This window comes from Schistocerca nitens, chromosome 10 (genome assembly GCF_023898315.1).
Source record: "Schistocerca nitens isolate TAMUIC-IGC-003100 chromosome 10, iqSchNite1.1, whole genome shotgun sequence".
Classification (NCBI taxonomy): Eukaryota; Metazoa; Arthropoda; class Insecta; order Orthoptera; family Acrididae; genus Schistocerca; species Schistocerca nitens.
Window position 1 is genome coordinate 60,918,738 of NC_064623.1, and position 288,358 is coordinate 61,207,095.

Genomic DNA, 288,358 nt, shown 5'->3' on the forward strand with positions numbered 1-288,358 from the left:
AAATTCAGAAGAGTGTTCCCAGAGACACTGTGTAGTAATTCTGGACGTGTGGGGTGTCGCATAGTCCTGCTGGAATTGCCCAACTCCGTGGCAATGCACACTCGACATAAATGGATGCATGTGATCAGAGTGGATGCTTACGTTCGTGTCACCTATCAGAGCCGTATCTAGACGTATCAGGAGTCCCACATTACTCCAACTACACACGCCCCACACCGTTACAGAGCCTCCACCAGCTTCAACAGTCCCCTGCTGACATGCAGGGTCCATGGATTCATGAGGTTGTCTCCATACCGTACTCGTCCATCCGCTAGATACAAATTGAAACGAACTCCTCTCACCAGGAAACACGTTTCCAGTTATCAACAGTCCAGTGTTGAGGGGCCCAGGCAAGGCCTAAAGCTCTGTGTCGTGCAGTCATCAAGGGTCACGAGTGGGCCTTCGGCACCGAAAGGCGATATCGATGATGTATCTTTGAACGGCTCGCACATTGACACTTGTTGTTGCCCGATCATTGAAATATGCAGCAACATGCGAAAGGATTGCAGTTGAGTCACGTTGACCGATTCTCTACACTTGTCATTGGTCTCTTTCTTGCAGGATCTTTTTCCGGCCCTTGCGATGTTGGAGATTTGATGTTTTTCCGGATCCCTGATATTCACGGTACACTGGTGAAATGGTCGTACGGGACAATCCCCACTTCATTACTACCTTGGAGACGGTTTCTCTCATCACTCCTGCCCCGACTACAACACCACGTTCAAACTCACTTAAATCTTGATCATCTGTGTGCTTTAATATACTACTGGCTATTAAAATTGCTACACCAAGAAGAAATGCAGGTGATAAATGAGTATTCATTGGACAAATATATTATACTAGAACTGACACGTGATTACATTTTCACGGAATTTTGCTGCATAGATCCTGAGAAATCAGTACCCAAAACAATCACCTCTGGCCGTAATAACGGCCTTGATACGCCTGGGCATTTAGTCAAACAGAGCTTGGATGGCGTGTACAGGTACAGCTGCCCATGCAGCTTCAACACGATGCCACAGTTCATCAAGAGCTGTGACTGGCGTATTGTGACGAGCAAGTTGCTAGGCCACCACTGACGATACGTTTTGAATTGCTGAGAGATCTGGAGAACGTGCTGGCCAGGACAGCAGTCGAACATTTTCTGTATCCACAAAGGCCCGTACAGGACCTGCCACATGCGGTCGTGCATTATCCTGCTGAAATGTAGGGTTTCGCAGAAATCGAATGAAGGGTAGAGCCACGGGTCGTAACACATCTGAAATGTAACGTCCACTGTTCAAAGTGCCGTCAATGCGAACAAGAGGTGACCGAGACGTGTAACCAATGGCACCCCATCCCATCACGCCGGGTGATACGACAGTATGGCGATGACGAATACACGCTTCCAATGTGCATTCACCACGATGTCGCCAAACACGGATGCGGCCATCATGATGCTGTAACCAGAACCTGGATTCATCCTAAAAAATGACGTTTTGCCATTCGTGCACCCAGGTTTGTCGTCGAGTACAGCATCGCAGGCACTCCTGTCTGTGATGCAGCGTCAAGGGTAACCGCAGCCACGATCTCCGAGCTGATAGTCCATGCTGCTGCAAACGTCGTCGAACTGTTAGTGCAGATGGTTGTTGTCTTGCAAACGTCCCCATCTGTTGACTCAGGGATCGAGACGTGGCTGCACGATGCTTTACAGCCGTGCGGATAAGATGCCTGTCATCTCGACTGCTAGTGATACGAGGCCGTTGGGATCCAGCACGGCGTTCCGTATTACCCTACTGAAGCCACCGATTCCATGTTCTGCTAACAGTCATTGGATCTCGACCAACACGAGCAGAAATATCGCGATACGATAAACCGCAATCGCGATAGGCTACAATCCGACCTTTATCAAAGTGGAGAACGTGGTGGTACGCATTTCTCCTCCTTACACGAGGCATCACAACAACGTTTCACAAGGCAACACCGGTCAACTGCTGTTTGTGTATGAGAAATCGTTTGGAAACTTTCCTCATGTCAGCACGTTGTAAGTGTCGCCACCGGCGCCAACCTTGTGCGTATGATCTGAAAAGCTAATCATTTGCATATCACAGCATCTTCTTCCTGTCGGTCAAATTTCGCGTCTGTGCAGCACGTCATCTTCGTGGTGTAGCAATTTTAATGGCCAGTAGTGTAGAAATGGCAGAAAACTTTCCGCTGGCATACTTGCTTGACACGCTTCTGATGGGTCCGTGACAGGCCGTGAAGACTTCTGGCCTGCTAATTACTGGACGCGTACGATAAACGAAGCTGACGCTCGATATCACACGCTGAACGCGTGCGTGGGCGTACAGGGCACAGCAGCATTAGCAGCTGCCGCCGCCGGGTCAGCGGGGTCATTAAGCTGACCGACTGACGGACGGCCCAATTGACGCGGTCACAGCGCAGCGCCGCGCTCCACTTCCAGCAGGGGTGGGAAAAGCCGATGCCGGTTAAAACCGATGCCGGTATTTCTGTTCTGAATATCCAGTATTTCTCGGTATTTGTTTGATCGCGGTTACAACAGGTGTATTCCTTTTTTTACCTAACAGCCGAATAAAAAACCGAAACAAGAATTAGCCATAGGTGCACTGCTAAAATTTTTCATTTCTAAGTAAATCTTTCTTTTTTTTTAAAAAAAAAAAAAAAGTTCAAATGGCTCTGAGCACTACGGGGCTTAACATCTGACGTCATTAGTCCCCTAGAACTTAGAACTACTTAAACCTAACTAACCTACGGACATCACACACATCCATGCCCGAGGCAGGATTCGAACCTGCGACCATAGCAGCAGCGCGGTTCCGGTTTTTATTCGTAAAATTTGCATTGGCTTGATATATTGCGCTATTACCGAAAATGGGAGAAGCAGCCAGTGCTGCCTTAATAACGACACCTACAGAAACGAGCAACGAACACGTGGCATAACAACTGGTACAGCATTGCTGAGACAGTAATGCCCCTCTTGCCGTGTGTCGCAGTCGGTGCGTGCACAGGCAGCGCGCACGACTTGGCCGTCCCCCCTTATCTATGCCGTGGTTTCTTGCTGTCTCAAGGGACATCCATTGGAGTGAGAATGGCAACAACCTAGTGTGGAAACATTTCTACGCAGTGACATATCAGTGAAGTGAAATGGTTCTTTTGCTTTAAGAGATTAAACATTTTTCTGCCGTTTCTGCGAAATAAAAAAAAAAAACAGGAAGGGAAAGTGTACAGTAAGAGCAGGAAGTAGCTGATCTGCTGCCTGTGTCTACAGAATACGCCTTTATCTACCCGTAGCTCTTTACAACGGACAAATTAATACGAAGAATAGATGACATTAGAAGTTTTATCAGTACCGCTTTTTTTTTTTTTTTTTTTTTTATGCGGCCCGCCACGAATTCCTTTCCTGTGCTAACCTCTTCATCTCAGAGTAGCACCTGCAACCTACGTCCTCAGTTATTTGCTTGACGTATTCCAATCTCTGTCTTCCTCTACAGTTTTTGCCCTCTACAGCTCCCTCTAGTACCATGGAAGTCATTCCCTCATGTCTTAGAAGATGTCCTATCATCCTGTCCCTTCTCCTTATCAGTGTTTTCCACATATTCTTTTCCTCTCCGATTCTGCGTAGAACCTCCTCATTCCTCATCTTATCAGTCCACCTAATTTTCAACATTCGTCTATAGCACCACATCTCAAATGCTTCGATTCTCTTCTGTTCCGGTTTTCCCACAGTCCATGTTTCAATACCATACAATGCTGTACTCCAGACGTACATCCTCAGAAATTTCTTCCTCAAATTAAGGCCGGTATTTGATATTAGTAGACTTCTCTTGGCCAGAAATGCCTTTTTTGCCATAGCGAGTCTGCTTTTGATGTCCTCCTTGCTCGGTTATTTTACTGCCTAGGTAGCAGAATTCCGTAACTTCATTGACTTCGTGACCATCAATCCTGATGTTAAGTTTCTCGCTGTTCTCATTTCTACTACTTATCATTACCTTCGTCTTTCTCCGATTTACTCTCAAACCATACTGTGTACTCATTAGACTGTTCATTCCGTTCAGCAGATCATTTAATTCTTCTTCACTTTCACTCAGGATAGCAATGTAATCAGCGAATCGTATCATTGATATCCTTTCACCTTGTATTTTAATTCCACTCCTGAACCTTTCTTTTATTTCCATCAGTACCGTACCGCGTCATAATGCAAAAAGCTATGGTTGAGAAAGCAACGTTTCGGCTACGATTACAGTGGCCTTCTTCAGGGATCTAATGCGTCTGGGTCATCAGTAGACGCAGAAGAAAAAAATGTTCAAATGCGTGTGAAATCTTATGGGACTTAACTGCTAAGGTCATCAGTCCCTAAGCTTACGCACTACTTAACCTAAATTATCCTAAGGACGAACAGACACACCCATGCCCGAGGGAGGACTCGAACCTCCGATGCAGGAGAATCTCAGTGTAACTGTGGCCGAAACCTTGGTTTCTCCAGTATAGTTTTTTTTTTTTTTTTTTTTTTTTTTTTTTTTTTTTTTTTTTTACGCCGTGGAATACTGAGAAAACTATTCTGTCAAGTGACGGTATCGGCGGAAGCCTACGCACTTATTTTACAAAAAAACCGAATCAGCCTCAGTTCTCACTCTTTAGCTGTGACTCTTGATAGTCCCCAAATTGTGGTATGGTTCCCGATTACAACATTGTTTTTGAGCGTAGTTTGAAAAAATTAGAATCAGTAGGAGAATACTGGTGACTCTATTTGTACTAATCTGTCACTTATCACTTTTCGAGAAAAGCAGCGAACGGTGGACGGACTTAGTTTTCTTTAATTTGCATGTTGCGAGGTGCCGGAGTGGATAGGAGTTTGTACCTCTTTAATTCAGACGAATTTTGCATGAGAACTAGACATGCACTGGACCCCCTCCTGCCTCCGAAAACGAGCGACCAAGTCGCAAGACCGTCCGACTCCGAGGAAGATCAGATCCCGAATCCCACTGCCTGCGCAACGCATGAGCGAAGCCAACATTACTCTACTCCCTACTCCCCTCGAAAACCGCGAATCAGCATTCAGTTCTGATTCCGATATTCCCCCACACTGTCTCAGAACATCATTCGCACCAGTAACGACTGTTCCCTCCAATTTCGAGCAGGTCTTTATGATGTCAACTATCCTCAATTTAAGTTGACCAATCATGCCTCTGCTACTCAGCTGAGGGCACTGAACTTCCCGTTTGGCCAGCTACGAAAACAACCTGCCTAGACCACCGGCCATCCGGTGCCAGACAGTCGCACCCAGCAGGGCACGGTCCACAAGTATACTCAGAATCATGAGGACAGTGCAGTCAGTCGGTGCCAGGAATCTTCGTTCCGGACGCACCGGAACGGTAAACACATAAAGTGCGGTGACACTCAGACGTCTCGCAGGTCGTTTCGCCCTGCATACAATAGGCGAAACTCGACTGACGTCAGTCGTTCTGCCAGGCGCTGAAGCCTATTGTACGAAGCCCTCAGAATTCAGGGAAGTGCAGCCCTCAACCGGAAACGCAGTGTGCCGCGTCCTCCGATGCTCGCCTCACACAGGCCACCCAGGGAAGTAAAACAACATGTTCAGGAATCAAGTGAAAAGTATTTTTTGAGCTCTCGGTACAAATACTCTCATTACAATAACCTTATTCGGTCTGTTACTACCGTGCAATGACATAGAACATTAATAAAATTGATGAAAATGAGAGGAGACATGCAAAAGAGGGCATGGAAACTCTCAATGTTCCATTTAATACTTTGGTTCTACATATCTTGAAACCGAGAGGGTCAAAATTTTTCAATTTTTTTTCGATTTCGTCGTTTATTACAGGAAGTACCAGAAACTAAAAAAAAAAAAAAAAAAAATCGGTTACTTAAGAAACTGGTTATTTAGAGCCGTTTTAAGAGTCAGGTTAAGCTGGTGTATAAAAAGCCGATATAACCTACAACCGGTTGTTTCGGCAAAAACCGCCATCCCTAAGTTGCAGCCGCTACAGGGATCCCCGGCGAACGCGCAGGCGGCTGAATGCAGCCTTTGATAGAGCTGCGAGCCGGGTCGGGTGTCGAACCCGTGCCCTCCACGGGCGACGCACTCCCCTTTGACGCTCAAGCGTTTGTTTGCTGTTTTCTCCATAGTGGATACCTCAGCATGAAATTTATTAAAAGAACGTGGCGTTTTACCACTTCAGCTGTATTTATTTTATATAAGTCTGCAGCCTTTTATGGCCGTCGTCACTCAAGTTAAAATCTTCTGGGTTGATAGGCCGCGTAAGGCCGTCAAAGGCAAAGATCCCTAGTTCGAGTCTCGATCCGGCACACAGTTTTCTTCTGCCAGGAAGTTTCATATCAGCGCACAGACCGCTGCAGTGTGAAAATTTCATTCTGGAAACATACCCCAAGCTACGGCTAAGCCATGTCTCTGCAGTATCCTTTCTTCAGGAGTTCTAGTCTTGCAAGTTTCGCAGGAGAGTTGCCGTAAAGTTTGGAAGGTAGGAGACGGGGTACTGGTGGAAGTAAAGCTCTGAGGACGGGTCCTGAGTCGTGCTTGGGTAGTTCAGTAGGTAGAGCACTGGCCCGCGAAAAGCAAAGGTCTCACTCCGACACACAGTTTTAATCTCACAGGAAGTTTCATATCAGCGCACAGTCCGCTGCAGAGTAAAAATTTCAAACTGGAAGCCTAATAACGTAGTAGGAATTGAAGTTCACGGAGGAGAAATAAAAATTTGAGGTACTTCTGTCAGAGATAGCAAAAGACTTCGAAGAGCAATGTCTTGAAAGGTGAGTATAAGGTGAGCATCAGCAAAACCGAGACCAGGATAATCGAATGTAGTCGAATTAAATCAGGTGATGCTGAGGGACTTAGATTAGGAAACTAGACACTTGAATCGCGTGGCACTAATCTGGAGGGAGGGAGTGATCCTCAGCGACTACTCAAGCCGTCCAGCCTGCGCAGAAGTACTGGGGAGACCCAGTGAGTGCATTCCGGCACGCGGCGTGGAGCTCCGCTCAAACTGGTGGATGTCTACGCGAGTGACGCCGTTTCAGAGGGGGTGCCAGCACTGTGTGGGAAGAGCTGACCGTGGAGCCACCGTCTAGCACTTGGCGAGGTCTACGATACATAATAGATTCCATTTGACCCACTTTAATTCCCTAAGGAACTGCTGTTGTGCACAGCCGTCGTAAACTACACTGAAACGCCAAGGAACCTGGTATACGCATGCGTATTCAAATACAGAGATACATAAACAGACAGAATACGGCGCTGCTTTCGGGAACGTCTATATACGACAATAAGTGTCTGGCGCAGTTGCCGGCCGGGGTGGACAAGCGGTTCTAGGTGCTACAGTCTGAAACCGCGCGACCGCTACGGTCGCAGGTTCGAATCCTCCCTCGGACATGGATGTGTGTGATGTCCTTAGGTTAGTTAGGTTTAAGTAGTTCTAAGTCTAGGGGACTGATGACCTCAGAAGTTAAGTCCCATAGTGCTCAGAGCCATTCGAACCATCTGGCGCAGTTGTTAGATCGGTTACTGCTGCTACTGTGGCAGATTATCAAGATTTAAGAGAGTTTGAACGTGCTGTTATAGTCGGCGCACGAGTGATAGGACGCAGCGTCTCCGAGGTAACGATGAGGTGGGGATTTGCCCGAACGACCATTTCAAGAGTGTACCGTGAATATCAGGAATCCGGTAAAGCATCAAATCTCCGACATTGCTGCAGCCGAAGAAAGTTTTTACAAGGACGGGACCAACGACGACTGAAGAGAATCGTTCAACGTGACAGAAGTGCAACCCTGCCGAAAATTGCTGCAGTTTCCAATGCTGGGCCATCAACAAGTGTCGGCGTCCGAATCATTCAACGAAACGTCATCGATATGGGCTTTCGGAGCCGAAGGCCCACTCGTGTATCGTTCCACTCGTGTATCGTTGATGACTGCACCACACAAAGCTTTACGCCGCGCCTGGGCCTGTCAACACCATCATTGGACTGTTGAGTTACTTGACTTAATTCCTTTGGCCCCTATGGGGGCATAGGGCATCCAGGAGAACTCGCCATCCGTCTCTGTCTTTGGCCATTTGCCTCAATTCTGCCCAGGTCTTGCCAACTCTTTTTGCTTCCCCTTCCACTGTCCTCTTCCATGTGCCCCTTGGTCTTCCTGTCTTCCTTGTTCCCTGGGGATTCCATTCCAATGCTTTTTTCTCGATGGCGCTATCTGGTTTTCTCAAGGTGTGCCCCAACCAGCCCCACTTTCTCTCTCGTATCTGGTCTTCTATAGGTATCTGGTTTGTTATTCGCCAGAGCTCCTCATTACATATTTTTTCTGGCCACCAGATATTCATGATGCGTCGAAGACATCTATTTATGAAGCTTTGTAACTGGGTTGTTATCTTTTTATCCATTTCCAGCTTTCACTGGCGTACAGAAGGACAGCCTTCACATTTGTATTAAAAATACGGATTTTTGTTTTGTATGTGATATTTCTATTTTTCCATATTGGAAAATACGGATTTTTGTTTTGTATGTGATATTTCTATTTTTCCATATTGGATACAATTGTATGAAGGCAGCATTTGCCTTTTTAATGCGGTTTTTCACGTCATCTCCAGCTCCACCATCTTCCGCCGCTATACTACCCAGATACAGGAATGAGTTGACAGTCTCCACTCGCTGCTCACCTATTAACAGGGGGGGGGGGGGGGGGGGGGGGACTGTTGGTGACTGCAAACATGTCACCTGGTCGGACGAGTCTCGGTTCAAATCACATCGAGTTCAAAAAAAAAAGTGTGAAATCTTATGGGACTTAACTGCTAAGGTCATTACTTAACGTAAATTATCCTAAGGACAAACACAACACCCATGCCCGAGGAAGGACTCGAACCTCCGCCAGGACCATCCGCACAGTCCATGACTGCAGCGCCTGAGACCGCTCGGCTAATCCCGCGCGGCTCATATCGAGTGGATGGACGTGTACGGTTATGGAGACAACCTGATAAATCCATGGACCCTGCATGTCAGCAGGGGAATGTTCGAGCTGGTGGAGGCTCTGTAATGGTGTGGGACGTGTGCAGTTGGAGTTATATGGGACCCCTGATACCTCTTCATACGACCCTGACAAGTGACACGTACGTAAGCACCATGTCTGATCGCCTGCATCCATTGATGTCCATTGTACATTCCGACGGACTTGGTCAATTCCAGCAGGACAATGCGACACCCCACACATCCAGAATTCCTACAGAGTGACTCCAGGAACACTCTTCTGAGTTTAAGCACTTCCGCTAGCCACCAGACTCTCCAGACATGAACATTATTGAGCATATCTGGGACGCCTTGCAACGTTCTGTACAGAAGGAATCTCCACCCCCTATTACTCTTAAGCTGTAATGGACAGCCCTGCGTGATTCATGGTTCCGGTTCCCACCAGCACTACTTCAGACATTAGTTGAGTCCATGCCACGTCGTGGTGCGGCCTTTCTGATATTAGGCAGCTGTAGCAGTTTCTGTGAGTCCTCAGTGTACAAAGGAGGAGAGGCACACAACAACTAGTCGCAATCTGTTTTTATTACTCTTGCGTATCTGTATTTCACCAGTAAATCGCCGTTTTCAGTGCCGAAATTCAAGGAAATTGCAAAATCGGATTACTTTAGTTTACACCCTGTCATCCGGTAGCAGCAGTCCATTCCTGTCAACATACCATTTGAATTACGATCCATGAAACTCGCCGCGGTACATGTCACCATACGATCATACGGGTGCATAGACAGAAACTGAGACGGTTGGTTACATCAAGTACAGCAGCCCTAGTTTACGTCATGCAGCGCACGTAACGCCCTGTATAGTGCAAATTAAATAAGAGAGTTTCATTTCAATACAGTAGCTTAAAACCCTTTTTTTAATATCTGAAACCAGCAAGCAGATTATCATACACTTTGAAATATTTGACAAATGCCATCTTACAACGTTCTTGTTTATATCTTAGTGGTGAAGCCATCCACAAAAACCTATGCAAAGGATCATACCACTATCCTACACAAAATTTCTACATCACTTTAGAAATAGAACTTAAAAAACTATAAAGATTTTGTTGAGGATCGTCTTGATAAAACACAGTTGTATACCAATTTGAAATTTGTCAAAAGCGTAATCAGTAATATCATAGTGGTTAAGTGAGCCACTAAATATTTAGTACAAAAGAAATATAAAAGTCTTTACAAACACGTTTTATGAAGATCTGTTAATATATTTGCTTGGGAGCTCATCGACGTCATGCCTTTTGCGATTCCAGAGCTTTTCAGACACAAGGCCGTTGTAACCTCCCCACAAAATAAAATATATATGAATAATATTCTCATTTAGTGTATCCTTCCAAAAAATAAATTCAGTAACCTTCCAACAGTAATAAACAATATAATTATTTATTTCATTCACATTCAGCGTAACCTCCCTCAGAGAAATTCCGTAATCTTGCAATAATACAATGTGACTAATCTCTCAATAATAAATGATGTGACTCAGTTACAACCTTTGAATAATTGACTGTGAATTTAACCTGGTAGATTTTGGACGTCAGCACTGCTGCGTCATGGCCCTGAAAGATCATTCTGAATAAAAAAAAAAAAAATTCTTACCTCAATGAAGTCGCCGGATAACGCATATGTATCTGCTCTTACAATAAATTTTTGTGGCACAGCCCTGTGCAATGCTGGCCGATAGATTTGACATTTATGAAAGGAAACAACTGATTTTTCTTTTCAATAATTGGGATGACCAAGGATTGGAGAAATTAGTAAATTCTTTAAATTGAAATGAATGGTTGTTAAAAGTTACTTTTTATGAGAAAGATTATTATTAGGACATTTTTAAAACATTTACATGGGACTTGAGATAACAATACTACATATGCGCGAGGCTGCTTTTACCTTACACGAGGGCCGTTCACAAAGTAACCTCCGGTTGATTTAAAAAAATACACCAAGTTAAATAAAAATATTTTAATATATACATCTTACAACTACATCTTTGCACTATTTTTCTACATAGTCTCCATAGCGATTGAGGCACTTATCGTATCTCTTCACAAGCTTTGAAATTCCTTCTGCATAAAAATCACCCGCTTGTGCCTGGAGCCAGCCTGTGACCGCATCTTTGAGCTCTTCGTCGTCATCAAACCGCTGTGACCCGAGCCATTTCTTCAAATGCATGAAGAGGTGATAATCACTTGGCGCCAGGTCTGGGCTGTAAGGTGGATGGTTGATAACGTCCCACTTGAAGGACTCAAGAAGGGCCGTTGTTCTGCGAGCAGAGTGAGGACGGGCGTTATCGTGCAAAAAAACGATACCGGAAGTCAGCATACCACGGCGTTTGTTCTGTATAGCCCGTCGTAACTTTTTTATTGTTTCACAGTACACGTCTTGATTAATGGTCGTACCACGTTCCATGAATTCAACCAACAACACCCCTTTGGCATCCCAAAACACCGTTGCCATCAGTTTTCTGGCAGAAAAATCTTGCGAGGCTTTTCTTGGTTTGGTAGGCGAATTTGAATGTGCCCACATCTTTGATTGTTCTTTTGTCTCAGGGTTCACGTACTTAATCCAGGTTTCGTCACCGGTCACGATTCTGTTTAACAATGGTTCTCCTTCGTCCTCATAACATGACAGAAAGTCTAATGCAGAGGCCATTCTTTGAGTTTTGTGGTGGTCGGTAAGAATTTTGGGCACCCATCGTGCACAGAACTTACGGTAACCCAATCTTGCTGTCACTATCTCGTACAAGGGAGTCTTAGAAATCTGTGGAAAACCAGTAGACAACTCCGACATTGAGAAACGTCGATTTTCACGAACTTTTGCATCAACTGTCTGAACGAGTTCGTCAGTCACCAATGATGGTCTACCACTCCTCTCTTCATCATGAACGTTTTCTCGTCCACTTTTAAATAAACGTACCCATTCACGGACAACTCCTTCACTCATAACTCTTGGTCCGTACACGGCACAAAGCTCACGATGAATAGCTGCTGCAGAATATCCTTTGGCTGTAAAAAACCTTATGACAGCACGCACTTCACATTTGGCGGGGTTTTCTATTGCAGCACACATTTCAAACTGCCACAAAAACTAAACTAGCGCAGGTACGACGTTCACTCGACCACGGCTTGATGCCGACTGACCTGTTGAGTGCGTGAACGCACAGATGGCGTCGCTACTCCCCCCACAACCCGCACTGTGACCAATCGGAGGTTACTTTCTGAACCGCCCTCGTACAATAATGCTCAGGGTCCGGCATCGCTGCACAACGACCGGCCCAGCCAACACGACACACCAGACCAGACTGCTCGCTAGCAACAACTTACTGCTACAGCTACACAGTTCCTACTGCAGTCAACGCTGCTCTCTGGTCTGAGATTCTCTTATAGCTTACATATCGCAGGCAGCGCGTGAGCAATACATCGAAATTACATCTGCTCGGACCTCTTACACCGTTTGACGAGATGTTAAACGGTGATGATAACGCTGCCTGGCAAAGCGTGACTTGGCTCTGAAATACAGTTCTTTCGTGTCCACTTCGACTTCTTCCGTGAAAATGTTCTGACGGACATGGCGAGCGATTTTAACAGGATATTGCAGTCGTGGAGAAGATGGATGGAGAAAAGTGAACTCGTGCTATTTCAGCAGACTTCTGCTGCATTGTTGCCAGGAATGCTCCGGATGTAACTCGTTAAGTGACAAACCAATCAGGATGACGCAGTTAATTTATAGTCCGACCTGAATTCTTCAAAGCGTCAGGTCAGAACTTTAAGGGGCTCCGGAACGCCCTATACTTGCAATGTTAAAATAACGCTTATAAATTACATCTTTCCTCACAAAGTATTTGAGGTAGGAAGTTGAACTTTTTACAGATTATTTATTGGAATATGGGCTACAACTTAACACAGGGATTTTACAAAATTTTAGTTCAGTTATTAAAGATGATTTTTTTTCAATTGTAATGAAAATTCACAACATTTTTTTGCAATTTTTTATTTATATATTCAAAAATATACAGTTTTTTGGAAAAAGGCTGTGTTAAATTATGCAGAAGGTACTGTGTAACATTTACTGAAAGTTTGAAACAAATATGTTTGGAAGATCCTTAGAAAACATGTAATTAGTATGAGAAAATAAAAGTTTTGGGAATCGAGCGACAAAGATTGGATAAACTTTTTAGTGCATTCCAGGTCCATAGGATGGATTATCTTCATCCTCTGAAAAACTCCTCCTCCAGCTTCCTCTTGTTCCTCCTCCTGTTTACTCTTGCTTGTATTTCTAGACTCTTTACAGCCCTGTCCGCAGCCCGAAGGCGTTCCTTGTCTAAAGCAAGCATCGCTCGTACCATGTTAGAACCCATATTTCTAAATACCTTTGGCTTTCCAACATTTCTCCTTTTCTTAAAAGCCTTCAGAGGATTTCTAATAACTTTACTTTTACTCATTATTATACTTCAACAAAACAGAGACTCAAGAAACAGAATTAATTACGAATATTTTCGAGATAACGACAGAGTAAATAAACATGAAACAATCGACAATCACATCAGCGATATATATTGAACCATCAAAGGTTAGCCACAACACATACTTTATCTCACATCACTAAAATGTACCTGATGAACACGGGCGTTAATAATAACACCATTTGACAGCAGTTTAACAGCGCCACAGTGGGTCACGCCCATGTAGAACACATTTTAAAAAAATTTAAAAATAGTTGTAGTCTTCGGAATTGAATAAATTATATATCTATTAAAAGGTAAGAGTCTGCAGATTCAGAAAACGCAAAAAAGTAAAAATTGAACTTTTCATGATTTTGAGCCTTTCCCGAGCCCCTTAAACTGTTTGTACTCAGTATTATGTACTCTGGCGGTATCTACTGTTATCTTCTTCTTTCATTATAAATTAATATTTTTTCGAAGCATTCTTCAACTCAGGGATTCAATTAACAGGTTTCCTGTACAAAATATTTCTAAGGTATGTTGCTACATAAATAAACATGTGTACTGGTGGTATAAAACACGGTACGTATTGCTGAAGCTGGAGCTAAGCATTTCTTTTAATGTGCGTTCTATTATATTGTATCTAACTACATGTAGATGACCAAAATATAAGCAATTTGCAAATTTTCAGTGACAACGTTTTGCGAGTGGTAGCAGCTGAAACGGCCAACTTCGTGATTTTTGCGGTCAAGACAATTCCAGTCTGCAGTGTTCCCTCTTTAGAGCTTAAAGTTCCTTTCATCACATTTTAGTGGAGTCATATGACGTTGACCTCTCTTTACGACGTGACAACCCCACGAAAACTGCTAAAATTTTCATTTTTCTCTCTCTTACAAATGTAATTTGACAATTTAAATGTTTTACTGTTTATTTTGTTGCAGATTCTTGAACCCCAGTGAGGTGCAAAATTTGATTTCTTCTAACTCGTATTAGTTGAAAGCTAAGGCACGGAGTAATTCACCATAGAGTATGTCAATTAAGGGTGGGTCCGCCTTTTTGCAAGTACAGAAGTTATTGTTTCGTTTTATCACCCAAATGCGTTTCACTACAGTTGTAGTATCCTCAGTGGTTTTTTTTATTATTATTTTCCTTATATTATACATTGTGTGCGTTCTGTGGCTGTGAACCAAAATCAGCCACAGGTCTACTTTAGTACACCACCTCCTCATAGTAGTATTTTGCTGGTCCTTAGCTGTGACAAGTTTGTTTTTATGCGTCAAACGTGTTATTCTGTAGTTGAACTTAAAGTTTTCTCCTGCTCGTTTGTAAATACTGCGTTGCATTATGTTGCTGTGGTTTGTGTTGGACACACGTTTCGCAGAGACGTAAAACTGGTGAGTGAAACTTTTGCTCAAGCCACAGCAACGTAGCACAACGCAATATTTACAACGAACAGGAGAGAACCTTCAGCCCAACTACAAAAAAAAGACACGTTTCATACATAAAAACAAACTTGTAACAGCTAAGGACTAGCAAAATGCTACTATGATGAGATGGTGTACTGAACTAGACCTAGCCACAGCACGCAAACAATGTAAAATATAAGGAAAATGACAAACAAATAAAAAACACTCAGGATGCCACAGCTGTAGTGATACGTATTTGGGTGATAACACGAAACAATAATTGGTGTATTTACAAAAATGAGGAACCATCCTTAACGCATCATTATTTTTCTGCAAGCATGGGAAATGAGCTCAGAACTCCAATATGACACTATTTCAATGATAATGCTTCCTTATGTTCCTTCCTAATGTCGCAGCATATTATTCTTTGCATATTTTTTAAGGTATTTCACTATTCCATTATTGAAAAATATTTATCTTGATTTATATCGAAATGATTTCTCGATAAAATAAGTATTCCACTCAAATTAAATTTCAGTAATTCTTTGCCTCGGGCATGGATGTGTGTGATGTCCTTAGGTTAGTTAGGTTTAAGTAGTTCTAAGTTCTAGGGCACTGATGACCACAGATGTTAAGTCCCATAGTGCTCAGAGCCATTTGAACCATCAGTAATTCTTGGTCCGCAAGATCGACTTTATTGAAGTGTATTACACTCAGAACAATGAACAGCAATCGACAGACTCATGAAGAACACGCTACTGAGTAATTCACAGTCCTTATACGTGTTTCTTTACATATTTTCTATACATTTATTGTATAGCCATGCGTATTCAAATAGGCCAACCAACAGTTTTGAATCTATATCCTCTACCTGTGAACGATAACCTACACACTGAAGCGACAAAGAAACTGCTGTAGGCATGCTTATTCAAATACACAGATATGCAAACAGGCAGAATACGACGCTGTGGTCGACAACGACTATATAAGACAACAAGTGTCTGGCGCACTTGTTAGATCGGTTACTGCTGCTACAATGGTAGATTACCGAGATTTAAATGAGTTTCACCGTCGTGTTATAGTCGGAGCACGAGCGATGGACACGGCATCTCCGAGGTAGCGATGAAGTGGGGATTTTCCCGTACGACCGTTTCACGAGTGTACCTCGAATATCAGGAATCCAGTAAAACATCGAATCTCCGACATCGGTACGGCCGGAATAAGATTCTGCAGAAAACGGCATCAACGACGACTGAAGAGAATTGTTCAACGTGACGGAAGTGCAATCCTTCCTCAGATTGCTGCAGTTATCAATGCTGGGCCACCAACAATTGTCAGCGAGCGAACCATGCAACGAAACATCATCGATATGGGCTTGATGGGCTGGCTGCTGTGGCCGAGTGGTTCTAGGCGCTTCAGTCCGGATCCACGCGGCTGCTACGGTCACAGGTTCGAATCCAGCCTCGGGCATGGATGTGTGTGATGTCCTTAGGTTAGTCAGGTTTAAGTAGTTCCGATTGTAAGGGACTGATGACCTCAGAAGTTAAGTCCCATATTGCTTATAGCCATTTTTTTGGGCTTCATGAGTGCACGATACAAAGCTTTACACCTCGCCTGGGCCCGTGAACATCGACATTGGAGTGTTGACTGGAAACATGTTGCGTGGTCGGACGAGTCTCGTTTCAAATTGTATAGAGGGGATGGACGCGTATGGGTACGGAGACAATCTCATGAATCTATCGACCCCGCATATCAGCAGTGGACTTTTCCAGCTGATGGAGACTCTGTAATGGTGTGGCGTGTCCAGGTATGTGTAGATACGACTCTCACAGGTGATACGTACGTAAGCATCCTCTTTGATCACCTGCATCCATTGATGTCCATTGTGCATTCCGACGGACTTGGGCAATTCCAGCAGGATAATGCGATACCCCGCACTACCAGAATTGCTCCAGAGTGGCTCCAGGAACACTCTTCTGAGTTTAAACACTTCCGCTGGCCACCGAACCCCCCAGACATGAACATTATTGAGCATATCTGGGATGCCTTGCAGCGTGCTGTTGAGATATCCGCCGCATATTGCTCTAATGGACAGACCTGCAGGATTCATGGTACCAGTTCCCACCTGCACTACTTCAGACATTAGTAATGCCACGTCGTGTTGCGACGCTTGCGAGCTCGGGGGGGGGGGGGGGGGGCGACACGATATTAGGCAGGTGAACCTGTTTCTTTGGCTCTTCAGTGCAATAGTGCGCAATATGGACGGCGTCTTCTCTCTGGCGCCGGCCGTCGCTAAGGATGTAGCAGTGGACTGTACTGCAGAAAAACACCGGGCCACCTCGTCACGAACTCGTGCGCTCGGCAAAGAGCAGATGAACACTCAGATTCTTTTAATATTTACCATGTACACTACTGGCCATTAAAATTGCTACACCAAGAAGAAATGAAGATGATAACCGGGTATTCATTGGACAAATATATTATACACTACTGACCATTAAAATTGCTGCACCACGAAGATGACGTACTACAGACGCGAAATTTAACCGACAGGAAGAACATGCTGTGATATGCAAATGATTAGCTTTTCAGAGCATTCACACAAGGCTGGCGCCGGTGGCGACACCTAAAACGTGCTGACATGAGGAAAGTTTCCCACCGATTTCTCATACACAAACAGTTGACCGGCGTTGTCTGGTGAAACGTTGTTGTGATGCCTCGTGTAAGGAGGAGAAATGCGTACCATTACGTGTCCGACTTTGATAAAGGTCGGATTGTAACCTACCGCGATTGCGGTCTATCGTATCGCGAAATTGCTGCTCGCGTTGGTCGAGATCCAATGAGTGTTAGCAGAATATGGAATCGGTGGGTTCAGGAGGGTAATACGGAACGCCGTGCTGGATCACAAAGGCCTCGTATCACTAGCAGTCGAGATGACAGGCATCTTATCCGCATGGCTGTAACGGATCGCGCAGCCACGTCTCGATCACTGAGTCAACAGATGGGGACGTTTGCAAGACGACAACCATCTGCACGAACAGTTCGACGACGTTTGCAGCAGCATGGACTATCAGCTCGGAGACCATGGCTGCGGTTACCCTTCACGCTGCATCACAGACAGGAGCGCCTGCGTTGGTGTAGTCAACGACGAACCTGGGTGCACGAATGGCAAAACGTCATTTTTTCGGATGAATCCAGGTTCTGTTTACAGCATCATGATGGTCGCATCCGTGTTTGGCGACATCGCGGTGAACGCACGTTGGAAGCGTGTATTCGTCATCACCATACTGGCGTATCACCCGCCGTGATGTTATGGGGTGCCATTGGTTACACGTCTCGGTCACCTCTTGTTCGCATTGACGGCACTTTGAACAGTGGACGTTACATTTCAGATGTGTTACGACCAGTGGCTCTACCCTTCATTCGATTTCTGCGAAACCCTACATTTCAGCAGGATAATGCACGACTGCGTGGTGCAGGTCCTGTACGGGCCTTTCTGGATGCAGAAAATGTTCGACTGCTGCCCTGGCCAGCACATTCTCCAGATCTCTCACCAATTGAAAACGTCTGGTCAGAGGTGGCCGAGCAACTGGCTCGTCACAATACGCCAGTCAGTACTCTTGATGAACTGTGGTATCGTGTCGAAGCTGCATCGGCAGCTGTACCTGTACACGCCATCCAAGCTCTGTTTGAATGCCCAGGCGTATCAAGGCCGTTATCACGGCCAGAAGTGGTTGTTCTGGGTACTGATTTCTCAGGAGCTATGCACCCAAATTGCATGAAAATGTAATCACATGTCACTTGTGGTATAATATATTTGTCCAACGAATACCCGTTTATCATCTGCGTTTCTTCTTGGTGTAGCAATTTTAATGGCCAATAGTGTATTTCAGAATGAGAAGTTGCCGGACCTCGTCAAGGGCGAAATGTGTTTGAATTACAAAGGACGCATTTCTATAGAGCGGCTCTCAGGTTTTTGGCGACGGATCACTCCCTCGAACACCTCAAATGTCGCTGAGCCTTTTCCACATCGCCGCTGTCTAACATAATTCCCAAGACATCCAATGTGCTTTATGATGCATGCGGGTGAAGGTCATGAAGGTAAACAATGGAAAGTGTCGGTTATGGTTCAAATGGCTCTGAGCACTATGGGACTTAACATCTGGGGTCATCAGTCCCCTAGACGTGTAACTAGTTAAACCTAACTAACCTAAGGACATCACACACATCCATGCCCAAGTCAGGATTCGAACCTGCGACCACAGCAACAACGCGGTTTCGGGCTGAAGCGCCTAGAACCTCTCCGCCGGCAGTGTTGGTTATTGTACTGTTATTTTTGTTTAAAATATTGCTGAAAATTGCATGGAAGAAAATTCAGACACATATCCAAGTGTTTAATGATGTTACTGCTTAAAAACAAGTTAAACCCCCTCCACCATTACTACTCTGTGGTCGTATAATTACAATATGTCCGCCCCGATAGCTGAGTGGTCGGTGTGACGGATTGCCGTCCTACGGGCCCGGGTTCGATTCCCAGCTGGGTCGGGGATTTTCTCCGCTCAGGGACTGGGTGTTGTGTTGTCTTCATCATCATTTCATCCCCATCGCGCGCGCAGGTCGCCCAATGTGGCGTCGAATGTAGTAAGACCTGCACCAAGGCGGCCGGATATGCCCCGTAAGTTGCCTCCGGCCAATAACGCCTAACGCTCATTTCCATTCTTCCATTAGAATATATGTCGTAAAATTTGTTAAGGGACATCGTACCTTGGAATGGTACAGAATTAGTGTGAAACCCTGCAGATGGACGAGGAGACGAAAAAGTGTTGAAGCATGGAAAGGTGCTGGTAACAGCCTGTATTTCCATATATCGATGAGGAACAATGAAAACCTTTTAACTCCATTTTGTTAAATTTTGCAGATGAAGCAATAACGGTTTCTTAAAAAATAGTTTAAAATAATACAGAAAGTTGCCACATGTGTAGCTGTGTATTACAAGCTTAGTTATTGAACAGATTAGACAAACACATGCATGTTCAAATCTTTTATTACGGACTTACTAGTAACTGCGATTACGAGTTTTCACAGGCAAATAGATTTACGAGGTTTTCATTGCCTACCATCGATACTCTCGTTACACAATTCGGTATGCGTAGTCAACATTTTCAACAACAAAATTTTGTACGTGGCTGCACGTTCAGAGATCGTGAATAGTTACAACTGAAAGAGAACAGCCCCAAGTGTTGTTGAAAATACAGTCGAAAGACAACAGCCCTCGGCTACTATTTCTAACGAATTAACCGGTTTTCAACACTGCTAGGACATAGACCATTCTTTGATTTAAATTCTGAGGCAGACGCTCCTAACAGTGTTGAAACCCGGTTAATTCGTTAAAAATAGTGAATGAGGGCTGTTTTCTTTCAATTGTATTTTCAACAACACTTGGCAGATTTTGATGCATAGTAAATAAAAGCAATTCGCAGTACCACAAAGTTAGTATATAAATCTAATCGAGAGATCTGCCACTACGCTTACGATCACAAATTTTCTTCATTTAAGTTCTAAATCAGCCTTATAAGCTTTCTATTTATTTATTTATTTTTGCTACAAAATAACGGGTCGCTCCGAGAAAAACTGGTTTCCAAAATGCAGCCAATTTATCATAAGTTTCAGTGTTTATGTTCTTATTTGTATAGCGTTTGGATCGCAGTTTCCACAAGAAGTCTTGCTCTTAGTACGTATTTATAAATTCCATCAAAACGTCCTTGGTCAAGCAACGGGAATATGCCATGATCGTGTCGTGTACTAAGTTATCCCGGCGGAGGTTGGAGTGCTCCCTCGGGCATGGGTGTGTGTGTTTGTCCTTAGGATAATTTAGGTCAAGTAGTGTGTAAGCTTAAGGAGCTCCGGAAAGGCTCAAAATCATGAAAAGTTCAATTTTTACTTTTTTGCGTTTTCTGAATCTGCAGACTCTTACCTTTTAATAGATATATAATTTATTCAGTTCCGAAGACCACAACTATTTTTAAATTTTTTTTGAAATGTCTTCTACATGGACGTGACCCACTGTGGCGCTGTTAAACTGCTGTCAAATGGTGTTATTATTAACGTCCGTGTTCATCAGGTACATTTTAGTGATGTGAGATAAAGTATGTGTTGTGGCTAACCTGTGATGGTTCAATATATATCGCTGGTGTGATTGTCGATTGTTTCCAGTTTATTTACTCTGTCGTTATCTCGAAAATATTCGTAATTAATTCTGTTTCTTGAGTCTCTGTTTTGTTGAAGTATAATAATGAGTAAAAGTAAAGTTATTAGAAATCCTCTGAAGGCTTTTAAGAAAAGGAGAAATGTTGGAAAGCCAAAGGTATTTAGAAATATGGGAATGAAGATAGGTTCTAACATGGTACGAGCGATGCTTGCTTTAGACAAGGAACGCCTTCGGGGTGCAGACAGGGCTGTAAAGAGTCTAGAAATACAAGCAAGAGTAAACAGGAGGAGGAACAAGAGGAAGCTGGAGGAGGAGTTTGCAGAGGATGAAGATAATCCATCCTATGGACCTGGAATGCACTAAAAAGTTAATCCAATCTTTGTCGCTCGATTCCCAAAACTTTTATTTTCTCATACTAATTACATGTTTTCTAAGGATCTTCCAAACATATTTGTTTCAAACTTTCAGTAAATGTTACACAGTACCTTCTGCATAATTTAACACAGCCTTTTTCCAAAAAACTGTATATTTTTGAATATATAAATAAAAAATTGCAAAAAAAGTTGTTAATTTTCATTACAATTGAAAAAAAATCATATTTAATAACTGAACTAAAATTTTGTAAAATCCCTGTGTTAAGTTGTAGCCCATATTCCAATAAATAATCTGTAAAAAGTTCAACTTCCTACCTCAAATACTTTGTGAGGAAATATGTAATTTATAAGCGTTATTTTAACATTGCAAGTATAGGGCGTTCCGGAGCCCCTTAAGGACTGATGAGCTTAGCAGTTACGTCCCATAAGCTTTCACACACATTTGAACATTTTTTTTTTGTACTAAGTTACTGATAATAATCTACAAACGAGTACACAACTATCCCGTCGCGTATTGTAGGTAAGTGACAGAAAAAGTCTGGGACAGAGCGCACAACAGTACGGGTGGCAATGCCACACGCCTGCCATGTACGTCTTAAATGCGCTGGCGAGCAGGTACGCGGTGCATTTCACCGGGCACTCTTGCTGGCGGATCTGCGTGGCTCGTCTTTAAATCGCGCAGTTAGGAGTGGCCGTGTGACGGCCGCTATTCTGCAACACTAGAAATAAAAACACTTGTGAATATCAGATCGCGTGCTTCCGTAGACAGAGTCTGGTTTCTCGGAGTGTTGTTATAAAATGCTGCACACGCACGTTTAGCAGTGCAGCGGTCGTTCGAACTCGCCGGCGACAGCGACGCGGTTCCGCAGCCGGACAAACCAGTCCACGCCCTCAGTAATGACGTTGTACATGACGTCAGATAGACGTAATTGCGGTGCGCCTGCGTCTCTCTTGTCTCCGTCGCTCCACGTGCCGCGCGCCGCCCAAGCGTTTGTGTGTGTGTGTGTGTGTGTGTGTGTGTGTGTGTGTGCCCACGGCGCATGCGCAGAGACGCAATCGTCGCCGACTCTTGCTGCGAGTTTTACGGCGGCCGCGTCGGGCCCCTTTTGTATGTGTGTGTGTGTGTGTGTGTGTGTGTGTGTGTGTGGACCCACGGCGCATGCGCAGAAAGCCGGCCCGGCCCGGAGGCACTTGTTGCTTCTCGCTCGGCGCTGAGATAGCGGCCGACTGGACGTACGCGGTTTTGTGTAACACGCGTGGCGTCGGTGAGTGAGTGAGTGTGTGTGTGAGTGCGTGTTTACACGCGTGTGATTTGAATTGGTGCCGGCCGTCAGCGAGAAAGCGGGCTGCGGGCATCCGGCAATTGGGTCGTGCGCGGTCGCCAACCTGTGCGAGCTTCTATGTGCGTCTGTGGTGTGCGTGGAATTATGCGAGTGTGCATCGCAAGGTTGTCGCTATAGGTGTCTGCGGGCTGTAACAAGTGATTCTCTTTTCTGGGAAGATACCGTCCGATGACGTCACCTCCGCTTCTCTCTGGCTTGTGTTTACCGGGAAGAGCCCGCCACATTCCTAAGATCGTCGTTACGACATATCTGGCCTGAATCTACCATCTACCTTCCTGTCAAAGGTGACTTAATATAATTATCCTTACCTAATTAAAATATCGACTGTTCCAAGCTAATGTTTCGCAGTGGTTCTGCCTTTAACGTAATTGCCGAATTTCCATTTTTCTTTGCTATAAACAACAGTTACTCCTCACGTAATAATATTGTTCCCATACATATTTGTTCCATTAAGTTAGACTTGTCAGAGCGTCTCATCTCTGCAGGCGTGTACTGTTTTACAAGCTACACCACTAACTCAGCTTCGAAGCAAAATTTTCGTATATTAAGAACGAATCAAACAACACTGCATCATAGAAGTATTGCTATGACGAACCTTTTCAGTAGATCGCGACAAAAAAATAGAGGATGGACGTACAAAAGTTTCAGTAGATCGTTTTGATCACTAGATATTATTACAGATAAGACGGCTTTATCAAACGTTCAAATGCGTGTGAATTCGTAAGGGACCAAACTGCTGAGGTCATCGGTCCCTAGACTTACACACTACTTAAACTAACTTATGCTAAGAACATCACACACACACATGCCCGAGGGAGGACTCGAACCTCCGGCGGGAGTGGCCGCGCAATCCGTGACATGGCGCCTCAAACCGCGCAGCCATACCGCGCGGTACGGCTTTATCAATTGAAGACATAAAGTCTGCAAACAGATCTTTGATCCTGTTTGGAACTTTATTCATAATATCTGTCTGGCTCTCGTATGACTGACTACTGTATATAATTCTCGAGAACGATTTCGGCATACTGCCATTACGAGATCTGTCACAAAAATACAAAAACGCCAATGTGACAAAACAGTAAGTCAGATTGGCTGAAGGCCAGATATACAGAAGATCTAAGAATTCATAAAAAAGATAACGAGGCAGCCAGCCATCACATACCGTTGTGATACAAGAATCAACGTCAAATTTGCTGCTCACACAGATGCACAACAAGTACTTGTGATGCCCTGAAAGTGGCCTGTACTTATGTTTGAGCGTCAGGATACGTAATTAATCAGCTTCATAGACACAGTAACTTAGAACTGAATATCCCTAGTCGTTAATTAAAATGGTTTCACATGGCTGAAGTATATGTCCAAACATAAAATAAGTTACAATACGTGGAAATTAAATCCATACCTACAAAAGTAGTACACCATCTACTAACAGAAAACCTATTAGCATGACAAAACATGACATTGTGTGAAGAATGAACAACCGAAAAATGGTTTCCTATGGCTAAAGTGTGCGTCTAACAATAAAAAATAAAATAAAACGTAATATATACAGGTGTATAAGTAAACGCCATACTTAAGTGTAAAACGTGTAGTAGGTGCCATATTAATTACACCGTTGCTTTTGACCGTGATTTCTGTTTCCAACACTTTCTGAGACGAAGCATCAGTGAGACTTCAGAATATGTAAAACGCTGTTAGTGCCTGTCAAGACAGAAAATATTTTATACATGTAAATAATGACTTTGAAAAAGTAAATAAAAGGGTAACTGTACAGCAAGCTACGTTTTTTAACAAAAGCAGAAATGTGTCATTACCATCATTAGAAAGGGCGAACTATATCTTACGACCAAAAACAATTTATTCATGTTTTTTTTAAGAAAAATATTAAATTTCTGTACCTGTTGAGGCCTTGACTGATCTCCAAACTACTTGTATAAATTCAGTTTCCTACTCTACCTCAATTCTCCCTTCACACCATACTAGTTGTGGCCTGCCTTTTTATTCACTTTGCTTCCCATCTGCACTGTTCGCACTGTTTCCCGTAAATGTACGTGTGTGTTTTGACAGCACACTGTCGCCTTCTTCTGCTACACACTATTACGCCAGCGTAACGTAATCCTTACTAATGAGTTTGTAAGTGCACAGTTGAATGACCACCATTCATGCAGTCTTTATGTGTTAGCGATATTTGCTCTGTCTCTCTCCTCCATAGTGGAAATAATTGCGTTATCTATTATTACTTAACACAGGCAAGACATATAGTGTTTCATTGATTGGGAAGTCAGAATTACATTTGCAAAACAGTACGCCTATTCAAAAAGAGACCTGCTATCATAAGCCAGTAGCCGACTTTTCTGAAATCAATATTTTTCTGCATTTGCGAGTTGTTCGCTTAACAACGATTTATTTCCTCGCCCCCCCCCCCCCCCAAATCACACCCCAATCTCTATCCTCTCTATTCTTCATTCGCCCTGACGGATTATTCAACAGCAGGTGGCTGTGAAATATACTGTTGATGAAGTATCTACAGCAAAACAGGTGCAATTTCCGTTTCTAAATTCAGGTTGTTATTACCATTAAATTGTTCCGGATATCTTAGTATCCATCTGGGACTTGTGAGACTTACATAAATACTACACACAACACGTAAGAACCTGATTGTATTTTTCTCACGTTGTTATTGTTATCTTCAGTCAGAAGACTTGTTTGTTACGGTTTTCCACAGTAGTCTATCCTGTACGACTCTCTTCCTTTTGCATAACTGCAGCACCATACATACATTTGAACCCTCTTGCTCTGGTCTCCCTCTCTAAAATGTCCCCCTCCCCCCTCCACACACACACAAACACACACACTTCCCTCCATTAGCAAACTGACAGTCCTGATGCCTCAGAATGCATCATAACGACCGATCCCTTCATTTAGTTGTGCTCGGCCATAACTTCTTTTCGTCCCATTTCGTTTCAGTAACTCGTCAATACTCATTCTATCTAGCCATCTAATCTTCAGCATTTTCGTGCAGCACCGCATTTCAAGAGCTTCTGTGCTCTTCTTATCTGAACTGTTTGTCGTCCACGTCCAAGGCTGCACTCCAAACAAAAATATTCACTTTCTAAACTTACATTTCTAACTGATATTGACAATTTCCTCTTTTTCATAACTATTTTCTTCTATGGTCAGTCTGCATTTTATATCCTCTCTACTTCGACCATTATCGGTGATTTTGCTGCCCAAACAACAAAACTCATCTGCTATCTTCAGTGTCTCATTTTGTCAAGTAACTCCCTCAGTGTCCTAGGTATATCTTATACACATACAACCACCTTGATGTACTTTTCTCGCTTTACTCGAGAGTTATTCATTCTTTCTGTTAGAGTGACTATGCAACTCGTATGGCAATGCGTAATAAGTACAATTGGTACGCCCAGTATTTCTGTAAGTCACACGTTATAATCGTATATCATTCTCCAGTATTGTTTGTTAAGATGTTTACAGCGACTTGTAAGTTAAAAAAAAACTTCTCTTAAATCAAATCATTAAATAACTATTTTTACCTTTTACTGTTTAGTATGAATGCGAATTTCATTAATGTAAAATCATTCTGTAGCGTTATTCCGTTTAGTAATGAATACACCGCATTAAACATGAACGTGAGCTGTCTATAAACACCATGATGATCACTAACGTTAAAAAGGTCTATTATATATGCCGGTTTCAGTTCTACTAGCTTTTTACACCATTACACACAATATGAATGTGCCGAAGGCGGATGTAAGAGCATTCGGAATCGAACAAGGGTAACAAAGTTAATTTGAAAACCTACACAGTGATCGGTTTCTGAAAAATTGCCCTCAGTAGTTTTTTTCTCTGTGTCACAAAACAGTGAAAAGGATCGAAAGCATCAGTAGACTGTTAAAATTAAGTTACACCCGTGGGACCATTCAGCTTCTACGTCCCTGTCTATCGTAGCTCTTACTCTCATGTAAGATTCGCTCTACCCCACTGAAATTCCTACAAATTCATGTGCTAAGTTTCTCGTTGGTACGGACATGTATTTCCTAGGTTAGGCAAGGTACACAGTTCTCACACTCCAAATAAAAACCACTCCTCACGTGTACTAAATAGAGTAATTGAAAGACGTGTTTCATAATACGCGCATTTTTTCCTTTAATTTCACCATCATAGGAAACTGGTCGGACCACGGTAAGTAATCGAATAAACAAATGTTACCCTAAAGACAGAACCACAGCGTAACATTAGTCTTCTAACAGTTACGCAAAAAGCAACAGCGACTGCCTTACATATGTGCTCAAAACATTTCGACTGTGTACACATTATTTGTAACTTGTTCGCTTCATTTCACTCTGTCTGCGTTACACAGTACAACGACTTGTGCTCTGGTGGACGTTTCTACCGTAGATTTGTAGTGTTTGTTGGCTTTGACGGAGAAGTGAGTTTGCTGGGAGTGAAGTTTGATACTTGGGATACCTTATCTCCAAGCGTGTTTACTACGAGTCACGGTCTAATTGTAGAACAGACATATGCCATCACCCGACCCCCATTACGTCACATATTTTCTTTGTTTGTTACCAGCTGGGAGCGTACTTTTCGAACCCAGAGATATAAATTTCCGCTTTCGAAATGCGAAAGATGCAATATGTTTATATTTACAACCCAACTTCTAGGCGCGGGTACAGCTCGAAAATGTTTCCTGATCTTTTCTCCTTGCACATTTGTTAACAGCAGTGATCGGCAAGGGATTTTTCCGTAAAGGGATTTTTCCGTAATCATATCAGTGTGGGAAAGCTCTCTATCGCCATCGAATGAACATTAGATTTCTTCTATTATATCGTACAAGAGAATGACATTTGTTGGTTGCAAAGTTAGTATGAACTATCAGCGATGGATCATTCAGGATGTTAACTTCGTTCTTTCCAGGATTTTTGAAAATATCGAGACAGTATTTTCTACTAGATTAAGATACAAGAAAGGCCAGTAATTTAGTACATAGCAATGTTGCTTTTAATGTTTTTATGTACCGGCGTATTTATGCTAGAATGAGTTCTCAGATGCTAGTACATACACTCCTTGAAATGGAAAAAAGAACACATTGACACCGGTGTGTCAGACCCACCATACTTGCTCCGGACACTGCGAGAGGGCTGTACAAGCAATGATCACACGCACGGCACAGCGGACACACCAGGAACCGCGGTGTTGGCCGTCGAATGGCGCTAGCTGCGCAGCATTTGTGCACCGCCGCCGTCAGTGTCAGCCAGTTTGCCGTGGCATACGGAGCTCCATCGCAGTCTTTAACACTGGTAGCATGCCGCGACAGCGTGGACGTGAACCGTATGTGCAGTTGACGGACTTTGAGCGAGGGCGTATAGTGGGCATGCGGGAGGCCGGGTGGACGTACCGCCAAATTGCTCAACACGTGGGGCGTGAGGTCTCCACAGTACATCGATGTTGTCGCCAGTGGTCGGCGGAAGGTGCACGTGCCCGTCGACCTGGGACCGGACCGCAGCGACGCACGGATGCACGCCAAGACCGTAGGATCCTACGCAGTGCCGTAGGGGACCGCACCGCCACTTCCCAGCAAATTAGGGACACTGTTGCTCCTGGGGTATCGGCGAGGACCATTCGCAACCGTCTCCATGAAGCTGGTCTACGGTCCCGCACACCGTTAGGCCGTCTTCCGCTCACGCCCCAACATCGTGCAGCCCGCCTCCAGTGGGTTCGCGACAGGCGTGAATGGAGGGACGAATGGAGACGTGTCGTCTTCAGCGATGAGAGTCGCTTCTGCCTTGGTGCCAATGATGGTCGTATGCGTGTTTGGCGCCGTGCAGGTGAGCGCCACAATCAGGACTGCATACGACCGAGGCACACAGGGCCAACACCCGGCATCATGGTGTGGGGAGCGATCTCCTACACTGGCCGTACACCACTGGTGATCGTCGAGGGGACACTGAATAGTGCACGGTACATCCAAACCGTCATCGAACCCATCGTTCTACCATTCCTAGACCGGCAAGGGAACTTGCTGTTCCAACAGGACAATGCACGTCCGCATGTATCCCGTGCCACCCAACGTGCTCTAGAAGGTGTAAGTCAACTACCCTGGCCAGCAAGATCTCCGGATCTGTCCCCCATTGAGCATGTTTGGGACTGGATGAAGCGTCGTCCCACGCGGTCTGCACGTCCAGCACGAACGCTGGTCCAACTGAGGTGCCAGGTGGAAATGGCATGGCAAGCCGTTCCACAGGACTACATCCAGCATCTCTACGATCGTCTCCATGGGAGAATAGCAGCCTGCATTGCTGCGAAAGGTGGATATACGCTGTACTAGTGCCGACATTGTGCATGCTCTGTTGCCTATGTCTATGTGCCTGTGGTTCTGTCAGTGTGATCATGTGATGTATCTGACCCCAGGAATGTGTCAATAAAGTTTCCCCTTCCTGGGACAGTGAATTCACGGTGTTCTTATTTCAATTTCCAGGAGTGTACATTGAAGAGCCAAAGAAACTGGTACACCTGCCTAATATCGTGTAGGGCCCCCGCGAACACGCAGAAGTGCCGCAGCACGACGTGGCATGGACTCGAATAATGTCTGAACTAGTGCTGGAGGGAACTGACATCATTAATCCTGCAGGGATGTCCGTAAATCCGTAAGAGTAGATTTCTTCTCAACAGTACGTTACAAGATATCCCTGATATGCTGAATAATGTAGCATGTCTGGGGAGATTGGTGGCCAGCGGAACTGTTTAAACCCAGAAGGGTGTTCCTAGAGCCACTCTTTAGCAATTTTGGACATGTGGGGTGTCGCATTATCCTGCTGCAATTGCCCAAGTCCGTCGGAATGCACAATGGACATGAATGAATACAGGATGCCAGATTGGATGCTTACGTACTTGTCACCTGTCAGGGGTCCCATATCACTCCAGCTGCACACGCTCCACACCATTACAGAGCCTCCACCAGCTTTTCCCTGATGACGTGCAGGGTCCATATTTGGGTCAACATTTGCAAAACTCTAATTCCTCTCTCTCAAACCCCACCCTATGGGGAGAGAGGGAGAGTTTTAGTTTTAGCGAATCAAAATTTACGAAGTAAATAAGTATTTTTTATCTACCCGTTGCCATTTTCCACGCAAAGATGAGAACGTGGATTTTCTTGAATTACAGCGCCCACTAGCAAGAATCGAAACAAATGTTTAAGACAAAATGTACGTTGTTTTTTATGTAGAATCTGATTCTGCAATAAGAAATCTTTGTTCCCATTTGAAATTTTAAATTTGCCTCCCTCCCCACCCCCAGGGGGCTGGGGTGGCGGGCTGATTTTTAGCACTAGCAGATGTCCCCCTCGAAAATCATCAACTTTGGATTCTACACATTTTTTCATGTGAAGCTTATTTTTCGAGTTATTCTGGTTTGTCAACTTAAAATTTACACCCTGTATAGGCGTTGCCGACCGCAGCGCCATGTTCTACCTGTTTGCGTATCTATGTATTTGAATACCAGTTACTTTGGCGTTTCAGTGTATAATAATATAAAAAAGGCACACTTGTGCATTTGTCCTTCAGTATTTCACGTTCCATTATCCACATCTGAAGATTTTATTTTTTTTTCAATCCAATCTAGTTCCGTCGGAGGCAATAATTCAAATATCCTCATGAAAACATCCGAAATCTTGCTGTAATACGTAGACGAGAAAGAAGTAAGTGCCGAAGATAAAATTGATATTAAACAGAATCTGAGAAAGCCTAAAGTAACAAAGATTTTATAGAAATCTGATATGTAGAACTAAGTTCGTAACCATTGTTTGGTAGCAATCCTGTAACATCTGAACTGTCACACATTACTTTCACCACTCTTTTCGACAATTTTATGAGAAAATTTCACGCTGTTTAAGACGTTATGGTAATTTGGTCTTCATGCATATAGAAGAATGTTTTTGTCCAATTGATTTGAGTAATCTTTGAGCACGCCTGTATGTTTTTACGGTTTGTTATTGCTACCGTAACTTTGTAAGTTCGTTCTAACCCATATTTGTTTAGCAAAACACAAGGTCAAAATGCGTGGGTAAAAATCAGGAAACAAGTGTGTCAGATTACAGTTTTTAGAAAGAGCCCATACAAACCACTGTAGTTGAAGCAACCTTTGAACACCCTTCTAGCCTCACCACGTGGTCAGCGCCTCTTTCTTTAAGCGATTGCTGGTGCTCTCTCTTCACGGTATCACCACAAGTCTGAGTGACCAGAGAGAGCGAACGCTTTTAACTGGCGACACTGCGGTATCAGCAAGACCACGACCTGGAACAGCCCGATAACTGCCAGCTTCTATCAGCAACACATCTACTTCCGTCAATACCTGTACGAGGGGAAATACGTTCGACTTTCTGTGACCCTCAGACACCGCCATTGTATAATAGTCCTTCAAACAGTGCACTTGCGTTGCTTACGCCGCACTGCACGTCAGCGAGACACAAAAATGAGAAACATAAGGAAATGCAACCTTCTGTCGAAATGCGTCGAGCGTATATGTTGGCAGTCATTCATAACTGATAAAAAAGTAATTTATTCTGTTTAGCCAAGGGTAGCAGCCTCCTGTTTTTCATGCTATCTATAGAGATAACTCTTGACAGAGATGAGGTGCTCTGAAATGAATAGAAAACTCAAAAATAAATTTCGTCCACTGTCTTTATAGCATTTTTTTCTATTCTAGTGTACATTTAGAAGTCACAACTCCATCGTCGGAGATTTCTGTTGTTGTGTAAGGATCTTATTTGCGATGTCAACACGGTAGAAACACGTACCAGCGAAATGTACTGGTTTCTTGCTTATATGACACCACAATGAGGTTATTTGGACTTCCTGTTTACAGTGCTATAAACAAAATTTGGAAGTCGCTTCATACGTTTTTCTGGTATTTCGACATAGCAGTAAAGCTTCTTAAAAAACAACTCAAGCTTCATGATGGAGCTATGGCTTCGAAATATACACTGGAGAAGTAAAACTGCTATTCAAAACAAAGGACACAGATTTTATTCTTAAGTTTTCCACAGTATTGTCATTTTAATATTTAAGTATATTCGTAATTGATAAGTATAATCTATCAATTTAAATGTTTCGAAGGAATTACAAGTAATGTAAAACTTTTCCAATACTCCGTTTTCCGTCATATAACGTAGTTAATGACCTATGAAATATTTTCTGTATTGCGCCACCAGGAGACAAGTTATTGCAGATTATAAAGCTTAAAAATATTCGTGGAGCGCAAAATTAATTATAAAAATGTCTACGAATGGTTTCGCGCTATTTTTATACCCGTGTATCCACTTAACGTAGTAATGCATTATTTTTTTATTAAAGATCACATGTATCAGCAAACAAACAAAAAATTAATTGCCGTAAAAGTGGACAACTTTGTTACAGGTATTACTTTTTGACAACAACGACGACAAACTTTTTATTCTTAAATGCTGTAACTTGTGTCGACATTCAACATATAGCCCTCCTGCAATGTGATTTAAACTGCAAGGACGCGGTCACGAAGCCAATTTGTTGGCCGTTGTAAAAAAGCGTTTGCAGATTTCTCGGAAACTTTATGTTAGTGCCGATAGCTTTGAAGAGCTGACTAATGCAACGTAAATCGATACAAATAAGTTATATGCACAGGTCATACTGTAAAAGAGCCGAATTTTATAAAAATTTTCTTCAGCCGTTAGAAAGCGATACTTTTGTTTCCGTATGTTATAGGGATAACTTCGTAACACAACACACGGCTGCAGAAGGGAGTGTAGCAATTGGAACTGCAGATAACAAGCCTCTTTAATGGAATTAGACACATATGTGAATGGTTTATAAATAGACAAAATTTTATTCCGCATTATAACTTTATTACTAAATATAACAAACCATTACTCAGAATATTGTATTCAAGGCGTTATGACATCGTTGTTTTTATATACCATTGACCCAGGATGTTAGTGTATAACAGTTGGAACCTTGCTTAGAAAATACACTCCTGGAAATGGAAAAAAGAACACATTGACACAGGTGTGTCAGACCCACCATACTTGCTCCGGACACTGCGAGAGGGCTGTACAAGCAATGATCACACGCACGGCACAGCGGACACACCAGGACCCGCGGTGTTGGCCGTCGAATGACGCTAGCTGCGCAGCATTTGTGCACCGCCGCCGTCAGTGTCAGCCAGTTTGCCGTGGCATACGGAGCTCCATCGCAGTCTTTAACACTGGTAGCATGCCGCGACAGCGTGGACGTGAACCGTATGTGCAGTTGACGGACTTTGAGCGAGGGCGTATAGTGGGCATGCGGGAGGCCGGGTGGACGTACCGCCGAATTGCTCAACACGTGGGGCGTGAGGTCTCCACAGTACATCGATGTTGTCGCCAGTGGTCGGCGGAAGGTGCACGTGCCCGTCGACCTGGGACCGGACCGCAGCGACGCACGGATGCACGCCGAGACCGTAGGATCCTACGCAGTGCCGTAGGGGACCGCACCGCCACTTCCCAGCAAATTAGGGACACTGTTGCTCCTGGGGTATCGGCGAGGACCATTCGCAACCGTCTCCATGAAGCTGGGCTACGGTCCCGCACACCGTTAGGCCGTCTTCCGCTCACGCCCCAACATCGTGCAGCCCGCCTCCAGTGGTGTCGCGACAGGCGTGAATGGAGGGACGAATGGAGACGTGTCGTCTTCAGCGATGAGAGTCGCTTCTGCCTTGGTGCCAACGATGGTCGTATGCGTGTTTGGCGCCGTGCAGGTGAGCGCCACAATCAGGACTGCATACGACCGAGGCACACAGGGCCAACACCCGGCATCATGGTGTGGGGAGCGATCTCCTACACTGGCCGTACACCACTGGTGATCGTCGAGGGGACACTGAATAGTGCACGGTACATCCAAACCGTCATCGAACCCATCGTTCTACCATTCCTAGACCGGCAAGGGAACTTGCTGTTCCAACAGGACAATGCACGTCCGCATGTATCCCGTGCCACCCAACGTGCTCTAGAAGGTGTAAGTCAACTACCCTGGCCAGCAAGATCTCCGGATCTGTCCCCCATTGAGCATGTTTGGGACTGGATCAAGCGTCGTCTCACGCGGTCTGCACGTCCAGCACGAATGCTGGTCCAACTGAGGCGCCAGGTGGAAATGGCATGGCAAGCCGTTCCACAGGACTACATCCAGCATCTCTACGATCGTCTCCATGGGAGAATAGTAGCCTGCATTTCTGCGAAAGGTGGATATACACTGTACTAGTGCCGACATTGTGCATGCTCTGTTGCCTGTGTCTATGTGCCTGTGGTTCTGTCGGTGTGATCATGTGATGTATCTTACCCCAGGAATGTGTCAATAAAGTTTCCCCTTCCTGGGACAATGAATTCACGGTGTTCTTATTTCAATTTCCAGGAGTGTATTATCCTGTTTTTCCCTCATGTGGTTGCACTGGATAGACGCGCAAATAAGTGTCTGCGAGTTTTGTTTCATTACGTGCTTAATGCAGTTTGCTTCTTTATACATCATTATTTGATTTTAATGAGGACAGATCTATAGTTATTGGGATTTCAAGAAAGTTAGAAAGATAAATCTCATCGAATCAATTTTTGACGTGACTGTACTTTAGCAACGGTTACAGAACAGCAGGTGAATAAGACAGCCAACCCGTTGCAATAAAGGGTGGCATTCCATTAACCTTAACCATGATTTCAACGTATTTAACTCCGTCTTCTTCAGAAGGACAAGAAACCTGCATACATTAAATTACGGTCAAAACATCATGAACCAGTATTACGTGTCGCACTGTGTTGTTGGCAGTAGTTTCTGTATGACAAGTGATGCTGGTCCATGATGCTTTGATTGTGATTTATGTCACAATTATGCAGGTTTCTTGTCCTCCTGAAGAAGACGGGTTTGAATCCGTTGTAACCGTGGTTAACGTTAATTGAATACCACCATACCCTGCATCTTGTTGACTGTTGTTGGCTGCCTTATTCACTTGCTATCCTGTAACTGTTGCTGAAGTGAAGCCATGTTCAAAACATTTGCCAATTTGGTGAGATTTATCTTTCAGACTTTCTTAAAATCCCAATAACTATAGACCTGCCCTCATTAAAATAAAATAATAATAATGAAAAACGAAGCAAACTTCATTAAGCACGGTAATTAAACCAAAGTTGCACACACTGGTTCACGCGTCTGTTAAGTGAAACCACACGAGGAAAAAAAAAAAAAACGGTAAGGTTAATTGAATACCACCATTGATTCCAAATCGTTGGCTGTCTTATTCACCTGCCAATTGGCAAACTTTGTGACAAATGTTTGTCTGTGTATGGGTGTAGGAAAACTCACACAACTGGGCAAACTTGTAACAAAGTTATAACCATGTGTCATAGAGGGACACTAGGTAAACCCAGAGATGCGACAAAAGAATTTAATTCTATTTTGCCTGGCTCAGGCTTCATGTCACAATGATGTCTTGCGCTGGGAAGTATCTTTTTGACATTTAGGGGTGACAATTGTTGAACTATACGAAATAAAATCGTCATAACTTCTGAACGGTTTGCATTAGAGCGTCCAAACGGCACGGTTGACCAGGGGGCATGATGGGGATCAGCGTGCTCATGCGACGAAGTCCACTTTCATTTGGATGGGTTCGTCAGTAAGCAAAATTGGCGCATTTGGGGGACTGAGAATCCGCATTTCCCGGTCGAGAAGCCTCTTCGCCCTCAGCAGGTGACTGTGTGGTGTGCAATCTACAGTCAAGGAATAATCGGTGCGATATTCCTTGATGGCACGGTCACTACCGAACGGTACGTGAAGCTTTTGGAAGATGATTTCATCCACATTGTCCAGAGCGACCCTGATTTGAACAGGACGTGGTTCATGCAAGACGGAGCTCGACCCTATCGAAGCAGGAGAGTGTTTGATGTCTTGGAGGAGCATTCTGGGGACCGCATTCTGGCTTCGGAGTACCCAGAGGTCTCGGGCATGGGTCTCAAATGGGCGCCATCTTCTCCGGATCTGAACACATGCCACTCCTTTTTGTGGGGCTATATTAAAGACAAGATGTACGGCAATAACTCCAAGACCATTGCTGAGCTGAAAACAGCCATTCAGGATGTCATCCACTGGATCGATGCCCCGACACTTCATCGGGTCATGCAGAATGTCGCTATTCGTCTGCGCCACATCATCCCCAATGATGGCAGGCATATCGAACATCCTAAATCCGAATATCTGTAGTGACGTTTATATGTTGAATAAAATGCCGTAGTTTGTAACTAATTTACGTTTTTTTCATATAGTTCAATAATTTTCACTGCGTAATACGAGGTGTGGCTAGAAAAAAACCGGACTAGTACTGGTGAAACAATAAAACGAATGCAATAAGACTGAAAGTCGCGTGGCCTGTCACGTGACTCTCGCTCCGCCTACAGCTCGAGTTTCCTCTGCCTCCTGCACTCAGTCTGCCCGTGGCGTCTGTTTTAAGTAGTTGACGTTTTGTCTGTGCGTCGGAAAATGTTGAGTGTACAGAAAGAACAGCGTGTTAACATCAAATTTTGTTTCAAACTAGGAAAATGTGCAAGTGAAACGTTTGTAATGTTACAACAAGTGTACGGCGATGATTGTTTATCGCGAACACAAGTGTTCGAGTGGTTTAAACGACTTAAAGATGGCCGCGAAGACACCAGTGATGACACTCGCACTGGCAGACCATTGTCAGCAAAAACTGATGCAAACATTGAAAAAATCGGTAAACTTGTTCGACAAGATCGCCGTTTAACAATCAGAGCAGTGTCTGAGTTAACAGGAGTTGACAAGGAAAGTGTTAGGCAGATTGTTCATGAAAGTTTCAACATGAACAAAGTGTGTTCAAAAATGGTTCCAAAGTGTCTCACAATTGAACAGAAGGAACGCCGAAGAATGATTTGTTCTGACATCCTGGAAAACATTGAAAGTGATCCCACCTTCTTACAAAATGTTATTACTTGCGATGAATCGTGGTTCTTTACTTACGATCCCGAAACTAAACGCCAATCGATGCATTGGAAAACTCCTGGTTCTCCACGACAAAAAAAAGCACGAATGTCAAAATCGAAATTCAAGGCAATGATGATTTTTTTTTTTTTGACATCAAAGGGATTGTGCACATTGATTGCGTACCAGAGGGACAAACAGTGAATCAGCATTACTACATTAGCGTCCTGGCTACCCTACGTGAGCGAGTACGGAGAAAACGGAACGATTTGTGGAGAAAAAAGTCATGGATCCTTCACCAAGACAATGCCCCAGCTCACAGTGCGTTGTCAGTGAAGACGTTTTTGGCAAAACACAACATTCCCATCTTAGATCATCCACCGTACTCACCTGATTTGGCCCCCTGTGACTTTTTTCTTTTCCCTAAAGTCAAGTCAGCTTTGAAAGGAACTAGATTTGAGACTGTTGAAGCAGTAAAAGAAAAAGCGACGGAAGTAATGTATGGACTTACCGAAAATGATCTGCAGCATTGCTATGAACGGTGGAAAATTCGTATGGAGCGGTGTAGAGACCGAGGAGGAGAGTACATTGAAGGAGATAACATGAAATTGTAAATAATTGTAAATAAATGTTTTTTCCAGCATCAGTCCGGTTTTTTTCTAGCCGCACCTCGTATTCCGGATACCTCATTGCGCTTTAGTTCTAGCAATGTTAACGGATAAATGTTATAAAATTCCATAAATTTACAACATAAATTCTGCAGCACGTATTTTGATGTGGTTATGACACAAAAAAAGATAAGGCCCTCACAAAGTTGCCCACTTTTATGACACCTAACTATGTTTCTCGTGGTGGTAATTGTAACTTTATGAATACGGCTCGCATAAGTAGATTAAAATACGGTACATAATGCTGTGACAATTCGAGTACATCAGCTGGTGACGATGGTCGCTCTGGTTTACATTACTTGTAATTCCTTGTTGTATTGTCTTTTTTGTTGTGCTTCTTGCACCCATTTTATCTTAAACGCTTTTCTTAGGAAGTGACTTCATTCATTCCCTACCGCCCAAAATCTTTCTTAATATCATTGTGCATCATATTAAGCAATTCACTCCTCGGATGTGTCCGGCAGTGCAAATGCTCAGAAGCGGCGTTTCGCTATCGGACTTATCTTCACAGCTGTAGATAAGCCTTCTCTACCGCCGTCTGACGTTTGGTCGGAAATACCCGAGTCACAGGGACTGGCACCTAACTCGGCTGTTAGAATTCACTCGCGCTGAGTTTTACCTGTCAGCCGCTTTAATGGGAAATGTATTGTGTGTACTGACGTGCGTTTGAAGGAGAACATAATGTTAGCTGAAGCAAAATAACGCTAGGCTTTTTTTTCCCTCCCCTATCGAGTATTGCGTGTCGCTTCACGGCTATTAACGGACACAATAGTCTATTTCAGTTTCTTTCCGCCACGTGAACCGAGTACGTATTTTTAAGTGCCTGTGTAATCGAAGTAACGACGTGGGGCGGCACCTTGGTTCCACAGATTACATCCATTTATTTGCTTTTGTTACCTTACGCCTGTCGCCGCAACTCGAACGAGTAATTAGCTGAAGATGTAAATGTAAACACCGACTTAAGCCGAGTAGCAAAGTGCTCTTTTTTCTTCATCATTTTGTTTCCAGCCTACTGTATATGTTTAAAACCATTGTATAACAGAACAATGCAACTATGTAGTTTTACTTGTACTTATGTGTATTAAATGGACTCCGTTGTTTGGGAGAACACGCTCCAGCGATGTAAACGGAGAATATGACCGCTGATTTTTCTTGTAATTTAAAGAAAAACGTTATTATCAGAATTCTCCCTAGGGTTGGGGAAACACTTATAATCAAAATACTGCTTATTAAAAACACGTTTTTACTGACGTGATGTGGTACTCGTAGTTACCACTTTGCTGCTTGTTAGTTACGTGAGATAGTAACTACCTTTTGCTCCATTTATGAAACGTTCTTAAGCATTCGTTGCAACTACGTCGTCATGTCTTTATCGTCTTCATTTTTTTTCTTTGCACTTATGAGAGACCATTATGTTTATTTTCCGTGCCGTCTGAATGTCTTAATCTCTAAGACTGCCGTTTCCGTTTCAGTTATCTAATTTAGATATACGAGGGCAGTTCAAGAAGTAATGCAACACATTTTTTTTCACGGCCAATTTTGGTTGAAAAAACCGGAAATTTCTTGTGGAATATTTTCAAACATTCCCGCTTCGTCTCGTATGGTTTCATTGACTTCCGACAGGTGGCAGCGCTGTACGGAGCTGTTAAAATGGCGTCTGTAACGGATGTGCGTTGCAAACAACGGGCAGTGATCGAGTTTCTTTTGGCGGAAAACCAGGGCATCTCAGATATTCGTAGGCGCTTGCAGAATGTCTATGGTGATCTGGCAGTGGACAAAAGCACGGTGAGTCGTTGGGCAAAGCGTGTGTCATCATCGCCGCAAGGTCAAGCAAGACTGTCTGATCTCCCGCGTGCGGGCCGGCCGTGCACAGCTGTGACTCCTGCAATGGCGGAGCGTGCGAACACACTCGTTCCAGATGATCGACGGATCACCATCAAACAACTCAGTGCTCAACTTGACATCTCTGTTGGTAGTGCTGTCACAATTGTTCACCAGTTGGGATATTCAAAGGTTTGTTCCCGCTGGGTCCCTCGTTGTCTAACCGAACACGATAAAGAGCAAAGGAGAACCATCTGTGCGGAATTGCTTGCTCGTCATGTGCCTGAGGGTGACAATTTCTTGTCAAAGATTGTTACAGGCGATGAAACATGGGTTCATCACTTCGAACCTGAAACAAAACGGCAATCAATGGAGTGGCGCCACACCCACTCCCCTACCAAGAAAAAGTTTAAAGCCATACCCTCAGCCGGTAAAGTCACGGTTACAGTCTTCTGGGACGCTGAAGGGGTTATTCTGTTCGATGTCCTTCCCCATGGTCAAACGATCAACTCTGAAGTGTATTGTGCTACTCTTCAGAAATTGAAGAAACGACTTCAGCGTGTTCGTAGGCACAAAAATCTGAACGAACTTCTCCTTCTTCATGACAACGCAAGACCTCACACAAGTCTTCGCACCCGAGAGCTCACAAAACGTCAGTGGACTGTTCTTCCTCATGCACCCTACAGCCCAGATCTCGCACCGTCGGATTTCCATATGTTTGGCCCAATGAAGGACGCAATCCGTGGGAGGCACTACGCGGATGATGAAGAAGTTATTGATGCAGTACGACGTTGGCTCCGACATCGACCAGTGGAATGGTACCGTGCAGGCATACAGACCCTCATTTCAAGGTGGCGTAAGGCCGTAGCATTGAATGGAGATTACGTTGAAAAATAGTGTTGTGTAGCTAAAAGATTGGGGAATAACCTGTTGTATTTCAATGCTGAATAAAACAACCCCTGTTTCAGAAAAAAAATGTGTTGCATTACTTATTGAACTGCCCTCGTAGAACGGTTATAGCTCGCTGCAGCAACCAGCTAGAATCGGATTAAGGTTTACTTTATTATGGAACGTGTTTGGAATTTAAGTATCCATCTTCAGACCCGCCCGGTTGGCCGTGCGGTCTAACACACGACGTTCCGGCCGGGAAGGAGCGCCTGGTCCCCGGCACGAATCCGCCCGACGGATTTCTGTCGAGGTCCTGCGAGCCGGCCAGTCTGTGGATGGTTTTAGGCGGTTTTCCATATGCCTCGGCAAATGCGGGCTGGTTCCCCTTATTCCGCCTCAGCTACACTATGTCGACGATTGCTGTGCAAACAAGTTCTCCAGGTACGCGTACACCACCATTACTCTACCACGCAAACATAGGGGTTACACTCGTCTGGTGTGAGACGTTCCCTTGGGGGTCCACCGGGGGCCGAACCGCACAATAACCCTAGGTTCGGTCTGAGGCGTCGGAGGGGTGAAGTGGACTGCGGTAGTCGTCGTGGGGTTGTGGACCACTGCGGCTGCGGCGGGGACGAAGCCTCTCCGTCGTTTCTAGGTCCCTGGTTAACATAAAATAACGTAACATCCATCTTCAGACGTCTTGTCCCATAGTGCTCAGAGCCATTTGAACCACTTGAGCCTCACAGACAGCTACCTGCAACTGAGCCCCCAACAGTACAGTATCTTTGGCTCTCTGGTCGCACGCAATCAGCGATCCACATTATCATTCATTGTTTATAGTACGCTAGTTTCATTTTAATTTATTAATATTCTTATCTTATTCTGCTGCCACACACAAGTGTGTCCCAGTATACTCCTTTCAGTGTCCCTGGCGTAGAGAAACAACTGAAAGATTTGAAAACAAATAAGTCATCAGGTCAGGATGGCCACTTACCTAGCTTGTATTTATCGTGAATCTCCTACGCGGCTGGAAAAAAGCGTAGGTGACTTCAGCATATACGAAGGGTAAGGGAGTGGACCCGCAAAATAAGAGACCAATATCCCCGACTTCGGTTTGCTGCAGAATCCTTGAACATATTGTAAACTAGAATATAATAAACTTTCTTAAGACTGAGAAGCTTATGTCCACGAATCATCATGGTTTTGGAAAGCATCGCTCGTGCGAAACTGAGCTTGCCCTTTTCTCACAGGATATACTGCGAACTATGGATGAAGGGCAACAGACGGATTCCATACTTCTAGATATCCGCAAAGCATTTGACACGGTGCCCCATTCCAGGCTATTAACGAAAGTACCAGTAAATGGAGTTAGTTCAAATGTATGTGAGTGGCTGGAAGACTTCTTACGTAATGGAATCCAGTAAATTGACCTAGACGGTGAGAGTTCATCAGAGACAAGGGTATGATCAGGAGTGCACTAGGGAAGTGTGATAGGGCCGTTCTTGTTCTCTGTATACGTAAATGATTTGGCGGACAAGATGGGCAGCAATCTGCTTTTCGCCCATGATGTTGTGGTGTACGGTAAGGTGTCGAAGTTGAGTGACTTCAGGAAGATACAAGATGACTTATGGGCGTAACGTTGCAAAGCGATGGAAATGGAACGAACATCTGAGGATTGTGGTACGGAAAGCCAAAGGTCGACTTCAGTTTATTGGGAGTATTTTAGGAAAACGTGGTTCGTCTGTAAAAGGAGACTGCATGTAGGACGCTGGTGCGACCTATTCTTGATTACTGCTCGAGTATTTAGGGTCCGTACTAGGAGGACACCGAGGCAGTTCAGAGACGTAGTGTTGTTGAGGTCTTCAGTCCTGAAACTGGTTTGATGCAGCTCTCCGTGCTCCTCTATCCTGTGCAAGCTTCTTCATCTCCCAGTACCTACTGCAACCTACATCCTTCTGAATCTGTTTAGTATATTATCTCTTGGTCTCCCTCTACGATTTTTACCCCCCACGCTGCCGCGCAGTACTAAATTGGTGATCCCTTGATGCCTCAGAGTATGCCCTACCAATCGATCCCTTCTTCCAGTCAAGTTGTGCCACAAGTTTCTCTTCTCTCCAATTCTATTCAGTACCTCCTCATTAGTTATGTGATCTACCCATCTAATCTTCAGCATTCTTCTGTAGCACCACATTTCGAAAGCCTCTATCCTCTTATTGTCCAAACTATTTACCGTCCATGTTTCACTTCCATACACGGATACATTCCATACAAATACTTTCAGAAATGACTTCCTGACACTTAAATCTATACTCAGTGTTGACAAATTTCTCTTCTTCAGAAACAATTTCCTTGCCATTGCCAGTCTACATTTTATATCCTCTCTACTTCGACCATCATCAGTTATTTTGCTCCCTAAATAGCAAAACTCATTTACTACTTTAAGCGTCTCGTTTCCTAGCCTAATTCTCGCAGCATCACCTGATTTAATTCGACTACATTCCATTATCCTCGTTTTGCTTTTGTTGATGTTCATCTCATATCCTCCTTTCAAGCCACTGTCCATTCCGTTCAGCTGCTCTTCCAGGTCCTTTACTGTCTCTTATAGAATTACAATGTCATCGGCGTACTTCAAGGTTTTTATTTCTTCTCCATGGATTTTAATTCCTACTCCGATTTTTTTCTTTTATTTACTTTACTGCTTGCTCAATATACAGATTGAATAACATCAGGGATAAGATACAACCCTATCTCACTCCCTTCCCGTCCACTACTTCCCTCTCATGCCACTCAACTCTTATAACTGCCATCTGATTTGTGTACACATTGTAAATAGCCTTTACCGCTACCACCTTCAGAGTTTGAAAGAGAGTATTCCAGTCAATATTGTCAAAAGCTTTCTCTAAGTCTACAAATGCTAGAAACGTAGGTTTGCCTTTCCTTAATCTATTTTCTGCGATAAGTCGTAATGTCAGTACTGCCTCACGTGTTGCAACATTTCTACGGAATCCAAACTGATCTTCCCCGAGGTGGGCCTCTACAAGTTTTTCCATTCGTCTGCAAGGAATTCGCGTTAGTATTTTGCAGCCGTGACTTATTAAACTGATAGTTCGGTAATTTTCACATCTGTCAACACCTGCTTTCTTTGGGATTGGAATTATTATATTCTTCTTGAAGTCTGAGGGTATTTCGCCAGTCTCATATATCTTGCTCACCAGATGGTAGAGTTTTGTGAGGCCTGGCTCTCCCAAGGCTGTCAGTAGTTCTAATGGAATGTTGTCTACTCCAGGGGCCTTGTTTCGACTTAGGTCTTTCAGTGCTCTGTCAAACTCTTCACGGAGTATCATACCCGCCATTTAATCTTCATCTACAGTCTCTTCTATTTGTATAATATTGTCCCCAGGAACATCGCCCTTGTATAGACACTCTATATACTCCTTCCACCTTTCTGCTTTCCCTTCTTTATTTAGAACTGGGTTTCCATCTCAGCTCTTGATATTCATGCAAGTAGTTCTCTTTTCTGCAAAGGTCTCTTTAATTTTACTGTAGGCAGTATCTATCTTACCCCTAGTGATATGTTAGGTATATGCTTTGGGAATTCAAATGGGAATCCCTGAAGGGAAGGCGACGTTCTTTTCGAGAAACAGTTAAGAAAATTTGGAGAATCGGCATCTGAAGCTGGCTGCCGAACGATTCTATTGCCGCCAACATACATTGCGCGCAAGGACCACGAATGAGAGATTCGAGAAATTAGGGCTCATACGGAGGCATATTGAAAGTCGTTTTTCCTCCTTTCTGTTTGCAGGACAGGAAATGAATAGTAGTGGCACGTTACGGGGTATGTATGTAGATGTAGAAAACTTGAGTCTAGAGTACAGTGGCAATTACTGTTGTCAGCCGCAAGGGCCGTGACTAAATGGGACAATCTTGTTTCCAAACGAGCCACATAGCGCGTACCGTCCATATTTACACTGTTTTAGAGATATTACCAAAATGGTTCAAATGGCTCTGAGCAATATGGGACTTAACATCGGATGTCATCAGTTCCCTAGAACTTAGAACTACTTAAGCTAACCTAAGAACATTGCGCACATCCATGCCCGAGGCAGGATTCGAACCTGCGACCGTAGCACACGCTCGGTTCCGGACTGAAACGCCTAGAACAGCTCGGCCACCGCGGCCGGCAGATATTATCAGTGCAATGTCAGTACAAAGATAAATAATGGTGAAAAATCAAGCGAAATGCGATTACTCGGCAACTGGCCCATCATACAAAAGTACTGAGAAAGCGTTCACGAACAACTTCCGAAATTTTGTTGCTGTATATATATTTCTTCCTGTATACCTGGGATACGTGCGTGCATTGATGATTGGTATGAATTAGTAAAACCAAAAGCATTTTTTGTAGTTGTAAGGAGACATTTCCAATTGTCCTAGATAACTGGCTTAATACGTCTCTACTGGAATTCGCCCTTTGTAGCTGACCGGTTGCGGAGTTGACTCCGTGTACGAAATTGTCGCATTCCCACGCAGGCCACGCGTGGCGGTATGACGTCATCGGCCTTCACGGCAAACTACGCTGCAAACACAAATGCGCTTCGCTCGCCCGCAAAAAAGGCAAGTTTAATTGACGTGGAAAGTCAAGAGCGGCGCGCTGTTGATACGATTGTGTGCAGTTGTTGTTACTGTTGTTGCTTGCGTCCTACGTCGAAGAAGCAGACGAGTAAGGGAGACAGAACTTGGGTAGAGGGATAAAAGGTGAAGAGGGAATACACGTCCCAATACACGGCACAATCCACCACGTGTCTACAATACACTAGACCTGTTGAATGCAACGTCCAGTGCATGATGCAGGCACTAAAATAATAAGGAATAGGGGAGGGGAGGGGGGGGGGAGGAAACTGTGGATCAGTAAACAAGAAAACTGACGCAGATACAGAGAAAAGAGAGGGGAGTTCAGTCCTGGGAGAAGAATTCCGGAAAAATTTCTATTTAGGTGTAAGTGACCTGTGACCTCCGGTGTAGTGTAATTGTGATTTAGTCGGCATTTGTCCCTAAATACTTCGTGATATTGGCGTTAGTTGTGGCGTGTGCAGTGTGACGTAGCGGTTAGTGTCCTGGCGGCGTATGCGGATCGCCGCTTCACACTCGACAAAAAGTAATTTCTTGCTGAGTATTTACTATTTCTTAAAACTTCGCGAAATTTCTTAGGTTGCTAATACGAGGTGCGGCTAGAAAAAAACCGGACTGATGCTGGAAAAAACATTTATTTACAATTATTTACAATTTCATGTTATCTCCTTCAATGTACTCTCTTCCTCGATCTCTACACCGCTCCATACGAATTTTCCACTGTTCGTAGCGATGCTGCAGATCATTTTCGGTAAGTCCATACATTTCTTCCGTCGCTTTTTCTTTTACTGCTTCAACAGTCTCAAATCTAGTTCCTTTCAAAGCTGACTTGACTTTAGGGAAAAGAAAAAAGTCACAGGGGGCCAAATCAGGTGAGTACGGTGGATGATCTAAGATGGGAATGTTGTGTTTTGCCAAAAACGTCTTCACTGACAACGCACTGTGAGCTGGGGCATTGTCTTGGTGAAGGATCCATGACTTTTTTCTCCACAAATCGTTCCGTTTTCTCCGTACTCGCTCACGTACGGTAGCCAGGACGCTAATGTAGTAATGCTGATTCACTGTTTGTCCCTCTGGTACCCAATCAATGTGCACAATCCCTTTGATGTCAAAAAAAACAATCATCATTGCCTTGAATTTCGATTTTGACATTCGTGCTTTTTTTTTTTTGTCGTGGAGAACCAGGAGTTTTCCAATGCATCGATTGGCGTTTAGTTTCGGGATCGTATGTAAAAAACCACGATTCATCGCAAGTAATAACATTTTGTAAGAAGGTGGGATCACTTTCAATGTTTTCCAGGATGTCAGAACAAATCATTCTTCGGCGTTCCTTCTGTTCAATTGTGAGACACTTTGGAACCATTTTTGAACACACTTTGTTCATGTTGAAACTTTCATGAACAATCTGCCTAACACTTTCCTTGTCAACTCCTGTTAACTCAGACACTGCTCTGATTGTTAAACGGCGATCTTGTCGAACAAGTTTACCGATTTTTTCAATGTTTGCATCAGTTTTTGCTGACAATGGTCTGCCAGTGCGAGTGTCATCACTGGTGTCGTCGCGGCCATCTTTAAATCGTTTAAACCACTCAAACACTTGTGTTCGCGATAAACAATCATCGCCGTACACTTGTTGTAACATTACAAACGTTTCACTTGCACATTTTCCTAGTTTGAAACAAAATTTGATGTTAACACGCTGTTCTTTCTGTACACTCATCATTTTCCGACGCACAGACAAAACGTCAACTACTTAAAACAGACGCCACGGGCAGACTGAGTGCAGGACGCAGATGAAACTCGAGCAGTAGGCGGAGCGAGAGTCACGTGACAGGCCACGCGACTTTCAGCCTTATTGCATTCGTTTTATTGTTTCACTAGTACTAGTCCGGTTTTTTTCTAGCCACACCTAGTATATTAATAGCAGCTCTCTACCTCCAGAAGCTATGTTCTATTCTGACCCTGCACTGGTGTTCTTAATAAATGTGCTTTCAGTAGTAAGTGCGGACTTTATTGACGACATTGTTTTCGGATTTTGACTTAATTCTGGTTACGACATGACAATATCACATCCCAGCAAGTAAAATGTCTGACTTCTTCTACTATTGTATTGGTCATCACTGCTTTAGCTGTTATTGGGCCAGCCGGCCGCTGTGGCCGAGCGGTTCTCAGCGCTTCAGTCCGGAAACGCGCTGCTGCTACGGTCGCAAGTTCGAATCCTTCTGATACATAAATTAAAGAAGCACAAAAGAAAAACGGCTTTTGCAATCTGCACATTACGATTTTTATTTCATCTCCTTCACCCAGAGGCGTTTCACCTTAGTTACGAGGCATCTTCAATGGGCGTCCTGAAATACAACACGAATTATTGTTTACAGGGAGAGGATATAGATTCAAAACAGTTGGTTGAGGTTTTTATAATAAAATAGAAAAGTACTTACAGATCAGAGTCTAATTCATTATTTTTAAGCCAAACAGGATTCGCTCAGGTGGCATAGTGGTTCAAAGCTTGCAATTTGGAAGTTGCAAGTTGGAAACAGTGACAAAAAGAAAAACTCCTAACTTTCGACCAGTATGCCACCTGAGAGAAACCTGTGTGACTTAAAAATGATGAATCAGACGCTTATTTGTAAGTACTTCTCTATTTTATTATAAACACGTCAACGAACTGTTTTAAGTCTATATCCTATACGTTCTAAGCAGGCTGTTTAAGTTTTTATGTTGGTAACGCCACGTAGCGCCCTGTATGAAAATCACTGATCGTACTATGTGCAGTCTGTGGCTGGTTGGACTCATTGTTGGAATATTTGGTATTGTAGTGTTAGGCAGTTGGATGTGAACAGCGCGTAGCGTTGCGCAGTAGGAGGTGAGCCGCCAGCAGTGCTGGATGTGGGGAGTAGGGGGGGGGGGGGGGGGGGGAAAGATGCCAGAGTTTTGAGAGGTTGCTATAAGCTGAACATCTGGACGTGTCTCCGCCAGAAAAAGCAAATTTGTACAGATGGAGGTCATGAATTGATATATGATGACTTTTGAACATTATTAAGCTAAATAAATTGTTCGTTCTCCATCGAAATCTTTCATTTGCTAACTATGCCTATCAGTAGTTAGTGCCTTCAGTAGTTACAATATTTTTTGTAGCTGGCAGTATTGGCGCTCGCTGTATTGCAGTAGTTAGAGTAACTAAGATTTTTGTGAGGTAAGTGATTCATGAAAGGTATGGGTTATTGTTAGTGAGGGCCATTCTTTTGTAGGGATTATTGAAAGTCATATTGCATTGCGCTAAAAATATTGTGTGTCAGTTTACTGATGATCAGAATAAGTAAGAGAAAACTGTTTGAGTACGTCCAGCTTTGCTCAGCTGTTTGAAAATCAAATAACGTAAGAGGTTTACCAGCAAAGTAATTCATAATTTTCCAAAGGGGACGTTTCAACGTACACACGATAACCTATATGTGCAAACGAAAATTCGTATAGTATTTCAGGACACCCACTGAAGATGGATCGTAACTAAGGCGAAACGCTTCTGGGTGCACAAGATAAATACGAAACTTAATGTGCAACGTGCAAAAGGCGTTTTTTTAACTGCTGTAATTTATATACAGCTGCTGCAAAAGTGGCGAGCAGAAGAAACTTGTTATCTCTTAATTCGTTTAAGTACACCTGTGTGCAAAACTTAAGGACGAAAGTAATTTTAGCATGATGTGTTATTGGCAAGAAATTTGGAAATTTGTGCTAAGGTCTCATGGGACCAAACTGCTGAGGTCATTGGTCCCTAGGCTTACACACCACTTAATCTAACTTAGACTAACTAACGCTAAGGACGACACACAGACCCATGCCCAAGGGAGGATTCGAACCTCTGACGGGGGTGTACTAACAAGAGAGATAACTCTATGACACTTGGATCATACATGGAAAGAACTGGTACAGTATAGTATAGAAGGAAGATAACAGCTAGAAATTGGCACTGCAATTGACAGAAATGAGACTTTGTATCCAAAGGTGATACAATTGTACTGAAGTCACTGCATTGTTCTAATGGTCCTCTGTACATCAGAAGAGGCGGGACATGGTTCTCAACAGCGTGTATGATCGCTGCGGATGGCAATGTACGAGGGCAGTTCAATAAGTAATGCAACACATTTTTTTTTTCTCGGCCAATTTTGGTTGAAAAAACAGGAAATTTCTTGTGGAATATTTTCAAACATTCCCACTTCGTCTCGTATAGTTTCATTGACTTCCGACAGGTGGCAGCGCTGTACGGAGCTGTTAAAATGGCGTCTGTAACGGATGTGCGTTGCAAACAACGGGCAGTGATCGAGTTTCTTTTGGCGGAAAACCAGGGCATCTCAGATATTCATAGGCGCTTGCAGAATGTCTACGGTGATCTGGCAGTGGACAAAAGCACGGTGAGTCGTTGGGCAAAGCGTGTGTCATCATCGCCGCAAGGTCAAGCAAGACTGTCTGATCTCCCGTAGCGGTCGCGCGGTTCCAAACTGAAGCGCCGGCCGGAGTGGCCGAGCGGTTCTGGGCGCTACAGTTTGGAACAGCGCGACCGCTACAGTCGCAGGTTCGAATCCAGCCTCGGGCATGGATGTGTGTGATGTCCTTAGGTTAGTTAGGTTTAAGTAGTTCTAAGTTCTAGGGGACTTATGACCTCAGCAGTTGAGTCGCATAGTGCTCAGAGCCATTTGAACCATTTTGAACCAGACTGAAGCGCCTAGAACCGCTCGGCCACAGCGGCCGGCCTGTCTCCCTACATATGTCCTATACAATTATGCAGGATTATACCAAGTTGAATCGATTGAATCTGTTATTATTCGTTATCTGTCTTGAGCTGACTGCAATAAGCTGCAGACAGCTGAAGACCGAGAACCTAGAATAACAGCTGGTGACACTTGTTTTCAAAGTCCAGCGTTGTCGATCATGATCGTGTAGTCAGAGTTACATCGAGCTACGTTACTTAGCAGTGAAACGTTATGCGAGATTTACTTTCGTCGTTAAGTTTGCGTACCATTGTATACTGACGACACGATGCGTTCTCTGCCACGCTTCCCTGGCTTCGCCATGGGGCCCGCCACAGTAGCTGCTGCTGCCAGAGGTGGCGAAACCGCCGCTGAGGAATCGGTGCCAGGGCGGCATTCGTTTCCAGAAACCCGGAGACTAATGACCGGCCTCTGGCAGCGGCACGGGCTGCGAACACTGCTACGCCCTCTTCCACCGCTATTTATCGCGCTGTTACGTCCCACAGGGCGACATCCTGTTCCTAAATATACGTCGCTAGGCGAAAAGTAAATCTAGAAGCTTGCTTGCGACAGCACTGTGCTTCACTTTGCGGCGCGGCACGTTACTTTTTTACCGCCCTGCCAATGTCCAGCAATGTTCATTTGTGTAGCTAAAAGCTGTAGTAGAAAATACTAGAAATACTAGACCACTACTGTCTATTGCAGGTCGCAACATACTTAGAATTGTCCGGTAAACGGGATGTGGCTCGCTACTGAAATAAAACTTTTAACTTGGCAATGTAAATTTTCAGGTGTATTTTTACAATAGAGATCACAGTTAATACTGCCAAGTCCCTACTAACAAGGGAACCTCCCCATCGCACCCCCCTCAGATTTAGTTATAAGTTGGCACAGTGGATAGGCCTTGAAAAACTGAACACAGGTCAATCGAGAAAACAAGAATAAGTTGTGTGGAACTATGAAAAAAATAAGTAAAATATACAAACGGAGTAGTCCATGCTAAGATAGGGAACATCAAGGATAATCTTAAGTCAGGAGCGCCGTGGTTCCGTGGTTAGCGTGAGCAGCTGCGGAACGAGAGGTCCTTGGTTCAAGTCTTCCTTCGAGCGTAAAATTTGATTTTTTATTTTCAGACAATTATCAAAGTTCAGGCACTCACACATAATCAACTTCGCTCTCCAAAATTCCATGACATGTTCAGATTTGCTTGGACATATGCAGGATTTGACGGTCTACACACGGAAAAATTTGAAAACGTCAGAAACACATATTTTGACAGAGCACAAGGAAAAGTGTGCAACTGTGAAACTGTTGGATTCATTTGTTGCAGTTTATGTGACACACTCTTATGTTTTCATCACTTTTTTGGGAGTAATTCTCACATCCACAAGAAAACCTAAATCGGGCAATGTAGAAGAATCTTTTTACCCATTCGCCAAGTGTACAAGTTAGGTGGGTCGACAACATATTCCTGTCATGTGACACACATGCCGTCACCAGTGTCGTATAGAATATATCAGACGTGTTTTCCTGTGGAGGAATCGGTTGACCTATGACCTTGCGATCAAATGTTTTCTGTTCCCATTGGAGAGGCACGTCCTTTCGTCTACTAATCGCACGGTTTTGCGCTGCGGTCGCAAAACACAGACACTAAACTTATTACAGTGAACAGAGACGTCAATGGACGAACGGACAGATCATAACTTTGCGAAAATAAAGAAAAACTTTTCACTTGAGGGGAGACTTGAACCAAGGACCTCTCGTTCCGCAGCTGCTCACGCTAACCACGGGACCACGGCGCTCCTGAGTTCACAATATCCTTGATGTTGCCTATCTTCGCATGGACTACTCAGTTTGTATATTTTGCTTATTTTTCATAGTTCCACACAACTTCTTCCTGTTTTCTCGATTGATCTGTGTTCATTTTTTCAAGGCCTATCCACTGTGCCAACTCATAACTAAATCTGTGGGGGGTGCGATGGGGAGGTTCCCTTGTAAGTGGAAACACAATGTAAAGTTCACACGCACACACCACAATCACACATGTAGCCAGTTTATGGTATTTACACCCGTTACCGAAGTTAATAGAGTTCACCGGATCGTTTAGTTATGAAAATGCTCGCTCAAATGTTGTGCACTCTTCTCTACACGTAATACCTGTTCCAGTCTTAGATCGCACAACACGCCACGCGGTTTTAACTAACAGTCAAAAGCAATAATTTTGATATTCCGTCCAAAATTCCACACGACTTCCACTATACCGTTCACTTAAATACACTTTCTTCTACTTCGCGAACTCGTAATTAGCATTTTTCCGCGATTTTACAGTACTTTCGTCGGAGCTACTTTCAGTGGGCTGTTACTAGTTCGAACCCTCAGCCCCGACTGACTCCTAGATCACACCAGAGGCTTTGGTCCCAGCACAGATTGGCCCGAGCCTGCATTTTTCTGATTGGCTGATATCACAAACAGCAAATCAGGTTGCAGTATTATCCCGCGCTAACCCGCGCTTTACTTCAATGACCAATCATAGTAAAACATTTCTTTCTATGGCAATTGCTAAATAAATAAATTTAGAAAAGTATCAAATATAAAATTACTCCTTCTGAAATTACCGATTAATTTGTGTTCTACTCACGATTTATTAGTACCATAAACTGACTGCACATTTAACTATAGTAAATCCCCTGTATAGTTTAAGTGGTACTTCGTGAATAAACAAAACAGTTTTCATTTACTTCTGTTCTTCTTCACTCATACAACACTCACACTGCTAATTACTACACATATAAAACAATTATAATTATACAAATACATTAAATATTAGTCAAACGTAACTTTACAACATTGTTTTGATTACGTCTGCTAGCACTGTCCGTCAACTGGTGACCTCTGCCGCCTACTAGTACAACTACGTGCAGCTATGTAACTCAGGTCCATGTCAGCTGGTGACATGTGTCGATGACTCATGCCTATAACGATATCGTCCTAACAAGTAACCGGAGCGATGCGAAGGCACTACGCCTCAACTTGGCACGGGCCTATTCCTAAACCCTCCTCTGCCCCTGGCTAGTGGTGGGAAAAACCGGTATTTTAGTTCTGAATAACCCGTATTTATCGGTACTTGTTTGGTATCACTTATAACAAGTGCTTTTTTAATTTTTACCAATAACCAGGTAAAAAAAACTAAATATCTAATAAATGATAATTAATTGAAACCCTCAGCTGCCGACAGGTGTTGTTGACATACCTTCATGGGCACAGCCGAAAATGTATCCTGGGTTAATACAGACCCGAGAAACCGAAAAACGCTGATAATCTAAAATAGACACGTTTTTTATGTAATATTTTTTACGCAGGCTATTTGTGTTAATAACTATTACCAAGTTCATTCAAATTCCGGACATCTTCAGATCTTTTAAAAGAAATGAAAGACGTGCTAACTTTCATCTCTGAAACATAGATACGAGGATTACAAATTTTAACTTCAATCATTTTAAAATTTAATTTCATTTGCGTTTTTAATGAATTCCATTTTATTACTCTGGAAACTTACACGCTTTCTAAACCGAGAATAGTTTTTACCTCACTGCAGATCTTTACTTACGTGCATTTTGTATAACTGTACGTTGGTCAGTAGCAACAAATAACGGGTTTACGACACAAACATGTTTTTTGTGGCCCAGTTTATTGTGAACAGCAGAGCCACTGGCATGACGACTTAGCCAGCACCGTGTCGTAGTTCGCACCACGTTTCCAGTTCTGTTCAACGATGCGCAGATGATTTTCTTAGTATCTCTCGAAGATAACAATCTGTTTTTATTATATTAGGCATGATTCGTTACATTTTTAAGCGCACGTATTCTACATGTGTGGAAGTAATGCTTTTCGTTATGGCGCAATGTATTATTTCAAGATGCAAACTGATAGACAAATCTTGACAGACACCATCTCGAAAATTAAATATTCTGGAGAAATCTATGAGCTCTTTGAGATAAGGAGAGGAGACGGGGTACCTCAGTTCTCTTTCAGTATGTAGCTCGAGAAAATAATGAAAATCTGAACAGAAGCTTTCAAGATGGAAAGAATAAGTGGGATACTCCTTGGGAAGAAAGGAATCAGCCTGTAAATATGGCGTTAAATTTTTGCCAGTGACCTTTTAGCCAGAAACCGGAAGGATATGCAAAGAAAACTGGAAGTCTCGCAAGGAATCGCTGAAAAAACCTGACACCAAGTCTCGTATGGAAATGGTATATGTGGAGCACAGCCATCAAGGGGAGAAATAGTTTGTGGTAAAATATGGGAAGAATAAAAGGACAGATGAATTCAAGTACTTAGGAGAATGTATCCAGCCCAACTGACTGGATAAAGAGGCAATCAAAGGAAGAGCCAGAAAGATATCCTGCTTACAGATAAACACAGAACAGGGGCAAAAACCGAGCGACGTACTACAAGGCGAAAATCAGACACTATAATTCATTTACAAAACCGGGAGGACTCTGTGCTTTGGAGCGTCTTATACTGAAGAAAACGGGACAGTTTGAAGAACTTGAAAAGAAGGGAAGGAAAATTCTGGGACTCCAGAAGACGACTCAATCGACTTGGAAGAATAAGAAAAACTAACCGAGGTCATCGAAACTATTGTTTACGCCATTTCAGATAAAATAATTAAACGATGTAATAGTGTACAAAATGACTGTTTTTCCATGTTTACAGTCCCTCGCGTGCGCTAGTTTTTGTAGCAAACAACCCTCAACCACGCTCAGCACTGAACTAGCAAGTTCGAACCCTGATGATGGAAGCGAGGTGCGGTTAGCGACTTTCCAGAATGTGTAAGCGTTCCTTCATTTATAAGAAACTTGTTGCGGATGTTTGTCGCACAAAAAGGTATTTTTTAATTTATATCTCCTCTAAACACTCGAAAATTCGGTAGGTTTAATTTGTTGGCAACCCTGTACAGGTTGTCCCAGGAGTAATGGTCAGTATTCAGGGGTGTGACAAGAACGATCATTCGAAGGAAGAAAGTCTCGTCAACATGGACTTTAAAATGCGTACTTTAGGAGCTATAAACATTTCTTCGTCTTCGATACTGAAAACACATCCCTTCCATTGCAAGCTCTTCGCTTTCCATATTTTGGGAAGAGGAAGTATGGAGCGAAACAAGAAAAAATATTTATTGGACATGGTCTCTAAAATGCATTCTAAAATGCCTACCTTAAGAGGTACGAGCATTTGTTCAGTAGAAGAGATGTCTTTCACAGTAGCGAAGATGAAAGTGCTCATAGCTTTTAGAACGCATGTTTACTGCACCTTTTTGTTTCCAATGATCGCTCGCGTTATATCGCTCAACACCGACCAGTCCAACTGCAACACCCTGTATAATAAAGTAGGGTAACGTGCCCTATTTTTCGGATAGCTAAGGAAATTTAAGGATGTGGTGGTTGACAATCAGCTGAAAGCTCCCGAAAATAAGTGACGTATGTAAAACATAATAAATTATGGCTGTATATAACCTTTTATAGCGGAAGTCAACAGATTAAATTTCATATTACATCTCAGATATATTTGTGTATTTCGCAGAGTGTACTAAAAGGTTGCGCAATTTCAGGTAGTGTGGTTCTTAGTTTCGAATAGTGTTATTTCATAAGGAAAAATGAAGATTGCATACCTAAAGGATTATATTCTATTACAGAAAGTAATATTCCAGTTTGATTTGCAAAAATTATACACTTTTAACTGCGTTGAGACTATCATTTGCAATTTTCACATTTGTACGTCTTCATCTGTGTTTTTCAGTCGCAACACACAGTTCATATGCCCAACGCAGATACCCTAGACACCTTACCCAGTCTTCTTCAGATTTATCTTCCCGGTATGGGACAGAACAATAGATGCATTCCTCATCTGCTGTCTTCATCATCTGTCGTGTCGAGGGAAACAGAACTTCCGGAATCTTCAGATGAAGACAACCCACATATAGATTTTCTTTCTCCCCTAATCATTTTACCCATCTTTACGTTCTTCTGGCTGGCCTTTCGCGTGCTTTGTTGTTTTCCCGCCGGCCGCTGTGGCCGTGCGGTTGTAGGCGCTCCAGTCTGGAACCGCGTGACCACTACGGTCGCAGGTTCGAATCCTGCTTCGGGCATGGATGTGTGTGATGTCCTTAGGTTAGTTAGGCTTAAGTAGTTCTACGTTCTAGGGGACTGATGACCAAAGATGTTAAGTCCCATAGTGCTCAGAGCCATTTGAACCATTTGACGTTTTCCCCTCTTTGAAGATTCTCCTACTTTTTCTAAAATTGCCCCCTTGAATTTTAGCTTGTCTTGAGTAGAGGGCACATTTTTGCCTGTCCTAGAGCTTAGTTTCTCGTGCAAGTTCCCTGCCTTTACGCAATCTCAAAGTGTAGGATTTGGCAGTTGAGACACTTTGGACGCCTTTAAGAAGGCCACTTATTTATTTCTAATGGCTTCCATTGCCTTTCTCATATTTTCCTCTGCCCAATACTTTTTTTTCTTCCCAAGCACCTCTTGAAAATAAATAAAAACCGAAACCTATAAAGGGGCGCAATTGTCAGATGATCAAAATTAGGCACACTGGCAGTATCGGAAATTAGGCACCTGTGCCACTTGACAAACATGGCTGAACTATCCAATTATGTAATGAATTCAAATGGTTCAAATGGCTCTAAGCACTATGAGACTTAACTTCTTTGGTCATCAGTCCCCTAGAACTTAGAACTACTTAGACCTAACTAACCTAAGGACATCACGCACATCCATGCCCGAGGCAGGATTCGAACCTGCGACCGTAGCAGTCGCGTGGTTCCAAACTGTAGCGACTAGAACAACTCGGCCACTGCGGCTGGCTGTAATGAATTATTGCATTTAAAAGCTGCTCACAAGTATCACTAAGTACAATACATCACTATTAAATCAAACTAAAATATCAAACTACTTACCACGCAGCTGAAATATTAAGAAAAAATCATCGGCGAGCACAGAATTCGTCTGATGCTGTTGGTAGATAGCAGGATATTAATATGGCGTAAGCACAAGCATTTACGCTAGTTTCTGCATCGTCAGCGCTGACCAGTGATCAAATATTCACCCATCCAGAACTAGGCCACCATCCGAAAATAGGACACCTTACCCTAAAGTCTGAACAAAACCTCCAAAAATATGTAGTGAGATCTTGAGGTTTCAAAGTGGTGCCGTGCACGACAACTTACTTTAGATGTTGAGAAATGTATCAGTGAGTCACTGCTGGAATCTGTCGACTGGTACCCAAATACGTGATGCAAAATTTTTTTGGAGATGTGAAATGGACCAATCACGAAGATTTAGTTGCAGTGAAAGCAGGCGGTATAATAGGGAAATTCATTCAGTATACAAAGGAGATTGCTCGCAAAACACTCGTGCGACCTATCTTGGAATATTGTTCCAATGTGTGTGGAGTGTGAGGTGTGGATACGCCCACAGCGCCGGGTCCACCACGACAGCGGCGGTCTGCTGACGTCACCAGCACGCGGCTACCTGACGCGAGACGTTCACCACGGCTCGCCAGTGTGTAACGTAACGTAACGTAAGGCGAGACGCCAAGTGCCTCCCGCTGACGCACTGCATGCATGCTGACGTCTTCTCTCTCCAAGTGCAGTCTTATAAAAACTTCTCAATCCCGCCCGTAACTAAGCACAGAAGATATTCTTATGGCGCGATATTCATACAGGGTGAATCACCTGAAACTTGCACCGCAAATTCTGAGGAAGCGTACTGCTACTAATATTCGGTTTTCACAGGATGGATTGGTGGCAAGGGGCTCGTATTTTAGCCAAGCAACAGATTGTAACCATACATTTGATTAACTTCTCATGGTTGGGATTCACAGTCATATAATATTTCTTAAAAGACATGATAGTCGTCGTTGACTGTATAAAATAAGGAAGCGGCTACTCGGGTAGCAGAGTACTTGTGGCGTGCACATGGGGGTTTTTTAGGCTAGGCAGTAGTGCGAGGCGTCCTGATGAACACTCACTAGTCGACGTGCAGGCAGGGAAATCAGGACGCGCTCAGTATAAAGACACTTCAGCTATCAAGATATTAGCAGTAAATTTTCAGTGTTCGGAATAAAGTTCCTGAATTTACTGCCCTCCAGGAAGCGTGTGGCGCGCAAAATATTCTCGGGACTGAGACCTGGCTGAACCCTGAGATAGAAAGTTCTGAAATATTTAGTGAGGGTTGGAGCGTGTATCGGAAAGACAGATTAGACACCGTAGGAGGTGGTGTCTTCATTGCAGTTGACAAAAATATTGTGTCTGCTGAGGTCGAAGTAGAGTGTTCAAATATGTGTGAAATCTTATGGGACTTAACTGCTAAGGTCATCAGTCCCTAAGCTTACACACTACATAACCTAAATTATCCTAAGGACAAACACACACACCCATGCCCAAGGGAGGACTCGAACCTCCGCCGGGACCAGCCGCACAGTCCATGACTGCAGCGCCTAAGACCGCTCGGCTAATCCCGCGCGGCGAAGTAGAGTGTGATTGTGAAGTTATCTGGACACGTTTAACAGGGCTAGGGGAAATAAAGTTAGTTGTTGGGTGTTATTACCGGCCACCAGGTTCCGCCGGGACAGTTCTAGAATAATTCTGTATCGCAGAAGTACCCGAATCATGCTATATTAGTCGGAGGCGACTTCAACCTACCTAGTATAGACTGGGATATCTATGGATTCATTACAGGTGGCACAGACAACTCGTCGTGTGAATTACTTTTGAACACATTATCCGAAAACTGTCTTGAGCAGCTAAATTGACAGCCAACGCGTAATGGAAATATTTTAGATCTGGTAGCCACGAACAGATCGGACCTCATCGAAGGTGTCAGTGTTGAGACAGGGATTAGTGATCATGATGTTGTCATTACGACTATGGTTACGAAAGTTAAAAAGTCTGTCAAAAAGGCTAGGAGAGTATTGTTACTAGAAAGAGCAGATAAGCAGTTGTTAGCATCCCACTTAGTAAATGAATCAACTTCATTTACTTCCTGTACGATGGACGTGGAAAAATTATGGGCAAATTTTAAACACATTGAAAATCACGCGTTGGACATGTATGTGCCGAAAAAGTTGGTTACGGACGGAAAAGACCCACCTTGGTTGAACAGCGCAATTCAGAGAATGCTCAGGAAGCAAAGGGAGTTGCACTCGCGGTACAAGAAAGATCGGGAGAATGAGGACAGGTAAAAGTTAGTAGAGATTCGTGCTGCTGTGAAAAGAGCGATGCGCGAAACATTCAACCACTACCACCGTCATACCTTAGCAACAGATCTTGCTGAAAACCCAAGGAAATTCTGGTCTTACGTAAAATCGGTAAGCGGGTCGAAGGCTTCCATCCAGTCACTCACTGACCAGTCTGGCCTGGCAACGGAAGACGGCAAAACGAAAGCTGAAATTTTTAATTTAGCATTTGAGAAATCTTTCACGCAGGAGGATCGTACAAACATACCACCGTTTGAGTCTCGTACAGATTCCCGTGTGGAGGACATAGTGATAGACTTCCCTGGGGTTGTGAAGCAGCTGAATGGGTTGAAAATAAATAAATCGCCAGGTGCTGATGGGATTCCAGTTCTGTTTTACAGAGAGTACTCTACTGCACTGGCTCCTTACTTAGCTTGAATTTATCGCGAATCTCTTGCCCAACGTAAAGTCCCGAGCGACTGGAAAAAAGCGCAGGTGACGCCTGTATATAAGAAGGGTAGAAGGACGGATCCTCAAAATTACAGACCAATATCCTTAACATCGGTTTGTTGCAGGAGTCTCGAACATATTCTCAGTTCGAATATAATGAATTTCCTTGAGACAGAGAAGTTGCTGTCCACGCATCAGCGCGGCATTAGAAAGCATCGCTCCTGCGAAACGCAACTCGCTCTTTTTTCACATGATATCTTGCGAACCATGGATGAAGGGTATCACACGGATGCCACATTTCTTGACTTCTGGAAAGCGTTTGACTCGGTGTCCCACTGCAGACTCCTAAGGTACGAGCATATGGGATTGGTTGCCAAGTATGTGAGTGGCGCGAAGACTTCTTAAGTAATAGAACCCAGTACGTTGTCCTCGATGGTGAGTGTTCATCGGAGGTGAGGGTATCATCTGGAGTGCCCCAGGGAAGTGTGGTAGGTCCGCTGTTGTTTTCTATCTACATAAATGATCTTTTGGATAGGGTGGATAGCAATGTGCGGTTGTTTGCTGATGATACTGTGGTGTACGGGAATGTGTCGTCGTTGAGTGACTGTAGGAGGATACAAGATGACTTGGACAGGATTTGTGATTGGTGTAAAGAATGGCAGCTAACTCTAAATATAGATAAATGTAAATTAATGCAGATGAATAGGAAAAGAATCCTGTAATGCTTGAGTACTCCATTAGTAGTGTAGCGCTTGACCCAGTCACGTCGATTAAATATTTGGGCGTAACAGTGCAGAGCGATATGAAGTGGGACAAGCATGTAATGGCAGTTGTGGGGAAGGCGGATAATCGTCTTGGTTCATTGGTAGAATTTTGGGAAGATGTGGTTCATCTGTAAAGGAGACCGCTTATAAAACACTAATACGACCTATTCTTGAGTACTGATCGAACGTTTGGGATCCCTATCAGGTCGGATTGAGGGAGGACATAGAAGCAATTCAGAGGGGGGCTGCTAGATTTGTTACTGGTAGGTTTGATCATCACACGAGTGTTACGGAAACACTGACCATCGCAAGATGTGTTCAAAATGACCATGGGGAGCGGCAAAGCCAGCTTCCAGTCTGGTACGGAACGGCTGCTGCACATGTGCAAGTAATTCATCGGAGATTTCCGAGCTGCTGTCCATCATCGGTTATAGTTAGTATGTCCTTTTATGCATCTTCATTTAGCTGTCCCCACACAAAAATAGTCTACGTGCGTCAAAACCGGTGAACGGACAGACGAATGTATATGTCCTCCGAGTCCAATCCAACGATTAGGAAACGACTCGTGCAAACATGTTACGCACATACTTCGTGCACTATGGGCTGGACAGTCATCCTGTTGGTACCATAGGGTCCTACTAGTCTGCAGTGGAATGTCTTCTAGTTTCCGTGGAAGAGTCTCTGTTAGGAGGCTTCGCTGGTTGGGCGCGTTCAGTCTATGGAAATCGGGCCTATGGTTCACTATCCCAAGTCAGTAAAAATTTTGTTGCACTTTTTCCATTTTAAATTTTCGTTGTATTTGTCACAGGTATTACAATTTTGCAAACACGAAGTTTCAGGACTCTTTGTATGGAGTTGGGAGACATTATTTTAAATTTTCAGGCCCTTTTAAAAACGTGTTACCTCGGAAAAATTTATATTTAAATAACTATTTTCTGCTTTTTAGTCTTATGTGTGCGACATTTTTCAATCGATTTCAAACATTTTCATAAAATTACAAGAGAGGTACGTGATAAATTTTAGGTTTATTTAAGTCAAGACATAAATTGCTTCTTGGAACGTACGTCGCTCGGAAAGGCCCTGAAGTCAAAAAGTAAAGAGAATCGATCTGTCACGGAGACTAACCAGCAATCGTTTTTGCCACGAACCATTCGCGGTTCGAACAGGAAAAGCACAAAGTAGCAGTGGTGCACAAAGTACCCCCAGCCACACACCAGACAAGAAAGCGAGTTGTCATTGCGTTGTCATCCAGTTATGAGCTATGTAGAAAGTTGCAAGTATATAGTTCTTCGAGAAGTTAGTGTAAAATAATTTGGAACATTTGTACCGAATAGACAAACGAAGTACCCTCTGCCATTCATCAGACACGAAAGCGAGTTAATATTGCAGTGTCGTAAAGTTCTGAGCTATGGTGGACGTTCGGAATCTGTAGCTCATCGGGAAGTTAGTTTGAAATTAATTGCTAAGTTTGTACCGAAGAGTCAGACAAGAAAGCGATCTCACCGAAACACGTTAAAATAGAGAATATTGGAGAATACCCAGAGCAGACAAGCGAAAAAATGTTAACGAGATGCTCAGATAGGTTTTCCAGCAACCGCGGAAGACGGTCTGCTAGGAGACTGTGATACTTGAGCGCGTGTAATGTTACAGCTATGGAACACACACCTAAGAGCTGATGGTGCACTATCCCACACTTCACGTTTACACTCCATGGACGCTGACGTTCCACCTGACGAAGTCAACGGCGATTGTCAACAGGCCAATAGTGCACGTTTCGGCGGTTTACCTTGCCGTGATTGGTAAATGTGGCTTCTTCACTGAAGAAGATACACGACACATCTGCAGTATCTTGTCTCAATGCCCATGTAGAGAAGTCAACACGATTCTCATAATCGTCTGCATCTAGCTCGTGATTGAGAGATGCAATAGGGATGGAACCTATGGGAATGGAGAATGCCTAGCACATTTGCCTGGCTCGTGGCACTTCACTCTTCTGTCGTCACTTGTTTCCTTCTGTTACCTTGGCTAGGTGTTAAACTGCCACTTTCACGAAACTGATTGAAGAGGGTGAGAAATAACTGAAGAGATGTTTCCAGAATGAGATTTTCACTCAGCAGCGGAGTGTGCGCTGATATGAAACTTCCTGGCAGATTAAAACTGTGTGCCCGACCGAGACTCGAACTCGGGACCTTTGCCTTTCGCGGGCAAGTGCTCTACCATCTGAGCTACCGAAGCACGACTCACGCCCGGTCTCACTGGCAGAAGTAAAGCTGTGAGACCGGGCGTGAGTCGTGCTTCGGTAGCTCAGATGGTAGAGCACTTGCCCGCGAAAGGCAAAGGTCCCGAGTTCGAGTCTCGGTCGGGCACACAGTTTTAATCTGCCAGGAAGTTTCAACTGAAGAGATGGTTCACGTATATTGGGATATCTTGTTGCACACTCCGTACAAGGACGAACTGCATTCTTCCTAACCTCTCTATACATCATGAGCATGCAGGCTTTCCCATCGTCTACTTATGACCTACGGCCTACGTTGTGAACAGAAACAAGCGTAATTTCGGGTGTACCCCAGGGCTGCGCAATAGGTCCGCTGCTTTTTACGATTTACATATACGATCTGGTTGATGGTACTGACAGCGGCCTTAGACTGTTGGCCGATGATGCTGTAGTCTACAGGAAAGTAGTATCACACGAAAGTTGTGAACACATCAATGAGGATTTACAGAAAATAAATGCGTGGTGTAAAGACTGGCTGTTACCTCTCAATATTAATAAGTATAGCCTACTGCGTATAACAAGGCGAAAATCCCTATTAATGTACGAGTACAAAATAAATGCCCAGTCTTTGGAAGCGGTAACGTCCGTCAAGTATCTGGGTGTGACTATTCTAAATGATCTCAAGTGGAATGATCAGGCCGCGCTGGATTAACCGAGCGGTCTTAGGCGTCGCAGTCATGGACTGTGGGGCTGGTCACGGAGGAGGTTCGAGTCTTCCCTCGGGCAAGGCTGTGTGTGTTTGTCCTTAGGATAATTTAGGTTAAGTAGTGTGTAAGCTTAGGGACTGATGACCTTGGCAGTTAAGTCCCATAAGATTTCACACACATTTGAACATTTTTTTTTTTCAATGATCAGATTACACAAGTAACAGATAAGGTGAACTCTAGATTGCGGCTTATTGGTAGAATCCTGAAGCGATGCAGTCCTTCAACAAAGGAAATAGCTTACAATACGTTGGTTCGTCCAGTCTTGGAGTATTATTCTTCTGTATGGGACCCTTACCAGTTGGGTCTGATTCAAGAGATTGAGAAGGTCCAAAGAAGAGCGGCAAGATTCGTGACTGGTACATTTAGCCATCGCGAGAGCGTTACAGATCTCATAGAAAGTTTGCCGGCCGGTGTGGCCGTGCGGTTCTAGGCGCTTCAGTCTGGAACCGCGTGACCGCTACGGTTGCAGGTTCGAATCCTGCCTCGGGCATGGTTGTGTGTGATGTCCTTATGTTAGTTAGGTTTAAGTAGTTCTAAGTTCTAGGGGACTGATGACCACAGATGTTAAGTCCCATAGTGCTCAGAGCCATTTGAACCATAGAAAGTTTGAAGTGGGACACACTTGCAGATAGACGGTGCACTAAACAGAAGGGGCTGCTCACTAAATTCCGAATTACGATCATTACCGAGGATGTAGAGCATGTATTATTACTACCAACTTTCAAATCACGCAATGATCACGATTCAAAGTTAAGGGAAATTAGAGCGTGTAGTGAGGCGTTCGGACAGTCGTTTATCCCTCGCGCGATCCACGAGTGGAACAGAGGGCGGGGGGAATATGACTTTCGCGCCAATTGTGCCCTCCGCCACACACCGCCTGGTGGGTAGCGGAGTATATACACTCCTGGAAATGGAAAAAAGAACACATTGACACCGGTGTGTCAGACCCACCATACTTGCTCCGGACACTGCGAGAGGGCTGTACAAGCAATGATCACACGCACGGCACAGCGGACACACCAGGAACCGCGGTGTTGGCCGTCGAATGGCGCTAGCTGCGCAGCATTTGTGCACCGCCGCCGTCAGTGTCAGCCAGTTTGCCGTGGCATACGGAGCTCCATCGCAGTCTTTAACACTGGTAGCATGCCGCGACAGCGTGGACGTGAACCGTATGTGCAGTTGACGGACTTTGAGCGAGGGCGTATAGTGGGCATGCGGGAGGCCGGGTGGACGTACCGCCAAATTGCTCAACACGTGGGGCGTGAGGTCTCCACAGTACATCGATGTTGTCGCCAGTGGTCGGCGGAAGGTGCACGTGCCCGTCGACCTGGGACCGGACCGCAGCGACGCACGGATGCACGCCAAGACCGTAGGATCCTACGCAGTGCCGTAGGGGACCGCACCGCCACTTCCCAGCAAATTAGGGACACTGTTGCTCCTGGGATATCGGCGAGGACCATTCGCAACCGTCTCCATGAAGCTGGTCTACGGTCCCGCACACCGTTAGGCCGTCTTCCGCTCACGCCCCAACATCGTGCAGCCCGCCTCCAGTGGTGTCGCGACAGGCGTTAATGGAGGGACGAATGGAGACGTGTCGTCTTCAGCGATGAGAGTCGCTTCTGCCTTGGTGCCAATGATGGTCGTATGCGTGTTTGGCGCCGTGCAGGTGAGCGCCACAATCAGGACTGCATACGACCGAGGCACACAGGGCCAACACCCGGCATCATGGTGTGGGGAGCGATCTCCTACACTGGCCGTACACCACTGGTGATCGTCGAGGGGACACTGAATAGTGCACGGTACATCCAAACCGTCATCGAACCCATAGTTCTACCATTCCTAGACCGGCAAGGGAACTTGCTGTTCCAACAGGACAATGCACGTCCGCATGTATCTCGTGCCACCCAACGTGCTCTAGAAGGTGTAAGTCAACTACCCTGGCCAGCAAGATCTCCGGATCTGTCCCCCATTGAGCATGTTTGGGACTGGATGAAGCGTCGTCTCACGCGGTCTGCACGTCCAGCACGAACGCTGGTCCAACTGAGGCGCCAGGTGGAAATGGCATGGCAAGCCGTTCCACAGGACTACATCCAGCATTTCTACGATCGTCTCCATGGGAGAATAGCAGCCTGCATTGCTGCGAAAGGTGGATATACACTGTACTAGTGCCGACATTGTGCATGCTCTGTTGCCTGTGTCTATGTGCCTGTGGTTCTGTCAGTGTGATCATGTGATGTATCTGACCCCAGGAATGTGTCAATAAAGTTTCCCCTTCCTGGGACAATGAATTCACGGTGTTCTTATTTCAATTTCCAGGAGTGTATCTTGATATGTAGATGTAGGCTTACTGCTTAGACTATCAGACACTAACTGATTAGTAAGTTGCAGTGTCCTCAAGGAACTCACAACCACACAGTAAGCAAACTTAACAGTATCGTACGTAGCAACTACGCAGGTTGAATGGCACAAACAAGTCTCGATGTGGAAATTTTTCAAAATACCATATCTCGCAAACAACTGGCACTAGAATCCAGCAGCAAACACCACTGAGATTGTAATTTACGCTACTTTTGGTTTGTAGATATCAACAGGTATTGTTTCACTCAAAAAAGTGTGTGTTTGCACAAGACATCTCCGTTATAATTATGATTACAATCTCCTTATTGGCTATCAGTATGAACCCCTGACTACCAATGTGTTCTGTGAGAACCGCACTTCAGTATCACTTTCCATTTCCGCAATAATTGCAGTGCAAGTTTTAGGTGATTTACCCTTTATAAGTTAGAATTTCGGCGCAATGGTTGTGAAGGTAACATGTAAAAAAACTCGAGGGCACACGGTGGCTTTTCAATACAAATGTGAAGGCTGTCCTTCCGTACGCCAGTGAAAGCTGGAAAATGGATAAAAAGATAACATCCCAGTTACAAAGCTTCATGAATAGATGTCTTCGACGCATCTTGAATATCTGGGGCAAAAAAAAAAAAAAGTAATGAAGAGCTCTGGCCAATAACAAATCAAATACCTACAGAAGACCAGATACGAAAGTGGGGTTGGTTGGGGCACACCTTGAGAAAACCGAATGGAGGCATCGACAAAAATGCATTGGAATGGAATCCCCAGGGAACAAGGAAGAGAGGACCTAGGGGCACACGGAAGAGGACAGTGGAAGGGGAAGCAAAAAGAGTTGGACAGACCTGGGCAGAATTGATGGAAATGGCCAAAGCCAGAGACGGATGGCGAGTTCTTCTGGATTCCCTGTGCCCCCATAGGGGCCAAAGGAATTAAGCAACGCACCTCGTGGCCGCCCAACAAACGACTCTTCTCGCAGAGCACTCGCGACTGCAACAGGAAAGGGGAGAAACTGGCTGTGGTTAGCAAAGTACCCTCCGCCACACACCGTAAGGTGACGCGCGCAGTACAGACGTAGACACGGCCGCTGGACGGCTGCCGCCAGTCCAGGAGGAGGAGCGGGCTGTGCGACCGAGGCCGCCCACTCGGGCCGCCGCCACTTCCCGCTGGCCTCAGTAACCCCGGCCACGCACAGTGTTTATGACGTCACGCCGCCCGCCTCTGTCTCGCGTGACATAAGCCGCTCAGCCTGGCCTCTCGTACCGCGGGCGAGTTACTGCTGCGCGTCAGCTCGCCGACTTCGCCGTCTAAACCTACACGATATCAGTTGGTCTACCAGCCGCTGGTCAGCTGTCGGAGAAGATGATGATGATGTTTGCTTTGTGGGGCGCTCAACTGCACGGTCATTAGCGCGCTACAGTTTCCCAATCTGAACGCAGTACAATCTCGCCACTTTTCATGAATGATGATGGAAAGATGAGAACAACACAAATACCCAGTCCCCGGTCAGAGAAAATCCCCAATCCTGCCTAGAATCGAACCTGGTTCGTTTCTGAAAGGATTTGTATGTAGTGTGGCCATGTATGAAAGTGAAACATGGACGATAAATAGTTTAGACAAGATGAGAATAGACGCTTTCGAAATGTGGTGCTACAGAAGAATGCTGAAGATTAGCTGCGTAGATCACGTAACTAATGAGGAGGTATTGAACAGCATTGGGGAGAAGAGGAGTTTGTGGTACAACTTGACTAGACGAAGGGATCGGTTGGTAGGACATGTTCTGAGGCATCAAGGGACCACCAATTTAGCAATGGAGGGCAGCGAGGAGGGTAAAAATCGTAGAGGGAGACCAAGAGATGAATACAATAAGCAGATTCAGAAGGATATAGGCTGCAGTAGGTACTGGTATATGAAGAAGCTTGCACAGGATAGAGTAGCATGGAGAGCTGTATCAAACCAGTCTCAGGACTGAAGACCACAACAACAACAACCCCGTGATCCAGAGGTAGCAACTTTAGCCATTAGATTCGGAGAAGAAGGAGAGAGGCAGAGAGGTGATGGATGGATAGGGTGAGCGGATATGTCGGAGCGCCTGGGGAGATTTTAGGGCAAATAGAAACTGACGTCGATAGTCGCAGGGGCGTCCGATAATTTCGGAGTGGTATGTGCTTTTTTTCTTTTATTTTGTTCTCTCTTGGTGAGAGTTTGAGAGATGTGGTAGGACCTCCCACCCGCCACCCCCCCCCCCTCTCCGACGTGATGTTCACCGCACAAGTTTTAAATAAATAAAGCAGGCCGTTGTGGCCGAGCGGTTCTAGGCGCTACTGTCCAGAACTGCGCTGCTGCTACGGTCGCAGGTTCGAATCCTACCTCGGGCATGGATGAGTGTGATGTCCTTAGGTTAGTTAGGTTTAAGTAGTTCTAAGTCTAGAGGACTAGCCGACCGCTGTGGCTGAGCGGTTCTAGGCGCTTTAGTCCGGAACCACGCGGCTGCTACGGTCGCAGGTTCGAAACCTGCCTCGGGCACGGATGTTTGTGATGTCCGTAGATTAGTTAGGTTTACGTAGTTCTATGTCTAAGGGACTGATGACATCAGATGTTAAGTCCCATAGCGCTTAGAGTCATTTCAACCATTTGAAATAATTAAATTTATTTGTTCTCTTCATGTTTTGGCACAAGTCACGCCAATAGCCAAGAAAAGAAATAGGAGCTATCCGCTTAATTACAGACCCATGTCATTAACATCGATTTGTAGTAGGATTCTGGAACATATGCTGTGCGTCAATATTATAAATCACCTCGAAGAAAACGGTTTATTGACAAATAGCCAACAAGGATTCAGGGAAAATCGTTCTTGTGGAACACAGCTAGCTCTTTATTCGCTCGAAGTAATGTGCTAGCGACAGAGGACATCAAACTGACACCAAATTTTTAGGTTTCCAAAAGGCTTTTGACACCGTTCCTCACAAGCGTCTTCTTATTGAACTTGCGGAGTATCGCCTCAGTTGTGTGATTGGATTCGTGATTTCCTCTCAGAAAGAGCACAGTTCTTAATAACTGACGGAGAATCATTGAGTGAAACAGAAGTAATATCTGGAGTTCCCGAAGAAAGAGGCCCTCTGCTGTTCCTGATCTACGTAAACGATTTAGAAGACAATGCGAGCAGTCCCCTTTGACTGTTTGCACATGAGGCTGTCATTTACCGTCATGTATTGTCATCAGATAATCAAAACGAATTGTAATATCTGTATGATACAAACACTTGACTGCCGGCCGCAGTGTCCGTGAGGTTAAAGGCGCTGCAGTCTGGAACCGCAAGACCGCTACTGTCGCAGGTTCGAATCCTGCCTCGGGCATGGATGTTTGTGATATCCTTAGGTTAGTTAGGTTTAACTAGTTCTAAGTTCTAGGGGACTAATGACTTCAGCAGTTGAGTCCCATAGTGCTCAGAGTCATTTGAACCATTTGAACCAAACACTTGGCTCTAAATCACGAAAATTGTGAAGTCATTCGCGTGAGCGCTAAAAAGAATCCACTAAATTTTAGTTACAGGATCACACAAATCTAAAGGTTGTAAATTCAATTAAAGACTTAGGAATGACAGTTCCGAATAACATAAATTGGAACGACCACATAGACGACGTTGTGGACAAAGCAAACCAAAGATTCCGACTTGGCGGCAGAACTCTTAGAAAATGTTACAGATTTACTGAAGAGACTGGTTACACTACTCTTCTCCTCCATCGTTTGGAGTATTGCTGTGCGGTGTGGGATCCGCAGCATACAGGATTGACGAAGCACATCGAGAAAGTTCAGAGAATGGCAGCACGTTTTGTATTAACGCGAAGTAGGCGGGACAGTGCAACGGATATGATAGACGAATTGGGGTGGAAGTCATTAAAACATAAGCGCTTTTCGCTGCGGCAGGACCTTCTCCGAAATTTCAATCAAAAACTTTCTCCTCGGAATATGAAAATATTTCGTTAGCGCTCACCTGCATAGGGAGGAATGATCTTCATAATAAAATAAGAGAAATCAGAAATATTGGAAATTTGTGGTAAGATCTTATGGGACCAAACTGCTGGCGTCATCGGTCCCTAAGCTTACACACTACTTCTACATCTACATCCATTCACCGCAAGTCACCTGATGGTGTGTGGCGGAGGGTACTTCTATCGGTTTTCCCTTCTGTTCCAGTTTCGTATTGATCGTGGAAAGAAAGATTGTCGGTATGCCTCTGTGTGGGCTCTAATCTCTCTGATTTTATCCTCATGGTCTCTTCGCGAGATATACGTCGGAGGGAGCGATATACTGCTTGACTCCTCGGTGAAGGTATGTTCTCGAAACTTCAACAAAAGCCCGTACCGAGCTACTGAGTATTCAAGCAGTGGGCGAACAAGTGCACTGTAACCTACTTCCTTTGTTTTCGGACTGCATTTCCTTAGGATTTTTCCAATGAATCTCAGTCTGGCATCTGCTTTACCGACGATTGATTTCATATGTTCATTCCTTTTTAAATCACTCCCAGTGCATACTCCCAGATAATTTATGGAATTAACTGCTTTCAATTACTGACCTGCTATATTGTGGCTAAGTGATAAAGGATCTTTCTTTCTATGTATTCGCAGCACATTACACTTGCCTACATTGAGATTCAATTGCCATTCCCTGCACCATGCGTCAGTTCGTTGCAGATCGTCCTGCATTTCAGTACAATTTCCCATTGTTACAACCTCTCGATATACTACGGCATGATCCGCAAAAAGCCTCAGTGAACTTCCGATGTTATCCACAAGGTCATTTACATATATATTTTGAGTAGCAACGGTCGTACGACACTCCCCTGCGGTACACTGTAGTGTAACGACGTAAGTTCTTTATAAATGATTTTCTTTTGACATATGACCATGTGTAGACTTCGTCACCTACGTCAGTTACAACACACTTCAAAATTATTTATATTCTTTTTAAAGTGTCTCAGAATGGTTCTTGAACGAAACTGTAAAACATCATTTGAGTCGTATGCGCAGAATTACGTCACTCAGTCCAATTGGTTTGCGCAAACTTTTTCAATTTAGATGTCGTTTGTTTCTTCTCAGAAATTGTATTAATGCAAGTTATCTGCTTTAATAAACATTAGAACCACATTGAATAAACTTTCGAGAATCGCGATGAACGTTGTCAAAAATTAATAATCTTGTCAAATAAATCAGTAATACTTCTTCCTTAACATAATTCTTCATAAATAAATTCTCGGGACACGTATTTAAACTTTAGTAGCATCCGCTAGCTTATTATCTTCCTACATATAGACGTGAACCTGAGCCTTGACAAGATAGGACTGACCATTTACAACATGATTAAACTTTCTATGACATCATTGTTGTAGAAACATTACAAATTCTTATTTTTTCAGTCTTTAGAAGCACGACGCAACAACTCGGTTTCAGGACCTTCTGTTGCTCTTTGGCTGTCGACCCGCGACGTATAGTGGCCAGCAATTTTCTCTCTGGTCCCGGCAGCGAAGATGCTGTCTCCCTTCGTTGCGCCGCCCTCTCCGTACATGAAACATAAAAAGTAAATACAAACTTTAGTCAATTCACAACCATTACAAATATTACAAAAATACATCAACAAAAAACTAAATTAAACTTATATTCACCTGCAAACTGGGCTGACACTGGTGGATGGGTGACGCTTCAATTTCGCGTCCCACTACAACACCTGAAATCACTCTTACTTCGAAAGAGTAAAAACGGGTAACATTTTGTTAGTTAAGCTAACTTAAACTAACTTACGCTGAGGACAAGACACACACCCATGCCCGAGGGAGGACTCGAACCTCCTGCGGGGGTAGCGCGCGAACCGTGACAAGACGCCTGAGATCGCGCGGCTACCCCGCGCGGCCAGAAATCTGAGCTCGAGTGGAAAGATTTATGTGTTCGTTTTTCCCGCGAGCTGTAGGAGAGTGGAATGGTAAGGAAATAATGTGACAGTTTTTCGACGAACCCGCTGCCAGGCACTTAAGTGTGAATTGCAGTGTAAACACGCCCACGTAGATGTAGATGAGATAATTTATACCAATACAAATACCTAAAGCATGTCTTCTATAGTATATCACATTTTCCCCGTGAAATTAGAGATGAAAATGATTACTGCGTGTAAGGTGGATTATAGCGAGTTTAATGAAATTAATTGTTCATGAAGCTGACAAATGGTACACTACATATCGTGGTTTTTTAAAATAATTTTCCCAAATACGTAAGTACGTAAAGAAATATGAATGTTTTAGTTGGAGCACTTTTTTCGCTTTGTGATAGATGGCGCTGTAATAGTCACAAACGTATGAAACTTCCTGGCAGATTAAAACTGTGTGCCGGATCGAGACTCGAACTCGGGACCTTTGCCTTTCGCGGGCAAGTGCTCTACCAACTGAGCTACCCAAGCACGACTCACGCCCCGTCCTCACAGCTTTACTTCTGCCAGTACCTCGTCTCCTACCTTCCACAAACATATGGCTCACAATTTTAGACGAACAGTTGGAAACAGGTAGGTTTTTTAAATTAAAATACAGACCGTAGGTACGTTTGAACACTTTATTTCGTTTGTTCCAGTGTTATATATGTACCTATGTGAACTTATCATTTCTGAGAACGCATGCAGTTACAGCGTGATTACCTGTAAATACCACATTAATGCAATAAATGCTCAAAATGATGGCCGTCAACCTCAATGCATTTGGCAATACCTGTAACGACATTCCTCTCAACAGCGAGGAATGTCGTAATGTTCGTACATGCATTGACAATGCGCTGACCCATGTTGTCAGGCGTTGTCGGTGGATCAAGTTAGCAAATATCCTTCAACTTTCCTTACAGAAAGAAATCGGGGGACGTCAGATCCGGTGAACGTGAGGGCCATGGCATGGTGCTTCGACGACCAATCCACCTGTCATGAAATATGCTATTCAATACCGCTTCAACCGCACGTGAGCTATGTGCCGGACATCCATCATGTTGGAAGTACATCGCCATTCTGTCATGCAGTGAAACATCTTGTAGTAACATCGGTAGAACATTACGCAGGAAATCATCATACATTGCCATTGATAAAATGGCCCGCATCTCGTGGTCGTGCGGTAGCGTTCTCGCTTCCCACGCCCGGGTTCCCGGGTTCGATTCCCGGCGGGGTCAGGGATTTTCTCTGCCTCGTGATGGCTGGGTGTTGTGTGCTGTCCTTAGGTTAGTTAGGTTTAAGTAGTTCTAAGTTCTAGGGGACTTATGACCACAGCAGTTGAGTCCCATAGTGCTCAGAGCCATTTGAACCATTTGATAAAATGGGGGCCAATTGTCCTTCGTCCCATAATGCCGCACCATACATAAATCCGCCAAGGCCGCTGATGTTCCACTTACCGCAGCCATTGTGGAATTTGCATTGCCCAATAGAGCATATTATGCCGGTTTACGTTACCGTTGTTGGTGAATGACGCTTCGTCGCTAAATAGAACGCGTGCAAAAAATATGTCATCGTCCCGTAATTTCTCTTGTGCCCAGTGGCAGAACTGTACACGACGTTCAAAGTCGTCGCCATGCAATTCCTGGTGCATAGAAGTTCGGTACGGGTGCAGTCGATGTTGATGTAGCATTCTCAACACCGACGTTTTTGAGATTCCAGATTCTCGCGCAATATGTCTGCTACTGATGTACGGATTAGCCGCGACAGCAGCTAAAACACCTACTTGGGCATCATCATTTGTTGCAGGTCGTGGTTGACGTTTCACACGTGGCTCAACACTTCCTGTTTCCTTAAATAATAATCCGGCGAACGGTCCGGACACTTGGATGATGTCGTCCAGGATACCGAGCAGCATACATAGCACGCGCCCGTTGGGCATTTTGATCACAATAGCCATACATCAACACGATATCGACCTTTTCCGCAATTGGTAAACGGTCCATTTTAACACGGGTAATGTAACACGAAGCAAACACCGTCCGCACTGGCGGAATGTAACGTGATACCGCGTACTTATACGTTTGTGACTATTAAAGCGCCATCTATCACAAAGCGAAAAAAGTGGTCCAACTAAACCATTCGTACTACACGAATATGTAATAAAAAATGGGAGTTCCTATTTTTAAAAAAACGCAGTTGCTATCCGTTTGACCAATGGCAGCGCCACCTAGTGGGCCAACCATAGCGCCATCTGGTTTCCCCCTTCAAGCTAGACGAGTTTCGTTCTTTGTAGTTTTTTCGTTTGATGCTTATTTCGTGAGACATTTGGCCCGGTCACTATCAATGGACCACCCTGTATAAACACAGAACTTTGAGGAAACGAATTTGTTGGCAAGTGGCTGCGCAAGTGTCAGGCGGCCCCTACGCACGCGCGCTCATGAACAGCCAGGCCCCTTCAGTCTGAGTGTCAGGGAGTTACGAAACAGCGGCCGCCGTGTTCTTCGGGGCGATCCCATCAGCGGAACCTCGAATGGGCCGCCACCGCAGCCAGCTCTGAGTCCTCCTGTTGCGACAGAGCACCGCCTTAAAGTAGCCGCTGTTTGGTTTCGGACAGCAGCTCAGCCACACCGAGACAGGCGGCATCCATTTCCTGCCTTCTGCCAGGCTAGAAACAGAAATACCTCGTCTGACTCACACACTGGCTTAGGCGTTTCCAACCGACACCTATTTCTCTGCTGGGTAATTTAGGCAGTTTCTCCCTGTCTGAGTGGACCCACCGGCCAGAGCGTGTTATCAGTAGTGCTACTCTACCTGGGTCCGAAAGTCACTATCACTCCAATGGTGTTCCGTTGTTCGTTCCACCCGCTCTTATGGGAGTTTCAGAATGCTATTGATTTTTAATCTATCTATCTATCGCTTGAGCCTTGTCCCGCAGTTATGCGGGGTCAGCCATCGTTAATCGGTTTTGGCGTGTTAATGGTTAAGGGGTGGCCGGATGCCCTTCCTGCCGCCACCCCGTACCCCCCAGGACTGAATAAGTGTACCCCGGCTGTCTGCGTCGAGTGTAATCCATGCAATAGTTCGAAAGTGTTCAGATATCTGCGATCTGTGTAACGGAAAAAAAATTTTCAGATGTGTGTGAAATCTTATGGGACTTAACAGCTAAGGTCATCAGTCCCTAAGCTTACACACTACTTAACCTAAATTATCCTAAGGACACATACGGACACCCATGGCCGAGGGAGGACTCGAACCTCCGCCGGGACCAGCCGCACATTCCATGACTGCAGCGCCTTAGACCGCTCGGCTACCCCGTGCGGCCCTTGTAATTGAGGTGGAACATGGGGACCAGCCCGGTATTCACCTAGCGGGATGTGGAAAACCACCTAAAAATCACATCTAGGCTGGCCAGCACATCGGCCCTCGTCGTTAATCCGCCGGGCGGATTCGATCCGGGGCCAGGGTACAGCACGTTAGTGCTCTCGGCTACCCTGGTGGGTGCTATTAGTTTTAGACTGATGGCTCTAAATCCACTGATTACATGCGATATACTTTCACGTCTCCTGTTGTCACGCAATACCGTCTTACCTGCCACTTGTTGGGTATTTACTACAAAACTGATTGCCGTCTATTGGGCCCTCTCCATTTAATAAATGGCTCTCCAAGTTTTGTTGCGTATGGAGTCAGTGAGTGGCCTTCAGTGTGTCGCTTGGTGTGCTTTCCGCCATCCCTCGGTCTCTGTGACCTACTTGCCGACCTTGGCTCTGCTTTTGTTCGGTTGATTTCCTTTGCGTCCCCAGCCACGTGGGTGGCTATTCCAGGTAATGAAACTGCAGATTGTCTGGTTGGGTGGGCGTGAGGGGGGGGGGAGGGGTGGAGGGCTGGGATCGGCAGCTAATTACTCCCGCCCTCCCCTCCCCTTTCTCTGTGGCCTTGTGACCCCATCAGGGGCGGATTTGCGGCTTTACATCAAATCCCTTTTTGCTCACTGGTGAGCCGCCTCTTGCGAGGCTACCCACAGTCTAATAAACTTCGTGCAATCAAGGAAAATCTAACCACATTATTCCTTCCACAGCTCAAAGCGGGAATGTACCATCCTCTGCCGTCTTCGTATCTGCCTTCCACCTCTGTAGTGTAGCGGTAGCGTTAGCACGTACCACGCAGGGAACCTGGGTTCGATTCCTGGCAGGGGACTGGGTGTTGTGTGTCCTTCATCATCATTGACTCGGAAGACGCCGATGTGGCGTCACTTAAAAAGCAATTGTAATACAGCGGCCGAACTCCCCAGGGGTCCTCCCGGTCAACAATACCATATGATCATTTCCATTCCGTATCTGCCATTCCAGGCTCACCTATGGGTTTTTACTCCACAGTGAGCCATTCCCAGCCCCATTCGTAGTTGCCGGCCGCCCTCACGGTGATCAGTAATTAGCTGGACTTCCCCCACATTTTCGCCCTCTCCACTAAATACGCCCTCGCACTTTTACTGTCCTTTTACGTCCTCGGTTTTCTTCTCGAAAGTGATTTGTTTTCCAAAGTTTGAGTACCCAAATTTCCACCCGGAACTGGAGTCCCTTGTTTAACGTTGGCGTTGGTTATGATTCAAATGGCTCTAAGCACTATGGGGCTTAACATCTGAGGTCATCAGTCCCCTGGACTTAGAACTGCTTAAACCTAACCAACCTAAGGACATCACACACATCCATGCATGAGGCAGGATTCGAACATGCGACCGTAGCAGCCGAGTGGTTCCAGACTGAAGCGCCTAGAACCGCTCGACCACAGCGGCCGCCGTTGCTTATGGAGGCCTTTGCTTTGCCTCCAGAACGACCATATTCTCCCTCCTTTCGCTATGCTTTGGGTTACCCTTCCCTTGTGCCTTCTTCCTCATGATGCTCTCCCCATTGTGTCGTGGTCATGGTATGCTGTGGGTATCAGGAAGGGTTGGCGGCAGTGCAGGTGCACCTCCAGGGTACCCTTGCTCTCGTCATTCCCCCCCCCCCCCTTTCCCACCCCTCCCCCAACATTCCTTTTAACTCTTTGTATCCCAGTTGTCCCTTCCTCTTGGATGGACTGTGCAGTTTGTGTAGTTCCTCTCTTAGTGTCTGCCGCCGGCCAGTGTGTCCGAACAGTTCTAGGCGCTTCAGTCTGGAACCGCGCGACCGCTACGGTCGCAGGTTCGAATCCTGCCTCGGGCATGGATGTGTGTGATGTCCTTAGGTTAGTTAGGTTTAATTAGTTCTAAGTTCTAGGCGACTGATGACCTCAGAAGTTAAGTCGCATAGTGCTCAGAGTCATTTGAACCTATCTCTTTACACGCATGCCTCACGCTCTACAGGACATATTCTCTCCCCCCACAATACTTCACACCAAGTGCAGGTCCTTCGAATGTTAAGTGAATGTGCAGTACACCAGTTCTTTTCTCATAGAAGAAAACGCTTCATTGCAACTGTGTTTTTTAAAGTGTATATATATTTTTTTGATATTTTAGCTGTCCATCATTAAGATTTTTTTTTAAATTTAAAACGTACACAGTTCTCAAATCTTTCTATCATGTCTTTTATATCTTTATGAATGGTCTTGGCTGAAGAGCGAAGTATTGCACGACATACAGCTTCTGCCCATACGGGTCGTGGGGGATGAAATAACAATAAAGGAATAAAAAAGTTAGTGGAGGGTGGCCGGATGCCTTTGCTGTCACCAGCCCTTTAGTCCTGGGACGAGATTTATATATCTCATCAGCCAGCGTCCAAGGTTCTCCCATGTGAAAGTGTGAGAAAGTTCTCCAACTACCTGCAGATAGTGTGAAGGAGGCAGGATGTGGGTACCACCCTGGTATCCACTTGGTCGGATGTGGGAAACCGCGTAAAACCCACATCCGGACTGGCCGATACAGCGGCTGGACGGATTCGAACCAGGACCGACGCCCATCCTCCAATCCCAGAGGCGGCGTGCTAACGCACGCAGCTACCCAGGCGGAACCGTTGCGAGAAGGTGTGAAGTCTAGAATGAAATTTTCACTCTACAGCGGAGTGTTCGCTGATATGAAACTTCCTGGCAGATTAAAACTGTGTGCCGGACCGAGACTCGAACTCGGGACCTTTGCCTTTCGCGGGCAAGTGCTCTTCCAACTGAGCTACCCAAGCACGACTCACGCCCCGTCCTCACAGCTTTACTTCTGGCAGTACCTCGTCTCCTACCTTCCAAACTTTACAGAAGCTCTCCTGCGAACCTTGCAGAAGTAGCACTCCTGAAAGAAAGGATATTGCGGAGACATGGCTTAGCCACAGCCTGGGGGATGTTTCTAGAATGAGATTTTCACTCTACAGCGGAGTGTTCTCTGATATGAAACTTCCTGGCAGATTAAAACTGTGTGCACAGTTTTAATCTGCCAGGAAGTTTCAGGTGTGAAGTCAGTAATGGTATTTTCTTGTAAATTATATGGAGGCACGCAATAAGGCAGCACTCAAACTCTGTCAGCTGCTGATCTATCTCACCTAGTGTGTCATCTCTGTGTATTTAAAAGTAATCACTAAACATCCGACGCTATTGACGTCCCTTAGATACCCCACCTGGTCTGGTAACAACACTAAACATGAACAACATAAATGGACTATGGGGGCCGCTGTACCTGTAAGACAGCATTGCATCGTTTTAATAGCTCATTTACCTGCTGTGTGTACTTGTAGAAAGACATCCGACTTAATACATTATTATTATTTGAGCCGCGGTCGGTCTATGCATCTCCTGTATAGAGATACACAACGAAAACACACAACGAACACACAGCGAAAGTGAAGTCCACCCCCGGTAGCTGAGTGGTCAGTGTGTTCAGTCAGAGGATTAGCAGCCCCCTGTAGTAAAAAACTGCGTTAATCGATCAACAACGAACTTAAACGGATGTCTTACGACGCCCGCCCCGAGCAGATGCAACGAACGAAAGCGAACAAAATGAGATTTTTAAAAAGAAAGTGGTCAGCGCGACAGAATGTCACTCCTAAGGACCCGGGTTCGATTCCCGGCTGGGTCGGAGATTTTGTCCTCTCAGGGACTGGGTGTTGTGTTGTCCTAATCATCATCATTTCATCCCCATCGACGCTGGCGTCAAATCGAAAGACTTGCACCCGGCGAACGGTCTACCAGACGGGAGGCCGTAGTCACATACTTTCTGTTTTTTGCGAAAATGAAGTATTGAAGTGAAATGTGACGGAAAACGCCTTAAATCGGACATCCTAGTGCACGCAGGACAACTAAGTAGGCCTGCAACCCCAAGACGAAACATATGGAATAACAAAATTATAAAATCGTCATTGAAGATTGTTCATAAAGAAAAAGACGCGAAAAATGGGATCGTAGCGTCTTTCCACAAATGTAATAGACACAACAGATAGGCTACACACAATGGAGACTTTAGTCATCAATAATGTGCTGGTATTCTCCTTCACTATTTAAAACAGTCTGCCAACGCTGGGTAACTTCTAGATTCCGCGACTGTGGAAATCACGTTGTTTTAACGCGAAGAACTCGTCGGGCCATCTTCGGAGCACGTTTTCATTGGAAAGCAAGTTTCTTGAAAGGTTTTGCGTTTAAACGATCTTGACCAGCATCACGTAAATAAGTTTAAAACAGTCTGCCAACGGTGAGTAACTTTTAGATTCCGCGACTGTAGAAATCACGTATTTTTAAGGTGAAGAACTCGTCGATCCATGTTCGGAGCACATTTTCATTGCAATGGAAGTTCCTTGAAAGTCTTTGCGTTTAAACGATCTTGCCCAACATGACGTAAATAAGGTTGGTGCAGAATGACTTCCCAACCCAACTGTTTTAGAGTAGAATGGAGCCGGCGTGATCGTGCAATAGCATCACTTCACGCAGTCTTCCCACTCGTTGATCTTGGACTGTGTCTGCAAGACGTCTCTGTTGTTAACAGTGATTGTTACGTCTCGAGGAAGCAGTTCGTAATACACCACAACGTCGCTATTCCATCAGATGCACAACATTATCTTCTGTGGATGCGCGCAAGTGTTTGTACGGAAACTTGCTGCTTTGTTTGGGCTCAAGGATTCATCTCTTTTCCTTCCGTTAGCATTAAGACACCATTTCCCGTCACCAGTAACGGTACAAAACAGGAATGTTCGGTGTTGTTCACGAGCCAGTTGATAAAGAGCAAGCAGAAATGCACGTATGGCTACCTGCTGATTTTTGTGATCTTGGGGTAACCGTACACACGATTTTTGAACCTTTCCCTTTGCATGCAAACGTCACACAGTGGCGGAATGATCACAGTTCATCACATTTGCCAGTTCTCTAGTACCCTGGCGTGGATGATTGTGGATTTTTGCGTTCAAACGATCTTCATCAAATCCCAAATGTATTCCTGAACGTGGAGAGTCTCTAATGTCAAAACGATCCTCTTTAAAACGAAAAAACCATTTTCTTGCCGTTCATCTGTCCAACGGCATCATTCCCCATAACGCCTCAAATTTTTTTGGCTGCCTCACTCAGCTTCTGTCACTCTGACAGAAGAATATGTCGTAAATATTCCGATTTCTCCACTTGTCACTCAATTTCCTAGCGTCCACAGCTCCGATAACAAATAAAAAATGACAATCTGTAAATAAACTCATAGCAGCCGGAATGCCAACATGCAAAACAAAAACGCTAAGAACTTATGTACCAACCTAACAAATATGACACAAACTAGAGCGCCATTATTACAATTGCAGACCACATCTTAAAGAATAATAAATGGATGTAACTGTCAAACAGAAAACATAAAAAAATACTTATAGACATTATTTTGAAACATTACTACATTCCTCAGTAAATGCCCTGATTTGAGCATCATTTGCATTTAGTTGGACGTATATGACCCAGTAAACTTTACAGAATGAAATAAAAAAATGGCATCAATACGTGATACATCAAACGCAACTTCAAATTTTATCTTGACAATTTTTGCACAATAATTCATGTTTTCCATTTTCATGGTAATAAACGTGTATTGGTGCTGGCTTGTCACACTTCTGCTTACATACCATCGTGAAAGTCTCTCCATAAAAAAAATTAACTATGAAGATGTTAGGTTGAACATGGAACACGATGTTCCCACCACACTGACCTTAAAAACCTTTTTTAAAGATACCTTTAAAAAAATTGTCACTGAAAGCGTAATATCGACCATGAAGCAAGACAGTTTTCGAACAGTTATTTTTCAGACATGAGGAAAATGAATTTTAATCACGAAAGGGTTAATAAGCACACTCCACAAAAAATTATCCATTGCTGTGATGATCGGGTACACCGCGGTTCTTCGTTTACACGCAGTGCTTGTTAAGGTGGTCCAGCGTTTGTTTAGGACGGAGTAAGCTCAATAGCGGAACAGGTTTGTAACCCCTTAGCTATATAATTTATTTATACTGTCTCCCAGCCATGAGCAGGAGGTTGCATTAACATAGCAACCGGTCTAACCGTTAATGAAAGACAAAATGAGTTTCCGTCACGTGATACAAATTGGGTAATAATTCTCCCCGTTAATCATGACACGCATAAAGGACCCCTCCTCTTGTTTAGAAGCTGCAGCACTTGTTACTCGTCACCGGAAGATAAACTACTTTGCAAGCAACGTACAAGATGAGTGATTTGCGTAGGACCAACACATTAATTATCAATGTTACAGGTAAGTGAAAGAAGTTCGATAGTTACGAGAAGTGTGTGTTTATATTATTTTTGAAGCTTCAGTACAGAGTTACCCAGCAGCTGATTCTGATATACTTCTGAACTTCTTCTGAATCATAATGAATATAGCAGGTACTCTGCACTTACATATACATCCATATTCAGCAAACCACTGTCAACTGCATGGCAGAGGGTTCATCCCGTTGTACCTGTTATTAGGGCTTTCGCCGTTCCATTCACGTATGCAGCGTGCGGAGAATGACTGCTTGAACGCCTCTAATGTTGTTCTAACGATCCCTATTGGAGCGGTACTTCCGGGTTGAGTCACCTTTTGAAGCCGGTTTTTGACACTTTGTTAATAGATTTCTAGAGATAGTTTACGTCTGTCTTCAAGAGTCTGCCAGCTAAGTCCTTTCAGCATCTCTGTGAGCGAACGAAACAAACCTGCGTCCATTCGTGCTGCCGTTCTCTGTATACGTTCGATATCCCCTGTTATTCCGATTTCATACGAGTTCCACACAATTGTATTCTAGAAAGTGTCGTATGAGTCATTTGTAAGCAGTCTCCTTTGTAGACTGATTGTATTTGCCCAGTATTCTAGCAATAACAACACAGCATGTTGTTCTCAATGGAGCGACGTCTACAGACGTTAAAGTAACCTCTGGCGTGCCACAGGGGAGTGTTATGGGACCATTACTTTTCACAGTATATGTAAATGACCTAGTAGATAGTGTCGGAAGTTCCCTGCGGCTTTTCGCGGATGATGCTGTAGTATACAGAGAAGTTGCAGCATTAGAAAATTGCAGCGAAATGCAGGAAGATCTGCAGCGGATACGCACTTGGTGCAGGGAGTGGCAACTGACACTTAACATAGACAAATGTAATGTATTGCGAAAACATAGAAAGAAGGATCCTTTATTGTATGATTATATGATAGCGGAACAAACACTGATAGCACTTACTTCTGTAAAATATTTGGGAGTATGCGTACGGAACGATTTGAAGTGGAATGATCATATAAAATTAATTGTTGGTAAGGCGGGTGCCAGGTTGAGATTCATTGAAAGAGTCCTTCGAAAATGTAGTCCATCAACAAAGGAGGTGGCTTACAAAACACTCGTTCGACCTATACTTGGGTATTGCTCATCAGTGTGGGATCTGTACCAGGCGGGTTGCAAAGGAGATAGAGGAGATCCAAAGAAGAGCGGCGCGTTTCGTCACATGGCAATTTGGTAACCGTGATAGCGTTACGGAGATGTTTAGCAAACTCAAGTGGCAGACTCTGCAAGAGAAGCGCTCTGCATCGCGGTGTAGATTGCTGTCCAGGTTTCGAGAGGGTGCGTTTCTGGATGAGGTATCGAATATATTGCTTCCACCTACTTATACCTCCCGAGGAGGTCACGAAGGTAGAATTAGAGAGATTCGAGCGCGCACAGAAGCTTTCCGGCAGTCGTTCTTCCCGCGAACCATATGCGACTGGACCAGGAAAGGAAGGTAATGACAGTAGCACGTAAAGTGCCCTCCGCCACACACCGTTGGGTGGCTTGCGGAGTAGAAATGTAGATGTAGATGTAGAATCTGCTACCTGCTTAACTCACATCTGAGCTGGTGTGATCATTCTATTTCATATCCCCGCAAAGTGTTCCACACAAGTATTTGTATGAGTTGATCTATTCAAACTGTGACCCACTGATATTATAGTCCTCGGCTACTACGTTTTATCGTTTTGTGAAGTGTACAGTTTTATATTTCTGAGCATTTAAAGCAGGTTGCGTTATCACGATCTGAGTGCGAATGTGTGCAGGTCTTTTGAGACTGCATTTCACATAGCTGAATGATCTGCGAAAAAGCTGCGATTACTATTAATATTGTCGGCAAGGTCATTGATATACAACTCGCACAGCAAGGGACCCAACACACCTCACCGCGCGGGGTAGCCGTGCGGTCTAAGACGTCTTGTCACGGTTCGCCCGGCTCCCCCCGTCGGAGGTTCGAGTCTTCCCTCGGGCATGGGTGTGTGTGTGTTGCCCTTAGCGTAAATTAGTTTAAGTTAGATTAAGTAGTGCCTAACCCTAGGGATCGGTGATGTCATCAGTTTGGTCCCATAGTCCTTACCAAAGATTTCCACTTTCCAACACACTTCCCTGGGGTACACCCGAAGTTATTCCTACATCTGTCAATGACTCTGGAGCCAAAATAACCTGGTGCATTCTCCATACTAAAAAAAAAAAAAATACCCAATCCTGTTACAAATTTGTTTGATACGCCATACGATCGTAATCTTGATAAGTAATGTAACTTGAAAATACTTTTTAATTAAAACTCGTCTGTGCAATGTTATGTTAGCAAAGTACACCAGCTCCAATATGTAAAGTAGATCTAGAAATGATTTTTTAAAAGGAATGTATAAGTTAACACTTAAACAAAAAAACACGAAAACTGTTGCTTCCTACCAAGAGATCCAAGTCAAATTACTAACGTGCTGTGACAGGTGAAGGAAGTTACGCACTTCTTCTTTCGTGTGTCGCGATCTTACTATAATGTTATTCTATGCGCCACAATACGGCGTGTACACTTTTAACAGAGAAAGCTCAAAAAAAAAAAAAATAAAAAAATGGTTCTGAGCGCTATGGGACTTAACATCTGAGGTCATCAGTCCCCTAGAACTTAGAACTACTTAAACCTAACCTAAAGACATCACACACATCCATGCCCGAGGCAGGATTCGAACCTGGGACCGTAGCAGTTGCGTGGTTCCGGACTGAAGCGCCTAGAACCGCTCGGCCACCGCGGCCGGCAACAGAGAAAGCTGACAATAACCCAAGCAAAACCGTTCCAGGGAAAAAGGGTTCGGAAGGTCATCCGATTGCGCGGTAATTGCGGATTGCTACCAGCTGTCATTCAGTTCAGAGCGAAATGTGGCTCAAATCAGTACATACTGATCTGAAACGTAAACTTTTTAATCAATTTCCTGTTTAATTTTGGCTGAGATTTCAACCATGGTCGATGGTCGTAGATGCAACATGCTGATCGGGACATTCTCCCGTTGATTTAAGACGACGTCCTATACGCCAGTATCGTCCAAGATACATAACCTCGAGCAGTGACGGTACCTTGCCATACATCTGACGATAGCCCTTCCAGATTTTTCTGTTTGGGAACATCTGAAAAGCGCATTGTACCGTAATCCCGTTGATAGCGAATTGTACAGTCCTGCAGATTACGAGACTATACGGGGAGGTTTGGACAAATTCTTAAACCACCCCAGAGGCCAGCTCAGTATTGTACCAAATGCAGGGATACACGAGGAACACATCCTTTAACAGATAGTGGCGGAAGGCGCACCGTAACTTGTCACCTGCTGAGACATTATTGTACTTCTTCTGAAGGTAAGACATGGGTGCAATTTGAGCCCAGTAAGAGGAAAGTTACCTCTATTGTACCGTCTCTTAATTTGCATGCCGGCCGCGGTGGTCTAGCGGTTCTAGGCGCTCAGTCCGGAACCGCGAGACTGCTACGGTCGCAGGTTCGGATCCTGCCTCGGGCATGGATGTGTGTGATGTCCTTAGGTTAGTTAGGTTTAAGTAGTTCTAAGTTCTAGGCGACTGATGACCACAGATGTTAAGTCCCATAGTGGTCAGAGCCATTTTTTTAATTTGCATCACCGCCATAAAATTAGTACTTCTTCTACTATCTGACATTTTCTGCTGTTCTGTGTCTTGGGGAGCAGATCTGACATTTAGTGAAGTCAGCTTTCTCTGTTAATAGTGATACTCTACGTATTTTGGAGCATAGAACGACATTAATGCAAGACAACGAAACACGAAAGGAAGAAATATGTATTTCCTTCATCTGTCACGGCACATTACTGATCTTATTGGATTTATCGAAAGGAAGCAATAGTTTAGACCTTTTTCCGTTCAAGTTTTAACTCATCCAAGGAGCATTCCTTTAAAAAATTCATTTCTAGAACTGCTCTACCTACTGGAGTTGGTGTACTTTACTGCTATAGACGTTGCACAGAAGATTTTTAATGAAAAAGTATTTTCGTGTCACATCTGCTTCTTGGAGCCATATTGTTAGCTGTGAGTAGTGTAGCTTTGGGAACAGATTATCTGAAGACAACGTCGATTTGAGTCTAATTTACATGTAACTTTTTGTGTATTTGGAGATCAGAATTATTTTTATATAAATTGTAGAGTGTAGCAATCAGTCGTTCTTTCTTAGATTTTATAACGCAAATCCAGATTTCGGCTAGTAGCTAGCCATTCTCAATGCACTATTTGCTATTGTCAATGCATGTAAGTCACTGTTGTTCGGGCGTCAGTCACAGTTCTTTGAATTCTATAATTTATAAGTCACATAACACTCGCTGAGTGCTCCCACTTTCCGAATGGAAGGTAACCTGATTATTTTTATATGCAAGTGACAACACAATGTTTCATTTACGGGTGAATATACATGAAGTAACCTTACGTTTCACACAGTCATGAATCTATTATCAATGTGATTCGATTGTAGGGAACTGACAAAGAGAAAATGGCCTATAACGTACCGCTATAAGTTTCCGATACTGTACCAGTACAATTCAACAAACTTGCTTGTAAAGTGTACTTTAAAAAATGCGTTTAGCATTAGTAGTGCTATATAAAGTTTAGAAAAGATGTGGTGAATTTTCTAATGCGTTCTTTATCCTTAGAAATTAATAAGTAAGTATTTTTGTTACAGTAGGGCCGCAAAACGGCGTTGTGGAATGTGCAGTACAGATGAATAGCATTTAGTGTTACTTAGTTAACCGAAGCAAAGGAGGCAATATCTAGAACAAAAACTTCATCTGTGAAAAGTAAGTGTCTTGCAGATTATGTAGGGAAGAGGGTACTGCTATTTGTTCAAGTACACCTGAATGAATGAAATAATCGGATGCAGGAAGTGCAGAATGAGAAGTCATGGAAAGTGCGATGAAAGGCGTGCAGAAGTTATATTGTAATGCCGGCAAATAGTGATGTGAGAACTTAAATGTACAACATTTCCTTAAACTTAGACAAGTACATATCTTCAAGTTGAGAGACATGATTTGTAACGGTGGACAGTTTATACAGTCAATAAAAGATATTCGGAAACCACAGGTGTTTAGAAAATTAAGTGTAGCGTGTTTGTTTTTCTCAGAAAGTCCATTCTTTAAGTCAGGAGCAAAGAACAATATCTTGTAGTGAACGATGGCATTGTTTCAATTATTTTTGTAGCTTTCTGTTCAGGCTCTTATAGATAAAATCTCAAAATTGATACAGTTTTGAGTCTTTTCACTACGTGCCAACTATATCAGCAAGTTTGCACTTCAACAAATACATAGCTGTGGTTGAGTTATTGTAAATTGTCAAACAGTGTTTAAAGTATTCATACACAATATGTAAATTACTTAAAATACCATCCTCCTATGAAGGAGATATGGGCTGTGTGCTAACTACGTTTCTGTAATATCCTTTTATACTTCACATAAATGTAGAGCCAAGTTGTAAAGATTTATAATATACCTAATTTTTTAGTCTTCTGAAGATGACAAATTAACTTGCGGAAACCAGTAAAAATGGGACTTAACATCTGAGGTCATCAGTCCCCTAGAACTTAGAACTACTTAAACCTAACTATCTTAAGGACATCACACACATCCAGGCTCGAGGCAGGATTCGAACCTGCGACCGTAGCAGTCGCGCGGTTCCGTACTGAAGCTCCTAGAACCGCTCGGTCACCGCGGCCGGCAAACCAGTAAAGATAATAAAAACGTATTTGCAACTAATGACTGAAATTTATCCTGAAAAAACTTCAACTACAATTACATTTTGTACTAAGTATGACAGTACTTCGTACTGAAGTATGCAGCCGGTCAAAGCCATACATTCGCAGCGGCTGGTTAGAGGACGAAAGTTTACTGTAACGTTTTCGCTTCTGTTATCACGTATTTCCAGTCATGTCAGTTTTCGCTATCAGTTACAGTGTTTGGGGACACCTGCCTCGAATAGGACCGGCCTGTAGATGAAGGAGAGTAGCACAAGAAGCAGTGATGTGTCCACGTAAGCTTTACTGTGTTGTGAGGCCGGAGTGGAAGAATACCAGACACCTCATTATACTGTGCCACGGCTCCAGTAATCGTTCTAGAACGTTGTCCGACTGGTCCATTAGGTGCATATAAACTGCCGTGCTAGAGGAGCTGATATTCTGTACGTACGATTGCCCAAAGGTATTCCCGGAGGTAGATGTGGTGTTTAGATGTAAGATTTCTGTGTGTATCCATTTCGTTTGAAGCTCATTAGAATATTATTACTCTGATTATCGTTTAGAATTTCATCCATACAGCCCAGAAGACAACACGAGCAAATAAATGGGAGAATTATCTACAATTCTGGCCATTACAATTGCTACACCACGAAGATGACGTGCTACAGATGCGAAATTTAACCGACAAGAAGAAGATGCTGTGATATGCAAGTGATTAGCTTTTCAGAGCATTCATACAAGATTGGCTCCGGTGGCGACACCTACAACGTGCTGACATGGGGAAAGCTTCCAACCGATTTCTCATACACAAACAGCAGTTGACCGGCGTTGCCTGGTGAAACGTTGTTGTGATGCCTCGTGTAAGCAGGAGAAAAGCGTACCATCACGTTTCCGACTTTGATAAAGGTTTCTTAAACTAAGAAGAGTGTTTCTGAAGCCACTCTGTAGCAATTCTGGAGGTGTGGGGTGTCGCATTGTTCTGCTGAAATTGCCCAATACCGCTGGAATGCACATTGGACATAAATGGATGCAGGTGACCAGACAAGATTCTTACGTACGTGTCACCGTCAGAGGCGTACCTGGACGTATTAAGGTTCCCATATCACTCCAACTGCACACGCCCGAAACCATTACAGAGGCTGCACCAGCTTGAACAGTCCCCTACTGAGATGCAGGGTGCATGGATTCATGAGGTTCTCTCCATAACCGAACACGTCCATCAGCTCGATACAATTTGAAACGAGACTCGTCCGACCAGGCAACATGTTTTCAGTCATCAAACAGTCTGATTTCGATGTTGATAGGGCCAGGCGAGATGTAAGGCTTTGTGTAGTGTTGTAAAGGGTACACGGGTGGGCCTTCGGCTCCGAAAGCGTATACTGATGATGTTTCGTTGAATGGCTCGCTCGCTGACACTTGATGAAGGTCCAGCATTGAAATCTGCAGCAATTTGGGGAAGAATTGCACTTGTGTCACGTTGAACGATTCTGTTCAATCGCCATTGGTCTCGTTCTTGCAGGAGCTTTTCCGGCCGGAGCGATGTCGCAGATTTGATGTTTTAGCGGATTCCTGATATTCACGGTACACTCGTGAAATGGTCGTACGGTAAAATACCCACTTCACCGCTACCTCGGAGATGTTCCGCCCCATTGCTCGTGCGCTGACTATAGCACCGAGTTCAAACTCACTTAAATCTCGATAACCTGCCACTGTAACAGCAGTAACCGATCTAACAACTGCGCCAGACACATGTCTTACGTAGGCGTTGTCGACTGCAGCGTTGTATTCTGCCTGTTTACATATCTCTGTATTGGAATATGCAGGCCTATACGACTTTGTTTACGCTTCCGCGTAATATATTATGCAAACGACCTTTCATCTACACAACTGGCTATTAAAGTTGACGCGAAATTAAGCCGACAGGAAGAAGATGCTGTGATATGCAAATGATTAGCTTTTCAGAGCATTCACATAAGGTTGGAGCCGGGGGCGACACCTACAACTTGCTGACATGAGGAAAGCTTCCAACCGATTTCTCATACACAAACGGCAGTTGACCCGCGTTGCCTGGTGAAACGTTGTTGTGATGCCTCGTGTAAGGAGGAGAAATGCGACTTTGATAAGGGTCGAATTGTAAAAAATGGTTCAAATGGCTCTGAGCACTATGGGACTCAACTGCTGAGGTCATTAGTCCCCTAGAACTTAGAACTAGTTAAACCTAACTAACCTAAGGACATCACAAACATCCATGCCCGAGGCAGGATTCGAACCTGCGACCGTAGCGTCGGATTGTAGCCTATCGCGATTGCGGTTTATCGTATCGCAACGTTGCTGCACGCGTTGCTCGAGATACAAATGACTGTTAGCAGAATGTGGACTCGGTGGGTTCAGCTCGGAGACCATGGCTGCGGTTACCCTTGACGCTGCATCACAGACAGGAGCGCCTGCGATGGTGTACTCAACGACGAACCTGGGTGCACGAATGGCAAAACGTCATTTTTTCGGATGAATACAGGTTCTGTTTACAACATCATGATGGTCGCATCCGTGTTTGGCGACATCGCGGTGAACGCACATTGGAAGCGTGTAGTCGTCATCGCCATACTGGCGTACCACCCGCCGTGATGGTATGGGGTGCCATTGTTTACACGTCTCGGTCACCTCTTGTTCACATTGACGGCACTATGAAAGGTGTACGTTACATTTCAGATGTGTTACGACCCGTGGCTCTACCCTTCATTCGATCCCTGCGAACCCCTACATTTCAGCAGGATAATGCACGACCGCATGTTGGAGGTTTTGTACGGGCCTTTCTGGATACAGAAAATGTTCGACTGCTGCCCTGGCCAGCACATTCTCCAGATCTCTCACCAATTTAAAACGTCTGGTCAATGGTGGCCGAGCAACTGGCTCGTCACACTACGCCAGTCACTACTCTTGATGAACTGTGGTATCGTGTTGAAGCTGCATGGGCAGCTGTACCTGTACACGCCATCCAAGCTCTGTTTGACTCAATGCCCAGGCGTATCAAGGCCGTCATTACTGCGAGAGGTGGTTGTTCTGGGTACTGATTTCTCAGGATCTATGCACGCCGAATTGCGTGAAAATGTAATCACAAGTCAGTTCTAGTATAATATATTTGTCCAATGAATTCCTCGTTTATCATCTGCATTACTTGTTGGTGTAGCAATTTTAATGGCCAGTAGGGTATTATGTAAATCACCTCTCATCTAATATTAGGCAGTAGAATTAGTTCTGCAGCTGACACTAGTAGTGTAATGGGTACAAAGATACGTACAGTGATAGAAGAAATGGTAAACAATGTCGTTGAACGCGTTACTGAGCCCTGCTACCGTGCAGCGCCGTTGGTGGTCCCGCAGATTAAAGCAGGCAGACAGACAGACAGACAGACGGCAATCACGGCCGCCTGCTGCCGGCGGTTGCTTTCGCCACTGTGCGGTGCAGCCGGCTTCGGCCCTTTGATGGCGCCGCGGCTCCCTGTATGGCGGAGCGCCGTCGCGGTTGCCCAACCGCAGTCTGCTTCAGCGAGTGCCATTGCCGCACTGCTCACATTGACTAACAGGCCAGTGTCTCTGACGGCTGCACGCGTCGCGGCATCCCACAGCGTATTCTGAACTCCAGTTTCATGTTGTTGATACGGTCTCAGGCTGTTGTTCATTGGTTCAAATGGCTCTGAGCACTATGGGACTTAACATCTGAGGTCATCAGTCCCCTAGAACTGAGAACTACTTAAACCTAACTAACCTAAGGACATCACACACATCCATGCCCGAGGCAGGATTCGAACCTGCGACCGTAGCAGTCTCGCGGTTCCGGACTGAAGCGCTCAGAACCGCTCGGCCACCTCGGCCGGCGTTGTTCATTGAACCGAGCACTGAGTCAGGATTTCTTTGCACATACACTGACCTGGCAAATGCCCTGGGATTGGGGGTGGCTGTGAGACGCTGCGGCAGTGAGTCTACAAGTCCCTGGTACTCCTCTGGAAGCAGTTGACACCAAACCGTTTGCAGACCGGCAGCCAATTCTGGTCTGTCCGTTGGTGGAGGACCACGGCACGTAGCCTGCGGCCCGCGACGTTCCAGATGTGCTCGCTGGAGTACAAACCCGGCCGCCTAGGTGGCCTTCTCAGCCTTTGGACCTCCCCTCCGTGTTCCTGGAAACATTCCCGGGCGATGGGGGAGCGACGTGACGGAGCAGCATCATCTTCAACCACCGCAGAATCGTCAAGGTGTCGGACGGTCAAAAATGGGTAGAGATAATCCCCTACAGACCGTGAACCATTCAAGACCAGCTAGGGCGCCCATTATGTAGTGTTGGCAGAAGAGCCAACACTGTGTTTCTAGAGGAGGCCGAAATGCACGCGTTTAATTACACGCTGACTGGCGTGAGGTCTGGAACAGGACAATATCTTGAGAATTGCAAATAAAGTACGTAGATGATGTAATACTTAGCTTTAATCCACAATTGTAGAACATCTCTCTTGATGATACATGCTTCACATAATAAATATCAATTGAATACGGCGCCTTGCTAGTTCGTAGCAAATGTAGCTGAAGGCTATGCTAACTATCGTCTCGGCAAATGAGAGCGTATTTGTCAGTGAACCATTGGTATGAACGTCGGCTGTACAACTGGGGCGAGTGCCAGTACGTCTCTCTAGACCTGCCGTGTGGTGGCGCTCGGTCTGCTGACAGTGGCGACACGCGGGTCCGACGTATACTAATGGACCGCGGTCGATTTAAAGGCTACCACCTAGCAAGTGTGGTGTCTGGCGGTGACACCACACATTAAATGTCAGGAAAATGTACCCTGGACTATAGCAGAGACACCACCGCCTTGGACCACGCCTTCTTGGCAGGCAGGATCCGCGATTCGTTGGTTTACGCCACGCGCGGTGCCTCTCGTCGGCACAGTGCAGATCGTGATTACGTTACGTTGTTCCAGTGTCCATCCCGGGTGACTGACGATAAATGCAAGTCGTTGTACCCCATGACGTCAGCTTAACAGTAGCAAGCGAGTGGGGCGCAGGCTCGCATACCCCAAGGGAACCCGTGTTCTGATGGGTTGTCCACTGGGAGACTTATATAGTACGAATTGTGTCGGACTAAAAGACTCCTCCCGAACAGGCCATGAAGGCCAACGGTACCGACCGGCCACCGTGTCATCCTCAGCCCATAGGCGTCAAATGGTTCAAATGGCTCTGAGCACTATGGGCCTTAACTTCTGAGGTCATCAGTCCCCTAGAACTTTTTTTTTAATTCTTTATTTCCACAACAATACTAATTATACATATTAACCCACCTCCTAACATGATTAGTGGGCCATTAATTGATACATAAAATTGGGTTATAATGCAGCTTAATATTACAATTATGTTGGTGAACTACAGTTAAAACTACCACACTGTGTTAGTTTTCTACAACAATGGGCAGTTTAATTAAGCTACTTGTTAATTATCTAACCTAGAATGACTACTAACTGCAGCGTCACAGGTGTGCCAGTAAGGTACAAACCTGCTTAGGATAGCCAGGCTCCACGAGCTAACCCCGAGGAGCATGCCCCTGGCACTGGGCTGGCCAAAGTTGGTATTCGCTGCAGTTTCCTAAATGAATGTCCTAAATCTAAGTCCTACAAAAAACTGACCTAACCTACGTCATATCCGGTGCTTTAGTCATAATCGGTGGTATTGAGCCCCCCCCCCCCCAGTCCCGTACGTGGCGGTTTCCAACGGATGGAAGTCGGCCATTCCACGCACAGGCGGAATGGGAATGGGATCTGGTCTCAATCGGTTGGTCTATGAACTGGTACCTATTCTTAGTCCCTCAGGTATTCTGCTAACAATTTCCGTGATACCTCATCTGCCAGAGCATTCAAAGTGTGAAAAATGTCTTCTTGTCTAAGTAGATGGTATGTGTCATTGTTCGGAAGTCTGTCTCGGAGTGTTGTCGCGACATCATTGAAGAGAGGGCACTCGAAAACCACCACATGGTCGGGAGTTCCCTCTGCCGCGCCACAGTCACACTCGGGGGTTGACTTTTTCCCAAACCGACATAGATATATCGGATAGGGTCCATGACCAGTGAGAAAGTGAATAAGTCCTCGTGTGGGTTCAAAGTATTTCATGTCCCCACGCTCTTTTACGTCAGGTAGGAACTGGAAGGTTCTTCTCCCCGTTTCTCCTTCCTCCCAAGCCCTCTGCCAAAGTTCCTCCCCTCAGTTTCGTATTTCTCTAGAACTTAGAACTACTTAAACCTAACTAACCTAAGGACATCACACACATCCATGCCCGAGGCAGGATTCGAACCTGCGACCGTAGCGGTCTCGCTGTTCCAGATTGTAGCGCCTAGAATCGCTCGCCCACATCGGCCGGCCATAGGCGTCACTGGATGCGGGTAGAAAGGGGCACGTGGTCAGCACACCGCTCTCCTGGCCGTGTGTCAGTTTCAGAGACCGGAGCCGCTACTTCTCAGTCAAGTAGTCCTCAGTTTGCCTCACAAGGGCTGAGTGCACCCCGCCTGCCAACAGCGGTCGGCAGACCGGATGATCATCCATCCAAGTGCTAGCCCAGCGCGACAGCGCTTAACTGCGGTGATCTGACGGCAAATGGCGTTCCCACTGAGCCGTGATTTGTTGTACTTTTGCCCATGTGTCACTATTGACGATCCGTCTCAGATATCGCCGATCACTGTCTTCGTTGGCGGCTGGTAGTTAGTCTGTTGTGGACGGTGACACCCTCATTCAGCCACTCACGATAAACCCCGAACATGGTTGACCGTGTGAAGGCGAATTCATGTACCACTGCCTAATTCACCGACCACTATACCCCGTTCGAATGGCGTCAGCTCACGATGACCTTGCGTGTTACACAAATCACCTCCACTACTACTTCTCAGAAGGTCTCCTAGAGAACTGCAACTGGCATACGGGGAGTGTGGCGCGCATACAACACACCTGCGCCATTACTGCCTCCTATAGCATGACATTTTATAAGTCAGTGGAGAACCCACCACGTCATTCTTAGCGATACAATATAGGCAGATATGAAGCTACTTTCAAGAATGCCCTAACGAAGTGTCATCGCACCCTTATTATTTGTTGCGGCGTAACAAGCTAGCTACGCCACACTGAGAAGTAGCCGAAAGGGCACGCGTCAACTCACGCCGTCTTGCGTTAAGTCTGAAACAGGATACTTTATGAATGCTACAAAGAAAAGAACGGAGCTTCTCGTATACTTAACTTTAATTAATTATGGTACATTTCTCTTGATAATACAAGTGAGACTCTCTCCAGATATGGTTAATGGCGCCTTGCTAGGTCGTAGCCATGGACTTAGCTGAAGGCTATTCTAACGGTCTCTCGGCAAATGTAAGAAAGGCTTCGTACGTGTAGTCGCTAGCAATGTCGTCCGTACAACTGGGGCGAGTGCTAGTACGTCTCTCGAGACCTGCCTTGTGGTGGCGCTCGGTCTGCGATCCTGACAGTGGCGACACGCGGGTCCGACATGTACTAATGGACCGCGGCCGATTTAAGCTACCACCTAGCAAGAGTGGTGTCTGGCGGTGACACCACATTATTTACAATATTTACAGGGTGAGGCAGAAGTCATCCAACGAAGCTTCAGACGTGGTAGTGCGGACCAAAAAAAAAAAAAAAAAAGGTCTAGAAAGCACACGCACTAAGGGCATACCTTACGAGCATTTGTTCAGATTCGATACTGTAAAACGTATCCCTTCGCATGCAGTCTCTACATCTACATCTGCATCTACATCTACTTCTGCATCTATACTTTACCAGTGTATGGCAGGGGGATACGTTTCATTGCACCAGTTATCAGGATTTCTTTCCATTCCATTCACATATGCAGCGCGAGAGCCTGCTTAAACATCTCTGTGCATTCTGCAATGAATCTAATTTTGTTCTTATGATCGTAGAGGTTGCAATATATACAGGAGTCATCATTTAAAGCAGATTCTTGTAACTTTGTAAGGAGGCTTTCTCGCAACAGTTTTCGCCTATCTTCAAGAGTCGGCCAGTTTCTTCAGTATCACCGTAACACTCTTCCACGCATCAAACAATCTGTCACCATTCGTGCTACACTTCTCTGTATTCAGTATCCCCTGTTATTCCGATTTGGTACGGGTTCCACACATATGAGCAATATTCTAAGATTGGTCGCACGAGAGATTTGTTAGCAATCTCCTTTGAAGACTGAATGCATTTCCCCAGTATTCTTCCAATAAAGCCGTCTGTCAGCTGCTCTACACATGGCCGAATCAACGTTATTGTTCCATTTTATATTCCTACAAAGTTTTACATCCAGGAATTCGTAGTAGTTAACTCCTTCCATTTGTGTCCTATTGACATTATATCAACGGATACTACGTTTTCTCGTTTTGTGAAATGCAGAATGTTACATTTCTGATCATTTACAGCAAGTTGCCAAACTTTGCACCACTTTGAAATATCATCAAGGTCTGACTGAATATTTACACAACTTCTTACATACTACATATAGACAATTACATTATCTGCGAAGAGTCTGAAGCTACTGTTGTGTGTGTGTGTGTGTGTGGTTTGGGGACATTATGGGCGCCCAACGGCGAGGTTATCAGCGCCCTAACAATGATTAAAATAAACGAATGTGGATAAGAACGAAAACTGTCGTACACGCCTGGACACGAAATGACCACACACTCTATCGCACAGGCACTCCCAAATGCACTAAAACCAATGAGGCAAGGTAGCTAATCAAAAAATTAAAACACAGGGAAAACAAAACACAGAGCAGCTGAAAGAACAGCACAGGGAACTGTGACTGGCTGACCACTTACAAAAAAGCCACCCTGTTGACGCATTAAAAACACCTCCCCAAAATCTTGTTAAAAACTTCCCAAACATGAACATTATTGAGCATATCTGGGATACCTTGCAAAGTGCTCTTCAGAAGAGATCTCCACTCCTCGTACTATTACGGATTTATGGACAGTCCTGCAGGATTCTTGCTGTCAGTTCCCTCCAGCACTATTTCAGACGTTAGTCGAGTCCATGTCACGCCATGTTGCAGCACTTCTGCATACTCGCTGGGGACCCAAACGATATTAGGCAGGTTCACCAGTTTCTTTGGCTCTTCGGTGTATTAGAAACAATAGTGGATCAGGAATTGAACCTTGTGGTACACCATAACTGACATCTCTCCTCAGTCAGATATACGGATACCAGAATAAGCGGTAGTGGTGACGCTGAGGCTGGCTGTGAGATGTGACGTCACCGTCGACCCTCTCGCCACACCGCACTGCATTGGAGCTTATTGGCACACGTCTTTGATATGCATGTATGAATGTTATCGACATTTTCCGGGCTTTAGTGTATTTAGTGTTGTTAACATTTTCACATCAGTCAGACTATATTTTCTACAGTCAGGGAATTGCTAGTATGAAGACTCCGAAGGACATCAACCTCTTTCACCATCAAGGAGGGCACCGTTTCTTTTTTTTTCTGGGAGAATAGATTCACACAGGCATACGCCTCATAGACCTGTGTACGGACAAGCCTCCAATAATGTTATTTTAAATTCTTTGACTGTTTTAATAGGTTTTCTTTATAAGATAGGCAACGTAAGGGCGCAGCCTTTACAAATATCTTCATATGACCAGTTAGTACTCCACCCTCCCATAACCACCAGCTGTTGACAGAAAAAGAGCCGCGACGCACGTTTTGAACACATTTTAATTTCAGTAACTCCTCACTACATTCAGGAAGACAATCCTGTAAATCTGCATTGTTTTGCCAAAAGTGTTTTTTTTTTTTTTTTTTTTTTTTTTTTTTTTTTTTTTTTTTTTAGCCGCGTGGGGTAGCCGCGTGGTCTGTGGCGCCTTGTCACGGTCCGTGCGGAGTTTCGAGTCCTCCCTCGGGCATGGGTGTGCGTGTGTTTTCCATAGCGTACGTTAGTTTAAGTTAGGTTAAGTAGTGTATTGGCTTAGGGACCGATGACCTCAGCGGTTTGGTCCCATAAGACCTTACCATAAATTTCCAAAATTTTTCCTTTTATTTTTGTTTCCATAATTGTTTGCGTAAGCACGCATTGTCACATTCACAGTTTACGTTTTATCTAGTATTAATGTCTTCAGTAGTTCATAAAATAAAAAAATATAAAACATAAAAATAAGAAAATGTTAAAAAATATAAAAATGAAATATCTTCTACTTCTATTTTCTTTCTTCTTGCTTCGTTTTTGTGATTAATTATTTGTCTCATTGCACCGAAGGATCGTAAATTTGGAGTTGAAACAGCATCAATCGTCAACCTCCATTTCGAATGAGTGTTCAACAGTGTGATTTTCAAATGCCTTCCATAATCCAAATGAGTAAAATAATTTGAGCGGACTTGAGCATTTTCAACTAGACACGAGCGTTTTCAGCTGAGAACGAATCCTTATGTTTACAAGTATTTACCCATTTTCGTTTTGTGTCGTTGTTATTAGGAAATATGTGAAACTTGATTGCTGACTTATTTATTTGTCTGCTGTGATAATTACAACTGGCAATCACACAGTAAACCATTTTTTCACTTCAAGACCCACTCTAAATAAAAACCTCAATACACCGTTGCTTATGGCGTCTCTCTGTACTCAATCGCCAGTCACTAATAAAAATTTACACTATCGTATACAACCTTGTTTTCACTCGTAAACGCAATTACAACACAGTAGGTTATGACAGTTGCGGGCTATTACCAACACCGACTCAAAGGAAGGACTCGGCGCTTGTTCGTGACGTCACGTCAGCTAGGCACGGCGAACGCCAGGTCTGTTGCAGGCAGAAACGCTTGGGCGTGCTTATCACTATAAATCTCTTATTTTTGGACAAAATGTTTCTTATTGTTTTGGATTCAGCAGTTTTATTTAGATGAAAGATTTTCTTAGTATCGTAGAGCTACAAATGAAGATCATAGTTCTGTATTACTGAATTCTCTTTTGGAAAATGTAGTTCACATACCTGAAAATAATTTCGAAAATAATGACTGAAGTTGTACACTAATTCGTTTGTATTGGAGCTCATAACTTCGAATTTACACATCGTACTATTATTTTCAGTGGAAATCTTTGCTAAAACCTGACTTGTCACAAAACAGCTAACTGTATGATCTTTACTCTGAAAAGCAGTCTTTGCCTACATGCAGGTCAAATAAATAGTTCCTTCGAGTAAATAAAAAATAATTTAGAAAACGCGATTTCGTCTATTCAAGTGTGAATACTAGTTGCTGAACTGACCGGTCAAAATTTGTTTACTACGTAAGCCTGACGACACAAAACCAGTAGTGGTGCCTGGGTACAATATCGTACAGGTCTTCAAAAGGTATAAATAAAGAATAAAGAACTACAAAAACTGAAAACATGGAACAGTATCAGATTTACTTACTTTGGAATATTTGGTTGGTGAAAATGCATCCCTGTGAATGGCGGCAATCCACTTGCGACGAAGGTCTTCGTCGTTAGGAAACGAGAACACTTGGACCTTAGGTCCATTTGGACAATTCCCGTGACAGCGAGGAACACAACACTTGTACACCATGGTGAAAACTCTCACTATAACTGCTGTAGTCGAAAAAATACAATAAGTAACACAAAAAGAACGGCACTGCACAACCAACACTACGATCATACGCCATGTGGCATGCCTAGGCGTTGTGACGTCACTAACGACTGCGTATATGCCTCGTGATCCGATCTCTGTCGTGTATTCTAGTGTCCGCCGTCAGATACATCAACCCTGCTTAAATTAGTTAATGAGTACGACTCCCGGCATTCTTTTGGTTAGGTACAACATCTGTTGGTTTCCTATACCATCAATTTCATACAGTGTCGTGACCATTATAAGATACCACCAGAGTTTCGGAAAAATATTATCCACATATTCCTGAAGATATTTTGTCGCCTCAGTGTAGTTTCACCAGGCCGTACAGTCAAACAGACCTCCTACCAGCACCGGCGTTATATCAGCGGTGTGCGGACATTTGCCACGGCGGACATTTGCCACGATTTTACCTGCTCCGAAGGGTTGGGTCGCTTGTCTCCCCCTCCTCCTCCTCTTCACTCGCCGCCCGACCCGCAGTAAAGGTACTCACTGAGCCTTTCCGCTGGTTTTCTTAACATAGGACCAGAATCTCGATGGATTTTTCGCCACATTTCTAGACAGAGTTTCGTTGCGGAAGCTATTAAATGCACCTCGCATCGAAATCCGCACCAAATTTCGAGCCACAGTAAAACTTCGCCAATCTTGAAGATTTTGCGCTCGTCTAAATTATACGTGCCTTTTTCGGTGCACCTGCAGCAGCTTTCTGACGTGTTTTGTGAACCATCGGGGATGAGTTTTGTCTGATATTAATTTATTTGGTATGAATCTCTTGAGTGCTGTTGATACTATTTCTTTGAACTTAAGCCACATATGGTCTTCACTTACATAGTTTGGAAGGATTGGAGACTGTCTCTTAGAAAGATGCCAACCGAAGTTTTAGTTGCTTTTATAAATATATATATTTCGCATTTAGTTTTAGTGAATTTCTTTGTTACGGAATTGAGCGTCGCTACGACTGTGTGTTCACTAATCCCTGTACCCCTCGTGATGCTCAGGATTATTTGTGGCTAAGAGATCAAGTGTGTTTTCATAAACATTTACAATTTGAATGGCCTCGTGAACTAATTGTTTAAAATAATTTTATAAAAAGCATTTAGAACAATTATGGAAGTTTTTTCTATCTACAGTATGGTCTGAAAATGTATTTTTGTCAACATACGGAAGATAGATTGAAGTCACTGCCAACTGTAATTGTATGAGTAGCGTACCTATTTGTGATGTGACTCGAGTTTTCTTTGACATGTTCAGCAACTGTTTCATCTGAGACCGAGGGTCGGTAAAAAGTGCCAGTTATTAATTTATTCCGGTTGTCCAATTTAACCTCTGTCCACACTAAGTCACAGGAACTATCTGCTTCAATGTCGCTTGTGAGCTGGAACACACATTACATTATTTTTCCTTAAGTTGTGCTTCTTATTGGCCGGACGGTGTGGCCGTGCGGTTCTAGGCGCTTCAGTCTGGAACCGCGTGACCGCTACGGTCGCAGGTTCGAATCTTGCCTCGGGCATGGATGTGTGTGATGTCCTTAGGTTAGTTAGGTTTAAGTAGTTCTAAGTTCTAGGGGACTGATGACCACAGATGTTGTCCCATAGTGCTCAGAGCCATTTGTGCTTCTTATTTCTGTTGTAGTGCAGATCATTACAATTACGGCTTTTCCCTCCAAAACCAAACCCTGTAAATACCAGAGCTAAACAATGTAGAACAACAACATACGGTACAAGCATAGCATTCTGTATTACTTCATTTCGTTATTTTTAACATTTTAAAATTGTACGTCGACTTTAGATGAAATGTCAGTCATAGATGTTCTTATCTCTATTTAGTGAACGTATTTTCAGTCATGTTTTGAACATTGTCCCGCTACACTTTATTAACTAATGTTTCGCCGCAAGGGATATCGGATTTTAGACAGTAAATTAATATGGAGTATGTCGTTCTTCTTTTCAAACATTCACATACCCATTTCTTCTTTCCTCATTGTCTTTTGAGCATGCAGTTGTAGTAATTAAAGTAGGCACAAATACAGTGATTAAAAAAGAAATGATTAGCGTACATTCGCATTCTGTTTACATCGTTCCTTTCTTGTTGCTCCCATGGCGATGGACTGTTTCTATCGCAATCAGTAAGCGTGAAAGGAAACTACCGTACAGACAGAGGGATCTATATTTATGCTTGGCAGAACTAATTACATGCTGACATAATCGTCGGAATTGCTTTCGTTTCCCAAAAGATGTAAATATTTCGATTTCGGAAAAGAAGCTCTGTATTTCGCTAAGATGTCGCAGAAGAATGCCGCTTACGTACTGGTTGTATCGAGTAAGATGCGGAGACGGCGGTTTGAAAGCGGACAGAAGTATGAGGAAGGGCGTCCCTTATCTGAGGGACCGCTACTCAAGCTAGCTGCCGAAGGGGCAAGTGTGGGAAATGTCCGGCGTGGCAAATTTTCGGTGTGGCAAATGTCCGGCATTCGCACAAAGTACTGCATCGCCAACACTTTGGCAATTACGGACGGATATTATGGAAATGGAAGAGGAGGTAGATGAAGATGAAATGCGAGATACGATACTGCGTGAAGAGTTTGACAGAGCACTGAAAGACCTGAGTCGAAACAAGGCCCCCGGAGTAGACAACATTCCATTGGAACTACTGACGGCCTTGGGAGAGCCAGTCCTGACAAAACTCTACCATCTGGTGAGCAAGATGTATGAAACAGGCGAAATACCCTCAGACTTCAAGAAGAATATAATAATTCGAATCCCAAAGAAAGCAGGTGATGACAGATGTGAGAATTACCGAACAATCAGTTTAATAAGCCACAGCTGCAAAATACTAACACGAATTCTTTACAGACGAGTGGAAAAACTAGTAGAAGCCGACCTCGGGGAAGATCAGTTTGGATTCCGTAGAAATACTGGAACACGTGAGGCAATACTAACCTTACGACTTATCTTAGAAGAAAGATTAAGGAAAGGCAAACCTACGTTTCTAGCATTTCTGGCGTAGAGAAGGCTTTTGACAATGTTGACTGGAATACTCTCTTTCAAATTCTAAAGGTGGCAGGGGTAAAATACAGGGAGCGAAAGGCTATTTACAATTTGTACAGAAACCAGATGGCAGTTATAAGAGTCGAGGGACATGAAAGGGAAGCAGTGGTTGGGAAGGGAGTAAGACAGGGTTGTAGCCTCTCCCCGATGTTATTCAATCTGTATATTGAGCAAGCAGTAAAAGAAACAAAAGAAAACTTCGGAGTAGGTATTAAAATCCATGGAGAAGAAATAAAAACTTTGAGGTTCGCCGATGACATTGTAATTCTGTCAGAGACAGCAAAGGACTTGGAAGAGCAGTTGAACGGAATGGATGGTGTCTTGAAGGGACGATATAAGATGAACATGAACAAAAGCAAAACGAGGATAATGGAATGTAGTCGAATTAAGTCGGGTGATGCTGAGGGAATTAGATTAGGAAATGAGATACTTAAAGTAGTAAAGGAGTTTTGCTATTTGGGGAGGAAAATAACTGATGATGGTCGAAGTAGAGAGGATATAAAATGTAGACTGGCAATGGCAACGAAAGTGTTTCTGAAGAAGAGAAATTTGTTAACATCGAGTATAGATTTAAGTGTCAGGAAGTCTTTTCTGAAAGTATTTGTATGGAGTGTAGCCATGTATGGAAGTGAAACATGGACGATAAATAATTTGGACAAGAAGAGAATAGAAGCTTTCGAAATGTGGTGCTACAGAAGAATGCTGAAGATTAGATGGGTAGATCACATAACTAATGAGGAGGTACTGAATAGATTGGGGAGAAGAGGAGTTTGTGGCACAACTTGACCAGAAGAAGGGATCGGTTGATAGGACATGTTCTGAGGCATCAAGGGATCACCAATTTAGCATTGGAGGGCAGCGTGGAGGGTAAAAATCGTAGGGGGAGACCAAGAGATGCATACACTAAGCAGATTCAGAAGGATGTAGGCTGCAGTAGCTACTGGGAGATGAAGAAGCTTGCACAGGATAGAGTAGCATGGAGAGCTGCATCAAACCAGTCTCAGGACTGAAGACCACAACAACAACAACATAGAGGCAGCATGGCTCAATTTCTACAAGGGAATTCGAACGACTTGTTGAGTCCATGTCACGTCGAGTTGCTGGACTACGCAAAAGAATGTCGGACACGGTACTAGCAGGTATGCCTTGACTTTTGTCGCCTCAGTGTAGTTTCACCAGGCCGTACAGTCAAACGGACTTCCGACCAGCACCGGCGTCGTGTCTTCGGCCCCCAGACCTGCTTGGCTCCCCACGCCTGCGCCTTCGACTTCGGTGCCCAATAAGGTGGGTCCGGTGGGTCATTAGCAGTATCGTCCTCAGGAGAGCTATCTGCGCCCTGAGTAATGGGACCACTCGCTGCAGTGGCGATGATAAAACTAGTTTGGCAACAGGGCGCCCACTCTGCGATGCCGCTAAAGGCGAGTCCGCGTCCTTTTAAATGGCCGTTCCGGCGGGCCATTAATCCTTGTCTGGCTGCAGTCGGGTGGTGTCGCCAGGAAGCTGCCGCTGTTAATCCGGACGGTCTGGATTCCAGTCCCTTTCCTCCGAATCGCTCTCCATCTTCCCCCCTAACTAGGTATAACTGATTTTTCCTTTACTGCTCTCTGGAAAATCTAAACATGTTGGTAGCCTATAATGACCACAATGCCTATATCGAAACAGACGTAACAAGGTTACGTACAAATATACTACCATTATACCGGGTATTAATATCAACATTTCACACAATCTGTGCAAATACACTCCTGGAAATGGAAAAAAGAACACATTGACACCGGTGTGTCAGACCCACCATACTTGCTCCGGACACTGCGAGAGGGCTGTACAAGCAATGATCACACGCACGGCACAGCGGACACACCAGGAACCGCGGTGTTGGCCGTCGAATGGCGCTAGCTGCGCAGTATTTGTGCACCGCCGCCGTCAGTGTCAGCCAGTTTGCCGTAGCATACGGAGCTCCATCGCAGTCTTTAACACTGGTAGCATGCCGCGACAGCGTGGACGTGAACCGTATGTGCAGTTGACGGACTTTGAGCGAGGGCGTATAGTGGGCATGCGGGAGGCCGGGTGGACGTACCGCCGAATTGCTCAACACGTGGGGCGTGAGGTCTCCACAGTATATCGATGTTGTCGCCAGTGGTCGGCGGAAGGTGCACGTGCCCGTCGACCTGGGACCGGACCGCAGCGACGCACGGATGCACGCCGAGACCGTAGGATCCTACGCAGTGCCGTAGGGGACCGCACCGCCACTTCCCAGCAAATTAGGAACACTGTTGCTCCTGGGGTATCGGCGAGGACCATTCGCAACCGTCTCCATGAAGCTGGGCTACGGTCCCGCACACCGTTAGGCCGTCTTCCGCTCACGCCCCAACATCGTGCAGCCCGCCTCCAGTGGTGTCGCGACAGGCGTGAATGGAGGGACGAATGGAGACGTGTCGTCTTCAGCGATGAGAGTCGCTTCTGCCTTGGTGCCAATGATGGTCGTATGCGTGTTTGGCGCCGTGCAGGTGAGCGCCACAATCAGGACTGCATACGACCGAGGCACACAGGGCCAACACCCGGCATCATGGTGTGGGGAGCGATCTCCTACACTGGCCGTACACCACTGGTGATCGTCGAGGGGACACTGAATGGTGCACGGTACATCCAAACCGTCATCGAACCCATCGTTCTACCATTCCTAGACCGGCAAGGGAACTTGCTGTTCCAACAGGACAATGCACGTCCGCATGTATCCCGTGCCACCCAACGTGCTCTAGAAGGTGTAAGTCAACTACCCTGGCCAGCAAGATCTCCGGATCTCTCCCCCATTGAGCATGTTTGGGACTGGATGAAGCGCCGTCTCACGCGGTCTGCACGTCCAGCACGAACGCTGGTCCAACTGAGGCGCCAGGTGGAAATGGCATGGCAAGCCGTTCCACAGGACTACATCCAGCATCTCTACGATCGTCTCCATGGGAGAATAGCAGCCTGCATTGCTGCGAAAGGTGGATATACACTGTACTAGTGCCGACATTGTGCATGCTCTGTTGCCTGTGTCTATGTGCCTGTGGTTCTGTCAGTGTGATCATGTGATGTATCTGACCCCAGGAATGTGTCAATAAAGTTTCCCCTTCCTGGGACAATGAATGCACGGTGTTCTTATTTCAATTTCCAGGAGTGTACTTCCAACTAAATTTACTACTTCGCGAAGTAATTTTTTTTTCTTTTTGCGCTGAGCTCACCAAATAAAATACAAGGGAGGATCGGGATAGTAACGCACAATAATTCTTTCTTTCGTGGTATTGTAGCCGGAATGTTGAAATTTGAAGTTTGCGCTACAGAGGATATATTTTTTTCGTGTTCAGCTCTAGCGAGATAAGCTTGAACTACGAAACAAACATGGCGCTCATGTTACCGTCGTCAATTTGTGAAGAGCAGTGTAATGTAGTCGGTATTTGTGGGCCAAGGGACACGAACGGAGTGAATTTCACACGGACTTAAGTGGCGTGTAAGGGGACGATTGTATGTACCGTAGCAATTTCTCCAGGTGGAGTGCAATCTTCCAAAAAAGCCGTTCAAAAAATGGTTCAAAAAATGGCTCTGAGCACTATGGGACTTAACATCTGAGGTCATCAGTGCCCTAGAACTTAGAACTACTTAAACCTAACTAACCTGTCACACACATCCACGCCCCTGGCAGGATTCGAGCCTGCGACCATAGCAGCAGGGCGGTTCCGGACTGAAGTGCCTAGAACCGCTCGGCCACAGCGGGCGGCCAGAAAGGCCGTGTGAAACTTCGTGATACGCGACGCTCCGGGCGGTCGGCAACAGCTACAATCCCGCAGGATGTCGGAGCCATTGAGGCAGGAGTTTTGAACGACCGACGTGTGCAAATGACCTTATCGCAGCAGCTGAACATTTCCTATGGAGCGATGTACGATAATTTCGTAAAATTAAAACACGACAGACAACCTTAAGAGCCAGCGAATGATTACAGGCTTGGATCACTTAACGCGTTACGCTGCACTGTGCTATGACTTTCTGAATGGAATCATCACTGGTCATGAGTCGTGGGCGTATAATTACACACGCGATACCGTGCTGGCGTCTGTGGAATGGAAACCTGCTGGTTCCCCAGTACGAAAAAAAAAAAAAAAAAAAAAATCAGAGGGAGTCAGTCTGCTAGGAAAGAGCTGGTGACAGTGTTCTGGGATATGCAGGGTGTGTTATTGGTGGACTTTGCTGAACACGGGACCAAAGTGAATGATGCAGCCTACATTAAAACTTTGGTTAATTTGCGTCGTGCCCTTTATGACAAACGCCACAACATTAATGCTGACGGTGTCAAACTTCTTCATGACAATGCTCGCCCCCATGTTGCTGCTTTTGTGCGTGAGAAAATCGCCAAATTTGGCTGGGAGGTGCTCCAGATCCGACCATACAGTCCGGACCTTGAACCAATGGACTTTCATTTCATTGGTTCCACGAAGAAATTCCTGGCCAGCCAACACTTTGCGACAGATGTGGAAGTGAAATCAGTAGTCCGCAGATGGCTATAGTCCAACCACACGGATTTGCAATTGTAAAATAAGCTTCATAAAATTTACGATGAGCTAGCAGGCACGTGACTTATGCTGTGACACCTGGAAATGATTTGAGTATTCCTTTATTTGGGTAGCTGCTTTCGGAGCACTATGTCGCATGTAAATTGAAGGGGGATCACTGCTGTCAGCTGCAGCGAAAATGTGTACTGGGCCGGAATTCGAACCCGGTATCTCCTGCTTACTAGACTAACCACTGCGAAATCCGAGACCCAGCTTTACCGCAACTGCGCGCTTCGCGGCCGATCCACTTCCCACCGAGCCCCACCTATACACAGTCCCTGTCCACTCCATCTTCGCTCCTCCGAGATTCCCATGTTGTTGTTGTTGTGGTCTTCAGTCCTGAGACTGGTTTGATGCAGCTCTCCATGCTACTCTATCCTGTGCAAGCTTCTTCATCTCCCAGTACCTACTGCAACCTACATCCTTCTGAATCTGCTTAGTGTATTCATCTCTTGGTCTCCCTCTACGATTTTTACCCTCCACGCTGCCCTCGAGTACTAAATTGGTGATCCCTTGATGCCTCAGAACGTCTCCTACCAACCGATCCCTTCTTCTAGTCAAGTTGTGCCACAAACTCCTCTTCTCCCCAATTCTATTCAATACCTTCTCATTAGTTATGTGATCTACCCACCTTATCTTCAGCATTCTTCTGTAGCACCACATTCCGAAAGCTTCTATTCTCTTCCTGTCCAAACTATTTATCGTCCATGTTTCACTTGCATACATGGCTACACTCCATACAAATACTTTCAGAAACGACTTCCTGACAAATCAATACTCGATGTTAACAAATTTTTCTTCTTCAGAAACGCTATCCTTGCCATTGCCAGTCTACATTTTATATCCTCTCTACTTCGACCATCATCAGTTATTTTGCTCCCCAAATAGCAAAAGTCCATTGCTACTTTAAGTGTCTCATTTCCTAATCTTATTCCCGCACCATCACCCGACATAATTCGACTACATTCCATTATCCTCGTTTTGCTTTTGTTGATGTTCATCTTATACCCTCCTTTCAAGACACTGTCCATTCCGTTCAACTGCTCTTCCAAGTACTTTGCTGTCTCTGACAGAATTAAAATGTCATCGGCGGACGTCAAAGTTTTTATTTCTTCTCCATGGATTTTAATACCTACTCCGAAGTTTTCTTTTGTTTCCTTTACTGCTTGCTCAACATACAGATTGAATAACATCGGAGACAGGCTACAACCCTGTCTCACTCCTTTCCCAACTACTGCTTCCCTTTCATGTCCCTCGACTCTTATAACTGCCATCTGGTTTCTGTACAAATTGTAAATAGCCTTTCGCTCCCTGTATTTTACCCCTGCCACGTTCAGAATTTGAAAGAGAGTATTCCAGTCAACATTGTCAAAAGCTTTCTCTAAGTCTACAAATGCTAGAAATGTAGGTTTACCTTTCCTTCTAACATACGTCGTAGAGTCAGTATTGCCTCACGTGTTCCAACATTTCTGCGGAATCCAAACTGATCTTCCCCGAGGTCGGCTTCTACCAGTTTTTCCATTTGTCTGTAAGGAATTCGTGTTAGTATTTTGCAGCTGTGACTTATTAAACTGATAGTTCGGTAATTTTCACATCTGTCAACACCTGCTTCCTATGGGATTGGAATTATTATATTCTTCTTGAAGTCTGAGGGAATTTCGCCTGTCTCATACATCTTGCTCACCAGGTGGTAGAGTTTTGTCAGGACTGGCTCTCCCAAGGCTGCAATAGTTCTAATGGAATGTTGCGTACTCCCGGGGCCTTGTTTCGACTCAGGTCTTTCAGTGCTCTGTCAAACTCTTCACGCAGTATCGTATCTCCCATTTCATCTTCATCTACATCCTCTTCTATTTCCATAATATTGTCCTCAAGAACATCGCCCCTGTATAGACCCTCTATATACTCCTTCCACCTTTCTGCTTTCCCTTTACTGCTTAGAACTGGGTTTCCATCTGAGCTCTTGATATTCATGCAAGTGGTTCTCTTTTCTCCAAAGGTCTCTTTAATTTTCCTGTAGGTATTCCCATAGGAGATCGGAAGTATTTGTGCATCGGCACTGTAGAAGACTGGGTCTATTGTCCAGCTAGACATATTGTCCAATAGAACAGACGACACGCAGTCATATAATTGATAAGCCTAGCTGGGCAATGGATCCACCCTTCTTCACTGCAGATGCACGGATACTTCCGATCTCCTGTGGGAACCTGAGAGTCAATGGACTGATACTGCGTATAGGTGGTGATCGCTGGGCATGTGGATTGGCCGTGAGGCATGGGAGGTATTCCAGGCTGTTGCGGTAACGTTGTGCCCCTGATGGCACAGTGGCTAACGCACCTGCCTGCTAAGTAGGCGATTCCGTGTTAGAATCCCGGTCCGATGCATATTTCGCTCCTCGCCGCTGATTTTGCATAATGTCCCGCTGCACATGCCCTTCATACAAATAATGTGTCCAAAATAACAGACACCACGTATTCATACACACCTTCCATTGCGCTCTCGCTTCGCGCCCCCGGGTTCGATTCCCGGCGGGGTCAGGCATTTTCTCTGCCTCGTGATGACTGGGTGTTGTGTGATCTCCTTAGGTTAGTTAGGTTTAAGTAGTTCTAGGGGACTGATGACCATAGATGTTAAGTCCCATAGTGCTCAGAGCCATTTTTTTTAACACCTTCCATTTTGAACCAGTCAGAGTCTTGGAATGTATCTTGAACCTTATAGACGCTTCCGTGACTAAAATGTGGAACCGAAATCACGTGCCGATCTCTGTGTTCGGCAGACGTGCCGCGCTAACGAAGGGGGCTTCTAATAGCGCCGCTCCAGCAGAACAGATGGCGCGCCCTGGACCGGCTTTCTCCAGATCTGGAGAACCGGACTTGCACGCCAGCCCGAGGGCGGCGGGGCCTGTTCTGGAGAGATACGGCCATCTTTCTTTTGGGAGGCGGCGAGGTGTTGGGCGTTAATGGGCCGGTACAGGTGGTCGCACGTTCGGTGAGGGCCTCACGCGTCCGTACTGCCGCACACGACTCCCAGACTGCTACAGTTACTGGCTTGCAGTGTCTCGTGTTTTACGATGTACGAGGGTCACTCCAAAAGAAATGTACACTATTTTTTTTAAATCCATCTCTTATTGTACATGTTTGAAAGTTTTACAGTGTGTAGATACATCCCTTAGGAACAATGCCTTACGCCATCTTGGAACCAGCGCCTGCATACCCACACAGTAAAATTCTGGACCAACCTGTTGGAGCCACTGTTTGGCAGCGTGCACAAGGGAGTCATGATCTGCAAACCTTGTTCCAGGAAGAGAGTCTTTCAGTTTCCCAAAATGATAGTCACATGGAGCCAGGTGAGGACTCTAAGGCGGGTGTTTCAGTGGTGTCCATCCGAGTTTTGTGATCGCTTCCATGGTTTTTTGACTGACATGTGGCCGTGCATTGTCGTGCAACAGCAAAACATCCTGCTTTTGCCGATGTGTTCGAACACGGCTCAGTCGAGCTTGAAGTTTCTTCAGTGTCGTCACATATTCATCAGAATGGTGGTTCCACTTGGCATGACGCCCACAAGCAAGAGTCCTTCGTAATCGAAAAACACCGTAGCCATAGTTTTTCCAGCAGAAGGTGTGGTTTTTAATTTTTTTTTTTTTCTTGGGTGAATTTGCATGATACCACTCCATTGATTGCCTCTTCGTCTCTGGTGAAAAATGATGGAACTATGTCTCATCACCTGTCACAATTGTTCCAAGAAATTCATCTCAACCATTCTCGTACTGTTCCAAAAGTTCGCTGCATACCGTTTTTTTTGTTTCTTTGTGAGCCACTGTCAACATCCTGGGAACCCACGTGGCACGCACCTTTTTTAACGCCAACACTTTCCGTATTCTGCAAACACTTCCTTCCCCTATGCCAACGTAGCGTGACAATTCATTCACTGTGATGGGTCTGTCACCAGTCACCAGTTCGTCAACTCTCAGCACACTGTCTGGAGTGTGTGCAGTACGAGGCCTGCCGCTGCGAGGACAATCCTCAATATTGCCGTGCCCGCTTTCATCACGTAACCTGCTTGCCCACCGACTAACTGTACTGCGATCGACAGCAGCATCTCCATACACCTATTTCAACCTCTTGTGGATGTTTCCCACAGTCTCGTTTTCACAGCAGAGGAATTCTATGACAGCACGTTGCTTCTGACGAACGTCAAGTGTAGCAGCCATCTTGAAGACGTGCTGTGACGGCGCCACTCAGGGGAATAGGTTGAACTAAGTTTGAAAACAAGCAGGAAGGATTTATATACACACTGTAAAACTTTCACACATGCAGAATGAAAACTGTTTTTTTACAAAAATAGCGTGCATTTCACTTCGAGTGACCTCGTACTGTACCTACTGCTACATTTACAGCTGTACGAAATAGCATAAATGTATCCTCAATTGCGAATACCGTTAGACCTCAGCTGCACAATTTATTAGGGACGCATGAAAATTCGTGCCAGACTGGGACTCGAACCCGGATTCCCGCTCAACGAAAGCGGTTGCCTTAACCACTTCGGATAACTGAGCACACTCTTCGTACAGACGCAAACCCTCTTATTTTTACCTCCATGGGCCTAACGCTCCAGGTCAGCGCTCGTATCGACCTCTAGTGGACTTTTTGTGAAACTCTAGACCATGACGATTACATCTAGCGCTGTATCAGTTACCTAGTGACATTTGTCTCTGTTGTGTCTAGACAAGACAGCCTAGACACAATGAGAGGAAGCCGAAAGGCACGCGCTTAAACTCACGCAGGCTGGCGTGAGGTCTGAAACAGGATACGTAATGAATGCTATAAAGAAAAGTACGTAGCTTCTGGAATACTTAACTTTAATCCACATTTGTAGAACATCGCTCTTGATGATACATTAATAGAATCTCAATATCAATTGAATACGGCGCCTTGCTAGGTCGTAGCAAATGTAGCTGAAGGCTATGCTAACTATCGTCTCGGCAAATGAGAGCGTATTTGTCAGTGAACCATTGCTATGAACGTCGGCTGTACAACTGGGGCGAGTGCTAGTAAGTCTCTCTAGACCTGCCGTGTGGTGGCGCTCGGTCTGCTATCACTGACAGTGGCGACACGCGGGTCCGGCGTATACTAATGGACCGCGGCCGATTTAAAGGCTACCACCTAGCAAGTGTGGTGTCTGGCGGTAACACCACAGTCTCAATATTATTACAAGTTAAAATTGGGCCATTCTTTTTGGGTCACCCTGTATTTTGCAGGACGTATATTTTGCAGGACGTAGACACATGGTGATTTATGGAGGTTTGGCTTGGTCCGAGAGGCGTGCTCGGATAGCCAAAGTACAAACTTCTATGAGCTGTAGAGGGGAGTGTGTACGTAATATGTTGAAGAGTAACCCACGTCCGGGAACTTACCGTTTACTTTCTACGACGATTTCAGTTAAGGTGTTCAGCTCATCCACTTGTGCATGAAGAATTGAGTTAGGCGCGAGGCAGTACAATTATTAGATAGCAATTCGAAAGGAGACATAACCAAACATCCATTTTGTGGTGTCATCGCCAGACACCACACTTGCTAGGTGGTAGAATTTAAATCGGCCACGGTCCGGTAGTATACGTGGGACCCGCGTGTCGCCACTGTCAGTAATTGCAGAGCGAGCGCCACCACACGGCAGGTCTAGAGAGACGTCCTGGCACTCGCCCCAGTTGTACAGCCGACTTTGCCTGAGATGGATTACTGACAAATACGCTCTCATTTGCCGAGACGATAGTTAGCATAGCCTTCAGCTACATTTGCTACGACCTAGCAAGGCGCCGTATTCAATTGATATTGAGATTCTATTAATGTATCATCAAGAGCGATGTTGTACAAATGTGGATTAATGTTAAGTATTCCAGAAGCTACGTACTTTTCTTTATAGCATTCATTACGTATCCTGTTTCAGACCTCACGCCAGCCTGCGTGAGTTTAAGCGCGTGCCTTTCGGCTTCCTCTCATTGTGTCTAGGCTGTCTTGTCTAGACACAACACATTTATCACATAGGCACATTTACTTGTATTAACACAAACATGACGTGTTTACTTTATGCCTGAACATAAAAGAAATCAGCATACTGTACGTACAGAACACTACTGCTGCACTGCAACAGCGGCTCGATGTGGCGACCGCCAATGTTCTTACAGACACTGTACCTACGAAGAGTTTTCTGGTTCACACTCTCCATCACACCTGGTGTCTCTTCAGTTTCTACTGCTGTCGCCATAACTCGTGCCAGTATGTTCGTACGTCTCTAGACGAGTCTCGTGAAGTAAACTTTGCATACGACACCACAAGAAGTAGTCAATAGCAGACGTAGACACGTTATCCTGTCTACCCCAATGCATACCAGGACAAGCAACTGTGACACTTTTCTCTTTCCCTCAGCAGACGTGGACCCCTTGTAAGGTGGCTATGATTTCGCACCTTACAAGCGCTCATCCACATACTTTGCCATGAACTACAACCACAGTTAGGTATCATTTATAGGTTGTACATCCAATATATGAGTATTTAAAGGAGACTGACATTGAAACTTCCTGGCAGATTAAAACTGTGTGCCGGACCGAGACTCGAACTCGGGACCTTTGCCTTTCGCGGGCAAGTGCTCTACCAACTGAGCTACCAAAGCACGACTCACGCCCCGTCCTCACAGCTGTACTTCCGCCAGTACCTCGCCTCCTACCATCCAATCTTTACAGAAGCTCTTCTGCGAACCTTACAGAACTAGCACCCCTGAAAGAAAGGATATTGCGGAGGCATGGCTTAGCCACAGCCTGGGGGATGTTTCCAGAATGAGATTTTCACTCTGCAGCGGAGTGTACGCTGATATGAAACTTCCTGGCAGATTAAAACTGTGTGCCGGACCGAGACTCGAACTCGGGACCTTTGCCTTTCGCGGGCAAGTGCTCTACCAACTGAGCTACCCAAGCACGACTCACGCCCCGTCCTCACAGCTGTACTTCCGCCAGTACCTCGCCTCCTACCTTCCAATCTTTACAGAAGCTCTTCTGCGAACCTTACAGAACTAGCACCCCTGAAAGAAAGGATATTGCGGAGGCATGGCTTAGCCACAGCCTGGGGGATGTTTCCAGAATGAGATTTTCACTCTGCAGCGGAGTGTACGCTGATATGAAACTTCCTGGCAGATTAAAACTGTGTGCCGGACCGAGACTCGAACTCGGGACCTTTGCCTTTCGCGGGCAAGTGCTCTACCAACTGAGCTACCCAAGCACGACTCACGCCCCGTCCTCACAGCTGTACTTCCGCCAGTACCTCGCCTCCTACCTTCCAATCTTTACAGAAGCTCTTCTGCGAACCTTACAGAACTAGCACCCCTGAAAGAAAGGATATTGCGGAGGCATGGCTTAGCCACAGCCTGGGGGATGTTTCCAGAATGAGATTTTCACTCTGCAGCGGAGTGTACGCTGATATGAAACTTCCCGGCAGATTAAAACTGTCTGCCGGACCGAGACTCGAACTCGGGACCTTTGCCTTTCGCGGGCAAGTGCTCTACCAACTGAGCTACCCAAGCACGACTCACGCCCCGTCCTCACAGCTGTACTTCCGCCAGTACCTCGCCTCCTACCTTCCAATCTTTACAGAAGCTCTTCTGCGAACCTTACAGAACTAGCACCCCTGAAAGAAAGGATATTGCGGAGGCATGGCTTAGCCACAGCCTGGGGGATGTTTCCAGAATGAGATTTTCACTCTGCAGCGGAGTGTACGCTGATATGAAACTTCCTGGCAGATTAAAACTGTGTGCCGGACCGAGACTCGAACTCGGGACCTTTGCCTTTCGCGGGCAAGTGCTCTACCAACTGAGCTACCCAAGCACGACTCACGCCCCGTCCTCACAGCTGTACTTCCGCCAGTACCTCGCCTCCTACCTTCCAATCTTTACAGAAGCTCTTCTGCGAACCTTACAGAACTAGCACCCCTGAAAGAAAGGATATTGCGGAGGCATGGCTTAGCCACAGCCTGGGGGATGTTTCCAGAATGAGATTTTCACTCTGCAGCGGAGTGTACGCTGATATGAAACTTCCTGGCAGATTAAAACTGTGTGCCGGACCGAGACTCGAACTCGGGACCTTTGCCTTTCGCGGGCAAGTGCTCTACCAACTGAGCTACCCAAGCACGACTCACGCCCCGTCCTCACAGCTGTACTTCCGCCAGTACCTCGCCTCCTACCTTCCAATCTTTACAGAAGCTCTTCTGCGAACCTTACAGAACTAGCACCCCTGAAAGAAAGGATATTGCGGAGGCATGGCTTAGCCACAGCCTGGGGGATGTTTCCAGAATGAGATTTTCACTCTGCAGCGGAGTGTACGCTGATATGAAACTTCCTGGCAGATTAAAACTGTGTGCCGGACCGAGACTCGAACTCGGGACCTTTGCCTTTCGCGGGCAAGTGCTCTACGCCTTGTAAATAATTGTTAACGCTTATTGCATGAAAGATGACAGAATGGCGTAATGAATAATTGCCTATACTAGTAGAGGTTGGAACGACAGTGGAGGCGAAGCGGCAGGCAGAACTCAAGCTCTGAGTGGAAGGCCCGCACAGGTGTTGGTCCTTCTTAAAAACAGGAAGTAGCTAGACGGACGTCGTGGCACCTGAGCTCTGGAGCACAATAGGGTGACGGCCGGCCGCTATTGTAGCAGGACAGGAGGGGTAACCGGGATCTCTGCAAATCTTGGACACAGGTGAGAGGAGCGAAGAAGCGGCACCTTGGAAACCACTCAGGCTGGGTTATTTCCAAGGTTTTTTACTCAGAAGCGTACCATTGTACGAGTATAGGTTTTCCTCGCAAACTTTCCGCGCTGGACGACAAAAGACTAAAATGTGGTTGGTCGGCGTTCGGAAGAATGAAACTTCCTGGCAGATTAAAACTGTGTGCCCGACCGAGACTCGAACTCGGGACCTTTGCCTTTCGCGGGCAAGTGCTCTACCAACTGAGCTACCGAAGCACGACTCACGCCCGGCCCTCACAGCTTTACTTCTGCCAGTATCTCGTCTCCTACCTTCCAAACTTTACAGAAGCTCTCCTGCGAACCTGCAGAACTAGCACTCCTGAAAGAAAGGATATAGCGGAGACATGGCTTAGCCACAGCCTGGGGGATGTTTCCAGAATGCAGAGTGAAAATCTCATTCTGGAAACATCCCCCAGGCTGTGGCTAAGCCATGTCTCCGCTATATCCTTTCTTTCAGGAGTGCTAGTTCTGCAGGTTCGCAGGAGAGCTTCTGTAAAGTTTGGAAGGTAGGAGACGAGATACTGGCAGAAGTAAAGCTGTGAGGGCCGGGCGTGAGTCGTGCTTCGGTAGCTCAGTTGGTAGAGCACTTGCCCGCGAAAGGCAAAGGTCCCGAGTTCGAGTCTCGGTCGGGCACACAGTTTTAATCTGCCAGGAAGTTTCATATCAGCGCACACTCCGCTGCAGAGTGAAAATCTCATTCTGGAAACGTTCGGAAGAATCTTTAGAGAGTGAGAATATTCCGTGGTTTCGGGAATATGATTCGTTTTCGGAATTACGAGGGTGGGGAGCCGAGCCTTGCTGGGAGGCCAGCGGTGGAGAGACGAGGTTTTCCGTTGTGAACGCCTGTGTGTGACGGTCGCTCGGTATCAGCTTTGTTGGTACGGACGGACTTGCTGTGTTTGCTCTCAGGAGAGTTTAGAGTTAGAACAGTTAGGCGCTGTACTGTTGCGAACCTATACAATTCTGGACTTCACCTCCAGGTTGGAAATCGTCATTGAGTAGGGAGCGTTCATTAACTGAGAGCACTTCTTCTGCCTGTACTTACGGTGAGGCGTTATCTGAACTCCGTCCTTGTGGCTGGGAGTTCGCGTTTCTCATCTGTAGAACACAGAGAGGAGAAGACAGTATTAGAGTTTATTAGTCAGGGGACGGCCGTCTACCGTCCTAGTGTCTGAAAGAGTTTATCTGTGCCTGGAGTTCTTTCACCGTCGCAGACGAGTACGAGAACCATCACTTCGACGCACCAGACGCAGTACGTAACGCAAATTGCTTCGGCTTATTAGGGTTATGAAGCTAAACAGCTGTGATCACGTTAATTTATTTCCACTGAGGTTTCACAGCACCGTAGATCAACTTGCAGCTAGGGTGTCTATTTAATTATCATTTCATTTCTAGCAGAGCTGCACGGTCATCGACGGTAACTGTTCTTTCGGGAACAGATACTACCGTCATATATAGTTAAAAATATGGGTTCCCGGCCTTTGACCTTCTTGTGCGAACGCACACGCTATGCCCGAACTCGTACGGGACTTGGTAGATTAATCTGCCACGAGTAATGAGTATGATGGGCAAACATCTATTAGGCGCACTACGAATGTAGTGTTGTGGACATGTTGGGAATGTGGATCTCACGGGGAGCGTGCAAGGGATAAGTCCCTGCAGACGCACTATCCTCTGTGCCCGCGGTGGCTCAGATGGATAGAGCGTCTGCCATGTAAGCAGGAGATCCCGGGTTCGAGTCCCGGTCGGGGCACACATTTTCAACATGTCCCCAATGAAGTGTATCAACGCCTGCTTGCAGCTAGGGTGTCTATTTAATTATCATTTCAACTTTGAAAGTAGTGTCTTCTAATGTTTGATACGTAGATAAAGTTAGTGATTTCGCGTTTTTTATGTTAGATCGCGTGGCCATAAAAGGGGGCAGAGTTGGGCAATTAAGTAATAATTTTAGTTACGAAATATAGACAATCGTACTGAAAGGGTTGATTTTAATGTATAATAAACATTTATTGAACAACAACGTTTATCGTTCTGTAGTGTTAGTTGCCTTCATCATTCATTTATGTTTAGATTGTAATTTATATGTAAAAAAGAGCATTAAGAGATCCTAAGATCTGCTTCAGGGAGTAGTCAGACTGGCCCAAATCTTCATTTGAGCGTTTATTATTTTCCGTTGCGCACTGTCATTTTTACACCCGCCTGGAGAAGCATCTTGGACCGTTACACATCTGAATTGAAACCGTCGTAGAACGGAAACGGTACGCATTCGGAACATCAGTTCATATACAAAATATTATGTACTCACTACTCTCTAAAAGTGCTAGAAGATTGCAATGGGAATTTCCGAACACCATTGACACTATTAAAATAGTATGTCCAGTTATATAATAAAATGGAACACCTAAGCCGTCCTTACGATGTTATTTATTATATGCTACCAGTGTCGGTGCTTCATTGCCCTATCTTCAGGCCCTAACTGACGCTCAGAGGGGTAACGCCAATCGTATACACGATTCATCAGTAGCCAACATCTATGAATTGGTTTCCGCAGACTGCCTGTAACAACGATATTGGGTCTCCAACCATCAAGTACCAACTCAGTAGTAAATAACATCATAATGCCGGCTGTATGTAATCCATTATATTCCAAGATGCTATTCCAGGTGGGTGTAAAATGAATGTGCGCAACGAAAATACGTAAAGCGAAAATGAAGATTTGGACCTGTCTCACTAATCCCTGAAGCAGATCTTAGGACCTCTTAGTGGTGATATTATTTCCTCCTTCTTGCTCTTTAACATATAAATTACAACATAAACATAAATGAATAATTAAGGGAACTAGTAAGTACAAACGATAAATGCTGTTTCTGCTTATATATAATGCGTTCTGTTGCCTAAGATGCCCTCAAGCTACTCACGTACCTGTGAACTTATTCCATATGCCCATACCTTCGTTAACCCCCTGCACTAGCGCACGGTGTCGCCTTCCGAAAATCTAGAAATACGGCCTGTTGCCCTTCATCCATAGTTCACAGTATATCATGTGAGAAATCGGCAATCTGGCTTTCGCACGAGCGATGCTTGCTAAAATCACGCTGATTCGTGCACATAAGCTTCTCTCTAAGACGTATCCTGTAAAATAATGTTCCTCGAGTAACACATCGTCCGGTCCCCAGCACGAGTCCGCCCAGCGGACTTGTGTCGAGGTCCGGTGAGCCGGCCAGTCTGTGGATGGATTTTAGGCGGTTTTCCGTCTGCCCCAACGAATGCGGGCTGGTTTCCCTTCTTCCACCTCAGCTACACGATGTCGGCGATTGCTGTGCAAACAAGTTTTCCACGTACGCGTACACCTCTATTACTCCACCACGCAAACATAGGGGTTACACTCGTCTGGTGTGAGACGTTCCCTGGGGGCTCCACCGGGGGCCGGACCGCACAGTAGCCCTGACAGAGTGGTTCAGTGTGAGGCGGCGGAGGAGTGAAGTGGACTGCGGTACTCGTAGTGGGGTTGTGGACCACTGCGGCTGCGGCGGGGACGGAGCCTCTCCGTCGTTTCTAGGCCCCGGTTAACATTCACTACCGGCCATTAGAATTGCTACACCACGAAGATGACGTGCTACAGACGCGAAATTTAACCTACAGAAAGAAGATGCTGTGATATGCTAATGATTAGCTTTTCAGAGCATTCACGCAAGGTTGGCGCCGGTGGCGACACCTACAACGTGCTGACATGAGGAAAGTTTCCACCCGATTTCTCATAAACAAACAGCAGTTGACCGGCGTTGCCTGGTGAAACGTTGTTGTGATGCCTGGTGTGTGGAGGAGAAATGCGTATCATCACGTTTCCGACTTTGATAAAGGTCGGATTGTAGCCTATCGCGATTTCGGTTTATCGTATCGCGACATTGCTACTCGCGTTGGTCGAGATCCAATGACTGTTAGCAGAATATGGTGGGATCAGGAGGGTAATACGGAACGCCGTGCTGTATCCCGACGGCCTCGTATCACTAGCAGTCGAGATGAAAGGCATCCGCATGGCTGTAACGGATCGTGCAGCCACGTCTCGATCCCTGAGTCAACAGATGGGGACGTTTGCAAGACAGTAACCATCTGCACTAACAGTTCGACGACGTTTGCAGCAGCATGGACTATCAGCTCGCAGACCGTGGCTGAGGTTACCGTTGCATCACAGACCGGAGCGCCTGCGATTGTGTACTCAACGACGAACCTGGGTGCACAAATGGCAAAGCGTCATTTTTTCGGATGAATCCAGGTTCTGTTTACAGCATCATGATGGTCGCATCCGTGTTTGGCGACATCGCGGTGAACGCACATTGGAAGCGTGCATTCGTCATCGCCATACTGGCGTATCACCCGGCATGATGGTATGGGGTACGATTGGTTACACGTCTCGGTCACCTCTTGTTCGCATTGACGGCACTTTCAACAGTGGACGTTACATTTCAGATGTGTTACGACTCGCGGTTCTACCCTTCATTGGATCCCTGCGAAACCCTACATTTCAGCAGGATAATGCACGACCGCATGTTGCAGGTCCTGTACGGGCCTTTCTGGATACAGAAAATGTTCGACTGCTGCCCTGGCCAGCACATTCTCCAGATCTCTCACCAACTGAAATCGTCTGGTCAATGGCGGCCGAGCAACTGGCTCGTCACAATACGCCAGTCACTGCTGTTGATGAAGTGTGGTATCGTGTTGAAGCTGCATGGGCAGATGTACCTGTACACGACATCCAAGCTCTGTTTGACTCAGTGCCCAGGCGTATCAAGGCCGTTATTACGGTTAGAGATGTTTGTTCTGGGTACTGCTCTCTCAGGATTTATGCACCCAAATTGCGTGAAAATGTAATCACATGTCAGTTCTAGTATAATATATTTGTCCAATGAATACCCGTTTATCATCTGCATTTCTTCTTGGTGTAGCAATTTTAATGGCGAGTAGTGTAGAATACAATACAATACAATACATAGTCTGACTGTGCCTTTGGCAGCATGAAACACACCTCTTATTGGTGGCAGTGCACAACTGGCCGCGTGCATCTGGTAAGCCTTCAGCAGTCGCCGGGTGTGGGCATTGTTCCGCGAGCGCGAATGCCAAGGTTGCGGCCTCTTGGCTACGGACGGCAGGACAACAGAGGCTGGCGTCGGCCGACTTTCTCACGTCGCAATGTTCCACCTGCGGCGCCATGCTCAGGCGGTCCGTAACGCGGACCAGGAATCCGGGACGGTGATGTACGTCGCTCGCACGAGAATCAATCACTGGACCAGGACGTGAAAGCGGATACCTGTAATTACACCCGGCAAAGGTCAGCAGTCGGCATACTAATCGAACGCCGAGCTGTGAACAGAGGCTACTGAGTGGCTTGACTGGATAGCTGCGTTCTGAACCCGTGTGAATTAATCACTTCCATTATAATTATCCGAGCTGTCATGCCGTGGTCGGTTGATGAATTCTGTGTCAATTCCCAACGTTTCGTCTCCGACTGCGGGAGGCATCTTCAAGGGGATCCGTCGCTCGATTGAAGGTCCAACACACCCACTGGCTCGCTACTGACTGTCAGTAGCGAGCCAGTGGGTGTGTTGGACCTTCAATCGAGCGACGGATCCCCTTGAAGATGCCTCCCGCAGTCGGAGACGAAACGTTGGGAATTGACACAGAATTCACCAACCGAACACGGCATAACAGCCCGGATAATTATATTGGACATGATATTTCCGGCCGTGAAAGTCTACATTTTAGAATTAATCACTTTCCTACGCATCTTTCCTCTATCCTCGTGGGTGTTACGAACTAAGAATGGCGGTTATCGCTGAAACAAGCGGTTTTCGGTTATATCTTTTTTTTTTTTCAACGACAGCTTGACCTGAACTGTAAATAACCCGTTTCTGAAATAATCGATTTTTCGTTTTTTTATTCCTTTCATTTCCTATAATAAACATAGAAATCGAAAGAGCTGGAAAAGTTTTGACTCCTTCAGTTTTGAGACACACAGCAACGAAATATTAAGTCAAACAGGCAAATAAAGGAAAGCTTAGTCAGCCCACAGTTCAGATTGTTCAAATGGCTGTGAGCACTATGGGACTTAACATCTGAGGTCATCAGTCCGCTAGCACTTAGAACTACTGAAACCTAACTACCCTAAGGACATCACACACATCCATTCCCGAGGCAGGATTCGAACCTGCGACCGTAGCGGTCGCGCGGTTCCAGACTGAAGCGCCTAGAACCGCTCGGCGACACCGGCCGGCGCCCACAGTTCGCTGCTTTTTTCGATAAATAAAGTAGAATTCGAATCGAGAACAGCTGCCAACATGAGTTACGTAGAAGTAAATATCCTCGGAGTAGTGAAACAACTTAAATCATTTAATAAAAGCAAGTTTCTGGTAAAGACTGTTCACCAATTAGGTTGGTTTCGGAGTATGCTGATGCATTAGCACCATACTTAACAATCATATACAACCGTTCACTCGACGAAAGATCCGTACCCAAAGACTGGAAAGTTGCACAGGTCACACCAATATTCAAGAAAGGTAGTGGAAGTAATCCACTAAATTACAGGGCCATATCGTTAACGTCGATATGCAGCAGCACGTTGGAGTGGCCGAGCGGTTCTAGGCGCTACAGTCTGGAGCCGCGCGACCGCTACGGTAGCAGGTTCGAATCCTGCCTCGGGCATGGATGTGCGTGATGTCCTTAGGTTAGTTAGGTTTAAGTAGTTCAAAGTTCTAGGGGACTGATGACCTCAGTAGTTAAGTCCCATAGTGCTCAGAGCCATTTGAACCATTTGATATGCAGCAGGATTCTGGAACATATATTGTGTTCTAACATTATGAATTATCTCGAAGAAAACGTTCTATTGACACACAGTCAACATGGGTTTAGAAAACATCGTTCTTGTCAAACACAACTAGCTCTTTATTCGCATAAAGTGCTGAGTGCTACTGACAAGGGATTTCAGATCGATTCCGTATTTCTGGATTTGCGAAAGGCCTTCGATACTGTACCACACAAGTGGCTTGTAGTGAAATTGCGTGCTTATGGAATATCGTCTCAGTTATGTGACTGGATTTGTGACTTCCTGTCAGAGAGGTCACAATTCGTAATAATTGACGGAAAGTCATCGAGAAAGCAGAAGTGATTTCTGGCGTTCCCCAAGGTAGTGTTACAGGCCCTTTGCTGTTCCTTATCTATATAAACGATTTGGGAGACAATCCGAGCAGCCGTCTTAGGTTGTTTGCAGATGACGCTGCCGTTTATCGACTAATAAAGTCATCCGAAGATCAAAACAAATTGCAAAACGATTTAGAAATTCTAATGTGCTGGTGTTAATGACTCGACGTAAGATTTCGAATGTATGGCATGGAATCGAGACGTCATTCGTGAGGCCATGGGGAGTTATCTACAAACCCTATAAAGTTTTTAAAAAATTGAACATTTTTATATTTTGTGTACTGCCAATCGACGATTAAGTATACATTAAATAGTTATACCACGTTGCCTTATCTAAATGGTATATTCAATCCTAATTGACCTGTGCCTTTAACATGAATCTGTCTTAGTTTTAATTTTTGTTACTGTGTAACAGATAGTAGTGTTAAGATGCAGATACAAAACCTCCATTACTTCGTAGTACAGTTGGAGGTATGGAGGCATTTTTTTTTTTTTATCCACTTGCTGCTGATGCAAGCGGGTCAATGTTTTGGTTTCCACATCTTCGAGTTCTACACTCGCGGTTTGTGGTTTCATAGGTTGCGTGGTTATTTCTGGAATCAACGACACGTGCACCGGCTAAACGGTCCGGAAACCACACTGCGGCTACACTTCCGTCGTTTTCCAATTTGCAGCCGCGCAACATATTATCTGTAACCTGATTCGCTTCCTGTCGGCTGTAATTCGCAATGTAGTGTTTTCATTCCGGCGAAAAATACTCCCCGCTAGCTATCGCTCAGACGCTAATTGTGGTGTCACTGCTAGACACCACACTTGCTAGGTGGTAACTTAAATCGGCCGCGGTCCTGTAGTACATGTCGGACCCGCGTGTCGCCACTGTGTAATCGCAATCCTAGCGCCACCACATGGCAGGTCACAAGACACGGACTTGACCTCGCCCAGTTGTACGGACGACATAGCTTGCGACAAGACGTATCACGTCTTCCTCTCATTTGCCGAGAGACAGATTAAATAGCCTTCAGCTAGTCCATCGCTACTACCTAGCAAGGCGCCATGTGTATCATTGCTAATTGCTTACTACTATGCAAGAGATGTATTTCAACAAGAACAAGACTACATTAAAGTTAAGTATATTAAAATCTCTCTTCTTTTCTTTATAGTTTTCATCCAGTCGCCTGTTTCAGAATTTACGCCCGTCTGCGTTAGTTTCGCGTGCACCTAGCCACTCATTGTGTCGAGACCTTAGGGAATCGACACAACACTAATGATTGTGATGTAGATGGGAAATTAGATTTGAACCTTCCGTCCTTCCTACACGTAACTGACTGGATGTTAAAGGTACTTTGACCTCTTAATGCCTTCTGTCGTTGTCTTAAGACAGGTTTGAACCAGCTCTGGACGCTAGTCACAAGAAACACACTAATCATTGGCCTGATGTTTACGCCGCTACAGTTCGTTCTCTCGCCCTAGACGTGGGCGATCATTTAACACCGATAAGCCAAGACATTATACTCGCAACCCCAATCTGAACGCTCCGTTGATCGCTCGGACACTCGTGAGCCACGTCATTTTACCGCTCTATTTTCTCTGACTGGGTTAGTCTGAGATCGGGCAATTTTCGGTGTCTTTCCGTTAACTCTCCAGCCATTCGTTCAGCCATTCAGTTACGCATAGTTGCACCGTTTATGAAATATTATTATAGCTTGGAGGACACTGGTCATGTGCGTGAGAACTTCTGTTACAATCTGAAACAAACTAAGTGTATGTTACTTCACTGCTTTCCTAAGTTCAATCTAAATTTCATCTGCGTAATTTTTTTAAATAAAGACAACAATATGGGAATTGTGGGTCCGTCTTGATGCAAAACCTTTTTGTTATTTATGTATTTATTCCGCAGACTAGTTTCAGCGACAAATATCGCCATCATGAGTGAGTTCCTTAATTGTTATTTACAATACGTCACAGCATGGTTTAAGATTGTTGTCGTTGTTTGCGGCATTTTTTTCTGTGCTTTTCTGTTGCCGTTTTTCTCGGCATACATCATGTCATTTGCGAGTTCGTTGGACGCCTTGCAGCTTCTTTTATACACAGAAATACATAACTTTCGCACTTCGTTTGGATTTTGAATTCTCAATGCGTTTAGTTTGTGGAAGAAATGTCAAAGGCAAAAGAAAAGAACCTAGGACAGAGTTTAGCAGAGCTTCCGGCGTATAGCTAGATTGGTACCATGAGCTGAGTGATGTAGATCCTGACAGTGATATTGCTGACTCACAGAACCAGGGTAATGTACGGTACATGAAAACTGTGAGGATACGCGAACTGACCAAGACGTGTTAGAAAATTCTGAATACCAATCACAGGAAGAAGTAGTTCAAAAGGGCGTATTTCTCTTATGAAAAGACGGAATAGCTAAATGGAGGAAAAGTAAATATCCTACTAATGCTAGAACAAGGATCTCGTGATGTTATTACGGATTTACCTGGACACAAAAATGGAGCTCGTATAACAAAGACAGAAATTGATATTGCGAATTTATTTGTGGACGAAAATACACTACTGGCAATTGAAATTGCTACACCAACAAGAAATGCAGATGATAAACTGGTATTCATTGAGCAAATATATTATACTAGAACTGACATGTGATTACATTTTCACGCAATTTGGCTGCATAGATCCTGAGAAATCAGTACCCAGAACAACCACCTCTGGCCGTAATAACGGCCTGGATACGCCTGGGCATTGAGTCAAACAGAGCTTGGATGGCCTGTACAGGTACAGCTGCCCATACAGCTTCAACACGATACCACAGTTCATCAACAATGGTGTCTGGCGTATTGTGACGAGCCAGTTGTTCGGCCACCATTGAGCAGACGTTTTCAATTACGGAGAGATCTGGAGAATGTGCTGGCCAGGGCAGCAGTCGAACATTTTCTGTATCCAGAAAGGCCCGTACAGGACCTGCAACACGCGGTCGTGCATTATCCTGCTGAAATGTAGGGTTCCGCCGGGATAGAATGCAGGGTAGAGCCACGGGTCGTAACATATCTGAAATGTAACGTCCACTGTTCAAAGTGCCGTCAGTGCGAACAAGAGGTGACCGAGACGTGTAACCAATGACACCCCCCCCCCTCCCCCACACATACCATCACCCCGGGTGAGATGCTGTAAACAGAACATGGATTCATCCGAAAAAATGACGTTTTGCCATTAGTGCACCCAGGTTCGTCGTTGAGTACACCATCGCAGGCGCTCCTGTCTGTGATGCAGCGTCAAGGGTAGCCGCAGCCGTGGTCTCCGAGCTCATAGTCGACGCTGCTGCAAACGTCGTCGAACTGTTCGTGCAGATGGTTGTCGTAATGGAAACGTCCCCATCTGTTGACTCAGGGGTCGAGACGTGGCTGCACGATCCGTTACAGCCATGCGGATAAGATGCCTGTTATCTGGACTGCTAGTGATACGAGGCCGTTGGGATCCAGCACGGCGTTCCGCATTACCCTCCTGAACCCACCGATACCATATTCTGCTAACAGTCATTGGATCTCGACCAACGCCAGCAGCAATGTCCCGATACGATAAACCGCTATCGCGACAGGCTACAATCCAACCTTTATCAAAGTCGGAAACGTGATGTACGCATTTCTCCTCCTTACACGAGGCATCACAACAACGTTTCACCAGGCAACGCCGGTCAACTGCCGTTTATGTATGAGAAATCGGTTGAAAACTTTCCTCATGTCAGCACGTTGTAGGTGTCGCCACCGGCGCCAACCTTGTGTGAATGCTCTGAAAAGCTAATCATTTGCATATCACAGCATCTTCTTCCTGTCGGTTAAATTTCGCGTCTGTAGCACGTCATCTTCGCGGTGTAGCAATTTTAATGGTCAGTAGTGTATAATACCCATTATTGCAACGTCTACTAATATTTACATCAATGAACTTCGTGGTAACTTTTCTATGGAAAGTAATGCTAAAGAAACAGTTGTTATAGAATCAGAGATTTCATTGGTTTGTAATATATGCGTGGATCTCTGAGTCATTCTGAAAAGATTTTGTCTGAGTTGTGGGATAACTCATTGGACAACGGACTTGGGTCATGCTGTTTATGCATGACTGGAAGTAGCTTCAGTTTGTGGTTGAGATAACTGAGGTTTGATAGTATCCTTGAGAGACGTGTTCGCAGAGAGAATGACAAGTTGACTGCTATTTACAAACAACTGTCAAGAGTGTCCCAGGTGTGCTCCATATAGGGATGGGAAAAAAACGACCAGTTAAAACCGATACCGGTATTTTAGTTCTGAATAACCGGTATTTTTCGTTGTTTGTTTGGTGTCGGTTATAACAGGTGGTTTTAGTTTTTACTGATAACTGGGTAAAAAAACGACATTAGCCGTTACAGCAGCGCAAAAATTTTTCGTTTTCAAATAGACGCTTTTAAAAACGAGTAATTTCTATTCGTCAAGTTTACGTTGATTTGAAGTATTGCGTCATAATAGAAAATGAGAAAATCAATAACTTTATCTTGGAACTCTTCCATTTCGTCCGTGTTTGCATAGAAAAACTGAGTCCGCCTTGATGCAAAACACCTTGTTGTTTGTTTACTTGTTTATTTTTCCAAACTAGTTTCGTCGACAAATATCATCATCATCAGTGGGTTTTTTAAAATCTAAAAATTGCAGAAAATAGCATACTTATACAAACACAACTAGTTTGAGAAAATAAACAAGTAAACAAACAACAAGGTGTTTTGCATCAAGATGGACTCAATTTCTGATATTGGTGTTTTTAAGGAGCAAAGCGATCAGTAGTATTTTAATAACAGTGCCGAATGAAACTGGGAACAGAACCTTGGCAAAAGAATTGGTACAGTACTAGTGAGACAATGATTCCCATGTTGCCGTGTGTCATGGCTTAAAGTACGCGTGTATGTGCAGTGTGCGAGTTTTACCCCCACCTGGTCTATACGCCAGAGTTTCGCTGTCGTCCCTGGACATCCATAGTGTTGCAAAATGGCACCAAGGCTAGTCTGGCAATATTTTTACGAATTGATGTAGCAATGAAGTACGATGCTTCATTTGCTTTAGAGAATAAAGATTTGTCTGCCATTTCTATGAAGCAATAAAAAAACTTAACAATTCATTCATAGTATATAATAAAAACAGGTAGTAGCTTATCTGCCAGCCGGAGTGGCCGAGCGGTTCTAGGCGCTACAGTCTGGAACCGCGCGACCGCTACGGTCGCAGGTTCGAATCCTCCCTCGGGCATGGATGTGTGTGATGTCCTTAGGTTAGTTAGGTTTAAGTAGTTCTAAGTTCTAGGGGACTGATGACCTCAGAAGTTATGTCCCATAGTGCTGAGAGCCATTTTAACCCATTTGAGTAGCTGATCTGCTGCCCGTTTCTACAGAACATGCTTTTCTCTGCTTCTAGCCCTTGAAAACAGACAAGTTAACACGAAAAACAGAGTTCTTCTACTTCAGTTTACTCCCTTTAGCGCTCACTATCCGTAAGGCTGATCTTATCGGACGATAACATGGGAAAAAATTAAATTTTTCGTTACCACACAGTCCTGTCTAAATCGAATGAGAAAGAGTGCACACTGTAGAACACGAGAGAATCCCAAAACAGTGGGCTTTCATTTTTTACACGGTAAGTCAAAGGCTTACTGAATAACTAACTACAGAGACAATGCAGCTTTGCTTCAAATGCACAAAACAGTTTTCTTTAGGCACACCAGATGATATGTAATTTTCCTCCCCGTGTATCGTATAACACTCATGCTCATAAACTAAAGATAATTGCAGAATGTGGTGCCACACAACGTGGCACTACACAAAACTGGTAGCAATAGCATAGGCACATAGGTAAAACAAACGACACAGATCTTTAAGTCCACGGTATTTGTGATAAATTGAGAAAACCGTCCCGAAACACATGTGCTACAAAACGCCACTGTTTCCTGCGCATGTACCCTGACATCAGTGTGGGATATGATCACCATGTACACGTACACAGGCCGCACAACGGGTTGGCATACTCTGGATCAGGTGGTGGAGCAGCTGCTGGGGTACGGCCTTCCATTCTTGCACCAGAGCCTGTCGGAGCTCCAGAAGTGTCCTAGGGGTGTGAAGACGTGCAGCGATACGTCGACCGAGAGCATCCCAGGCATGCTCGATGGGGTTTAGGTCTGGAGAACAGGCAGGCCACTCGATTCGCCTGATATCTTCTGTTTCAAGGTATTCCTCCACGATGGCAGCTCGGTGGGGCCGTGTGTTATCATCCATCAGGAGGAAGGTGGGACACACTGCACCACTGAAAAGGCAGACACACTGGTGCAAAATGACGTCCCGATACACCTGATCTGTTACAGGGGTGTTCGTGCGCCAATCATAATCCCACCCCACACCATCAAACCACGACCACCATACAGGTCCCTTTCAAGAACATTAAGGGGTTGGTATCCGGTCCCTGGTTCACGCCAGATGAAAACCTGCCGAGAATAACTGTTCAGACTGTATCTGGACTCGCCCGTGAACATAGCCTGGGACCACTGCCCCAATGACCATGTACCGTGTTCTTGACTCCAGCCTTTACGGGGGTCAGTGGAATGCACCTTGCAGGTCTCCGGGCGAATAAACCATGACTGTTCAGTCGTCTGTAGACGGTGTGTCTGGAGACAACTGTTCCAGTGGCTGCGGTAAGGTCCCGAGCAAGGCTACCTCCAGTACTCCGTGGCCGTCTGTTGGCACTGATGGTGAGATATCGGTCTTCTTGTGGTGTTTTACACTGTGGACGTCCCGTACTGTAGCGCCTGGACACGTTTCCTTTCTGCTGGAATAGTTGCATAATCTTGAAATCACACTTTGTGGCACACGGAGGGCCTGTGCTACGACCTTCTCTGTTTGACCAGCCTCCAGTCGCCCTAGTATTCTACCTCTCTTAACGTCATGTGTTCTTTGAGCCATTTTCAACACACAGTCACCATTAGCACGTCTGAAAACGTCTGCACCCTTACTCGCTGCACCGTACTCTGACATGCACCAACACACGTCTGCATTTGTGGACTCCTGTCAACACCACCGTGCGACGATCGCATGTCAGATGCACCGCATGGTCATACCCCGAGCTGATTTAAACCCAAACCGCCCAGCAGAGCGTTGTTTCACCATGTATCAGCATTATCCTTAATTTATGAGCATGACTGTAGTTGCATCGGAAACTGGCACCCTGCATTGCACCGGGCGATACGACGGAGAATTCTGTCAGTGTAGTTTCGCTGTCATTCCACAGTGATCCAGACAACTCGCTTCAACTAAGTTTCTTTGTGCTGTACCGAAACAGCATGCTTCTACGTCGTATCACTAGCAGCATTGAATATCGTATCGCCCCACTGACAACCACGACTTAAGGAAAGCTTTTTCATGCAGATGCTAGAGTTCTGGTGCTTTTCCTCCTCAAAAATGAAATTATCGGTGTGTTGCCACAGTTTTTACCAAAGAAAAATCACCAACAGACATTATTTTATTTTGACGATCAGATTCGGCATCTCATTAACGCAATCTTCAGGCCCCTATGAACTTCATGTATAGACAATCATGATACATCGATGCCTGCATAACTGGTGCCATCAATATCTGTATTTGTTGTGCGGTGTGTACTTCGAAGGCTCGACAGCAAATACAAGTCTTCGAAATACACACTCGGCAAAAAATTCATGGAATCTAGATATGGATGGCACCAGTTATGCACGAATCGATGTGTCTGTTTGTCTATACATAGAGTGCATAGGAGCCTGGAGATGACATTAAAGAGATGCCGAAACTAGTCGTCTAAGTAAAACAACTTCTGTAAACTTCCGGCTGTTCGGCGATTTTTCTTTGGTAAGGCCGCCGCCCCGTATCCACGACGGGTCAACAGAAATTGTCCTGACAGTTGTCGGAAAGGCCAGATGAACGTGCGAGCGAGAGAGTGTGTTAGCTACACCTTAGCAGTGAACACCTGAACTTGCATCTCGCAACTGCCTCCAATGTAAACTTTTAGTTTCCATGCGTAACTTAAAATCTAGCCCAAGTTTCTTTCTTCAGTAATGTAGAAGATTTACTATTGACATATCGGATGAAGCTTTTAAAAACACCCTTATCTAGCTTATTTCCCCCAAACAAACCTTTGCCTAATGTTGCGATAGCTGAATACACCCCAAGTACATAAGTACTAGCCATCAGTATGACAATAGCAGATTTGAACATATCCAAACATTTATTCAGTGGATAATCTTAGTCGAAACAAGGCCCCGATAGTAGACAACATTCCGTTAGAACTACTGACAGCCTTGGGAGAGCCAGTCCTGACAAAACTCTACCATCTGGTGAGCAAAATGTATGAGACAGGCGAAATACCTTCAGACTTCAAGAAGAATATAATAATTCCAATCCCAAAGGAAGCAGGTGTTGACAGATGTTATTCAATCTGTATATTCAGCAAGCAATGAAGGAAACAAAAGAAAAATTCGGAGCAGGAATTAAAATCCATGGAGAAGAAATGAAAGCTTTGATGTTCGCCGATGACATTGTAATTCTGTCAGAGACAGCAAAGGACTTGGAAGAGCAGTTGAAGGGAGTGGACAGTATCTTGAAAGAAGGATATCAACAAAAGCAAAACGAGGAGAAAGGAATGTAGTCGAATTAAGTCGGGTGATGCTGAGGGATTTAGATTAGGAAATGAGACACTTACAGTAGTAAAGGAGTTTTGCTATTTGGGGAGCAAAATAACTGACGATGGTCGAAGTAGAGAGGATATAAAATGTAGACTGCCAATAGTAAGGAAAGCGTTTCTGAAGAAGAGAAATTTGTTAACATCGAGTATAGATTTAAGTGTCAGGAAGTCGTTTCTGAAAGTGTTTGTATGGAGTGTAGCCATGTATGGAAGTGAAACATGGACGATAAATAGTTTGGACGAGAAGAGAGTAGACGCTTTCGAAATGTGGTGCTACAGAAGAATGCTGAAGATTAGATGGGTGGATCACATAACTAATGAGGAGGTATTGAATAGAATTGGGGAGAAGAGTTTGTGGCACAACTTGACAAGAAGAAGGGACCAGTTGGTAGGACATGTTCTGAGGCATCAAGGGATCATAAATTTAGCATTGGAGGGCAGCGTGGAGGGTAAAAATCGTAGAGGGAGACCAAGAGATGAATACACTAAGCAGATTCAGAAGGATGTAGGCTGCAGTACGTACTGGGAGATGAAGAAGCTTGCACACGATAGAGTAGCATGGAGAGCTGCATCAACCCAGTCTCGGGACTGAAGACCACAACAACAACAACAACAACTAGTGCTCTTTTATTTTTTGTTGATGCTGTTTTGCTCTTCAGTCCGAAGACTGATCTGTTGCAGCTCTCCATGCTACTCTATCCTGTGGAAGCGTCGTCTCCGCATAGCTACAGTGACAGCGTGTATTTGAGCCGATCTTAATGTATTCTCCCTCTACAATTTCTACTCTCTATCCCCCTACCCCCCCCCCCCCCCACATACACACACGAACCCACACACATACGCGAAGCTGCCGATTCGTCAACATATCACCTCTTTACGTCCGGTTGTGTCGTAAATTTCTTTTCTTCCGAAATCGATGCAGTGCTTCCTATGCAGAACTATCCATCTAACCTTCCACATTCTTATAAAGTGTTCATTCTCTCCGTCTGAACTGCCTGCCACTCACAGTTCACTTTCGACCAATTCTGCAGTAAAATTAACTTCAGAAAACACTTCCTAACATTTTCATGTTCGGTGCTATCAAATTACTCTTTTCCAGAAGTGCCTTTCGTGTTACTGATAATCTGCATTTTATATTCTCTCTACTTCTCCGTCGTCAGTTATTTTGCTGGCGAAATGCCGAAACACAACTGACACCTACTTCCTTCTATGTCTCATTTGCTAATCTAATTTCCTCGGTATCCATTGATTTATTTCGACCGTGTTTCCGTTAACATTGTTTTAATTTAGTTGGTGTTCATCTTCAAGACTCTATCCGTTCCGTTCAGCTGGTCTTTCACGTTTTTTGCCGTCCTTGATAGAATTACACTAACACTGTCAAACCACTAAGTTTCGTTTGTTTCTTTTTTTTTAATTTTAATTCCATTTTCAAATTTCTCCGTGATTTCGTTTACTCCTTGTTGAATGTAAAGATGGAATAACGTCTGGGAAATATTTATGGCTTCCCTTTCGTGCCCCGCAACTCTTGTAACTGTCGTCTGATTTCTGTCATGCTGTATCTAACCTTTCGATCCCTCTATTTTATCGCAGCAGTCTTCAAAGTTTCAAAGAGTGTATTCCTCTCAATTTTGTCAAAATCTTTCTGTAAATCGGGTAATGCTACAGACGTAACATTATCTTTCTTCGACCTATCTTGTAAGACAGGTTGAAGAGTCAGTATTGCCTCACCATTGTCCTTACGTTTCTCCGGAACCCAATGATGTGTCGGCAGAAGTGCCAACACCGTGTTGTTTGAGGAAGCCGAAATGCACGCAATAAGCTCACGCAGGATGGCGTGAGGTCTGAAACAGGATACTTAATGAATGCTATAAAGAAAAGTACGTAGCTGCTGGAATACTTAACTTTAATCCACAATTGGTGAACATTGGTCTTGTTACTGTACATGCTTCATTAGATACACAGCAAAGGATAAATGGCGCCTTGCTAGGGCGTAGCAATTGACTAAGCTGAAGGCTATGCTAACTATCGTCTCGGCTAATGATAGCGTAATTTTCAGTGAACCTTTCCTAGCAACGTCGGCTGTACAACTGGGGCGAGCGCTAGTAAGTCTCTCTAGACCTGCCGTGTGGCGGCGCTCGGTCTGCAATTACTGACAGTGGCGACACGCGGGTCCGACGTATACTAATGGACCGCGGCCGATTTAAAAAGCTACCACCTAGCAAGTGTGGTGTCTGGCGGTGACACCACACCCAATTTGATGTTCCTCGAGCTAGGCCTCTACCAGTAATATTTATACCTGTCAGGACCTGCCTTCTTTCGAATTGAGGTTATTTCATTCTTCTTGAAGTCTGAGAGTATTTCACATGTCTCATGTATCCTGCATATCAGGTAGAACTGTTTCCTTAGGGATGGCTGTCCCAAGAGCGTCAGTAGTTGTGAGGGAATGCTGTCTACTCCAGGAACCTAGTTTCTACTTTCATATTTCAATGGCCTGTCGGAATCTTTTCGTAACATCATATCTCCCATCTCGGCTCATCTTCATCTATTTCCTTTTTCCTTTCTACAGTATTCCCTCCAAATTCATTTCCTTTGCATAGCCCTTCTATTTGTTTCTTGCACCTTTCAGTTTTCCCTTCTTTGCATAGTACTGGCTTGACATCTGAACTGTTGATATTGATACACCGATATCCAGACCTTTATTTAGTGGATAAGTAATATTTAATTGTTTTATCCTATGGACTGTATGCTGTCACTAATTTTTAGAAGCTTTCGCTAACAGGTATGCGTTTCGTGGCGTCCTTGGACGGAAATCACTAGCTGGTAACAGGCTTTAGCGAGAGTTACCTGAACGCGAAGAATTACCCTAACCACTAGTTAAGCGCGCTTTCACAGTCACACACACACACACACACACACACACACACACACACACGAGTCATAAAAGCGATATGTTTTGAGCGAGTGCTGTCCATGGCAGCAGAACAATGGGTGAGTGGGAAGGGTCTCTAGCTTATATCCTAAATGCTGGTCGTCTTATCTCAGTGTTGTCGGGCCGTAATTAGCTCGTTGTCGAGGCTACAGAACTGACTGCGCCAGGCAAAAAATGTCGCCCAGAACCACAGACGGAGTCACCAACGGTGGCGGTCGACTTTAGGCTTGTTCTGCGTACGTACGTCACACAGTCTCCGACATCCAACGAGCGTTCAGTAGTAGAGATGGGCAAACTGAAACACGTAACTGTTTCGAAACAAATGAAACAGGACAATGTAATGTTTCGATACGTTGTTTAGAAACAGTGAAACAGTTTCTATTTAGTAATCGAATAGACTGCACATTTTATCATCTTGAATGTCTACTGTATAAGTGTGTCCATGTAAACACAAATGAGGTGCGAGAGCGCTAATCGTATGGCAGAAAATATGAAACTTTCATTTAGGCGTCTTGGCAGTTTCGTATTTCCTGCAGCAAATGCGCTGCTTTCGTGTCGTGTGACTTCCATACTTTTAAATTGGCTGAGGACAGAGTATGTATGTTTGACATAATAGATTTTGCCAAACTCGTTTCCCTGTATTCCAGCTCCTAATTTTGATAGGTTTTATGAGTGAAAATCCGTATATGCTCTTGAAAAGGCATATCGTGAGATGTAATTTCTTGAGATAGCATTCTGGGAAGCGAGGCACTGAATTAACATTTATGCGTTTACCACTCACACTTTTCTTACCGTTAAATTTTCCTTTGTTCGCCACACAGAGCAGGCCTGCAAAGCGACTGATGCACACAGATCAAAACATTACCGTAACAGACTGGAGCATATAACGCAGTGGTCAAGTATGGCAGTTTTTCATCAAACATTCACAAGTCAGCTGAATACAGCTCTTAATATGTACACTTGATAGAACTGGAAAACATGTTAAAATATTTCAAGGTGACTGAAATGCAGAGATCGGTATGTTTCCTAAAGTATAAAATCCAGACTAAAATTTAAAACAATTCATACAGTGCAATGCCCTTGTGATACCTACCTCATGGGAGATCTGCCTCTACACCACTTAATGTTTATAAAGCAGATGTTACGCCATTTCGGAATAGGGCAGTCAGCTAGAAACGAAGCTTTATTTTCGGAGAGCTTAAGCTTCATGCTATTGCTTGTCAAAAAGATTTCGACACTCTTGAAAGTGTTTCATGAACTGGTTTCTTAAATGTGTTTCAGTACCTGTGCCGAGCTCGAATCTCGTCCGACACAGAGCGGAATGAAAAATCACTGTTTCGATTCAATTAGTCCGTTCCAAGCACAGGTGGACTGAAACAGTCTTATTTTGAAACCACGATACAGTTTCTGTGTCTGCCTCTAGATCGAATCTGGTCCGGTTATCCGAGACAGGGGCGGAATGAAACACTACTGTTTCGAAACAGTGAACTATAGCCGTTGTGAAACACTGAAACAGTTCCTCGTATTGATACGCTGTATCGAAACATAGAAACAGTGGCCAAGTCTATTCAGTAGGGTTCCGAACGCCCTGCCGTGAACGGTGTACGCAATACGAGCATTACACGCGATCGCAGCGAGTTGTTCAGTGAATTTTTATTTAATTTGTTGCGAGTTGTCACGGCCGATGGTGGTGGTGAGCGACAAATTCTACACGAGCAAGCGAGAGACGTAATTCGCACCGAGCGAGGTGGCGCAGTTGTTAGCACACTGGACTCGCATTCGGGAGGACGACGGTTCAAACTCGCGTCCGACCATCCTGATTTAGGTTTTCCGTGATTTCCGTAAATCATTCCAGGCAAATGCCGGGTTGGTTCCTTGGAAAGGGCACGGCCAACTTCCTTCCCCGTCCTTCCCTAATCCGATGAGACCGGTTACCTAGCTGTTTGGTCTCCTCCCCCAACAACAACAACAACAACCCAACCAAACCCAACGTAACTCGCGGGATATGCGCTTTCATCAAACGGAAAGCACGTGTATGAGCATATTGCAACTGTAAAAAAAACGGAGTATGTTTGAGAACCCGTGGCGTTGGTGACAGCGCACGGCACTAGTCAGCCTTTGCCTCGGGTTCGATCCTTACTACCGACCCAGGTCCAATTTTTGTGCCGGCCGGAGTGGCCGAGCGGTTCTAGGCGCTTCAGTGGGGAACCGCGCGACTGCTACGATCGCAGGTTCGAATCCTGCCTCGGGCATGGATGTGTGTGATGTCCTTAGGTTAGTTAGGTTTAAGTGGTTCTAAGTTCTAGGGGACAGATGACCTCAGCAGTTAAGTCCCATAGTGCTCAGAGCCATTTGAACCATTTGAACCAATTTTTGTATCTCTCTCTTGTTCGTTTTTAGGAAACCAAACGTAGATGACACTTGGCGATACTGTCTCGATTTTTTGCGAGCATCAGCCTGGTTGGTTAACTTCGATGCTAATTATTTCTCAGCACAGCCTATCCTATAATACCCTTGCAAGCTTTTCAGACCTTTACTGACCACCATGTATATACAAGGTGATTTTCTTAAATGAGAAGAAATCACTAGAAACTACCCCTGACAGAATAAGGAGCGAAAAAGGTCATACGGATATATGACCGAAAATGTGTTCCAAGGGAGGTACACCGACTTGCAGGTGCAGAAAAAAGATCTTTGACAGTGTAGGTTCCAATGATTGTTTGATTGTTAGCACACGTGAGAACACACGTGGCAAGTGGGAACGGTCTGCCTGTACCAGTGTGGACACTGTCGTTGTCGTTTCGACACAGGAGGGGGGGGGGGGGGAGGGAGCAAACACTCTAATACAGAGAGAACATTTCCATTTCCCTGTAGTGGTGTGTCATGTATACTTTGTCACTGAAACGTATTGTACAATCCGCTCGCAGAAGTACTCAAAAATGTTCAAACGTGTGTGAAGTCTTATGGGACTTAACTGCTAAGGTGATGAGTCCCTAAGCTTACACACTACTTAACCTAAATTATCCTAAGGACAAACACACACACACACCCATGCCCGAGGGAGGACTCGAATCTCCGCCGGGACCAGCCACACAGTCCATGACTGCAGCGCCTCAGACCGCTCGGCGCAGAAGTATTCAGTTGCGCAATACTGGATGCAGCCGTAAGTATAGGATGTGAGATAGATAATGGCAGAAAATTCCAATAACATTACTGGGACCAAGAGGTAAAGAAAATCAGCATAGTATTGTGGCATTGAGATGAGGCTGTCAGATGGCAACCTGAGCGGAGAATCCACGTGCAAACGCAAAGAACAGTGACGGATTTTTCATTGTTATCTAGTACTACTACTACGTGATCAGGCCCAGTGGACGGCACGCGTCTACAAGTTTCCTCCTCCACTGTATTATGTCCATTGCTGCTATCCGCCATTCGTCCACATCTATTGACAGTTGGTTTAAATCTTCGTGGAGTCCATCCCTCCAACGCTTCTTGGGTCTCCCTGGCGGTCTCTTTCCTGTAGGTGGGAAATCCAGGAGCTTCCGGGGCCATCTGTGATCCTCCATCCGGGCCACATGGCCGGCCCACTGCATTCGTTTGGCTTTGACAGTTCCTGCCATGTTGGGCTGCTGGTATAGTTCCTCAAGCTCTCGGTTGTATCTGATCCTCCATTCCCATGTATCTGCATCCAGAACCGGACCGAAGACCTTCCGAAGCACTTTTCTCTCAAATACAAGGAGCTTATGGAAGTCCTGTTTCCGGATACTCCACATCTCACAGCCATATAGAACAACAGGCTGGATCAGGGTTTTGTACAGTCGAATCTTGAACTGTCTGGAGAGATATTTGGACCGAAGCAGTTGTGCTAGGCTGTGGTAAGATCGGTTTCCTGCTTGTATTCTGGCATTGACCACTGCTTCACATGACGAGTTCTCAGTGAAAAGTGCCCCTAGCTATTTGAACTCTTGGACTCTCTTGTAGGAATGGTCCCCAACCTGCAGTGATTGTAGATGATCAGCAGTCTGACAATGGCCACGCGTCATAACGAGGTACTCTGTCTTATCTTCGTTTATGTTTAGCCCAACTTTGCTGGCAGCCTCCTTAAGTGCTTTGGTCATTTGCTCCAACTCCTCTTCCGACCTAGAGAGTAAACAGATGTCGTCTGCATAGGTTACCTACCTATATTAACAAACTAACATTTATGTTTATTAGTTTTAAGTAATATTTTAGTATCACATTTTTCAAATTTGTTTTTGACTACTTCGCAGCGCTAGAGCCCTGTCTCTAATGACGTAGACGTCGACAATACACTATACTTCCTCTACATGCGTAACTACTATCTTACTCATTATCCACGCACACGATACGACTATGTCAACAGATTAAACAATAGTGTGAATTTAACGTGAGGTAGTGCTGCGTGCTGGCAGTGTTAAAAACAAAGCGATAAAATTCATTTCAAGCTATTATATTCCGATCCACGAACGATGGCGATGGGTGCAGTTCGAGAGAAGGACTGAGATTGCCTTGTTGCCGGTTCCAAGCGACAATTGCGGTATTATTTTTATTTCGTTAACTGGTTTAAACATAATATTTTCTATTTCTAATACTTCGTCGCATCTTTATCATTTTTGTATCACTGCTCTTGTTTTTCTTCTTATCATTGCTTTTTCGTTTGTAATATACTTGTGTCGCCTACAGTCTCCAACCGATTGCCTACCAGCACCGCTCGTCGACTGGTAACACAGCAGCTGGCGTAGGCAGTGCGAGGATAGTTTCGGGTAACCCATGATGGCGAGAAATTAGAATCTGCTTTTAGCACTGAAACTGAATTTTTTTCTGTCTGGAGTTTGCTCGTAGATGTTAACTGTAATCGCCATGATCAATGCGATCGTGATGTTAGTTCTGCCGCAGACTGTTGACTGTTTTCCGGATACATTTGGATTGGATTGGATTGCTTGGGGGAAGAGACCAAACAGCGAGGTCTTCGGTCTCATCGGATTAGGGAAGGATGGGGAAGGAAGTTGGCCGTGCCCATTCAAAGGAACCATCCCGGCATTTGCCTGGAGCGATTTAGGGAAATCACGGAAAACCTAAATCAGGATGGCCGGAAGCGGGATTGAACCGTCGTTCTCCCGAATTTCCCGGATACATCATAAGATAATATGTTGGGACACGATTTTAAATTGGGGCCTACAAAACGCGTCGTCCACCGCATTTCGGTCACTGGTCACTTAAAATCAACTGCTGACAAGAGTATCTCTGACTTCCGTTATATCCGGCGCCGGCCGCTTTCAACGTTGTAGCGCGTTATTTATTAACAGTATTTGTGAAGTGACTTTCCGTGTTTATCTGACGCCTATAACAGAGCGGTAGCTGGCAGCCGATGTGGCAACACTGGCTTGTCAAGTAATTTTAATCTGTACTTTGGAATAGTTACGCAGATACGAAGGGAATCGGACAGGATAGGCCAGTGTGGAGAGTTGTATAAGACCAGTCCTCGAACTGCGGACCACAACACAGCGACGAGACGTTGTGAAATGTGTATCAAAGAAATGATTGAGATGTCTCTAAGCACTTTGGGACTTAAAACATCTGAGGTCATCAGTCCCCTAGACTTAGAACTACTTAAACCTAACCAACCTAAGGACATCACACACATCCATGCGCGAGGCAGGATTCGAACCTGCGACCGTAGCAGCAGCGTGGTTCCGGACTGAAGCGCCTAGAACCGCTCGGTCACAGCGGCCGGCGAAATGTGTATCCATCTCCGCAGTTGTCGAATAAAGTGAGTACCGAAGGCGATAGCTGGCTGGGCAACCACGTATGCCGGCGACGATTACTTGTCCTCGCACAACAGCGGTTTCGACACACGCGTTATCTCTTTTAAGCGATCCGGCTCTCCACGTCGAAGTGCGTAGCGATAAGCTACGCGTCCGACGCAACGTTCGCCCACACGCACTGCCCGCCTCTTGGCCGGTGTCTGGACGCGTTCTTCAGCAGCAGCGGCGGGCGGCTGGTAGACAGCCCGAGTCAGCGCGGACAAATAAACAAATTCCACTCGCGGTGACTTCTGAAGACATTAACAGAGGTGTCGTCGTCGCCGCTGTGAACGACGAGTTACTTCGAGCAAAGGCCTAATGGCTTTCTTGCAAACTGTAATGATACCAATCAAGAAAAAGAGAAATACCAAAAAAATGTGAAGAGCGTAGGACCTTTTTTTTTGGTCATCAGTCTTCTGATCCGTTTGATGCGGCCCGCCACGAATTTCTTTCCTGTGCCTACCTCTTCATCTCAGAGTAAAATTCTATGTACCGAGTTGACAGAAATTCCTAGGAAGTTCTGGTCTAACGTTAAATCAGTAAGTGGATCGAAACAGCATATCCAGACACTCTGGGATGATAATGGCATTGAAACAGAGGATGACACACGTAAAGTTGAAATACTAAACACCTTTTCCAAAGCTGTTTCACAGAGGAAGACCGCACTGCAGTTCCTTCTCTAAATCCTCGCACGAACGAAAAAATGGCTGACATCGAAATAAGTGTCCAAAGAATAGAAAAGCAACTGAAACCACTCAATAGAGGAAAGTCCATTGGGCCTGACGGGATACCAATTCGATTTTACGCAGAGTACGCGAAAGAACTTGCCCCCTTCCTAACAGCCGTGTACCGCAAGTCTCTAGAGCAACGGAAGGTTCCAAATGATTTGAAAAGAGCACAGGTAGTGTCAGTCTTCAAGAAGAGTCGTCGAGCAGATGCGCAAAACTATAGCCCTATATCTCTGACATCGATCTGTTGTAGAATTTTAGAACATGTTTTCTGCTCGAGTATCATGTCGTTTTTGGAAACCCAGAATCTACTCTGTAGGAATCAACATGGATTCCGGAAACAGCGATCGTGTGAGACCCAACTCGCTTTATTTGTTCATGAGACCCAGAAAATATTAGATACAGGCTCCCAGGTACATGCCATTTCTCTTGACTTCCGGAAGGCGTTCGATACAGTTCCGCAGTGTCGCCTGATAAACAAAGTAAGAGCCTACATAATATCACACCAGCTGTGCGGCTCGGTTGAAGAGTTTGCATGTTGTTCTCAGTGGAGGGATGGAGAAGATCCAAAGAAGAGCGGCGCGTTTCGTTACAGGGTTATTTGGTAAGCGTGGTAGCGTTACGGAGATGTTTAGCAAACTCAAGTGGCAGACTCTGCAAGAGAGCGCATCGCGGTTCAGGTTTCGAGAGGGTGCGTTTCTGGATGAGGTATCGAATATATTGCTTCCCCCTACTTCTACCTCCCGAGGAGATCACGAATGTAAAATTAGAGAGATTCGAGCGCGCAAAGAGGCTTTCCGGCAGTCGTTCTTCCCGCGAACCATACGCGACTGGAACAGGGAAGGGAGGTAAAGACAGTGACACGTAAAGTGCCCCCCGCCACACACCGTTGGGCGGCTTGCGGAATATAAATGTAGATGCAGATGTAGTAGCACTTACAACCTATTTCATGGTACATTCCAATCTCTGTCTTGCTCTACAGTTTTCACCGTCTACAGCTCTCTCTACAATCATGGAAGTCATTCTCTCATGTCTTAACAGATGTCCTGTTATCCTGTCCCTTCTCCTTATCAGTGTTTCCACATATCGCTCTGCTCTCCAACTCTGCGCAGAACTTCCTCATTCCTTACCTTATCAGTCCACCTAATTTTCAACGTTCGTCTGTAGCACCTCATCTCAAATGCTTCGATTCTCTTCTGTTCCAGTTTTCCCACAGTCCATGTTTCACTACCATACTGTCCGCCCTGGTAGCTGATTGGTCAGCTTGCACAGTAGCACAGCGTGTTCGATCAGGGAGCCAGTTGGCCTCTGCAGTAAAAAACTGAGTGGAAGGATCAACAAACGAACTTGAACGGATGTCATATGACGCGCGCAACGACCAAACACAACGATCAACAACGAGCAAAATGAAAAAAAAAAAAAAGGATCAGCGAGACGGAATGTCATACATAAAGGCCCGGGTTCGATTCCCGACTGTGTCGGAGATTTCCTAAGCTCACGGACTGGCTGTTGTGTTGTCCTTAGCATCATCATTTCATCTCCATCGACACGCAAGTCGCCGAAGTGGCGTCAAGTCGAAAGACTTGCACCAGGCGAACGGTCTACCCGACGGGAGGCCCTACCCACACGGCATTTCCATTTTACTACCATACCATGCCATACTCCAAACGTACATTCTCAGAAATTCCTTCCTCAAATTAAGGCCTATATTTGATATTAGTAGACTTCTCTTGGACAGGAATGCCCTTTTTACCATTGCTAGTCTGCTTTTGATGTCCTCCTTGCTCCGTCCGTCTTCAGTTATTTTACTGCCTAGGTAACAGAATTCCTTCATCTACTTCGTGACCATCAATCCTTAACCTTCTCGCTGTTCTCATTTCTACAACTTCTCATTACCTTCGTCTTTCTTCAATTTACTCTCAGTCCATACTCTGTAGTGAGCAAATAATGTAATTCTTCTTCACTTTCACTCAGGATAGCAATGTCATCAGCGAATCGTATCATTGATACGCTTTCACCTTGAATTTTAATGTTTGAACAGTAAGGGCGAAAGGTTCTATCCTTGTCTTACACCCTTTTTAATAGGAGCACTTCGTTCTTGGTCGTCCACTCTTATCATTCCCTCTTGGCTGTTGTAAGACGGTTGGAATTATAATAGTGGCAACTATTTATTTACAGCTCGCACAAAATAGATACGTATTTCAAAGTTTTACTGACTTTCAAAGCAGTCACCAGTATTGTGTATAAACCGTTGCCAGCGATTTGGAGGTCGTAGGATACTCTTAGCAGTGCCAGTTGTGTTGACAGTTCGAGCGGCGCGGTCTACTGCCCGACGAATTTGTAGCAGTTCTCAAGCGAGTATAGCACATAGCAGCCCCATCAGTCAAACAAGTCAGTAACAGGTTGCACTGTACGTGCTTGAGCATTGTCCTGAAAAGTGATGGTCTAGGCGCTTCAGTCTGGAACCATGCTGCTGCTGTGGCAGGTTCCAGTCCTGGGGCATGGATGTGTGTGAAGTCCTTAGGTTAGTGAGGTTTAAGTAGTTCTAAATCTAGGGTACTGATGACCTCAGATGTTAAGGCCCATAGTGCTCAGAGCCATTTGAAGTCATGGACACAAGTTGTCAACAACCCACTGTGCGAGCTGGTGCTGGCTCCATGATGGTGTGAGCTGTGTTTACATGGAATGGACTGGTTCCTCATGTCCAACTAAACCGATCGTTGACTGGAGATGGTTATGTTTGACTACTTGGAGCCATTCATGGACTTCATGTTCCCAAATATGTCACCAGGCCACAATTATTCGCGGTTGGTATGAAGAACATTCAGGACGATTCGAGCGAATGATTCGGCCACCCATATCGACGGACATAAATCCCATCGAACATTTATGGGACATAATCGAGAGATGTAAATCTACAATTTATATTTTGTACAGAAACCAGATGGCAGTTATAAGAGTCGAGGGGCTTGAAAGGGAAGCAGCGCTTGGCAAGGGAGTGAGACAGGGTTGTAGCCTGTCCCCGATGTTATTCAATCTGTATATTGAGCAAGCAGGAAAAAAAAACAAAAGAAAAATTTGCAGTAGGAATTAAAATCCATGAAGAAGAAACAAAAACTTTGAGGTTCGCCGATAACATTGTAATTCTGTCAGAGACAGCAAAGGACCTGGAAGAGCAGTTGAATGGAATGGACGGTGTCTTGAAAGGAGGATATAAGATGGACATCAACAAAAGCAAAACGAGGATAATGGAATGTAGTCGAATTAAGTCTGGTGGTGCTGAGGGAATTAGATTAGGAAATGAGACACTTAAAGTAGTAAATGAGATTTGCTATTTGGGGAGCAAAATAACTGATGATTGCCAAAGGAGAGAGGATATAAAATGTAGACTCGCAATGGCAAGGAAAGCGTTTCTGAAGAAGAGAAATTTGTTAACATCGAGTATAGATTTAAGTGACAGGAAGTCATGTCTCAAAGTATTTGTATGGATTGTAGCAATGTATGGAAGTGAAACATGGACGATAAGTAATTTGGACAAGAAGAGAATAGAAGCCTTCGAAATGTGGTGCTACAGAAGAATGCTGAAGATTAGATGGGAAGATCACGTAGCTAATGACGAAGTGTTGTATAGGATTGGGGAGAAGGGAAATTTGTGGCACAACTTGACTAGAAGAAGGGACCGGTTGGTTGGACAGGTTCTGAGGCATCAAGGGACCACCAATTTAGTATTGGAGGGCAGCGTAGAGGGTAAAAATCGTAGAGGGAGACCAAGAGATGAATACACTAAGCAGATTGAGAAGGATGTAGGTTGCAGTAGGTACTGGGAGATGAAGAACTTGCACAGGATAGAGTAGCATGGAGAGCTGCATCAAACCAGTCTCAGGACTGAAGAGCACGACAACAACAACAATCGAGAGATGAGTTGTGGACGAAATTCTGCACCGTCAACACTGTTGTGGACGGCTTTAGAGGCAGCAAAGCTCTCTGTTTCTGCAGAGGACTTCCAGCGACTTGTTGAAACCATGCCACGTTGGGTTGCTGCACTACGCCGTGCGAAAAGAATGGTTCAAGTGCCTCTGAGCACTGTGGGACTTAACTTCCGAGGTCATCAGTCCCCTATAACATAGAACTACTTAAACCTAACCAACCTAAGGACATCACACACATCCATGCCCGAGGCAGGATTCGAACATGCGACCGTAGCGGCCGCGCGGTTCCAGACTGTAGCGCCTAGAACCGCTCGGTCATTTTGGCCGGCGGGCGAAACGTCCGACACAATACTGGGAGGTGTAGCATGACTTTTGCCACCTCTGTGGAGTTTATCTTGCGGTGCCGTCACAGCCTCAGTGCAGCGCGTGAGTAACACCGAGGCACGGCTCTCACTGTGCGGGTATCCCACGCTCTCTGCAGTGGGAGGGCGCCGCCGCACTCTGTCCTTGGTGCGGGAGCCCTTTGGACTTGGGAGCCGGCAGTGGCAGTAGGAGGTGTGACGTGTGAGGCGATGCCGGATGCCGGATGCGTGGCCGCGTTCCCAGCCTCAGAGGGTCGCCTCCTCCCTCCACGGAGGAACAAAGAGCCCGGCCTCTCGGCAGAACGACGCGCTGTACCACAGTCTGACAGAACAGTCGCGACACTCCGCAACGTCTTGTTACAGCGATAGCAGCGCCCCAAGCGGCCAGCAAGCGACACTTGGTAAGGCAAGTTGAAAAAGGGGAGGGAGATCGGGCGATACAGGGCGACAATTATTGAACTATATGAAAAAAAATCTACGGCGTACAACATGTAAACGTCACTACAGGTATTCGGAATTTAGTTCATGACATGTTCGATATGCCTCTCATCATTGGAGATGACGTGGCGCAAACGAATAGTGAGATTCTGGATGACCCGATGATAGCATCAAAAGTCTGACACATAGTCGTATAGCATTTAAGGGGGGTATGACGTCAAACGGGCCGACTTGGAGCAGGAGAGACACCACAGGTCATTTTATATTCTACTGTCTATACCTTTATAATTAAATTCATGAAACTTTGTCAGCATGACCAGGAAGGATTCAGGATTCACACTCATAGCAGTGGAACTTCAAAAACATAACAAAATAAATTTTTTTTAGATATGAAATTTCGTCATTTTTTCACTTACTGTTGGCTCCATTTGTTGCTATAGGTACATTTTTCTTCACAAGTAAGAGAGGTTCTTTGATGAATTTTGCACTGCATACAAACCATACTTGTAGGTGTATGAACTCTAGAAATTTCCAAATCTATTAAAAACAGTGGTAAAAATTGAGATAATTAACTACAAAATTTGTTTTTTTTCCAAACATAAAGTTTAAAAAGTAACAGCTCATTCATTTTTTTCATAACTTAAATAGATTCTAGAGTTTCAGTCACCTGTAAGTATGGTTTGTATGCTGTGCAAAATTCATCGAACAGTCTCTCTTACTTATGAAGAAAAGTGTACCTATAGCAACAAATGCAGCAAGTAGTAAGTGAAAAAATGTTGACATTTCACATCTAAAAAAAATTATTTTGTTATGTTTTTGAACTTCCGCTGCTACGAGTGTGAATCCTGAATCCTTCCTGGTCATGCTGACAAAGTTTTATGAATTTACTTGTAAAAGTATAGACAGTGCAAATTAAAATGTCCTGTGGTGCCTCTCCTGCTACAAGTCGGCCCGTTTGACGTCCTACCCTCCTTAAAAGGAAATTAAAAGAATTTCTGAATAGCAACTCCTTCTACTCATTAGATGAATTTTTGGATATACACTCCTGGAAATGGAAAAAAGAACACATTGACACCGGTGTGTCAGACCGACCATACTTGCTCCGGACACTGCGAGAGGGCTGTACAAGCAATGATCACACGCACGGCACAGCGGACACACCAGGAACCGCGGTGTTGGCCGTCGAATGGCGCTAGCTGCGCAGCATTTGTGCACCGCCGCCGTCAGTGTCAGCCAGTTTGCCATGGCATACGGAGCTCCATCGCAGTCTTTAACACTGGTAGCATGCCGCGACAGTGTGGACGTGAACCGTATGTGCAGTTGACGGACTTTGAGCGAGGGCGTATAGTGGGCATGCGGGAGGCCGGGTGGACGTACCGCCGAATTGCTCAACACGTGGGGCGTGAGGTCTCCACAGTACATCGATGTTGTCGCCAGTGGTCGGCGGAAGGTGCACGTGCCCGTCGACCTGGGACCGGACCGCAGCGACGCACGGATGCACGCCAAGACCGTAGGATCCTACGCAGTGCCGTAGGGGACCGCACCGCCACCTCCCAGCAAATTAGGGACACTGTTGCTCCTGGGGTATCGGCGAGGACCATTCGCAACCGTCTCCATGAAGCTTGGCTACGGTCCCGCACACCGTTAGGCCGTCTTCCGCTCACGCCCCAACATCGTACAGCCCGCCTCCAGTGGTGTCGCGACAGGTGTGAATGGAGGGACGAATGGAGACGTGTCGTCTTCAGCGATGAGAGTCGCTTCTGCCTTGGTGCCAATGATGGTCGTATGCGTGTTTGGCGCCGTGCAGGTGAGCGCCACAATCAGGACTGCATACGACCGAGGCACACAGGGCCAACACCCGGCATCATGGTGTGGGGAGCGATCTCCTACACTGGCCGTACACCACTGGTGATCGTCGAGGGGACACTGAATAGTGCACGGTACATCCAAACCGTCATCGAACCCATCGTTCTAGCATTCCTAGACCGGCAAGGGAACTTGCTGTTCCAACAGGACAATGCACGTCCGCATGTATCCCGTGCCACCCAACGTGCTCTAGAACGTGTAAGTCAACTACCCTGGCCAGCAAGATCTCCGGATCTGTCCCCCATTGAGCATGTTTGGGACTGGATGAAGCGTCGTCTCACGCGGTCTGCACGTCCAGCACGAACGCTGGTGCAACTGAGGCGCCAGGTGGAAATGGCATGGCAAGCCGTTCCACAGGACTACATCCAGCATCTCTACGATCGTCTCCATGGGAGAATAGCAGCCTGCATTGCTGCGAAAGGTGGATATACACTGTACTAGTGCCGACATTGTGCATGCTCTGTTGCCTGTGTCTATGTGCCTGTGGTTCTGTCAGTGTGATCATGTGATGTATCTGACCCCAGGAATGTGTCAATAAAGTTTCCCCTTCCTGGGACAATGAATTCACGGTGTTCTTATTTCAATTTCCAGGAGTGTAGCAAGTGGGTAATTTCCCCACCCCCACCCAAAAAAATTAAAAATATTAAGTGTCATGTAATATTTTGTGTAGTGTAATATCTTGGATAGGCACCTTTTATTAACGTGACACATTCCACATCATTACGAAGTGTCGTATTCATGATCTATGGAACAAATACTAATCTAATCTAACATCGATGCTGTCGATGACCTCCTGAAGGGCTGTTTTCAGCTCAACAATGGTTTTGGGGTTATTTCTGTACATCTTGTCTTCAATATCGCCCCCCAAAAGGAATTGCATACATTCAGATCCGGAGCATATGGCGGCCAATCGAGGCCCATGCCAGTGGCCTCTGGGTGCCCCAGAGCCAGAATGCGGTCCCCAAAGTGCTCCTCCAGGACATCACTCTCCTGCTTCGATGGGGTCGAGCTCCGTCTTGCAAGATCCGCATCTTGTCGAAATCAGGGTCACTTTGGGCAATGGGGATGAAATCATCTTCCAAACCCTTCACGTACCGTTCGGTAGGCACCGTGCCATCTAGGAATATCGTACCGATTATTCCGTCACTGGACCTTGTACACCATGCTGTCATTCCGTTGAGGGTGAAGAGTCTTCTCGATCTCGAAATGCGAATTCTCAGTCCCCCAAATGCGCCACTTTTGCTTATTGATGAACCCACCCGAATGAAAGTGGGCTTCGTCGCTAAACCAAACCATGCATGCGCATACTAATTCCCATCATGACCAGCGGCCCACCGTGCAGTTTGAACGACCTAAGGCAAACCGTTCAGACGTTATGACGATTTTATTTCATATAGTTCAATAATTGGCACCCTGTACACACGTGCGTGCGATAAACTCCTTCCCTCAAAAATTTCTCTCCTTCCTACCTCTGTGCCATGACAGGTGACGTGTCACTGATCTCATTTTTACTAAGACTGCAGTACACGCAAGACGCCTCTTTGCTTCCACCGCCCTGAGTGGAATGCATAAGCTACACTCCTGGAAATTGAAATAAGAACACCGTGAATTCATTGTCCCAGGAAGGGGAAACTTTATTGACACATTCCTGGGGTCAGATACATCACATGATCACACTGACAGAACCACAGGCACATAGACACAGGCAACAGAGCATGCACAATGTCGGCACTAGTACAGTGTATATCCACCTTTCGCAGCAATGCAGGCTGCTATTCTCTCATGGAGACGATCGTAGAGATGCTGGATGTAGTCCTGTGGAACGGCTTGCCATGCCATTTCCACCTGGCGCCTCAGTTGGACCAGCGTTCGTGCTGGACGTGCAGACCGCGTGAGACGACGCTTCATCCAGTCCCAAACATGCTCAATGGGGGACAGATCCGGAGATCTTGCTGGCCAGGGTAGTTGACTTACACCTTCTAGAGCACGTTAGGTGGCACGGGATACATGCGGACGTGCATTGTCCTGTTGGAACAGCAAGTTCCCTTGCCGGTCTAGGAATGGTAGAACGATGGGTTCGATGACGGTTTGGATGTACCGTGCACTATTCAGTGTCCCCTCGACGATCACCAGTGGTGTACGGCCAGTGTAGGAGATCGCTCCCCACACCATGATGCCGGGTGTTGGCCCTGTGTGCCTCCGTCGTATGCAGTCCTGATTGTGGCGCTCACCTGCACGGCGCCAAACACGCATACGACCATCATTGGCACCAAGGCAGAAGCGACTCTCATCGCTGAAGACGACACGTCTCCATTCGTCCCTCCATTCACGCCTGTCGCGACACCACTGGAGGCGGGCTGCACGATGTTGGGGCGTGAGCGGAAGACGGCCTAACGGTGTGCGGGACCGTAGCCCAGCTTCATGGAGACGGTTGCGAATGGTCCTCGCCGATACCCCAGGAGCAACAGTGTCCCTAATTTGCTGGGAAGTGGCGGTGCGGTCCCCTACGACACTGCGTAGGATCCTACGGTCTTGGCGTGCATCCGTGCGTCGCTGCGGTCCGGTCCCAGGTCGACGGGCACGTGCACCTTCCGCCGACCACTGGCGACAACATCGATGTACTGTGGAGACCTCACGCCCCACGTGTTGAGCAATTCGGCGGTACGTCCACCCGGCCTCCCGCATGCCCACTATACGCCCTCGCTCAAAGTCCGTCAACTGCACATCCGGTTCACGTCCACGCTGTCGCGGCATGCTACCAGTGTTAAAGACTGCGATGGAGCTCCGTATGCCACGGCAAACTGGCTGACACTGACGGCGGCGGTGCATAAATGCTGCGCAGCTAGCGCCATTCGACGGCCAACACCGCGGTTCCTGGTGTGTCCGCTGTGCCGTGCGTGTGATCATTGCTTGTACAGCCCTCTCGCAGTGTCCGGAGCAAGTATGGTGGGTCTGACACACCGGTGTCAATGTGTTCTTTTTTCCATTTCCAGGAGTGTATAATTAATGTTCACCAACCTACAGTCTTCTACAGTGATTGTGCCCTGCGCAGAAAAGAGCACGTAGGTCGTGAATCCGTTATCTTGAGGCCGTAATAAACTCCAAGCGAGGAACTGATATTTTATAAATAATAAAATTTTCAATTAGTTTTTTAATACGAGATGTCAATTGCTTTTTATGCGCCAATATCCTGCAAACCGTGACTGAAAGGTATCAGGCAGATACTGCATTCGTAGATTTCCAGAAATCGTTTGACAGAGTGCCACGCTGCAGACTGCTAACGAAGTTCGGAGCTTACGAAGTAGCTTCTCGGATATGTGAATTGCTCGAAGACTTTGTAAGAAATAGAACCAAGAACGTTGTCCTGGACGGCGAATGTTCACAACAGATACAAGGGCATCGCCAGTACGAGAGCTCTTGATCTCTGTAACGATCTGACGTACGGAGTGATCAGCAGAGGGTGTTCCGAACGACATTACATCAGTACTTACGTCATTTGTAGACTAATAATTACGGCTCGTACAACTTGTATGTTTTTAGGTTGGTATACATGCCAAGAGCAAGACACTGATGCCTATTTTCCCCCGGGCAGCAGGTCAGATGTTGAAATTTGGATACCTGGGTGCAAAACGGCTAGTCTATACTGACAGCCGCAGTCAGCGGTGCAGTTGCGACCATGCAAAAGCCATCAGGCAGTAAATTGTGTGACGTGTTTGCGAGGAGACTTTTCGTCGCAAAGATAAAACATCCAACGCACTGACGTGAGTTCACATTAAGGTACCACATACAAAAATATCTGCACGTATACCCATTTCACCACGTATAAATACTTCAGAACGCGGCAATGCTTCGCAGTTGCTAACTATGTGTGCGAACTGGATATACGTCGTAATCTCGTTCTCTCTCCTCTCTCTCTTCATCTCTTCGCCCGCCTCTTCTCTTTCCATCTCTTCCTTAGCCCCCCCCCCCCCCGCCTCCATTGTATGTCTGTTTCTCTAATCCCACCCCCGCCCTCTCTCACTAGCTCTCTCTCTCACTGGCGATATTTTCTTTTCTCCCTCTGTCTGACGTTGAACTATGTTTATTTGTTTACTGTTTTTGCAAACGAAACCTTGATGGGGAATAAAGTCGCTTAAATGAATGAGTAAGACAGATGGGATCAGTGTTGTATAGGATACGAGAAAGATCTCTGCAGCTGTTGGATCTCTGAGAGTAGCAGCTTCAATGACAGTATTCCACATAGTTTCCATCTGCGAATGTCTAGGATTTACACTGTTTCGGACGACCGAAATTCTGAAGTACTATTCTAATCACAAGCCGATTAGCCATAAATACAGCTCTCCCAGCATACAGGTTTTTCGTTACATTCGACTGCGAGGAAGAAAACAAATGCCCGCATCTCGTGGTCGTGCGGTAGCGTTCTCGCTTCCCACGCCCGGGTTCCCGGGTTCGATTCCCGGCGGGGTCAGGGATTTTCTCTGCCTCGTGATGGCTGGGTGTTGTGTGCTGTCCTTAGGTTAGTTAGGTTTAAGTAGTTCTAAGTTCTAGGGGACTTATGACCACAGCAGTTGAGTCCCATAGTGCTCAGAGCCATTTGAACCATTTTTTTTTTTTTAAGAAAACAATGCATTGTGTATTGATTAAGAATCATGATTTTCTTTTCTTTTTTTTCTTTCTTTCTTTTTTTTATTTTGAGATACGCAGTTTTGTATTTACATACGATTCGAACCAGTTCATTCCATATTTTTTTGTATAAATAAAATGTTGACGCTGTTACTTGTGTTTTCTGTCAAAGTGTATGGTTCAAATGGCTCTGAGCACTATGGGACTTAACATCTGAGGTCATCTGTCCCCTAGAACTTAGAACTACTTAAACCTAAGTAACCTAAGGACATCACACACATCCATGCCCGAGGCAGGATTCGAACCTGCGACCGTAGCAGTCGCGCGGTTCCGGACTGAAGCGGCTGTCAAAGTGTATGTTTCCTCTCATTTCGTCATACGTTAGGAGACCCACTGCCACTACACTGAAGAAAGTTCGCAACATATTCACGTAGAAATCTCTCTCTCTTTCCACATTTGGTTTTCAGTTAACTGAATGCTGTATAATGCTGATGTGGCAATAGCTTCTAATGTGTACTGCGACCATTCTGATGACTTTGCTGTAAGAACTGTTTGTTTACGTGGCGCATCTTGTGAACAAACTAATCTTACAGGACTAGAGTCACAAGTGAAGGAGAACTGCAGTCAATCGTAAACAGAGATTAGTCAAAGGAAGAAGTTGGGAGTCACATCTCTGGAAGTGTGTTTCATAATTCCTGTTACGGACCTCTACGGGATGTAGAGGGAACCCATGTTCGAAAATGTACCGTCTGGATACAGTATAGGTTTGAAGATCGGATCAGTTTCAAATCTCCAGCTTCACGCTACGCACACAGCGCAGGCCTGAGCTCCGGGCAATATTTCGAGCATTCATCTTCATCAGGCTGTGCTCTACGTGACGAAGGAGTCCTCTTTTAAAGTTGAAGAGAGCGATGCATCCGTGGGGAACCACAGCCAACCCTGCAGGTTGCGAACGTATTCTTTCTCTCAGCCGCTGTTGTAACCATGCGAAAACGCCGTGTGACGTCATAATTACAACAGAAACCTCTTCTCAGATTGTATGCGCACCGTGAAGAGGGAGATTTTTAAGTAATGCAGTACTGAAAATTATTTTTTATCCAAATGGCACACATCCGGAGTTGGGTTGCTCATCAAAACTTTGTGTAGCAACCGTCCGGAGCTTACTTCATGCAGTTTTGCGTCGAGAACGACATGGCGGTCCCTTCTCGAAATATCGGCGGTTATCGACGACGTTACTCGACTGCATTCCAGCAAGTTATCTGAAAATTATTTTATTACCAGAAAGCACACAGAATGCGGTTTTAATTTACTTCGTTTTGAAAATAAAAGCTCTTGTAAATGCCCACATCCATTGTCCACACACTAACGCAGCCTTTACCGGATGTTTTTCATCGCTGTATGCGAGTCATATTCCGGGGATGGCAGCCTTCAGTACATCGATATTTCGGGGCGATATGCGTACACCTTTTCCTTGGGGTAAGTGGAAAGAAAAATAAAACGATGGGATTAAATCAAATGATCTTGGTGGCCTCCCAGTGTTACACGGCAAAGATAGGAGCTGACCTGGAAACATTCGTCTCAGAATTTCGTTGAACGATGCGATATATGGACTGTGCCACCATCTTGTTCGAACCAGATGTTGTCCTTGTCGTGGCCCTGCAATAATTCATCCAGTTTCAGTTGCAGAAAATTTTCAAACATGTAACAGCACCGAGCAGAAGTCACTGTTACGACCTGACCATCTTCTTGGATATGAAGTAGGTGCCCAGACACCAAAATCTGATACAGTGCACCACACTGTCACTCGAGGGTTCTGGGATGGTCGATAGTGAATATTCTCGTGGTTATTGTCAGTCCAGTATCTTAAATTTTGTTTACTTAACAGTTCTGGCCAAGTAAAAATTGGCCTGGTCACTACAGATCAAAACAGCAGTCCTAGGAATACTCTGGAGATTGTCGCAGCACAAATTCGTTCGCATTTCTAAGTCTCTTTCAGTAAATTCTTCCACTATCTGCATCTTGTATGCGTGCAATTTAAGGTCTCCATGGAGAATTCTTCTTAAACTAGTGGCAGACATCCAAGTGAATCGGCGTGCTTACAAACAGAACGCTTGGAGGATTCTTGAACTGAAACACGCACTATATCCACTTTTCCCGCTGACATTCATATCCTGAATTGGCCAAGTTTTCTTTTCCATGCGGAAGAGGTCGATCCAAAATAAGAAGCCCACTTCCAAATTGTGGATGCAATGGGAACGGTCATGGCGACAAAGAGCAACTGCATACGGCATGCGAGCTGTGTGTTGACCACAGATTCGACATTTAGAATAGCCTCTTCCACCAGGAACGCACGAATTCGTGTGGACCAAGGTACACTGAAGCGCCAGAGAAACTGGTATCGACGTACGTATTCATATGCAGAAATATGTAAACTGGCAGAAAACGGCGCTGCGGTCGGCAAAGCCTGTATAAGACTACAACTTCCTGGCGCAATTGTTAGATCGGTTACTGCTGCCACAATGGAAGGTTATCAAGATGTAACTGAGTTTGAACGTGGTGGTATAGGAGGCGCACGAGCAATGGGACACAACGATGAAGTTGGGATTTTCCCGTCAGATCTCCGACATCGCTGCGACCGGAAAAAGGTCCTGCAAGAACGGGACCAATTACGACTGAAGAGAATCGTTCAACGTACAGAAGTGTAACCCTTCCTCTTTTTGCTGCAGATTTCAATGCTGGGCCAGCAACAAGTGTCAGTGGGCGAACCTTTCAACGAAACATCATCGATATGGGCTTTTCGAGCCGAAGGCCTACTCCTGTACCCTTGATGACTGCACGACACAAAGCTTTCCGCCTCGCCTGGGACAGTCAACATCGACATTGGACTGTTGATGACTGAAACGTGTGGCCTGGTCGGACGAGTCTCGTTTCAAATTGTATCGAGAGGAGGGACGTGTAAGAGTATGGAGACAAACCCAGCATGTCATCAGGAGACTGTTCAAGCTGGTGGAAGCTCTGTAGTGATGTGGGCATGTGCATTTGGGACTTCTGATTCGTCTAGATGCGATCCTGACAGGTGACTTGTCCGTAAGAATCCTGCCTCATCACCTGCATCCATTCATGTCCATTGTGCATTCCGACGGACGTGGGCAATTCTAGCAGGACAATGCGACACCCTACACGTCTATAATTGCTACAGAATGACTCCAGGAGTATTCTTAGGCCGGCCGAAGTGGCCAAGCGGTTCTAGGCGCTGCAGTCTGGAACCGCGAGAGCGCTACGGTCGCTGGTTCGAATCCTGCATCGGGCATGGATGTGTGTGATGTCCTTAGGTTAGTTAGGTTTAACTACTTCTAAGTTCTAGGGGACTAATGACCTCATAAGTTGAGTCCCATAGTGCTCAGAGCCATTTGAACCATTTTTTGAACTCTTCTGAGTTCAGACACTTTCGCTGGCCACCAAACTCCCCAGAGATGAACATTATTGAGCATATCTGAGATACCTTTACGGATCTATGGACAGCCCTGCAGGATTCATGGTGTCAGTTCCCTCCAGCACTACTTCAGACACTAGTCGAGTCCATGCCGCGTCGTGTTACGGCACTTCTGCATGCTGGCGGGAGCCTACACGATATTTGCCATGTGTACCAGTTTCTTTGGCTCTCCAGTGTATTACTTGCACTGACAACGCCGTCCGAACCACTTGTAATGGTACTTGAATTACGCAACCATTACGACACCTCACCTGAACCTCTCGATACCAGCAATATTCTACTGTGTTTCTGCAAAGTAGTTAACATATTTCTGAGACAACATTCAGATTTGATTTCATTAATGTAGAGGTACTTTGATACATCGATATGTTTGTATTGCAATGATATTATTCTTATGTGTAGTCTTTCTTTTGTCATTATGATCTTTGACGTAATTGTAACTCTTGATTTTTGGGCGCGAAAGCGATTATTAGTTAGAGAGTCGGACCTTGAGAAAGTCAAGTCTTGGACGTCATGTTGGAAAGACGCATATTGTAGTCAGCTTATAAAATGTGAACTTTAACAGCGAGGAAGATGTTTTCAAGTATGTTATGTATAGTGAAGTGATGTTTTGTGTGTTACGTGCTATTGCAACAAAAGTAATAAAAAAGAAGTGTAACTTAAATTCGGAGTGCAGATTACTTTTTTACATCGCCATTGTTCTGCAAAAGTGTAATCTTCAAGAATGGTTTGTGAAACACATCTATAAAACTTTTGAATATCGCAGAATAAAACCTAGGCCTCTTTGCATCCGAGCCATGATTTTACAACGAAAAGATGAGTGCCTAGTTTATTCATTATTACATGAAATGAATTTATTAACTGTGCTCCAATGACACCTGCCACACAATAACTTTGTTGTTGCCCGAAAATGCAGTATTTAACAGCGTGAGCAACACCACAATCATTATTAAATTTTGACCTTTGTTGTGGTCGGGTTGTTAGACACTCTACCCACACTCGCGTCCGTGCGATTACCCCACGAAAGGGTAAACGTTAGCAGGAGACAAATGAGCCGTAGACGCGAACGTCTCGGCGACAGGCGCTGGCCAAAGCTTTTGTCGGGCGCCCATTCGCGTCCGCGAGGCCCCTAAGTGTCGTAACGTGCCGTACTAGCCCCGTCGTGCAGGTGCGCGCCTTTGCGGATGAGCGACGAGACGGCTCGCATGCGAAGTAACCTGGCCGCTTTGTGTTCCGGCACCGCTGTGTCGCGGCTACGTGCTCGCTTGCTGCCACGGCGAGTTTCGGTTCAAAAGCTCGGTTGACACGGCCTGTCAAGCGACATCAGCGCTGACGTGCGTCTACCTATACAGCTGTACTCGGCAGGTCAGCACACACTGAGGTTACAAAAGTCACGGCATAGCGTTTTGCACATATACATATGGCGGTAGTATCGCGTACACAGTGTATAAGACGACAGTGCGTTCCCGGAGCTCTCATTTCCTCTCAGCTGATTCCTGCGAAAACATTTCTGACATGATACTGGCCGCACGATGGAAATCAACAGACTTGTGGCTATTAGGTATTAAATTTACACGCACAAACTCAAGAAACTAAAGAACACTACTGGCCATTAAAATTGCTACACCACGAAGATGTGCTACAGACGCGAAATTTAACCGACAGGAAGAAGATGCTGTGATATGCAAATGATTAGCTTTTCAGAGCATTCACACAAGGTTGGCGCCGGTGGCGACAACTACAAAGTGCTGACATGAGAAAAGTTTCCAACCGATTTCTCATACACAAACAGCAGTTGACCGGCGTTGCCTGGTGAAACGTTGTTGTGATGCCTCGTCTAAGGGGGAGAAATGCGTACCATCACGTTTCCGACTTTGATTAAGGTCGGATTGTAGCCTATCGCGATTGCGGTTTATCGTATCGCAACATTGCTGCTCGCGTTGTTCGAGATCCAATGACTGTTAGCAGAATATGGAATCGGTGGGTTCAGGAGGGTAATACGGAACGCCCTGCTGGATCCCAACGGCCTCGTATCACTAGCAGTCGAGATGACAGGCATCTTATCCGCATGGCTGTATCGGATCGTGCAGCCACGTCTCGATCCCTGAGTCAACAGATGGGGACGTTTGCAAGACAACAACCATCTGCAAGAACAGTTCGACGACGTTTGCAGCAGCATGGACTATCAGCTCGCAGACCATGGGTTCGATTACCCTTGACACTACATCACAGACAGGAGCGCCTGCGATGGTGTACTCAACGACGATCCTGGGTCCACCAATGGCAAAACGTCATTTTTTTCGGATTAATCCAGGTTCTGTTTACAGCATCATGATGGTCGCATCCGTGTTTGGCGACATCGCAGTGAACGCACATTCGAAGCGTGTATTCGTCATCGCCATACTGGCGTATCACCCGGCGTGATGGTATGGGGTGCCATTGGTTACACGTCTCGGTCACCTCTTGTTCGCATTGACGTCACTTTGAACAATGGACGTTACATTTCAGATGTGTTACAACCCGTGACTCTACCCTTCATTCGATCCCTGCGAAACCCTGCATTTCAGCAGAATAATGCACGACTGCATGTTGCAGGTCCTGTTCGGGCCTTTCTGGTTACAGAAAATGTTCGACTGCTGCCGTGGCCAGTACATTCTCCAGATCTCTCACCAATTGAAAACGTCTGGTCAATGGTGGCCGAGCAACTGGCTCGTCACAATAAGCCAGTCACTACTCTTGATGAACGAGTTGAAGCTGCATAGGCAGCTGTACCTGCACACGCCATCCGAGGTCAGTTTGACTCAATGCCCAGGCGTATCAAGGCCGTTATTACGGCCAGAGGTGGTTGTTCTGAGTACTGATTTCTTAGGATCTATGCAACCAAATTGCGTGAAAATGTCATCACATGTCAGTTGTAGCATAATACATTTGTGCAATGAATACCCGTTTATCATCTGAATTTCTTCTTGGTGTAGCTATTTTAATGGCCAGTAGTGTATTAAAGCAGACAGGTGATACAATAAAATTCACTCCGGGTTAGGAGCTCGTAAATGACACAAAAGCGGTTACTTCCCTGTTGCTGCATCTGTCTCGGTCGACTACTGCTGCGTGACTGACTGGCTGACTAATTTTCCGTGGTAACTCACCAGTCAGAAAGAAAGTACTGAGGGCACCAAAGCGAGCAGTAAGAATAATATGTCGTGTCGCGCGTGTGGTCGTTATATAGATACATCTTCAAGGAGTTGTGCACCATGAAAATATGTATATCTGCTAATGAATTTGGTCATAAGTAATCCACCTCTATTTAAGAGTAATAGTGGTAGATATATCTACAGTACTAGAGAAAAAAATGCCCTTTATTACCCCTTTATTAAAGTTGTGAGTGGCTAATAAAGAGTTTCGTATGCAGAAATAAATGTTTGAGACCATTAGTCGAATACCATAAAATTGGTGACACCCCCAAAGCAAAGAATGTCTTAAATCTAAATAAAAATCATTTCTTCTGGACAACTCGTTTCACTCTGTGGGCGAATCTCTATTTAAAAACAAGTATCCTGTAAAAATAAGAAAACAACTGATTTTCAAATGTAGTGGTGCGACTGGGACTAAAAAATAACGTGTTCGTTAATGTTAACGCTAATCTTTTATAAATGCCATCTAATCTGACTCTTTCGACATCATTTCGGTAATAGAATCGTTCAGATGATCTACAGAACGTATAACTAACTAACTAACTAACAACTAACGAAGGGATAGCAACGGCTATTTTTTTTTTTGTCCTGTACTGAACTTGATGTTATTTCCGAATTTCTGTTTTCATATTATGATGCCGCCACGTTGCAAAATGACTTCCTAATAGGCCAGAGTGAAAGTCTCCCGAACAAAAAACACCGATTTGGAGCTACCTCATACAGAAAATTGACGATCTATCACACTTTTTAAACGTATTTAGAGGCGAAATTTTTCTGATTTTATTTTCTCGTACAGTGTTGGTACATTGGTAGGAAAACTGAAATATTAAATAGGCAATGAAGAAAGGAATTAGTAGGTAAAATGTTGATAATGAACTCGTATTCAGAATTGTACGTACAGGAGTGCAGATCACCACCGTTAACGATCAACTGATGGCGAATGTTCCCTGGGAGAGATGAGTCGCCGGCCGGAGTGGCCGTGTGGTTCTAGGCGCTGCAGTCTGGAGCTGAGCGACCGCTACGGTCGCAGGTTCGAATCCTGCCTCGAGCATTGCTGTGTGTGATGTCCTTAGTTAGGTTTAATTAGTTCTAAGTTCTAGGCGACTGATGACCTCAGAAGCTAAGTCCCATAGTGGTTGGTTGTTTTGGAGAAGGAGACCAGACAGCGAGGTCATCGGTCACATCGGATTAGGGAAGGACAGGGAAGGAAGTCGGCCGTGCCCTTTGAAAGGAACCATCCCGGCATTTGCCTGAAGCGATTTAGGGAAATCACGGAAAACCTAAATCAGGATGGCCGGACGCGGGATTGAACCGTCGTCCTCCCGAAGGCGAGTCCAGTGTCTAACCACTGCGCCACCTCGCTCGGTTAAGTCCCATAGTGCTCAGAGCCATTTGCACCATTTTTAGAGATGAGTCATACGCAGACAATACACTTTCAGAAGTTGCTTAATAGCGTGCTGGTCCGCCGGTGGAACTCAATACAGCAACCATTCTGTCTTGGATGGATTCGAGGAGCCCTCGGCAGGTTCCAGAAATGTGTGGCACCATCGCCTACCCAGAGGGCACACGATTCCCGTGCATTACGGACAGGTGGTTTGTGAACGCGCGACAACGTCCCATATGTCTTCCGTCGGGCTGAGATCAGTCGACTATGGTGCTCGAGACATCAAAGTAAGTTCGCCATAAGGAGCGTGCAAATTAAATAAAGTAAAAATAATAGTAATAAAAATTGGTGCATTTTCCCGCAGACTAAACCGTCACAGGAGGCCACTTTCAATTGTTCCGGCGACTGCAACTACTGGGGTCGCGTCACCAGATATTGTTTACTAAACAGTAGCCTCAACCCCCCCCCCCCCCTCCCCTCCCCCTCCTCCCTTCCTGAACCACTGTCCCGGATACGCTACTTCGGGACGATGCAGTTTACCCCAGACAGCGATTTTTCTCTCCTATTTTCGGCGGCTTCGAAATAGATCCTATAGCAGCGGGTGTAAGCTGTGAACAGAGGCGCACAAAATTTATCGCGCGCTTTCGCGGTTGTTGCCTCAGCTGCCAAACATCGACGAGACACCCTGGGGAGATTGTGTGTGTGTGTGTGTGTGTGTGTGTGTGTGTGTGTGTGTGGACACAGAGTAGCGGGTCGGTTTACAAAGCTAGCAGACTCCAACTATAGGCTGGCAACGTGCCTAGGAATAATTTTCTTTTTCCTCTGCACTCTTACCACCATGTTTCATGCCCACTAGAAAACCACAGGGAGTAACCACACTATAAAATACACTGTGTTTCACAGTTCCTATTACAAGTTACTACGGACTGTAGTGGGGTCTTTCGAGTAAACCCACCCTAGGGATACGTTTCCATTTTGATCGGCTTTCAATATGTTGTGGCGAAGAGCAAAATGAGAGTTCGCAGGAGAGCTTCTGTGAAGTTTGGAAGGTAGGAGACGAGGTACTGGCAGAATTAGAGCTGTGAGGACGGGTCGTGAGTCGTGCTTGGGTAGCTCAGACGGTAGAGCACTTGCCCGCGAAAGGCAAAGGTCCCGAGCTCGAGTCTCGGTCCAGAACACAGTTTTAAAAAGTTTCATATCAGTGCATACTCCGCTGCAGAGTGAAAATCTCATTCTGGAAAATAAGAGTTCCATATTTTTTTATGCGTGCTGGTGTAGTCGCTAGGGGGGTGAAACACTCTCTCGAAAAAAATTGAGTTTAATATTTCTGAATTAGTACCATTGAAACGGTAACAGATATAAAAAAAAAACTTCAAATTAAAGTTCTGTGGTTTTTAATGTACGTTACAGCGGTGCAACAGGATTTGTCGAAAAAGTGATTTTTCCGAAATCCCGTTCCCTCACTATTTTGTTTTTCATTTAGTCATCTGACTAATACTAAACGTGTATCGTTGTTAATACCAGACACTGTTCATGTAATTTATGATGAAGTGGTATTCGAAAGATTCATTTGTCAGAAATAAGCAAGAAACATTTCGTTATCCCCGTACGCGCGCCCAATATGTATCGACTACAATCCAATGGTGATGCTGTGTCGTTTAATAAGCCTTTCCCACGTAAATATATTCTAAATGTATATTCTACCTATATTGTTCTATATACGAGGGCAGTTCAATAAGTAATGCAACACATTTTTTTTTCTGAAACAGGGGTTGTTTTATTCAGCATTGAAATACAACAGGTTATTCCCCAATCTTTTAGCTACACAACACTATTTTTCAACGTAATCTCCATTCAATGCTACGGCCTTACGCCACCTTGAAATGAGGGCCTGTATGCCTGCACGGTACCATTCCACTGGTCGATGTCGGAGCCAACGTCGTACTGCATCAATAACTTCTTCATCATCCGCGTAGTGCCTCCCACGGATTGCGTCCTTCATTGGGCCAAACATATGGAAATCCGACGGTGCGAGATCGGGGCTGTAGGGTGCATGAGGAAGAACAGTCCACTGAAGTTTTGTGAGCTCCTCTCGGGTGCGAAGACTTGTGTGAGGTCTTGCGTTGTCATGAAGAAGGAGAAGTTCGTTCAGATTTTTGTGCCTACGAACACGCTGAAGTCGTTTCTTCAATTTCTGAAGAGTAGCACAATACACTTCAGAGTTGATCGTTTGACCATGGGGAAGGACATCGAACAGAATAACCCCTTCAGCGTCCCAGAAGACTGTAACCATGACTTTACCGGCTGAGGGTATGGCTTTAAACTTTTTCTTGGTAGGGGAGTGGGTGTGGCGCCACTCTATTGATTGCCGTTTTGTTTCAGGTTCGAAGTGATGAACCCATGTTTCATCGCCTGTAACAATCTTTGACAAGAAATTGTCACCCTCAGCCACATGACGAGCAAGCAGTTCCGCACAGATGGTTCTCCTTTGCTCTTTATGGTGTTCGGTTAGACAACGAGGGACCCAGCGGGAACAAACCTTTGAATATCCCAACTGGTGAACAATTGTGACAGCACTACCAACAGAGATGTCAAGTTGAGCACTGAGTTGTTTGATGGTGATCCGTCGATCATCTCGAACGAGTGTGTTCGCACGCTCCGCCATTGCAGGAGTCACAGCTGTGCACGGCCGGTCCGCACGCGGGAGATCAGACAGTCTTGCTTGACCTTGCGGCGATGATCACACACGCTTTGCCCAACGACTCACCGTGCTTTTGTCCACTGCCAGATCACCGTAGACATTCTGCAAGCGCCTATGAATATCTGAGATGCTTATTGAACTGCCCTCGTACATATACATATTTTTCTTTTAATTTTGTGAATTAGAAAATATAATGTGATGATTTGTGGTTTTCCTTTTATATTTGGTGTATTTTTTGTTTTTGAGTTATAACCTTTACAAATTTAATTACGTTATATTGTTGTTGTATCATTATTGTAAATCCCTAAAATAATGAGGAAACGCAGAATTGTTCGAGTCAAAAAAAATGCTAAATGCACTTCCATTTTGCCCACGAAGCACGAGCACATACACATGCGTCTTTGCAATACCATGTCATCATATATGACTTAATTTGGTATTAATGCTTATATATGTTTCGCTATTAGCCAAATATCGACATGAAAAACCAGGGGGCAGGATATTTCGAAAGAAAATCACTTTTTTGACAATCTTGGTGCACCGTTGTAAAATACGGGGTGATCAAAAAGTCAGTACAAATTCGAAAACTGAATAAATCACGGAATAATGTAGATAGAGAGGTACAAATTGACACACATGCTTGGAATGACATGGAGTCTTATTAAAACCAAAAAAATACAAAAGTTCAAAAAATGTCCGATAGATGGCTCTTCATCTCATCAGAATAGCAATAATTAGCATATCAAAGGAAGACAAAGCAAAGATGATGTTCTTTACAGGAAATGATCAATATGTCCACCATCATTCCGCAGCAATAGCTGTAGTCGAGGAATGATGTTGTGAACAGCTTTGTAAAGCATGTCCGGAGTTATGCTGAGGCATTGGCGTCGGATGTTGTCTTTCAGCATCCCTAGAGATGTCGGTCGATCACGGTACACTTACGACTTCAGGTAACCCCAAAGCCAATAATCGGACGGACTGAGGTCTGGGGACCTGGGAGGCCGAGCATGACGAAAATGGCGGCCGAGCACACGATCATCACCAAACGACGCGCGCAAGAGATCTTTCAAGCGTCTAGCAATACTTTGTTTTTTTTTTCTTCTTGGTTCTAATAAAACCCCATGTCATTCGAAGCATTTGCGTCAATTTTTACCTCTCTATCTACATTATTCCGTGGTTTATTAAGTTTTCAAATGTATACTGACTTTTTGATCACCCGGTACATTAAAAACCATAAATCATTTATTTGAGGGTAATACGTATCTGTTACCGTTTCAACGGTATTTATTCAGAAATATTAAAAAACTAAACAAAACCAAACTCCGCCCGAACAGGCCATGAAGGCCCAACGCTACCGACTGGCCGCCGTGTCATCCTCAGCCTACAGGCGTCACTGGATGCGGATATGGAGGGGCATGTGGTCAGCACATCGCTCTCCCGGCCGTATGTCACTTTACGAGACCGGAGCCGCTACTTCTCGGTCAAGTTGCTCCTCAGTTTGCCTCACAAGGATTGAGTGTTTGCCAACAGCGGTCGGCAGACCGGACGGTCACCCATCCAAGTGCTAGCCCAGCCCGACAGCGCTTAACTTCAGTGATCTGAAGGGAACCGTTGTTACCACTGCGGCAAGGCCATTCGTTCAGAAATATAGAACTCAGTTTCTTTCAAGAGGTCATTTCACCCCCCTTAACGGAAAGCTTTTGACAATGTCGACTGGAATACTCTCTTTCAAATTCTGAAGGTGGCAGGGGTAAAATACAGGGAGCGAAAGGCTATTTACAATTTGTACAGAAACCAGATGGCAGTTATAAGAGTCGAGGGACATGAAAGGGAAGCAGTGGTTGGGAAGGGAATAAGACAGGGTTGTAGCCTCTCCCCGATGTTATTCAATCTGTATATTGAGCAAGCAGTAAAGGAAACAAAAGAAAAATTCGGAGTAGGTATTAAAATTCATGGAGAAGAAGTAAAAACTTTGAGGTTCGCCGATGACATTGTAATTCTGTCAGAGACAGCAAAGGACTTGGAAGAGCAGTTGAACGGAATGGACAGTGTCTTGAAAGGAGGATATAAGATGAACATCAACAAAAGCAAAACAAGGATAATGGAATGTGGTCGAATTAAGTCGGGTGATGCTGAGGGAATTAGATTAGGAAATGAGACACTTAAAGTAGTAAAGGAGTTTTGCTATTTAGGGAGTAAAATAACCGATGATGGTCGAAGTAGAGAGGATATAAAATGTAGACTGGCAATGGCAAGGAAAGCGTTTCTCAAGAAGAGAAATTTGTTAACATCGAGTATAGATTTAGGTGTCAGGAAGTCGTTTCTGAAAGTATTTGTATGGAGTGTAGCCATGTATGGAACTGAGACATGGACGATAACTAGTTTGGACAAGAAGAGAATAGAAGCTTTCGAAAATTGGTGCTACAGAAGAATGCTGAAGATAAGGTGGGTAGATCACGTAACTAATGAGGAGGTATTGAATAGGATTGGGGAGAAGAGAAGTTTGTGGCACAACTTGACTAGAAGAAGGGATCGGTTGGTAGGACATGTTTTGAGGCATCAAGGCATCACAAATGTAGCATTGGAGGGCAGCGTGGAGGGTAAAAATCGTAGAGGGAGACCAAGAGATGAATACACTAAGCAGATTCAGAAGGATGTAGGTTGCAGTAGGTACTGGGAGATGAAGAAGCTTGCACAGGATAGAGTAGCATGGAGAGCTGCATCAAACCAGTCTCAGGACTGAAGACCACAACAACAACAACGGCTGTTTGGGCAGGTATAAAAAAATATGTATCTCTTATTTTGCTCTATATATTCAGAGCTGATCAAAGTGGGACTCTGTTCCCTGGGTAGTTTGACTCGCTAATAGATACAGTTCTGATAGGGAGTCCGTGTCTGAAATGTACCGTTTGGATTTAAAATAATTTTGAAGATCCTGTCACTTCCCTACCTTCCACGCCACGGTAGGTACACAAAACGAGGGAAGGGCACACTCGTCATTCCCTGTTGTAGTTACGACGTAGTATCAGTGTTCGAATGAAACAACAAGTTAACTTTCACCAATCACTGTTAATTTCCACGCACAATGCATTTCAAAGACTTAAACCTCGAGCACCAGGTGGATTTACATGTGTTAGTATGACATATGTGTGTGTTGTGTAACGATCCTGGGGTAACCTGTGGCACGGTCTAGTGGATAATGTTACTCTTTTGCTATATGTTCTTTGGACCTAGTAGTCGCCAGACGCCATCCTTGTTTACAACAAATGACGGTCTACATGTGATGTGATGCGACAGAGGATGGAACCTGTGATACTGGAGGTATTCTGTTGTACGAGGTGCATTCAAGTTCTAAGGCCTCCGACTTTTTTTCTAATTAACTACTCACCCGAAATCGATGAAACTGGCGTTACTTCTCGATGTAATCGCCGTGCAGACGTACACATTTTTCACAACGCTGACGCCATGATTCCATGGCAGCGGCGAAGGCTTCTTTAGGAGTCTGTTTTGACCACTGGAAAGTCACTGAGGCAATAGCAGCACGGCTGGTGAATGTGCGGCCACGGAGAGTGTCTTTCATTGTTGGAAAAAGTCAAAAGTCACTAGGAGCCAGGTCAGGTGAGTAGGGAGCATGAGGAATCACTTCAAAGTTGTTATCACGAAGAAACTGTTGCGTAACGTTAGCTCGATGTGCGGGTGCGTTGTCTCGGTGAAACAGCACATGCGCAGCCCTTCCCGGACGTTTTTGTTGCAGTGCAGGAAGGAATTTGTTCTTCAAAACATTTTCGTAGGATGCATCTGTTACCGTAGTGCCCTTTGGAACGCAATGGGTAAGGATTACGCCCTCGCTGTCCCAGAACATGAACACCATCATTTTTTTTCAGCACTGGCGATTACCCGAAATTTTTTGGTGGTGGTGAATCTGTGTGCTTCCATTGAGCTGACTGACACTTTGTTTCTGGATTGAAAAATGGCATCCACGTCTCATCCATTGTCACAACCGACGTAAAGAATGTCCCATTCATGCTGTCGTTGCGCGTCAACATTGCTTGGCAACATGCCACACGGGCAGCCATGTGGTCGTCCGTCAGCATTCGTGGCACCCACCTGGATGACACTTTTCGCATTTTCAGGTCGTCATGCAGGATTGTGTGCACAGAACCCACAGAAATGCCAACTCTGGAGGTGATCTGTTCAATAGTCATTCGGCGATCCCCCAAAACAATTCTCTCCACTTTCTCGATCATGTCGTCAGACCGGCTTGTGCGAGCCCGATGTTGTTTCGGTTTGTTGTCACACGATGTTCTGCCTTCATTAAACTGTCGCACCGACAAACGCACTTTCGACACATCCATAACTCCATCACCACATGTCTCCTTCAACTGTCGATGAATTTCAATTGGTTTCACACCACGCAAATTCAGAAAACGAATGATTGCACGCTGTTCAAGTAAGGAAAACGTCGCCATTTTAAGTATTTAAAACAGTTCTCATTCTCGCCGCTGGCAGTAAAATTCCATCTGCCGTACAGTGCTGTCATCTTTGGGACGTATTGATAATGAACGCGGCCTCATTTTAAAACAATGCGCATGTTTCTATCTCTTTCCAGTCCGGAGAAAAAAAATTGGAGGCCTTAGAACTTGAATGCACCTCGTACTTGTTTCATTTTCTCCTTTAGATACGCATTCAGTTCTTAGTCAAAGAAACCCCCTAACCCATGTTCTGAAACAGTAATCTTTTTTTTAATTTGTGTTAAGGACTACGGGACCAAACTGCTTAGGTCATGAGTCTCTAGACTGACGCACTACTTAATCTAACTTAAACTAAGGACAATACACACACTCATGCCCGAGGGAGGACTCGAAGGTGGGGGGAGCCGCGCGAATCATGTAAGGCGCCTTAGACCGCACGGCTACTCCGCGCGGCTCTGAAACAGTGTTTTTGTTTCTCTACTAGACACTGCCACAATTTCCTCGGAAATCGTAAGACAACACACATATATGTTATACTAACACATGGAAATTCACCTGATGGTAAAGTTTAAACCGTATTTTAGAAAAAATATCCATCTAGCAACCAACAGCCGAGTCTAGACACATGAACTACCGCTAAGAGCTTCTTAAGAGTGAGTTTTCCTACTCAGTAAGAAATAAAAATATTTAGAGAGACAGTAATATTTTAATATGTTAAATTCTTCATTTGTGATTTGTGTGGCCATATTCCCCGTAGATACAAGTACAAGAAAATACGTGTTTTTCTTTTCAGGCAGGTTCCGGTTTATTGAAGTAAAGCATGAGCAGTAGTCTGTAATTAAAGATACTTACAATTTGATTTGTTTTTAAGATCGAAAAACTGTTCGTTAGCAATTTGTTGGTTTTTACTTGCCGTAATTTCTGCTCGATTTTTCGCCTACTTTCTTCCTTAGACACTCACATTTCTGGTCTAATTTTTCGTTGTTTTGCAGAATTACGCCTTTTTTACGTTTTACACAGCACATTCTTTCGTACACCGCAGTTCACTGTTTATTTATGTACTTGTAAGTGTGTATTGTGTTTTATAGTGGTGCATTGAAACATTTGCAGACCATCTGAGACAAGAGTGCCACAGACCAAGCACTATTGAAAAAGATTTGAACATCACAAGAATCAGTAAAGACAGACCCCTCCTCCATTTCCAAGGAAATTTCCACTTACGCAAGGCATTAACACAAAATATACAGTTTCTCAATGACCGAATAAATATTGGAAACCACACTCTATATGAAATAATTGAAGAAATCATATGAAAAAGAAAAGTGCCTTTTCCATCCATCACCCTCTCCCAACTCAAACTCCTTTCCTACCCCCTCACTTCCCCTCGCCCCACAATTTCATTTAACTTCTTGCTCCTCACCTTTTCCTCTAGCTCACTTTCCATCACACTGCTATGTACTTATGTCCACTCGCCTTTGCTTCTCCCTCCCCCATCTATTCACAGAAAAAACTCCATCACTATTGCATCATTACACTTATACAATATATATACAGGGGCGCCGACTTATAAAAAATATTGGGGGCTCCCATACTGGGGTCTTGCCTCGGGAAATTTTTTAAATTTTAGATGAAAAATAACTAGTTTTAAAGTTTTTTAAAAGCATTTTAGAGTCATATGATCAACATTAGAACCCAGAAAACTCGACTCTCGACAACTCGACACTACGGGAAACTCGACAAGCCTAACACAGTTTTTGGCTTTGAAAAAAGAAAGAAAACATAAACACGCACGGTGGTTTCGTAAAAAGTTCATTTAATTTATAGTAACAATCATGCTAATAGACTATTACAGAGCAGCGAAAAGACTGAAATTATATTTAAATAAATGCTAAACTGTCATTAAAAGAATAAAATATTGTTGACGGACAGTAATAGCACTTTGGTTAAAAAAGTGAAATATCTAATTTAAGCTTACTTTGAATAAGGCTCAGGATTCATTAAATAAAAACAATATCTCAGAGTTAATGCTTTAATACATTCGGCGCCTGTGAACACATAGCAACATAATTAGATAGAACAACATATACACATAATTTCACAAGCTGCGACATCGTCGCGAAAAAACACAGTGACCCGTATATGTAATAAGTTTCCTTTAATTTACGTCTATGATCACAGTCTTTTTTATTTAACAATTACCGGTTTCGGTCTTTAATGACCATCATCAGATCTGTTTCATAAAAACAAAGTCCTAATGTACTGCAGCCATAGTGGCATAGTCTCTGACATTTAACATTTGACGATGCCACTATGGCTGCAGTACATTAGGACTTTGCTTTTATGAAACAGATCTGATGATGGTCATTAAAGATCGAAACCGGTAATCTGTTAAACAAAAAAGATTGTGACCATAGACGTAAATTAAAGGAAACTTAATACATATAATTAACTACAGTGAAAAAGACAAAAAGATGTAGATCAAAGGCAAACTAGTGACTGTGTTAGCAACACTACAAAACAGAATACGCACGTAGGAGTAGACAAATAAACAGTGAACAGTGGTCCACAAAAAAAGTGCTGTGCATAACATAAAAAAATACATAGTCTTGCAAACCAGCGAAAAATTAGATCGCAAGTATCAGCGTCTAATGAAGAAAGAAACCAAAGACGTGCTAGCCGACGGCATTTTCGGACGTCGGCGAAAAATCAAGAAAAACTGTTAACGAACTGTTTTTCGATCATAAAAACAAATTAAACTGTAAATATTTTTAATTACGGAACAATGATGATGCTTTACTTCTGTAAGCGTATGGTGAGAAAAACACGCGTTTTTGTCTATATGCAACGACGGAACAAAACTACCTTTAGGAATTTAAATATGTGTTTAATTGACGTTGGTGAATTCGGCCGTGAGTGAAGCAAATTTGGTCGCTTACCTCACGGGCAGAGGCCACTGCGGAGTTAAGAGTGCGTGACAGAGGGAATATTTTGTCTCCCAGCGCAGACAACTTGTGTGCGTGTGTGGCTCGTATTGCCGATCTGCTGCTGTGCTGTGAATTTCAAACTGAAAAACGTCGATTCACGAATGCTCGTAAGAGAGACAGTCATCTTCAAATGCAGTACATATTTGCACCGTAGAATACGCAATTAAATCAAGGATGTTGCAATGCAGCGCAATCAGTAACAGAAAAATGACATTCAGAATATTTAGTAAACATTTGTGATCGTCTCTCAAATTCCTTAATGTATTTCAGAATAAATACAATTACTGTTACTAATCAATTAATTATCCGCTCACACAGACAACACAAGAACACTTTTTCGGTCAATTACAGTGTCGTAACTTTGTTGTCGCTAAGGGTGCAAGCAGTGTGAAAGGGAGAGTATTCCACACGAAATGTTCCGAATGGAGCCGATTTTTTACGATCAGTACTTGGGGGACAGCGGTCAGTTTATCCTGCCATAACCATGGGTGGCTCATAACGTATAATTTATTAACGTCAGCTATTAATAATAAGATTGGTGCGTATGCGGCCTTAGGTGCCACTCCACAATGTCAGTATTCGCCCTTGAGCAAAAAAGTTTGCACAATCACTGGTATATAAGCTTCCCTACAGGCTCTTGGGATCCATTAGCAACAGAAACACCGTGTCTTGCTATGAAATGACGTCTTTGTGTGGTAATAGCCTAAGAAAGCTCATCTGCAATTAGTTTGTCTAACCCATTTCAACGCAACTACATTGTCTCCCTGAAAGTACTACATCTACATCTACATGGATACCCTGCAAATCACATTTAAGTGCCTGGCAGAGGGTTCTTCGAACCACCTTCACAGTTCTCTACTATTTCAATCTCGTATAGCGCGCGGAAAGAACGAACATCTATATCTTTCCGTACGAGCTCTGATTTTCCTTATTTTATCGTGGTGATCGTTTCTCCCTATGTAGGTCGCTGTCAACAAAATATTTTCGCATTCGGAGGAGAAAGTTGGTGACTGGAATTTCGTGAGAAAATTCCGTCGCAACGAGAAACGCCTTTCTTTTAATGATGTCCAGCCTCATCATTACTGTGACACTCTCTCTCATATTTCCCGATAATACAAAACGTGTTCCCTTTCTTTGAACTTTTTCGATGTACTCCGTCAGTCCTATCTGGTAAGGATCACACACCGCGCAGCAGTGTTCTAAAAGAGGACGGACAAGCGTAGTGTACGCAGTCTCCTTAGTAGGTCCGTTACATTTTCTCTAAGTGTCCTGCCAATAAAACGCAGTCTTAGGTTAGCCCTCCCAACAACACTTTCTATGTGTTCCTTCCCATTTAAGTTGTTCGTAATTGCAATACCTAGGTGTTTACTTTAATTTACGGCTTTTAGATTAGACTGATTTATCGTGTAACCGAAGTTTAATGAGTTCCTGTTAGTACTCATGTGGATGACCCCACTCTTTTCGTTATTTAGGGACAACTGCCACTTTTCACACCATTCACACATTTTTTCTAAATCGTTCTGCGGTTTGTTTTGATCTTCTGTTGACTTTATTAGTCGATAAACGACAGCGTCATCTGCAAACAACCGAAGACGGCTGCTCAGATTGTCTCCCAAATCGTTTACATAGATAAAGGCAAAGGGCCTGCAACACGCCAGAAATGAGTTCTGTTTTACTGGATGACTGTCCGTCAGTTACTACGAACTGTGATCTCTCTGACAGGAAATCGCAAATCCAGTCACATAACTGAGACGATATTCCATAAGCACGCAATTTCACTAAGAGCCGCTTGTGTGGTACAGTGTCAAAAGCGTTCCGGAAATCCAGAAATACGGAATTGATCTGAAGTCCCTTGTCAATAGCACTCAACACTTCATGTGAATAAAGAGCTAGCTGTGTATCACAGGAACGATGTTTTCTAAACCCATGTTGACTGTGTGTCAATAAACCGTTTTCTTCGAGGTAATTCATGATGTTCGAATACAATATATGTTCTAAAATCCTGCTGCATATCGACGTTAACGATATGGTTCTGTAATTTAGTAGATTACTCTTACGACCTTTCTTGAATATTGGTGTGACCTGTGCAGCTTTCCAGTCTTTGGGTACGCATCTTATTAAGTGATTTAAGTTGCCTCACTAATCCGATGATATTTACTTCTACGTTACTCATGTTGGCAGCTGTTCTCGATTCGAATTCTGGAATATTTACTTCGCGTTCTTTTGTGAAGGAATTTCGGAAGGCTGTGTTTAGTAACTGTGCTTTGGCAGCACTGTCTTCGATGCTATCTCCATTGCTATCGCGCAGAGAAGGCATTGATTGTTCCTTGTCGCTAACATACTTCACATACACCAGAATCTCTTTGGATTTTCTGCCAGGTTTCGAGACAAAGTTTCGTTGTGGAAACTGTTATATGCATCTCGCATTGAAGTCCGCGCTAAATTCCCAGCTTCTGTAAAAGATAGCAAATCTTGGTTTTGTAAGCAATTTGAAAATAAATAGCTTTTAAAAAGTAACTGCGGTGTTTTTGGGTACCCCCTCGTACGAACGCCATTACTTGTATAAAAATACTCTGGGTGCAATGTACCCCTACCGCCCCTAGGGGTGGAGGTGGGGATGACAGCCTGTGACGTGTAAAATATTCGATCCTTCTTGTCTATGGAGTGCGTTGCTGTACTTGCAACGTGCTTCAGTTTTTTATGAATTTCTGTTGATCAGTGTTTGTAGGGCACAAACTGGTTATAACAGAGCACAATTATTGTATTGCTCTTTCGCGTTAATACTTGTCAGAGATTCTCATTTGCTATACCATTTTGTAAAAATTTTCTTAGGTAGCATCTGCTGCTCCGTGTAGGCCTTCGTTTTATAGCACCTCAAGTCTTACATACCACTCGCGGTTGTTATACTGTCATTTTCTGTAGTCCAATTCCATTCTCATTCTACATATTTTTAATTTTTAAAAAGTGTGGAAACATATGCACCTTTATTGATAACAACTCACGCAAAAGTAGCAAACGAACTTTGTTAATATTTACGTTTACACGTGTTGCTTAATTTCCGTGATAACGCTATTTACAAGATCTGAGAGAAATTCTCAGTTCTGGTCAAACACGGGAGAACAAAAGTCACGTAGCCGTACCCTGCTATGACAATAATTCTATGACAATAATTCTCATTACCCACAAATTCCAACATCCCAGCGATAAGAGATCAGCAGAAATCAAATGAAGGTAAAATTAGACTTTAATCTCCCGTAGACATCAAAGTCATTACTGACGCGGCACTAGCCCAGCTAGAAAAAGTGGTCTAGTGTGGGAGGGAATTACGCCTGACTTAAGAAAACCACGTTCACCTAAATCAGAATGGTCGGTACAGGTTTATGATCCACTTTTTCCCAGACACCATTCTGGTGTCCTAACTAACCACTGCGGATTTCACTCAGCGCCCAAGGTCAGAAAAATCCCATTTTAGAGAACGAGACCCAAATTTATCCCCATTCAGTCGTATGTTGCGTGTCACCGATATCCAGATAAGTGGTAAGCTAATGGAAAACTTTAATCATGAAGAGCTGTTAAGCGGTACATACGAAACATGAGCTGTTAACTGGTTGTAAACGGAGCTGATAACTTATCTCACCTTTTAACGGTTCGATTTCGAGCCATATATTCTTCAAAAATAAACTTATATGACAGCCACAAGTGGTTAGAGCAGTTTTGCTAAATAGTGAAACACAGTCGGCAGTGGAGCGGGAAACACGACTTTGCAGTCGGCGTCGCAAGACACGGGCATGTAAGTTTGGCAGAAGCGCTGAGTCATTTTCAAACAATGTTCCATACATCAGGAAGGGCTTTTAAGTCTTTTTTTTTTTTTGTACAATGTTCAGATTTTTCTTTTTTTCTCCCCGAAATGGAAAAAGTACCTACGTCCCATCATTATCCAAGAATGAAGTCACTTCGTCCTTTTAGTATTACATCGCCATACCATGCCGTTTGCTGCAGGATTTATGATGTTGAATGTTCTGTGAGGTGTGAAGTGAACGTAGCACACAATATTGGCTTGTGCACCAAGAAAATGTAATTTTCAAGCATACCTTTCTGTGTTTCAGCGTTTGAGTATTTCATTTTCAGTACATAAAGAACATTGAACGGCAGGTTAAAAACTGCTATATGCTACTGCATTTACAACAACGCGTTTCGAACAGCAAGGAACATCTTCGTGCCGAAGAAACCGATGTTAGTCGTCCGCTTTAACCGAACACAGATGATAATTTCATGTTTGCAGATGTAGCAGAACTGCAAAAACTCGTTGTATTGGGAGACGGATAACTGCAGGTCGTTTACATGCGTGAATACTAGGCTGACCAAAGACAAAAACATCAGGACATATCCGTTTGTACTTTATTAGTATACTTACGCTTACATTTCTCGTCAGTTATCGCGATATTTTGAAATCGATAGTATGTAAATGACGAAGCAGCAGCTGAAAGACCAACAGGAAGAATATATCTCCATTTGGTGCATTGGAAAGGAATATGTAGGTGCATCACACATAAACAAAATTATTTTGTTCAGAAATAAAAACGACGGATACATACTTTTTGTAGAGTAATGGGCTGGATATATTTTCTGGAATGTTTAGTCACTTACTAGGTAACTAGGTACACTTTTATAACGCTAAATTTGTGTAGTATTCGTAATCAGTAAGCAGATACAAAATATACGTTTCACACTATAGGTAATGATTCCGTTTGACTGCAGATTGTTTGGGCAAACATGCACACATGCCAAACAGTATTCAATAAGCACTGCTAACACACGCCGCATCGGTCACATTATTCACAAAATTAACTTCCATATGGCTGCAGTCCCATTAGGAGAGATGGTTTAAGTGATGCTCCTTTATACCCCCTTTGGCTTTGGTTTTACATGTTTCGAGGGCCATAAAGTGGAACGTCGGCAAGTTAGAGACGGGGGTAGCTAATACCGTGCCCACTTTTCTTTTCAACATATTCTCTTGCTCTTTATCTTGGCACAAGACTAGGTAAACCCAATGCGGGGAGCAAATATATTGCGAAAATATATATTTCTGTAACATTCTACTCCTAGGAAACATGTTTCTTCAAAAATATTTAATTAATTGAGATTATTGCGTGCACATTTTTTCTCAGTGAAAATCCGGGACAATTGTGTGTCGCGAATGATTTTCTCGAGACATCAGGGCATTTACGTGGAAACCGGAACTGTGCCCACAAAACGGGAACATCTCGTCAGCCTAGTGAACACGAGCTAGAACAGTTCCTTGCATCGAAATTCCGAACTCTGTTTACAGATTAAACACAACTTCACAAGTACATATCTTCTGTATTTCATATCTTGTAAATTCCATTTAGGATTTCGAAATATGTGTTTAATGATCGTGGAAAACCACAAGGGAAATTGCTGAGGTAAGGTGGCCAAATTATTGAAGCGACAGACTGTAGTCCCTGGACTGTTTGCGCAGCAGTAGAACTGAGCACTGTACGAACTAAACGTAGATCATACCGAAATATAGACTGAATCTAGCTTAAAGCAGGTACTGGAGATAATGGAGATTAACAATTTTTCAAAAAATATTTATTCGCCGACACAGTCACCAGGTAATTCTATGCTGTTGCCAGTTTCAACGAGCAACACGCCTATTCGGAACATGAAATGTTTCAGCAGCTTGTTCAACACCTGAGTTGCCAATGAGACGTTTCTTTTTGTCAGGATATACTTCACGTAAAGGAAGAAGACATAAGGTCTAGATAAGCGGAAACCATAATTTTAGCACATTTGATAACTTGTTAAATACAGGTAGCAAATAATTTTTTTTTTTTTTGTACTTCACACCTGGCTAGTTTTGACAAACAGATCATCACGGCGTGAAACATGTGACGCAACGTAATCACAGCAGGCGTTACAGGTGTTTGCAGTCGCGTTCTTCACGTGACTATCACAGTGCTGTGGTTAGCTTAGGACCGGTTATAACCAGGTGCTCCTGTAGACTCTCTTACAATGGTGCATACGTTACACTCAAGTGGAACACCTGTATATAACCGTATATAGGAGAAGCAGAGTAGTGTGACAGTCAGGTAGAACACATGACTGTAAACACCTGTAAACTGTGCAACGGTACTGTCACAGTCAGCTGTTGCACTGACAGGAAACACCTGTTATCTAATCAGGGTACTGTGATAGTCAAATTGAGCACCTGACTGTAACCACCTACAGGTTAAGCATGATACTTTCACCAGCATCTGCAGTGCCTGACAGTAAACAGTAATAACCTAATTACATTACTGTGACAGTAAATTTGCGCACCTGACTGTTAACACTTATAAAATAAGCACAGTACTATGATAGTTAATCAAGCGTCTGCCTGTAACCACTTGTAATGTAAGCATGGTAATGCGACAGTCAAATGGAGTATCCAGCTGTAACCACATGTAATTTAAAAGCTAAACACAGTATTCTGACAGTCAAATGGCGCACCTGGCTGTGACAAGCACATCACTGTCGCAAGATTGTGTCACATGTTTGACGTCTTGATGATCTGATTGGCAACTTTCGCGACTAGTCATGTGATGTATAAAAAAATAATAATGTTTTCCATGTAGAGTCGACACATTAAGACAAATAATACAAGAGTGTGCAGTTTGGCTTTTAATTTTTCCTGAGTTTCATGGAAGAAGCAATATCAAGCACCAAGAAAATAAAATTTATGTACAGGGTCGTCCATTGATCGTGACCGGGACAAATATCTCACAAAATAAGAGTCAAACGATAACACTACAAAGAACGAAACTTGTCTAGCTTGAAGGGGGAAACCAGACGGCGCCACGGTTGGCCCGCTAGATGGCGCTGCCAAAGGTCAAACGGATATCAACTGCGTTTTTATAAATAGGAAACCCCATTTTTCTTATATATATTCGTATAGTACGTTAAGAAATATGAATGTTTTAGTTGGACCACTTTTTTCGCTTTGTTATAGATGGCGCTGTAATAGTCACAAACATATGGCTCACAATTTTAGACGAACAGTTGGTAACAGGCAGATTTTTTAAAATTAAAATACAGCACGTAGGTACGTTTGAACATTTTATTTCGATTGTTCCAATGTGATACATGTACCTTTGTGAACTTATCATTTCTCAGAACGCATGCTGTTACAGCGTGATTACCTGTAAATACCACATTAATGTAATAAATCCTCAAAATAATGTCCGTCAACCTCAATGCATTTGGTAATACGTGTAACGACATTCCTCTCAACAGCGAGTAGTTCGCCTTCCGTAATGTTCGCACATGCACTAACAATGCGCTGACGCATGTTGTCAGGCGTTGTCGGTGGATCACGATAGCAAATATCCTTCAACTTTCCCCACGCAAAGAAATCCGGGGACGTCAGATCCGGTGAACGTGCGGGCCATGGTATGGTGCTTCGAAGACCAATCCACCTGTCATAAAATATGCTATTCGATACCGCTTCAACCGCATGAGAGCTATCTGCCGGACATCCATCATGTTGAAAGTGCATCGCCATTCTGTCATGCAGTGAAACATCTTGTAGTAACATCGGTAGAACATTACATAGGAAATCAGCATACATTGCACCATTTATTTTGCCATCGATAAAATGGGGGCCAATTATCCTTCCTCCCATAATGCCGCACCATACATTAATACGTCAAGGTCGCTGATGTTCCACTTGTTGCAGCCATCGTGGATTTTCCGTTGCCCAGTAGTGCATATTGTGCCGGTTTACGTTACCGCTGTTGGTGAATGACGCTTCGTCGCTAAATAGAACGCATGCAAAAAATCTGTCATCGTCCCGTAATTTCACTTGTGCCCAGTGGCAGAACCGTACACGACGTGCAAAGTCGTCGCCATGCAATCCCTGGTGCATAGAAATATGGTACGGATGCAATCGATGTTGATGTAGCATTCTCAACACCGACGTTTTTGAGATTCCCGATTATCGCGCAATTTGTCTTGTTGTGACTTGGCAAGACAGCCAAGCCACTATGAGGTGAAACCGAAAGACACGCGTTTAATCTCACGCAGGCTGGCGTGAGGTCTGGAACAGTTAAAGGAGGTGAGACTACTAGTAAAAAAAGGTACGTGGCTTCAGAAATACTTAACTTTAATCCATAATTGGTGAACATCGCTCTTGATGATACATGAATTACAAGTTCAATAGCAACTCATAATGGCGCCTTGCTAGGTCGTAGCAAATGACGTAGCTGAAGGCTATGCTAACTATCGTCTCGGCAACTGAGAGCGTAATTTGTCAGTGAACCATCGCTAGCAAAGTCGGCTGTACAACTGGGGCGAGTGCTAGGAAATCTCTCTAGACCTGCCGTGTGGCGGCGCTCGGTCTGCAATCACTGATAGTGGCGACACGTGGGTCCGACGTATACTAGCGGACCGCGGCCGATTTAAAGGCTACCACCTAGCAAGTGTGGTGTCTGGCGGTGACACCACATGTCTGCTACTGATGTGCGGATTAGCCGCGACAGCAGCTAAAACGCCTACTTGGGCGTCATCATTTGTTGCAGGTCGTGGTTGACGTTTCACATGTGGCTGAACACTTCCTGTTCCCTTAAATAACGTAACTATCCAGCAAACGATCCGGACACTTGGATGATGTCGTCCAGGATACCGGGCAGCATACATACCACACGCCCGTCGGGCATTTTGATCACAATGTCCATACATCAACACGATATCGACCTTTTCCGAAATTGGAAAAAGGTCCGTTTTAACACGGGTAATGTATCACGAAGCAAATACCGTCCGCACTGGCGGAATGTTACGTGATACCGCGTACTTATACGTTTGTGTCTATTACAGCGCCTTCTATCACAAAGCGAAAAAAGTGGTCCAACTAAAACATTCATATTTCTTTACGTACTATACGAATATGTAATAAAAATGGAGGTTCCTATTTAAGGGGGGGTAGGACTTCAAACGGGCCGACTTGGAGCAGGAGAGGCACCACAGGACATTTTAATTTCCAGTGCCTATACTTTTACAAATAAATTCATAAAACTTTGTCAGTATGACCAGGAAGGATTCAGGATTCACACTCACAGCAGCGGAAGTTCAAAAACATAACAAAATGATTTTTTTTACATGTGAAATTTCATCATTTTTTCACTTACTATTGGGTGAATTTGTTGCTATAGGTACACTTTTGTTCATAAGCAAGAGAGACTGTTCGATAAATTTTGCACAGCATACAAACCATACTTACAGGTGTCTGAAACTATAGAATCTATTTAATTTATGAAAAAAATAAATGAACTGTTACGTTTTATGCGTTATGTTTGGAAAAAAATCAAATTTTGTACTTATTATCTCTATTTTTACCATAGTTTTTAAAAGATTTTGAAAATTCTAGAGATTCATACACCTGCAAGTATGGTTTGTATGCTGTGCAAAATTCATCAAAGAATCTCTCTTACTTGTGAAGAAAAATGTACCTATAGCAACAAATGCAGCCAATAGTAAGTGAAAAAATGATGAAATTTCACATGTAAAAGAAAATTATTTTGTTATGGTTTTGAACTTCCACTGCTATGAGTGTGAATCCTGAATCCTTCCTGGTCATGCTGACTAAGTTTTATGAATTTATTTGTAGAAGTATAGGCACTTTAAAAAAACGTAGTTGATATCCGTTTGACGTATGGCAGCGCCATCTAGCGGGCCAACCATAGCGCCGTCTGGTTTCCCCCTTCAAGCTAGACGAGTTTCGGACTTTGTAGTTTTTTCGTTTGACGCTTATTTCGTGAAATATTTGGCCCGGTCACGGTCAATGGACCATCCTGTATAACATGTAGCTGATGAAACATTGAAATTTCGGCATTGTTTACTTTGGTCGTTGCGCGGTATAGGCCATAAATCGTGCAGCACGGTTGTGTAGACCCCTTGTGTGTGTGTTGGTGACGCGTGCGCGTTTTCAGAGAGTGGATTTCGGGCAGAGGGGCGCCCGCCAACCTGTTGCCGCACGGCTGTGACGTCACCGCGGTACACCGACTGCCAGCGAGGCGAGGGGCTCAGCCGTGACATTGGCGTGGGCAGAACACCTGTTGCCGGCGGAGTGACCCCTTTCCCCCGGTCTCCGCCGCGCGCCAGTGCGTCGCCAGCTCAGCTGTACTGGCGCCACAGGTGCGACGTTGGCCGCGGATGGTAGGTAATCTCTGGACGCTGACTCGGCTGCAACAACGTCTCTGTCCACCGCTACCCGAGCGCCGTTGCCAGCGGCCAGTGAGACAGTGTGCGTCGCACTGGAGTGACATTCTGCCGGCGGGCGTGCATAAGTGTGTTTGTGTAAAGAAGTGTGTTTACATGTACGTCTTCAGTGTGATAAATACTGCATATCAGCCTTGTGCGAAATTGATGCGCTTGCCGCTGCCAGCAGTCTGGAAATAACTGTGCGGTGTGCATGACTTGTTTCTAGCTGATAACTTGACAGGTGCACATTATATCTTGCTGCCTTCCGTCGAAAGCACCCTGCAGGATGGGATGCAATAGGGATATCCAATAACGTGAAGTGCTCGATTCTTGAGAGACATAAATATGTTATAGCGCGGAGGAGAATCTGAAATTGTAAGCAGTGTACAACATTTGAGGATAAATATCCATCTTCATTGTATATTATGGTGATATACAGGACTTTTCTTGACTGAAAGTTTTATTGTTTCATCAAAATTTCCAGTGAATATCCAGCGGCTTAAGCTATTGCCAAAAATCTCAAGTGACATACATTCGAATTATCAGTGAATGGGAAAAGAGATTTTAGCAGAGGCAGTAAAAGAAATTGTCCAGCTATTTCTTAGAATCATATGTGGCAGGAATCTGTTTGCCGCAAACATACAGATTATCTGCACCTTTTTAACAGCCTGTCGAAATAGTAGAGAGAAGAGAGGATGTGTGCTATGAATATTAGTACATAACGTGCAGAAGTGTTGCAGATAGCGCCATGGGCACCAACCCCAGGTGGTTGAGTGAACATGGAGGAATCACTGAGAGACCGTGATCGACAACCGAGGATCCTGTTGGACGATGTGATAATGACCCCACCACACTCGGCAGTGAAGCCAGGGTCTTCAGCCAACACCATGGAACCACGAACTGTGGCAGCCACTGATACTGAGGCTGACGTCAGATGCTGCTGCTGCATCCCCTACCAGCGGGTCTCACCCACTAAGGCTTTAGCCGCAATCGCGGATGTGGAGACCACAGAGAGGACTTGTGATGAGCAGAGTGAACAGGAGAAAATGCTACTCAGTGGGGCGAGAGAGGACAAGGAGCCCCTGGTTGCTTCTGATTTCACAGGAGATCCATCGTCAAAGCACGAAGCTCCAGGTAATCCTTCATATAGTTCACAGGTTTCTGGTGTACTGGACTGTGAGAAGCTTGAGGTAGGTCAGATGGACAGTGCTGAGACAAATGACAAGGAGAAGAAACACAGTGACGATCCACCGTCGCCCCCAAGGATCACCCTCGCCATTCCAGAAGACACCGAAGACCTTGACGAGGGTGACACAGAAAGTTTTGAAGACTCATTACCCCGCCATCAGCAGCTGAGGAAACAGCTGCTCAAGCACAGGATGGCGTCAGCTGATGACAGTTCCAGCTCCAGTGACAAGGAGGAAGCCTCGTCCAGGAGCAAAGATGGCAATGAAGTGGAAGGCAGTGACGACTCCCCAGTGGCCTCCGTCAGGGACCCTCCTGTCTTTGGTGTGGAGCAGCTGAACCGCTACAAACTAGCCAAGACTGCACAGCTCAAGAAGGGTGATAGTTCAGAATCTGGAGAGGAAACAGCGGCTCAAGTCGAGCAGCGATCGCAGCGGCCTATGGCAATCCCGAGGTACCAGTCGGCCAGTGACGACACCCCTGACAGTGGAGCCAGGTCTCCTTCTGTGGACAGTGAAGTGGTGAAGGCACGACCAGTCAAGCACAGTGTGGACGGCGAATCCACTTCAACAGTCGCTAGTGCTGACAGTGGTCACCATCGACTTCATCCAGAACGGCGGCACGGCCACCGCCACCAGAACAACCAGGCACCACGCATGGGCCTCCGACCGCCCCGTGAGCTGCGCCTACCCCGCCCACCCCCGGAACCCGAGGACGACGACGTGTTCCCCACCTGTGGACGCTCCAAACCGTCGCCCCCTCCACCGACTGTAGAGCCGCCACCCCCAGACGATCCGCCTCCACCCTGGGAGACGGAGGAGCAGAACACAGTCTATATCGGGGGTGGGCTGCCCGGTTACACCATGTACCAGCAGTCACTGCTGGGCGTGCCCTGCCCACACGACTATGGTGAAGCCTCCAGTGACGACCTCAGCTCGGAATGGGATTCAGACACGCCGCTGACGGATTCGACTGCTGCCGATGCCCAGGGAACAAAGGTAAGTCACGATCTTCATACCTCACACCGTTATCTCCATATTCCACAAGAAACCTTTGGTGTGTGATGGAGAACTGTGCTGTTTCACTTCTCCCATCTCCAATTCCACTCATGAGTGGTGCACAGGAAGAATGGTGTCTCTGTATCAGGTCGAATATCAAATTTTAAGGCTTTTCAACGGACATAAACATTACTAGACCCAAAATTGCTTATTGACGCTGAAGTATTAACACTGATTATGTGTCCTCATCTGCAGATTGGTAGTCACTGCACTGCAAAGGATAAGGGTTCAAGATCCATTACCATTACGCTGGTGGAGGGGATAGAAATGGGCCCCATTCAGATTCACGAGGCCAACTGAGGAGGTACTTGAGTGGAGTGGCAGCTCGAAGCTTCGAGAAGCTGACAGGGGCTGACAGAGGAGTGTTCAGGCCCCATTCCCCCCCCCCCCCCCCAGACCGCATCCAAATGATGCTATACGATACAAGATGACAGGGCCACTGATCAGCATCATAGGGTCCTATGAACATGGTTGCGCTGTGTAGTTTTTTTTTTGTATAGTATATGTATCTTTGACGAAACTGTGTAAATATTGCTCAGAATACATTGGTCTCAAATATAATGCAATGTGGCTCATAAAGATTTGCCTCTTGCTCGTACGAGATATATGAGGAGTACACTGAAAAATTGTATGCTGGATAGTAATCTATAGTATCAGAGCAAAAGTATTCAGACATCTATTCTCTCTCTCTGTCTCTCCGACTAAACAGGCCTTGTAAGGCCTAAAAGTATGGAACAACAGCTTGTCACCCTCTGCTGATCGGCATCACTGAATGCAGATGTGGAGGGGCATATTATCAGCACATTCCTCTGTCAGACGTTGTCGGCTTTCATGACTGGAGCCGCTACTCCCCAGTCAAGTAGCTCTTCAGTTAGACTCACAAGGGCTGAGTGCACCCTACTTGCCAACAGCAACCAGTGGACATGGACAGTGACCCATCCAAGCACTTCATGGTGAAGGGGTATCAATGCTACTATTCGCTGATATTGCTATGCTGAGTTAAAGTGAAGAAGAATTACATGAGCTGCCGAATGGAATGGACTGTCTAATGAGTACAGAATATGGATCGAAGAAAGACGAAAGTAATGAGAAGTGGCAGAAATGAGAATAGCGAGAAACTTAACACCAAGATTGATGGTCATGAAGTAGATGAAGTTAAGGATTTCAGCTATCTAGGCAGTGAAATAACCAATGACGGACGCAGCAAGGAGGACATCGAAAGCAGACTAGCACTGGCAAAAAGGACATTCCTTGCAGAGAGTACTAGTATCAAACATAGGGCTTAATGTAAGGAAGAAATTTCTGAGAATCTACTTTTGGAGCACAGCACTGTATGGTAGTGAAACATTGACTGTGGAAAACTGGAACAGAAGAGAATCGAAGCATTTGAGATGTGGTGCTACAGACGAATGTTGAAAATTAGGTGGACTGATAAGGTAAGGAATGACGAGGTTCTGGGCAGAATCTGAGAGGAAAGAAATATGTGGAAAACACTGATAAGGAGAAGGGACAGGATTACAGGACATCAATTAAAATCGCTCAAAAAAGGTAAGGCCGCTGGACCCGATGGGATACCAGTTCGATTTTACACAGAGTGGGCGGAGGAACTTGCCCCCCTTCTTGCAGCGGTGTACCGAAGGTCTCTAGAAGAGCGTAGCGTTCCAAAGGATTGGAAAAGGGCACAGGTCATCCCCGTTTTCAAGAAGGGACGTCGAACGTTGATAAGTTGTAGAATTTTGGAACACGTATTATGTTCGAGTATAATGACTTTTCTGGAGACTAGAAATGTACTCTGTAGGAATTAGCATGCGTTTCGAAAAAGACGATCGTGTGAAACCCAGCTTGCGCTATTCGTCCACGAGACTCAGAGGGCCATAGACACGGCTTCCCAGGTGGATGCCGTGTTTCTTGACTTCCGCAAGGCGTTCGGTACAGTTTCCCACCGTCATTTAATGAACAAAGTAAGAGCATATGGACTATCAGACCAATTGTGTGATTGAATTGAAGAATTCCTAGGTAACAGAACGCAGCATGTCATTCTCAATGGAGAAAAGTCTTCCGAAGTAAGGGTGATTTCAGGTGTGCCGCAGGGGAGTGTCGTAGGACCGTTGCTATTCACAATATACATAAATTACCTCGTGGATAACATCGGAAGTTCATTCAGGCTTTTTGCGGATGATGCTGTAGTATATCGAGAGGTTGTAACAATGGAAAATTGTACTGAAATGCAGGAGGATCTGCAACGAATTGACGCATGGTGCAGGGAATGGCAATTGAATCTCAATATACACAAGTGTAATGTGCTGCGAATACATAGAAAAAATATACCTTATCATTTAGCTACAATATAGCAGGTCAGAAACTGGAAGCAGTTAATTCCATAAATTATCTGGGAGTACGCATTAGGTGTGATTTAAAACGGAATGATCATATAAAGTTGATCGTCGGTAAAGCAGGTGCCAGATTCATTGGAAGAATCCTAAGGAAATGCAATCCGGAAACAAAGGAAGTAGGTTACAGTACACTTGTTCGCCCACTGCTTGAATATTGCTCACGAGTGTGGGATCCGTACCAGATAGGGTTGACAGAAGAGATAGAGAAGATGTAGATGATAGATAAACTCCAGTGGAAGACGCTCAGTAGCTCAGTACGGGCTTTTGTTAAAGTTTCGAGAAAATACCTTCACCGAGGAGTCAAGCAGTGTATTGCTCCCTCCTACGTATATCTCGCGGAGAGACCATGAGGATAAAATCAGAGAGATTAGAGCCCACACAGAGGCATGCCGACAATCTTTCTTTCCACGAACAATACGACGCGGAGAGACCATGAGGATAAAATCAGAGTGATTAGAGCCCACACAGAGGCATGCCGACAATCTTTCTTTCCACGAACAATACGAGACTGGAATAGAAGGGAGAACAGATAGAGGTACGCTCCGCCACACACCATCAGGTGGCTTGCGGAGTATTGATGTAGATGTAGATGTAGACGTTAAGACATCAGGGAGTGACTCCCACGGTACTAGAGAAAACTGTAGAGGGTAGCTGTAGAGGAAGACAGAGATCGGAATACATCCAGCAAATAGGTTGCAGAGTGGTTCAAATGGCTCTGAGCACTATGGTACATAACATCTGAGGTCATCAGTCCCCTAGAACTTAGAACTACTTAAACCTAACTAACCTAAGGACATCACACACATCCGTGCCCGAGGGAGGATTCTAAGCTGCGACCGTAGCGTCGTGCGTTTCCAGACTGAAAAATAGGTTGCAAGTGTTACTCTGAGATGAAGAGGTTGCCACAGGAGAGAAATTCGTGGAGGGCCGCATCAAACCAGTCATAAGACTGATGACCAAAAAAAGAATGACTTGTAACATTACAACGTTATGCCTCCCCACACAGTAACACCGACACCATCAAAAGAACATGTTCGTCAAAGTTGCTGGCTACATTACGTTTTCCCAGCCGTCGCCATATGAGAGCACTAAAAATAGCTTCCATTCATCTCGGAACGTGTAACTACAGGTCTTGTGTTGTTTTCCAGAGCATCTTGCACCATTTATCCTGGAAAATAGAGAGAAGTTCAGGTAAAAACGATGGACAGCGATCACGCACCTCTCCAAAATAGAACACAAAGGCAGAACAGTGTTGAGATTCGGTGACCTTGGTGACTGGACGATGCAAGTTGTGCGGGCAGGGACGCTGGGGTCTGGGAAAACAGCATCACAACTTTGGAACAAACTTCGTACCACAAAGTGATCACCGAAAATGATCACAAAATCGTTGACAGTAATGTGAGCTTGCAGAGTAACCGTGGAACCCACGGGACACCAGTATATTCTTGCCGCCGGCCGCTGTGGCCGAGCGGCTCTAGGCGCTACAGTCTAGAGCCGCGCGACCGCTACTGTCGCAGGTTCGAATCCTGCCTCGGGCATGAATCTGTGTGATGTCCTTAGGTTAGTTAGGTTTAAGTAGTTCTAAGTCTACGGGACTGATGACCTCAGAAGTTAAGTTCCATAGTACTCAGAGCCATTTGAACCATTTGAGTCCACGGCAGGTAGACCTGCTCTACTACGCCGGGCGAAAGGAGATCCGACGCTGTATTAGGAGGTATCCCGGGACTTTTGTGACCTGAGTGTATCACGCCGAAACGTTTTGGCACACTACAAAGGTTACGACAGAGTTCAGATCCAGTAGCAGCGGTGACGGCGTCCGAAGTAAGAAGGCAACGTCCGTAATCATAGCAGTCCGTGTGGCCGTGGACCCTGGTTTAGCGTTTAACGCGACCTACTTGCTAACTGACGGCGCAAGCTCGAGTCCTAGGCCCTCGGCCCTGGGGCATCACGCGCCACAGCCCAGTTCCTCCCGACAAAGCGAGCAGCTGTAACAGGAAAGAGAGAGAGAGACTGCCCTGGCACTAGACGCGTTTTAGATAATGGCAGACTTCGTCAGGGCTCTGTAGCGGGACATCTGCTAGTTTTCATATTCATCCCAGTACACATACTCTGAAGAATCAAAGAAACTGGTACACCTACGTAATATCGTTTAGGAGCCCTGCGAGCGCGAGGAAGTGCCGCAACACGACGTGGTGTGGACTCGACTATTGTCTGTGGAGGGAACTGACACCATGGATCCTCCAGGGCTGTCCATAATTCCATAAGAGTACGCGGCGGTGGAGATATCTTTTGAACAGCACGTTCCACGGCATCCCAGATGTGCTCATTAGCCGGCCGGAGTGGTCGAGCGGTTCTAGGCGCTACAGTCTGGAGCCGAGCGACCGCTACGGTCGCAGGTTCGAATCCTGCCTAGGGCATGGATGTGTGTGATGTCCTTAGGTTAGTTAGCCTTAAGTAGTTCTAAGTTCTAGGCGACTGATGACCTAAGTTATGTCGCATAGTGCTCAGAGCCATTTGAACCTTTTTTTTTGTGCTCATTGATGTTTATGTCTGGGAAGTTTGGTGGAAAGCGGACGTGTTTAAACTCAGAAGAGTGTTCCTGGAGCCACCCTGTAGTAATTCTGGACGTATGGGATATCGCATTGTCCTGCTGGAGTTGACCACGTCTGTCGGAATCCACAATGGACATGAATGGGTGCAGGTGATCAAACGGGATTCTTACTTACGTGTCACCTGACAATAGTCGTATCTAGACGTATCAGGAGTCCCATATCATTCCAACTGCACATGCTGGGTCCATGGATTCATGAGGTTGAATCCATACCCGTACACGTCCAAGCGCTCGATACATTTTGAAACGAGACTCGTCCGATGTCGGTGTTGACGAGTCCAGGCCAGGCGTAAAACTTTGTGTCGTGCAGTCATCAAGGGTACACGAGTGGGCCTTCGGCTTTGAAAGCCCATATCGTAGACGTTTCGTTGAATGGTTCGCACGCTGACACTTGTGGATGGCCCAGCGTTGAAATCTGCAGCAAACTGAGGAAGGGTTGCACTTCTGTCTTCTCTCGCCGAGCGGTTCTAGGCGCTTCAGTTTGGAACCGCGCGACCGCTACCGTCGCAGGTTCGAATCCTGCCTCGGGCATGGATGTGTGTGATGTCCTTAGGTTTAAGTAGTTCTAAGTTCTAGAGGACTGATGTCCTCAGATTTTAGTCTCATAGTGCTCAGAGCCATTTGAACCATTTGTCTTCTCTCATTCTTGCAGGACCTTTTTCCGGCCGCAGCGATGTAGGAGATTTGATGTTTCATGGATGTGTGTGATGTCCTTAGGTTAGATAGGTTCTAGTAGTTCTAACAAGGGAACCTCCCCATCTCACCCCCCCTGAGATTTAGTTATAAGTTGGCACAGTGGATAGGCCTTGAAAAACTGAACACACATCAATCGAGAAAACAGGAAGATGTTGTGTGGAACTATGAAGAAATAAGCAAAATGTGCAAACAGAGTAGTCCATGTGTAACATATGCAACATCAAGGAGACCGTTAGTACAGTACCGCCGTGGTCTCGTGGTTAGCGTGAGCAGCTGCGGAGCGAGGTGTCCTTGGTTCAAGTCTTCCCTGGAATGAAAAATTTTCTTTCTTTATTTTCGCAAAGTTATGATCTGTCCGTTCGTTCATTGACATCACTGTTCACTGTAATGAGTTTAGTGTCTGTGTTTTCCGACCGCACCGCAAAACCGTGCGATTAGTAGACGAAAGGACGTGCTTCTCCAATGGGAACCGAAAACATTTGATCGCAAGGTCATAGGTCAACCGATTCCTCCACAGAAAAACACGTCTGATATATTCTATACGACACTGGTGACGGCATGTGTGTCACATGACAGGAATTTGTTGTCGACCCACCAAACTTCTGCACTTGGCGAATGGGTAAAAAGATTCTTCCACCTTGCCCGATTTAGGTTTTCTTGTGGATATGATAATCACTCCCAAAACACTGATGAAAACAGAATATTTTGTCACATAAACTGAAAATAAAAAATAAAATTTTTCACTCGAGGGAATACTTGAACCAGGGACCTTTCGTTCCGCAGCTACTCACACTAACCACGGGACCACGATGTTCCTGTGTTTGCGTTATCCTTGATGTTGCTTATCCTCGACATGGACTACTCAGTTTATATATTTTGCTCATTTTTTCATAGTTCCACACAACTTCTTCCTATTTTCTCGATTGATGTGTGTTCAGTTTTTCTTGGCCTATCCACTGTGCCAACTTATAAGTGAATCTGAGGGGGGTGCGATGGGGAGGTTCCCTTGTAAGTTCTAGGGGACTGATGACCTCAGCAGTCAAGTCCCATAGTGCTCAGAGCCATTTGAACCATTTGATTTGATGTTTCACCGGAATCCTGACATTCACGGTACACTCGTGAAATGATCGTATGAGAAAATCCCTACTTCATCGCTATCTCGGAGACGCCGTGTCTCACCGCTCGTGCTCCGACTATAACACCACGTTCCAACGGTTAATTATTGATGACCTATCACTGTAACAGCAGTAACTGATGTGGCAACTGCGCCAGACAGTTGTTGTCTCATATAGCTGTTGCCGACCGTAGCGCCATATTCTGCCTGTTTGCATATCTCTGTATTTGAAAACACGTCCCTATACTAGTTTCTTTGGCGCTTGAGTGCAGTTTGTTGTCAGACTTGCAGTTTGATGTCAAGACAGAAGTACCCACAGAACATCAGGTTTGTTCTCTTGTGTGTGTTAGATACCACCAAGACTATATGATGAGTTGCCGACTGGTCGTGCGGTAGCGTTCTCGCTTCCCACGCCCGGGTTCCCGGGTTCGATTCCCGGCGGGGTCAGGGATTTTCTCTGCCTCGTGATGGCTGGGTGTTGTGTGCCGTCCTTAGGTTAGTTAGGTTTAAGTAGTTCTAAGTTCTAGGGGACTTATGACCACAGCAGTTGAGTCCCATAGTGCTCAGAGCCATTTGAACCATTTTTTTTTGAGTTGCCGACTGGTATTTCATTTGGTTGAAAAAAACTGTTTGATGTATGGCAGAATAGTCTAGCAGAAACTGAAACATCTACTTGCACATCTATAATCCGCAAGGCACTTTACCAAATACAAGTGTCGGTCCGGTACGCACTTTTAATCTGCCAGTGAATTTCATCATCCGAGCAGTTTGACAGCTTGTAACGTATCTTTACGACGTTTCTCATCGAGCCATATACGTTATCTCGCATTTCTCGTTACTTCTCTCACACAAATAATGATAAAAATTCAGAAATTCAGGGTCGCCACCAGCCCAAGCCCTTCCTAACCATTTAGAAAAAAGCGGAGCTGGAAAATTATTAGTTTAGTTACTTTAATAATCTAATTACAAGTATGCAAATTTCTTTAAGTAGCCAGATAAATATCACTCTGTGTCGTGCATGAAGAAACTTGATTAATTCAGGATTGGAAATCGGAGTAAGTGGGTAAGTTCAACACCACAGAATTTATCTTTCACGCAGATTATTTATTGTATCTAAGTATTTGGTTGCACATCCTAACTACACATAACTGGTGCCTGACTAGAAATATTTAAGTAAGAATTACGTGAGAATGTAACAGAGTACAATTTAACTACAGCAAGAAGAAACACAGAAAACCGGGGGTGGGAGACAATGATACTATCATTTCCTTTGCATTCATACCATAAAAATATCTAAGTGAGATTTGCGTTACGATTCTACGCATGCACTATTCTGGACAGAGATTTAACCAATGCACGAGGTTGTGCGATAATTATTCAACATACTAACTGCGTCTGCTGCTTGCAAACGGCAGAACTAGAGCACGTGGTGCATTCCGAATCAAACTGTTGTGTTGCTTTGTAGAAAGCACACGAAAGAAGAGATATTCTTGCCGAAATTGTAGCTCATTAAACAAGCAAACTGTTAAAATAAAGCCTATTGCGGTGCCGTGGTGGACCACAAGGGTTATTGGTTACCAAACACGTGGCATAAAATCGACACACAAAGACGAAAGCAATTTCCACAAAATATAAGATTAAGAATCATTAAAATTCATACTTGCTTCGACACGGTATTACACTCACGTACGGTTGAAGTGATCCTAACCAGTTTTTCGTAATCAGATTTACTGTTTGAAATTCTACTTCATTGTTGTTCTTAATGAACAAAGTAACTTCCACACTTTTAACTCAGACACCCAAAAATCGCCTATTTAAAGCGTTATAATTATGGCTCATTAGGAAAAATAACTTGTTTCACACGCTTTAGTTAAGCTGAAGTTCTTAAGTATTTCAACAGTTAATCATAACGAAATCCTAACTCAACCTGCTTCCTATCACCCCTTAAGAGCTACGATCCGTACTCACCAAGCGTTCACCGAAGAGTGCCGCTTTCTCTTTCGCGATTACCTAGCTCCCCGTGCACACAAAAACAGCCTTCGACTAAGATGGGTAAGCCTTTATGTTCAGGTATTGTAAACCTAAGTTGGTCACCCTGTGCTCTCCTTCGAACGAGAAGCAACATCGTCTGCTCCCAGCAGACGATGACCAACTCAGCGTTTCCCACAAAACAAAACCGAAACCCCACATTGAAACACACATATAATATTCAATAGGCCTTATTTGAGTGCTCAGTCTTTCTGGAAGAGTTCATGAATTGAGCTAAAATCAGGTAGTAAAGTGAATAAGTTGTACAAAATTGTTAAGGCTTTCGTGGCCACTTTGACAAACTGCCTATTGGCTTCTGTCTCGGGTTCTTCGGCCGACGTTCATTTAATGATTTTTCTGACGTTTCGCCAGCACGAATGGCTGACATTGTCAAAGCTTCACCCTCCATTGCCGGTGGTGAATTGGAGCCGAGCTCGCGGCCGCAGACTATATGTACCTGGCGCGCCAACGTCCGAGGGCTTCTCCGCGGTCATTTCCGGTGCGGTTCTCCTCTTGCTACCTGCGACGGTCGTTCGCTGCAGTACGGGAAGCCAGGATCCGTTTAAGGCTTTCCTCTTTCTTGTTCAAATTGTTCGCGTGTTTTTGTATTTCTACAGCTTCTCTGAACAAGCGCGTGTGATAGTGCTTCTCTACAGTCAGAACTTCCGTGTAGTCGAATTTTATTACGTGGTCGGTCTCACTCAGTGCGTGCTCTGCCACGGCCTATTTCTCCACCTGCCCCAACCTGCAATGTCGCTTATGCTCTTTGATCCTGGTCTTAATTGACCGTCCAGTCATTCCGACATAAACTTTTCCGCATGTGCATGGTATACGGTATATTCCCGACATTGCAAGTGGGTCTCTTTTCTCCTTCGCCGATCTAAGACACTCTTTGATCTTCCTTGTCGGTTTGAAAATCGTCTTTACGCCATGTTTGCGCAATATACGGCCGATTCTGTCCGTCACTCTGGGAATGTATGGCAGAAAGGCCGTACCCGACATTTATGGTTCCTTACTTCACCAGGTGTTTGGCTCTGTTACACTTCTAATATAATTTGTAGAGTACCCATTGCTCCTCAGAACAGTTTCCAGGTGTTGCATTTCTCGTTTGAGGTGTTGCGGCTCACATATTCGCCCTACTCTCGTTACGAGTGTACTAATCATTCCTCTTTGCTGGCTCGGGTGGTGGTTTGACAGTTTCTGCAGGTATCGGTCCGTGTGTGTCGGTTTTCGATACACGCTGTGTCCCAGGTTTTCGCCGTCCCTTGTGACCAGCACATCTAGAAATGGCAGTTTTTTGTCCTTTTCTACTTCCATGGTAAATGTTATGTTGGCATGGAGGCTGTTCAAGTGTCTTAGGAAGTCACCGAGCTGTTCTTCACCATGGCTCCACACCACGAAAGTATCATCGACGTACCTGTACCACACCTCAGGTTTGCAAGTCGCCGAGTCCAGTGCCTGTGCTTGGAATTGTTCCATGAAGAAGTTGGCCACCACTGGACTGAGAGGACTACCCATGGCGACGCCTTCCAGCTGTTCGTAAAAATCGCCATTCCACGTGAAATAGCTCGTGGTGAGACATGCATGGAAGAGCTTTTTGATGTCTTGCGGGAAAAATAAGTTGTACCAAATTCGACAAGCGTCTTATGAAACGACTTCACAGAGACAAGCTCTGCGGCACTAACCACGAATGAGTAGCTTCAATTGGAAATGGCGTGCCTGAAGAAACTTCTGGACTGTCTGCCACGACTAGATGCAGTTTTACACCGTGTTGGCGCGATGTGGTCTCGGGCTGACTAATTGTTTTGACCGGCGCGGCTAATTTGGCTGGCCAGAGTCAGGTCCCCAATCCTGTCGACGTAGACCCGTGTCTGACAAGGGAACATCCCCATCGCACCCCCCTCAGATTTAGTTATAAGTTGGCACAGTGGATAGGCCTTGAAAGACTGAACACAGATCAATCGAGAAAACAGGAAGAAGTTGTGTGGAACTATGAAAAAATAAGCAAAATATACAAACTGGGTCGTCCATGCGTAAGTTAGGCAATATTAAGGGCAATCTGAGGTGAGGAGCGCCGTGGTCCCGTGCTTAGCGTGAACAGCTGCGGAACGAGAGATCTTTAGTTCAAATCTGCCCTCGACTGAAAATTTTGCTTTCTTTATTTTCGCAAAATTATGATCTGTCCGTTCGTTCACTGTAATAAGTTTAGTGTCTGTGTTTTGCGACCGCACCGCAAAACCGTGCGATTAGTTGACGAAAGGACGTGCCTCTCCAATGGGAACCGAAAACATTTGATCGCAAGGTCATAGGTCAGCCGATTCCTCCACAGGAAAACACGTCTGATATATTCTATACGACACTGGTGACAGCATGTGCGTCACATGACAGGAATATGTTGTCGACCCACCTAACTAGTACACTTGGCGAATGGGTAAAAAGATTCTTCTACCTTGCCCGATTTAGGTTTTCTTGTGGATGTAATAATCACTCCAAAAAAAGTGATGAAAACATAAGAGTTTGTCACATAAACTGAAAATAAAAAGTTAAAATTTTCGGTCGAGTGAAGATTTGAACCAAAGACCTCTCGTTCCGCAGCTGTTCACGCTAACCACGGGACCACGGCGGTCCTCATCTCACATTGCCCTTAATATTGCCTAACTTGCGCATGGACGACCCAGTTTGTATATTTTGCTTATTTTTTCATAGTTCTACACAACTTCTTCCTGTTTTCTCGATTGATCTGTGTTCAGTTTTTCAAGGCCTATCCACTGTGCCAACTTATAACTAAATCTGAGGGGGGTGCGATGGGGAGGTTCCCTTGTGAGTGCGGTGCTGCGGACGCCCGTGTCGTCAGCCAGTGCTCAGCCTGTGGTACGGGCGGCCGGGCAGGGTCCCCGGCATGGAGGTAAAAATAAGGGGAGTTGTCGTGACGTCACAAACTTGAAGCCGACCCAAGTGAAGGTCTGCCATGTTAGCTACCCCAAAACATTCACTTCTGGTGGTTTGATTCCGTGTAGTCGTGAAGTGTTTTGATAAAAAAATGCCAGCCTGCGTCGCTTACGGGTGTACTAATCGTTCTGATTGTAGTCTAAAGTTTAAACAAACCACATTTCATTCGTAAGTGGATTTATTTAAGCGCTGTTTTCTTATATATACTTGAAATTCTGATGCGCTGTAAAGTTTTGCACTATGGTTTTATTTCTGTGATTTGACTTTAGATTTCGAATCAATCCAACGTGAAGAGCTCTCTGGAGGTGAGCAAGACACTTGATTTTCATTGTTTGGTTATTCCCAAGTAACCGAAAAGTCCTGGCAAGAAATATCGTGGAAATGGGGACTAACGTTTTAAAATGGGATAATTTAATATAAAAGTGATGTAACTACATGTAGTTAATTAAATCTTCAGTAAAATGTGTGGAACACCTGTTACAGTGGTTAAATTATAAGTACTTAATTTTTCTTAAAGCAAAGTTCCCTAACTAAGTCCAGGTTATTTGTATCATTGCATTAATCAGCGTTTTGTCGTGTTCCCCTGTGAGTTGCTGTTATCTGCCACACTGAATGTCACTTGGTAGGTACAATTTAAAAAAAAAAAAAGCAGGTGTGTAAACTACAATGGGCATGACAATCTTAAATTCCGTTCTTTTCCTTCGTAATTTAACGAATCTTTCACTTTGTTAGTATGACAGCTGGCATGTTTATATCATCCCTGTGTACATCGATGGGACACCAAAGGAAATAAGGTAAGTTTCTTGCAAACCTGAACATTTAAAACCTGCATTTCACTTGAAAATGCAACGGATGCAAATCGGTGCCTCTAAATTATCAATAATTGCTTTTGGAGTTCTGGCTTTATCAATTATCGACACAAACACAAGTCAATGAAAGTGAGCAGAAATGGATTACGGAAGCACGCTTTTCATAGCACATACTTCTCTTCTCGGTTATTCGAAGTGAATAAACAAAAAGGAATTATAGTACTGAGGCCAGAAGCGTCATATTTTCGTGTCGTATTACTCTATCGAATACGCATTTAAGACCAGAAAAACGTTTCAAGTTGCGTTCCTTATGCTGTGTTGTTCACTAAAACAGTGTAACATTTACGATATAAAATAAATATCGCGTGCACACGACAGAAATAACGAACAAGAAGCAATTGTAAACACTCGTCTGCTAATGTTTTGGGGGATCCAAGATGGCGGCAGGCCCCTCCCACTGGCTTCAAAACAACGTACAGCGTAAGTCTGTAGCGCCATCTCCCCTTATTCTACCTCCATGGTCCCCGGCCAGCGCGTCGCTTCCAAACAGGGCGGAACGCCGCGTGCGGATGCGTCGTGACGTCAGCAGCCGGCGGGAACCACGTGCGGCAGGAAGGCGCGCTAACTGGCTGGCTGTCGGCCGTCCCGTGTCGCACGCCTCACACGCCTGTCTGCCGGACCGGCAGTCCTAAACATGTCTATACCTCCGCAGCGGGGCCGCCGCTCCACCACGCACGCAGCTGCTATACACACGCCAGCACAGTGGCTGTACCCGATACCGTCAAATGGGGTGATGTTGTTGTTGTTGTGGTCTTCACTCTTGAGACTGGTCTGATGCAGCTCTCCATGCTAACCTATCCTGTGCAAGCTTCTTCATCTCCCAGTACTTACTGCATCCTACATCCTGAATCTGCTTAGTGTATTCATCTCTTGGTCTCCCTCTACGATTTTTACCCTCCACACTGCCCTCCAATACTAAATTTGTGATCCCTTGATGTCTCAGAACATGTCCTACTAACCGGTCCCTTCTTCTAGTCAAGTTGTGCCACAAACTCCTACCCAATTCTGTTCAGTACCTCCTCATCAGCTATGCGACCTACCCATCTAATCTTCAGCATTCTTCTGTAGCACCACATTTCGAAAGCTTCTATTCTCTTCTTGTCCAAAATATTTATCGTCCATGTTTCACTTCCATACATGGCTACACTCCATGGGGTGATAATGTGCCAGATTTTATGGTTTCTATTAGGCTGCGTCCACAGTGGCACCGGCAACGGTCGGCAGACACCGTCGCCAGAGGTCGCCCGATAACATCGGCCGACTGCATGGTCATAGTACGTCCGATTTCCTCCGTCAGTTTGTGGCAGGATCAAGGTGGCCCTCGCAACTACAGCTCCTCGATCTGGCACTGCCTGCATGCCGCCAGCGGTCCCGGCATGTTCCTGAGCTGCCGGACCTCACTGCTCTTCTGTCCCAACCGGGACACACTCCGACCCGGAAAACACTTGATGTCCTTCCAAAGATAGTAGCACGGTATTAGATACCAATAAGCACTGCTGCTGCCACTCGCGGACTGACAATGCTAGCAAACGTAGTGGCGCCAGTAAACACTGAGAGGCACCCACATGCCTTGCTCATACTGTGGCATCAAGCAGTCAGGCCTGCAAGATGAGTGGTCTGCCAAGCGAGTGGATTCTTTCTTATTTGACGAGTAACATGAACTCTAGTGCTCACACTTAGTTACAAGTTATCCTCCTATATGATTACTACGCAACGGAAACGCATATCTATCAGTGATTTACAGAACTCTGACTGTACACTACGCACTGGCAATACCACATTTTCTTTTTGTCTTTTATTTAACGGCTTTTATTAACACGTGGCCATCCCACTGAATATGAATGGCGCACACATTATAAATTCGGGACATTATGACAACATACAATTCAATGGAAAAGGCCACCAATCTTTTTATTTTCACTATCTTGTTTATTCCGATAAATTCTCTAACCTAAACACACAAATTCTATAACCTACAACAATAACATATGAGAAATTCCGCCCAGTGGGCATGGCTTTACATTAGTGAATCTCTATATTATGGTCTCGTAATTTATTTAACGCCACAGTACACTTTCTGGATAGGATGGTGGATCTTTCATTATACCTCACACTTCGACTCTCACAATCATCATCACGAAACTTTCCTCCAGATCGAGCGACACAGAAGGAACAAGCATAACCCACTAATCTTTTGAAACTACCTTGCTACTCTCCCATGCAAACCATACATACCCAAAATTACATGACATACATCACACTGCAACATGAAATACAACACTAAATAGTCACAACACTATCAGCTTTCCCACTTCAATTAATATTTATCGCAGTTTCACACGACACTGCCCCACTTTGTAATTCTACTTTCCTACTGTGAACTCTGGAGATATATGCACGTCTTCCTGTGCAATGCAAGCCAAGTGGCGTTGCTGGATAGACGGCCGACTCACCTTGATTCTCTCTCAGAGTTTAAATCTAGCGTCACACGGGATCCTATTACGCAAAGTAATATTAAGCACACACGCGAGTCCTCAACTGATACCATGGACGAGTACTTCTCTTTATCCTTTGTCTCATACACAGATTGAGACTCACACAGTACTCACCACGTGGAAGTACTCGTCTCTAATTTCAAGTCCTGCACACGCCATTTCTTAAATATTTCAGCTTATGGTACACACGCTATTTCTTAAATATTTCAACTTATTGTACACACGCTAGTAATTCAGCTTAACTTAAGCACACGGAAGTATTTCAACTTATTGCTACACGTGGTTTCATTGTGACCGTTGGTCACTTCCGAAGATTACTACAATCCCATTAATATTACCTGCCTGACATTTAATTCTCCCCACAAAAGTTCCTGAAATAGAGAAATTATTATTTCAAACTACTCTTAAATATTCCACATGCATACCATGTCTCCACTCTTTCGTCATTATGGAGCACAACTAAAACAGGTCTTAACAGCACAAGATCCAGCGGCAGACTGCTGAAACATGGCCGTATTCAGGTTCTCTCGCACCTCTGTCGAAGTGGGAGAAGCACCTTGCTACCTTATTGGTCAGCCACATTTCAGGCGCTCAAAGCTCTGGTAAATTTCATGTCTTTGGTCCCACCAAAGGTGGCCAAAGGATCGACTCAAAGATGATGATATATTCACATTCACTATCTGTGGTTAGCAGACGACCATACATTCATTCATTTCACAGATCTCACCAAACTGGATGTAGGGATTTACTTTGTGGGAGTGCACATGCGATCAATTAAATAAATAAATTGTCATTCTTTCCCACACTGGTATCCGGCTTCGCTGTATTAATTGAAATTGAGTTAGTTTTACAAAAAAAATGTGTTGTTCTGACAAGAATAATGAAGTAAGTTGTACCTATTTTCAATGTCGGGCGGTACTGTACCCTTTCACCACAAGAAGAAAACGAGACACCACAATCCCTATTACACAATGCCAACCTATCAACGGCACCAGTACGAGCCGCAACACGGCTCACTGTTTTTTGTATGAGAGCTGCCTACCAGCTTCTGCTGTTAAAGAGACGCAAATGCATGTGAAAGAGCTTTCCTGCCTCTGTAGAGTCGTGTACCGTAGAAAGCTAGGGAGAGGATGTTGTTATGGGTGACAGGTATCCTCTTTCTGCAACACAAATGCAGTGCACAGGCGTCACTGGATGCGGATATGGAGGAGCATGTGGTCTGCACACCGCTTCTCCCGGCCGCATGTCAGTTTCCGAGACCGGAGCCGCTACTTCTCAGTCAAGTAGCTCCTGAGTTTGGCTCACAAGGGCTTAGTGCACCCTGCTTGCCAACAGCGGTCGCCAGACTGGATGGTCACCCACCCAAGTGCTAGCAGAGCCCGACAGCGCTTAACTTCGGTGATCTGACCGGAACCAGTGTTACCACTACAGTAAGGCCGTTGGCAGATGAAGAGATAGCTAGTGCTTAATTTGAATAGAGTCAATTAGTTGTCATACAAGCTCATCCGTAATAGTGCTCTTGCAGACTGACTTAATGTGCGGTTTGGCTATAGTCTATAATCTGGCCGCTATGTGGTGTCGTAATCGTGCAATGTGCTATACCCACTCTGTGATCGAACTGACAGACGCTAAACAGGGGTGTGAGTGAGTGAGTCAGTGAGGCCCTCCGGTCAGTGGCCACGGCCTAAATACTTGCTGTCGACAGGGCGTTGGCAGTGCGTTGCAGGTCGGTGTGTCTTTGGCCTCTCTCGTGATAGCCGTACTTGATCCAGCACCTACTATAGATCTTCACACTACATCTTTGCTGACCAGTGTGCTGGCGACAGAGTACCATACACTCTCTGTCTCCAGTTATCAGAATAACCATACAAGTTTTACAAATATATTAGATGACAGGAGAAACGTTCTGTTGCATACTTCGATAATTCGTGATGACCGTGAAAAGCAAGTTATAAACACTCTGTTTCGCTGTATTTAGTTAAAGTTGTGCTGACGTACGTCAATAAACCTTCAATGACTCTTATTTACCACCCGAGTGAAAGACAAGCATTAAATGTAGCACAAGATACTCTGAAAACCTAAAGCACTCAAAAGTGTAAGCACATACCATACACTGCATTTGTAAACCACATGATATTAACAGTATCACTTACCCCACTGGCATAAAATGCCAGTAAGCAGTAATAATAATTTGCAGACAACTAACCACAAAAAATATCCAGTGCAGTAGCTACAGGGTGTTTAAAAATGACCGGTATATTTGAAACGGCAATAAAAACTAAACGAGCAGCGATAGAAATACACCGTTTGTTACAATATGCTTGGGACAACAGTACATTTTCAGGCGGACACACTTTCGAAATTACAGTAGTTACAATTTTCAACAACAGATGGCGCTGCAAGTGATGTGAAAGATATAGAAGACAACGCAGTCTGTGGGTGCGCCATTCTGTACGCCGTCTTTCTGCTGTAAACGTGTGCTGTTCACAACGTGCAAGTGTGCTGTGGACAACATGGTTTATTCCTTAGAACAGAGGATTTTTCTGGTGTTGGAATTCCACCGCCTAGAACACAGTGTTGTTGCAACAAGACGAAGTTTTCAACGGAGGTTTAATGTAACCAAAGGACCGAAAAGCGATACAATAAAGGATCAGTTTGAAAAATTTCAACGGACTGGGAACGTGACGGATGAACGTGCTGGAAAGGTAGGGCGACCGCGTACGGCAACCACAGAAGGCAACGCGCAGCTAGTGCAGCAGGTGATCCGACAGCGGCCTCGGGTTTCCGTTCGCCGTGTTGCAGCTGCGGTCCAAATGACGCCAACGTCGACGTATCGTCTCATGCGCCAGAGTTTACATCTCTATCCATACAAAATTCAAACGCGGCAACCCCTCAGCGCCGCTACCATTGCTGCACGAGAGACATTCGCTAACGATATAGTGCACAGGATTGATGACGGCGATATGCATGTGGGCAGCATTTGGTTTACTGACGAAGCTTATTTTTACCTGGACGGCTTGGTCAATAAACAGAACTGGCGCATATGGGGAACCGAAAAGCCCCATGTTGCAGTCCCATCGTCCCTGCATCCTCAAAAAGTACTGGTCTGGGCCGCCATTTCTTCCAAAGGAATCATTGGCCCATTTTTCAGATCCGAAACGATTACTGCATTCTTCGTGAATTTGTGGCGGTACAAACTGCCTTAGACGACACTGCGAACACCTCGTGGTTTATGCAAGATGCTGCCCGGCCACGTCGCACGGCCGACGTCTTTAATTTCCTGAATGAATATTTCGATGATCGTGTGATTGCTTTGGGCTATCCGAAACATACAGGGGGCGGCGTGGATTGGCCTCCCTATTCGCCAGACATGAACCCCTGTCACTTCTTTCTGTGGGGACACTTGAAAAACCAGTTGTACGGCCAGAATCCAGAAACAATTGAACAGCTGAAGCAGTACATCTCATCTGCATGTGAAGCCATTCCGCCAGACACGTTGTCAAAGGTTTCGGGTAATTTCATTCAGAGACTACGCCATATTATTGCTACGCATGGTGGATATGTGGAAAATATCGTACTATAGAGTTTCCCAGACCGCAGCGCCATCTGTTGTTGACAATTGTAACTACTGTAATTTCGAAAGTTTGTCTGCCTGAAAATGTACTGTTGTCCCAAGCATACTGCAACAAACGGTGTATTTCTATCGCTGCTGGTTTAGTTTGTATTGCCGTTTCAAATATACCGGTCATTTTTGAAACACCCTGTATAAGCATATAAGATACACCACCCTCTTCACTTGAACAAACTATTTTTAGAAGTGCCTATGCCTAAAATTTCCAATAAAGATTTCGCCTATTTGTAGTTTCGAGTAAACCTGCGATTTCAGTCCATAGGTTCCATACTATATCCCGATTATGACATTTTCATCCTCGGGATTGCACAAACTCACTCCTTCTTGGACTAAACTTATCAGTTTCTCACGCTCCATATTTCGCGTGCAAGAATGTCGGTCGACTTGACCCAAGAAAACAAACAGATTTGAATTTCACCGATTGTCGTCCGAAGTCTGTAAGTTCGGGAGGTAACACGTAGTGGCGTACTGAGTTGCAACGTCTGTCGTCGGCGGAAGCCACCGAAGTGGGAGCCACTGTGGCCGAAGTCTTACGTAGATTCCAAAAAAAATTGTTTGTACGGCTTTCACATTTTGTTGCAACGTTGCTACACCCATCGTCTTGTAGAATGTCGGACAACGTCATTTTTATCTGACGACGGGAGAGGTGGATTTCAGCTTTTGTGGTGGGACGTTTTCAGCCCGCATGTGGGCTGTGACTGTGCTACACTCATCTGAGCCTGAAACGAGTGGGGAAAAAAAAAAAAGATCTGTGGCACATTCTAACCTCTCACTGACTCACCAGAAAACAAATTCCACTGGAACATTTGCTAGAAATTCAGTTCTGGAGAAAGAAAAACATTTTTCAACTTATTTTCAGGAACAAAAAAAGAGTTTATTTGAGAATAGCGTTGAACCATTAAAATAACAACACGTACGATTACTTTGCATCGGTTAGATTATACGAAACACGAAATCTGTCAATTTGCATTTTTTTTTCAATCCTGCGAAACGAAATTGTCTAATTGTTAATCACAAGCAGTGTCATTAATAATGCTGTTCTTTATTTCAAATAATGATATGGCGAAACCATATGTTGACAAGCATATAAAAATGAATCAGCCTCTCTTCACTGGAAAAAAAGTTTTATTAAAAACCGCTTTTACTTTGATGTTAAAGGCGTTGCGATGTATGCTATTCCTGCAACACACATAACAGCCATTTCTGTCATTTGCAGCAGGTACCTGCTAGGAAATCTTAAGACGAAAGCGGAGCGTTCCTAATATTACCTATAATCTAACAAAGTAGGTGCAGCATAACATAGGTATCTAGGTAGCAGAAGTTAGTTTTAAAAAAATAATTAACAAGAGCTCCGGCGAAAAAATGAAATTAAAATGTCACCTGAACTCTCTTTTTACCAGCTTCGCTGATGAAAATTGTTCTATTCTTTACTTCTGCTAATGCTAGGCTTAAATGTTTAACTATCCAATTGCGATACCGGCGATCTCCTATATTTTTTCGTGTTTGTACGACACATGTCTGTAAATGGCAAAGGAAACATGGGCAAAAAATTACTGGCGAACCCCCACAAGTGCTGACTTCTCACAATTTCATGTGTTACACGAAAATTATTCAGTTTATAGAAACGTCCCCACACAGATATCTTCTACGACAGTTATAGCATCGATGTACCACCTTACCGTCCCCTGATTTAAATCACACTACTGTATACAAACGAGACTATAGTGTAATATTTTAGCTTTAATTTTGGTATGCTGGAAGCGTTACTGCTAGCCAATAGATAATGAAAGCGGGTTGAAAGCTGTGAGCTGTCTGGGGAGTTAACCGAGCATTTACTGGGCAACTGTTTCAGCAGGTAACTAGTCTAGGTTTACCACATTACCAATCAGACTAACATTGATTATAATCTTTTACAGTCATACAACAACCGGTAATATATATATAAAAGGAGAATTTAAATAAAAAGAAAGAAATCAGTTTATGTTTGCAAATTTATTTTAAGATTGTTCATTGAAATTTCAGCATATTATACGTGAGTTATAACTGAGCTGGTGCCTTATTTACGATTGTGAAAATGTGAGATTGGAATCTTACGGAACACATAAAATATGGAGCCAAGATTGGGAGACTGGATACAACACTGCATTCATAAAACAACACACAAAGAACATTGAAACTCATGCAATAGAAAGTTAACCACAACCAACAGATTCAAATTTTCAGTCAAAGAAATCACGTTCGTAGCACAATCCTGTCCGTCATGTAATTACCACACACTGGTATACTAAATTCATTTTAACTCTTTGTGAAATCTTCCCAAGAAGAATAGCTGAGGGCTACTTTGATGATTACACCACATGCTTCACGTGGTCAAATTGGTTTACAGAAAGCGTATAACTCCACAGTAATTCTGATAATTAAAATAAATTAGATCGAAAAGCAAATTACAAAAGAAAAACCTTGAACTGGTTACTAACGTCTTACTATTAACCTGATGGGTCAAACAGTTATATAAGCACGTGGTACTGGTCTCACAAAGTACACACCACGTGGGTTGAACATAAAGAAAAGTTGCTATATTGAAAATATTATCAAGACGAGACGTTATAATCACACAAGCATTCGCATTTAAGATTGATCTTAGTTAGAGTTACTGACCAACACGTGGTTCCACTTTACTCATAAAGTAGTGACAAAGCAACTACCGCAAAATAATCTGAACTGGACACGAGAATTACACTCCGCTGCAATTAAAGATAATCTTAGATATTTTAGAGCTAAACCTGAAATCACGGTGGTTAAATTTTCAGTTAGGCTGAACTTAACAAATCCATTGTCCTACGGACTTAGCAGACACGCGCTTAGCCGGAGATCTTACCATTTCAGACGCTCGCCACCGCCAGACTGCAACTGCCTACTGCCAGACTGCTACTGCCACTACCCAGCGTGCTCCTCAGAGTGGCTCACAAAGACAAACGGAAGGGGCCAGAGGGGCAGCTTCCTATACCAACATGACAAGGGACGGACCGGACCATACTAAGAATAGAAACCTCTCTGCTTTTAGGAACCGTAGCTACCTGTTCCGACGTTGGTCCTACTGTTCTCTAGCAGACAGCCTTGTCTGCTACCCTCAAGCATGCAACTACAAACACATTTGATCATTCATCCTCTCACACAGAAGGGAAGGGGGATGACAGTATCTTATCATATACAGTATATAAAAGAAAGCGGATGTAGGTTCCGTATGAGACTGTGTGACATGAATTACATATAAGAATTACATATAAACTGTGCTTTAAAGTGTAGTAGTGTGACAGATCGTTCTTGTTTACGTGTAAAAGTAACACGTTCCACTACTCAGTCTCCTCCCAGATAGTCAGAAACGCCACAGTAAATTTAGGAGAGGAATTTACTCCATAAATGACATCAGATTTAAGAAATTAAAGATGAAAGGAATCCAACAGAGACCTTTCAATAGTTCTGGATGAAGTTTATGAATCAGCCACCAACTTGGATAAATGCTGATAGCCGTGATGAGGCGAAATAAACAAGGCAAGGAGTCCAACGTGACCGCTGACGATACTATTATGCAATCCACGAACGATGGCGGTTTTTCACAGGAAGTCAAAATTTATGGTTTATCCTCCAGTTAATTACAACTATACGGTTTCCAGTGATAAGTTATATACAAAATATGTACAAAATGCGAGTTTTTATTAATCTGGGGTTAAACAGTCCAATGCCCATGTACAAAACAGCTACTGTTCCAGATCTGGCAATGTTTATGACGTCATATGTTCTGAACTAAGCGTCATACAATGACACAATTTTCCAGGAGTATTCACTGCTATATGCGGATACCCTCTGTAAATTGAACTGAAAATAGACTTAATAGCTTACAAGTAATAAATTACAATGTGATGACTGATGCTCAAGTTCGAATACATGAACTGCAAAAATATACTAAACAATGAACTTTTTTCTTTTCATTATTACTTCTAGGCTGTCAGTGAGAAAAAGTTTCTTCAAAATTTGAAATTATTTGTAAAGTTGCTTAGAAATCACTAAGTGCTCTCATTCTGAAATGCTGTGGAATTTCCGCTCCATGAGTTATACTGCCTCAGGATGTATACACTGTTTCTAATTTTAATACTTGAACTATTGTCTTCACACTGTAACTTTAATACTTCACTTATTGTCTTCACGCTCTTTCTAACTTTAATACTTGACCTATTGTCTTCATGCTGTTGCTGTCTTTAATACTTGACCTGTTGCCTTTGCACTGTTTCTAACTTTAATACTTGACTTATTGTCTTCACACTGTTTTAAAACTTGACTTATTGTATTCATGCTCTTTCTAAATTTAATACTTGACTTAATGTGTTCAACGTCTAACATAAAACTATACCTTACATTGAGTACACAATGACAGTACTTTTAACTGTTAAATTCGGTGAATAATTCTATGAAATACTGAAAATGAAATTTTCGTTGCTTCTGCAAGCCATTAAGTAACTGTTTCTAACTTTAATACTTGACTTATTGAGTTCAACATCAAAGGTAAAATTATACCTTACACTGAGTAGATAATGACAGTATTTTTAACTTTTTAATCCTGCCAATAAATGTATGAAATACTGAAAATAATATTCGTTGTTTGTGCAAGCCATTAAATACACAACCTGTAGCCAGGGTCGGGTGATGTGCGAGCATTTTAGTCATTTACTAATGTAAGTGTTATTGTATAAGAAAGAGGGATCGATTAGGGTTTAACGTCCCCTCGCCATCGAGGTCGTTAGAGACGGAGCACAACCTCGGATTGTTGTAACAGTAAAGAAGGAAATTGATCGCGCCCTTTCGAAGAAACCATCGCGCCTTTTGCCTGGAACGATTTACGACAATCACGGAAAGCCTAAATCTGGAAGGTCGGACGCGGATTTGAACCGTCGTCCTCGCGAATGCGAGTCCAGTTTGCTAACCACTACGACATCTCGGCCGCTGTTGATTCCGTGATGATGTTACAAAGTCTCAGCGATAACACAAGAGCATAAATACACTACTAGCCATTAAAATTGCTACACCAAGAAGAAATGCAGATGATAAACGGGTATTCATTGGACAAATATATTATACTAGAACTGACATGAGATTACAAAATGGTTCAAATGGCTCTGAGCACTATGGGACTTAACTACAGTGCTCAGAGCCATTTTTGCTGTTTGTGTATGAGTAATCGGTTGGAAACTTTGCTCATGGCAGCACGTTGTAGGTGTCGCTACCGGCGCCAACCTTGTGTGAATGCTCTGAAAAGCTAATCATTTCCATATCACAGTATCTTCTTCCTGTTGGGTAAATTTCGCGTCTGTAGCACGTCATCTTCGTGGTGTAGCAATTTTAGTGGCCAGTAGTGTATATCAGGACCCTGCGCTGGAAAGGACCGAGCGGAAAGTTCTACCCGATAACCTTTTTGATATCTCTGACAGTGGAATGCATGTACTGGTACTCTCGTTAATGTAGGGTAAGCAACTTTCAGATGTGGTCTTATGTACCAAAACAAAACAAAAAAAAAACAACGTCCAGTAAATGTGGGCTCTCCAAGAACTATGAGCACTTGTTCAGTAAAATGTTTATGGACCACAGTAGCGGAGGTGAACGAGTGTCCATAGCTCTTAAGGTATAGATTTTTGAGCTCACGTGTACTGGAAATTTTCTTCTTGTTTTGGTCCACACTACCACCTCTGAGGGTTGCCAACCCCGCAATATTAGCAACAACGTGTTTTCCAGTGTCACAGGTATCAGAACGATTTTCGCTTGTAAATTTTGGCCGGCCGTGGTGGTCGAGCGGTTCTAGGCGCTACAGTCTGGAACCGCGCGACCGCTACGGTCGCAGGTTCGAATCCTGCCTCGGGCATCGATGTGTGTGATGTTCTTAGGTTAGTTGTTTTAAGTAGTTCTAAGTTCTAGGGGAATGATGACCTCAGAAGTTAAGTGCCACAGTGCTCGGAGCCATTTGATTTGTAAATTTTGACTCGTTCGTTTCCGGGAGAGCGCCCCTTACCTCAGACTGATACACTTACCCCTCTGCATCGTCCCTGAAAGTTTGTAATATCAGGGAATCGCAATCTAAATGCCACTTCAATATTTTCGCAAAAATTGGTCTCCCTGCAGAAATGCAGGTAACAGTAATTAAAATGGTCTCGGGCTTGCAGCCGCGTCAACGGGCTGAAGTGCCACGAGCTCTCGAGCAAGTACTGCTCCCTGGGCATTGTCAAGTGGAGTGACTGCTGGCGGGCTGTTACACCGCCTTTATGTAGTCTTGATGCCGGCTATGACGTCAATGGCGCCTCCGGTATCCTCATATACGGACATGCGTTGCATGTGCCGTGGAAGGAAACTCTGTCCTTTTGTTCCGTGTTGGGAGACAAAAGCCGACTGCTAAGGCACATGTTCCGCATCACAGATGTTCTACTATATAGAATTCTGTCTGTGTGTGTGTGTGTGGGTGGGTGTTTTATTGTACAGGGTGTTCATAAAGTCCCTTTACAACTTCAAAATTTTATTACAACGGCAGTTACTGAAATATTTTAACAACATTTCTTTTATTCTAATCAGTGTTTATAGAAGTTTTTTTGACTGTGTTTAATAGACCTCTACGTGGGTGCCTTTAATTGCACGAAGCACATCAAGACGGTACTCGATTTCTTGCCATGTTGGCTGTAGCTTAGCGTCATCATTGGTGGCAATGGCATTACGAATCCTTTGCTTCAAGTCAGCAATGTCCCGTATCTCTGTTTGATACACGATATCTTTTACATACGCCCATAAAACAAAGTCCCAGGTAGAGATACGTGTCGAACGCGGTGGCCAAGGAATTGGTCCACCCCTCCCAATCCATCTGCCTGGAAATGTTTCATTGAGGAACCGATGAACATGCAGTTCCCAATATGGTGGTGCACCATCTTGCTGGAAAATGATAGTAGGTTGTAAGTCAATCAGTTGCGGTGGTACATATTCAGTCAGAAGGTCGAAGCAAACACCTGCAGTAATTATTCGTTCGTTGAAGAAAAATGGACCAACTATTCCGTTGCACATGATTCCACACCACACATTCACTTTTGGACTATCCCGGTGAAGCTCCCTAGTCACATGGGGGGTGTTTCAGATCCCCAGATTCTCACATTGTGTCTGTTTAATGTCCCAGAAACATGAAAAGTTGCCTCGTCACTGAAACACACTCGCTTGAGGAATGCTTCAGCCTCCGAAAGGCAGTCCAGCATGTTGAGTGCAAAATCTGTCCGTTTTGGCTTGTCATTTGGCTCAAGTGTCTGTAACAGCTGCACTTTGTAACCGTACAACCGTAAGTTCTTGTGGAGGACCTTATGCACAGTTGGACGCGGTAGTTGAAACTGTCTGGCAGTATTGCGCATGGACCTCGTAGGTGAACGAGTGAAGACGTTTAAACCGCGATCGATGTTTTCCACGGATGTTCTTGGTCACCCGCTCCTCCCTTTATCCAACACTGTCCCTGTCTTCATAAATTTTTTTGTGCCATGCACGAACTGAAGGGGGCGATGGTGAATCTCTTCCATACTTCGTCTAAGCATCCGATTTTGTCTCAATAAACCAGGACACACATTGTGCCTTCCCTTGAGGAGTTGCCATTTTATAGAGGTTCTGTTCCTTCCATCAACAGAGTATCTGAAACACAAAATTTTTGTACATATAAAAACTTTTGTAAACAGTAAATGGAAATGCCGTGTAGCTAGGGCCCCCCGTCGGGTAGACCGTTCGCCTGGTGCAAGTCTTTCGAGTTGACGCCACTTCGGCGACTTGCGTGTCGATGGGGATGAAATGATGATGATGAGGACAGCACAACACCCAGTCCCTGAGCGGAGAAAATCTCCCTCCCAGCCGGGAATCGAACCCGGACCGTTAGATATGACATTTCATCGCGCTGACCACCCAGCTAACAGGGGCGGACTAGCAAACAGTGATTACAATAAAAGAAATTTTGTTAGAATATTTCAACAACTGCCGTTGTAATAAAATTTTGAAGTGGTAAAAGGACTTTATGGAGACCCTGTATAACATGTTTCTACAGATATGGCGCCAGTACTTTGACGTGACATTTTAACCGCACTAGTAAACTTCAGGTCTCTGAAAGAACTTACAGGAGCAACATACGAGGTGTGGCTAGAAAAAAACCGGACTAGTACTGGTGAAACAATAAAACGAATGCAATAAGGCTGAAAATGGCGTGGCCTGTCACGTGACTCTCGCTCCGCCTATTGCTCGAGTTTCATCTGCCTCCTGCACTCAGTCTGCCCGTGGCGTCTGTTTTAAGTAGTTGACGTTTTGTCTGTGCGTCGGAAAATGTTGAGTGTACAGAAAGAACAGCGTGTTAACATCCAATTTTGTTTCAAACTAGGAAAATCTGCAAGTGAAACGTTTGTAATGTTACAACAAGTGTACGGCGATGATTGTTTATCGCGAACACAAGTGTCTGAGTGGTTTAAATGATTTAAAGATGGCCGCGAAGACACCAGTGATGACACTCGCACTGGCAGACCATTGTCAGCAAAAACTGATGCAAACATTGAAAAAATCGGTAAACTTGTTCGACACTTTCCTTGTCAACTCCTGTTAACTCAGACACTGCTCTGATTGTTAAACGGCGATCTTGTCGAACAAGTTTACCGATTTTTTCAATGTTTGCATCAGTTTTTGCTGACAATGGTCTGCCAGTGCGAGTGTCATCACTGGTGTCTTCGCGGCCATCTTTAAATCATTTAAACCACTCAGACACTTGTGTTCGCGATAAACAATCATCGCCGTACACTTGTTGTAACATTACAAACGTTTCACTTGCAGATTTTCCTAGTTTGAAACAAAATTTGATGTTAACACGCTGTTCTTTCTGTACACTCAACATTTTCCGACGCACAGACAAAACGTCAACTACTTAAAACAGACGCCACGGGCAGACTGAGTGCAGGAGGCAGATGAAACTCGAGCAGTAGGCGGAGCGAGAGTCACGTGACAGGCCACGCGACTTTCAGCCTTATTGCATTCGTTTTATTGTTTCACCAGTACTAGTCCGGTTTTTTTCTAGCCACACCTCGTATTGTAGCGCTAGCCTTTTTTGTATCATGATACAGTAGAACCTCGCTAAATTGTCGTTGGCCGGCCGTGGTGGCCAAGCGGTTAAAGGCGCTACAGTCTGGAACCGCGCGGCCGCTACGGTCGCAGGTTCGAATCCTGCCTCGGGCATGGATGTGTGTGATGTCCTTAGGTTAGTTAGGTTTAAGTAGTTCTAAGTTCTAGGGGACTGATGACCTTAGAAGTTAAGTCCCATAGTGCTCAGAGCCATTTGAACCATTTTTTTTGAATTGTCGTTGCGGGACCAGAAGCATTAACGGAACTCACGAAAGGTCGGATTATCAGAGGCACAAAAAATGGCTCTAAGCACTATGGGACTTGAAATCAGAGGTCATCAGTCCCCTAGAACTTAGAACTACTTAAACCTAACTAACCCAAGGACATCACACACATCCATGCCCGAGGCAGGATTCGAGCCTGCGACTGTAGCAGCAGCGTGGTTCCAGACTGAAGTGCCTAGAACCGCGCGGCCACAACGGCCGGCTCAGAGGAACACTTTTATTTACTCGAAACACTGTTCAACCTGTTCATCGAAAAAGCGGTCGTGGAAATAAAAGAAAGGTTGAGGTGTGAAGTTAAAATTCAAGGTGAGGGGGTATCAATGCTACGATTCGCTGAAGACATTGCTATGCTGACTGAAAGTGAAGAAGAATTACATGATCTTCTGAATGGAATGGACTGTCTAATGAGCACAGAATATGGATTGAGAGTGAGTAAATCGAAGAAAGACGAAAGTAATGACAAGTAGCAGAAACGAGAATAGCGAGAAACTTAACATCTGAATTGATGGTCACGAAGTCGATGAAGTTACGGAATTCTGCTACCTAGATAGCAAAATAACCGATGACGGACGGAGCAAGGAAGACATCAAAAGTAGACTAGAGCTGGCAAAAAGAGCATTCCCGTCTATCTTCAGGAAACAACTGACTAGCGTTTGCAAGGGACACTGTTTCTTAATTAACCAAACATTACAGACGAAGGTAGAATCACTTGCATATAGTGTTGTGCATCATACTTGTTTCTTAATGTTGAACTTACACTTTACACAATGGATAATGTTAAGCACAATAAATAATTAAACTAAACAATATTTCATGTGAGATACTGTCAAACTGAGCACTCCTTGTTCATGTTGTGCAATAAAGACTTTCTGTCGCATCGTAAACTAATCTCTAGGCAATTGACAGCATTAAACACAATAATAAGAATACATAATCTTACATTGTTACAGGATATATGGTAAAGATCCTATAACTGAGCACTAACAACTTATATTTAGAAACAAACATGTATTACATTGTAAACAACATTTTTATGCAGTGCGCAATATTTAACATAGACATACTTTGAGTATACAATATTAAAGTATTACAAACTACAGTGTTGAAGTCTGTGGTTTAAGGAATAGAAAAGTCTGTTACGGTTTAATTTTGTTTAGCAGTGTGTGTCATTGTGGCAGTTTGTGGATACGTCGCTGCTTGATTGCATCTTGTGAAGCTTAAAAGTGGGGATGTGCCCAGTTGTAACTGATCTTTTAGAACCAGCTGCGGATTTTCGACTAAATGTCTATCTCAAGTTCTTCTGGGAGGCTTAGTTTTCTTCTTTTGTTGGCTACATGTTGTGCATCTGCGTGCATTTGGTATTTGTGTCCTTCCTTCAGCACATGTTCTGCAACACATGTTCGGCAAAGATGGTGTCTGACTTACGCAAACGTCAGCCTAGTTGTTATGGCCACATCTTCCATACAGTTCCGATCTCTGCCCATGCGATTTCCATATTTTTGGAGCTCTGAACAAATGTATTCGTGGGTGTCGATTCGCTTCCAACGAAGAGGTGCACGCCTGGGTAAGTCGTGTTTCCGTAGGCAACCGCACGCAGTTTTCCAGGAAGGCATTGGCTGTCTTGTCTGAAAGTGGGTAAGCGTATTAACAGTTATCGTGATTTTTTTTAAAGTAATGAACATTTTACTTTCTTTTTTCCGTCGAAAAATTTTCATTTTACTGCACTTTATATTATTAGTAAACAATGGGTTTTCTTGGCTGGAAAGGAAAATTTCAAGGAGTTAAAGCTGAGGGAGATTTTTTGTGAGGATAGAAAGTGTAACTAGGTAATATAAAGACATACACTAGACATACACTATGTGATCAAAAGTATCCGGACACCTGACTGAAAATGACTAGCCGGCCGCTGTGGCCGAGCAGTTCTAGGCGCTTCAGTCCGGAACCGCGCTGCTGCTACGGCCGCAGGTTCGACTCCTGCCTCGGGCATGGATGTGTGTGATGTCAGGTTAGTTAGGTTTAAGTAGTTCTAAGTTCTAGGGGACTGATGACCACAGCAGTTAAGTCCCATAGTGCTCAGAGCCATTTGAACCATTTGAACTGATGACCTCAGATGTTAACTCCCATAGTGTTTAGAGCCATTTGAACCATTTTTGAAAATGACTTACAAGTTCGTGGCGCCCTCCATCGGTAATGCTGGAATTCAATATCGTGCTGGCCCCCGGTTAGCCTTGATGACAGCTTCCACTCTCGCAGGCATACGTTCAATCAGGTGCTGGAAGGCTTCTTTGGGAAATGACAGTCCATTCTCCACGGAGTGCTGCACTGAGGAGAGGTATCGATGTAGGTCGGTGAAGCCTGGCACGGAGTCGACGTTCCAAAATATCGCAAAGGTGTTGTACAGGATTCATGTCAGGACTCCGTGCAGGCCAGCCCATTAAAGGGAGGTTGTCGTGTAACCACTCCGCCACAGGCCGTGCATTATGAACAGGTGCTCGATCGTCTTGAAAGATGCAGTCGCCATCCCCGAATTGCTCTTCAACAGTGGGAAGCACGAAGGTGCTTAAAACATCAATGTAGTCCTGTGCTGTGATAGTGCCACGCAAAACAACAAGGGGTTCAAGTCCCCTCCATGAAAAACACGGCCATACCATAACGCCACCGCCTCCGAATGGCACTACACTCGCTGGCAGATGACGATCACCGGGCATTGGCCATGCACACATCCTGCCATCGGATCGCCACATTGTGTACCGTGATTCGTCACTCTACACGACGTTTCTCCACTGTTCAATCGTCCCATGTTTACACTTCTTGCACCAAGCGAGGCGTTGTTTGGCGTTTACCGGCGTGATGTGTGGCTTATGAGCAGCCGCTCGACCATGAAATCCAAGTTTTCTCACCTCCTGCCTAACTGTTACAGTAATTGCAGTGGATCCCGATGCAGTTTGGCATTCCTGTGTGACGGTCTGGATATACACTCCTGGAAATGGAAAAAAGAACACATTGACACCGGTGTGTCAGACCCACCATACTTGCTCCGGACACTGCGAGAGGGCTGTACAAGCAATGATCACATGCACGGCACAGCGGACACACCAGGAACCGCGGTGTTGGCCGTCGAATGGCGCTAGCTGCGCAGCATTTGTGCACCGCCGCCGTCAGTGTCAGCCAGTTTGCCGTGGCATACGGAGCTCCATCGCAGTCTTTAACACTGGTAGCATGCCGCGACAGCGTGGACGTGAACCGTATGTGCAGTTGACGGACTTTGAGCGAGGGCGTATTGTGGGCATGCGGGAGGCCGGGTGGACGTACCGCCGAATTGCTCAACACGTGGGGCGTGAGGTCTCCACAGTACATCGATGTTGTCGCCAGCGGTCGGCGGAAGGTGCACGTGCCCGTCGACCTGGGACCGGACCGCAGCGACGCACGGATGCACGCCAAGACCGCAGGATCCTACGCAGTGCCGTAGGGGACCGCACCGCCACTTCCCAGCAAATTAGGGACACTGTTGCTCCTGGGGTATCGGCGAGGACCAATCGCAACCGTCTCCATGAAGCTGGGCTACGGTCCCGCACACCGTTAGGCCGTCTTCCGCTCACGCCCCAACATCGTGCAGCCCGCCTCCAGTGGTGTCGCGACAGGCGTGAATGGAGGGACGAATGGAGACGTGTCGTCTTCAGCGATGAGAGTCGCTTCTGCCTTGGTGCCAATGATGGTCGTATGCGTGTTTGGCGCCGTGCAGGTGAGCGCCACAATCAGGACTGCATACGACCGAGGCACACAGGGCCAACACCCGGCATCATGGTGTGGGGAGCGATCTCCTACACTGGCCGTACACCACTGGTGATCGTCGAGGGGACACTGAATAGTGCACGGTACATCCAAACCGTCATCGAACCCATCGTTCTACCATTCCTAGACAGGCAAGGGAACTTGCTGTTCCAACAGGACAATGCACGTCCGCATGTATCCCGTGCCACCCAACGTGCTCTAGAAGGTGTAAGTCAACTACCCTGGCCAGCAAGATCTCCGGATCTGTCCCCCATTGAGCATGTTTGGGACTGGATGAAGCGTCGCCTCACGCGGTCTGCACGTCCAGCACGAACGTCGGTCCAACTGAGGCGCCAGGTGGAAATGGCATGGCAAGCCGTTCCACAGGACTACATCCAGCATCTCTACGATCGTCTCCATGGGAGAATAGCAGCCTGCATTGCTGCGAAAGGTGGATATACACTGTACTAGTGCCGACATTGTGCATGCTCTGTTGCCTGTGTCTATGTGCCTGTGGTTCTGTCAGTGTGATCATGTGATGTATCTGACCCCAGGAATGTGTCAATAAAGTTTCCCCTTCCTGGGACAATGAATTCACGGTGTTCTTATTTCAATTTCCAGAAGTGTATGTCTGCCTATTACACATTACGACCCTCTTCAACTGTCGGCGCTCTTTGTCAGTCAACAGACGGGGTCGGCCTGTACGCTTTTGTGCTGTACGTGTCCATTCACGTTCCCACTTTATGACACAAGTGACATCCAATCACCTGACCACCTTCGAAGTCCGTGAATTTTTAAAATGGTTCAAATGGCTCTGAGCACTATGGGACTCAACTGCTGTGGTCATAAGTCCCCTAGAACTTAGAACTACTTAAACCTAACTAACCTAAGGACAGCACACAACACCCAGCCATCACGAGGCAGAGAAAATCCCTGACCCCGCCGGGAATCGAACCCGGGAACCCGGGCGTGGGAAGCGAGAACGCTACCGCACGACCACGAGATGCGGGCGTGAATTTTTAGACAACATAGTTGTATAGAGATAAACAGCGATTAATTTACTTATAATCAATTATTTAAAATTACAGTCACACTCGCATTATTTATTTTGCCGCTAACCGGTTTCAACCCGCGATGGGGTCATTTTCAGGGCAATTTACACCATTTGGTCGCTCCATTTGTCTGAGTATCAGCCAGCTATACTGGCAAATAACGAAGTTATTAACAATTTAATTTTTCAGGCACTAAGTCTGCCTTAATCTCTGACCGCTGTCATCAGCCGCTAGATGTACATTGAGAACTGGGGGCTCAAGGATGCACCAAATTGATAAAAATTACTATACTGAGTGCGATGATGACTATTTAGCAACAGCATGATGTGTTGTGCAATGGCATTGTGGGCGGTTATAGGGGGTGGGTTGGTGGGTCCTACCCGTACGCGCGTGCTGCTAGTTTTACTACAGCACGCGTACGGGATTACGACTTTTTTGGCCGAAAATCAATGTTTTTAGATTTTTAATTTCAAACACTTAAATGAGCAACCAAATGGTGTAAATTGCTCTGAAAATGACCCCATCGCGGCTTGAAACCGGTTGGCGGGAAAATAAATAATGCGATTGTGACATTTTAAATAATTGACGAAGTCCGTGAGTTCGACGGAGCGTTCCATTCTGCTCTCTCACGATACCTAATGACTACTGAGGTCGCTGGTATGGAGTACCTGGCAGTAGGCGGCAGCACAGTCCACCTAATGAGAAAAACGTTTGTTTTTGGGGTTGTCCGGATACTTTGGATCACATAGTGTACGATGACCAAAGCTGGACTACGAGGTGTGGCTAGAAAAAAATCGGACTAGTACTGGTGAAACAATAAAACGAATGCAATAAGGCTGAAAGTCGCGTGGCCTGTCACGTGACTCTCGCTCCGCCTACTGCTCGAGTTTGATCTGCCTCCTGCACTCAGTCTGCCCGTCGCGTCTGTTTTAAGTAGTTGACGTTTTGTCTGTGCGTCGGAAAATGTTGAGTGTACAGAAAGAACAGCGTGTTAACATCAAATTTTGTTTCAAACTAGGAAAATCTGCAAGTGAAACGTTTGTAATGTTACAACAAGTGTACGGCAATGATTGTTTATCGCGAACACAAGTGTTTGAGTGGTTTAAACGATTTAAAGATGGCCGCGAAGACACCAGTGATGACACTCGCACTGGCAGACCATTGTCAGCAAAAACTGATGCAAACATTGAAAAAATCGGTAAACTTGTTCGACAAGATCGCCGTTTAACAATCAGAGCAGTGTCTGAGTTAACAGGAGTTGACAAGGAAAGTGTTAGGCAGATTCTTCATGAAAGTTTCAACATGAACAAAGTGTGTTCAAAAATGGTTCCAAAGTGTCTCACAATTGAACAGAAGGAACGCGGAAGAATGATTTGTTCTGACATCCTGGAAAACATTGAAAGTGATCCCACCTTCTTACAAAATGTTATTACTTGCGATGAATCGTGGTTTTTTACTTACGATCCCGAAACTAAACGCCAATCGATGCATTGGAAAACTCCTGGTTCTCCACGACAAAAAAAAAGCACGAATGTCAAAATCGAAATTCAAGGCAATGATGATTGTTTTTCTTTTTGTCATCAAAGGGATTGTGGACATTGATTGGATACCAGAGGGACAAACAGTGAATCAGCATTACTACATTAGCGTCCTGGCTACCCTACGTGAGCGAGTACGGAGAAAACGGAACGATTTGTGGAGAAAAAAGTCATGGATCCTTCACCAAGACAATGCCCCAGCTCACAGTGAGTTGTCAGTGAAGACGTTTTTGGCAAAACACAACATTCCCATCTTAGATCATCCACCCTACTCACCTGATTTGGCCCCCTGTGACTTTTTTCTTTTCCCTAAAGTCAAGTCAGCTTTGAAAGGAACTAGATTTGAGACTGTTGAAACAGTAAAAGAAAAAGCGACGGAAGTAATGTATGGACTTACCGAAAATGATCTGCAGCATTGCTATGAACAGTGGAAAATTCGTATGGAGCGGTGTAGAGACCGAGGAGGAGAGTACATTGAAGGAGATAACATGAAATTGTAAATAGTTGTAAATAAATGTTTTTTCCAGCATCAGTCCGGTTTTTTTCTAGCAGCACCTCGTATTTATAATATTGTTACGAAAACCGATTACGCTCAACAGAAGGAAGAGGTAACGCACCACGAATCCCTGTGTTACTAGAAACGTCCTCTGCTTATCATGAGGAAACAATAACTGCCGGGCTGTTGAACTCTTTGCGGACGCACACAGCCGCACCCTCCATAGCTGAGACGTCGCCGTCAGGAAGTGAGAACGCCGTAACGCCAGTCCTAATGGAACGAATGACGCCAACCGGTGCTCCACGTACGGCAACAATGACGCACATCTACTGACGTCACACTGTATCGAGGAGCGGATGCAGGGGGCGTGGCTTCGTCCTCATCCTTGCACCGTGTGTGGCTATTCGTGTCCGTCTTCGCCGTCGGCTGTCGTTACTCGTGTCGAAACCGAGAACGCACGAACAGGGCGTCGGTAAACTGCCTGCTAAAGGGTAAAAACGTAAATATCTAATATCAGCGCTCGAGTTTTCTCGGCATTCCTTCAAGGGTTTATTTCAGAATTACAATCGAGGCAGTAGCGGGCGATACGTGATATTTAGCGTGTTCGACCGACGTATCGCAGATTTTCCTTATACCAGGAATTTGGTTGCAATAATTGCACGTGTGTTGTTTGCAACTGAGTTGGGGTTGTTTGCGGGAGGAGACACCAAACAGCGAAGTCATCGGTCTCATCTGAGTAGGGAAGGATGGGGAAGGAAGTCTGCCGTGCCTTTTCAAAGGAACTATCCCGGCATTTGCCTGGAGGGATTTAGGAAAATCATGGAAAACCTAAATCAGGATGGCCGGACGCGGGATTGAACCGCCGTCCTCCCGAATGCGAGTCCAGTGTGCTAACCACTGCGACACCTCGCTCGGTGTTTGAAACTGATAAACAATATTTTATTCAAAATAATCTCCATTGCTATTATACATTCCTTCCACCTCTCCGGCAGGACATGAATGCCACGTACGAACTGAAGCGTTGTTCAGCGAGAGCGTGTCTCAGTGATGCAAATAGATGGCAATCTGACGGAGCCAAGTCTGGAGAATAAGCCGCATGCCGTAGTATTTCCCTACTGAACGCCTCGATCGTTTCGCTGACCCGTTTTGCTGTGTGTGGCGGGGCGTTATCATGGAGCAATATGACTTTGCTTTGCCTTTTTCCGTATTCCAGTCGTTTTTAACGTAGTGCTCGATTTAAATCTATCATTTCATGTTGTTAGCTATCAGTTGTAACGGTTTCACCAGGTTTTAGCAGCTCGTAATAGACGACGCTCTTCTGATCCCACCAAACACATAGCATTGTCTTCTTTCCAAAGCTATTTGGTCTTGCAATGGATGTCGATGGTTTGCCTGGATTCACCCATGAATTACGACGCTTAGGATTCCCAAAATATATCTATTTTTCGTCACCTGTCACTGTTCAATGCAGAAACGACTTTCTTTTGTATCTGGCCAGCAGAATTTCACAAGCGGTCTTTCGGTTTGCTTGCTGTCTTTCGTTCAGTTCGTGTAGAACTTCCCCATAGCTTTCAACCGAAGAAAAACGGCTTTCTGCGTCACATTCAATTGTTCCGTGAGTTCCTGTTGAGTTTGAATATCACCGTCATCCAACAAGGTCTGCAACTCGCCGTCTTCGAACATTTTCGGTGGTTTCCCGAGCTCCTCGTTTGTCACGTCAAAATTACCATTTTTGAAGTTTTTGAACCACTCGAAGCACTGTGTTTTCCCAAGATTATGTTCGCCGAAAGCTTCGACAAGCATTCCATGCGATTCTGTAGCAGTTTTCTTCAAATCATTGCAGAAAACCAATACTGTCCGCAAATCGTAGTTCGTAGGCACAAAACTCGACATGTTTACGGGTATGAAACAGATACCGATGTACAGAACCTGGGTTACTGTGAGCTGACATTCGTCGTCAGCCGTTAAAGTAAGCAGATGGAGCTGCAGACGCGGTCTCACTGTCCCTCCTACACTGACGACTAGCACCATCTATAGGGAAATTCCGGTTTCATACTTCTGCACTTGGTGCGGTAGTGTAAATCACTGTAAAGGCATAGATATTTGTAAGAAAGTTAATATTGTCCTTTGGAATAGATGCACACATTGTATACGCAACAGTATGAGATCCAGTACATTGACAATGCAATCAAATTGTATCGTATTTGATGTAAGTAGTACAGTATATAAACAAGACATCAGTGACTCAAGTGGTATAAAGGCAATCGTCTCAAAAGGGGAGGCCGCCAATTGTGAAATTCAGATTCGATTCATACTGCGCATAATAAAAGCTCATGGCCAGAGGTGTAATGTGGCAAAGCACCAAGATGCACTTCTCAGCCGTTGTCGAGAAAATCGACAGTTAAAATAAACCGTTGCTGTGAAATACTCTCTACGATTAACAACTTCCTACAGCGTCGTGGCGCAGCGGTAAGCGCTCGGGTTCGTAATCCGAAGGTCGCCGGATCGAATCTCGCGCCATGCAACCTTTTTTTTAGTATTTGTTTTTTGTAATTCAAATGTGTACACACACACACACACACACACATATATATATATATATATATATATATATATATATATATATATATATATATATATAATTCCCGGCAGTCAGTTGCAACAATTATGCATATAATAAGTTGTTGAAAGTCGTTTGTCGTGGAAAAACTGGCGACTTCGAACATCATTATGTTTTCCGCAAACAAAGTTGTATTTAACAAATGTTATTGTCTTCATAATGTTAACCACGTATAGTTAACGGAAGACGTAGAAACGATATTCCGAAACGAATACGTATAGCGTAAGTCAAACGTTCGAATTAGAATAGAAACCCCACGAACACACATTTGCTGTGGCAGGTATGAAATATAAACTCCGTTACTCGCTCGTTACACTTGAAGGACAGATGTTGAATGGGCCGAAACGAGCCGCCGCATAACAGCGTAGTTCCCTGCTAACTTCGAAAGAAGGTAGATGCGGTCCCTAGCGCAACTTACAACATCGTCGAAAATCAGTGCGGACGTGAGAGCTTTGGTACACCCTGTTAAACAAACGGAAAAATGGAGGCGGTACAATTGGAGAGCGATCCGCCTTCACCAACATGCATAGCAATTCATTAATAGTTATATATATATATATATATATATATATATATATATATATATATATATATATATATTTTACAAAAAGCTAATAATAAAAAAATGTTGCATGGCGCGAGATTCGATCCGGCGACCTTCGGACGACGAACCCGAGCGCTTACCGCTGCGCCACGACGCTGTAGAAAATTATTAATCGTAGAGAGTATTTCACAGCAACGGTTTCTTTTAACCGTCGATTTTCTCGACAACGGCTGAGAAGTGCATCTTGGTGCTTTGCAACATTACACCTCTAGCCATGAGCTTTTATTAAGCGCAGTATGAATCGAATCTGAATTTCACAATTGGCGGCCTCCCCTTGTCAGTGAAATTTTAATGTGTGTTTACCTGCCTTTCCTGCGTACAGTAAACAAATACGATTAGTGACACTGCGTACAGTGTGTTGAAACTACGATTGTGACATAGCCACGAGCAAAATAGTTAACATGTGACGAGAAAGCAAAAATCGGTGTGTAGAAGGAAGTGGGACTCTCTAATCGTCAAATCACCAAGAAACTGAACCGTTCAAGTACAAAAAAATGTTCAAATGTGTGTGAAATCTTATGGGACTTAACTGCTAAGGTCATCAGTCCCTAAGCTTACTCACTACTTAACCTAAACTATCCTAAAGACAAACACACACACCCATGCCCGAGGGGGGACTCGAACCTCCGCCGTGACCAGCCGCACAGTCCAAGACTGCAGCGCCTAAGACCGCTCGGCCAATCCCGCGCGGCCGTTCAAGTACAGTGATTCATAATTTCGTTATATTTGGCGCAGGATATGGACACAGCGGAAAGTACGGGCAAAGTAGAAAATTATCTGAGACAACAAAACGGCTACTTTTGTGCAAAGCAAGTGCCATAAACCTTTATTCTTCTCAGCTTGTTACTAATTTACAGTTCCCAATAACTGCCAGACGCTTACGACAAATTTACTGAGATGAAAATACCTTGCATTCAAGAAACGGCTGCAGAAACTTGCTCTAACACCCAAACGTAAAAAGGCTAGATTGTAGTTTGCTGAAAAACATATGTCTTGGACTTGAGAATGAGATAAAGTGATCTTCAGTGACGAGTAGAAGTTTAATTAAGATGGTCCGGACGAATTTCAGTATGTCTGGCGTCATCTGGGAACATAGCAGAACGTAAGAATCTGCAGACATTTTGATGGTAGAAGTGTTATGATTTGGGCAGCATTCTGAACTAAAGGTAAATGACGCGTTGCTTGGGCGAACACTAGAGTGAACTCAACGTGTACGTTGAGATGCTAGAGACAGAATGGATTAGAATGAACGAGGATCTATGGGTCGAAAGTCCAACGTTTCAACAAGACAATCACCTGTGTAGTCCATGTCTTGCCCTGGCCTGCATGTAGCCTGGATTTGAATCTCCAGGAAAACCTTTCGGAATACTTGCAAAACATGTTTATCCGAATGGAAGGCGATTTGAGGCCATGTGAACAGCCAAAGAAACTGGCCTAATATCGTGTAGGGCCACACCGAACGCGCAGAAGTGCCGCAACCAGGCGTGGCATGGACTCGACTAATGTCTGAAGTAGTGATGGAAGGAACTGACACCATGAATCCTGCAGGGCTGTTCATAAACATATAAGAGTACGAGGGGGTGGAGACCTCTTATGAACAGCACGTTGTAAGGCGTCCCAGATATGCTCAACAATGTTCATGTCTGTGGAGTCTGGTGGGCATCGGAAGTGTTTAAACTCAGAAGAGTGTTCCTGGAGCCCCTCTGTATCAATTCTGGACGTGTGGGGTTTCGCATTGTCCTGCTAGAATTGACCAAGTCCGTCGCAATGCACAATGGACAAGAATGGATGCAGGTGATCAAACAGAACGCTTACGTACATGTCACGTGTCAGAGTCGTATCAAGGCGTATCAGGGGTCCAATGTCACTCCAAGTGCGTAAGCCCCACACCATTACAGAGCCTCCACCACCTTAAACACTCCCCTGTTGACAACAGGGTCAATGGATTTGGGAGCTTGTCTCCATACCCGTACACGTCCATCCACTCGATACAATTTGAAAGGTGCTCGTCCTACCGGGCAACGTGTTTCCAGTCACCAACAGTCGGTGTTGACGGGTCCAGGCGAGGCGCAAAGCTTTGTGTCGTGAAGTCATGTACACAGGTGGGCTTTTGGCTCCGAAAGCCCATATCGATTAAGTTTCGTTGAATGGTTCGCACGCTGACACTTGTTGATAGCCTATCACTGAAATCTGGTGCAGTTTACGGAAGGGTTGTACTTCTGTCACGTTGAACGATTCTCTTCAGTCGTCGTTGGTCCCGATCTAGCAGGATCTTTTTCTGGGCGCAGCGATGTCGGAGATTTGATGTTGTTGTCGGAGATTGGATGTTGTATCGGATTCGTGGCATTCACGGAACACTCGTGAAATGGTCGAACGGGAAAATCCCCACTTCATCGCTACCTCGACGATGCTGTGTCCCATCATTCGTGTGGCGACTATAACACCACATTCAAACTCACTTTAATCTTGATAACCTGCCATTCTAGCAGCAGTAACTGTTCTAACAAGTGCACCAGACACTTGTCTTATATAGGCGTATTCTGCCTGTTCACGTATCTCTGTATTTGAAAACTCGTGCCTATACTAGTATCTTTGGTGCTTAGTTACTCGTGTTATGAAAGAAATTGTGTAATTCCGTGATGATTCTTTATGTCTTATCTGCATCTACTACTTTCATAATAAATTCGATACCTGTATGCTTCAGACATTGTACTATTACTTTCGTAGGAACCGTGCCGTTATACTGATTTTCACTACTATATATCTCTTCCAGCGTAGATATTTCATTGTTTTAGTATGTCATTTAGGTAAGCCGCCCTTTTGAATCTATACCAATAAAGCGAAAACATTTTTTTGCTTTTTTTTTACTTTTTGAATTTTCCGTTATCATCCTCTATACGCAGTCGTGGACATTACCGAAGATCAGTTCCGGTTTATCGAGACATTAATCTGGACGCTTCTTTGTATTGCCAGGTCTCGCGTATTTATCCACCATTTCAAAGAAGTGGAATTCATCACATAGTGTGTCCCGGCAGCAACATACAGAGTGTCCAAGGAGGAGTGGTCAGTATTCAGGGTATGACAACGATCATTCGCAACAGAAAAGTTTAGCAAACACTGACTCTAAAACGTGTATCTTCAGAGCTACACGCACTTCTTAATTTTCGATACTGCGAAACTAATCTCTTCTGCTGCAAACTGTTTGCTGTCGTTAGTTTGAGAGTTCGTAGTACGGACAATAACAAGGAAAAAAATGTCGAATAAACTTGGGCTCTAAAGTGCCTACCTTAAGAGTTATGAGCACTCCTTCGCCTTCGCTGTTACGAAACTCACCTTTTCTACTGAACAAGGGCTCGTAGCTTTTAAGGTATGCATTTTAGAGCCCATGCATATTGGGTATTTTTTTCTTTTTTATTTGCATACTAACATGCTTTAAAAATACGGAAAGCAAACGTTTTGCAGTATAAGAGATTTGTTTCACAAGATCGAAAATGAAGAAGTGCGTTCTAGGCGCTTCAGTCTGGAACCGCGCAACCGCTAGGGTCGCAGGTTCGAATCCTGCCTCGGGCATGGATGTGTGTTATGTCCTTATGTTAGTTAGGTTTAAGTAGTTCTAAGTTCTAGGGGACTGATGACCTCAGAAGTTAAGTCCCATAGAGCTCAGAGCCATTTGAACCATTTGAAGAAGTGAAAATGGTTCTGACGGTATGCATTTTAGAGCCCTTGTTTACTGGACTGTTTTGCTTCGAATGATCCTTCCTGCCATATTCTGAACACTGACCATTGCTCCTGAGACACTCTGTGTAATTACAGCGGCATAATAACAAATGCAAGCATATTTAGAGTATAGTTGAGTGTTTGCTGGCAAAACGATAAACGCAGTGCTCAGAATAAAACTGATGGTAAAGAAAATCTGTTTTTTTACTGTTATCTCAAGTAATGTACAGATTTAAGTTCACAGAAGACGCTGCTAAACAGCAAGGGAAGGAAAAAGATCGGTGTTTTCATGCTCGGAGAAAAATATTTTATCTTATTCAAAGTGTAGTTCATACATCCCCTTGATTTAATCGATTCCGTCGAGTCGTGAGAACTTTCAGATTCAGAACGTTTCTAGGTAGATGAAAGTCGAGAAAATGCCTCTGAGCACAATGGGACTTAACATTTGAGGTCATCAGTCCCCTAGAACTTTGAACTACTTAAACCTAACTAACCTAAGAACATCACACACATCTATGCCCGAGGCAGGATTCGAACCTGCGACCGTAGCGGTCGCGTGGTTCCAGACTGAAGCATCTAGAACAGCTCGGCCACAGCGGCCGGCGGTAAAAGACGAAATTAAGTATATTATGATTTTTCTGGGCTTGACTTTGAAGTCAAATATTTTATTTTTGGAAAAAATTATTACCTCATGTATTTCCTTTGGATTCAACGTCTTAAAGCATTTTCTAAAATAGTGATTTCTTAGACTGATTTACTTTTGTTTGTGGTAGTACCATTCAGCTTACCCTACAAGAAGGGTAAGATAACTTTGGGGTATGGGTAAGATGACGAAACAAACGTTTTATTTAGGAAACAAAGACTTTTTTATTGGTTATATATTTATCACGAAAGTCACAAACACAACATTTCTCTTTTGCTTCCCTGTAATCTAAGCCCATACACTGAGCATGAGTCCTCTCTAGGCATCGAGAACATTGATACCACATTTCTATCTTGCCAGCCTTACCACAAGGGATGCAGTCTCTTTCATCGACATCATTAAAAACACTGTCGGCGTATTCAATTGCGATGGACGAATTTGAATCATGTGGCCGTAATTGGGTTGGGGTTGGGTTGTTTGGAGGAAGAGACCGAACAGCGGGGTCATCGGTCTCATCGGATTAGGGAAGGACGGGGAAGGAAGTCGGCCGTGCCCTTTCAGAGGAACCATCCCGGCATTTGCCTGGAGCGATTTAGGGAAATCACGGAAAACCTAAATCAGGATGACCGGACGCGGGATTGAACCGTCGTCCTCCCGAATGCGATTCCTGTGTGCTAACCAGTGCGCCACCTCGCTCGGTGACGAATTTGAAGATGAGTCGCTAAAGTCAGTTCTTGGATCCTTTCTCTGTTTCATCCCGAAGCTTCCACTGAACGCAAGTTTATATTTAGGGCCTCTGTTCATTTTTTTTTTTTTTTTGCGTTTGCATTCTTCTTCTCATTGTCTACTTTTCTTTGTCTTTTTTCTTCGAGAGCTATTTTCATGGGTGTTCTGGTTATGTGTAGAAATGACAGCTTCTTTCTTCGGCTTCTTGGACATCCTTCAGGTGTAGCTGGAGGTAACAAAGGTAAAGTAGAAGTAGATGTGGAGTTAGATGTAGGTGAGGGGACTGATAATGCACAAGGTTCTGCATGGGGTAATACAGATAAAATAGTAAAAGGTGTAGGGTTAGATGAAGACCATGGTAGAGGTTCTGCTTGGAGTAACGAAGGTAAAATAGAAGAAGTAGTAGAGTTACGCGTAGGCCCTAGTAGTTCATCAAATTCTGCACAGGTTTGCTGATGTCCTAGGTCAGTGGTTCACACCCGAGGGGTAATTACCCCCTGAGGGATAAAATGAAATTTTCTGAGGGGTAAAAACTAAACTATTCGATTCTATTTCAGTCATGAAACTAAATTATTTTCAAAATATTGTTACTATTATCACAATTTTGTAAGACTCAAATACTGATTATATAAATTATCAATAATTACTTTTCCTCAGTTAGTACCATTAATGTGGTGGAGGTTTCAGGTTCCTCATTTACTCCACCGCCGGTCGCGGTGGTCTCGCGGTTCTAGGCGCGCACTCAGGAACCGTGCGACTGCTACGGTCGCAGGTTCGAATCCTGCCTCGGGCATGGATGTGTGTGATGTCCTTAGGTTAGTTAGGTTTAAGTAGTTCTAAGTTCTAGGGGACTGATGACCACAGCAGTTGAGTCCCATAGTGCTCAGAGCAATTTTACTCCACCCACTACACACATCTCTTGTGCTTTGTCCCATACGTCACTGATGATAAAAGTGAGACATTACGTAACAAATGCTAAATATCTCAAGAAAATTTCTTCTCCAGGTTGTAGATAGTGTTGTGGACTGGCAAGACAGCCAATCCACAATGACGGGTAGCCGAAAGGCACGCGTTTAAGCTCACGCAGGCTGGCGTGAGGTCTGGAACAGGTAAAGTAATTGAGACTAGCAAATAAAGTACGAAGCTGCTGGAATACTTGACTTTAATCCATAAGTGGTGAACATAGCTCTTGGCGGTACATGCATCACAAGATAAATAGCAAATGATAATGGCGCCTTGCTAGGTCGTAGCTAATGACGTAGCTGAAGGCTATGCTAACCATCGTCTCGGCAAATGAGAGCGTAATTTGTCAGTGAACCATCGCTAGCAAAGTCGGCTGTACAACTGGGGCGAGTGCTAGGAAGTCTCTCTAGACCTGCCGTGTGCCGGCGCTCGGTCTGCAATCACTGACAGTGGCGACACGCGGGTCCGACGTATACTAACGGACCGCGGCCGATTTAAAGGCTACCACCTAGCAAGTGTGGTGTCTGGCGGTGACACCACAGATAGAAAGTTAAATTGCCCAGAAATTTCGTCATTGGTTCAAATGGCTCTGAGCACTATGGGACTTAACAGCTGTGGTCATCAGTCCCCTAGAACTTAGAACTACTTAAACCTAACTAACCTAAGGACATCACACACATCCATGCCCGAGGCAGGATTCGAACCTGCGACCGTAGCAGTCGCGCGGTTCCGGACTGCGCGCCTAGAACCGCGAGACCACCGCGAAAATTTCGTCATTACTGGCACCAATACAGACAAGTGAATTAACTGACAGCACGACACAGCAGTAACTACATAAGGGCTACTATAGTGCTGTACACAGTATTATTATTATTATTATTATTATTACTATAACTATTAGTGGCTTCGGTCAGAAACAAAGCATTAACAGCCTGAAGTCTTCCCATTTCTGCCAGTTCAGAAGTAAGGAGTGCAGCAATCAAGTGATTTACGAGCAGTAAGTATAGTTCACGCATTTTGACTTGTTTCATTTTAAATGTGGTTGCAGTGCGCAGGTTAAGCAAGTGCCGCATTGGAGGGGAGTAATGCAGGGGAAGCACGTTTTGTAGCAAGTGTCTAACCTCTCTGTGGACAGTTAGCTTTCTTACCTGAGATGGAGTCGCGGGTAGCACTTGCAATGCATTACGAATTCCTTCGTCATTCATTGTAAGACACACACCCTTACAATATCATTCAATTATCAACATTTTAAAACTAAAAGTATGCCCAGAAAAGTCTTTCATTCTGCAATTTAGTTAGGTGCTAAGTTTGGTGATAATGTTTGGGTGGGGCGGGGGCAACAGAAAGCAGGCGGGGGGAAAGAGAGGGCGGAGATACTAGCTAATGTCTGACTGCACTCCGGGGTAATGGTCTAAGAAATGTTGGGAACCATTGTCCTAGGTAGAGCCTCTGCTCCGGACGCAATTTCACTGATGGGACTGTCCATTGTTAGTGATCGTGCGAAGTCTTCATCACTAAATATCTGTGAATTTTATGGCTGAATTCCTGTGTCCGTAAAGCTCTTCATTGCATTATTTAGGGACGCAGCTCTGCTAAAGGCCATGTTCAAAATCTTGCAGTGACTCATTTTGTTATCACTTTTCACATACGATCAGCAAGATAGCCAGTAGGAGCTTTGCTAATAGAGAGTTTCAGAGGTCCGTAGAATGACATATGTCAAACGGTTGACTTGTGTGGGGTGGGAAAGCTAGAGGAGTTATGACATTGTCCCTGCAGATAGTAAAGGCTTTCAGTGTCACATGTGATATATAATCATCCATATACAGAAGGACTGAGTTTCTATTTGTTACGTGCTGCACTGCGTCTTTAATTGATTCCTTGCTCCCTTTCTGTCGATCTATCTTCCGTATGTAAACTTTCCCTACGTTTATTCGTAGCCTGCAGCCAAAATGACATGACTATACAACAACGAAGGTATCACAAGCACGGCGCCAGAGATAGGCGGGTAAGATTACGAATTTGCCGTCTTAGTCTTTGGATAGTTCGCCATATTAACCGCAGTCGACATTTTGCATACATACATAAGCATGCACGAAGTCTTATAAGGTAATTTCGTTAAGAACTGAGTTATTTCGGAAATCAGCCTTATGCAAATACCACTAGTTTATTTTTGTATTTCTCCAGACATGTTTCGACGCCAGTGTGTCATCTTCTGTGCGCTAACTTTTATTTTCTGTAAATTACAGTATCACATTTGTAATAATTTAACTACTGTAGGCCTAAGAAATACAATATTTGCAATTTGTTTCGTTTTGTTTGGACACACCTTAAAATTACATCACTAATTGAACTGTATTATTAAACATCGATTTTATTGCTCGTTTTCGTCGTTTTTTGACAGCATCTCATCTGCAAACAAGCCATGAAGAAAATTATTGCGTTTTTGTGGAGAGCTGTTTCGAGGTTAGAGGTTATGTACGTTTCTGTACTTGCAACCTCGAAGCAGCTCTCCACAAATAATTTTCTTCATGGCTAGTTTGCAGATGACAGGCTGTCAAAAAAACGACGAAAACGAGCAATAAAATTGATGTTTAATAATACAGTTGAATTAGCGATGTAATTTGAAGGTGGGTGTCCAAACAAAACGAAGCAAATTGCAAATATTGTATTTCTTAGGCCTACAGCAGTTAAATTATTACAAATGTGATATTGTACTTTACAGAAAATAAAAGTTAACTCACAGAAGTTGACACACTGGTGTCGAAACATGTCTGGGGAAGTATAAAAACAAACTAGTTGTGTTTGCATAAGGCTGATTCCCGAAATAACCCAGTTTTTAAATCGCAAATATGGAAGAACGAGAAGAGGAGCTTCGAACCTTAGTAAAATAATTTCGTTAAATCATTATTAAACCATCAGTAAATGTATAAGGCTTAAGAGGAATCAACTAATATTTATTAATGTAGAAGTATTACTTACCCGAGAGTTATTTAAACCGTAAGAAAAATTGTTGCAAAAACAGCGTCTACTTCCAAGCCTTTGTTCTCAACAAAAAATGTAAAGTATTGTAATATAACAATAAAATTCTTACATCGCTGCTTATGACATTCTTCAAAGTGACGTCCAAGAAACTGTTATTCAGAAAATTCGTCCTAAAATTTGATAAGCTTTATTTAAGAACTATGTGAGCAACGAACTGTTACTACTTTAACAACGTTTCGATTCGTAATACGTCCCATGGTGTAGGTGCAGAGAGCATCACAAGAGGTCAAATCAAAATTTACACGATATAAAATAGAAGTGTACAGACACCAATATCAGTATTTCACTGATCTTTAAGACTATGATCACAGATCTGCAGAGAATGGGCATGAGAGTGATCCTTTACACAGGACGATACAGGAGTAATGGGTTGGGTTGTTTGGGGAAGGAGACCAGACACCGAGGTCATCGGTCTCATCGAATTAGGGAAGGAAGTCGGCCGTGCCCTTTCAAAGGAACCAACCCGGCATTTGCCTGGAGCGATTTAGGGAAATCACGGAAAACCTAAATCGGGATGGCCGGACGCGGGATTGAACCGTCGTCCTCCCGAATGCGAGTCCAGTGGGCATGAGAGCTTGTAAATGAAGGTAATGTGAGGCCTTCCAGTCGTGTTCACATATTTTCGGTAAGTCAGCTTCTTTTGCCGTTTTGTATCGCCCTACTCAACGTCTTGTGCTTTCCTGGTTCTACCCGGAAACACTCGAATTGTGTCGAATTCGCTGTGACAGGAAATTCAGCTGGCTACAGGTACCTGAAGAGTGTGCAAAGGAAGCAATACTATAGTGCACGTAGCAGCATCCATAGAGTTACCGGAGAAATTCCATATTCGCCTTCTCAGACACCGACTTTCTCTGATGCATTTTCGACTCTGGCGTTGGCCAAAATCATTTCCTTATTAAGTTGTGCTCTCTTCTCGCTCTTTGTCACGCCCTGTCTGACTGATAACATTTTATTTCTTGCAAAACCTTAAATTCGTGAGTACATAGCCTCCATTTGGCACACGCCACCCCCTCAAGCGGACGTCCTGTGGTCAACCGCTCAGTGAATGGGAGGAGCGTGCAGCGGGCGGACGACCTGTGACGCAGAACGCCGCTCCGTTCAGAGCACCCGTGACGCACATCCACTGACAGGCCGTGCCTTTTCCGGAGGGCGTTTTGTCGTCTGAGCCTTTGAATCGGAAGACCGGTGTGACGCGGCTCTCCACGCCAAACTATCCTGTGCGAGCCTCTTCCTCTCCGAATAACTCCAGCAACCTACGTCCATTTCAGTCTGACTTCTACACTACTGGCCATTAAAATTGCTACACCACGAAGATGACGTGCTACACACGCAAATTTAACCGACAAAAAGAAGATGCTGTGATATGCAAATGATTAGCTTTTCATAGCACTCACACAAGGTTGGCGCCGGTGGCGACACCTACAACGTACTGACATGAGGAAAGTTTCCAACCGATTTCTCATCCGCAAACAACTGTTGACCGGCGTTGCCTGGTGAAACGTTGTTGTGATGTCTCGTGTAAGGAGGAGAAATGCGTACCATCACGTTTCCGACTTTGACGAAGGTCGGATTGTAGCCTATCGCGATTGCGGTTTATCGTATCGCGACATTGCTGCTCACGTTGCTCGAGGTCCAATGACTGTTAACAGAATATGGAATCGGTGGGCTCAGGAGGGTAATACGGAACGCCGTGCTGGATCCCAACGGCCTCGTATCACTAGCAGTCGAGATGGCAGGCATCTTATCCGCATGGCTGTAACGGATCGTGCAGCCACGTCTCGATCCCTGAGTCAACAGATGGGGTCGTTTGCAAGACAACAACCATCTACACGAACAGTTCAATGATGTTTGCAGCAGCATGGACTATCAGCTCGGAGACCACGGCTGCGGTTACCCTTGACGCTGCATCACAGGAGCGCCTGCGATGGTGTACTCGACGACGAACCTGGGTGCACGAATGGCAAAACGTCATTTTTTCGGATGAATCCAGGTTCCTCTTTACAGCATTGTGATGGTCGCATCCGTGTTCGGCGACATCGCGGTGAACGCACATTGGAAGCGTGTATTCATCATCGCCATAGGGGTGTTGGCTTGGCTCTGAGCACTATGGGACTCAACATCTATGGTCATCAGTCCCCTAGAACTTAGAACTACTTAAACCTAACTAACCTAAGGACACAACACAACACCCAGCCATCACGAGGCAGAGAAAATCCCTGACCCCGCCGGGAATCGAACCCGGGAACCCGGGCGTGGGAAGCGAGAACGCTACCGCACGACCACGAGCTGCGGGCGCCATAGTGGTGTACCACCCGGCGTGATGGGATGGGGTGCCATTGGTTACACGTCTCGGTCGCCTCTTTTTCGCATTGACGGCACTTTGAGCAGTGGACGTTACATTTCAGATGTGTTACGACCCGTGGCTCTACCCTTCATTCGATCCCTGCGAAACCCCACATTTCAACAGGATAATGCACCACCGCATGTTGCAGGTCCTGTATGGGCCTTTCTGGATACAGAAAATGTTCGACTGCTGCCCTGGCAAGCACATTCTCCAGATCTTTCACCAGTTGAAAACGTCTGGTGGCCGAGCAACTGGCTCGTCACAATACACCAGTCACTACTCGTGATGAACTGTGGTATCGTGTTGAAGCTGCTTGGGCAGCTGTACCTGTACACGCCTTCCAAACTGTGTTTGACTCAATGCCCAGGCGTACAAGGCCGTTTTTACTGCGAGAGGTGGTTTTTCTGGGTACTGATTTCTCAGGAACTATGCACCCAAATTGCGTGAAAATGTAATCACATGGCAGTTGTAGTATGTCCGCGCGACAGACTGTCAATCCTAAGGGCCCGGGTTCGATTCCGGCCTGAGTCGGAGATTTTCTCCGCTCAGGGAATGGGTGTTGTGTTGTCCTAATCATCAGCATTTCATTCCCATCGACGTGCAAGTCGCCGAAGTGGCGTCAAATCGAAAGACTTGCACCAGGTGAGACGACTACCCGACGGGAGGCCCTCGTCACACGCCATTATTATTATAGTTGTAGTTTATCATCTGCATTTCTTCTTGGTGTAGCAATTTTAATGGCCAGCAGTGTACATTCGTGCCTTCGTCTCGCTCTACACCAGTGGTTCTCAACCTTCCTTAGACCATTAGCCGGCCGAAGTGGCCGTGCGGTTAAAGGCGCTGCAGTCTGGAACCGCAAGACCGCTACGGTTGCAGGTTCGAATCCTGCCTCGGGCATGGATGTTTGTGATGTCCTTAGGTTAGTTAGGTTTAACTAGTTCTAAGTTCTAGGGGACTAATGACCTCAGCAGTTGAGTCCCATAGTGCTCAGAGCCATTTGAACCATTTGAACCTTAGACCATTACCCCTGAGTGCAGTCAGTCATTAGCTAGTACCCCCTCCCCCTTCCGTCTGCTGCCCCCCCCCCCCAGATTTAGCACCTAATAAACTGTAGAATAAAAAATGTTTCTTGGAACACTTTTGTTTTTAAAATGATGAAAGATGAATGATATTTAGTTTGTGTTTGTGTGTATGTGTGTGTCAGAATGAATGACGAAAGAATTTGTGGTGCATCACAAGTCCTTCTCAGAAAAGAAAGCTAACTATGCACAGTGAGGGTAGGCACTTGTTACAAAACATACTTCCCCTCCAGTACTGCTTTCCATTGAATCCCATTGAAAATCAAACAAGTGTGCATTACACTTATTGCTCGCGAATCACTTGAGTGCTAGAAACTGGACGACTTCAGGCAGTTAACGGTTTGTGTCTAACCACTCTAGTGTCCGACCCCGGTAGTTGAGTGGTGCCAGCATGGTAGCTCAGCGTGTTCGGTCAGAGGGTTAGCTGCCCTCTGTAATAAAAAAAACTGAGTGGACGAATCAACGAACAACCTGAACGGTTGTCATGAGACGTCCGTCCCGAACATAAACAACGGACAAAATAGAACAAAATGAAATCAACAAAGAATTTTTTAAAAAAACGTGGTCAGTGCGACAGAATCTCAGTCCTAAGGGCCCGAGTTCGATTTCTGTCTGGGTCGGAGATTTTCTCCGCTCAGGGACTGGGTGTGGGTGTTGTGTTGCCCTAATCCTCATCATTTCATCCCCATCGACGCGCATGTCGCCGAAGTGGCGTCAAATCGAAAGACTGGCACTCGGCGAACGGTCTACCCCACCGGAGGCCCTAGTCGCACATATACATTTTTACCGCTCTAATAATAACAATAATAATAATAATAATAATAAACTGTGTACCTCGAAGAAAACTTTCTATTGACACACAGACAACATGGATTTAGAAAAAATCGTTCCTGTCAAACTCAAATACCTCTCTATTTACATGAAGTGTTGAGTGCTATTGACAAGGGATTTCAGATCGATTCTGTATTTCTGGATTTCCGGAAGGCTTTTGACACTGTACCACACAAGAGGCTTGTAGTGAAATTGCGTGCTTATGGAATATTCTCTTAGTTATGTGACTGTATTTGTGATTTCCTGTCGGAGATGTCACAGTTCGTAGTAACTGACGGAAAGTCATCGAGCAAAAGAGAAGTGATTTCTGGCGTTCCCCAAGATAGTGTTATAAGTCCTTTGCTGTTCCTTATCTACATAAACGATTTGGGAGGCAATCTGAGCAGCCGTCTTAGGTTGTTTGCAGATGACGCTATTGTTTATCGATTAATAAAGTCATCAGAAGATCAAAACAAACTGCAAAACTATTTATAAAAAATATCTGAATGGTGCGAAAAGTGGCAGTTGACCCTGAATAACGAAAAGTGTGAGGTCATCCACATCAGTTCTAAAAGGAACTCGTTAAACTGCGGTTACACGATAAACCAGTCTAATCTAAAAGCCATAAATTCAACTAAATACTTAGGTATTACAATTATGAACAACTTAAATTGGAAGGAACACATAGAAAATGTTATGGGGAAGGCTAACCAAAGACTGCGTTTTATTGGCAGGGCACTTAGAAAATGTAACAGACCTACTAAGGTGACTGCCTACACTACGCTTGTCCGTCCTCTTTTAGAACACTGCTGCGCGGTTTGGGATCCTTACTAGATAGGACTGATGGAGTACATCGAAAAAGTTCAAACGAAGGCAGCACGTTTTGTATTATCGCGAAATATGGGAGAGAGTGTCACAGAAATGATACAGGATTTGGGCTGGAAACCGTTAAGAGAAAGTCGTTTTTCGTTGCGATGGAATCTACTCACGAAATTCCAATCACCAACTTTCTCCTCCGAATGCGAAAATATTTTGTTGACACCTACCTACATAGGGCGGACCGATCACCACAATAAAAAAGGGAAATCAGAGCTCGTACCGAAAGATATCGGTGTTCATTCTTTCCGCGCGCTATACGAGACTGGAATAATAGAGAATTGTGAAGGTAGTTCGATGAACTCTCTGCCAGGCACTTAAATGTGATTTGCAGAGTATCCATGCGTATGTAGATCTAGATGTATAGCACTGAAGTTGCCCTTATTTAGTTAGTGGTATGTCGTGCTGTCAATTAATTCATTTATCTGTGCCGAAGTGCCGCCCGTTGTGGCCGAGCGGTTCTAGGCGCGTCAGTCTGGAACCGCGCAACCGCTACGGTCGCAGGTTCGAATCCTCCGTCGGGCATGGATGTGTGTGATGTCCTTAGGTTAGTTAGGTTTAAGTAGTTCTAAGTTCTAGGGGACTGATGACCTCAGAAGTTAAGTCCCATAGTGCTCAGAGCCATTTGAACCATTTTTGTGCCGAAGCGAGTAATGAAGCAATTTCTGGACTACTGCAGGTGCTACCTGCAATTTGTGGGAGACATTTGCTTGAGATATTTAGCATTTTTTACCTATATGTCTCACTTTTATCGTCAGCGATGTATGGGACAAACCACAACATATGTGTGTAGCGGGTGTATTGGGTGAGGAACCTGTAAACTCCACCGCATTAATGCTACTGATTGAGAACACATTTCTAGAAGTTGTAGAGGGGAGTTAATAGATCAGCTTTTACGAGGGCAGTTCAATAAGTAATGCAACACATTTTTTTTCTCGGCCAATTTTGATTGAAAAAACCGGAAATTTCTTGTGGAATATTTTCAAACATTCCCGCTTCGTCTCGTATAGTTTCATTGACTTCCGACAGGTGGCAGCGCTGTACGGAGCTGTTAAAATGGCGTCTGTAACGGATGTGCGTTGCAAACAACGGGCAGTGATCGAGTTTCTTTTGGCGGAAAACCAGGGCATCTCAGATATTCATAGGCGCTTGCAGAATGTCTACGGTGATCTGGCAGTGGACAAAAGCACGGTGAGTCGTTGGGCAAAGCGTGTGTCATCATCGCCGCATGGTCAAGCAAGACTGTCTGATCTCCCGTGTGCGGGCCGGCCGTGCACAGCTGTGACTCCTGCAATGGCGGAGCGTGCGAACACACTCGTTCGAGATGATCGACGGATCACCATCAAACAACTCAGTGCTCAACTTGACATCTCTGTTGGTAGTGCTGTCACAATTGTTCACCAGTTGGGATATTCAAAGGTTTGTTCCCGCTGGGTCCCTCGTTGTCTAACCGAACACCATAAAGAGCAAAGGAGAACCATCTGTGCGGAATTGCTTGCTCGTCATGTGGCTGAGGGTGACAATTTCTTGTCAAAGATTGTTACAGGCGAACCTGAAACAAAACGTCAATCAATGGAGTGGCGCCACACCCACTCCCCTACCAAGAAAAAGTTTAAAGCCATACCCTCAGCCGGTAAAGTCACGGTTACAGCCTTCTGGCACGCTGAAGGGGCTATTCTGCTCGATGTCCTTCCCCATGGTCAAACGATCAACTCTGAAGTGTATTGTGCTACTCTTCAGAAATTGAAGAAACGACTTCAGCGTGTTCGTAGGCACAAAAATCAGAACGAACTTCTCCTTCTTCATGACAACGCAAGACCTCACACAAGTCTTCGCACCCGAGAGGAGCTCACAAAACTTCAGTGGACTGTTCTTCCTCATGCACCCTACAGCCCCGATCTCGCACCGTCGGATTTCCATATGTTTGGCCCAATGAAGGACGCAATCCGTGGGAGGCACTACGCGGATGATGAAGAAGTTATTGATGCAGTACGACGTTGGCTCCGACATCGACCAGTGGAATGGTACCGTGCAGGCATACAGGCCCTCATTTCAAGGTGGCTTAAGGCCGTAGCATTGAATGGAGATTACGTTGAAAAATAGTGTTGTGTAGCTAAAAGATTGGGGAATAACCTGGTGTATTTCAATGCTGAATAAAACAACCCCTGTTTCAGAAAAAAACGTGTTGCATTACTTATTGAACTGCCCTCGTACATAGGAACCCATGTCCCGGAACGTCATCCAGTGGCGCTACAGTGTGTCAAACTCACAGGCGCCGTCGCCTATAAATGTATACAGGAGGTGATTCCATGATGATGTTACAAACTTTCTAGGGTAATGGAGGGGGATAAATGTATCAGTTTGAGGTAAGGGTTCCTGTACGGGAAACGAATGAGTCGAAAGTCACAAGCGAAATCCGTTCTGATGCCTCTTGCGGTGGAATACATGTACTGGTACTGTTGTTGCTAAGATTGTAGGTTACACATCTTTCATAGGTGGTAGTATGGACCAAACGAAGGAAAAAATGTTCAGTAAACATGGGCTCTAAAATGCATTCCTTAAAAGCTATGAACACTTGTTCAACACAGGAGATGCGTTTCACAGTAGCGAAGATGAACAAGTGGTTATAGCTCTTACGGTATGCGTTTTAGAACCCATGTTTACTGGACATTTTTTCCTTGATTTGGTACACATTACGACCTCCAAGAGTTGCCTATCCTAAAATCTTAGCAACAACAGTACCAGTACATGTAATAAAGAGACCCTTATTTACATTGGTACATTTACCCTTCTCCATCATCCTAAAAAGCTTGTAACATCATCACGGAATTGCACTCTGTATACATACATTTACAGTCGCCGACGCCTGTAACTTAGGCGCTCTGTACCGTCTTTGGATGAAGTTTCCGCACATAGGTTCCTGTGTAAAGCCCGATCCACAAGTCCCGTATGCAACCTCTAGCAGTGTGTAACATGAATTGTGGCATACCCTCACAATCATGTTGGTTGGAATCGTATGTGTAATTCTGTACTTTCATTTTCCGTAGGCATACAATTTCGCCAATGTTAATAAAAATGGCGTAAGACTATAAGCTTGTCAAACTCCTAAATTAGTATATTCTGTTCTTTCGAAACTGCTCCGAATTATTTTTTGTTCCTGTTTTATCATAAATCTCCTTCTTGCGTGTGTAACATGTATTGATATGCCGCTTCTTCTTAATATTGCCCTTATTAATTATCTGTTTAGTTTATCGAAGTTCTTTACATAACGTAAGCGACGAACATGTATTTATAATGTGTTCTTCCTTCTGTTAATTTCATTTTGTTCATGTGATAGAATGCACTCCATTATGGGCTTGAGTTTTTCGGTTACTATTCTAGCATACATCTTAGACGTCAAGGTCTATAACGATGTATCTCTATAACTTTCGGCATTTGATCTGCCTCTGTTCCCGAGTATTGGTTTATCCAGCAAAGATTCAGAAATCTAACCAACCCTGTTTTTAAATCCTACTGAAGCGTAATTTATCAGTTCGATATTTGCACAGCCACTTGCTGCTGATTTCCGGTTCTTTGTATATCTGCTATTGCTTGCTGTTCAGTCTGATCTGCATGCGATTCCAAGGCTTCCTCGTTTTACACAGATCTGTTCATTTCACCATCCCACATTTTTTTAAATTAATGCAGTGAGCCATTGTTCTTTCTTCTTCTGCTTTTACGGCCTCATTGGACTGCTTCAGTAGCCGGCCGCTGTGGCCGAGCGGCTCCAGGCGCTTCAGTCCGGAACCGCGCGACTGCTACGGTCGCAGGTTCGAATCCTGCCTCGGGCATGGATGTGTGTGATGTTCTTAGGTTAGTTAGGTTTAAGTAGTTCTAAGTTCTAGGGGACTGATGACCTCGGATGTTAGGTCCCATAGTGCTCAGAGCCATTTGAACCATTTGAACCGCTTCAGTAAATCATTTTCGGGTCATCTTCTTCAATAGTTTTTCTTTGCGTATTTCCCAGTAATTTTTCAATCGTTCTGTTTTGTGGTTCCTCATCTGTAAATATCCTTTTTATTGTTTGTAGTTTGTCTATTTTTTTGTTTAAATCTTTTTTTATGTTTTTCAATTTCTTTAAAGTTTCTATTTTGTTTTGCAAATCGGCCAGGGTTAATTCTAGCTCTTTCATATCCACCCTGATTGCTTTTACTCATCCTACTTGTTGTTTCATGTTGCAAAGTTCTTCTATGATTTTTATTTGTAATCTGGATTCTACAGTCCTCATAAAAACGGAGATCCTATCTTTCCAAATAGTATCTGTAACGGGCTCCAGTTCAGTTTACACCACTTCATGTGTCCGCAGCTCGTGGTCTCGCGGTCGCGTTCTCGCTTCCCGAGCACGGGGTCCCATGTTCGATTCCCGGCGGGGTCAGGGATTTTCACCTGCCTCTAGATAACTGGGTGTTTGTGTTGTCCTCATCATTTCATCAACACTGATGAAAGTGGCGAGATTGGACTGAGCAAAGGTTGTGAATTAGTATGAGCGCTGATAACCGCGCAGTTGAGCGCCGCACAAACCAAACATCATCATCATCAACCACTTCAAGTGGCATTCTCCGCCACTGCCCATGTTTTTGATGCTTCTTATTTATGCATGTTCTACCTATTCTTCTCTCTACGTACCGAATTTTATCGATCCTGTATTTCTGGGTGAATTTGAAAAGAGTTTCACGTCCGTATGTCACCTCTGTTTGAATCACCGCCATGTAATGTTTTAATTTAGTTTTGACTGAGAGACAATTTTATTATATGTAGACCATGTTAATTTTGAGCTTTTATCGTTTTGTTAGTTCTTACTTGTCATGCAGGTTTCCCGTCCAAGTTGTATGTTAAAATTTCACCCAGGTATTCACTATTTTTACTTCCGTGTTATTTGCTGTTATTTGGTTGATTACTAGTGGATCTGCTACCATTACCTCAGACTTGTCGAATGATATCTGGAGTGCCTATCTCTTGTGTTATATTTTGTAGGCTTGTTATTAGATTCCTATCTTCTTGAATGTTAGTAACGCCAAGTCATCTGCAAATCCCAAGCAATTTCATTTTATTTGGTCTTTCTTGGTTCCGATTCTTATGTGTTTAGGATTTTCCATGTACCATTCCATTGCATACTCGAGTGCGCAGTTGAAGAATAATGGCGATAAACCGTCTCCCTGTCTTAACCCTATTTTCGTCGTAAATGGCTCAGATATTCCTCCTCTGAACTTTATTTTAGATTTCGTGTTTATTAGAGCTAAGTTTTAAGTTTTTATTAATTTGGGATGGAGACCGAAATTACTTCGTATCTTCATCACTGAAGATCTGTGGATAAAATCATAAACTTCTTTTGACGTCAACGAAGTTTGTGACTTGTTCTTTTTGTCTTCTTTTGTAATAACGCATTCTTCCTTATCACATTAAAAATCTGCCAAATGCTGTACCATATTATTCACGTGTCCAAATACCTTATAAAGAAGTCTGCCAGATCTCTTTAATTAATACGACAATGAAAAGAGACTATGCGTCCTTCTGCGAGGAACTTTTCAAAATTTGTTTCGATGGAAACAGAATTATGATACTTGATTGACCGACAATTCTACATCTACATCTATACTCCGCAAGCCACCTGACGGTGTTTGACGGAGGGTACCTTGAATACCTCTATCGGTTCTCCCTTCTATTCCAGTCTCGTATTGTTCGTGGAAAGAAGGGTTGTCGGTATGCTTCTATGTGGGCTCTAATCTCTCTGATTTTATCCTCATGGTCTCTTCGCGAGATATACGTAGGAGGGAGCAATATAATGGTTGACTCCTCGGTGAAAATATGTTCTCGAAACTTCAACAAAAGCCCGTACCGAGCTACTGAGCGTCTCTCTTGCAGAGTCTTCCACTGGAGTATATCTATCATCTCCGTAACGCTTTCGCGATTACTAAATGATCCTGTAACGAAGCGCGCTGCTCTCCGTTGGATCTTCTCTATCTCTTCTATGAACCCTATCTGGTACGGATCCCACAGCGGTGAGCAGTATCCAAACAGTGGGCGAACAAGTGTACTGTAACCTACTCCCTTTGTTTTCGGACTGCATTTCCTTAGGATTGTCCCAATGAATCTCAGTCTGGCATCTGATTTATCGACGATTAATTTTATATGGTCATTCCATTTTAAATCACTCCTAATGCCTACTCCCAGATTATTTATGGAATTAACTGCTTCCAGTTGCTGACCTGCTATATTGTAGCTAAATGATAAAGGATCTTTCTTTCTATGTATTCGCAGCACATTACACTTGTCTACATTGAGATTCAGTTCGCATTCCCTGCACCATGCGTCAATTCGTTGCAGATCCTCCTGCATTTCAGTACAATTTTCCATTGTTACAAGCTCTCGATATACTACAGCATCATCCCCAAAATGCCTCAATGAACTGCCGATGTTATCCACAAGGTCATTTATCTGTATTGTGAATAGGAACAGTCCTACGACACTCCCCTGCGGCACACCAGAAATCAATCTTACTTGCCCGCATCTAGTGGTCGTGCGGTAGCGTTCTCGCTTCCCACGCCCGGGTTCCCGGGTTCGATTCCCGGCGGGGTCAGGGATTTTCTCTGCCTCGTGATGGCTGGGTGTTGTGTGCTGTCCTTAGGTTAGGTTAGTTCTAAGTTCTAGGGGACTTATGACCACAGCAGTTGAGTCCCATAGTGCTCAGAGCCATTTGAACCATTTGAACCATCAATCTTACTTCGGAAGACTTCTCTCCATTGAGAATGACATGCTGCCTTGTGTTATCTAGGAACTCTTCAATCCAATCAGACAATTGGTCTGATAGTCCATATGCTCTTACTTTGTTCATTAAACGACTGTGGCGAACTGTATAAAACGCCATGCGGTATCTACCTGGGAACCCGTGTCTATGGCCCTCTGAGTCTCGTGGACGAACAGTGCAAGCTGGGTTTCACACGATCGTCTTTTTCAAAACCCATCTCTCCAGAAAAGTCATACAGCAAACAGTTTTTTAAAACTGGTGTTAAAATTATTAAACATAAAACTGGATGAAAAGTCCAGTAGTCCGCCGTAGCTGTATTTATGCAAGTCAGTTATAGACCTACAGAACTGGTTTCGCAACTTCTACGTTGCGTCTTCTGGTGTAAGTAAATGCTGTGCCATATGGCGTGGGGGAGTAGTTACAGAATGCCGCAGAGCAACAGCTCGACCGAATCACCCGGCGTACCTCACACGGCCGATGTGAAGCTGAATGTCAGTGAGACAGACACCAGTCGACACGGCGGCCAGAAATACAGCATTCCCTGGCAAGCGGCTGCCGCGATGACAGCTTCATAGCTCGCGCCGCACTCTGAATCTCGCCTCGCTGCCCGCGACTGCTAATCCTGGACAGCCGTGCTTCACGCGTGGGACGCACCGCTGCCGCCCCGTCAGCTGGCAGACCGCACATCGCGACTGGCTTCGTCTGTATAGCACAGCCTAGACGAGCGATTTTCTGGTCAAGATCGACCGCTCGAAGTGCGTGCGCCTTTTCGTGCCTGCACGTTTATCGGCAGCCAACCACGTCGCCAGTGTGTGTATGTCGTCAGTTGTTTTCATATGTTTTGTGTTGCGGTAAATAATTCACCTTTACTGTCCCGGGACAAAGATGAATGAGCGCACTGCACGAGTAGGTGAATAGCATCCTTGACTCTGTGTTTACTTTTATCTCTGATTCACTTCTAGTCAGTCGGTTGCTTAGCGCTGCGGCATTCTCATTTGACGCATAGTTGCGAGCAGTTGAATTTGTCAGAGAATGAGATCTGTTTTATGTGAATCTGGGAGAAGCTACCTGGAATGGAGATGAAAACTTGTTTATAGAGCTACTTCAATCTCTTTATTAATGGAGAAGATTTTTGGAGCAATTTTTGAAGGTACATGTACATCTTCATAGATAACCCGCCAGGGTAGCCAGAGCGCTAATGCGCTGCTTCCTGGACTCGGGTAGGCGCACCGGCCCCGTATCGAATCTGCCCGGCGGATTAACGACGAGGGCCGGTGTGCCGGCCAGCCTGGATGTGGTTTTTAGGCGGTTTTTCACATCCCTCTAGGTGAATACCGGGCTGGTCCCCAAGTTCCGCCTCAGTTAAGCCGTCGGCACACGGACCGTGCTCTCGAACGTTAACGTTGAGCGTGCCAAGTTCAACGTGCTGCTGAACGCTGAGGAACGATGCGACTTGTGCATACGGTACGTGGACCCCCAACGTGGTATATGCGATCGCGACGCACTCCAGCGGCAGTTGAGGCATGTTTCTAGTTCGCAAATCACACTGTTTACTCAATGGGCGCGCGTAAAATTCCCATGTTAGCTCTATTAAAACGCACGTTTTCTCCATCGTCCACAAAAAGGGAAGTACCATGTCCAATCAATAAGGACACAGGCTTATGAAAGTTTCATTACAAACAGTGCGGTACAAATTTGGAATCCTTCTCCGCATAAGATAAACATTCCCTTATTTTAGTACAACCCCAAGGTCAGTCTTAATCACTGTTCCTACCCAGTAGCAGAATCTTTCCAACATGTGAATTACGAAGCGTAAAAGAAAACCGAGCAAAACATCTTTATACAAGTAGCGCAAGCTGTCTTGTAGATTAAGCCAATCGAACAAAGTCAACCCTCAAAAAAAGGTGAACTTATATTTACATAACTTCAAATATTATAGTATATACTTATATTACACTAATAATAAAGTATCAGAACCTAATAAACACGCGAATGTTAGGAAATAAAATCTAGTAGTATCAAGACGCGAACCACCGCCCCAACCAACAAACAATACGAAGCAATGACGCTGCTCGTTACGCTAAACCAACAACACAGCCAGAGTAGGGAATCATAGTATGTTACCCCTTGCAGAAAACCTTATCTTAGATATGTTACTAATTAAAATTTAATTATAACAAATTTCACCAAGAATAATGCGTTTTGGGTGGATTTCAGTGTCTCGCTGCCTTCAAATAGCCTACTCTCATAATACGCAAGTTACAATAATTCTTTTGCCACGAATATGATGTTTCTCATTATTTTATTGGAACAAACCACACAGTCAACAACGGTTTTTCCAGTGATTCTCAATTTTCTGGTGCTCAGAAACGGCATATATGCATATAGGCTTGAAATGAATGCCAATATGGCGCCTCACAACTCTGTACTGAAGGGAGACGGCGTGCGTGTGACGTAGGTGGCGTTGTGACATCTCATTGGTCAACGCTCAGACGCACGCTCAAAATATCTGACATGCCAGATACTGCTCTGCACGTTCGGAAAGACTGCCGAGCGTGCTATTCCACGCTATGACGTCAGAAACTCGGCACGCTCAACGCTCAACGTTCGGATGCACGGCCCGTGTGCCGACGGCTTTACACGTCTCACCGTCATTTGCAAACGTTCGCACTATTTCATGACTTACAGTAGACGCAGACAGCTGGGGTACACTACTTCCGTGCTGGGGGTGGGGGGGGGGGGGGTGTTCAGGGTGGCGGCAGGAAGAGCATCCAGCCACCCTCTGCAAGTAACACTGCCAAATCCGTCATAACAGAGCCGACCCCGCGTTGGAGCGGGACACTGGCCCCGAGAAAGAAAGACCTACATCTTCACAGATACTCCGCAAGCCACAGTACGGTGCGTGGCGCAGAGTACCTTGTACCACTACTTGTCATTTCCTTTCCCTGAAATTTCAGTGAAATGAATACCCTTAGCTGCATACAGGCGTTGATATAAGTCAACGGGGACAGTTGAATGTGTGTTCCCCGACCGGGACTCGAACCCAGGATCTCCTGCTTACATGGCAGACGCTCTATCCATCTGAGCCACTGAGGGCACAGACGATAGCGCGACTGCAGGGATTTAGCCCTTGTACACTCCACGTGAGACCCACATTCCCAGCTTAATGTCCACACTTTACATTCGTAGTGCCCCTGCCCATTACACTCATTACTCGCGGCAGACAATCTTATCGAGTCCTGTAAGAGTTCGGGCAATGTGTGTGCATCCAGCACAGAAGAAGGTCAATGGCCGGTTAGTCTTAACTATATGAAGATGGTATCTGTTCTTTTGGACATGTCCGAAAGAACAGATATCATCTTCATATATATTTCCGTTCCTGTTCCATCCGCAAACAGAGCGAGGGGAAAACGACTATCAATGCGCCTCTGTATGAGCCCTAATTTCTCGTATCTCATCTTCGTGGTCTTTACGCGCAATGTATGTTAGCGGCAGTAGAATCGTTTCGCAGTCACCTTCAAATGCCATCTAAATTTCCTCGACATTGTTTCTCGGAAAGAACGTCACCTTCCCTCCAGGGATTCCCTTTTGAGCTCCTGAAGCATCTCCGTAACACTAACATGATGTTCTAACCCACCGATAACAACTCTAGCAGCCCGCGTGTGAACTGCTTCGATGTCCTCCTTTAATCCAAAATACTCGAGCAGTACTCAAGAATAGGTCGCAAAAGCAACTCGCTCTTCCGAGTTGAATCCCAGAGAGCATGTCTGGGATGCACTTGGGAGAGCCGGCCGTAGTGGACGAGCAGTTGTAGGCGCTTCAGTCTGGAACCGCGCGACTGCTACGGTCGCAGATTCGAATCCTGCCTCGGGCGTGGATGTGAGTGATGTCCTTAGGTTAGTTAGGTTTAAGTAGTTCTAAGTTCTAGGGGACTGATGACATCAGATGTTGAGTCCCATAGTGCTCAGAGCCATGTGAACCACTAGCCACGTCAGCATCCACCAACCATTCTCCAAGACTACGACCAGCTCTGCAAGAAAAATGGGCGTTATTGCCTCAACATGACATCATTCACGGCATGCCCCGTCGTTGTCAGGCCTGTATTGCTGCCAGAGGTGGTCACACCCCATGCTGAGCCGGCCGCGGTGGTCTCGCGGTTCTAGGCGCGCAGTCCGGAACCGTGCGACTGCTACGGTCGCAGGTTCGAATCCTGCCTGGGGCATGGATGTGTGTGATGTCCTTAGGTTAGTTAGGTTTAAGTAGTTCTAAGTTCTAGGGGACTGATGACCACAGCAGTTGAGTCCCATAGTGCTCAGAGCCATTTTTTGAACCCCATGCTGAGCACATTAACCAGTTGTCGGAATGTGTGTGCAGATCCGTTAAGTTGGAAAAAACGAAGAACATATTTGTGTACCGTTATGCACGTGGCAGTTGTTTGCGTTCTGTATTGTTTACATTGCTTCTACTTTACTATCACTAAATAAACGCTGCCTTGCAAAATTCCCTTTTGTTGCTTTAATTTTGATCAGTAGTGTATATTGCTGGTACGTGTGGATGAGAATACATCTTACTTCTATCCCCATGTATCAGCAGTAGGCCTATATGATAATGTACAATGAAGCTGTAAGCTTAAGATATGTGTTTGAAAATGACCGAAAGTTGAAACTGTGCTATCTCATAGATAATAAAAAGAATGCAGCCACCTTGGACCATGCTTTCATTCTCAAAACATGTTGAGGCTGTGGACCCATAAAAAAATAAAATTTTCATTGTTAGTGGTCTGTAATGGCTCTATGGTTCAAATGGCTCTGAGCACTATGGGACTTAACTTCGGAGGTCATCAGTCCCCTAGAACTTAGAATTACTTAAACCTAACTAACCTAAGAACAACACACACATCCATTCCCGAGGCAGGATTCGAACCTGCGACCGTAGCGGTCGCTTGGTTCCAGACTGTAGCGCCAAGAACCGCACGGCCACTCCGGCCGGCCAATGGTCTGTAATTGAAGTAAATACTGATGTAACGCTGTACACAATACTGTCCTCAGTCATCAATAGAAATATTTGCACTTCTACTCCGAAAACCCTATATTGTTGAGTTGAAAACATGCAGTGAAAAGCTGCATATTTTTATGTTGACTCCAACAATAGAGCACTTTTGTCTAGTAGACAAATAATTTCAGAAAATTATCCCATCCAGTTCCTACCCTTTCTTTAGAAGAATTCTTTGTTTCTTTACTCATTCCAATATGTACCTGTTCTTCACATCACCCATTAATTTTATAATATTAACTCTTCTGCAAGTCCACATGTCACTTGCTTCAGTTTTGTCTCTTTTTTCTTCAATGTTCAGCTTTCGCAGCCGTACAGAGAAACGTTACTCATGAAGCATTATTTAACCAACCTTTTCCTTACCTCTAACCCAATTTTGTTGCACAATAAGCGTTTATTTGGCTGGAAAGCTTACTTTGCTGTTGCAAATCTTGATCTTATCTCTTACTCCTACATCTAGTTATCAGTTAACATTTCCCTTAATATCTGCCCTCTGCAACTGATTCCATTTAACCTTCTGTTCTTTCAGTTTCGATATCGTGTCCATCATGTACTCTCATCACCTTAGTTTTCTTTGTGTTGATTTTCATTCGATGCCCTTGCAATCCTACTTCAAATGTGGACAGTGTTCTATGAAGAGATATGGTTTTATCTGTAGGCGCTACCATGTCGTCATCAAATTTTATGCAGTTCATCTTCTGGCCCCTGCAACTGATTGCCTCAAGACTTGTGATCTCTGGTAAACAGAGTCGTCCTCCTCCAGTTCTAGTATTTCTTTGTTATCTATATTACGTTTTGTTTTCTATATCTCTGTGCGTTGATGTATATACAACATTTTGGAATTCGTAGTTGTCTCAGGTGCCACTTCTACATTCCTGCAGACAACAAACAAATCGAGAGGTTCTGCATATACGTGCCAACTTTCGAACTGAAGCGAAATAATATTGTTTCATGTGAGTTGGCACTGGAGCACCATCAGCATGAGAAAGAGAAAGCGAGGCTAAAATTGAGAGAGAAGCGTTCACAGACGCAACAGGGGTAGGTATGGCCCAGCCTTCTGAATTATTCTCCACCCTTGGTGGCCAACACCGGCTGTAGCTGTAAAATTATCAGCAACTACCTGTACAGGTTGCTCAATCAACATTATAGCGGCGCCATACAGAATTACTGTACGCAAATTGTAGCAATGTTGATGGCAGCACTGTTTTGACCACATGATACCGTTAAATATGACCTATGTAAAGGGAGCTTTACTCCATACCATAAACAACCTCATCAAAAATATCCAGACACCTCTTACCATATGTCGATATAAGTTGTGTGTCCACCTTTACGTTTATGACAGCTTGAACCCTGCTAGGGACCCTTTCAGTAAGGTGTCAGAATGTCTGTGGAGAAATGGTAGCCTATTCTTCCCCAAGAGCCAGAACCGGAGAATGGTGGACGCTGGGATCTGGCCCAAACTTTCTAACTCATATCAAAGCTGTTCCATTGGGTTCAGGTTGTGACTCTGGGCAGGACAGCCCATTTCAGGAGTGTTATTGTCCACAGACCATTGTCTGACAGACGCTGCTTCCTGGCATGGTACACTGTCATGGTGATGTGAGCTGTCAACATCTCCGAACTGTTCATCTGCCGTATGCAGTACATAATGCTGTGAAGTCTGTATATATCCTTCCACTTCTGGCATTTTCTTTAGTGCCCTGAGGGGTAGACACACTAACCAAGGAAAACATCTCCATACTGTAACATCACTTCCTCCATGCTTCACGGTTGGCAAGCCACATAATGGCAAATAATGTTCTACAGTCATTCACCAAACCCAAACACTTCCATCGGATTGCTAAAGGGGATAGCATGGTTCATCACTCTAAAACATGTGTTTCCACTCATCCACTGTCGAGTGGTGTAGCTCTTCACTCCAGCTCAAGCGGCACTTACCATTGACTATATCATATGTGTGGCTTACGAGGTGCTGCTCGACCACTACCCTCCCCCCCTCCACCTCCATTCAGCCCATAAAATTATGTACTTTGAGTACATTTATGAAATTGCTCACTTTTTAAGAATCAAAGTGGTTTATTTTAAAAATATGTTGCATGTACAACTATCAATCCTTTAGCATACAGGCAGTGTAGTGAGTTTACTTCTTGTCAAAAGGAATTCCTCTGGGCGGTTGGGGTGGCCGAGCGGTTCTAGGCGCTTCAGTCCGGAACCGCGTGACCGCTACGGTCGCAGGTTCGAATCCTGCCTCGGGCATGGTTGTGTGTAATGTCCTTATTTTACTTAGGTTTAAGTAGTTCTAAGTTCTAGGAGACTGATGACCTCAGAAGTTAAGTCCCATAGTGCTCAGAGCCATTTGAACCATTTGAATTCTTCCGGCATGACATGTGCTTTAATTCTTTGACTCAGTTGCATAAGAATGGCAACTTGAGAACTTTGCACCCTGTGAGATAAATGTCTGCGGTTGCCCATAGTTACATGCCAGTGGGTGGTACATGGCTCCTTGTAGATGCACTGGACAGTACACACTGACACTGTAACAAATCTGCTACATTCATTCACAGATGTGTAGAGACACGACAGCTCCATTCTGCCATTCTCCAGATCGATGAACCTTATTGTGTACACTCCGCTTTACTGACGTGACTCAACTCACAGGCAGAAGGTCATGTGAGCACCTGGTACCGGTTCTACAAATGTCCAAATCAACCAGTGCGCTGCTTTTCGGCAAGGGAGAGGATGATTAAGATCTTGCCTTGTGTGCTTGTAAAGTACCATTGGTCTGTACACTAGTTTGCTGTCTGCATATGTATGTGTGGAGACGAGCATTGAGAGATAAGACCTTCATGCTGATGTCGACCTGTCCTTGAACTTATGCTCGATATTTCTGGAAGGGCTTCAGGTGAATGGCAATCGCCACATCATCTGGGTGATGCCATTAAAAGTTGCAGCATCAGCAGCAGGCACAGTGGTACAAGCTGTGGTGTGGTGACACATGTGATCAGAGAGGGCTCCCCTCGGCTAGGCCCTAGTGCCACTGTGCTAGCTGGACTCCTGGTGGCACTTCGGAACTCTCGGGGTATTCATTTCACTGATTCAATGCCATTTTTTACAGTCATCCTCAGCAATGCTCGATCGTGCCCTTCCATCAGTGCATGAAGTCTCCATCGTCTCGATTTCACTATAGTTGTTCCTTTGCGTTTCCACTTCCTCAGTCAGATAACTGTCAGTCGAAAAAAATGGTTCTGAGAACTATGGCCGCACGGGATTAACCGAGCGGTCTAAGGCACTGCACTCATGGATTATCCGGCTGATCCCGGCGGAGTTTCGAGTCCTCCCTCGGGCATGGGTGTGTGTGTTTGTCCTTAGGATAATTTAGTGTGTAAGCTTAGGGACTGATGACCTTAGCAGTTAAGTCTACATCTACATCTACATTCATACTCCGCAAGCCACCCAACGGTGTGTGGCGGAGGGCACTTTACGTGCCACTGTCATTACCTCCCTTTCCTGTTCCAGTCGCGTATGGTTCGCGGGAAGAACGACTGTCTGAAAGCCTCCGTGCGCGCTCTAATCTCTCTCATTTTACATTCGTGATCTCCTCGGGAGGTATAAGTAGGGGGAAGCAATATACTCGATACCTCATCCAGAAACGCATCCTCTCGAAACCTGGCGAGCAAGCTACACCGCGATGCAGAGCGCCTCTCTTGCAGAGTCTGCCACTTGAGTTTATTAAACATCTCCGTAACGCTATCACGCTTACCAAATAACCCTGTGACGAAACGCGCCGCTCTTATTTGGATCTTCTCTATCTCCTCCGTCAACCCGATCTGGTACGGATCCCACACTGATGAGCAATACTCAAGTATAGGTCGAATGAGTGTTTTGTAGGCCACCTCCTTTGTTGCTGGACTACATTTTCACTCTCCCAATGAATCTCAACCTGGTACCCGCCTTACCAACAATTAATTTTATATGATCATTCCACTTCAAATCGTTCCGCACGCATACTCCCAGATATTTTACAGAAGTAACTGCTACCAGTGTTTGTTCCGCTATCATATAATCATACAATAAAGGATCCTTCTTTCTATGTATTCGCAATACATTACATTTGTCTATGTTAAGGGACAGTTGCCACTCCCTGCACCAAGTGCCTATCCGCTGCAGATCATCCTGCATTTCGCTACAATTTTCTAATGCTGCAACTTCTCTGTATACTACAGCATCATCCGCGAAAAGCCGCATGGAACTTCCGACACTATCTAGATTTCACACACATTTGAACATTTTGAGAACTATGGGACTTAATATCTGAGATTATCAGTCCCCTAGAGCTTAGAACTACTTACACCTAACTAACCTAAGGACATCACACACATCCATGCCCGAGGCAGGATTCGAACCTGCGACCATAGTGGTCGCGTGGTTCCAGACTGAAGCGGCTAGAACCGCTCGGCCATTCTGGCCGGCAACTGTCAGTCGAGCTGAACAGCTTTATAAGGGTAGAGATGTCGCTGATGGATATGGTGCTCGGGTGACATCCAGTGGACAGTCCACGTACGAAGTCACTGAGCTCTCTCGCCGACAGTTTCTGCTTTCTCACCTTCTCTGCTGACAACGCACGACCCCCAGACTCCATTTATACTGGCAGGTCCGTCTCTCGTCACATCTCGTGGCCAGTTCCGCATTACATACTGCAGTCTGGATGGTTTTCATCAGATAGTGTGCAGTCAGCTCGTTTACAAGGCGGCGTACGTCGGCTGCGAGGACTCTGCCCAGCTGATCTGAATGCCCACCCCTTCGGCGTTCGTGCTCACGTGTCAGCACACGCAGAAATAACTGAGGCCGGCTGGTGGCTTTGTTCTCCAGTCCCGTCAGCTCACGGTGACTCAGCGCTAGGCCACGCCGAGAATGCACTCTGCCCCACTAAGCGCTGGCCTAGCCGAGGAGGCCCCCGCGTGAGCTCGTGCGTCACTGCAGCGCGACCTGTACCACTGTGCCTGCCGATGATGCTGCAGCTTCTACTGGCGTCATCCAAATGACGTGGCTATTGCCGTTCACCTGAAGTCCTTCCAGAAATAGCGAACATAAGTTCAAGGGAAGGTCGGCGGTAGCGCGAGGCTGCTATCCCTGCCTTCCTGAACGCTCGAATCCACCACGCTTACGTAAGTAGTCCGCAAACTACTGAACATACCAGTGGCTGAGGGTACTTTACAAGCACACAGGGCCAGATATTAGCAACCCTCCCCCTCCCCCTCCACCGTCATCAGCACACTGGTTCATTTGGAACGCTGTAGAACTGGTACCAGGTCGTCACGTCACCTTTCGCCGGTGACGTTAGTCACGTCAATAAAGTGGAGTGTACGCACCTGTCGTTCGTATGGAAGCGGTGCGTCAGTGTGGGAACATGACAGAATGGCAGAAACGAGCTGTCATGTCTCGACACATCCGTGAGCGAAGGTAGCAGATTTGTTGCAATGTCAGTGCATACTTCAAATGGTTCCAAGCACTCTGGTACTTAACAACTGAGGTAATTACTCCCCTACACTTAGAACTACTTGTTGTTGTTCTGGTCATCAGTCCAGAGACTGGTTTGATGCAGCTCTCCATGCTACTCTATCCTGTGCAAGCTTCTTCAACTCCCAGTACCTACTGCAACCTACATCCTTCTGAATCTGTTTAGTGTATTCATCTCATGTTCTCCCTCTACGATTTTTACCCTCCACGCTTCCCTCCAATACTAAATTGGTGATCGCTCGATGTCTCAGAACATTTCCTACCAACCGATCCCTTCTTCTAGTCAAGTTGTGCCACAAGCTCCTCTTCTCCCCAATTCTATTCAATACCTCCTCATTAGTTATGAGATCTACCCATTTAAACTTCAGCATTCTTCTGTAACATCACATTTCGAAAGCTTCTATTCTCTTCTTGTCTAAACTATTTATCGTCCATGTTTCACTTCCATACAAGGCTGCACTCCATACAAATACTCTCAGAAACGGCTTCCTGACATTTATATCTATGCTCGATGTTAACAAATTTCTCTTCTTCAGAAACGCTTTCCTTGCCATTGCCAGTCTACATTTTATATCCTCTCTACTTTGACCATTATCAATTATTTTGCTCCCCAAATAGAAAAACTCATTTCCTACTTTAAGCGTCTCATTTCCTAATCTAATTCCCTCAGCATCACCCGATTTAATTCGACTACATTCCATTATCCTTGTTTTGGTTTTGTTGATGTTCATTTTATATCCTCCTTTCAAGACACTGTCCATTCCGTTCAGCCGCGCGGGATTAGCCGAGCGGACTGAGGCGCTGCAGTCATAGACTGTGCGGCTGGTCCCGGCGGAGGTTCGAGTCCTCCCTCGGGCATGGGTATGTGTGTTTGTCCTTAGGATAATTTAGGTTAAGTAGTGTGTAAGCTTAGGGACTGATGACCTTATCAGTTACGTCCCATAAGATTTCATACACATTCGAACATTTTGAACATTCCGTTCAACTGCTCTTCCAGGTCCTTTGCTGTCTCTGACAGAATTACAGTGTCATCGGCGAACTACTTAAACCTAACTAACCTAAGGACATCACACAAATCCATGCCCGAGGCATGATTCGAACCTGAACGCGCCTAGAACCGCTCGGCCATAGCGGCCGTCTCAGTGCGTACTGTCCAACGTGTCTCACAGAGCGTGTATCACTCGCTGGCACGTAAGCGCGGGCGCTGCAGACATTTACCTCAGAGGGGACAACCTTCTAAAAGTGCCGTTTTTATGCAACTGAGTCAAAGAATTTCAGGACATGTCATCCATAAGAATTCATTTTGACAAGAAGTACACTTCCTGTATGATAAACTGTTCATCGTTGTCCACTCAATATATTTTGAAAATAAACTACTTTGATACTTAAGCATATTTGACAAATATACACAAAGTGAATCATTTTATATTATCAACATGCTTTTCGATGCCGTCCTTGAACAGCGTGCTTGCTACGGGTCGCAGGTTCGAATCCTGCCTCGGGCATTGATGTGTGTGATGTCCTTAAGTTAGTTAGGTTTAAATAGTTCTAAGTTGTAGAGGACTGATGACCTCAGATGTTAAGTCCCATAGTGCTCAGAGCCATTTCAAGCGAAGACGAACGTTGTGAAGTCGATTTGTGGACACGGAGTTCGCTACTTGTTTGTTGACAGCGACAAAAATGTCCTCGATTTCTGGAACTTCTTCAGTGAACTCCATTGTGCCGTTGTCCGAAATCCCAAATGCAGACAATTTTTTTCCAGTTTCCGTTCAGTGTCTTTTTTAACCCACCATGTAGTTGGGGTGTTACTGCAGTGAGGAGTTGATCCACGCCTCCTCCATTCCTAGAACCGGTTATTGTCTCTTCATTGGAACGTTCTTCTCCGCAAAACTACGCGTCGATAGTGTCACCGAATCTGCCAACTTGCCGCTCCCTCCTCCTCGCGAATCCGGTGTCCTGATATTCTCGGTGATAAACTCCTGGAAATTGAAATAAGAACACCGTGAATTCATTGTCCCAGGAAGGGGAAACTTTATTGACACATTCCTGGGGTCAGATACATCACATGATCACACTGACAGAACCACAGGCACATAGACACAGGCAACAGAGCATGCACAATGTCGGCACTAGTACAGTGTATATCCACCTTTCGCAGCAATGCAGGCTGCTATTCTCCCATGGAGACGATCGTAGAGATGCTGGACGTAGTCCTGTGGAACGGCTTGCCATGCCATTTCCACCTGGCGCCTCAGTTGGACCAGCGTTCGTGCTGGACGTGCAGACCGCGTGAGACGACGCTTCATCCAGTCCCAAACATGCTCAATGGGGGACAGATCCGGAGATCTTGCTGGCCAGGGTAGTTGACTTACACCTTCTAGAGCACGTTGGGTGGCACGGGATACATGCGGACGTGCATTGTCCTGTTGGAACAGCAAGTTCCCTTGCCGGTCTAGGAATGGTAGAACGATGGGTTCGATGACGGTTTGGATGTACCGTGCACTATTCAGTGTCCCCTCGACGATCACCAGTGGTGTACGGCCAGTGTAGGAGATCGCTCCCCACACCATGATGCCGGGTGTTGGCCCTGTGTGCCTCGGTCGTATGCAGTCCTGATTGTGGCGCTCACCTGCACGGCGCCAAACACGCATACGACCATCATTGGCACCAAGGCAGAAGCGACTCTCATCGCTGAAGACGACACGTCTCCATTCGTCCCTCCATTCACGCCTGTCGCGACACCACTGGAGGCGGGCTGCACGATGTTGGGGCGTGAGCGGAAGACGGCCTAACGGTGTGCGGGACCGTAGCCCAGCTTCGTGGAGACGGTTGCGAATGGTCCTCGCCGATACCCCAGGAGCAACAGTGTCCCTAATTTGCTGGGAAGTGGCGGTGCGGTCCCCTACGGCACTGCGTAGGATCCTACGGTCTTGGCGTGCATCCGTGCGTCGCTGCGGTCCGGTCCCAGGTCGACGGGCACGTGCACCTTCCGCCGACCACTGGCGACAACATCGATGTACTGTGGAGACCTCACGCCCCACGTGTTGAGCAATTCGGCGGTACGTCCACCCGGCCTCCCGCATGCCCACTATACGCCCTCGCTCAAAGTCCGTCAACTGCACATACGGTTCACGTCCACGCTGTCGCGGCATGCTACCAGTGTTAAAGACTGCGATGGAGCTCCATATGCCACGGCAAACTGGCTGACACTGACGGCGGCGGTGCACAAATGCTGCGCAGCTACCGCCATTCGACGGCCAACACCGCGGTTCCTGGTGTGTCCGCTGTGCCGTGCGTGTGATCATTGCTTGTACAGCCCTCTCGCAGTGTCCGGAGCAAGTATGGTGGGTCTGACACACCGGTGTCAATGTGTTCTTTTTTCCATTTCCAGGAGTGTATTAATAACTATTAACTGAATAAATAAATAAATCACTCATGTTTTCTGTACCTCTACTCTACATTCCCTGTACTTTCCTTCTTTCTTGGGCGGAGGGAACGGGACCTAGTGGCCAGTTCTCGGGTTGCAGTCCCTGTCCACTTCGCTCCCACCCCTCCATTTGGGCGCCACGAAGCTAAGATCCTTTAATAAATAATTTTAAAAAAATTGTCGGAGCAGCTGCCTAGTAAGCAGAAATCCCGACCCAGCAGAAATTTTCAACTTTCCCCTTTGACTTAAATCAATACCCACACGCAACTAATGTCAGTAACCCCATTTTGTCTTAACATTTACAGGTATAATATAAAACCTACTAAATCTGACATTCAACTATAAACGACGAAATCCGGAAAGGTAACTCCGAAATTCTGCTTGTGACGTTGAGAGCGTTCTTTGCTGTTATTGGTTCAACGCCTATATAAGACAACAAGTGTCTGGCAAAGTTCTTAAATCGGTTACTGCTGCTACAATGCCAGGTTATCAAGATTTAAGTGCGTTTGAACGTGGTGTTATATTGGGCGTACGAGTCATGGGACACAGCATCTCCGAGGTAACGATGAAGTGGGGACTATCCCATATGATCATGTCACCAGTGTACCGTGAATATCAGGAATCCGGTAAAACATCAAATCTACGACCTCGTTGTGGCCGGAAAAACATCCTGCAAGAACGGAGCCAACGACGACTGAAGAGAATCGTTCGACGTGACAGAAGTGCAGCCCTTCTTCAGTTTGCTGCAGATTTCAGTGCTTGGGCCGCCAACAAGTGTCAGCGTGCAAACCATTCAAAGCAATATCATCCATATGGGCTTTCGGAGCCGGTGGCCCACTCGTGTACCGTTGGTGACTGCACGACACAAAGCTTTACGCCTCGCCTGGGCCCGTCGGCACCACACTGGAATGTTGACGGCTGGAAACCTGTTGCATGGTCGGACGAGAGTCGTTTACAACTGTATCGAGCGGATGGACGTATACGGTTATGGAAACAACCTTACGAATCCATAGACCCTGCATGTCAGCAGGCGACTGTTCAAGCTGGTGGAGGTTCTGGTGTGGGGCGTGTGGAGTTGGAGTGATCATTCATACACGACTCTGACGGGTGACACTACGTAAGCATCCTGCCTGATCATCTGCATCCATTCATGTCCATTGCGCATTGCGATGGACTTGGGCAATTCCAGCAGGACAATGCGACACCCCACGCGTCCAGAATTGCTACAGAGTGGCTCCAGGTGCAATCTCCTGAGTTTAAACACTTCCGCTGTCCACCAAACTCCCCAGAGACGAATATTATTGAGCATATCTGGGATGCCTTGCAACGTGTTGTTCGGGAGAAATCTCCACTCCCTCGTACTCTTATGGACTTATGGACAGATCCTGCAGGACTCATGGAGTCATTTCCCTTGAGACATTAGTCGGGTCCATGCTACGTCGTTTTGTGGCACTTCTGAGTGCTCGCGGGGGCCCTACACGATATTAGGCAGGTCGACCAGTTTCTTTGGCTCTTCAATTTAGAAAGTCCCGTTTTTATAGTGTCTATGCGTTTTGCGTCGTTGGTGTCTAATACTACCCTATTGCGGCATGTATGTTGTTGTTGTCTGTTCTTTTTATTGAACGGTCTGATACGACCCGTATTCGAGGACTGGATGAAAGGGGAACGAGGGATCCAAACCTACAAAAAGGAAAGGAACCCCTACTTTTCTTATATAATAGCATACCTTGAGATATGGATTGTTACCTCTCTGTGTTAATCCTGAGCCGGCCGCTGTGGCCGAGCGGTTCAAGGCGCTTCAGTCCGGAACGGCGCTGCTGCTACGGTTGCAGGTTCGTATCCTGCCTCGGGCATGGATGTGTGTGATGTCAAAAAAATGGTTCAAACGGCTCTGAGCACTATGGGACTTAAGATCTGAGGTCATCAGTCGCCTAGAACTTAGAACTATTTAAACGTAACTAACCTAAGGACATCACACACATCCATGCCCGAGGCAGGATTCGAACCTGCGACCGTAGCGGTCGCGCGGTTCCAGACTGAAGCGCCTAGAACCGCTCGGCCACTCCGGCCGGCTCAACCAGGTTTCGATACCACTAAGGATATTTTCTTCAGGAGGTACCACCTATAATGTTTAAATGTGTTGTAAAAAGGAGAACATGGAATAAAACTGATACTTACATAAATTACATGACGATAAAATTGTAAACGTACATGATGAGCCTGCGTCGGGCATGGAAGTGTGTAATATCCTTAGGTTAGGTAGGTTTAAGTAGTTCTAAGTCTAGGGAACTGATGACCTCATGTTAAGTCCCATAGTGTTTAGAGCCAGTTGAACCATGTTTGTGTAATCCTGTTCCTGTCTGTTTGGAGTATGCTAAGTCAATGTGTATGGAAAGTATTTGCTCGTTACGTATGTGTTAGTTCAGTTTATAGCTTCCAGGTATCATGTCTTATGATAATAGCTGTACTGGACAAGGCAAAGCGTAGTGGTTGATAATTATTTTATACGTTATTTTTCTTGCAACGCGTGTGGCCTGATATTCTTACTTTATATATTTTGGGCGGGGGGGGATTATTAAAATGGCCGAGGGAGCTCCAGTAAATATTTTGCGGTAACTGAAGTAATTGTCACTAAGATTATTACGGGAATCATATATGAGAAGAGTCATATGCTGTCTTTGGTGGCTTGTAGATGGTACCTTACGTGTGTAATGAAACTGATTTTGACATAGGTCACTGAACTCCATCGAATGCTCCATTCGCATTCCTGTCCGACGTTTCCATTAACGCACTTTGAATATAAAACCTAGCAAGTATGGCAGTCAACTGCCAACGAAGAAATCCATTATAGCGCCTCTGAAATTCTGCTTGTCATGTTGATAGTGTTCTTGCCTGTTATTCGTTCAGCGTTTCGTAGTGCTTTGCCGCAATATGTCACGACTTATTTTGCGCTTCATGCGCGCCAGTGCCTCTTCAACGTGGGGTGACAAAGGAGCGATGCCTCAAATCTTGTACAGCACCACGACCACGTTACCAGACCAGGACAGCTTTAGTCAGCCACGCGTCTGCCGCTGAGCGCAAACGCAGAGTCGCGAGCCGGAGAAGTTTCGGCGGCGCCAAAGCGGCAGCGGGAATTTATTTGTGCTCGACGTGATGGAACGCCGCGACGTCGGGATCCGGCTGCGGAAACTGCGCAGAAAACGCCGCGGGCAAACAGCGGCTGCCTACGTCAGAGCACAGTGGAGCCGGTGTTTGACTTTCGTATCTCGGTGGCGCCCAGCTGCCGCCGCGCCGGGTCGCTCCCCGCCGCTACCAGTGACGTCACACATCTACTGTGCAAAAGCGGGGAAACAGGCCGAAGCGGAACTACAGGCTGTTCTGTTCTGGTGATAAAGGAGGACCCACGCTGGAAATGTTGCTTAAGGCAGGCCACCTGAAATACATCCAGAACGAGAGATAGCACAACGCACGTCGACAGTTTAATTTCATACGAGAAAAAGTACCATCACAGCTGTAACTTGAGAGTAGCTTTATTTTATCACACGACTAGTGTTGCGTACATAGTTCCGCGTAGTCAGCGTGTACACAACTCTCCCACTAGAGCGCGCCCCGCTAAGCACAACAGCGCAGGGGCAGCGCTCGTCCGTCTCCGCACTACGAGATGGCGCTACCATAGAGACGGACCAAATTCTGCTTCCGCCGATCCGCGTACTAATATGTAACGCAGCCAATGAGATTGCTGCTAACGTAGAACCTTTTCTTCTTGCGGATCACACTCGTGCAGTGATACATGAACACGCGAGGTATTATAACGACTGTACAGACCTCCGATTAGTCAGTCTGCATTAGTCTGTACCAGCCTGTACGAGTTCTACATTTGTCTGTACCAGTCTATAGTCACGTTTCAGTCTGCGCCTAATAGGATTACCATATTCCTGTACATAGCCATGAAGATAAATGTATAGACACTTTTGTCAAGTATCAGAGATATCTGAGAATAAGATTAACGAACCCATACGAAGGGAACTTCAGATTGTCAATTGTAAATAGCACCCAGAACCAAATTAAGTAATTTTTATGCTTATGTGTGTGAAAATTAATCAAGTTCTGTTTAAAGTTGGTCACCATCAATTTGCTACTCTAAGCGTGCAAGTGGCAATTCTATCATCTGACCTAAAGGCAGAAGATGAACAGCCGGCCGCGGTGGTCTCGCGGTTCTAGGCGCGCAGTCCGGAACCATGCGACTGCTACGGTCGCAGGTTCGAATCCCGCCTCGGGCATGGATGTGTGTGATGTCCGTAGGTTAGTTAGGTTTAAGTAGATCTAAGTTCTAGGGGACTGATAACCACAGCAGTTGAGTCCCATAGTGCTCAGAGCCATTTCAACCATTTGAACCAGAAGATGAACACACCACGATAAGACCACGAGACTCATTGCTGACACTCGCCTACTTCGTTAGAGCGACAAGTCAAATAATCTGATGGTGTGTGTACTGAAGGTCTTACAGTACGCACACCACAACTAGTTTCGGTGGCACATTACCGCCACCCTCAGACCCCGCCACTGCCAAAAGACTATTTGATTTCCTTGGAGCATTTGTTGTGGGAACCTTGTTACCAGCTTCACAAAAGCTCTTCTGCAAGTTTCGCAGAAGAGCTTCTGTGAATTCTGGAAGGTAGGAGACGAGGCACTGGCGGAATAGAAGCTGTGGGGGCGGGTCGTGAGTCGTGCTTGGGTAGCTCAGTCAGTAGAGGACTTACACACGAAAGGCAAAGGTTCCGGGTTGGAGTCTCGTTCCGGCACACAGTTTTAATCTGCCAGAAGTTTCACATCAGCGCCCACTCAGCTGCAGAGTGAACATCTCATTCTGGATCACGACCACAGACCACTGCGACGCTGTGGGCGCTGCGGGCGCTGCGGTCGCGTGACGCGCTAGCAGAAGCGCAGTCAGCTTCACGACAGATGTACCCCACTAGTTTAAGTGTAATGCCCGCTGCGAAATCTCTGGTAGCGGTCTCGAATCTCTAATCAATGCGCTTCTGCACAGTCTTTAGATAAACAGTATGGGAGTTGAATGTTTTGTTTTGTCTGTTGAAGTTAAAAATGAGTGAAAAATATCTGAAGCGTCACGAGGCAGTGTTCCTCGTAAATCATCCAAAGGGATCAAAGCTTTCATGTGGAGCTGCTGCTAAAATTCTTAGAAAGTGAAAGCCATTCGTTGCGCAGTGAGTAAACCGACAGTTAAGAGGTTGAAAATGTGGATAATTTTCCGGAGAGAGGGCTAAGGTGCCAAGTTATGGATAATGACGGCTATTCGATTAACTATTAGGTAATTTTGCCATTGGTAACGATATGCATTTTCATGTAAACATATGTTTATAATACTGTCTTTTATTTCACACAGATAACGGCGTACACTTTCTTGTGGCACTGTCTGTATATAAGAGGAGCAGACGCGGATGGTGGATCGCTCTAGCGAAGATATGGGCTGCAAATGCGGAAATCCATTGAGATGAGCGACTTTGAGAAAGGGCAGATTATTATTATGCAGAGCATTTGAACGAGTGTCACATAAACGGCGAAACTGCTGGAATGTCCACGTGCTACTGTCGTGAGCATCTACGCAAAGAGATGGAAGGACACTGAAACTACCCCTAGGCGCTAAATGGTTGGAGGTTCACGACTTTTCACAGAACGTGGGGCTTCGAGGCTTGTCTGCTCTGTAAAATATAGTAGACGGTGATCTGTGGCATCTCTGCCGACAGAGCACAATGCTGATGCAGGCACAAGCGTTTCGGAGCACACCGTTCGTGGTACGTTGTTGAACATGGAATTCCGCAGCGGACCACTTGTTGTAAGTTACGATTTCACCGGGAACGGTACCATCGGGATTCGACCTTCTATCAATGGAAACGTTTCGCATTTTTGCTGTACTAGGTCGTTGACATTGTAATTCTGTCAGAGACAAAAAAATGGTTCAAATGGCTCTGAGCACTATGGGACCCAACATCTTAGGTCATAAGTCCCCTAGAACTTAGAACTACTTAAACCTAACTAACCTAAGGACATCACACACATCCATGCCCGAGGCAGGATTCGAACCTGCGACCGTAGCAGTCCCGCGGTTCCGGACTGCAGCGCCAGAACCGCTAGACCACCGCGGCCGGCTGTCAGAGACAGCAAAGGACCTTTAAGACCAGCTGAACTGAATGGACAGTGTCTTGAGAGATGGATATAAGATGAACATCAACAAAAGCAAAATGAGGATAATGGAATGTAGTCGAATTAAATCGGGTGATGCTGCGGGAATTAGATTAGGAAATGAGACGCTTAAAGTAGTAAATGAATTTTGCTATAACTGATGATGGTCGAAGTAGAGAGGGTATAAAATGTAGACTGGCAGTGGCAACGTTTCTGAAGAAGAGAAATTTGTTAACATCGTATATACATATTTAAGCGTCAGGAAGCGGTTTCTGAAAGTATTTGTATGGAGTGTAGCCATGTATGGAAGTGAAACGTGGACGATAAATAGTTTACACAAGAAGAGAATAGAAGCTTTCGAAATGTGTTACAGAAGAATACTGAAGATTAGTTGGGTGGATCACATAACTAATGAGGAGGTATTGAATAGAGTTGGAGAGAAGAGAAATTTGTGGCACAACTTGACTAGAAGAAGTGATCTGTTGGTAAGACATGTTCTGAGGCATCAAGGGATCACCAGTTTAGTACTGGAGGGCAGCGTGGAGGGTAAAAATCGTAGAGGGAAACCAAGAGATGAATACACTAAACAGTTTCAGAAGGATGTAGGTTGCAGTAGGTAGAGATGAAGAAGCTTGCACAGAATAGAGTAGCCATGGAGAGCTGCGTCAAACCAGTCTCAGGACTGAAGATCACAACAACAACAGCAGGTCGTTGGTCGTGTCCAAAAACGCTGTCGTGGAGGTGAGTGGCGGTTCGAAACGTGCAGCGTGTCACGGATGCAGGCAGGTGGGAGCAGTATTATAGGTACTCTTGCACTTGCACACGCTGACAGCTGCCAACCATCTGCGTCCCTTCATGCTTGGTGTCTTTCCCGACAGCGCTGCCACCTGTTAGCATCATAATCGTCCGTGTCTCGGAGCCAAAATTGTTCTGCAGTGAATACCTCGTCTCCTACCTTCCAGACTTTACAGAAGCTCTCCTGCGGACCTTGCAGAGCTAGCAAAAAAACGTCATCAGTCCCTAAGCTTACACACTACTTAACCTAAATTATCCTAAGGACAAACACACACACCCATGCCCGAGGGAGGACTCGAACCTCCGCCGGGAGCAGCCGCACAGTCAAAGACTGCAGCGCCCAAGACCGCTCGGCTAATCCCGGGCGGCGCAGAGCTAGCGGAGACATGGCTTAGCCACAGCCTGAGGGATGTTTCCAGAATGAGATTTTCACTCTTCAGCGGAGTGTGCGCTGATATGAAACTTCCTGGCAGATTAAAACTAAGTGCCGGACCGAGACACGAACTCGGGACCTTCGCCTTTCGCGGGCAAGTGCTCTACCCAAGCACGACTCATGCCCCGTCCTCACAGCTTTACTTCCGCAAGTACCTCGTCTCCTACATTCCTAGAGCACTTGCCCGCTAAAGGCAAAGGTACCGAGTTCGAGTCTCGGTGTCGCGCACAGTTTTAATCTGCCAGGAAGTTTCGTTCTACGGTGGTTTGAGGAGCATCACAGTGAACTGACATTGATGTCTCGGCGACCAGATTCGCCTGAAGTAAATCCTATGGAACGCACCTCAGTAGCTATTGGGTGCCATTAGCTCGTACGCCCGTTTTTTATGCGAAATACCTGACCTGTGCGTAGATATCTAATGCCACAAACCTACCAATAAACAGTCAGATCCGTAATATGCACAATCAGTGATGTATTTTGTTCCAAAGATGGACAAAAAAGCTGTTAAGCGGATGGTCATAATGTTTTGGCCATCAGTGTGGTCGACAACGAAGACTGTATCAGCGGCAAATAAACAGAGGACTGACAAAAAGGTGAAGGAAGCAGACAACAGGAAATGGTGGAGAAACCTCATGGGAGAGGCTGGGCGCCGGTTTTCTGGAAACCGCGGTGTATGTGATGTAGTCATCGCTCGACAACAGCCCGCAAACTGCATTAGCGGCGAGTTAGCGAGTTGTCGGTCTGACGTCTTCTTGTTAGCCGCTGATCGCGCACATCCTGCGTCCACGGAAGTGCGGAGGTGGGCGTGTTGAAGCTTCTCACGGTAGCGAAAGAGGTGCGGCATGGCCGTAACCAGACCTCGCCACCACTCCCGGTCTCAGACACTCACACCTCCAGTTGTTCTTCCCTTCCTGAGGACCTCTTCTGATCTGTTGTTGTTGTCACTATTGGTGCTGGTCGTGGTGATGGCGGCCGTTTGATGTTGTTTACGGCGCTAGCTCCCGCACATTAATAAACAGAATAAAGTATTCTAAGAATTATACTCTCACGTTCAGAAAAAAAAACAGAACATATTGAATGACTACAGAGAGGACATTCATTTTCACACGACATGTACATTTCTACGAGGGTGAGTCAAGTGAAAACCTTAAATATTTTTTCAATATTATTTATTGTGCAGAACTGGTACATAGCTGTATCACTTTTCAACATAATCTCCCCCACGCTCAATGGAAGTCCTCCAGCGCTAACAAAATGCATAAATTCCTTTAGAAAAAAATTCTTTTGGTCGTCCGCGCAACCACTCATTCACCGCGTGGCGTACCTCTTCATCAGAATGGAACTTCTTTCCTCCCATTGCGTCTTTGAGTGGTCCAAACATATGGAAATCACTTGGGGCAAGGTCTGGTGAGTATGGTGGATGAGGAAGACACTCCAAATGCAGGTCTGTGACTGTTGTAACTGTTGTACGGGCAGTGTGGGGCCTTGCATTGTCGTATGGCAAAACGACACCTGCTGACACCAACCCACGTCGCTTTTTTATTTGATTGCAGGCCACAGATGATTTTTTAGGAGATCTTTGTATGATGCACTGGTGACAGTGGTCCCTCTACGCATGTAATGCTCCAAAATGGCGCCTTTTTCGTCCCAAAAGAGAGTCAGCATAACCTTCCCTGCTGACGGTGCTGTCCGAAACTTCCTTGGTTTTGGTGATGAGGAATGGCGCCATTTCTTGCTCGCTCTCTTCATTTCCGGTTGGTGGACGTGGACCAAGGTTTCGTCCCCACTAACGATTGTTGCAAGGAAGCCATTACCTTTTCGTTCAAAGCACCGAAGAAGGTCTTCACAAGCGTGAACACGTCGTTCTCTCATTTCAGGAGTCAGCTGCCGTGGCACCCATCTTGCAGACACTTTGTGAAACTGGAGCACATCATGCACAATGTGGTGTGCTGACCCATGACTAATCTGTAAACATGCTGCAATGTCATTCAGTGTCACTCGGCGGTTTTCATCCATTATGGCTTCAACTGCTGCAATGTTCTGTGGAGTCGCAACTCGTTGTACCTGACCTGGACGAGGAGCATCTTCCACTGAAGTCACACCATTTGCGAATTTCCTACTCCATTCGTAGACTTGCTGCTGTGACAAACATGCATCACCGTACTGAATCTTCATTCGTCAATGAACTTCAATAGGTTTCACACCTTCACTACGCAAAAACCGAAGAACAGAACGCTGTTCTTCCCTGGTGCAAGTCCCAAGAGGGGCGGCCATCTTTATACTGATACTGCGACTGTATGTGTGAATCTGCACTATGCTGCCACCTACAAGCCATTGTGCACGCTGTTTGTAGCACGCTTACCAATTTACAGGATAACGGCGCGAAATTTCGATTTGTCATTACAAATTTAAGATTTTCATTTGACTCAGCCTCATATGTTCTGCAGATGATTAGCATTTGAACCATGTCGACCCGCGGGCTTTAGGGACAACATCGATCTGGCGACGAAACACCACCTACTGCTAAAATGAGCCTGCGGCTCTTGTTGTCGCTATAAACCGCAGGTAATGGATCGGTATGACTTGAGTAGACGTGCAGGATTCCTCGTATACGTATGCGCAAACCGTACCGTCAAAACAGTGAGTTTGAAAGAGGGTGCATTATTGGCGTGACAGAATGTGATGCATCCATCCGGGAAATTGCTGCTCGTGTGGGACGAAGTGTTTCGGCAGTGCAACAGGTGTGTGCAGAACGGTTCACGGAAAGCCGTATAACCCGACGAGATGGGTCAGGTCGCGCAGTCTGGCCCAGAATGATTGGCATTAGGGCGTGAGGCTTTTAAGGGACAGGTGATCAATATTCGAACACAGTTCAGTTACTTTACATAACTTTATTTATACCATGAAAATGCGTACATTCTACCTGTAATTCTCCTGCAGTCTGTCAACTGTAATAAGACGCGAAAACCCAGCTCGACGCCTGGAGACCGGAAAAGACCCACTTTTATTCCTCGTGACCAGTTGTACCCCGAAAGTGTTGTAATATGTAAGCTGATCATGAAGAATGCAACTGTCAAACTATCAAGTGGTCTTTTACTTATTTTTCTTTCATACTGGGCCATACATTGTATAATACCGTAGTAATTCTATTTTACTCTAAATTCTTGTCATGTATTATAAATAGAAAAATTATAATTGATGTACACTTTTCTTATTTATATAGCTTTATAAAGGTAACTATACTTCAGTATTCATGGCCAAAATGAAAAAATGCTACTCCTCAGCCAATTTTACAAATTTTCAGCTCAGAACGTTTTTGTGAATACAGTCCATGATAAACAACAGCTCCACGTGTGCATTTGAAAAAAAATAATAGTTCCTTTTAAAACTCAAACATTAGAAAGTGTTGAAAAAATTGTGTTTATCAAACTGGATTAACCCACAGAATTCAACACCCCACGATATGTTATGAGATAAATTCTCAGCCCCCCTGTGATTTTTTTGCGACCAAGATGAAACTTCACCGGTACCTCCATTTAATAAGACAGATGAGAACAGCTGTACTTCAGAGAGGATACCAGGCGATGTCTCGGAAACCGTCTAGTGACAGACGAGGAGACGACGAAAGCTCCCCCCCCCCCCCCCCCCCCCGCCAGTCTCCAAATTTACATGCAAGGCGGCGGTATCGGTTGATGCATATCAATGCGCCGTCTGACGCCACGGCTTGCGTAAGGCCTTATCGCCTCTGGCTCTGGTAGCTAGGAGTCGCCGACCGCATTCTTGGCCATCGAGTCTGGGGCCAGCCCGCTGTGTGGACTTCCATCGTGTTTAGGAATACGCTAGTGCAAAGTGAAGAAAGGAGGCTCTTCACACAGAGGCGTAATCGTGAAGTTTTAATTGTACCTCGAAAATGTCATGCACGGACCTCCAAACTCGATGATGATGATATTGATCGCACCATATTTTCCCGAAAGGTGGACAACTTGGTGGAACGCCTGCGTATAGGAGTCACCGTTTCTGCTAACTAGCAAATGTTCCACCCTCGAAAATCGCCTAGCCTTCATTCCGGTGTTGATTGCCACTCAAAGGTTTCTTTAACGGCGAAAAGGGGAGGAATTAAGTGCGTGCCATGTCAGCAGAATACAGGGGATGAAACAAATTCTGAAAGCCCGGGGCCGCGCGGGATTAGCAGAGCGGTCTGAGGCGCTGCAGTCATGGACTGTGCGGCTGATCCCGGTGGAGGTTCGAGTCCTCCCTCGGGCATGAGTGTGTGTGTTTGTCCGTAGGATAATTTAGGTTAAGTAGTGTGTAAGCTTAGGGACTGATGACCCTACCAGTTAACTCCCAAGATTTCACACACATTTGAACATTTTTGAAAGCCTGGAGCAGCATGTGTTGTGGCTTGTAGCAAGTGGGAAGACCCTCGAAAATTTCCGTCCTTCAAACCTGTGTGTCATCACAGATGGCGTGTCGCTGATCTATGTGTACTAACAAAACGAGATCACGAGGTGGGGATCACAGATTTACTTCAAACTTTGTACACCTTTAGTAAGCCATTAAAACAACATAATGTGTAAATAATAGGGTGCACTAATTTGACAATTGCGAGAAAATTGCAAGAGAAATTTTACGCGTTTATCACGTAGGAGATGAGCCAGTGCGTCGATACAACATTACAAGGTGCAGGGTGGTCTAGTCGATAGCGATCCCGTTTCGTAAAATGAATGTGCATGAGGCGAAGTTTCCGCTCCCAGTTATGCTTGATTTTTGATCTATATTTTTTTCAGTACTGGTCATATTTAGTTTATATGACACTTGAGAGAAAATATAATTTTTAAAAGATCAGATGTTTTTGTATCAAGTTTTAGTGAATTTCATATTATTTGAGTACTTACTTATTTTAATTAAATTTAATTAGTAGAAAAAATAGCCGGCCTGAGTGGCTGAGCGGTTCTAGTCGCTACAGTCTGGAACCGCACGACCCCTACGGTCGCAGGTTCGAATCCTGCCTCGGGCATGGATGTGTGTGATGTCTTTAGGTTAGTTAGGTTTAAGTAGTTCTAAGTTCTAGGGGACTGATGACCTCAGAAGCTAAGTTCCATAGTCCTCAGAGCCATTTTTTTTTAGAACAAATATATTTACAAATATGGACAAATTCATGAAGAAACGAATACTGCTTTCCTGAACATTTACGCGTGTCGTGATTTCCGAAATACCTTATGCAAGTAATCTGGTAAGATGCCCGCTAATATTTTTCACCTCGACGCTTCCTGCTGTAGACACAGATGCAAACCCCATTAGGCAGTTATCCTGCGTATCGTCCAGACGTTGCCAATGTACCGAGAATGAATAGTGTAGGTGCAAATAATCTACTGGCCATTAAAATTGCTACACCAAGAAGAAATGCAGATGATAAACGGGTATTCATTGGACAAATATATTATACTAGAACTGACATGTGATTACATTTTCACTCAATTTGGGTGCATACATCCTGAGAAATCAGCACTCACAACAACCACCTCTGCCCGTAATAACGGCCTCGATACGCCTGGGCGTTGACTCAAACAGAGCTTGGATGGCGTGTACAGGTACAGCTGCCCATGCAGCTTCAACACGATACCACAGTTCATCAAAAGTAGTGACTGGCGTATTGTGACGACCAAGTTGTTCGGCCACCATTGACCAGACGTTTTCAATTGGTGAGAGATCTGGAGAATGTGCTGGCCAGGGCAACAGTCGAACATTTTGTGTATCCAGAAAGGACCGTACAGGACCTGCAACATGCGGTCGTGCATTATCTTGCTGAAATTTATGGTTTCGCAGGGATCGAATGAAGGGTAGAGCCACGGGTTGTAACACATCTGACATGTAACGTCCACTGTTCAAAGTGCCGTCAATGCGAACAAGAGGTGACCGAGACGTGTAACCAATGGCACCCCATACCATCACGGTGGGTGATACGCCAGTATGGCGATGACGAATACACGCTTCCAATGTGCGTTCACCGCGATGTCGCCAAACACGGATGCGACCATAACGATGCTGTAAACAGAAGCTGGATTCATCGGAATAAATGACGTTTTGCCATTCGTGCACCCAGGTTCGTCGTTGGGTACACCATCGCAGGCGCTCCTGTCTGTGATGCAGCGTCAAGGGTAACCGCAGCCATTGCCTTCGAGCTGTTAGTCCATGCTGCTGCAAACGTCGTCGAACTGTTCGTGCAGATGGTTGTTGTCTTGCAAACGTCCCCATCTGTTGACTCAGGGATCGAGACGTGGCTGCACAATCCGTTACAGCCATGCCGATAAGATGCCTGTCATCTCGACTGCTAGTGATACGAGGCCGTTGGGATCCAGCACGGCGTTCCGTATTACCCTCCTGAACCCAGCGATTCCATATTCTGCTAACAGTCATCGGATCTCGACCAACGCGAGCAGCAATGTCGCGATAAGATAAACGGCAACCGCGAAAGGCTACAATCCGAACGTGATGGTACGCATTTCTCCTCCTTACACGAGGCATCACGTTTCACCAGGCAACGCCGGTCAACTGCTGTTTGTGTATAAGAAATCGGTTGGAAACTTTCCTCATGTCAGCACGTTGTAGGTGTCGCCACCGGCGCCAACCTTGTGTGAATGCTCTTAGAAGCTAATCATTTGCATATCACAGCATCTTCTTCCTGTCTGTTAAATTTTGCGTCTGTAGCACTTCATCTTCGTGGTGTAGCAATTTTAATGGATAGTAGTGTAGAACCTACCAGTAAGAAATTTTGCTGCCTGCCTCTGAATTGCTTCGATGTCTTCCTTCAGACCGACTTGGTACGGATCCCAAACACTCGAGCAGCGCTCAAGAACAGGTCCCGTCAGCGTCTTATATGCGGTCTCTTCGTCTTCCCTACCACACTTCTCACTAGCTCGTTCAACCTCATATCGGTTTGCAACGTTACACCCAGATATTTAAGAGACTTGACTGTGTATTCGAACAATACAGGTTTGTTCCTGCTACCCGTCCGCATTAACTCACGTTTTTCCACCTTTAGTGGTAGCTGCCATTCATCGCACCAACTAGAAACAGTGATATCATCCCCGAGTAGAACATGAATTTTGAGCATAGTGTCAAAAAATTTGAATCAGTAGGCGAGGGCTGGTGATTTATTGTAGTACTCAGCGACTTATCACTTTTCGAGACAAGGAGCGAACGGTTGACACACTTTCTTTTATTTGTCACCTGAATTCAGTATTTTCATTCTAAGTAAACAAAAGCTGAGTCAAAATTTTTCAGTCTTTGTTCGTTTTATACATTTATTGCACGAAATAATAGGAATACAAATAGATTAATTTAAGCGGTTTAAACAGTCAGGCCGTTATAAGAGTCGAGGGGAATGAAAGCGAAGCAGAAGGGAGCGAGACAGGATTGTAGCCTATACTCGATGTTATTCAGTCTGTACATTGGACAAACAGTAAAGGAAACCGAAGAAAATTTGGAGTACGAATTAAAGTTCAGGGAGCAGAAATAAAAACTTCGAGGTTTGCCGATGACGTTGTAATTCTGTCAGAGAGAGCAAATGACTTGAAAGAGCTGTCGAACGGAATGGAGAGTTTCTTGAAAGGAGGATATAAGATGAACATCAACAAAAACAAGACAAGAATAATGGGATGTAGTCGAATTAAATCAGGTGATGCTGAGGAATCTAGATAAGGAAACGAGACGCTTAAAGTGGTAGGAGAATGTTGCTACTTGGACAGCAAAATAACTGATGATGGCCGAAGTAGAGAGGATTAATAAAAATGTAAATGTTCAGTGACTAGGGCCTCCCGTTGGGTAGACCGTAGCCGAGTGCAAGTCTTTCGATTTGACGCCACTTCAGCAACTTGCCCCTCGATGGGGATGAAATTATGATGATTAGTACAACAAAACCCAGCCGGGAATCGAACCCGGGCCCTTAGGATTGACATTCCGTCGCGCTGACCATTTTTTTTTTCTTGTTTTTCATTTTGTTCGTTGTAAATCGTTGTGTTTGGTCGTTGCGGACGTCACATGACATCCGTTCAGGTTCGTTTGTTGATACTTCCACTCAGTTTTTTATTGCAGAGGCCAAGCAGCTCTCTGACCGAACACGCCGAGCTACCGTGCCGGCACCATTCTGCTACCACGGGTGGACAGTAGAGAGGATATAAAATGTACACTGGCGATGTCAAAAGAAGCATTTCTGAAGAAGAGTCATTTGTTAACCTTCAATATACATTCAAGTTTTAAGAAGTCTTTTCTGAAAGTATTTGTATGGAGTGTAGCCACGTATGGAAGAGAAACATGGACGACAAACAGTTTCGACGAAAAGACAATAGAAGCTTTTGAAACGTGGTGCTACAGATCAGTGCTGAAATGGTCTGATGATGGGTAGATCAATAACTAACGAGGAGGTACTGAATAGAATTGGGGAGAAAAGGAATTTGTGGCACGACCAAAGGAAGGGATCGGGTGATAGGACACATTCTGAGACTTCAAGGAATCACCAGTTTAGTATTGGAGGAAGTGTGCAGAGACAAAATTGTGGAGGAAGGCCAAGACATGAATACAGTATCGGATTGAGAAGGACGTAGGTTGCAGTAGTTACTCGAAGGGGCTCGCGCAGTATACATACACTTCTACATGGATACTCTGCAAATCACATTTAAGTGCCTGGCAGAGGGTTCATCCAACCACCTTCACGATTCTCTATTATTCCAATCTCGTATAGCGCGCGGAAAGAAAGAACACCTGTATCTTTCCGTACGAACTCTGATTTCCATTATTTCCAACCGAAGACGGCTGCTCAGGTTCTCCCAAATCGTTTATACAGATCAGGAACAGCAAAGGTCCTATAACACTACATTGCGAAACGCCAGAAATCACTTCTGTTTTACTTGATGACTTTCCGTCAGTTACTACGACCTGTGACCTCTCTGACAGGAAATCACAAATCCAGTCACGTAACTGAGACGATATTCTATAAGCACGCAGTTTCACTACAAGCCGCTTGTGTGGTACAGCGTCGAAAGCCTTCCGGAAATCCAGAAATACGGAATCGATCTGAAATCCATTGTCAATAGCACTCAACTAGAGCTATTTGTGTTTCACAGGAACGATGTTTTGTAAACCCATGTTGACTGTGTGTCAATAGACCGTTTCGCCGGCCGCGGTGGTCTCGCGGTTCTAGGCGCGCAGTCCGGAACCGTTCGACCGCTACGGTCGCAGGTTCGAATCCTGCCTCGGGCATGGATGTGTGTGATGTCCTTAGTTAGGTTTAAGTAGTTCTAAGTTCTAGGGGACTGATGACCACAGCAGTTGAGTCCCATAGTGCTCAGAGGCTTTTTTTTTTTTTTTTTTTTTTTTTTTTTTTTTTTTTTTTTTGAGACCGTTTCCTTCGAGGTAATTCATAACCTTCGAACAAAATATATGCTGCAAAGTCCTGCTGCATATCGACGTTGAAGATATGGGCCTGTAATTTAGTGGATTACTCCTGCTACCTTTCTTGACTATTGGTGTGACCTGTGTAACTTTCCAGTCTTTGGGTACGAATCTGTCGTCGAGCGGACGGTTGTATATGAGTGTTAAATATGGAGCTAATGGATCAGCATACTCCGAAATGAACCTAACTGGTATACAGTCTGGACCAGAAGACTTGCTTTTATTAAGTGATTTAAGTTGCTTCACTGCTCCGAGGATATTTACTTCTACTTTACTCATGGAGAGCTGCATCAGCACCAGTCTTCGGACTGAAGACCACAACAACAACGAGAGTCAGGTTCAGCTGCCGTGGAAAAAATCCGATATAACCGGATACAGTTTGTTTCACCGATAACCAACCGCCGATAAGCCCTGCTGTCAGTCAGTTCCAGAAGGCCTGTCCTCGCTGCTTGCAGGAACTACGGGAGGGGCGGAGAACAGTCACCCCGCCTTTCCTCTGCTGCCCGGTGCGACAAGTGCCCTGACAGACGGGCGAGGTCCGTGCACTCGCAGGCGCTGCCTGCTTGTTTTCTGTCTAGTCTGGGCGGCGAATGCCAAGGCCACGCCCCCTCTGACGTCACTGTTGTAGTGCAGGCCCGACGTGCGCTCCATCTGTCAAAAAACACACACACACACACACACACACACACACACACACACATACGCACATATGCACATCTCAGCATGACACAAATCATAAGGTAACGTAAGCTCGCCGGATAATAAAATATCAGCCATACCCTTGAAATAGCACTCTAGTAGTTTCGGGGCATTTTAGACGATTTAGTACTGGTGTCAGGTGTTTCTGCGGAGCTCCACCGCTGACAACGATAAAGACGAACGTCTTCCAGTGACGAATTTCAACGAAGAGAAAAGAAAAAAGCTGTTGTCTCTCTTTCCACACCCGATTATAGCCGCGCGGGGTAGCCGCGAGGTCTTGGGCGCCTTGCCACGGTCTGCGCCGCTCCCCACGTCGGAGGTTCGAGTCCTCCCTCGGGCATGGGTGTGTGTGTTGTCCATAGAGTAAGTTAGTTTAAGTTAGAATAAGTAGTGTGTAAGCTTAGGGACCGATGACGTAGGAAGTTTGGTCCAATAACATCTTACCACAAATTTATAAATTTTTTACACCCGATTACACACAGTACGTTAATGATATACAATTGCAGCAATAGCAAATAACGTGCACATCGTATAAAGTTTATGTCCAGAAATTCGTGTTACGTTCGAATGCGCACAAAATGTTATGTTGTCAACACAGCAGTTCGCACGTACAGAACGCACATCTGTGCAGTACCTATTGTTCACCTAAGTTAAAAGATCGACGTAATTTAACGTACAAGGAGAAGTCCTCAGAGGTCAGCTTTTTGAAACCGTCTGTTCTGTTATGTATGTTAAGATCCCAGGTATCACATCCTGCAGCCATTCGCCCTGATGGGCCCTCATTTGCGGATAACTGACGATAAAGAATTTCGAAATTTTGGGTAGTGCTCAATAACGTTATGAAAAGCTGTATTATACAGACAGGTTGTATGGTGAAACGGGTGCGATAATAGCTTTGGAGGTTGTCGTTTCGAAAGAAGAGGTTCATAACTTTCTCAACAGCATGGCGGCGAGCTGGTATGACATGGGCATACAAAAACTGCCACAGCGTCTAGAAAAATGCATCGACAGAAATGCTGATTATGTCGAAAAATAGCTAAATGTCCAAGCTGTAAACTGATGTAAACCATTGTAGAAATATACGGGTCTATGTACTTATAAAAATAGGAGACCTTACTTTTGGGATTACCATCGCAATACGCGTGAATGCAGGGGTTCGTTGCCATTGATAATTTAGCGAGCGATGGCTGTTGTAATAGTAGGATATTAGCGAGGACGGCGTTCCTCAGTTTCGCCACGAACTGCCGCGGTGGGATGAATGGTCGAAAAAGGAGACATTTAAGATAAGATACTCACGAAAAGAATAGTTATCAGGAGACGGAAACTTATGATGTCTGCCGTTCTGGGAATTTCGGGCAGCCACCCGACAGGACGTCTGAAACACGGTATTAGCATTGCCTCAGCCACTCCTAACGTTATGAGTGATATCAGCAGCGGTCACTCTTCCCCAAATTTTAACCGTAGTGTCTCGTTAGTTCGCGAAGCCGAGGACACTAGATCGTGCTGTGGCTCCCCTGATGGAATTAACTTTTATGCTAAGCTATTTCACCGTCTAGCAACAACAAGAGGGGCTGTTCTGATAAAGAGAAATTTGCAAACACCAAATATAAACATAAATATAAGCAAACCTTTCCTGATGGTATTTGCCTTGAGTGTAGGCTTGTACGAAAGAGAAAGCTGCATGATAAATACATGGCTGATTCAAATTGAAACCTTGAAGGTTTTAATATTTTGTGGGATGTAAAAATTAAAAACCTCTCTCACACCGGCCTGATTTAGCTTCACTGATCAGGATAGTAAAAAACATGCGTATATTAAGGGAATTTTCATTCACAAAGCAGGCTTATCACATTCACACAGTTCAATACTGTTCTATCCTGATTAAATTGAGCTTAACTTAAATTCCATAAGGCAGCGAAGCAATTTCGAAGTCTCGGTGCGACGAAAATTGTCAGTCGATCAGTGAAAACATTTGTAATAATTATTAACTTTCGGTGATCACATGCGGAAGACCGGAGATCTTCTGGTAAGACCGTGTTAGCCTATTTATTGAAAGTGATAAACTGGGTATCTTGAGCATACAAAACGGCAGGTTCGTCCTGTGTAAATCAGACGTTCCCCACTGATACCGTGCAACACAGCGTAGTAAGCAGACACTGTCAATAATAATCAGTTAAATAATACGCGAACACACTTACTTTAGTTTAGTTCATGTATTAAACTCCTTCTCATACAGAATCTCATCAAGGTGGCGACTAACTCAACAAACATACATATACAGCTTCCTTCTCTCACGGCTAATCTGCAAGATCTCCCTCATTCTTTTCATAAGAGAAAACATACACAGCAGAGAAGCTATCCCATGGAGTAAATGGACGCTCCAAGGAATAATAGGGCTTGAAACTATTTTGCATTGATAATCATCGTATATTAAAGTTTAGGAATCGGTAAGATAAAAAGAGAGATTTCGAGATATGTACTGAGTTATATAATTTATAAAATTTCAACGCGGAGAGACCGCTGCAAGAGACATTACAAGGTGCTATAATGTTTTGCCACATCAGCATAGTGTTTGCCATTTGATGATCACACAGGATGCTTACGTACGTGTCACCTGTCACAATCCTATCTAGACGCATCAAGGGTCACATATTACTCCAACTGCACACACTCCACACCATTACAGAACCTCCACCAGCTTGAAGAGTCCCCTGTTGACATGCAGGGCCCTTGGATTCATGAAAATGTCTCCATACCCGTACACGTCCATCTGCTCTATACAATTTAAAACGAGACTCGTCCAACCTTGCAACATGTTTCCAGTCATCAACAGTCCAAGGTTGGTGTTGACGGGCCCAGATGAGGCATAATGCTTTGTGTTGTGCAGTCATCAGGGATAACTAATGGGCCTTCGGCTCCGAAAGCCCATATCGACGATATTTTGTTGACTGGTTCACACGCTGACTGTTACGTATGAGGCAGAACTATGTGCCTCATAAAAAAAAGAGGGTGACCCGGCTGAGCCGGCCGGTGTGACCGAGCGGTTCTAGGTGCTACAGTCTGGTTCGAATCCTGTCTCGGGCATGGATGTGTGTGATGTCCTTAGGTTAGTTAGGTTTAAGTAGTTCTAAGTTCTAGGGGACTGATGACCTCAGCATTTAAGTCCCATAGTGCTCAGAGCCATTTGAACCAGTTTGACACGCCTGAGTCACGCAATTTGACTCTTACAAGGGGAGGCCGCCAATTGTGAAATTCAGATTCGATTCATACTGTGCATAATAAAAGCTCATGGCCAGAGGTGTAATGTGGGAAAGCACCAAGATGCACCTCTCAGCCGTTGTCGAGAAAATCGACAGTTAAAAGAAACCGTTGCGGTGAAATACTCTCTACGATTAATAATTTTCTGCAGCGTCGTGGCGCAGCGGTAAGCGCTGGGATTCGAATTCCAAAGGTCGCCGGATCGAATCTCGCGCCATGCAATTTTTTTTTATAATTAGTTTTTTGTAATTCAAATATATATATATATATATATATATATATATATATATATATATATATATATATATATATTTGCTTATGGATGTTGGTGAAGGCGGATCGCTCTCCAATTGTACCGCCTCCATTTTTCCGTTTTTTTAACAGGGTGTACCAAAGCTCTCCCGTCCGCACTGATTTTCGACGATGTTATAAGTTGCGCTAGGGACCGCATCTACCTTCTTTCGAAGTTAGCAGGCAACTACGCTGTTATGCGGCGGCTCGTTTCGGTCCATTCAACGTCTGTTCTTCAAGTGAAACGAGCGAGTATATATATATATATATATATATATATATATATATATATATATATATAATTCCCGGCAATCAGTATATATATATATATATATATATATATATATATATTTGAATTACAAAAAACAAATACTAAAAAAAAAGGTTGCATGGCGCGAGATTCGATCCGGCGACCTTCGGATTACAAACCCGAGCGCTTACCGCTGCACCACGACGCTGTAGAAAGTTATTAATCGTAGGGAGTATTTGACCGCAACGGTTTCTTTTAACTGTCGATTTTCTCGACAACGGCTGAGAAGTGCATCTTGGTGCTTTGCCACATTACACCTCTGGCCATGAGCTTTTATTATGCGCAGAATGAATCGAATCTGAATTTCACAATTGGCGGCCTCCCCTTGTAAGTCTGATCACGAGGCGTGGCCATCACGTAGGCTGACGTGAAGATCAATGAACTATACTTGACGCGATGTATCTGGAACATTTTAGGTGATTAGAAAGTTAGTAGACAGGAATACAATTAAATACTTCTTTAATTCAGTATCAGGGTGAACGTCGACCTTGACTTTGTACAATAATATTTACAAATGCAGTTATAGACAGAACTGCAAATACTTCTTTACAATTCTCATTGCTTCGCACATATAGATCAACTGCCAATGCATACAAACTGTATGTGGCGCCTGGCTGGGTCGTAGCTACTGACTTAGCTGAAGGCTACGCCAACTAGCGTCTCTGCAGATGAGATCTCTGAAGCTGTAACGAGTGAACCATTCCCATTAAAGTCTGCTGTAGAACTGGCCAGTGCGTTAGCTTGTCTCGTAAGACCAGCCGAGTGGGCGGCGCTCGGTCTGCTAGCGTCGACAGTGGCGACTCGCGGGTCCGATGTGTACTGACGGACCGCGGCCGATTTGAAGCCTACAGCCTGGCCGGCGTGGTGCCTTGCGGTGACGCCACACTGACAGTTGTTGATGGCCCGGCATTGAAATCTTCAGCAATTTGCGGAAGGCTTGCACTTCTATCACCATGAACGATTCTCTTCAGTCGTCGTTGGTCCCGTTCTTGCAGGATCTTTTTCGGACCGCAGCGATGTCGGAGTTTTGATGTTTTACCAGATTCCTGATATTCACGGCACAGTCGTGAAATGCTCGTAAGGGAAAATTTCATCGCTACCCCGGAAAGGCTGTGTCCCATCGCTCGCGCGCCGACTATAACACCACTTTCAAACTCACTTAAATCTTGATAACATGCCACTGTAGCAGCAGTAACCGATCTAGCAACTGCGCCAGACGCTATTTGTCTTATGAGGTGCGACAATAAAGTAATGAGACTGATTTTCTTTGCAAGATGTGGCAACCCTGCAGGCTTGCGCCGCCACAATATCTTTCACATTGTTCTATAAACTGCTTTTAGTCGAAGCGGCACATTGATGCAACTGCTCAGTCGTGAGTTGTGCTGTAATAAGTTGACACGTGTTTGTGTCTCTCGTCACGGAAATGGAACTGCATTACATTGGGCAACGGTATGCCATTTCTTTTTGCGTTAAATTGGGTGAAAATGCGACGACAACTTACGGTAAGCTTCAGAAGGCTTTTATAGAGGATGTTATGTCAAGAGCTGAAGTTTTTCGTTGGCATAAAATGTTTAGTGAAGGCACAAAGAATGTTGAAGATGAAGATCGCAGTGGACGAGCCTCAACCTCACGGACAGATGTCAACTTCGCCAGGGTGCGTGAACTCGTACGATCTGTTCGAAGATTATGCGTGAAAATGATTGCAGAAGAACTGAACATCAATCGAGAGACGGTTCGTCTAATAATAACTGAAGATCTTGGTATGAGAAATATTTGGGCTGAAATGGTCCCCAAAAATTTCACACTACAACAGCGAGAAACACGGAATAATGTGGCAGCCGATCTGTTAGAGCAAACTAAAATCAATCCAGAATTGTTGAGCCGTGTTATCACTGGTGAAGTAAGATTGTTTTTCAGTACGATCCAGAGACAAAACGCCAGTGGTGCTCAAAGGGATCACCCAGACGAAAAAAAGCTCGCATGTCAAAGTCAAAACTGAAATGCATGCTTCTGTGCTTCTTTGATTGCAAGGGAATTGTTCATAAAAGAGTGGGTGCCTCCTGGACAAACAGTTAACCATTATTACTACAAAGGAATTTTAGAAAGACTTCGTAAAACACTTCTTCGTGTCCGTGCCAACATTGCTGATAATTGGATTCTGCATCACGATAATTTGCCATCCCATGCTGCTCCGTCAGTATAGCAATTTTTAACCTCAAAACAAATTTCAGTACTACCACAGCCACCTTATTCACCAGATATCGCTCCGTGCGACTTTTTTCTATTTCCAAGAGTCAAAACGGCCGTCAAGGGACACCATTTTCAAACAACACAAGACGTCCAAAAAGCTGTGACGAGGGTCTTGGAGGATATTACAGAAGATGAGTTCCAGAAATATTAGCATCAGTGGCAGAAGCGCTGGAAAAAGTGTGTGCAATCAGAAGGGAACTACTTTGAAGGAGACAGCACTGAACTTGACTGAAAGGGTAAGCAACATTTTTTTTTCACATCAGTCTCATTACTTTATTGTCGCACCTCGTATATAGACGTTGCCGGCCGCAGCGCCATATTCTGCCTGTTTACACACGTCTGTATCTGAATATGGATGACTATACCAGTTTCTTCCGTGTATAAGGCGTTATGCTCTATGAATCAAGTCCACTGCCTTCACCACTGCGACGTCCCGCTTATTCGTCGCGCAACAAGTCGCCACGAGGACTTCTCATCTCCCAGCAGATAGCAGGCCAATACCCATATTTTTCCGTGCAACCTCTTTACTTCGATCGGTAAAACTAGAGTTCTAAAAAATACGATTTAGTGTCCAGCACTGTATGAAAAGTGGTGCTGATGAAGCAGGTGATGACGTATCGGGCAGTACCCGGATACATTGGCAGCAAACAAGCAATACATCCATTATTTGCTGGTTTTACTGGCCTATAAAACGAGGAACTACATCGTAAATTTTCTCGACACTCGACTTTCTTTTGCAGCTACTTATCTTTTTCCTCGGCATTTCCATACTGAGCAGTCGCTTCCAAACACCCCCGCCATAAAACTCGCCGTTTTTCCTGTCCCCAGTTTTTTGCTCCTTATTTAATGGAGCGCTCTGCAGCTGGTTACGTTTACGTCGAGGGAAGAAAGGCCACGCGACAACCAACAGCTCCTACTGTCTTGTCTCGAGTGAACGGTCAGTGATAGAAAGGGAGTTTGCGTGGGAGAAGACTGGGTGACGGTACTTTGAAGTGGTATTATGCTGCTCTCTTTTAAACCACAAGTGTTTCGACTAGTCTGAGATACAGGCTGTAAGCTTTTCATCTCTACGTCACGACTGCAGCACACATCCCGAACGAGGCTCTCCATCGTAGCTGTGGTACCACTCTTCTATGCATAAACAGAGATTTAAAGCTGTAATCAATCTTGCCTCCTGAGAAGTTTCGTTCTTCAATTGAAATGTTGGATTCCGTATAAATTTCGGCCTGACACGAGAAAATTTTATGCTTGCATTATATGTACCACATCTACAGATAATTTTGCATTCATTTGATCACTAAAACACTCTTTTTCTCATAATATTCTCTTATGTTGCATATCGATCCATTTAGCAACGTCAATCTTGAACCATGAAAATTAGTAATGACAACTGTTAACTTAAATGAGCCAAAAATTACTTTACAGTCAAACTAATATTATCATGCTTTAGTTTTCATGCAAACAACATTTCTGTTTTCGTTTTCAATTTTTCTAACTTTATGGTCAGTAATTCAGCCGGCAATTATACAAAGTCACGAACCTGTCAGTTTCTATATTGTCAAAATTTGCAACCGTCATTAGTATTTATTAGGCGAATAAATCCTTCGATAAATAATTACATCCAGAGTACACCTGAAAAGTAATTTCAGTTAACATAGTCATAATAAAATTCTTTTGAACTATATCCTGTTCTAGAAGGATGTCAAAGCTATGTACGTAAAACTCATAGAAATTTTAGGTGCCAACGCACCTTAATAGTTTCATTTGTCGAGACTGGTGAGTGTAACTATCAAGTTCTTTGTGTTGTGCTGAAATGTTACACAGTACACGTACTTAACTGGTGGTCTACATCTACATCTATCTTCATGGATGCTCTGCAAATCACATTTAAGTGCCTGGCAGAGGGTTCATCGAACCACCTTCACAATTCTCTATTATTCCAATCTCGTATATGGCGCGGAAAGAATGAACACCTATACCTTTCCGTACGAGCTCTGATTTCCCTTATTTTATCGTGGTGATCTCGCTCCCTATGTAGGTCGGTGTCAACAAAATATTTTCGCATTCGGAGGAGAAAGTTGGTGATTGGAATTTCGTGAGAAGATACCGTCGCAACGAAAAACGCCTTTCTTTTAATGATGTCCACACCAAATCCTGTATCATTTCAGTGACACTCTCTCCCATATTTCGCAATAATACAAAACGAGCTGCCTGTCTTTGAACTTTTTCGGCGTACTCTGTCAGTCCTCTCTGGTAAGGATCCCACACCTCGCAGCAGTATTCTAAAAGAGGACGGACAAGCGTAGGCAGTCTCCTTAGTAGGTCTGTTACATTTTCTAAGTGTCTTGCCAATAAAACGCAGTGTTTGGGTAGCCTTACCCACAAAATTTTCTATGTGCTCCTTCCAATTTAATTCTGATACCTAGGTATTTAGTTGAATTTACGGCTTTTAGATTAGACTTATTCATTGTATAACCGAAGTTTAACGAGTTCCTTTTAGCACTCACGTGGATGACCTCACACTTTTCGTTATTTAGGGTCAACTGCCACTTTTAGCACCATTCAGATATCTTCTCTAAATCGTTTTGCAGTTTGTTTTGATCTTCTGATGACTTCATTAGTCGATAAACGACAGCGTCATCTGCAAACAGCCGAAGACGGCTGCTCAGATTGTCTCCCAAATCGTTTATATAGATAAGGGTCTATAAGACTACCTTGGGGAACGCCAGAAATCACTTCTGTTTTACTCGATGACTTTCCGTCAATTAGTACGAACTGTGACTTCTCTGACAGGAAATCACAAATCCAGTCACATAACTGAGACGATATTCCATAAGAACGCAATTTCACTACGAGCCGCTTGTGTGGTACAGTGTCAAAAGCCTTCCGGCAATCCAGGAATACGGAATCGATCTGAAATCCCTTGTAAATAGCACTCAGCACTTCATGTGAATAAATCGCTAGTTGTGTTTCACAGGAAAGATATTTTCTAAACCCATCTTGACTGAGTGTCAATAGACCGTTTCTTTCGAGGTAATTCATAATGTTCGAACACAATATGTGTTCTAAAATCCTGCTACATATCGACATTAATGATATGGGCCTGTAATTTAGTGGATTACTCCTACTACCTTTCTTGAATATTGGTGTGACCTGTGCAACTTTCCAGTCGTTGGGTTCGGATCTTTCGTCGAGCGAACGGTTGTGTATGATTGTTAAGTGGTCATATAGAAAGTGTCAAGAATTTATGGATAAATACCGATTATGTCAAAAAGCAACATTATTCCAGCTACTTTTACCGAAACAAAAAACCTTGGAACTATGAATTGTAAGGCATAAACAGGAATCGACAGCCTAGACAACGACACAGTCATAGCAATATACGTAACATTTATCTGATAATATAATCTTTCTGCTCTTATGAAATTATATAAACGATGAGAACACTAAACTAGTTGGTTCAACGTAAGGTATTTACTTCGTGTACATCTACGAACATTTTGATAGTAAGGGATATGTGACATTATAAAGTCGAGTATAATGAGGTGGTTAAGGGGGGGGGGGGGGGGGGAACCCGTGAGACTATGTTATCAACACGTGGGGGGGAAACCCGTGAGACTATGTTATCAACACGGCGCTCATTTTCCGATTCGCCATCTTAGATGTAATTTTAAGATGAGAAGGGGGTCATGTGACATACCAGACAAACTGGTAGTTACACGACGAAAACAATCCTGTACTTCATGTGAACACAGCTTCTGTCACTCTTGAGTTACGTCGTATGTCGTGAAAAACGAGGCAGAAGCTAATGACAACACGTCAAGGCCACAGGATGCGTTGGACGTGTTTTCTAGCTGTAGTCATTCCTTTAGGTCTCCGCGACCTGACCATATCTGCAGAAGCTAGATTTCCAGGCATGCAAAGACAGCTACACCGTAGTGAGGTGGGGCACCATCGGGTTGGAAGAACGTCCGGCATAATGGCCATCAAGTTCTTTGGGTTTAAGTACATTAGATTTCCATCTGTGCGGACGCGTGAAGACAGTTGTGAAAATGAGAGACCTTGCACACCTCAGCGAAAGCATTGTTGATTCGTGTCCTCAGACTCGTGCGTAAGGTAAAAATCAAATGAAAACAGCCTCGATCGTGTTTTCGTGTTTTTATACGTTAGCAACCGCTTTCGGCCCTTTCCTCAGAGCATTTTCAGGCTTTTCCCCGCTGCAGTTCAGTAGTAATACATATTCAGTAGAGAGGGATGAAAATATGGCAGAACAACGTCTAAAAGCCCGCATCTCGTGGTCGTGCGGTAGCGTTCTCGTTTCCCACGCCCGGGTTCCCGGGTTCGATTCCCGGCGGGGTCAGGGATTTTCCCTGCCTCGTGATGGCTGGGTGTTGTGTGCTGTCCTTAGGTTAGTTAGGTTTAAGTAGTTCTAAGTTCTAGGGGACTGATGACCATAGATGTTAAGTCCCATAGTGCTCACAAGGGAACCTCCCCATCGCACCCCCCTCAGATTTAGTTATAAGGCCTTGATAAACTGAAGACAGATCAATTGAGAAAACAGGAAGAAGTTGTGTGGAACTGTGAAAAAATAAGCAAAATATACAAACTGATTAGTCCATGGGCCACATAAGTAATATCATGGACAATGTGAGCTCAGGAGCGCCGTGGTCCGGTGGTAGCGTGAGCAGCTGCAGAACGAGAGGTCCTTGGTTCAAGTCTTCCCTCGAGTTAAAATTTTACTTTCTTTATTTTTGCATCGTTATTATCTGTCCGTTCGTTCATTGACGTCTCTGTTCACTGTAATAAGTTTAGTTTCTGTGTTTTGCGACCGCATCGCAAAACCGTGCGATTAGTAGACGAAAGGACGTGCCTCTCCAATGGAAACCGGAAACATTTGATCGCAAGGTCATAGGTCAACCGATTCCTCCACAGGAAAACACATCTGATATATTCTATACGACACTGGTGACGGCATGTGCGTCACATGACAGGAATATGTTGTCGACCCACCTAACTTGTACATTTGGCGAATGGGTAAAAAGATTCTTCTACCTTGACCGATTTAGGTTTTCTTGTGGATGTGATAATCACTCCAAAAAAGTGATGAAAACATAAGAGTTTGTCACATAAACTGAAAATAAATAGTTAAACTTTTCACTCGATGGAGGATTTGAACCAAGGACCTTTCCTTCCGCAGCTGCTCACGTTACCACGAGACCACGGCGCTCCTGCGTTCCCAGTGTCCTTGATGTTGCATATCTTCCCATGAACTACTCAGTTTGTATATTTTGTTTATTTTTTCACAGTTCCACACAACTTCTTCCTGTTTTCTCAATTGATCTGTGTTCAGTTTTTCAAGGCCTATCCACTGTGCCAACTTATAACTAAATCTGAGGGGGGTGCGATGGGGAGGTCAGAACCATTTGAACCATTTTTTGAACGTCTAAAATATGAGCTACAGTAATTAAAAAGTACGACGTTACACCCATTATGGCTGCTCGTGGCTGCAGGCGGAGGGAGATCCGTAGAAGTAGGGACGTCACTGCTGAATACGAAAGCTTTTGTCGAGATTATATACTGTAAGCTCCGCCCAATCTGTGATGAGGGTTGAAGAAACTGCATCACACCTAATCTTTGAATGCATGGCATTGGAGAGTAAAAGATACAGAATCTTCGGGACAACTAGACCTGAAGAAATTGTGTCTAACAAAAAAATGATAGAGGGACTCCTTGCACTTTTTAAGGGCACTGGTTGGCTTTACTAGATATACAGGGAGCGATACCGCACAATAAACCTAGTTTCGGTGCGGGCAGTGGCGGGTTAGACCTAAGCTGTTTTAGCTCTCCTGTTAAAATCAATCAATCAATCAATCAAAGCTTCTCCTATCGCCTACAGCATGACATCATTAACAACTAGTCATGCGTGAGACATACAGTGATTTGAAATAGATACAGTAATAAACACAAAAATTATGTGCATAAAAATTTTCCAGGGTCTAATCCTATCACAAATAATTCAAGTGAAAGCACTAAAATGTCAGGCATGCTGTAATTTCTCTTACCTAAATTATGTATCCTGCAAATTATGCCTCTCGCTTCGTTGTGCATAATTTATCACTTACCACTGCAGTCAGCGATGATAACTTGCAACCAATGGAATCGAAATTCACTAAACAACTCGCTGCGATCGCGTTTAATGCTCGCATTAGCTACGGTATTCACAGCAGGGCGCCCGAAACGCTTTTCAACGCTTATTATTTCTCAGAGAATGCGCGACGTAGGTGCGCAGAATAAGCCACAACCCGACCGCCGTCGTTCGTGATTGCAACCATAGTGGCAAACAACAATCGTCATTTCAAAGAAAAGTAAATAAAAAGTATACTTCTGCAAATGAAGTTTTTCCAAAATTTATGTGCTTATTTAGTTATTAATTTTCCGTACTTCTGGTGTCAAATATCATTTTTTTCTTGGTTTTAAAAATTTAATAACTAGCGCTACATCGTAGTTTAAACGAATGGAACACTGAATTTATTGAAACTCTGTCTCTCTCTTCCCGCCGGTTTGCACCCATCGCCGATAATGCTGTTTTGGGTAATGTGACCTAAACAGAAGGAATTTACGATACATATTTTAATTGTTTGGTGAATTAATTACTTACTTTTTATGCCTGTACCTTCAAATGTCGGGAGTATTTTTCCGCGAAAAGAATGCATACATGGTTCAGCCCACAGTAAGCCTTCACTCTGATTTCACTGAAAAAAAAAAAACTGAATAATTCAGTCTTCCACTAACGTAGATGGACCCAAAGGAATTGCAACCCATTGGCTGCGGGCGGGCATTGATTTAAATCAGTAGCGAAAACTGGAAATTTGTGCCGAACTGGGATTCGAACCCGGCTCTCCTGCTCTCTAGGAAGATGCCACCCAGACACAGTGGTCATCGCAACTGCACTGACCGCATGGCACACCTCCCGTCAGACCCAAATTCTTACTGATACGTAGAACCACAGCCAAATGAGTCGGCTGTTGTCCAGTAACCGATAGAATAGGCTTTCCATTCGGTTGTTCACACCACTAATTCATACTGCGTGACTTTATCCATATGATTTTGTTTAATATGGTGCTTCCAAAGCTACGGACCCGTTTCTCGCGCTCCAGTCTCTTCCTACCCTTTCTGTGGTTTCCCCGTCTTCTGACGCTCCCAGCGGTGGATCAGCAGTTTCTGGATACCGGTGCAGGTGTACCGCAGACCTGTCCCTTCTTCTACTAAGGGTCTCCCACAGACTGCTTTCCTCAACTCTTGTTCCCCTAACACCGCAAACCGTACTCACATCATATTACACGTGCTGACCACCCTCGTACGTCACATCACATCCGAGCTCTCTGTAGTCGTAATCAGGAGTCGCTTCTACGCCGTTCTGCACACACCCGTAGTTTGAGCCCATTCGATCTCTTTCAGTTTGGAAGCTGGACGTTAAGGGTCATCGGGAGGGCTCACCTGGTCCATACATTCCGCCCGTCGTGATGCTCAGCTACATTCATTGTGATGCAGCGAGCAGGTGTTTGCTGATTGATGTCTCTTCTGAAAGGTGTCACATATATCGGGGAGTAGAAAGAAACGAGTATCGTATAGTGACGAAACATTTTATTTCGACAAAAATGATCAATGATGCTCTGACAAAAGTGACAGATAGTTCTGCTCGTCCACGAGATCCAGAAAGTAGCTGTACTGAAAACTTTGTGTCTAGATAGTCAGGTAGATGCAGTATTTCTTGATTTCCGAAAAGCATTTGACTCAATACCACACGAACGCTTATGGCAAAAGTACGGCCATAAGGGGTATCAAGTGAAATTAGTGACTGGACCGAGGATTTTTTGATAGGGAGGACGCAGCATGTTATATTCCATGGACTTACGGTGTGCCCCAAGGAAGGGTGTTGACACCCTTGCTGTTCATATTGTATATTAATGACCTTACAGACAATATTAATAGTAATCTCCGGCTTTTTGAAAATGATGCAGTTATCTATGACGAAGTACCATCTGAAGGAAGCTGCATAAATAATCAGAAAAAATCTTGGCGAGGTTCCAAAGACACGCAAAGATTGCCAACTTGCTTTAAATTTTCAGAAATATAAAACTGTGCACTTTACTAAATGAAGGAGTCTTAGTATCCTATGACTATAATGTCACTGAGTCACTGTCGGAATCGGGCAGCTCATACAAATATCTGGTGTAACACATTGTAGGGATGTGAAATGATCACATAGGCTCATCCGTGAGTAGAGCAAATGGTAGACCTCGGTTTGTTGGTAGAACGCTAGGGAAGTGCAGTCAGTCTACAAAGGGGATTGCTTACAAGTCACTCGTGCGACCAGCTCTAAAATATTCCTCGAGTGTGTGGGACCCGTACCAAATAGCACTAACAAGGGATACTGAACGTATACAGAGAAGGTTTGAGTAATCTGTCGCAGCGTGTCACAGAGATGCTGACGGAATTGAACTGGCAGCCTCTTGAAGATAGACGTAAACTATCCCCAGAAATACGTATGTTTTTGGATAGGGTCCGCCTTTAGCAAAACACAATTTTGTTTTTTAACCCAAACATGTTTCGCTGCAGTTGCAGCATCATCAGTGTGCTTTTATTTTCCATCTGTTAAAGAGTGTTCTTTGTTGTTTTTATAGATGTAGGTATTAGTTTTTAAATCGTAATTACAGATATTTGAAAGAAACACATACGTTACGAATTCATACCTTTTCACTTCACTACCTAAATCTGAAAAAAAAAACTGATGCGGAGTGCCAAAGCACCTGAAGATAGCCTCCCACGGTTCGAAACGCATCGTGCATGGAAATGTAATTACGATTTTACTTAAAGTGGTCGATCTTTATTTTACGAAAGTGGCGGAGTCACGGAAGAAACACTGACAACCACGGATAAAGTAATGTTATCGAATTTATAGACACTGTGGCCGGTTGCGTTGTATGTTGCAACGATACAGCGCAACGCAAATAGTGCCCTATACAAAAAATTCACATTATTGTTTTAAGTCTTTGAGGCTGTGGCGAAGTATTGTCCTGGCTGTTTGCCAGAAAGTGCATTCACGCGCCATCTGTTAGTGGCTGGAGCAACTTGGTATCTCAAGCTGCTTACAAGTACCTTCCCGCTTTGCGTTGGTAGGCGTAGTAATAACTT

General features: G+C 44.8%; 1 protein-coding gene and 2 non-coding genes across 3 annotated transcripts; 2 read left to right on the top strand and 1 right to left on the bottom strand.

Moving 5' to 3' along the window:
* Window positions 1-22,728: 22,728 nt before the first annotated feature.
* LOC126209865 (serine/arginine repetitive matrix protein 1-like) lies at window positions 22,729-182,701 on the top strand. The gene is made up of 3 exons (XM_049938991.1): window positions 22,729-23,135; window positions 179,673-182,126; window positions 182,687-182,701. The coding sequence occupies exons 2-3, from the start codon at window positions 180,723-180,725 to the stop codon at window positions 182,699-182,701; spliced, it is 1,419 nt and encodes a 472-aa protein (XP_049794948.1). The 5' UTR covers window positions 22,729-23,135; window positions 179,673-180,722.
* Trnas-cga (transfer RNA serine (anticodon CGA)) lies at window positions 113,572-113,646 on the bottom strand. The gene has a single exon. It is a non-coding gene; the product is annotated as a tRNA-Ser (tRNA).
* On the top strand, window positions 116,541-116,615 carry Trnat-ugu (transfer RNA threonine (anticodon UGU)). The gene has a single exon. It is a non-coding gene; the product is annotated as a tRNA-Thr (tRNA).
* Window positions 182,702-288,358: the final 105,657 nt, after the last annotated feature.

Coding starts and splice junctions, on each gene's coding strand:
- LOC126209865 (XM_049938991.1), top strand. CDS start 180,723: ATGGAGGAATCACTGAGAGACCGTGATCGACAACCGAGGATCCTGTTG.